General features: G+C 48.0%; 3 protein-coding genes and 3 long non-coding RNA genes across 16 annotated transcripts; 4 read left to right on the forward strand and 2 right to left on the reverse strand.

The window, feature by feature from the left end:
* Positions 1–2,884: 2,884 nt before the first annotated feature.
* Positions 2,885–4,736, reverse strand: LOC135180345 (uncharacterized). The gene is made up of 2 exons (XR_010304402.1): positions 4,621–4,736; positions 2,885–4,450 (listed from the first exon to the last, which is right to left on the reverse strand). It is a non-coding gene; the product is annotated as an uncharacterized LOC135180345 (long non-coding RNA).
* A 264-nt stretch (positions 4,737–5,000) lies between these two features.
* ARID4A (AT-rich interaction domain 4A) lies at positions 5,001–78,391 on the forward strand. Of its 2 annotated transcripts, none has more exons than XM_064151701.1 (24): positions 5,001–5,130; positions 6,067–6,138; positions 7,365–7,475; positions 9,963–10,028; positions 11,083–11,173; positions 25,839–25,918; positions 26,031–26,125; positions 26,736–26,868; positions 31,218–31,297; positions 33,696–33,772; positions 36,955–37,121; positions 52,607–52,679; positions 57,326–57,420; positions 57,560–57,657; positions 59,193–59,421; positions 60,321–60,571; positions 64,178–64,375; positions 65,867–65,951; positions 66,666–66,855; positions 69,480–70,610; positions 70,984–71,088; positions 73,979–74,194; positions 74,451–74,597; positions 76,403–78,391. In XM_064151701.1, the coding sequence occupies exons 2-24, from the start codon at positions 6,133–6,135 to the stop codon at positions 76,504–76,506; spliced, it is 3,828 nt and encodes a 1,275-aa protein (XP_064007771.1). In that variant the 5' UTR covers positions 5,001–5,130; positions 6,067–6,132; the 3' UTR covers positions 76,507–78,391. The 2 variants fall into 2 exon arrangements, with proteins under 2 accessions (XP_064007771.1, XP_064007837.1); XM_064151767.1 differs by having other exon boundaries at positions 66,666–66,786.
* Positions 78,392–85,672: 7,281 nt separating this feature from the next.
* Positions 85,673–102,786, forward strand: LOC135179930 (uncharacterized). Its single transcript, XR_010304204.1, has 4 exons — positions 85,673–85,945; positions 86,367–86,487; positions 99,675–99,764; positions 102,302–102,786. It is a non-coding gene; the product is annotated as an uncharacterized LOC135179930 (long non-coding RNA).
* On the reverse strand, positions 91,792–105,561 carry TIMM9 (translocase of inner mitochondrial membrane 9). 3 transcript variants are annotated; one of them, XM_064151852.1, is made up of 4 exons: positions 105,473–105,561; positions 96,226–96,294; positions 95,475–95,570; positions 91,792–92,333 (listed from the first exon to the last, which is right to left on the reverse strand). In XM_064151852.1, exons 2-4 carry the CDS (start codon positions 96,262–96,264, stop codon positions 92,199–92,201), a joined length of 270 nt encoding a protein of 89 aa, XP_064007922.1. In that variant the 5' UTR covers positions 96,265–96,294; positions 105,473–105,561; the 3' UTR covers positions 91,792–92,198. The 3 variants fall into 3 exon arrangements, with proteins under 3 accessions (XP_064007922.1, XP_064008064.1, XP_064007981.1); XM_064151994.1 differs by lacking the exon at positions 105,473–105,561 and adding an exon at positions 104,605–104,843; XM_064151911.1 differs by lacking the exon at positions 105,473–105,561 and adding an exon at positions 104,345–104,558.
* A 116-nt stretch (positions 105,562–105,677) lies between these two features.
* KIAA0586 (KIAA0586 ortholog) lies at positions 105,678–227,790 on the forward strand. Of its 8 annotated transcripts, none has more exons than XM_064151007.1 (33): positions 105,678–105,786; positions 106,350–106,670; positions 109,145–109,203; positions 111,640–111,709; positions 112,350–112,416; positions 114,356–114,533; positions 116,648–116,881; positions 118,517–118,676; positions 120,938–121,114; positions 122,522–122,642; positions 124,531–124,675; positions 128,256–128,297; positions 129,680–129,721; positions 130,668–130,894; positions 132,165–132,237; positions 132,559–132,831; positions 133,543–133,717; positions 147,462–147,650; positions 150,191–150,378; positions 152,238–152,345; positions 153,945–154,025; positions 160,315–160,511; positions 162,202–162,320; positions 164,334–164,518; positions 170,222–170,381; positions 171,680–171,899; positions 173,194–173,423; positions 174,630–174,706; positions 176,756–176,890; positions 177,560–177,740; positions 180,989–181,125; positions 184,938–185,025; positions 227,415–227,790. In XM_064151007.1, exons 1-33 carry the CDS (start codon positions 105,768–105,770, stop codon positions 227,558–227,560), a joined length of 4,824 nt encoding a protein of 1,607 aa, XP_064007077.1. In that variant the 5' UTR covers positions 105,678–105,767; the 3' UTR covers positions 227,561–227,790. The 8 variants fall into 8 exon arrangements, with proteins under 8 accessions (XP_064007077.1, XP_064007160.1, XP_064007576.1 ...); XM_064151090.1 differs by having other exon boundaries at positions 120,938–121,105; XM_064151506.1 differs by lacking the exon at positions 227,415–227,790 and adding an exon at positions 191,391–191,541.
* A 28,596-nt stretch (positions 227,791–256,386) lies between these two features.
* LOC135180354 (uncharacterized) lies at positions 256,387–264,417 on the forward strand. Its single transcript, XR_010304409.1, has 3 exons — positions 256,387–256,474; positions 262,488–262,645; positions 264,050–264,417. It is a non-coding gene; the product is annotated as an uncharacterized LOC135180354 (long non-coding RNA).
* Positions 264,418–278,310: the final 13,893 nt, after the last annotated feature.

Here is a 278,310-nt window from a genome sequence, read left to right on the forward strand (position 1 = left end):
CTGCTGTAGAAATCTTCAGCTTCCTGTAGTACCCTGCACTGTTGTTTTGCAATGCTGCGTGACTTCCCCAGTCTAGTTTTAAGGGCCTCACTGCTGTCACTAATGAGAGCTTGCAGTCCCTGGAAATAATGTACAAAATGAGGTGGATCTGTAATCAAATCCTGTCTTGCATTCCTTTGCTAGGCAACAGAAACTTAAGATCTATACTCAGGTAATTTACCAGCATTACAAAAAAGCACAAAATCTGGTTTCAGAATCCAATCCTAAGCAAACCCTGGCAATGGGCACTCTTCTTCCATAGTTGCTAAATTAGCTAACACTAACATTTGATACAAAAATGTTCACTATCTTAACAGAAAATTACATACCAGAAAGAACAAAAATAGTCACTTACAGCACAGCTCTTATTCTGTCCAAACACAGTATTACCAAACAGGTCTTAAAAAAAAAGGGACATTTATGTTTGGAATGAAAAGATTGCTTGACACATGCCAAAACTCCCACACAGTTACCAGGCTAGGAAGAAAGCAGCAGTGACATCAGTTGAGAAAACCTCTTCCCTTGCTGTCTGGCTGCTAATAACACACATCAGCTAATGCATCACTGCTTTCAGCACACATTTTCTAACACGTGGGGTTGTAGTTAAGATCTGCAATCACAAAGCACAACAAAGTCTGGACACAGTTTATTCAGTAAAAATGGGACTGCTTCTCCCTGGAGATTTCTGAAGCCACTCTCACAGGCTCAGAATGTAACATCATTTTACTAGTGCTAATGGGAAAGAGAACTACAAAGTGAGGATTACTGTTGAGCTGCAGAGTTGATAGAAACTCCAGTTCTGCATTTTTTCCTCACATAAATATGTACAGAGTCCTTAGAGTTGTAAAGATTTTCTTGATTATTTACATCCAGAAGAGATGCTGCACTGCTGCAAAACAAACCCACGCCAGATTCAAGAAACCACTGCTGCACTTCAGTGGATATAATGAACTGATTCAGGCTTGCCAAGAGTGGCTGAACTTGGAGTCCTCTCCAGTAGCAATATTCACAAGGAAATGATGAAAACCAACAAACAGTTTTGTTTGAATAAATAAATATCCGTTTTCTGAACACTGAGACAGGAATGTACCAGACCTGGGGAAAAGGTAGGCAAGCATATAGCATCACCATGTGGTTTTGCAAAGGCTTTGTTTTCTTTCACACACACAATGTGAAAGAACTTACTGCTGGTAGTAAGCAGCAAAGCACAGGTTTTTTAACATGACCAGGAAAGAAGTTTGACTTTTCATTTTTGTAATCCAGCTATTGCTGACCAAACTTTCCTGTTGTCAGCTTCACATTCGTTGGGATATTTTCACTTATACCTGCACACTAAGTACTTCAAAACGTCTTACCATGCTTGTCTGAGCCATGTGCAATGACTCAGATAATAAAGCTTTGTGCAAAGCATACAACTGACCTTCACTTGTACAGATTAACAGCTGTTCCATACAGGCAGAGGTTCTGAACCACAAAGCAGAGGTTTGCTCAGCCACCACTGGAAAAATGTTGCCTATTTACTCACAGAATATAAACAGTAAAAGGAAAACCACAGAAAACAAAAAACCCTAAACACTTGAGACAAAAACTAGAAGTCTCCTGAACAAATTCTGACAGAGTAGCATAGTACTTGAGTACATACAAAGAAGCTGCATAGAGCACAAATCAGTATTTTGACTCTGCATTTATGTCAATGCAGCAATATGCAACTAGTGAACAGATTCAAACTTTGCATTTATCCCAGAAATCCCTCTTGTTTGTTTTTCCTTCTTCTCAGCAGAGCCATGTGATGAACTCAACGGTTTTACTTGGCTGCTATTTTGCTCTGGTTATAATTAAAGCTACAAGATACTGACATTCCTATACTTGCCTTTTCCTACTGAGCATCACCTGTGGATGACTCTGGGGAAAAAATTCTGTATATTCCAATACCAGGCACTTTAAAGTACATTATTTTTTTCCAGTTTCCTTACAGCCATCACCCAAACTCTAGAATTACATATGACCAAAGACCAATATTATGTTTAGAGTGCTTTGATGTTTACTGCCTGAGTTAGAAAGCCTCATTGTGTTAACGTGCCCAAACCAAGACCAAAACCTGTATCCCCAGGGGAATCACTTGTACTATATCTACAAGAACTCTGGTACTTAGCACACGTAACACAAGTTCTGCTGCTTTGAACAGTCATGTTAAACTACACCATGTCTACTTTAGAGAGATTAGATACTAAAATGAATTACAATTGTCTCACCACTGAGCTTTTACTGTTAATGCGGTGAAGTTGAGAGTGTTAACTTAGTGAAGTTTACAGAGTAGCTTATAATAAAGTAGCTCACCGCAGCAGTCTGCAGCTCATTTCTTCCACTCAACTGTTTCCCTATAAGGGATTGTGCTGGGGGATGGGACATAGCTGCAAGGATCCAGTATAGACAATCTGTCTTGAAGTCTCAGGGAGAGTTAACCCTAACAAACATTTAGGCTGTAAAATTTCAATATACTGGCATTGCCGAGTCCTAAAGTTCACGTTCCAATGAAAAGTTACTTTAACCTCAAACCTGACCCTTCCTCTGGCTTGCCAAAAGCACAGCTTTTTCATTCCATTATGCTAGACATCATCCCTAAGTTGTGTGAAACTATTTGTGCTCTTTGTGGAGCTGCCTAGTTCAGCACTCTTAGCTGCTTTAAATACCATAAAAGAACAAGTAACCTCTCCTGCTGACTGGAGTCCTTTAGCTCACAACAGACCAGCGACAGGCCATGCATTTCCTAAGCCTGCTGGCTGTAACAGATACATCCAGGAGGGCCAGAGGTTTTCTGCTAGAAATCAGAAACAAGACTGGTTAGTTTTGTCACAAACCATTTATTTATTGAACGGTACTAGAGATACAAACTGTTGCCACAAAAAACACCTCGCAATCTAGGTCACGATTTGGCCAGTACAGAAGTCACAATCAAAGTGGATTTTGAAAGCTTTCTGAACATTTGGGCTAAAATATTCTGAACAATTTGCTTTTGTTTATCCACTAAAGTGGAACTACAGTACAGAATCAAAGTTCCCTCAACATTACACGCCTCAAAAACTTTTATACGCATCCTCCAGAGCATTTGTGTTTGACCCAGATTCACACAGGGGTAGGCAGTTCTGACTCACTCAACTCTCCAGAGAGCCCTTTCCTCACTACTTTCCAAAGCATCAGATTTAATACAAATTAAAACAAGTTTAAAAACGCCTTTAAAGCAGAACTGATACGGAGACTTACACTTAACCAATCCATTTCTGCTGAACCAGTACAATCGATCCCTTAACTATCTCTTAACTACTGACAGGTTCCTCCACTGTTGCTTTAGATAAAGCTGAGATACGACTTGTAGCTAAGAGCGAGCACCGTCAGACACTCGTTCCTTCATGGAATAAAAATGATCACCTGCATTATTCAACCACAGAGCAATGTGAAACTAAGGCTAACGATAAAATTTTATTATAGACTTTAACTAGCAATTCCTATTTAGTAGTATAAAAACGAGTCTCCAAGACCCAAGTCTCCTTAGAAGCCGGCCACTTGAGGTGTAGACACGCTGCTTTTTAAGGCAGCGCCTCTAGAGAGCATCCATCACAAGTAGAGGAGCGGCCTGCAATCGTCCCCGACACTTGCGGACAAGCACTCGATCCTATCAACGCTGTTCTTCCCTACCCTTGCTGCGCCTTCCGCTGGAGAAATGAACCCAGCGGCCTGGCTCCAAGCCAGGCACCCATCGCAACCACCGGCACCACGTGCTGAAGCCACCGAGCGGCAAGAGGCACTCACGGCCCCCACCCCGGATTGCAACCTAAACGCGTCATGGGCCAGTAGGGAATAACTAATGACGGCGTTCCAGCGCCTTCCTCCAGGGAAGCGGAGTCATCCCCGTCCCGCCCGCACCGCCTGAGACCGGCACGAAGGGAAAGCGGCACGGGCGGCGCCTGCAGCCCCTACCTGCAGCCCCAGCGGTGTCTCTGCTCAGGACACCTCAGCACCGCCGCTCGATTCCGGCGGGTCCCACGGGGAAAGCAGCAGGAGACGGGGCAGGGCAGGTCCGCGCATCACCGGGCCGCTGGCCGACAAACTCCTCCGCACGCTCCCGGCAGGCGGTTCCGCCGCGTACCGCCAGAGGCGCCGCCGCCGCCGCCGCCCCTCTATGGCCGCCGCTTCACTTCCGGCTCCGGCCAGGCCCCCTCCTGCGCCACCGCCACCGATCGTGAGAGGGGGCGACGCGGCCGCCGGCATCATCCGACGGAGGAGCGGGCTGCGGGGAAGAAATGAGGCACGGCTCCTTCTGAAGCACGAAAGAAGCTTCCCGCCGAGCTAGTCGCCGCTAGCCGCAGCTCCCCTGCCTCCCGTCCGCAAGAGAGCGAACCACGACTCCCGCGGCCTAAAATGGGAAAGAGCCTCACACAAAATGGCGCCGGGAGCCTGACCGCGGCGCATGCGCCCGACGCGCCCCCGGCCGCCGCCGCCGCAGGAGCCGGCTCCGCCTCCCCCCCCGCCCTCCTCACCGCCTCCCGTGCCCGCCCCACCGCGGCGGCGAGAGAGGGCTCTCACCAATCGCGTCTCGTCGTTCCTCTTCCTGTCTCGCTGAAGCGACCATTCACGGCGCTCAAAGCTACATCCGGATCCAGGTCTTACCAATCATCCGCGGGGGAACGCTGACCTCACTTCAATCTCCACCAATCATCTGACGAGACAAAGGAAAACCAATCAAAAGTCTCCGTGGCTCTACCTGCGTCGGTAGCGGGCCAATGCACTCCGCCACCCGCCCTGTGACCAATGGGGATGCTGTCCGCGGCGCCCAATCCGGGCGGGGCAGAGCCCCCGGGGCGTCAGGAGGGGGCCAATGGGAGTTGAGGCAGGACAGATTCTGCTCAACAGCTTGTTATTGGGCTCGGCGCTGGTGATTCGGTGCGAGTCCGGGCTGGAGGGGGTGGAGCGGGGCCGCGCTCTGCCGCCGCCGCTCGCGGGGCTGTCGTCGTCTCGGAGGGGGCCGCGGCGCTGGGAGAGCGGTGGGGCCGGGCCGGGCAGCGCGGAGCTGCCCACTTCGCAACGAGTTTCCAGGTAGGACGCAGTGGAGGCGGCGGGAGCCTCGGTAGCCCTAACTCTGCCGCCGTCCCGGGGGAGGGGGCGCCGAGAGGCGCCGGGAGCTCCCCTTTTTCTCCCCTCCCTCTCTCCTCCGCACCAGCGCGTTCCTCTACCTTGTGAGGGGAGGGAGATGCCCGCCGTTCCCTTCACGGTGGGGACAGGGACTCCCTTCCTCGCCGAACTCCGCCCCGTGTCCCCTCTGAGCGCCCCTGGCCGCATCCCCTCGTCGCCGTTCCTGGGGCTGCCCCGGCGCTTGGCGGCGGGGACTGCTCGCCCGCGCCGTCTTTCCTCCATCCTCAGCCCCCTTCAGCAGCATAGTCCGGCCTGCCCCCGCTGCAGAGCCCCCCCCCCCTCCCCCTTCCACCCTCGTTGTGCCCCGGCCTGAAGGCTGCGGCGTCGTGTGGGCTGCTCGGGTGGCCGACCGCGGCGGCTGTCCGGCACGGCGGGAGCCAGAAGTCCACCCGGCCGCCCGGCGGGTGAGGGGGGCAGGGAGGAGGGACTCAGCAGCGCGTCTCTCCGCGGGCCGCAGAAAGTTGCGAGGGCCAGGGAGGGGCGGAGAAGGTGGCGGCGGGCCCTGCTGCTCTCCCTTCGCAGCCGGTGAGGAGCTGCCCGTGTGGGCCAGCGGGCTTCCCTCCCGGCTGGAACGCGCGCCCTGGCCCCTCCGCCCTGAGGCGGGGAGCGGGAGCAATGGCGACGTGACACACCGAGGGGCCGCCGGGCGGGAAGCGGCGGGCGGCGGCCGCGGCCCCGCTCCCTCCGCGGACCGGCGGGGCTGGGACGGGCGGCGGCTCCCTCCCTCCTTCCCGCTCGCCTGCGCCGGGCTCCCCCCGCAGCCCGACCGCCCCCTCACAGGAAGACCCACGCTCGCACGGCTTGAGTCTTCAGCCTCTCCCTCCCCCTCTTGTTTTGCAGTGTTTTCCCGTGTGCTGGCGGGGAGGAGAAGTCTTGGAGCTGGAATCCCTCAAATAACCTTTAAAGATGAAGGTAGGCTAACTCCGGGGCGGGGAACGGCTTCTTTTCCCCTCTCACTAGCTGCTCTGATTTGCTTTTTAATCGCACACCTCGGCTGAGCAACAGTAGGATCACGCTGGCTGGGGCTTTGGTACATGCTGTAAATCCTGTTTCTGCTCTCCAGCTGAGGTGTGGGTGAGCTTTAAGCTCTTATCATCTTGCAGTAGTAGCATGAAAATTCACAGCGTCTTTGAGTTGTCGTCCTTTGGGCTACTGTCTTTAAATGCTTCCTGTATCAGCAGCTGCTATTGCAAGTTTGCAAAACCGCAGCTTTTGTCCCGCCTTAGCTGGTGCAGGTTTTTTCAGTACAAAGGCTTAACAATTGGCTGTATTATTTACAAAAGAACGAATTTTTTTACCCGCCCCGGGTCGGAGTTGAAAAAATGCTAACAATATTTTAAGTGGAGGAGGGGGGGAAGAAAAGGAAAAACAGTTATTGTATTCTCTGCTTATTTCCTGTCTGGATAGACACGTTTAACAGGGTAATTTTATCCTTGTTTATTAGTTACTACAAGCGCAGCAAAGTGAAATGTTGAGTAATAAAAGCCCAGATGAAGGAAAATGTGATGAGAAATATTTTTCTTTCTTTAAAATTCACAAGCAGTTAAGCTTCGATCAAGGCATTTGGAGAGAGAAAACTGCTAGCAAACAGCTGTTTCAGAGATGACAACTGATTTCTCTTGAGGTCACCTTCTAGTCTGCAGGGAAAGAATATCCTATCTGTAGAACGTTACAGGTTTAATTGTAAATATTGGGATAATCACAGTCTTAGGTGGTTTAAATAACCTCTGCCTTTGGACTACTTCTAGCTAAAAGTAGTTTTCCACTGTTTTTTGTATTGAAATACTTTCCTTTTGTGTTCTGTATAGAAATGATTTCATTTAATAGTTGATTCTCCTTTTAATAAGGAGATACTGCAAATATCAATCCAGCACTCTCAAAGATAGTTCTGAGAGAGTAATTAGAGTGACAAAACATAAGGGAGGAAGGTGGTCACCATCACTGGTAAAACAAAACTTCCTGTAACTTGTTTCTTTTCTTTTTTTTTTCTTCTTTTAAATAACAATCTGATTGCAATTCCAACTACAGACACTCTCAATCAGTAGATCCAGAAGTTAGGCTGTAAAATTAAGTTTGTAATGATGTAGCTTTGAAAATAAATACGAAGAACTAAGCTTTGTCCTCTTGCTTCTGAACAGGCAGCGGATGAACCTGCCTACCTGACAGTGGGAACTGATGTCAGTGCCAAGTACCGTGGTGCCTTCTGTGAGGCAAAGATTAAGACAGTGAAAAGGCTTGTGAAAGTCAAGGTAGTATGCTCTGCTTGGTGCTGGTATTACTGTGTTGAAAGGACTGTCAGAGAAGATCCTGGTCCTGAAGGTTAAGAAATGTTTGTCATCACCTCGCTGTATGAATTTTAGAGAGCACTTGAGTGTTGTTTTTTTGTCTATAAGTGTTTGGTTTAGGATGGCTCTTGTTAGCTTTTGGTTGGGGTTCTTTTTCATGTTATTTTTGGAGCAATGGTGGTGGGGTTTTATATCTTTTTAGGAGGGTGCAGGAACAAGAATGAGCTTTCACATTACCTATTCCTGCTAGTTCTTTCTGAGCACAGTTGTCTTCTGTTTGTGAATGCATCACTTTCACAGCAATCAGTTTTAATGTCATAAATAGAGGATTATGGCTTTACATGAGTAATAAGGAATAAATGCAGGCTCTTCAGAAGGAAAAGTTCTCATCTCATTTCAACTGACATTCTCCGTTTTAGAGCTTGGAACTTATGAGGCAACGCCAAAATAATCGACAGCGGAGGGGAAAAAAAACACAACACCACCACCACAATTAGTTTTTGACTAGGCTTTAGGAATATTTAGGGCAAGATCTATTATGTTTTGAGCATCTTGATGCTGCTTCTAAACTAGCATGCTCTGGTTGTAGCTAAGTTTCCACATGTGCATAATGCTGGCATGTATTTTTCATTCATGTTAGGCCAAAACAACCAACCAACCAAGTTGTTACTTCGGTATTGCGGTCCTGTTGTAAAGGTGACTATGGGAAAGCAAGAAGAAAGTGTAGTTAAATAAAAGTTAAGAATCCAAAGTAAATGTAGAAATTGTTAGAAATTGGTTTTCTGCTTTGTCAGAATCTTCCCAGTTTTTACTTGCTTACTTAATGTCCGGGATGTTTAACAAGGCATTAGTGAACTATAACCCCCCCAACAAATAGAGATGAAAGCTTCTTTTTAGAACGAGGCATCTTAAGTTTTTGTGTGCTTTAATACTTAGATCAAGTAGAGCAAGCTATCAGCTTCTTCAGTTAGTTACATATATAGATCATATCTCTTTATCAGAGAGCTTTTCATCAGTGGAAAGAAACCTAACAGTTCACATATCGAAGTCTTTTCCCTTGTTCTTAATGAGTACTTACAGAATTTGTGATGCTCTTTGAAATCTGTGTTAATGAGAAGCTTCGTAGGAAGCAGTGTGCTGTTCTTCCTGGTCTGACATCCTGGATTTTGTATCTCTGTCTTTGGTCTCATGGAGTTTTTAGACTGTTAGTAGGCACAAGTTTCTTACTAGCATTATGTGCTTTAGTTCTCCATGGCAAGATTTAGAAGTATATGAGGTCACTGTGATTTGGTGGAAGTTCCTGTCACTGTATCTCAATTAGAACAATTGAAGTTTGAACAAGCTAAGCCTGATACTGTAATGAAGAGTGTGTAGGCTCACCCCAGCAAGCTTGCCAAGAGCACAAAGAGCCTAAAAAGTCCAGTAGTCTTTTTCTGAGTAGCAGGGCAACCTGTATACATCTCAGTACTGATATAAAATGTTGAATAAAAGTGCACAGGGTGCATTGTTAGCCTGACTGTGTGCTAATCCCAGCCCTCTTTGAGCATGCTATTAGTGCGTATTTATAAATACAGCTGCAGTGTAGGCACTGGATATGGAATAACTGAGGGAGCCTGAAAACTTGGATATCTTTATAGATGGGAAAGGAAGCTCCTGAAACTTTGAATTTAAGGAACTAGGAATTTTTGATGTTTTTCATTAAAACCCCTCAAGTCCTGCAACAAACAGCAGTGAAGCAGTCGGGTTGAGATCTAAATGTTCATGTTTCTAAATGGAGTCTCTGCAAACTCAGGGATTCAAATTGCATAGGTTTACTCTGTCTCATCAGCATGACCATCTCAGGTGTAGGATTTTTAAGAGGAGTGTAGTTTGCTTACCCTGGAACCCATACTTATTTTCATTACACTTGCAGTGATTCACATCTTTACTAGGAAAAAAAAAACTTTCTTTTGCTCAAGGTGGCAGAAATGGTGCTCTTGTGGTCACTTTGGTGGTGATTTGATGGACTTTTAATGAAGAGCTTTTTATTTTGATTATAGTTTAGTAATCTCTTGTCAGTAAAGTGCTACAGTTGAAGTTTAGAGAGAGGTAAAACAACTGCTTCACCTTCTCATCAGGAAGCCCAGTCCTAGGTATGTCCTGGCTTACATCAGTACCTAAACTCACATCAAAGCGTATTCCCTTTACCTTGAAATGGCTGATGTTTTCTTTGCCTTGGTTTTTAATTACAATGTTTCAGATTATATATTAAGTGTGATACTTGGAGATTCCTGTCAGTATAACCATGTGTGCCAAGTGCTCTGTGTTCAATAATGTTTGAATCCATGTTCAATGACAGAGGTATTGTTTTCCACATTATGATGATTGTCGTAAATACAGATTCATTTACTTTTTTGTGTGCTATTAGAAGTAAGATGCATATTAAAAACTTCATTCATTCATATGTTTCAGGTGGTCCTGAAGGGGGATAATTCTACTCAGTTAGTGCAAGATGATCAAGTGAAAGGACCTCTAAGAGTATGTATATTGTGTGCCTTTTGGTTTTCGTAATCACGTAATCGATTTGTAAAAGTCTACATTTTGATACTGTTTAGGTGGGTACCTGTTTTACAGAATTTCAGTAAACAGAAGCTCACTGCTTTAGATCAGATTGATTCTGAGTAATTAATCTTATGTAGATTTTAGAGGCTGTTTATTTGCCACTGGAATGGGCAAATAAAGAGGGAGGTGGTGGAGTCGCCATCCCTGGAGGTGTTGAAGCCAAGCCTGTCTGAGGCACTTAGTGCCATGGTCTGGTTGACTGGCCAGGGCTGGGTGCTAGGTTGGTTGGCCTGGATCTTGAAGGTCTCTTCCAACCTGGTTGATTCTATGATTCTATAAATACACAAGCAATTTGAAACACAGTGATTTTTGTATAGTCTTAAAAGCATACTTTTGTATACTTCTTAAAAGTAATGCAACTTTGAAACTTCTTGCAAGTAATTTGGAACTTGGTTATGAAGTTGAAGATTCAAGCGTATTGAACAGTGACAAATATGATTGTTCTAACTGCCTTTTAAAATACTTGTTGTACTTTATATAAAAATATGTGGTGATTTGTGTTTTTATGATATGTAACAGTTGCCTGCTAAAATACTGCATTATTAAACGACTGAATGCAAGTAAAGCTCTTTAGAGGAGGGAATCTTTTCTGTGTTTGCCTTTTCTCTGTAAGCTACTGCAAGAACACCAACATAGTAGTAATTTCATGCATATCAATAGCAAAGTAGTGATTGCTTTGAATATTTATTTCCAGTTAGCCTCATATTATTTCTTGTGATGCTGTAAGTCATGCTGAAATTGGATATTTTGAGTTTCTTTAAAGCTTTACTGTCTACTTGCAGTTCAGCTTTCACATCTAAGGACTTTTGTTCTTACTAGCTGAGTAACTGCATTTTACAAAGTAACATTTAGCTAAAATGAGTCTTTTTAAAAGGATAAATCTAGCTTGCTAGAGGAATTAATTTTTCTGTGGTTTTTCCCCAGTATATGTTTGAGGTTACATGTAACCTTACAATACTGCTTTTTGCAGGTTGGTGCAATGGTTGAAACCAAAATGCCTGATGGATCCTTTCAAGAGGCTGTCATCAGCAAATTGACTGATGCTAGTTGGTATACTGTAGGTGAGTAGCCACATGCCCTCATTTAGTCTGTAGGTAATAATGTAAGTGATTGTATCTTGCACTCTTAAGATCTGAGATTTTAGAGGGGAATTTTTTAAGGAAAAGGTCTTGTTTTCCATTTCCATTTAAACCAGGGTAATAATTATTTGTCATTTAGGTAGGCTGTTGCACAGGTAACTGCAGGACTGAACAATCAAGTTTTGTTTGGCACAACTGCTGTCAGTTCCACTGCCTGGAATTCAGGATAGATTTTGCAGATTTTGAGATGTAAGTCTTTTAGCTGGAAAGCTGTGGTGCTGACTGAAAGGCAAGTCTTATTTCCCTATATGCAGTCTTGCACACAAGAATAAGGTAGTACCACTATGCATCCTGAAGTCATTCCTGTGTTTCATAGAGAGTTGAGGGTTGTGTTTTGCATGAAACAGCAGAAGACAGTGAGGAAAGGCAGGGTTATTTTGGAGTGCAGAAAATGTAAACTCTACCTGTTTAGTACTGTGATGTGACATGCTCAATGAAGACCCTTGACTTTACTTGATACTGCCCTAGAAAGTTCACTATTCTGATACAGAAGAGATAAGAAACACAATCTTGTACTCCTCATTTCATGATTTATGAATTAGCATTTTCGTTTAAAAACTTCAGTTTTTGGCTTAATTCTCTTTTGACTTAGGACCAGTAAATGAAACTCAACATATTTGAGCCTCAGTGCTTAAAAAGGCTTTAAACTATGAACTGATAAACATCTAACTTCTTAACATTTGACAAGTGAACTTTAAATCCCCTGTTTTGGGGGTGAGTTTTGTCTGGGGTTTTTGGTGTTTAGTGAGTCGGTTTTCTTTTCTGGTTCTGTTCAGGAGGTTTTATTTTTTAGGGAGGTGGTTGATTTTGTTTGGGGTAGTTTTTTGTTTGTTTTCTTTCTTTTCTCAGAAGTGCACTGCTCAGTAATCTTTGCTTGATGAGCACACAATTTGAACAATGAAATCTTTGCCCTGTATCAGTGGTTTGTTGTTTAAAATTAAGAGATTGTTGAACTCCTCCCCAGTAATACAAGATACAAACTATGCATGCTTTTTTACTTTCTATATTTATTAAAATGCAGGTTCCCAGAAACTTAAACTGATAGGTTAAATTATTATTGCCTTTTTCCCCAAAAAAACCCTTACTGATAGACAGAATAGGGAAAATTCACCTATGTTCTCCACATGGAAAGATTTAGTGAAGAATGTGGAACTTGGGGTGTGTGGGAGATTTAAGTTAGAGTAAGTTAACATGCAGTACTGGAATGTGGCATGAAGGGTGTATGTACCTATGACTATGGCAATATAATTGTAGCACATCAGAAAGGTATTTAGATTTTACCCACACTGTTCTGAGATGTATGTGGTGGAGTACTTGGTGGTACTGAAAACACAGGTAATATTGGCAAACAGATCACGACAGGTTTATGTCATATAAAACAAGTAGTTCTACCTTTAAAATTGAAGACTGTTCTAGGTTGAGCACAGAAACACCAAGGTGTGAAAAATTAAGCTTTGCCTTCTGCCTGCTGCTTGCATTGTGTCCTTTTTTTGTTGATGCTGTAAAGCAGAGTTGAACTGACTTGTTTCTGATAAGTGATGGGCTGCGCTACTCAGCAGTCTCAGTGACGGATTCAGTCAAAGCTAAACACTTGAGAAGGAAGTGGATTAAATGGCCTTCAGATTGCTAGAATGTTTTCCTGAGCGTGGTCAGGCTTGAGATGGAAAGCACAAAGGAAAGTTTGTATTTCAGTGGTGCCTTTCCTACACTATTTATTTTCTGTGTTATGTAGCATCTCTTTCTCTGTGAGCTAAAATTAGACTGATACGGATAAGGAAAACAATAATAGGTAGAAACATTTTCTAAGTATTAAGTACAAATACAACTTCAAAATCCACCAAAACAAATTGCATGTCTAGTTAGAAGTAATGATGCTCACTGTTGTAGATCAGGTTCTCTGTTTATGACAGGAATCTAAAGAAGAAAAGTCAGCTGAAGCAACTTTGCTTTGTTCACTCAGACAAACCACTACAAATGCTATGTTGAGCTTGCTGTAGTAGACTGCTTTACCACTGACTTAATGAAAGAGCCACAGTGATGTTCAGTTTGTATATTTTAAAATGTCTCCTGTCTGTTAGTGGTGTTCATGGACCCAAAATAAATAAGGATTTATTTCTGTTGTATCTGCCATGGAATCACTCTTTCAGCTTTTTTTTTCTCCCACATCATAATAATGTTATTACTGTTGCCATTTAGTCATACTGAGATTTTCAGCTGTGATTTTGGAATACTGCTGAAATTAGCCTTTGAAATTCAACTTTTGGGTATAAATAGGTGAAGAAGCAAACACTGCTTGGAGTGAAAGTTCAGCAAAGTCTAGAGAATGCTGTTGCACAAGTCAACAGTCTCATCTGCTCAAGAGAAGTTCAAGTGAGATGACAGTAATAGCACTTTAAGTGCTTTAGATAACAAATGGTTCAATTTGGTGTTTTAATCTTTAAAATGCAATTATTTAAGATGAACTTCCTAATTTACAAATTTTGAAGTCGTTGCTTTTGAAGTGCTTAATATATTGGTAGGTGATAATTGCACAGGGTTAGAATTGTTTGTCAAATCTGCTTTCAGCTGAGCCAGGTTTGAATTCTGGCTTATTTAGTGTACCATCCACCTGATATTCTGGTAGCATGTAAGAGGCTTCAGGTAGATAGTGAAATTATGTCTGAAATTATTGACCAAAAAACTCCCACAACTTAGACCATAGTTGTATTTTCCTTCTTTCACATTCTCTAGAATCTTAAAAGCACTGATAGCATTTCTGAAGACAAATCCTTATGTTCTTTAACAAAAAAGTTTTGTGTCACTTCTGCACCTAACTAGAAGCAACATAATGTCAATATTAAGTGTTTCAATTACTCAAGTATTTCAGTTACTCAGTATTTCTATTACTCAAGCATCCAAAGAGTTCCTCTTAGAATAGCCTTTTTTTATTACCTCATCAAAAGAACTGTCATAGAATTAACCAGGTTGGAGGAGACCTCCAAGATTATCCAATCCAACCAACATTAAGCACAGATTGGTGCTCCCTGCACAACACAGATTGGTTTTTATCCCTGTGCATGTCAACCACCACATGGACACCCTAAAGACAAGCCTCCTTGTCAAAAGGAAATAAGTATTTTAATTGCATTTAAGAGTTCCACATAAAATCATAGAACCATAGAATCAACCAGGTTGGAAGAGACCTCCAAGCTCATTCAGTCCAACTTAGCCCTAGCCAATCAACCAGACTGTGGCACTAAGTGCCTCATCCAGGCTTTGCTTCAACACCTCCAGGGACAGCAACTCCACCACTTCCCTCCCTGGGCAGCCCATTCCAGTGGTAAATCACTCTCTCTGCCCACAACATCCTCCTGACATCCAGCATAGACCTTCTCTGGCACAACTTGAGACTGTGTCCCAGTGTTCTGTTGCTGCTTGGCTGGCAAAAGAGACCAACCCCCACCTGGCTACAGCCTCCCTTAGGTAGTTGTCATCACTTTTGACAAAACTCAGGTCGATATCAGGATATGCTTAGATATTGTTAAGTGTGTGTAATTTAGCCATATCTTTAAGCACAGAAAAAAAAAACCCAGAACAAATACATGAAGCCTTGTTCCTTGTGTTTTGTGACATGAAATCATGGATAAGTTTTTCTAGAGAAAGACAGAGAAAGCATGTATTAACTTTCAGTAGTCTTCTTCTTGGAAATAAGTAGAACATAATGAGAATGGACAGTGAGAGGCATTTGCAGTTTCTGGCAGATGTTGTTGCCAACAGCAAGGGTTTATGTACTGTTTAGAGTGAAAGGGAATTTGAGTCCTATTTTTGAGAATTAAGGCTTATAGGCTTTATCAGTAGTCTTGTGTAAGAAAATGACATGTCTCCTCTTCAAACAGTATCATAAAGTAGCAGAATATTTTAACATAAATGGCAAAGAATTTGTCTCATTCTTTTCAACACTGCATGAGGCTGCAAAGCCAACAGTTTTTTTTCCTTTTTGGCTCTGATGTGATGTTGTACATCATCGTGGCCCAACTTTGGCAGTGCTGTAAGCCAGGCACCGCTCTGAAACACCTCTGTGACAAGGGCAGAAGACTGAAATGAAAGGTATTAACTGTTTGGTTGTAGTCATCTTTCATGTTGCATGGATTTCTGAAAATGCCAGTTGACAATTCTGAGGATATTTATCAGAAAATGAACTGACAGTGGTATCCTAGGATTGTCAGGAGCGGGGTTGCTAACCAGCTATTTATAGTCACATTTTCCTATTTTATAAAAGGTTTCCTTTTCTGATGTTTTGTAGATAAATCTATGCCAGCAGGAAAAATTTACTTGGTTCTGGCTCTGCTACAAGAAAAAAATGAGCCAGCAGTGTGCCCAGGTGGCCAAGAGAGCCAATGGCATCCTGGGCTGGCTCAGGAATACTGTGGCCAGTAGGATGAGGAGGTTATTCTTCCCCTGTACTCAGCACTGGTCAGGCCACACCTTGAGTACTGTGTCCAGTTCTGGGCTCCTCAATTCAAGAAAGATGTTGAGATGTTGGAAAGTGTCCAGAGAAGGGCAAGGAAGCTGGTGAGGGGCCTGGAGCACAGCCCTGTGAGGAGAGGCTGAGGGAGCTGGGGGTGTGCAGCCTGGAGAAGAGAAGGCTCAGGGCAGAGCTCGTTGCTGTCTGCAGCTCCCTGAAGGGAGGCTGTAGCCAGGTGGGGTTGGGCTCTGCTGCCAGGCAAGCAGCAACAGAACAAGGGAACAGAGTCTGGAGTTGTGGCAGGGGAGGTCTAGGTTGGATGCTAGCCGGAAGTTGTTGTCAGAGAGAGTGATTGGCATTGGAATGGGCTGCCCAGGGAGGTGGTGGAGTTGCTGTGCCTGGAGGTGTTGAAGCCAAGCCTGGCTGAGGCACTTAGTGCCATGGTCTGGTTGACTGGCCAGGGCTGGGTGCTAGGTTGGACTGGATGATGTTGGAGGTCTCTTCCAACCTGATCGATGCTATGATTCTATGAACTATAAGCTCTTAACATCTTATTGCTGTATGAAGGGTGATTAAAATCTTGTTGGTGTCACCAGCCAGTTGATTTAATTCATGTCAGAGGCCTGGTAATTTGTCTTTTCCTGACTTGAGCATTGCACGTTTTGTTTGTGTGAGGCGCTGGTCATGTTTGTGTGGCTGGTTTGAGCAGTTCTTCCCAACGTCCTGGTGAGGTCTACATCCCAGAAGGGTGACAAGGATGATCGGAGGGGCTGCAGCACCTCTGATATGAGCACAGACTGAAAGAGTTGGGACTGTTCAGTCTGGAGAAGAGGAGGCTCCAAGGTGACCTTCTTGTGGCCTTTCAGTGTTTGAAGGAGGGACTTTTTAGGCCGTTGGGAGTGACAGGACTAGGGGGAATGGAGTGAAGCTGGAGATGGATAGGTTCAGAGTGGCCATGAGGAGGAAGTTGTTGAGCATGAGAGTGGTGAGAGGCTGGACTGGGTTGCCCAGGGAGGTGGTTGAGGCCCCATGGCTGGAGGTGTTTCAGGCCAAGCTGGCTGAGGCTGTGTGCAGCCTGCTCTATGTCAGGGGTATTGGAACTAGCTGATCTTTGTGGCCCGTTCCAACCCTGAGTGATTCTGTGATCACTTCATCGTCAGGAGTCTAAAATCCCAGGTGTGACAGGGAAACTGGCCTGTTGCTCCAACTCTGCTGCTGTGATTAAGGTACGACCTTAGTCTATCCAATTTGTTATTTTCCTCTTCGATGTGTTACTTAGGTGGTTTTTGAGAAAACCCTGTTGCCTGGAGTCCTTTCCTGGGATATACTGTTGTTTAAGCACACTTGTGGTACAGAACCTGTGCAGTAGCTGTGTGGGTTGCTTTCTGAAGAATCTAGAAACAAAGAACAGCACCACTTTTAGCAGTTAGGTGTGTTTAGGCAACATGCAGTTAGAGAAGTGCAGGTGGTACTGAAAAGGTATATTGACTAAGCCTTGTTACAGATCAAGTGGATAGATGCTTTGTTATGTATCCACTTTTGTTATAATGCAGACTGAGTTTTAAAGTCAAAATTGTGCTCAGATGGTAGTGGAGGCAGAGCAAGGCAGTAGAATATTTATTTTTCTGATCTCTTTCTGTGCAATAGTAGTATTACTGTGAGATCTCAAAAACCAGTTTCAGATAGGAGGGTTTTGTTTGTAAGGTGACAGTCTTCTATGAGTAGACTCGAAGGTCTCATTTGAGTGTTCTCTCTGATAATTCTATAGAGGGACTGAAGCTCTTGTGAAGTGATTGTTGTTTTCCAAAGGGAAGTCTGTAGCCTCTCCACTAGCACAATATGCTGCAGTATCTTGCACTTAAGCCCTCTTACAGTGATGAATCAGTTGTTAGTACAGTCCTTGTCTACAAGGTCATTCAACAAGTGTTACATGACTCTTGGTACTTGCTGTATTTCCACAGCTGAAAACAAACAAGCAAACAAACAAAATGCCTGCAAAACTTGCACTCATTGATGTAGACATTCATAGGCAGCATCACAGGCAGTTCACAGATGACTTCTTTATCAGGCAGCCAGTGAAAATAACTAAGCATGCATAATGACACTGGAGCAGTTTTTACTTCTTGGTACATATTCTCCTTGTCTTGGTACATTTAAAAGATGGGTTGGGGAATAAGTTAAAGAATGTTTACTTGCTGTGCAACATAGAAGCTCTCTTCCTTTGGGCAACACCAATACCGTAACATAGTTGAACCAGATGATCTCCAGAGGTCCCTTCCAAGCCCTACCATTTTGTGATTCTGTGATGATGACTTGAATCTGAAGTTAGCAAGCAGATGCAGCCTGAGGGGTTGTTTTTCCTATTCACTCGTCTGCTACAGGACTGCCTGGTTCTGTTAACACTGATTGCTGTGTGTAGAAGTAATACCATAACTATTTCTTGAGTTCTTCAAGAAAAGCCTGGATGAGGCACTCAGTGCCATGGTCTAGTTGACTGGATAGGGCTGGGTGCTAGGTTGGCCTGGCTGATCTTGGAGGTCTCTTCCAACCTGGTTGACTCTATGATTCTATTATGAGGATCTTACTGCTCACGTCCTGCTATGTTCCTCTCCATTTTCTTTCTTTTTGTTGGTTTTAGTCTTAGCAATGTTTATAAATAAGACTCATTCACTGTATTTTGTGGCAAGTTTCTTCACAGTTCCTAAAAATGCTTTTGAGCCAACTTGTTGCTGTTTCTTATATCAATAAAGGTGAACCAATGTTTGCAGTGTTTTTGTGAGGATAAGGTCAGTATTATTTTTGTTGATGTCATCTATGTGCCTGCCAAGGACTTGGAATAGATCATACCTGCTCATCCTAGTTGAAAGTTACACTGTTTGGTGCACTTTTGAAGTACTCAGCTTTCAATGAAGATTGTTTTCATAGAATCATAGAATGGTTTAGGTTGGAAGGGACCTCAAGGATCATCCAGTTCCAACCCCCTGCCATAGGCAGGGATACCTCCCACTAGAACAGATCACTCAAGACCTCGTCCAAGCTGGCCTTGAACACCTCCTGGGAGGGAGCATCCACAACCTCCCTGGGTGACCTGTTCTGGTGTCTCACCACCCTCACTGTAAAGAACCCTTTCCTAACATCTAGTTTGAATCTACAATTACCTGAAGGGAGATTGTAGCCAGGTGGGATTGGTCTCTTCTCTCAGGCAACCAGCAACAGAACAAGGAGACACAGTCTCAAGTTGTGCCTTGGGAAGTATAGGCTGGATATTGTTAGGAAGTTGTTGTCAGAGAGAGTGATTGGCATTGGAATGGGCTGCCCAGGGAGGTGGTGAAGTCACCATCCCTGGAGGTGTTCAAGAGAAGCCTGGATGATGCACTTAGTGCCATGGTCTGGTTGACTGGATAGGGCTGGGTGCTAGGTTGGACTGGATGACTTTGGAGGTCTTTTCCAACCTGGTTGATTTTATAATTCTATGATTCCCCCCTGCCAGTTTAAATCCATTTCCCCTTGTCCTGTCATTGCAAGACCTTTTTCTATTAAGAAAACCTATCTTTCTTTCTAACACTTAGGAAGTATTGCACTGATGCCTAATGCAAGCTTTCACTTTCTGTCTTAGGGTTTGCTTGCCTGTGCTTCCACAAAGGAAAAAAAACCCAATTCTGTTTCTTTCCTGTTACTATCAACAAAATTAGGATGCAGCACAATTCTGAACATTCCTGTTTTATTTTTATTGTTTCAATATGCTCTGTACTTTGAACTCTCTTCTTGGGATTAGAACAAGCATCATAAGCAGCAGGTTGTGCTGCTTAGTCATTTTTTTCCCCCCTTCTGTCAGTGTTGGTCTTTAATGAACATATTTGAAAGAAATGCTTCTGGCCAGCAGAAACATTGCTTTTCTTCCTGTCATTTTTACTATTTCAACTTCTAAATAGTAGTATGTAGGTTCCTGACTAGTATATATCATTTTTTCAGAACTAATTACTGAAGTGGTCATCTGGTACTCTCTTTTCTTCCCCAACAAGTAGATGCTGATTAAACGGGGTGGCATTGGTAGTAGTTAAAAGGCTTCTGCTTTTCCATATTTGTTTCTTTGGAAAGACAGCATTGGAAGTTCTCCTTCTAAGAAAAACATTGTGGCACTTTAAACATATCTTTTTACTACATTACATGTGCATGAGAGTAGAATAGAATAGAATCAACCAGGTTGGAAGTGACTTCCAACATCATCTAGTCTGACCTAGTACCCAGCTCTATCCAGTCAAGTAGACCATGGCACCAAGTGCCTCAGCCAGGCTTTGCTTGAACACCCTCAGGGATGGTGACTCCACCACCTCCTTGGGCAATCCATTCCAATGGCAAATCACTCCCTCTGTGAAGAACTTCCTCCTAACATCCAGCCTGTACATCCCCCAGCACAACTTGAGACTCTATCCCCTGGTTCTATTGCTGCTTGCCTGGCAGAAGAGCCCAACCCCACCTGGCTACAGCCTCTCTTCAGGTAGTTGTAGGCAGCAATGAAGTCACCCCTGAGCCTTTTCTTCTCCAGGCTGGATAACTCCTGCTCCCTCAGCCTCTACTCATAGGGTTGTTTTCCAGGCCCCTCAACAGCTTTGTTGCCCTTCTCTGGACACCTTCCAGCACCTCAACATCTCTCTTGAAATGAGGGGCCCAGAACTGGACACAGTACTCAAGGTGTGGCCTGACCAATGCTGAGGCAATTAAATTACTTTGAAATACCAAAAATACGAGTGACTTCTGTTACTGCATTCACAGTCCTTTGGCTTCTACTGGTCCTCATCAAGTTGGAAAATGAAATGTAACTTACTTCTTAATAATTTTTAAAAGGCCAAGACACTGAAGTAGTGATGATGCTGTGGTATTTCTTTATAATACCACACTTCTCATTATTGAGAGTTCTGTTGTCTAGAAGGATTTTCTGTGCTGAGCTGCTGATGTCCAATGGGTAAGCACACACAAACTGAACAAAACCTCTCTAGTAATTTCTGCAGGTCTATATATATTTACATGCATTTATTTGAGACTTTTGGCTGTTGGATATGTTGACTTCACAGAGAGAGTGATTGGCATTGGAATGGGCTGCCCAGGGAGGTGGTGGAGGCACCATCACTGGAGATGTTCAAGAAAAGCCTGGATGAGGCACTTGGTGCTGTGGTCTAGTTGATTGGGTAGGGCTGGGTGCTAGGTTGGACTGGGTGATCTTGGAGGTCTCTTCCAACCTGGTTGATTCTATGACTCTCTCCACTCTTTTAACCTGAATGAGGCTAAGAGAAACTTCAGTTCTGAAAGAAAATTCCCTAGGTGAGATGGAACATATTGGATTTGATTACTTTGAAGGAATCATACAGACTTACATTCTTAGCTTGAATTTCCTTTTCCCCCAGGCAGGACATGTCATGGCTGCAACACTGAGATATTTTCCTGTGCTTTCATTTAACAGTTACACCAATTCCTTGACCTGCTGCAAATCAGGAAGGAGGTCTGAGAATTTCTGCTCTCCACCTTCCTTTCCTGAAATTGTGTGATAGCTGCTTCTCATATGAAAGCACCTACTGAGGAGTAGGGTAGACTTGTTTTTCATTCAGTTAGGAAACTAGGAATAGGATAGAGAGCATGACTGCCCACTTTTGAAAGCATACTCCTATAGTCATTGAGGACTGATGAGGAAACTTAATTATTCAGCATAATATATGGGTTTTTTTTTAATTTCTATTTTGTTTTCTCCATGGAAGGGAAACATAAATTCATGAAGTTGACAAATTTTTCATAGAATCATAGAATTGGTCAGGAATATCTATCTAGATGAGTTTCAAAGCTCTAAGTTAGTTTGCATGTTTGTTGTGATTGAGGAAAGCAGACTATCTCAGGTAGTTCTTAACTGTCTCAGTTTCCTAATGTATCCTAGTTCAAGTAGAGTTTTGGAGGGGCTTTTTGCTGGTCTGTTTTACTTGAAATTCAGTATTTATAGGATTTTTATCTTTTAGGGGTGAAAAAAAGGTATATGGCACTGGAACAGGTTGCCCAGGGAGGTTGTGGCTGCTTCCTCCCTGGAGGTGTTCAAGGCCAGGTTGTGCCGGGGAAAGTATAGGCTGGGTGTTAGGAGGAAGTTGTTGTCAGAGAGAGTGATTGGCATTGGAATGGGCTGCCCAGGGAGGTGGTGGAGGCACCATCCCTGGAGGTATTCAAGGAAAGACTGGATGAGGCACTTAGTGCCATGGTCTATTTGACTGGCTTGGGCTGGGGGCTAGGTTGGACTGGATGCTCTTGGAGGTCTCTTGCAACCTGGTTGATTCTATGAGGCCTTGAGCAATCTGTTGTAGTGGGAGATGTCCCTGCCTCTGGCAGGGCATTGGAACTGGATGATCTTTGAGGTCACTTCCAACCTAGACCACTCTGTGATTCTGTCTGGTCTATGAATGGTTTGCTCTATTCCCCCTCCCCACTATGCTAGCTTTTAATTAGCTAGAACTTCCAAACATGGAAATAGAGTAATTAAAAATACCTATTTATTGTCAAGTGTGGAGTTGCTGGCTGTTTTCATACAGTTGCCTATTGCAAATCACCAGCCATTTGTCCTCTAAAATGATTATTTGTGGGAAAAATAACTACTTTACTTCTGGTTCTGAATATGTTTACCAAAGGATAATGATGGTAGTCTGCTTTCTGGTCTAATCAGAGCAGTGAGAAATGGTGCACACTGTAGGGTGCATGGAACATTTAAACCCCAACCAACTAAACCATTCTAAAACTTAAAAGTCACAGAAATATTCCAGTTGGAAAAGACCCCTAGGATCATCAAGTCTAACTAATACCCCTACTAGACAAATTTCACCCTTAAATCATATCCTCAAGTACCACATCCAAACGACTTTTTAACACATCCAGGGTTGGTGACTCAACCAGCCCCTTGGGCAGCCCTCCTGTTCACCAAGAGAAGCAGGGAGTGGGTCAGGTGTGTAGCCCAGATATCTTGCTTATTTGAGGGGTGTCAATGTCTGTCATTACTTCTCCTGACTAATCATAGTATCATAGTATCATCAGGGTTGGAAGAGACCTCACAGATCATCGAGTCCAACCCTTTACCACAGAGCTCAAGGCTAGACCATGGCACCAAGTGCCACGTCCAACCTTGCCTTGAACAGCTCCAGGGACGGCGACTCCACCACCTCCCCGGGCAGCCCATTCCAGTGTCCAATGACTCTCTCAGTGAAGAACTTTCTCCTCACCTCCAGCCTAAATCTCCCCTGGCACAGCCTGAGGCTGTGTCCTCTTGTTCTGGTGCTGGCCACCTGAGAGAAGAGAGCAACCTCCTCCTGGCCACAACCACCCCTCAGGTAGTTGTAGACAACAATAAGGTCTCCCCTGAGCCTCCTCTTCTCCAGGCTAACCAATCCCAGCTCCCTCAGCCTCTCCTCGTAGGGCTGTGCTCAAGGCCTCTCCCCAGCCTCATCGCCCTTCTCTGGACACGCTCAAGCATCTCAACGTCCCTTTTAAACTGGGAAGCCCAGAACTGAACACAACACTCAAGGTGTGGTCTAACCAGTGCAGAGTACAGGGGCAGAATGACCTCCCTGCTCCTGCTGACCACACCATTCCTGATGCAGGCCAGGATGCCACTGGCTCTCTTGGCCACCTGGGCACACTGCTGGCTCATGTTCAGGTGGGTATCAATCAGCACCCCCAGATCCCTCTCTGTCTGGCTGCTCTCCAGCCACTCCGACCCTAGCCTGTATCTCTGCATGGGGTTGTTGTAGCCAAAGTGCAACACTCTTAACCATAGAATCAGTCAGGGTTGGAAGCGACCACAAGGATCCAGTTCCATATTTCCTAATGTCCACTCTAAACCTACCCAGCCATTTCCTCTTGTTCTGTCACTACCTACCTCTGAGAAGAGACCAGCAGCAACCTCTCTACAATGTTCTTTCAGGTAGCTGTAGACAGCAATGAGGTCTCCCCTCAGCCTCCTCTTTTTCAAACTACACAGCCCCAGCTCTTTCAGTCAATTCTGATAAGATTTGTTCTCCAGGTCCTTCACAGCTTTGTGTGCCAATGAAATACTGTTACTGAAGTACATAAAGCCCATATAGAACTTAAGCTGGCCACTAATGTTAAGGAGCATAAAATATGTTCCTATAAGTATATTAATGGCAAAAGAAAAGGTCCAAGGACAACCTCTACTCCTTATTAGATGGAGAGGGGCATATAGTGACCAAGGATGAGAAAAAGGCAGATGTACATAACACCTTCTCTGCATCTTCAGTAGTGGGACAGGTTGTCTCCAGGACAGCTGGCCTTCTGAGCTGGCACATGGAGTCAGAGAGCAAAAAGAAGACTGGATGAGGCACTTGGTGCCATGGTCTAGTTGATTGGACAAGGCTGTGTGATAGGTTGGGCTGGATGAGCTTGGAGGTCTCTTCCAACCTGGTTGATTCTGTGGCTCTCGTGAGCTGCTAAGCGGCATGTTTGGAGTGGATGATGAAATTTAACTTTCAAAGGGGTGTTTTATTGTTTTCATTTTTTTACTTCATGTAAACTTGTGACAATGCTGAATTGTTTTTTGAGAGCTCTGATCTTTGAATTTTTCTGACCAGTGGGTACCAGTGCTGGTATGGTGGGTACCAGTGCTGGTACAGTAATGCAGAGGGAGCGAGGTCATGCTTTGTCTCCACGATTACTGCAGAGTGCTGTAGTGGTGGCTTCCTTGAGCTGTAGCTGAACTACATTATGAGGGTAACACACTGACATTAGGGTTGACAGGTCCTACTGGTCTTTATAAAAGTTTTGAAAATATTATTAACTATTATAACTAATTAGACATAAAGGAGGATTTTGGAAGGGGAAAAGCTAATTGCTTTTTGTGCTTATGACGTAAGCCATTACGACAATTCAGTGCATGCCACAACAGTATCTCCTCTGGAGGTGGAGGAACCTTAAAGGTTATCTTAGCAAGCTTAATTAAATTTGTCTTCATAACTTTTTATGTAGTTACTCCTGCAGTCTATGGTTTTAATCTAAGATTATGAGAATGTGACTGTTTGACAAATAAAAGAGGTGCTTTTCTTGCTGCAATCAGTTTGCATCTTTACTAGCAGTGCACATATATTTGATATTCATGCTAGCTCTAGAGATAATTTTTATAGAAGTATATTAAAAATTATCATACAAATATACACAACACTTGAATCTTCTTGGGTTTTTTAGCCATTGGAGCTCCCTACTGGACAAAGCACAATCGAAACAGTTTTCACGTAGAGTAGTGTTCTGCACTTTGACCCCACACAAATAAACGTTTACCTTGCTGGAATGCCAGACTGCAGCCACCTGGTCTCTGCTCTTTGAAAAAGGCCTGTTAACATGGTTTAGACAGTGGGATCTGATCCAGAGCAGAGGGGAAACCAGTAACCTTTCTTTCTCTGCAAGGAAATTCTCATTAAAACAGTGTGAACTGTAGATTTTCTCAGGCAAAACTTGCAAAGCCTTATAGCATTCTACTTTTCTTTAGCTGTGTATTGATGGAACTTGCCTTTGTGAGTTTTAAGGGAGCAAAATGTCTACAAAGTGTTCTTTATAAATTGGTTGTGCTTAATATGCTTCCAGTACCCAGATTGTTAGTAACACAGTATTGATAGCAAAAACAGTCACACAACGGTTTTGATTCCCATTCACCTGTCTTTTTGTGGGTTTGTAGCAAGACAGAGAATTAAAAGGTAGAATAAGTGGATAGGAAGTGGAAACAGAAACAACAACCATAAACCAAAAGTGAACAAAACCCCAGGATTGTTAGATAATAATAAGTGGTGTGCTGCCAGTAGCTATGGTTTGAAACATGCAGTGTGCTGCTAAGAAGAATGTCTAAATTAGACTGAGACTATTCCATGCAGAAGTCTTGCATTATACTGGCTTGAGTCTGTGTGAAGATGTTCTGTTCTTAGACTGAATCTTGAATATCACCCTTCATTTTGCTTGTGAACTAAAGAAACATTTAAATGAACGTCTTGAATGTCATGTTTTAGAGAATATTCTAGATGGTGAGATAGTAGTCTGGCTTTGTCAGCTTGAAAAAGAGATCTGATCATCTTGTACCAATGTGATTGGGTGTTGGTTTTTTTTTTGCCTTCATGCTAGTTTTTGATGATGGTGATGAAAGGACACTGAGACGAACTTCATTATGCTTGAAGGGAGAAAGGCACTTTGCAGAAAGTGAGGTAAGATAATGCTGGATTGGCAGTGAAAAAAACTAACTAGGTGTTTTTTTAATACATATGTTTTAAGAAGAAGAAATAGCAAACTAATTTTGTTTCCTCTTTTTCTGTGTAGACACTTGATCAACTGCCACTAACTAACCCAGAGCACTTTGGAACTCCAGTTATTGGGAAGAAGTCTAATAGAGGAAGAAGATCTTCGCTCCCTGTGTGAGTTTTGATAGTGCTCTGTTTCTTTCCTCCTCCCTGTCCTCCCTTGCCCTAAGATGAAGTAGTACCTTTGAAGCTGGTACTGGTCTGAGTGCTCTTTATCAGGTGGGTTCTGTGCACAGTTTATGGACTTAAGTAACTCAGTTCATAGAAGCCTGTTCATTTGTTAGCAGTATTGTGCTTGGCTTGGGGTTTTTGCTTGTAGTAGCCATGATGATAATGTTCCTTTCGTGTAACTGAAACTCATGTCAGGAAGTGTGAGGCTTTCACTTCCTTGGTACTGCACAAAAGAGGTAAATGTGTTTAAAAGGTTTGGGTTAGAGACTGTTTCTTTGTTTAATGTCTGAACAATCAAATCTTGATTTGTGCTTCCAGTTCCAATGTGATACTGCTGTAAAATACTGCTCCTTGGAAATCAGTTCTACAAAATTCCTCTTAGTAACTGCACTTAATATTTCAGTGGGTTTAAAGCCATTTCAGCACTTAAAATTCTATTTTTATTACTACAGCTTTGCTTAGGGAAGAATGACCTGATAGGAAGTTGTATTTGCTTTTAAATAATAACTTCAGACAAAAAAACTTTAAAATACTTTATGTTTTAATCATTTAGTACTGAAGATGAAAAGGAAGAAGAAAGTAGTGAAGAGGAAGATGAAGATAAAAGGCGTCTCAATGATGAATTGCTTGGCAAAGTTGTGAGTGTGACTTGTAATACTGAGGAGGCAGACTGGTATCCAGCTTTGGTAAGTTGCTGAAGATGTTCAACCTCTCTAGTGTTATACTACTACTACTGCAAGTGCAAGGTCCTGCAGCTGGGTCGAGGCAATTCCACACACAAACACAGGCCGAGCAGTGAGTGGCTGGAAAGCAGCCCTCAGTAGAGGGACTTGGGGGTGCTGGTGAGCGATGAGCTTAAGAGGAGCCAGCAGTGTGCACTTGCAGCCCAAAAAGCCAAGCAGAGCCTGGACTGCAGCAGCAGAAGTGTGGCCAGCAGGGCCAGGGAGGGGATTCTCCCCCTCTGCTGAGACCCCACCTTGAGTACTGCATCCAGTTCTGTTACAAGAAGGATGTGGAGATGCTGGAGAGTGTCCAGAGAAGGACCATGAGGATGCTCAGAGGTTTGCAGCAGCTCTGCTGTGAGGACAGACTGAAAGAGTTGGGGCAGTTGAGTCTGGAGAAGAGGAGTCTCCCAGGTGACCTTCTTGTGGCCTTCCAGTATCTGAAGGGAGCCTCCAAAAACTCTGGGGAGGGACTCTTTAGGCTATGAGGGAGTGCCAGGAGTAGGGGGAATGGAGCAAAGCTGGAGGTGGGGAGATTCAGACTGGAGGTGAGGAGGAAGCTCTTCAGCATGAGAGTGGTGAGAGTCTGGACTGGGTTGCCCAGAGAGGTGGTTGAGGCCCCATGGCTGAAGGTGTTTAAGACCAGGCTGGATGAGACTGCAGCCAGCCTGCTCTAGGGTAGGGTGTCCCTGGCCATAGCAGGGAAGTTGGAACTAGATTCTCCTTATGGTCCCTTCCAACCCTGACTGATTCTATGATTCTAGTACTAGGTTTTTAGAGAGGAGTGTCACCTGAATTGTTCTGTTATTCAAACAGTGCTTTTCCTGGGTAGGATGGTTTCCAAACAGAACTTTTACTGCAAAGTTGCACATGTAGTAGTCAGGCAAAGCTCTGCTGCCCGTAGTTGTTGAAAGATCATTTTTCAATGGCATCCATGAAGAGCAGAAGAGCAAAAATCAACATTTGTGTATGGTAGAATTTACTGGCTCTTCAAATGATAAAACTGACTGTAAAATATATGTAACAATATTTCTCTTTTAAAAATAAGCCATGTTAAGACTTGCACTCCCAGGCAATTTAGGAGCAACTAAATTTATGAATTTTAATTACCTATGAATTTTAATTACCTTACCTGAATTTTTACCTTTGTATGGAGTGATTGCTTTTTTCCTTTCAGTGTTAGGATATGCTAGTTCCTTTCATGCATTTGTTAGCATAAGTGGCCAGATCACAGTATCACAGTATCATCAGGGTTGGAAGAGACCTCACAGATCATCAAGTCCAACCCTTTACCAAGGCTAGACCATGGCACCAAGTGCCACGTCCAATCCTGCCTTGAACAGCTCCAGGGACGGTGACTCCACCACCTCCCCGGGCAGCCCATTCCAGTGTCCAATGACTCCCTCAGGGAAGAACTTTCTCCTCACCTCCAGCCTAAATCTCCCCTGGCACAGCCTGAGGCTGTGTCCTCTCGTTCTGGTGCTGGCCACCTGAGAGAAGAGAGCAACCTCCTCCTGGCCACAACCACCCCTCAGGTAGTTGTAGACAGCAATAAGGTCTCCCCTGAGCCTCCTCTTCTCCAGGCTAACCAATCCCAGCTCCCTCAGCCTCTCCTTGTAGGGCTGTGCTCGAGGCCTCTCCCCAGCCTCGTCGCCCTTCTCTGGACATGCTCAAGCATCTCAATGTCCCTTCTAAACTGGGGGGCCCAGAACTGAACACAGTACTCAAGGTGTGGTCTAACCAGTGCAGAGTACAGATACACCAGCAGTGGATATTGAGTATCATTTTTGACTCAATACATGCTACAGCTGTTCATTGCCATTGCTCCTAAGACATATTACATAAATTCAGGTACAAATAGATTACATAAATTCAGGTACAAATAGACTTGTACTGTAAAGACAGAGACTTTGCAGGTTCTGAGTGTACAGAGGAAAGTTTAGGGATGCATAATAAAAGGGGCTTGCTTTCTTGAATAAGTTTTTTTTATGATGTCAGGCAAACTCAGAGGCATGTTCATTTAAAAAACCCACTAAACGTAATTAGAGCATTCAAATGTGGGCCTGAGTCACTAGTTTTTGCAGATTTTAGTTAACTAACTGTATATTCTGTAGTAGAATCATAGAATCAACCAGGTTGAAAGAGACCTCCAAGCTCATCCAGTCCAACCTAGCACTCAGCCCTATCCAGTCAACTGGACCATGGCACCGGCTGCCTCATCCAGTGTTTTCTTGAAGACCTCCATGGACGATGCCTCCACCACCTCCCTGGGCAGAACTTCCTCCTAACATTTAGCCTAGACCTACCCTGGCACAACTTGAGACTGTCCCCCTTTGTTCTATTGGTGGTTGCCTGGGAGAAGTACTTTATTTTGGGTCTGGAGCTGGGATGAGCTCAGCTGTTACAATCCTCTTAGTTTAAGATTTTACTTCCCCACATATATGTAGGATTGAAAGGTAACCACTCAATCCCTGTTCCTTGAAAGAACATTGTGGGATAATGTAGGCCAAATAGTTGGCACTGATGTATCCAGCTGCATGCATCTCAGTTTAAAACATGAAATGTAGTAGTGTTATGCATGTGCTGATTGTTGTCTAACCCTTCACAAATGACAGCTTCCACTGGATCCTAGTAGATTGAGAAATTCGTTTGTATTTGATATTTTCTGTCTGTATAAGGTCTAGAGCAGAGTACAGACTTGTTCTGTCTGTGGCAATACAAATAATGCAGGTGCATTTTTATCATGGTTTTAGACTGAGGAGATGATGCTGCTGTGCAATCGTGCACTAGAATTGACACTGAGCTTGTATTATCCCCACCTTAGGAAAACAATCTCACACCACTAACAAAACCCAAGCAAACAAACCCACTCCCACCCCAACAACAACCAACTGAACAAAAAACCTCAAACAACCAACCTCAAACAACACAACCAAACCTCAGACAACCAAGCATAAACAACCAAGCAAACCACAGCCAAAAATCAGCCACCAATCTACTTGGCACTCAGTTTGAATGTCAAACATCAGAAGCTGCTGTAAAATGGGTCGATGACTTTTTAAACAGATGCTTTAAATGGGTTTTTGTGTGTGCAAAAGAGCAAAACAAAGTGAGGGAGGTTATTCTTCCCCTGTACTCAGCACTGGTCAGGCCACCCCTTGAGTGCTGTGTCCAGTTCTGGGCTCCTCAATTCAAGAGAGATGTTGAGGTGCTGGAAGGTGTCCAGAGAAGGGTAACAAAGCTGGTGAGGGGCCTGGAGCACAGCCCTGTGAGGAGAGGCTGAGGGAGCTGGGGGTGTGCAGCCTGGAGAAGAGGAGGCTCAGGAGTGACCTGATTGCTGCCTACAACTCCCTGAAGGGAGGCTGTAGCCAGGTGGGGTTGGGGCTCTTCTGCCAGGCAAGCAGCAATGGAAGAAGGGGACACAGTCTCAAGTTGTGGCAGGGGAGGTCTAGGCTGGATGTTGTTAGGAAGTTGTTGTCAGAGAGAGTGATTGGCATTGGAATGGACTGCCCAGGGAGGTGGTGGAGTCACCGTCCCTGGAGGTGTTGAAGCCAAGCCTGGCTGAGGCACTTAGTGCCATGGTCTGGTTGATTGGCTAGAGCTGGGTGCTAGGTTGGACTGGCTGTTGTTGGAGGTCTCTTCCAACCTGCTTGATTCTATGAATACACAGAACCCAAGTCATCATCCCAGAAGAGGAGGTTTGAAATTACAAATGAGCAAGCAAACTTCACTGACTTGTGCATAACAAGTAAAGTTAATAGTTTGAGGCTGTTTGACGTTAGCTTGGAGTTGATTACTCAGAACTGGAAATTGCACTGGAAGAAACAGGAAAATAGCTGTTGAGAATCATAGAATCCACCAGGTTGGAAGAGACCTCCAAGATCATCCAGTCCAACCTGTCCCCCAGCCCTATCCAGTCAACCAGACCATGGCACTAAGTGCCTCAGCCAGTCTTCTCTTGAACACCTCCAGGGACAGTGCCTCCACCACCTCCCTGGGCAGCCCATTCCAATGCCAATCACTGTTTGTGAAGAGCTTCCCTGGCACAACTTGAGACTGTGTCTCCTTGTTCTGTTGCTGGTTGCCTGGGAGAAGAGGCCTCCCCTCACCTGACTACAGTGTCCCTTCAGGTAGTTGTAGACAGCAGTGATGTCACCCCTGAGTCTCCTCTTCTGCAGGCTGCACACCCCCAGCTCCCTCATCCTCTCCTCATAGGGTTTGTGTTCCATGTTTCCTGCTGTCCATCTTTCCTTTCAAGACCAACTTATTAGTTTTCTTTTAACCTTAAAAACTTGTTTTGTTTAAAACTTCAGGTTGTGTCTCCCAGCTGTAATGATGATGTCACTGTGAAAAAGGACCAGTGTTTAGTTCGATCATTTGCAGATTCCAAATTGTAAGTAATAGTGTATTTTCATTAGATGTACGTGGGTGAGAAAGATGCAGAAGTCATTACATGCTGCTTCTGAAGACATTCTTGTCTTCAAAAAGAAAGGCTATTGTTGGTTGTGCACATTTGTCATTCATAGTCCATTTCAAGCTGCCTGCTGCTGTGCTCACTTGCCCACCTTTACACGGTAAAGACAGAGTTCATTGGATTAGTAAAGTTTCCAGTGTTTTCTTCATTTAAAAAGAAAAAAAATCAGTGAGTTGGAAAAAAACAGGTGTGAACACTCGATTCATGTTCTTTGAAGTGTGAGTTTTGCTTCTAATGCTTTCCCTTGATGTCTTAATTATTACGTCTTTGTGGATGGTGGCTGTAGTTTAGATATCTGATTGACTCATTTCCCTCAGTGCTCAGGTGTCCATTGCTGTTTAAACAGTGAAGTTTGAAAGTGTTTAATTTTCCATGAAAAGAAGTGAATGTAAAGTGGTTGCTTAAGCTAAAAGTTTACAGAATTTGAACCAAGATTTCTCTGAAAAGGGAGAAAGGTCTTGTTAATTCAACCCCCCTCAAGAGGGAAGGGAGACCCTCTCTCCCTTTCCCCCCTCTCTCCCTTTCCCCCCTCTCTCCCTTTCCCCCCTCTCTCCCTTTCCCCCCTCTCTCCCTTTCCCCCCTCTCTCCCTTTCCCCCCTCTCTCCCCTTCCCCCCGCTCTCCCTTTCCCCCCCGCTCTCCCTGTCCCCCCTCGCTCCCTTTCCCCCCTCTCTCCCCTTTCCCCCCTCTCTCCCTTTTCCCCCCTCTCTCCCTTTTCCCCCCTCTCTCCCTTTTCCCCCCTCTCTCCCTTTTCCCCCCTCTCTCCCTTTTCCCCCCTCTCTCCCTTTTCCCCCCTCTCTCCCTTTTCCCCCCTCTCTCCCTTTTCCCCCCTCTCTCCCTTTTCCCCCCTCTCTCCCTTTTCCCCCCTCTCTCCCTTTTCCCCCCTCTCTCCCTTTTCCCCCCTCTCTCCCTTTTCCCCCCTCTCTCCCTTTTCCCCCCTCTCTCCCTTTTCCCCCCTCTCTCCCTTTTCCCCCCTCTCTCCCTTTTCCCCCCTCTCTCCCTTTTCCCCCCTCTCTCCCTTTTCCCCCCTCTCTCCCTTTTCCCCCCTCTCTCCCTTTTCCCCCCTCTCTCCCTTTTCCCCCCTCTCTCCCTTTTCCCCCCTCTCTCCCTTTTCCCCCCTCTCTCCCTTTTCCCCCCTCTCTCCCTTTTCCCCCCTCTCTCCCTTTTCCCCCCTCTCTCCCTTTTCCCCCCTCTCTCCCTTTTCCCCCCTCTCTCCCTTTTCCCCCCTCTCTCCCTTTTCCCCCCTCTCTCCCTTTTCCCCCCTCTCTCCCTTTTCCCCCCTCTCTCCCTTTTCCCCCCTCTCTCCCTTTTCCCCCCTCTCTCCCTTTTCCCCCCTCTCTCCCTTTTCCCCCCTCTCTCCCTTTTCCCCCCTCTCTCCCTTTTCCCCCCTCTCTCCCTTTTCCCCCCTCTCTCCCTTTTCCCCCCTCTCTCCCTTTTCCCCCCTCTCTCCCTTTTCCCCCCTCTCTCCCTTTTCCCCCCTCTCTCCCTGATAACTGAAACATACTTCAGGTAACTGAAGATTGCATTCATGAAGATGGCCTCTTAATGTAGAGGTGTATCATCAGCCTTCTAGTTAAGTCTAATTCCTCTGTGCTGAAGGAAGACTATTCCTGGAAGAACATGCAGACTTTTTTTTTCTTCCCATAGTATATGCTTTAACTTCATAAAACAGCCTGGAGGTTTTACATCATTTTTGATGAAACAATAATTACCTTCTTATAAAAACTCACTTAAAAGGCTTTACTTGCAGGTTCTTTAGCATTTTTATTGTAGTAATTCAGTAACTGACTCTGCAGTCTACCTTTAGAGCAGATTCTGTATCTTTTGCTGTGCAAATGACTTTTTTTTTTAATGTAAAACCAAAAATCAATAATTTATCAGTGCAGAAGTTTGATTTTGGCTGTGCTGTTGTTCTGTGCTAGTAGAAATGCATTTTGCAAACAGAGGGCTTGTTCCTTTCATCTTGACTAGATTCCAGTTTTGAGTAGCAACCACTGCTTTGTGTATTTGAAATGTCTAAAATACTTTTTGCCTGCAGAGTGTTTTACCTTTGCAGATGTGTATAGGTTAAACATTTAAAATTAAGAAGTTCTACAGACTTTGGTCAATTATTTAATTATAAATGGGCTTTTTAAATGTCTTTGAGTTTCAACCAAAGATTGAAAACTTTATCTTTTTGAATCTTGTCTTAGGACCCACAATAATAAATGCCTTTTGCATTTAGTTGTTAGAAGGACCTTGGGAGTGAATGATGCATCTTAGACATTGTTTTTCCTCAGTCAAATGCTTACTTTATAACAAAACCTCATTCTTTTTCAGTTACTCTGTAGCAAGAAAAGACATTAAAGAACTAGATGTTCAAAACTCACCAAAATCTGAGTCCTCTCCCAAAAAAGGTAAATAAGAATGAATTCCAAGTGTTTGGAAAAAATAATCCTATCCAACAGTACTTATAGTTTGTACAGATAAATGGCCTCATTATTTCTGACAGTTGTTCTTGGATGTTCTGCAAACAATTCAAGATGTGATGGATTAAAGAAACTTTGACTGTTGCTGCATTTTCATTAAAATAGTAGAAGGTTTATGTGGCTTAAATTTTATTTTTTAGTACTTTTTCATTATGATTTGTGGGTTTATTTGATGTTTATTTCCTTCTTTTGATCCACATCCTAACTGATGTTTGGAGGAAGTTCTTGACAGGGAGAGTGATTTGCCATTGGAGTGGGCTGCCCAGGGAGGTGGTGGAGTCGCTATCCTTGGAGGTGTTCAAGCAAAGACTGGATGGGTCACTTAGTGCCATGATGTAGTTGATTAGCTAGGGCTGGAAAATAGCTTAGACTGGATGATCTTGGAGATCTCTTCCAACTTGATTGATTTTATGATTCTAAATTCATGGAAAATAGATACAGTATTTTTGACATTGTATTTAAAATATCACTGGGATTTAAATAGTCAGCTTTCCTAACACAAAGGTTCTGTGATGTTACTCAGAACTCTCACTCTATACATTAAAAACAGCCAGACAGCAAGGTTTTAATTCTGTTAGCACAGCCTTCTTGTGATTGATGCTTGACTTAAAAGTTTTATTCAAGATCCTAATTTTTCTGAATGGATTATGTGACTGTGATAACCTGTGTTGTTAGTGAGATTGCAAAAGGCCAGAGTCTGACTTCTTGGTAAATAATTCTGTGTCCAGTTCTGGGCTTCTCAATTCAAGAGAGATGTTGAGGTGCTGGAAGGTGTCCAGAGAAGGGCAATGAAGCTGGTGAGGGGCCTGGAGCGCAGCCCTGTGAGGAGAGGCTGAGGGAGCTGGAGGTGTGCAGCCTGGAGAAGAGGAGGCTCTAGGGCAGACCTCAAGTACCTGAAGGGAGGCTGTAGCCAGGTGGGGTTGGGCTCTTCTGCCAGGCAAGCAGCAATGGAACAAGGGGACGCAGTCTGGAGTTGTGGCAGGGGAGGTCTAGGCTGGATGTGAGGAGGAAGTTGTTGTCAGAGAGAGTGATTGGCACTGGAATGGGCTGCCCAGGGAGGTGGTGCAGTCTCTGTGGCTGGAGGTGTTGAAACAAAGCCTGGCTGAGGCACTTAGTGCCATGGTCTAGTGTATTGTCTAGGACTGGGTGCTAGGTTGGGCTGGATGAACTTGGAGTTCTCTTCCAACCTGGTTGAGTCTATGATTCTATGATAAATTTTTACTGTTGTTTCTCCAAGTCAGGTCTCAAACCACACAATTTGTTAGGCAGAAAAAACTGCCCCTCAACAACAGTTCCTCTAGTTTGAATAAAGGTGTGAAACAGCTCCTTAACAAATAATGGCTTAGAGTAATACTCACAAAGGAGAGCTTGAGATGATTTTGATTAGTGTAATTCTTAGTGATTTCTTAGATACTTTTAGAGTTATCTACAGTACAGGAACATTCAGAACAGACAGAAAATTATCAGATGCCAGACTTGAAATATTTGGAGAAAAGGATTTTTTTTCCATGCAGGACATAATAGAGTTGTGGCGTTCATTGTCAAGAGGAAATGTTGTGGAACCAAAGATACTAATGGTTTAAATAAAAAAGGTAGTTGTCAGGTATCAGGAGAGGTTACTCTTTCAGCTGTTAAAAATCACTGCCTTTTCTTCTCCAGTTACTCTGGTTCATTTCAATATCTCTGTCTTTTGGGGTGTTCCAAATCATCTTTATTAAAGTGGGGATTTTTGTGTCTGGGAGGCATGTTTTTTGATTATCTGGGTTTATTTAGCTTTGTTTTTCCCCTTGGAAATTGGAATTCTCAGGAAGAGAATTTGAGGTATTGTCATTGTAGAAGTGGGACTTTTCCCTGTCCCATCACTCCCTTACTAGTGTATTTTTCCTGTTCCAAATATTGATGTAGCATCTCTTCAGGCAGTGCTCTTCAACTAAACATTTGGGGTTTGTTCCAATTTAAACATTAAGAAATTAAGGTATCCCAAATAGAACGAAGCCATGGTGCAACCTGGGAATCCTGGTGGGCAACAAGTTCACTATGAGACAGCAATGTGCCCTTATTGCCAGTGAGGCCAGTGGGATCTTGTGTATTAAAGAGTGTATCCATCAGATCAAGGGAGGTTCTCCTCCTCCTCTACTCTGCCCTGGTGAGACTTCATCTTGAATACTGCCTTCAGTTTAAGGTTCCCCAGTTGAAGAGGGACAGGGATCTGCTGGAGAGGGTCCAGCAGAGGGCTCTGAGGATGATTAGGTGACTGGAAAGTATGGCTTATGAGGAGAAGCTGAGGGACCTGGCACCTTTTAGCCTGGAGAAGAAAAGACTGAGAGGGGATTTAATCAATGATTATAAACATCTGAGGGCTGGTCAGGAGAGGGGAAACAGGCTCTGCTCATTTGCTCTCTCTGATAAGACAAGGAGCAATGGGGTACGTTGCAGCACAGGAGGGAGGTTCCAGCTCAACGCAAGGGGGAACTTCTTTACTGTAAGGGTCCCAGAGTCCTGGAACAGGCTCCTCAGAGAGGTTGTGAAGTCTCCTTGTCTGGAGCTTTTCAAGGCCTATTTAGATGCGTTCCTCCATGATCTGTGCTAGATTGTGTGGTCCTGCTCTGCAGGGGAGTCGGACTGGATGATCTCCTTGGGTCCCTTCCAGCCCCTAACATCCTATGATCCTGTGGTTGATCTGACTATGATGAGTTGACTTTCTGTAAATAGCTTTGCTACAGTATTTATCTCTTTCATATAGAAACAAAGTAGTTCATAGCTGCACAGAATGTATGTGGATAAGTGTAGGTGCCTCTCATTGCTACTGTTCACATGCATAGCTGTAAAACTTGTTAATGTTGGTGGGGGCCTATACCTAGAAAAGCAGTGGATGCTATGCTGCATGGATAGATGTTCTCAACTCTAAATTCATGGAGCAACCAACACTGTCAACTCCATTATGAAGCTGACAGTAAATGGAAAGTTTAGAGCCAAAGTATCTATTTTGTTAATCTCGTTTTGCATGTAGCTTGGTATTGTGATTTACAACAGTAGGGGAAGGAAATCAGAAATGCTTTGTGACAGTGAATGCTGCAGGTGAAGTAAAACCAGGGCCCTTTTTTCTGCAGGGCTGCAGGAGGCAAGCACATTTCTCAGCACAAAAGGTGTTCCTCGGAACTGGAAAATGGACATAAGTGAGATTTTGGAGTCCTCCAGTAGTGATGAGGAAGATGGAGCTGCTGCAGAAACTGATGAAGAGGAAGAAAAGAAAGAAGAGAAAACAGAAGAAGTAGTGGTGAGTCTGGGCAATTCCAGTTAGTCTTCAGTCATAATTTAATACCTTGCATGCCTGAAGGTCCTGCACTTTTCATCATCTAACTCTGAGATGTAGTTTACACCCTTCAGTGTCTTTTCAGACCTGTTCTTTGTTACAGCCATATCCACTGGGATTTGTGACTGCCTCCTGTTACCCAGTGCTGAAACTGGAGATAAATCTTGGAATTCAAGAATTCCAGGCAGAGAATCTGGGTCAAAAGGAGAGACATAAACATAAAATTGATACTGAACCTAACGCTAGTAATCCAACCTTAAATAAAAGTAACTTGGTCTTTTTCTGTTGGACTTTGTATAAGTACAGTAACATGTTTTCAGAGTGGTTTGACTACAAAACCCAACAAGCTGAACTACTTCAGTAAATGGAGTTTACAGCTTCAGTCTCTTACAGTTTCAGTCAGTTACAGCAGAGCAGTAAGCTGACTGAAAGTATGAACTAATGTTCTGTGCCTGCTAAAGCTGTTCAGGACCTAAGATGTTATTTAAGAGCAGTACAGGGGTTCCCTTTTAAGAGATTTTTTGAACATCACTGTTACAGGTTGGACTCATAGAATTGTCTTATAACGTGGATGGACTTTGTCTTATGTTTATGGTAAAGTATTTTGATACCCGCCTGAACATGAGCCAGCAGTGTGCCCAGGTGGCCAAGAGAGCCAGTGGCATCCTGGCCTGCATCAGGAATGGTGTGGCCAGCAGGAGCAGGGAGGTCATTCTGCCCCTGTACTCTGCACTGGTTAGACTACACCTTGAGTACTGTGTTCAGTTCTGGGCCCCCCAGTTTAGGAGGGACATTGAGATGCTTGAGCATGTCCAGAGAAGGGCGACGAGGCTGGGGAGAGGCCTTGAGTACAGCCCTACGAGGAGAGGCTGAGGGAGCTGGGATTGGTTAGCCTGGAGAAGAGGAGGCTCAGGGGAGACCTTATTGCTGTCTACAACTACCTGAGGGGTGGTTGTGGCCAGGAGGAGGTTGCTCTCTTCTCTCAGGTGGCCAGCACCAGAACAAGAGGACACAGCCTCAGGCTGCGCCAGGGGAGATTTAGGCTGGAGGTGAGGAGAAAGTTCTTCCCTGAGGGAGTCATTGGACACTGGAATGGGCTGCCCGGGGAGGTGGTGGAGTCGCCGTCCCTGGAGCTGTTCAAGGCAAGGTTGGACGTGGCACTTGGTGCCATGGTCTAGCCTTGAGCTCTGTGGTAAAGGGTTGGACTTGATGATCTGTGAGGTCTCTTCCAACCCTGATGATACTCTGATGATACTGTGAGTGGCTCCTGTTCCACAGAGGGATCATGTCATCAGAACCATAGTGACAGAATTGCTTTTTATTTCACCCTGGTTTTACTCCTGATGTGCTTAGCGAGGGAGAGGGTGAACTCATTGCTGTCTACAACTACCTGATGGGACCTAGACAGGCTGGATGGGTGGGCAGAGGCCAATGTGATAGGAGATTTAACAAGGCCAAGTGCAGGGTTCTACACTTTGACCACAACGATCCCAAGCAGCACTACAGGCTGGGGACAGTGGCTGGGGAGCAGCCAAGCAGAAAGGGACCTGAGGGTACTGGTAGATAGTAGGTGAACATGAGGCAGCAGTGTGCCCAGGTGGCCAGGAAAGCCAATGGAATTCCTGGCCTGGATCAGGAGCAGTGTGGCCAGTAGGACGAGGGAGGTTATTCTGCCCCTGTACTCAGCACTGCTCAGGCCACACCTTGAGTGCTGTGTCCAGTTCTGGGCCCCTCAATTCAAGAGAGATGTTGAGGTACTGGAAGCTCAAGGAATCTGGGGAGGAGCCTGGAGCACAAAGCCTATGAGGAGAGGCTGAGGGAGCTGGGGGTGTGCAGCCTGCAGAAGAGGAGGCTCAGGGCAGAGCTCATTGCTGTCTACAACTCTCTGAAGGGAGGCTATAGCCAGGTGGGGTTGGTCTCTGCTGCCAGGCAAGCAGCAACAGAACAAGAGGACACAGTCTGGAGTTGTGGCAGGGGAGGTCTAGGCTGGATGTTGTTAGGAAGTTGTTGGCAGAGAGAGTGATTGGCATTGGAATGGGCTGCCCAGGGAGGTGGTGGAGTGTCTCTGTTGCTGGAGGTGTTGAAGCCAAGCCTGGCTGGGGCACTTAGTGCCATGCTCTGGTTGCTTGTCTAGGGCTGGGTGCTCGGTAGGCCTGGATGATCCTGGGGGTCTCTTCCAACTCGGTTGATCCTGTGATTCCATGGTTGTAGGATTTATTTGTTGATCCTTTCATCTCGTCGTATGATTACTTTCAGGGGAACATCCCTTTAAACGGCAGGCTCGATGCAACGTTATCTCCGGCGCAAAGCTCACTCGGCCTTCCCCTGTTCGCGTCGCGCCCCGCGGTGTTGTCCCCCCCAGCACGGAGCTGCCGGTGGGACTCGGAGGCGGCCTACGGCGTTACCACGGCAACCGGGTGCCGGCGGGCAGCGCGCATGCGCCGAGGGGCAGCGAGCGCCGGAGCCGAGGCTTGGCCGGCGGCCAGGGGAGGCTGGCCAGATGCTTTGAGATGGGCTGGCCCTTTTCTTTGCCTTTCATGTAATGTCTGATATATTTTTTTATATATATAATTTTTTTTTAAAATATATTATTCCTATTTTCATTTTCCATTTCCTTTATTTCTTTTTGTATGGAAGAGAACGTAAGTAATGCCGTGTAACTGCGGATGCCGTGCAGGGAGGGAGAGAGCCAGCACATATTCGCAAGTCAGGCTGAAAGATGCACAGGCAGTGGGCAGATTAGATAGAGAGGAAGTAAAAGCGTTTTACGTTTGAAAGAATGCAGCTCTTAGGTAAGGATTTTTGCCTTTTGGGTTGCCTTTTTTTTTTTTCGGGTCGATCCGTGGTGTGAATGTGATGGTTTAAGAATGCGTGTTTGACTTGGATTGCTGATGTGGGAAGTGTCTGGTGGAGCATGCAGCTAGGGGAGATCTTTTTCCAGGTTTTATGTATTACAAAAAAAAAACAAAAAACCATTAAAGACGATAAGCATCTATTTTTAGCTCTTAATTTTTATGCCTGGAAAATGGAGTAGATGTCTGTGTGAGAAGAATGCTATGATTAGATAAATGCAAGGCTAAATGTGTGCAGGATGTAAAATCCTCTGGGGTTTTTCCTCTGTTTGCAGTGAAAAGGACTGAATAGGCCACATTTTGCAGGGTGTGAACTGTTGCAGTCTGTGTTGCTCTGTTTGTATTAACGTTGGTTGAAATTGCAGAGTATCAATCATCAAAAGCCAAGGATTGCTGTGCTACTTTTCTAGTATCCATTTTTCATCTCGTTTTTTATGGTTATGGTGTAAAAGTGCTGTGTGTTTTAAACAAAGAAGGATGGGGGGGGGGGGGCTCGGTGGTTTTAGAAGAAAAGGGGAGATAGAGGGGGAAAAAAAGCTATTGCTGTGAAAGAAATACAGGTTATTTCTGAAAAATAATCTAAATGTGGAGTAGTGAAGCAAAATATTCCAGACAGTTAGAGGTACTGGAAGGAGAAGCTGTAGAATCCATTCTTTCCAGGTGACAAGTAGACATATAAAAATAAGGTGAATATCTTCATGCTGTAGCTGTGTAGTGGAGGATAGATAACTGATGGTTTCAGATTGTCAGGGAAGAACTGTTATCCTGGCCCATTAAATCAAATTCCTGCTTCACCCATTACAACACACATTTGTATTTGAATTGTGGGCTGTGCTGGATGTTGCAGTTAGGCAGCATTTAAGGAATTTATCATGATAATAGTAGTTGCAGAGAGAATCGACAAGTGAATGATTTACCCTCCCTCCCCTCCTTTATTTCACTACAGATGTTGAATTGCTCATATTTTGCACTTATATTTTTGTAGGGTCTCTCCTTTATTAATCAAGGTCAAACATAACTTCTGGCGTCCTCTACCAGAACATTCCCAAGAGGTTTTGTTTTTATTTAGAGGTGCAAATTGTCATGGGACTAAAGAGGAAAGAGATTTTTAGAATCATCTCCTTCCTTCCTCATCTTCTGAAATGCAGAGCAGCTTTCCTGTCAAAGCCTGGCCAGTTGCTCATCAGCCATGATAGGCCTTCATTAAATCAATCAAATGAACACAGACTTATTTAATACGTGATAAAAGGATAAAGTCAGAGGAAGGGTTAATTCTGGGGATGGAAAGGCTCCTGTTTTTCTGAAATAGGATCTTTTATAATGATAATGAAGCAGAGAAGTCTGCTGTAGCTAGTGGTATTGGATCCTACCATTTTGCTAGTGGCTGGGTTTAAATCTGTAACTTTGTTTTGACAGACTCTTTCTTGCTGTGCTGCTCTTCATGGCATCTGAAGGAGTATGGTACAGTTGGTGCAACAAAGTTTCCAGCTTCTGTGGTGGTTGGTTGATGGTGAGGCACTTAGTGCCATGGTCGAGTTGATTGGCCAGGGCTGGGTGCTAGGTTGGACTGGATGAGCTTGGAAGTCTTTTCCAACCCAACCTGCTTGGTTCTATGATTCTGAAGCTAGCTTGGACATAGCTTTTTTCAGTCAAGAATAGGACTTGGAGAGAATAGAGGTTAAGTGTCAAAAATATCCAGGAAAAATAAAGTATCAGCACAATTTAGCATGTGAACAACTACCTCAAAGCTTAAAGATAATTTTAAAATGAGTATTTTGATAATACAAAAAAAAAAGTTAACTCAGTGTTTGGTTGCTAAGTAAGGCAGGGGCAAAAAAAGCTTTAATTTTTAAAACAGACTTGATTTTGACACACTTTTTAATCAGTTTGTAGAAGAAAGATTCTTTCTTAATTGGTGACAGCTTACTAACTGCACCTTAGTCTGAACTGCCATGATAGTGACCCTCTCATGAAGACAAACACCATTCCAATGGGAGAAAAACCAGAAGTGCATTACAACACTGTTTAACCAAGTTCAAAAGAAGCCTGGATGAGGCACTTGGTGCCATGGTTTAGATGACTGGCTAGGGCTGGGTGCTAGGTTGGACTGGATGAGCTTGGAGGTCTCTTCCAACCTGGTTGATTCTATGATTCTATGAAAAGTGTCTACACAGCTCTCATTAGCTGTTGCTACATTTGGTTGATTCTACCTGAAGGGGCATTGTAGCCAGGTGGGGGATGGCCAGCAATAGAACAAGGGGACACAGTCTCAAGTTGTGCCAGGGTAGGTATAGGCTGGATATTGGGAAGAAGTTCTTCACAGAGAGAGTGATTGGCATTGGAATGGGCTGCCCAGGGAGGTGGTGGAGTCACCACCCTTGGAGGTGTTCAAGAAAGGACTGGCTGAGGCACTCAGTGCCATGGTCTCATTGATTGGATAGGGCTGGGTGCTAGGTTGGACTGGATGATGTTGGAGGTCTCTTCCAACCTGGTTGATTCTATGATTCTATAACTCTATCAATCAGTATGGTGGTGGTGAGATGCTAAACCTCTTAATCACTGGGTTTGTGTAGCCCAGAGTTGACTATGAAGGAGGGCAGTGTGCAAATTGCTTGTCATGGCCTATAATGAGGATTGTGTTACATGAGACTGCTCAGCATGTTCAAATTGCTGGATTTTTTTGGCAGCAATTGCAATAAATGGTTCAACTCTGGATTGCTTTTAATTCACAATGTGAGGTCTGAGTAACAGAATGGATAGCACTTGTGTCATGAAAAAAATAAAGAAGTCTGGTTGCATTATAGGAAAAAATACCAAATCAAAATTTAAAGAGTGACTCAGTTGGAATCCAGATTAAAATCTGGATATTGCTTTTGGTGCTTACCAGGTTTGCAGCAAGTCAGAATAAGAGAAATAGCTGCGTATTGTAGGTACATTTGGCAATCAAAGAATGCAGATGGAGCTAAAAGGAAATTCAAACTCCAGTATCTCCACATAGAAAGAGAGACTTTTGGGATGCTATCTGATTTTGGTTCAAAATCAGATTATATTTGCTACTGTAATTGCTTGTATTTAAGTTGCTCTGTGAGGGAAGAAATCATACCTGTTTCTTTCTCAGAGTTAATGCTCCCCATTTTACAAGGGAACATGTAGGCAACTTTTGGGATTTTTTTCCTCTCAGTCTCCTTGTAGCCTACGTCCAGTTCCAAAAGAATCAAGATTTTAACATACAGTTACTTGAAATATGTTTTTAGTACATCTTCTTACCAGCTATGTTCACATAAGGTCAGAGCTAAAGTAAGGAATTTGTTCTTTGGAGTTGGAGGTTTGCAAGCTTCAAAATGGTATCTCTTTTAATACCAAGAGTTGGAAAAAGGGAATTGATCTGTTGGTGGGTAGGAAAGCCCTGCAGAGGGACCTAGACAGGCTGGATGGGTGGGCAGAGGTCAATGAAATATGAGATTTAAAAAGGCCAAGTGCAGGGTTCTACACTTTGGCCACAACAATCCCAAGCAGCACTACAGACTGGGAACAGAGTGGCTGAGAGTAGCCAGGAGGAAGAGACCTGAGGATACTGGTAGAGAGTAGCTGAACATGACCCGGCAGTGTGCCCAGGTGGGCAGCAGAGCCAATGGCATCCTGGCCTGGCTCAGGAACAGTGTGGGCAGCAGGACAAGGGAGGTTATTCTGCCACTGCACTCAGCACTGCTCAGGCCATACCTTGAGTGCTGTGTCCAGGTCTGGGCCCCTCAATTCAAGAGAGATGTTGAGGTGCTGGAAGCTCAGAGAAGGGCGACAAAGCTGGTGAGGGTCCTGGAACAGAGCCCTGTGAGGAGAGGCTGAGGGAGCTGGGGGTGTGCAGCCTGCAGCAGAGAAGGCTCAGGGCAGAGCTCATTGCTGTCTACAGCTACCTGAAGGGAAGCTGCAGCCAGGTGGGGTTGGGCTCTACTGCCAGGCAAGCAGCAACAGAAGAAGGGGACACAGTCTCAAACTGTGGCAGGGAAGGTCTGGGCTGGATGTTAGGAGGAAGTTGTCTGAGAGAGTGATTGGCATTGGAATGGGCTGCCCAGGGAGGTGGTGGAGTCACTGTGCCTGGAAGTGTTCAAGAAAAGGCCATTCCAATAGCATCAGCCAGGTTGGAAGAGACCTCCAAGATCGTCCAGTCCAACCTAGCACCCAGCCCTAGCCAATCAAACAGACCATGGCACTGTCTGATCCAGTCTTTTCTGGATCTCCAAGGATGCCCATTCCACTTCCCTGGGCAGTGTTCTTGCAACACCTTTTACTTACTTGAGGTCTGTAGGTTTCTCTTCCTGAAACTGAAAAACTTAAATCCCTTCAGTTTTCCTGTATAGGCCTTTTTCTTTCTTCTTCTTCTTCCCTCTTTCTGCTCCCCCTATATCTCCAATTTTTGTCATTGTTTTCCTCTGGCTGGTTATTCCTTTGATCCACATTTGTCTTGAAATGGAGAATACAAAAGTTGACACTTGACTACCTGAAGAGACATTGTAGCCAGGTGGGGGGTGGCCTCTTCTCCCAGGCAACCAGCAATAGAACAAGGGGACACAGTCTCAAGTTGTGCCAGGGTAGGTCTAGGCTGGATGTTAGGAGGGAGTTGTTGTCAGAGAGAGTGACTGGCATTGGAATGGGCTGCCCAGGGAGATGGTGGAGGCACCGTCTCTGGAGGTCTTCAAGAGAGGACAGGATGAGGCACTTAGTGCCATGGTCTGGTTGACTGGCTAGGGCTGGGTGCTAGGTTGGACTGGATGCTCTTGGAGGTCTCTTCCAACCTGCTTGATTCTATGATTCTATGACTGCTTCATCCCCTTTTGTTGTAGCATCAATGAATTTTAAGATAACACTGAAAAAGCTGACTCTAAAAGTGACATGCAAGAAGACAGTAATTCCAAAGGTAATGAAGTGTGATATCTAGAAACAAGGGGTTTATTTGTGTATGTGAAAACAAAGCACCTGTGATGCATAAACATAGAAGAACCTGTAAATATTTTCTAAACATTAATTAGCATTTATAGGGGTTTTGGTTACTGTGAAGCATGGCCTGCATGCAAAGATTTTCTCAATCACATTTTTATGTAAGCAGCTATTCTCAGAATACACCTCAAAGTGGAGCAAAGAAGCTTCCAACTGAGGCACAGCTCTAGTGCAAGACTTTAGAATCATAGAATCAACCAGGTTGGAAGAGACCTCCAAGATCATCCAGTCCAACTTTGTTGAGGAAGGTTGAATTCCCATTTCTTGTTAGTGGAAATAAACCTTTTTAAGCTTATTCTCAGCTCCACATGCTGTAAAGCTGTTAACTTGATGCAGTCAGTTTCATTATTTTCACTCCCTTAATTAGTGTTCAAGCTTGCCATCAGAAAGCAAATGTGCAAGTGAGGAAAACACATGTAAGTACTCTGAAGAAACAGAAGTGCTTTAACTTTTGATTCTGACAGCTTGTCTTGATCACAGAATCAACCAGGTTGGAAAAGATCTCTGGGATCATCGAGTCCAGCCTGTCACCTAACCCTTCTAAGTAACTAAACCATAGCACTAAGTGCCTTATCCAGTCCTCTTTTAAAGATCTCCAGGGATGGTGACTCCACCACCTCCCTGGACAACCCAATCCTATGCCAATGACTCTTTCCATGAAGTATTTTTTCCTAACATCCAGCCTAGACCTCCTCTGGCACAACTTGAGGCTGTGTCCTCTTGTTCTGCTGCTGCTTACCTGGCAGAAGAGACCAAACCCACCTGGCTACAGCCTCCCTTGAGGGACTTGTAGACAGCAATGAGGCCATCCCTGAGCCTCCTCTTCTGCAGGCTAAGCAACCCCAGCTCCCTTTGTAGGCCTGTGCTCCAGCTCCCCCAGCAGCTTTGTTGCCCTTCTCTGGACACATTCAAGCACCTCAACATCTTTCTTAAATTGAAGGGCCCAGAACTGGACACAGCACTCAAGGTGTGGCCTAACCAGTGCTGAGTACAGGGGCAGAATAACCTCCCTTGTCCTACTGGCCACAATGGCCAGGATGCCATTGGCCCTCTTGGCCACCTGGGCACACTGCTGGCTCATGTTCTGTTGCCTGTTGACCAGTACTCTCAGGTCTCTTTCTTCCTGGCAGCTTTACAGCCACTCTATCCCCAGCCTGTAGCACTGCATGGGGTTGTTGTGGCCAAAGTGCAAAGTCCCTCTGCTGAGCTCTCCTGCCCTCTAATAGATGAACACATGCTCCTGGCTTCGTGTCACCTGCAAACTCACTGATGCTGGACTCACTCCCCTCATCCAGATCATCAGGGAAGATATGAAACAGGACTGTGCCCAGCACTGATCCCTGAGGCACACCACTAGTGCCAGCTGCCAACTGGATGTGGCACTGTTCACCACCACTCTCTGGGCACGGCCATCTAGCCAAGTTCTTAACCCAGCACAGGGTGCCCTTGTCCAAGCCAAGGGCTGCCAGTTTGGTAGACAGTGTCAAAGACCTTGCTGAAGTCCAGGTAGGCTACATCCACAGCCTTCCCCATGTCCACCAGGTGAGTCACCTGGTCATAAAAAAAGATCAGTTTGGTCAAGCAGGACCTGCCTCTCCTAAATCTGTGCTGGCTGGGTCTGATAGGCCATCCTATAGGTGCTCTGTGATTGCACTCAGGATGATCTGTTCCATTATCTTGCATGCTGTGGTGGTTTGGGTGTTGCCTACCCCCCACACACACTTTAGACATCACCCAGACTTGACTCAGCCAGCTCTGGAAATTGAATGGAGGTTATATTTACAGCTTAGCACAATATGCAAGCAGAGATTTACAATATATATTCAGAAATATACAAGGTAAAAGGTAATACAGACACACAGCAGCCCTCCCAGAAAGCAGAGTCCCCAGGAGGGGCTCCCAACCACCCTTCCACCTTCTGCCACCTCTCTACCTTACCCCAGATGTTGCCTTGTGCCCAAGGAAGAATGGAGGTTGGCCAGGGGGATTAGGAAGCAAGTGGATTAATCAGGTTAGGTTAGAGAGGGAGAAATGCAACTTATCTGTGTTTGGATTCTTTCTCTTATACCTCTCAGCAAGCCTATGAGTGAAGTAGGCATCACCATTGTTTCCCTTTCACAGCCTGTAATCTAGTTCTTCTCACCAAAACATTCTAGCTAGCTTCAAACTAGCACACTTGGCACTGAGGTCAGGCTGACAGGTCTGGAATTTCCTGGTTCCTCCTTCTGACCCTTTTTGTGGATAGGCACCACATTGGCAGCTTCCAGTCTTCAGGGACTTCTCTAGTGAGTCATGACTGTTGATAAATGATGGAGAGTGGCTTGGCCAGCTCACCTGTCAGCTCTCTCATCACCCTAAGATGGATTCCATCTGGTCCCATAGACTTTTGGGAATCCAAGATGCTCAACAAGTCCCTAACTACTTCCTCCTGGGTTATAGGGAGGCTGCTGTGCTTCCTGACCCCACCTATCAGCTGAGGAGGCAGCTGTCCTGAGGACAGCCTGCCTTGCTACTGAAAACTGAGGCAAAGAAGGTGTTAAGCAACCCTGCCTTTTCCTCATCTCTAGTCACTGCATACCCTTCCTTGTCCAATAAAGAGATCAGATACTCTTCTGAACTCCAAATCCTGTACTCGTTGTTCTTCCTTTTAGCTTACATTAATTTCACTGAAGAGTTTATGGTCTTGTCAGTCTATTAATAACATAAAAGATCTGTCTCTGGTACCCTAGGTTCCTATTGATTGAGTAGAAGATCTGTGTGCTTCAAAGACTTTCATGTAGAAGACACTATTTAATCCTTTTCTCTCTTGCTCAGCTCTACAGGTTAGCATCCACCAAAGTTTTCACACCTTTCTGTAGAGTAAACAATGACTAAGGATAACAGAGCTATGATCTTGTTTTAAAATCGTGCTAAAGACAGAATAAGACAGCTTAGAGTCATAGAATCAACCAGGTTGGAAGAGACCTCCAAGATCCTTCAGTCCAACCTAGCACCCAGCCCTAGCCAGTCAACCAGACCATGGCACTAAGTGCCTCAGCCAGGCTTTGCTTCAACACCTCCAGCAACAGAGACTCCACCACCTCCCTGGGCAGCCCATTCCAATGCCAATCACTCTCTCTGGCAGGAACTTCCTCCTAACATCCAGCCTAGACCTTCCCTGGCACAACTTGAGACTGTGTCCCCTTGTTCTATTGCTGCTTGCCTGGCAGAAGAGGCCAACCCCACCTGGCTACAGCCTCCCTTCAGGTAGTTGTAGACAGCAATGAGGTCATCCCTGAGCCTCCTCTTCTCCAGGCTGCACACCCCCAGCTCCCTCAGCCTCTCCTCATTGGGTTTGTGTTCCAGGCCCCTTACCAGCTTTGTCTCCCTCTCTGGACACCTTCCTGCTTGAAACCAAATGAAGCAAAGCCACTTAGGTGCTTTCTACAAGTTTGTGTGGGGTTTGTGTTGTGCTTGCTTGTTGGCTGTTGTACTCAAAAGAGTTTTAGCAAATACTTGAACACTGTTAGGATTACTTAGAAGGCAGTAAGAAATCAAATTGGGGAAAGACTGTGACCATTTACTCAGCTTGTGTGTTCAGGGCTGATTTAACTGTTTTACTCTTTACAGTGTTCTGCAGTTGATGTGATCTGCTACTCAGAATGGAGGGGGAAAAAAATCTCATACCTAAAAGTTTTCAGTTTTAATTATGAAGGACATCTTGGGGATTCCTTTTTTACCTCCTTTTTAAAGGAGTCTAGGAGGTTAGGAGGCTCTGGGGTGACCTCATTGCTGTCTACAGCTATGTGAAGGGAGTTGTAGCCAGGTGGGGTTGGGCTCTTTTCCCAGACAACCAGCAACAGAACAAGGGGACACAGTCTCAACTTGTGCTGGGGGAAGTATAGGCTGGCTGTTAGGAGGAAGTTCTTTAGAGAGAGAGTGAGTGGCATTGGAATGGGCTGCCCAGGGAGGTGGTGGAGTCACCATCCCTGGAGGTGTTGAAGCCAAGCCTGGCTGAGGCACTTAGTGCCATGGTCTGGTTGACTGGCTAGGGCTGGGTGCTAGGTTGGCCTGGATGATCTTGGAGGTCTCTTCCAACCTGGTTGATTCTATGTTGCTATTATTTTTTCCTTACATGGAATTCATTTCACCCTGAAACAAAGTTTTCTCAGGTTGCATTCAGTTTCAGGTGCTGGATGAGCAGGAAAGTCTCAGTTTTGCACTCTTGCCACTTTAGGAATTTCAGACTATTTTGCCTTTCTCTTGGACTTATCTTTGGCTTCACCCTCATTTTTACACCATCTGTATAGGCATAAAATGAAATAGAGAGGTAGAACTCTCATGGGAAAACTGATTTTGAACAAATGCTCCTGTGAACATGCTTATTTCCAGTCTAAAATGAGTGTGGCTGGATAGAAGTGAGTTTTAGAGGGCAACAGTGTCAGAGAACTGAGATGAAAATTGACCTCTTATAAAAATCCACCTGTCTCAGTGTTTCAGTAAGCCTATCTGTGAGAGGCTGTTCTTTCTCATTTTGGCCATAGAAGCAATCAGGATTTGATGGGACCACAAGGATCACCTAGTTCCAACCCCCCTGCCATGCCCAGGGACACCATACCCTAGAGCAGGCAGGCCAGAGCCCCATCCAGCTTGACCTTAAACACCTCCAGGGATGAGACCTCAACCACTTCTCTGGGTAACCCATTCCAGGTTCTCATCACTCTCATGCTGAACACTCCTCACATCCAGTAGCAAACAAAGGCTTTGAAACAACTGATAGGTGATTTATTCCTTGGTGATAGGTCTTAAGTCCCATTGCAGGAGGATTTGGCATCTACTCTGGAACTGATACCAGGCATGCTTCAGACTCCCTCAAGGGATGCCAGCTTAGCTCATATACCAAAAGAGAAGCAGATACAGGATGTCTTTCATAGGTGGATGAATATTGCACTCAGGCTTTATTCTCCCATCCTATATGTAAAAGCTTTTCCTCTTATTGCTTTTCTTCAGATGAAAATAGTTGGTATCAGTGAAATGCTTAACCTTCAGTCTGCAGAAATGCTATTTCTAACCTACATTTTTTGTTGTTGTGATCTACAGTTCTGGTTTGAACTTATGCCCATGCATAAGAAATGGTGATTTGAATTCAACTATTCAAAGAGTATTTCTGAATGTCAGTGACTTATGTATCTTTAGTTTGCATAGTTTGAGTTGTATTGCCTTTAATTAGTAACCTTACAGTAGGTGATAGAAACTTCTCGATCTTGAAGTTGGTTTGCAGTCTAGATGGAGAGGAGAAAAGCTGTGGTTTCTATAGCAATAATTCATTTGTTTTCCTGGAAGAACACACTAATTCTATAGTTAACTGTTTCTCTTTATAGAATCCATGTAGTGTAAGCAAATGGTAACCAATACTGCACAGTACTGTGTTTACTCCTCTAATTTCCCCCAATTCTTTCCCAAGAGGGAGAGGGGGGGGGGGGGAAAAAGGAAAATAAGAAACAGGTACTGTCTGTGCCTGATTGTAGGTGATCCCTGTTGGGCTTTGAAGCTCAGGATTCACTGGAGCAGGCAGGGCTGAAATTCATTCTGATGCCAGGCAGATTGCTTTCTGGTTAACAAGGCAGCAGCACGTACATTTACATTTCACTGCCTGTCTTCCTGCCTGGAAGCTTAAAGTTTACACAATGCAGATACAACTGAAATGGAAATTGCTCTTCTGATTTTCTTCTGGAACTGCTTTTGACTTTTCTGTTACTTTTAATAATGAGATGATAAGATTCTTTGACACGTACTGTACATCTTACCTCTGAGACAGCTGCAGTCTTCCTTGTGCTGCCTTACCAGCAATCACTGTCATTGCCAGGCTGCCAGGGAAGAAAGTGGCATGCATGAAGTGCTGCAGGGGAAAGCTTCTCTTTAGTTTCATTTATTTGCCTATTTTTCCCCCTCTTTGCTCTTGTTTTTTGTTAGCATCTCAGAATTCCATGATGTATCCCTGGACGTGTTCAAGAAAATGGATGAGGCACTTAGTGCCGTGGTCTAGTTGACTGGCTAGGGCTGGGTGCTAGGTTGGACTGGATGAGCTTGGAGGTCTCTTCTAATTTGGTTGATTCTATGATTCTATATATGGATATGGAATCATAGAATTAGTCAGTGTTGGAAGGGACCACAAGGATCAGCCAGTTCCAACTCCCCTGCCATGGCCACGGACACCCTACCCTAGAGCAGGCTGCCCACAGCCTCAGCCAGCTTGGCCTCAAACACCTCCAGCCATGGGGCCTCAACCATCTCCTTGGGCAACCCATTCCAGCCTCTCACCACTCTCATGCTCAACAACTTCCTCCTCACGGCCACTCTGAATCTCCCCACCTCCAGCTTTTCTCCATTCCCCCAGTCCTGTCACTCCCTCACAGCCTAAAAAATCATCCCCAGCTCTTTGTAGGTCCTCTTCAGATCCTGGAAGGCCACAGGAAGGTCACTCTGGAGCCTTCTCTTCTCCAGACTCAGCAGCCCCAACTCTTTCAGTCTGTGCTCATAGCAGACCTGCTGCAGCCCTCTGAGCATCCTCGTGATGATAGATAGACATTATTTCTTCTCCCCTCTAATAATTGTACTTTCTTTACATGATTTCCACTTGAATAAAATCCTTATTTCACACTGTAGACTGCTTACCATGAAGTTTGTAAGTGTTTATTTTTTTGAGGATTTAGGTTGTAGTGATAAAAGTAAGGAGTTTATTTAATAAGTTATGGGAATATGCATTTGGGGAATTATGGATGGAAATGTAAAAGTATTTCCCAGTACAAGCAGAAGTGGAACATTGGAACTTAATCATAAATTGGATGCTGTCTGGAGCATCAAAACAGGAAGTGTTGAAGGAAGAATTGTTCTGCAACCTTAGCTGGAGTTGGGGTAGGGATGATGAATTAAAGACAAAACCCCAAACCCTAGAGTTCCTGCTAACTGTTTTAGTCTTGTAAATACTGATCTTGGAGACTTTATTGTTCTTTACAGCTCCCTGAAAGGAAGTTGTAGCCAGGTGGGGATTGGTCTCTTCTGCCAGGCAAGCAGCAGCAGAAGAAGGGGACACAGTCTGGAGTTGTGGCAGGGAAGGTCTAGGCTGGATGTTAGGAGGAAGTTCCTGGCAGAGAGAGTGATTGGCATTGGAATGGGCTGCCCAGGGAGGTGGTGGAGTCTCCACCCCTGGAGGTGGTGGAGTCTCCACCCCTGGAGGTGTTTAAGAGGAGGCACTTAGAGCCGTGGTTAATTAGAAGGGTTAGGTGATAAGCTGGACTCAGTGATCCTAGAGGTCTTTTCCAACCTGGTTAATTCTGTGCTGCTGTGATCTTTTCTATATCACAACAATATATTAAGTGTAGTAGTGTTTTTATTTTGAGGGTCACACATTTTTTTTCTGTCACGGCTCGAGTCTTTCCTTGACCTGAGTTTTCTCTCCCTGAGGTGTGTTCTTCAGTCTGAGTGGATTTTGTTTTCTGCATATTTCACCATTCTCTGGGTGCAAGGCCAAATGGGAAGCTTGGTTCTTGCTATCAAGCCTTTGCACAAATGACTTGCTACTTTGGTTGTTCTGTGTTTTCATTCTGACTGCATTTGTTTTCACAGCCTGAGGAAGAGCTTGATCCTGAAGAGAGGGACAACTTCCTCCAACAGCTTTACAAGTTTATGGAAGACAGAGGTAACAATTACTACTACTTTCAAAAAAGAGTGATTTTCACTTCATCTCTATCCCACTTTTTAAAGTGACTTTTGGTAATTGCTTTTACATGCAGTGGATGTTATTATGAGTGTATTCTCCTGTCAGTGAAAAAAGATAATAGCTTAGTTGGATGCAAAGGATAAACACCTTTACCTGTTTTGCATGTGGCAGATTTACATCCAGTACTTTGAAGCACAGTGCACAAAGGAAGCTCAAATCCTCTCTGAGATGTTTTGCTTTGCTTTTGCTCTCACAGAACCTTTTTTATGTTAACAATTCTTGTTAAATAAGCTCTTAGTTGATTTCTTGTTGTGACAGCCAGGGCTGGGAGCTCTGCTGGTCTTACTCTCAGGCTGGTGGTACCTGAGGAGGCTGTTCATGGAGGGTGCTGCACTTTGGCTACAACAACCCCATGCAGAGATACAGGCTAGGGTCGGAGTGGCTGGAGAGCAGCCAGACAGAGAGGGATCTGGGGGTGCTGATTGATACCCACCTGAACATGAGCCAGCAGTGTGCCCAGGTGGCCAAGAGAGCCAGTGGCATCCTGGCCTGCATCAGGAATGGTGTGGTCAGCAGGAGCAGGGAGGTCATTCTGCCCCTGTACTCTGCACTGGTTAGACCACACCTTGAGTACTGTGTTCAGTTCTGGGCCCCCCAGTTTAGGAGGGACATTGAGATGCTTGAGCGTGTCCAGAGAAGGGCGACGAGGCTGGGGAGAGGCCTTGAGCACAGCCCTACGAGGAGAGGCTGAGGGAGCTGGGATTGGTTAGCCTGGAGAAGAGGAGGCTCAGGGGTGACCTTATTGTTGTCTACAACTACCTGAGGGGTGGCTGTGGCCAGGAGGAGGTTGCTCTCTTCTCTCAGGTGGCCAGCACCAGAACAAGAGGACACAGCCTCAGGCTGCGCCAGGGGAGATTTAGGCTGGAGGTGAGGAGAAAGTTCTTCACTGAGAGAGTCATTGGACACTGGAATGGGCTGCCCGGGGAGGTGGTGGAGTCGCCATCCCTGGGGCTGTTCAAGGCAGGGTTGGATGTGGCACTTGGTGCCATGGTCTGGCCTTGAGCTCTGTGGTAAAGGGTTGGACTTGATGATCCTGGAGGTCTCTTCCGACCTTGGTGATACTGTGATACTGTGAAATTCAACCAGCAGAGAATGGGAGATGGGCCATCTTCAAGGCTCCTTGCACAACTGTCAGAGTCATGTGCAGATAGATGTATGAGTGATAATCACCTGAAGAGACAGCTTAAAAGATTCTACTTTGTCCTGTAGCTAAAAGATGAAAATAGCATGTTTTAAATGTCTGTCCTTACAAAATGAGGTGACCCTGCAATAAATTTGAGCAATTAATATCCTAGCATAAGACATACATTGGAAGTGCATGCACAGTATGTAGAGAGCAGCATTTACCTGCTGACTTGAGAGAGAGGTTGCATAAACCATTCACATTTACAGTTGTGATGGGACTGTGTCCAGCAGATCAAGGGAGGTTCTCCTGCCCCTCTACTCTGCCCTGCTGAGACCTCATCTTGAGTACTGCATTCAGTTTTGGGCTCCCCAGTTGAAGAGGATCAGGGATCTGCTGGAGAGGGTCCAGTGGAGAGCTGCAGAGTTGATTAGAGGACTGGAGGGCATGGCTTATGAGGAGAGGGTGAGGGACCTGGGGCTTTTTAGTCTGATGAAGAAAAGACTAAGAGGGGATTTAATCAATGTTTATAAAGATCTGAGGGCTGGGGGTCAGGATAAGGGGACAGGCTCTGCTCACTGCCCCCTGTGATAGGACAAGGAGCAATGGGTGTAAGTCGCAGCACAGGAGGTTCCACCTCAACACAAGAGGGAAACTTCTTTACTGTAAAGGTCACAGAGCACTGGATTAGGCTTCTCAGAGAGGTTGTGGAGTCTCCTTCTCTGGAGACTCTCAAGGCCTGTCTGGATGTGTTCCTCTGTGATCTGTGCTAGATTGTGTGGTCCTGCTCTGGCAGGGGAGTTGGTTGCGATGATCTCCATGGGTCCCTTCCAACCCCTAATATGCTGTGAGCCTGTGAGACTGACTCTGAATTAGAAAGTTTTCCGTGACTGAACACATACTCTTCCTTGTTTCAAAGTGTATCTAAGCTTGGAAAGAGTTTTACCTTTTAAAGTGTATTTGTTTTAATAATTTTACTCATGAACTCTATTTCAATTCAAATTCAAATACTCTTTAATTCTCCAATAACATTGGTGGAGGCAAATTTACAAATGCAACTCCTGCTTTTCTCCTTTTTGAATTTCTTTTTCCTTGGGAAAAAGTTACCTATGTGATAGTTCATGGGATCATAGAATCAGTCAGGGTTGGAAGGGACCACAAGGAGCATCTAGTTCCAACCCCCCTGCCACAGGCAGGGACACCCTACCCTAGAGCAGGCTGGCTGCAGCCTCATCCAGCCTGGCCTTAAACACCTCCAGCCATGGGGCCTCAACCACCTCCCTGGGCAACCCATTCCAGCCTCTCACCACTCTCATGCTCAACAACTTCCTCCTCACATCCAATCTGAGCCTATAATTCTGAGTCTATATTTCTGTAGCAGGATATAGTACAGCAAAAGTTGATATACTTGGATTTGAAATAACCAGAGTAAGAGCAAAATTTCAAGTGCACATTGTGTCTGACTATTTCTCCACTTCTTTTTGCCTTGGGTTTTGTAATTGGGAAGAGATCAAGAGAGAAGCTTTGCATCCCTATTAATGAGCTGTGTTGTAGACCACAGGATGATAAACACCAGTTCCAGCTCCGCCTGATTTTGGCATTTCATTCACAGATGTAGAAAGTGGTGGTGTATTATAGCCAAGTGTACTGGAGTTCATCAAATAGAATTTTGAGCTCTCCTGTATATAACCAGTGTTTCTGGAGGCCTTTGGGAAATAGGAGGCTACATCAACAGTGTGGCCAGTAGGACAAGGGAGGTTCTTCTGCCCCTGTACTCAACACTGGTCAGGCCACACCTTGAGTACTGTGTCCAGTTCTGGGCCTCTCAATTCCAGAGAGATGTTGAGGTGCTGGAAGGTGTCCAGAGAAGGGCAACAAAGCTGGTGAGGGCATGAAACACAAACCCTATGAGGAGAGGCTGAGGGAGCTGGGGGTGTGCAGCCTGCAGAAGAGGAGGCTCAGGGGTGACCTCATTGCTGTCTACAGCTCCCTGAAGGGAGGCTGTAGCCAGGTGGGGGTTGGTCTCTTTTCCCAGGCAAGCAGCAATAGAACAAGGGGACACAGTCTCAAGTTATGGTGGGGGAAAGTATAGTCTGGCTGTTAGGAGGGAGTTGTTGTCAGAGAGAGTGATTGGCATTGGCATGGGCTGCCCAGGGAGGTGGTGGAGTCACCATGCCTGGAGGTGTTGAAGCAAAGCCTGGCTGAGGCACTCAGTGCCATGGTCTGGTTGACTGGCCAGGGCTGGGTGCTAGGTTGGACTGGATGCTCTTGGAGGTCTCTTCCGACCTGGTTGATTATATAATCTATGATCAAGGGGGGAAATAATTATCCTTATAATACTGGACTAATCCACAGTTTCTTTTCTAGTAGCCTGATTCTTCCCCCTTTTACATTTTCCTCCTTTCTTAAGCACTTTTAGATTACAAACAAGTAGGGATCACATCAGGGGCTTGTAGAGGTGAAAGAAGAAAGCATTTGTGCACTGATTTTTCTGAACTGAGTCCTCAGATTATTCTTCAAGCTGGTATGTTGACTGAGCAATGCACAGGACTCTCATAGGGCTGAGTCTTTTGCCCTGCCAGTCTGCTTCTGCATTCTCTTCTCTCAGCATGAATGGTTTTATTCATATAATTGTGACAGTATCTCCAAAGTTCTTTAAAATGGTGATTCCAAATATGATTGCATAAGGATGAAAAGCAGCAGGGAAGAGGTTTGATATCCTTCCTTGCTGGGAGGAATACTGTCAACATTTGCAGCCACTTGCCCCAAGTCACTTTTAATTCTCCCTTTGCGGTTAATTATTGTTCTGTATATTGTTGCCACTCATCTGATTTGAGTTCTTTGATGTTCCCAGAACTGTCCCAAATATTTATGTCCTGTTAGGACTTGTGCTCTTTCATGTTCTGACCATTTGCCTGCACATCTCTTTCTTGTCCAATGTTTTTGCTTCTTCAAAGCTCCTTCCAGACCACAGAGCATTGAGATAATCTTTTTCCCTATTGCTGTATTCCAGCATTCTTCAGGTGACCTGTGGAGACCACTGCATTTCTTGCTGTTCCCTCTCTGCTCAAAGAGGAACAATAGGATGCAGCCAGTTGGATGGGGCTTATTGCACAGAGCTGAAAAGGAGGTTGAGAAATCACTATTATTAAGCAGCTGCTGCCAGTGTGCTAATAAACCACCTAGAAATTAGGGATGTATCCAAAAGAGAATTAGGTCTTACTTGGTGATTGGAAACTACTGACTTGTGACTTAGGGATGCATCCAAAAGAGAACAAAGCCTTACTTGGTGATTGGAAACTGCTGACTTGTGACCTATCTTAGAAGTGTTAAATACAGGTTTTAAAATGTAGGAAGAGATTATCAATCAGATCAGTAATTGGAATGGAATCAGTTGCTGTTCTTTGTGCTAACTTCTTCTTTCTGGTTTTGTTTTTTGCAGGTACTCCTATCAATAAACCACCTGTTCTGGGCTACAAGGACCTTAACCTCTTCAAACTTTTTAGGCTGGTTTATCAGCAGGGTGGGTGTGACAATGTAAGTGTTAGATGTTTCTTCAGTTAAATATGTTTACTCATTCTTAAAGGCTGTGGCTTGTGGCTGTGTTAGGTGTCTTTCTTTCATGCTTATAGTTACCAAAGCCTGAAAATTTCTCCTTTTTGTTTATTTCCCAAAGATTGAGAGTGGTGCTGTATGGAAGCAAATTTATATGGACCTTGGCATTCCTATTTTGAACTCGGCTGCTTCCTACAATGTAAAAACTGCTTATAGAAAGTAAGTTCTCATGTTGCATAATGATAACACTGTTACTCCTGTTGGTTTTGTTTTTTTCAGTAGCACATAAAATGTTCAACCAGTTTCTGGTTGTTTCTGAAGCAGTAGTTGACATTCAATAGGTAATGAGCAGTTCTGAGCCTTTTCCAGTGCCAAGGATTGAAACAGCTGAGGAAAAGAGGGAACGCTCAGGGCTGCCTAAGCTCCTGTTGCTCTAATACATTATAATTGCAGTCATTTTCTTGTCAAGAATCATTCATTTTCTGCATGTGATGATACCATTTCAGAACACAACAGTGAAATTTGTATTAAAAGCTTTGGCAAATTCAGCTTTGAGTTTTCAGTGCTTAACAAAAACACCCTGTCCACAGCTGCATGTTTAGTGAAGTCTGCCTGCAGTGAGGAGGATTTTTTACCAGTTTCTTTAACTGCCTGAAAAATGTTGATATACACGTTTCTGGATTTAAATGTCCCTGCCTGTGGAGGGGGTTTGGAACTGGATAATCTTTGAGTTCCCTTCCAACCTAAGCCATTCTATGGCTACCTTTGTGGAATCTGCTTAGAAAAATGCATTTTGGGCATGGCTCTGTACAGTGTTGTGATGGACATGAAGAGTATCAAAGTAGTAAAGTCACTGCTGTAATAATGCATAAGCCTTTTTATTTTGATCCCTGGTTTTAAATTGTGTGTTAACTTTTGAAATGGAAACCTTTTAGGAATGACACTTCTCAAGCTCATCTTTCTAAATAAAGATTATCTTTATTATTTATTCTCCTGGAAGTTTAACAAGAAACAATTGGGCTTTTTGAGTACAAGGGAAGAATGAGGTTCTCTTGACTCGAACCTAAGGAAATTTGGCTGGTTGAATAGGGATGACTATTGACTCAACTCACGTTAATGTTGATGAAGATGAAAATATTCAGACTGTCTTCAGTGGGATTTGAACTGGGCCCATATTTAAGGTCTGTATTTTACAGAGAAAAGAGTATCATAAAAAAGCATAATTGGTAAATACGTAGTAGATTGCTGTTACAATGGGAATAATTACATTGTACGGACACATGATGGAATGTTATAACTTGTAGGAGTTCTTTGAATAAGCTAATTCATATTTCTCTTGCTTCTAAGTGGATTAAAGTGTGCACACAAGCAGTTACCAGAGAACAAGCTGGTGCAGTTTGTTACCCTGTTGTAACTTGCTCTAATCCGTATCCTAGCACCAGGCTGTCACTGCGCATTTGCAGACCAGTGTGGGATTCTTAGGCTTTATGGTCATGAATTGTTAATTGCAAGTGGATAAAGCTAAGTTTGTGGGAAACACCTGTGTGTATTCTTTCTCACCATTTGACTTGTATGCATTGTTTCATTTCAAAATCCTCCCTGGCTTGATATTATTTATTTGGAGTTGTTCTCTTGTTGTCGTTTTTTCCCCCAACCTTACACTGCTGTTGCTTTTCTCTGAGTAGGAAGATAAGTTTCATGCACTTCAATAAAGAAAAGATGAAATATAAATGGAACTTTCTTTGAATCTACAGGTATCTTTATGGTTTTGAAGAGTACTGTCGTTCTGCAAACATTCAGTTTAGGACCATCCATCACAATGAACCAAAAGTTTTAGAGGACTTACAGAAACACGTGGAACCAATGGAGGAGAGTGTAAAAGAGGAACAAAAAATGCCCCCAACAGAAGTTAAAAAAGAAGCAGAAGATAATTATTCCAGCAGTGAAAGTGAAAAAGAAGAAATAGAACTGAGATCCCCGAGGGTAGGTGGTTGGAGCTGAGTCTGTTTGGTGCTTAACAAAACCCCTTTGTATAATGAACAGTGCAACTAATGAGTTTGCCCTTGTGGAGCAATTGTACTTTTTGAATTGGTCTATTTGTAGAAGCCCAGGATAGGGTTCTGTGAAGGTACAGTTGGTGTTAACTATTAATTCTGTTCTACCTGTAAATAGACTAAGTTTTTGTTCATATTCTAAACCATCCATAGGACTTGCTCAACCTGTGTTGGACGTCAGGTATATTTCAGTTCAGGGATGGCTTGAGAGCTGCCAAGGGCTGTGTATCCTCAGATTGGTGGAACTCAGAAGGACAGGTTTGATTGTGGGAGAGCATTTCCACAGGCACATGGAACCTGGAGGACTATCAAAGGCTTGCCATAGCTTTGAGACTGAAAGGAAGACCCATTTCTCTTGAGTTGGTTATCCCAGTACCTATCATAGAATCAACCAGCTTGGAAGAGACCTCCAAGATTATCCAGTCCAACCAAGCACCCAGCCCTAGCCAATCAACCAGACCATGGCACTAAGTGCCTCACCCAGGCTTTTCTTCAACACCTCCAGGGACAGAGACTCCACCATCATCCTGGGCTGCCCATTCCAATGCCAATCACTCAGCAGTCAGGGCAACAGATCTTAAAACTATTCTGAAGTCTTCCAGAAGCTTGTTTGCTGTATTCCAAGCCAAGAAGAATGGCTTTGTTCTGCCTTTTAACCTCTATAACACGGCTTCAAGCTATGATTTTAAGATTGTAGAGTTTTTTGGTGTTCTCTTCAGCCTTTCTTCCATACAGGAGCAGTTTATTTAACTTCTTGCTGAGATTTGGAGGGGCTTTGTAGGGGACAGTAGACAAAGAGTCATTAAACTGCTTCTATCTCTGTTACAGGGACGAAGACGACTTGCCCGCGACGCAACCCCTGCTAAAAAAGAGGGTGAAGAGGATAAAACACCAGACAAATTAAAGGACAGCAACAAAGAAAACAAAGATGTAGAGGAGACACCTGAGAACACAGAAAAGAAAGAAAATGAAACTCCACTAGGGAAGAAAACTACACCAAAGCAAAAAGAGAAAAAAATCAAAAAGCAGGAGGATTCTGATAAAGAGTCTGATGAAGAGGAAGAGAGGCAGAGGGAGAGGTAAACATTAACTTGTATCACCTCCTTATGAATATGTCTGTCTTGTGGTCTACCTGTTCTCCAAGCAGGGGTTGGAGATCTTGCAGCTAGAATGTGGAAACCAGGGGACTTAGTTCACACAGCCAAAGAGGAAGGGAAAAACAATTATTTCCATCTTTTGAGTCTGTTGTACTTTATGGAAACAGCTTTTTTTTTTTCTGCTAGATACCAGACAGTGGTTTTCACTTTCGTTTTCTTAAAGGTCTTGCCAAGGTTGTGTTGGTATTTTACAACACTAGTATGTACAGACACCAAGTAGGCTAGGCTTGTAAGTACACCAGGTGCTGTGTGGGTAGGGAGAAGCTGCTTGGGCATACTGTTGTGGGAAGTTGAAATAGAACTAGAAAAGGTATCCCCTCTTCTCCAGCACTTTAGTTGAAGTGTTCAGTGATGGCTGGTGAACTTACAGCTTGCTTGTTTTGTTACTTGATACAGGCAGGCAGAGAAAGGATCAGTGAATAAAGCAAAGGAGAAGGAAAGAGTTGGAGTGAAGCATAGTTTGACTTGAGAAAGAGATGGAGACACATGGAAGGGCAAAGGGAAAACAGCATCTAGAGACTAAGCTTGACAAGTTAACTTGCATTTATAGTCCAAACAAGTTGTGACCAGGCTACTAATTTATTTCCAGAGTAGACCTCTGAGAAGGTTTTGCTGCAGTCAAGGGCAGCTTCTTATTTAAGTTGGCCTTGCTACCTTGTTTTTCTTGCCCATGTGGCTAAGTGGCATGGACACAAGTCGATGCTGACTGTAGCTTGGTAAGAGTACTGCATATTTTCTGCTAAAGGAGTGGGACAAACACAGTTATTGTAAAAGATGTTGTTCTGCCATCAATAAAATCACAGAATCAGTCAGGGTTAGAGGGACCACAAGGAGCATCTAGTTCCAACTCCCCTGCCGTGGGTACAGACATCCTACCCTAGAGCAGGCTGCCCACAGCCTCAGCCAGCCTGGCTTAAACACCTCCAGGGATGGGGCCTCAACCACCTCCCTGGGCAACCCAGTCCAGCCTCTCACCACTCATGTTGAAAAACTTCCTCCTCACATCCAGCCTGAACCTACCCATCTCCAGTTTTGCTCCCTTCCCTCTAGTCCTGTCACTCCCCAAGAGGCTAAAAAGTCCCTCCCCAACTTTTTTGGAGGCCCCCTTCAGATCCTGGCAGGCCACAAGAAGGTCACCTCGCAGCCTCCCCTTCTCCAGACTCAACAGCCCCAGCTCTTTCAGTCTGTCTTGATAGCAGAGTTGCTGCAGCCCTCTGAGCATCCTCGTAGCCCTTCTCTGGACATGCTCCAGCATCTCCACATCCTTCTTGCAACAGGGACTCCAGAACTGGATGCTGTACTCCAGGTGGGGTCAGCAGAGTTGCTGGCCACACTTCTGCTGCTGCAGCCCAGGCTCTGCTTGGCTTTCTGGGCTGCAAGTGCACACTGTTGGCTCCTGCTGAGCTGCTCATCCACCAGCACCCTCAGGTCCCTCTCCTCAGGGCTGCTCTCCAGCCACTCGCATCCCAGCCTGCATTTGTGCTTGGCATTGCCTCGACCCAGCAGCAAGACCTTGCACTTGCTCTTGTTCAGTCTCCTGAGCTTGACTTGTGCCCACCTCTGCAGCCTGTCCAGGTCCCTCCGGATGGAAATGCCTCAAATGAAAATACAGGGTGGGCACGCAGCTGGTCTTGGAGGGATGAAGGCATCAAGGAGGTTGCTTTACATGGTGCAGATGTGCTTGTCCTCTCTCTGTAACTGTTTGCCACATGGAAGGTCAACAACTAAGCCATTAAAAGCAATGTCAGGGTTTTTTTTTCCCCAGTATTTTCTTTCTTGGTGACTTTTTTTGCAGTTTGACTTCTACTATCCTAAATGTAACTTTCACTTTTAACTTCTATTATGCTAAATTCCTCCTTCAATAGATGCAGAACTATAGGTTAAAAGTAGGTTAGATTGTAATACTTGAAAATATATTTGAGTGGAATGTTTAAATATTAGATATAGCTATAACAAAATGTAGCAACAGCTAATGAGAGCTGTGTAGACACTTTTCATAGAATCATAGAATCAACCAGGTTGGAAGAGACCTCCAAGCTCATCCAGTCCAACCTAGCACCCAGCCCTAGCCAGTCATCTAAACCATGGCACTAAGTGCCTCATCCAGGCTTCTTTTGAACTTGGTTAAACAGTGTTGTAATCCACTTTTGGTTTTTCTCCCATTGGAATGGTGTTTGTCTTCATGAGAGGGTCACTACCATGGCAGTTCAGACTAAGGTGCAGTTAGTAAGCTGTCACCAATTAAGAAACAATCTTTCTTCTACAAACTGATGAAAAAGTGTGTCAAAATCAAGTCTGTTTTAAAAAATAAAGCTTTTTTTTGCCCCTGCCTTACCTAGCAGCCAGACACTGAGTTAACTTTTTTTTTTTTTGTATTATCAAAATACTCATTTTAAAATTATCTTTAAGCTTTGAGGTAGTTGTTCACATGCTAAATTGTGCTGATATTATATTTTTCCTGGATATTTTTGACACTTAACCTCTATTCTCTCCAAGTCCTATTCTTGACTGAAAAAAGCTATGTCCAAGCTAGCTTCAGAATCACAGAAACACAGAATCATAGAATCAAGCAGGTTGGAAGAGACCTCCAAGCTCATCCAGTCCAACCTAGCACCCAGCCCTGGCCAATCAACCAGACCATGGCATTAAGTGCCTCATCCAGGCTTGGCTTCAACACCTCCAGGCACAGTGACTCCACCACCTCCCTGGGCAGCCCATTCCAATGCCAATCACTCTCTCTGACAACAGCTTTCTCCTAACATCCAGCCTATACTTTCCCCAGCACAACTTGAGATTCTGTCCCCTTGTTCTATTGCTGGTTGCCTGGGAGAAGAGACCAACCCCCACCTGGCTACATCCTCCCTTCAGGGAGTTGTAGACAGCAATGAGCTCTGCCCTGAGCCTCCTCTTCTGCAGGCTGCACACCCCCAGCTCCCTCAGCCTCTCCTCACAGGGCTGTGCTCCAGGCCCCTCACCAGCTTTGTTGCCCTTCTCTGGACACCTTCCAGCACCTCAATATCTGTCTTGAATTGAGGAGCCCAGAACTGGACACAGCACTCAAGGGGTGGCCTGAGCAGTGCTGAGCACAGGGGCAGAATAACTTCCCTTGTCCTGCTGGCCACACTGCTCCTGATGCAGGCCAGGATGCCATTGGCTCTCTTGGCCACTTGGGCACACTGCTGGCTCATCTATCAGTGCCCCCAAGTTTCTTTCCTCCTGGCTGCTTTCCAGCCACTCAGTCCCCCGCCTGTAATGCTGCTTGGGGTTGTTGTGGCCAAAGTGCAGAACCCTGCACTTGGCCTTATTAAATCTCATCCCATTGGCCTCTGCCCACCTATCCAGCCTGGCCAGGTCCATCTGAGTCGGTGCAGAGTGCAGAAAATTGTTGGTGGGGGGTGGGGGTGTGTGGGAAAAAGGATTTAACCTCTTGCAGCCTTTTCCTTTTGTAGAAGCTTGGCCATGCTAGTTAAATCTTAAAGTATTGATTTTTCACTAACCAGTTGGCATTTTAAATACACTTTACCACAGGGAGGAAATTGAGAACAAGGGAGAGTCAGAAGGTGAAGAGGATGAGGAGGATGCCGAACCCTGCCTGACCGGAACCAAAGTGAAAGTAAAATATGGCCGTGGAAAGACTCAAAAAATTTATGAAGCCAGTATTAAAAGCACAGAAATTGATGATGGAGAAGTTTTATATTTAGTTCACTACTATGGTTGGAATGTAAGGTGAGGATCAGAAATTGTCTTTCCTGTCTTTCTTTTGTTAAGTAAAGATTTATTTGCAAACTAATGTTTCATTTTTAAGGAAAAGAGAGAAAGATGATCAGTGACTTGGCTCTAAATGGAAGTATCAATTTGCTCACAGGATCTGACTCTTATTACACTTTTCTGTGTTAGTGATTTCATTCACAGTATGACACTGTTGGACTGAAATCTCAGAATACGCTTTATTATGTTTCCGTGTTTTCATCCAACTGCAAGTCAGTTATCCTGGGTCCTAACAGGAGCATCCCTGTATTGGGTTGTATCAGCAGGTGTTAGCACTCTCAGATTTCTTTATTTAAGGGAACCATAAATCAACCAAGTTGGAAGAGACCTCCAAGATCATCCAGTCCAACCTAGCCCCCAGCCCTAGCCAGTCAACCAGACCATGGCACTAAGTGCCTCATCCAGGCTTTGCCTCAGCACCTTCAGGGACAGCAACTCCACCACCTCCCTGGGCAGCCCATTCCAATGCCAATCACTCTCTCTGCCAGGAACTTCCTTCTCACATCCAACATATACCTCCCCCACCACAACTTGAGACTGTGTCCCCTTGTTCTGTTGCTGGTTGCCTGGTTGAAGAGCCCAACCCCACCTGGCTACAGCCGAGGCTGGTAAAGGTGGAGATGTCTACAACTAAGCATACCAAGCACTGAACATTCTACACAGATTTTGTTGCCAGAATTTAACTGTGATCACTAAAGCATGTATACAGGGCAGGAGAGTGCTATGCAGCCAGTAACTACTGCAAAAAAACCCAAACAATTACCAAATACTGTCTGACAGACTTTCTTTATAATTAGCACTGCTGCAGAAATGGCTTTTTTTTATATTGTTCTTAAAGAGCATTGTGGTTATGTAGACAAAATGATCTCAGAGTTGATTTTTAATACCAGAACACTTGTGGTATAGAACATGAGATGTTACAAATTCATACATTTCTCAGTAAACCAAGCAGATTCCTTTGTGGCAACAAAGTTTGTCTGTGGGATTACCCCTCAAGTGCTTACATGTGTCCCTTTACCTTATGAATAACTCAGGAGGTTTTGACGAGGGCTAGCAGTGTTTGTGCTTTTCAGAATCTCCTCCAGTTTGTTCCTATAAGATAAAAAAACACCTTTAAAAGGAAAAGAAAAGTGTTTTACTGCTGAGGCAGAATGTGGTTCAAACTGCCTTCTGTGTATGATGTGAAATTGTTGTCAGACCATACACCTGACCCAGTCTTGAGTTCCATTTTTTAACCTGTCAAGAGGCAGCAAAATCTGCACCTCCATCCCCCAACTTCATCATTACTTTTAAGGGCTAGAAATGTAACTTACCTTTCCAATGCCAGAAACATTGTAAATCTATGCTGTGCTTTCTTTTTCTTACAACTTTTTTTCTGTAACTCAGTCTTTTAATCCAAGCAACTTTTTTTGTGTCTAGTGCTGACAGTACTTTGTTACTCACTTCTAGATACGATGAATGGGTGAAAGCTGATCGGATTATCTGGCCTGTGGAAAAAGGAGGACCAAAGAGAAAACAGAAGAAAAAAACAAAAGTAATGCTTATTTTAATAAGTTCCTCATAACACAAAGCTTGATGACTATCACTGTTCCTTTGTTAGGAAATAAGTCATTCAATCCATTATCTAGTTTTTTAATAGAAGCATTGAGCAAAAGGAAGAAAGGTTTGATCATAGAGTCAGCCAGGTTGGAAGAGACATCCCAGAGCATCCAGTCCAACCTAGCACCCAGCCCTAGCCAGTCAACCAGACCATGGCACTAAGTGCCTCATCCAGTCTTTTCATGAACACCTCCAGGGATGGTGACTCCACCACCTCCCTGGGCAGCCCATTCCAATGCCAATCACTCTCACTGCCAATAACTTCCTCCTAACATCCAGCATATACTTTCCCCAGCACAACTTGAGACTGTGTCCCCTTGTTCTGGTGCTGGTTGCCTGGCAGAAGAACCCAACCCCACCTGGCTACAGCCTCCCTTCAGGCAGCTGCAGGCAGCAATGAGCTCTGCCCTGAGCCTCCTCTTCTGCAGGCTGCACACCCCCAGCTCCCTCAGCCTCTCCTCACAGGGTTTGTGTTCCAGGCCCTTTACCAGCTTTGTTGCCCTTCTCTGGACGTGTTCCATCACCTCAACATCTCTCTTCAATTGAGGGTCCCAGAACTAGACACAGCACTCAAGTTATGGCTTGACCTGTGATGATCAACAGTGAAAGCTACTAATAAAAATTCATCGTCATCACTTTCCCTCCTCAGAATAAAGAAGACAGTGAAAAGGATGAGGAGAAACAAAAATCCAAGCGTGGGAGACCCCCTCTGAAATCTACTCTTCCATCAAACACGTCCTGCAGTCTATCCAAAACGCCCAATAGCGAAGGTAAATCAGGAGCCAGGAGTGCACGGAACAACTTGTCAGATTCCTCACCATTACCAAATGGAACAGAAGGTACATCTGGTGCACTGCTGTTCTGGCATGGAAGTGCATGTAGAGAGTGATGTAATGAATAGGGCATCGTCAGAGAACACAGTGCTGTCAGCAGTTTTTAAGTCCTGCTTTAACCAGTCAGCATGTGAGCAGTGTAACAGAACACAGCTTTGCTGCAGTTTTTGCTCTCAGAAAATTAGTACTTTTTATTTTGATTTTAGCCCTGCCCCCCACACTTAAGAAAATCACCCAGACTAGTCTCAGTCCAGCTGGAAAGTGAAGAACAAAGCTTTATATTTACAGCTTAGCACAATATCCCAGCAGACATTTACAATGTATACAGCTGTAGACAGAGATATACAAGGTAAAAAGTAATAGAGAAACACAACAGCTCTCCCAGAAACCAGAGTCCCCAGGAGAGGCTTCCCAAGCACCCTTCCACCTCCTTTCCACCCCTCTACCTTACCCCAGACTTTGCCTTATGTGCAAGCTGAGTTTGAATGATCGGCCAGGGGGGTTAGGAAGCAGAAGGATCAGTCACACAGACAGCAGGTTAGAGAGAGAGAAGTGCAGCCCAAAGCCAGAGAGCAAACTGTTGTCTATGTTTATGTTCTTGTGTTTCTACATCTCAGCAAGCCTATGAGTGCAGCAGCCATCACCATTGTTTCATTTCACAGCCTAGCATCTAATTCTTCTCACCAAAATATCCCAGCTGGACTCAAACTAGCACAGTTTTTTTTCCATAAATCTTTGGAAAAGAGATTTCATTTTTATTTCTGACCTTTTTTCCTGCCATATTTTTATTTCTCCCTGTTAATTTTATTGAGGAAGCAGTTGAGCTGACACTGCTGAGGAGCACAGTTTGCTCACAGTAGTTTAGCATGAAAATGGCTGCGTGAGTTGTTCTGTATTTAGCCAAAGCCTTTCAGTCCTAATCCTGAACAGACCAAATGTAGTGGTGTAATGATAGTCTTTGTTGTGATAATTAAGTCCTCAACATCAGTACTACATCATCCAGCAGAGTTGTTAATTATATACAAATGGCAACAATAATTTTGGTGATTTTAAGTCCCAAAATAGTGCTCTGGTATTGGCTTGGTTTGGCTGTAGTGCATGATTTGTGCAATAGGTGAGCAAAGAAATGTCCATATTGTAGTATGGGAGGGTTTGGAGGAGTTTTGTTTGCTTGTTTGGATTTTGGTTGATGTTTCCTAGAATCAGTCGGGGTTGGAAAAGAGCACAAGGAGCAGCCAGTTCCAACCCCCCTGCCATGCCCAGGGACACCCTACCCTAGAGCAGGCTGCACACAGCCTCAGCCAGCCTGGCCTCAAACACCTCCAGCCATGGGGCCTCAACCACCTCCCTGGGAAACCCAGTCTCATCACTCTCATGTTCAACAAGTTCCTCCTCACCTCCAGCTTTGCTCCATTCCAGCCAGTCCTGTCACTCCCTGAGAGACTAAAACATCCCTCCCTAGCATTTTTGGAGACCCCCTTTAGATCCTGGAAGGCCACAAGAAGGTCACCTCGCAGTCTCCCCTTCTCCAGACTGAACAGCCCCAACTCTTTCAGTCTGTGCTCACAGCAGAGCTGCTGCAGCCCTCTGAGCATCCTCGTGGGCCTTCTCTGGACACACTCCAGCATCTCCACAGCCCTCTTGTCCCAGGGGCTCCAGAACTGGATGCAGTACTCCAGGTGGGGTCTCAGCAGAGTGGAGTAGAGGGGGAGAATCACCTCTCTCCACCTGCTGGCCACATTTCTCCTGATGCAGCCCAGGCTCTGCTTGGCTTTCTGGGCTGCAAGTGCACACTGCTGGCTCCTGTTGAGCTTCTCCTCCAGCAGCACCCCCAAGTCCCTCTCCTCAGGGCTACTTTCCAGACAGTCACTGCCCAGCCTGGATTGGTGCTTGGCAGTGCCTCCAACCAGCTGCAGGACCCTGCACTTGTTCTTGTTGAACCTCCTGAGGTTGGCTTGTGCCCATGTCTGCAGCCTGTCATGGTCTCTCTGTATGGAAATCCCTACCCTCTAGTCTGTCTGCTGCACCACACAGCTTGGTGTCACCAGCAAGCTTGCTGAGGGTGCACTCAGTGCCACTGTCCATGTTACCCACAAAGATGTTGAACAAGAGTGGTTTGTTTGCTTGTTTGTTTGGTTTGGTTTTTTTCTGATTGAGGATGCATGGAAGGGAGAAGTCTTGTTTTTCATCTTTGTAGTGTCAGGTGGAGGCACGAGTAGAGACACACCAAATCATGGGAGTCTGCCAAAATAGTTTTGCTACTAGAAACCATAATTTGTTTGTATTTGCTTATTTGGGAAATTAGAATTACAGAATAATTTGGAAGGGGTCCCCTAGAGATCATCAAGTCCAGCTCCCTGCTCCTCACAGGACTGCCTGAAATTAAACTATATGACTAAGAACATCATCCAGATGCTCCTTGAACTCTGATGGTACTATTGCTCCTTTTGTAGTGTTGTAGCCATTGAGTGGAAAATAAGAACTGCAGTTAAGTGTGTTGAATAATGCCAGATTTTTAAAGCTTGGAATAATTTATTGTAAGCAGATATGAATACCATGGTTATTAAAGAAAAAAAATGTGCTTTAAGTGGTGATTTAGGGTGCTGTGTCCTTTATGTATTCTCTTTTAGACTCTGGTTCATCTGACAGTGAAGCAGATGAGTCATCTGAAAAGAATTTGAATGAAGAATTTTCTCCAGAAACTTCAGAACTGGAAAAAAATGAAAAGCTACAGGATGAAAAGCTAGATGAAGAATACCCAAAGATGCCTCATGTATTACAAGAAAATGACAGGACTGAAGTACAGCCACTAGAAGCACTGAAACTGGAAGCTGAAGAAAGTGAACAAATCGTTCAGGTTTTTGGAAATAAAACAGAACAAATAGAAGAAATCAAAAGAGAGGCTGAAAAATCACCCAAAGGAAAAGGGAGGAGGAGCAAGACAAAAGATGCCTCTCTAGAGAATGCAAAAATTTCACCAGGGAGCCAAGAAGAGGTGGCAAATGAATCTCTAACAGAACCTGAAAGATTAGATGTATCTGCCTTGGACTGTAAAGACATTTCCAGCACTACTGAAAGTGAAACAGAACCTTCTACAAAAGATAAGAAGCTTTTGAAAAGGAAAACTTTGGAGCAGGCATCGCCTGAGAAGAGAAATCGACGAGAGAGTGAGATGGAAGTGCCAAATATTGTATCTGAAGAGAGGACCAATGAATGTACTGGAGCAGAAGAATGTAGAGGGCTGATTGCTGAAGAGTCTGTCAGAACTGAAAATGAAGAAATGCCATCGCTGGTGGCAGAATCTGTTCAGCACAGCCAAGAGCCAAGGCATGAGAACTCCGAACGTCCATCCGAAGAGAACGAGAGTGTTCCCTTAAAGGACGAGGATGATGCCATGCCTCAGATTGGCCCTGAAACTTTGCTGTGCCACGAAGTGGACTTGGATGACTTGGATGAAAAGGAGAAGAGCAGCAGCGAAGACACAGTGTCAGAAAAGCCAGACCCAAATGCTTCAAATTCAAGTCCATCTGCCTTACCCGCAGCTGTCCAGCCGAGCTTCTCAGTGGCCTCACCGCTTGCGCTTAGCCAGGATGAGTCGCGCAGTGTCAAGAGCGAAAGTGACATGACTATTGAAGTGGACAGCGTGGCAGAAGAGTCTCAAGAAGGCCTCTGTGAGAGCGAGTCTGCTAATGGGTTTGAAGCCAGTACAACCTCAAGCAATTGTAGCATAGCTGTGCAAGAGAGGGATATAGGGGAGAAAGGTGAGTGCTGCCTGTGCATGGTTCTTCTCTGCTCTATGTTGGCTTAAGCCTGGTGTTACATAGCTAGAAATTGCTGTCTTGCTTTGGCTTCTGATTTTTAAACTCTCTTCACAGTATCACAGTATCATCAGGGTTGGAAGAGACCTCACAGATCATCAAGTCCAACCCTTTACCACAGAGCTCAAGGCCAGACCATGGCACCAAGTGCCACGTCCAACCTAGCCTTGAAGTGCCCCAGGGACGGCAACTCCACCACCTCCCCGGGCAGCCCATTCCAGTGTCCAATGACCCTCTCAGTGAAGAGTTCCTTATAAAACAAACCTTCCTGTTAGAAGACCTGCTTGAGACATCATTTTGTTTCCTTCTCATCTAGGTCAAAAAAGGCCCAGCGACAGCAACAGTGGAACACTGGCAAAGAAACAAAAGCGTACTCCAAAGCGACCAAATGCTGCAGCCAAAAGTGAAAAGAATGGAACAGGTACGTTCCTGCAGGAGGAGAGAGGGGGAAGGTCGTGCTGCCTATCCACATTTACAAGGGCCTGCTGTCCTCATCATTTCCACTTGCTAAATATTTACCACTATGTTGAATTTTATATATAGGTTTGAATCATAGAATCAAGCAGGTTGGAAGAGACCTCCAAGCTCACCCAGTCCAACCTAGCACCCAGCCCTGGCCAATCAACCAGACCATGGCACTAAGTGCCTCAGCCAGGCTTTGCTTCAACACCTCCTGGGACGGTGCCTCCACCACCTCCCTGGGCAGCCCATTCCAGTGCCAATCACTCTGTGAAGAACTTCCTCCTAACATACAGCCTATAGTGTCCCCGGCACAACTTGAGACTGTGTCCCCTTGTTCTATTGCTGGGTGCCTGGGAGAAGAGGCCAACCCCACCTGGCTACAATGTCCTTTCAGGTAGTTGTGGACAGCAATGAGGTCACCCCTGAGCCTCCTCTTCTGCAGGCTGCACACCCCCAGCTCCCTCAGCCTCTCCCCACAGGGCTGTGCTACAGGCCCCTCACCAGCTTCATTGCCCTTCTCTGAACACCTTCCAGTACCTCAACATCTCTCTTGAATTGAGGAGCCCAGAACTGCTCTCAGCACTCAAGGTGTGGCCTGAGCAGAGCTGAGCACAGGAGCAGAAGAACCTCCCTTGTCCTACTGGCCACACTGCTCCTGAGCCAGCCCAGGATGCCATTGGCTCTCTTGGCCACCTGGGCACACTGCTGCCTCATCTTCAGCCTACTATCTGTCACTACCCCCAGGTCCCTCTCTGCCTGGCTGCTCTCAGCCACTCTGTCCCCATCCTGTAGCGCTGCTTGGGGTTGTTGTGGCAAAAGTGCAGAACCCTGCACTTGGCCTTGTTTGGTTATGAATTTGGGTTAGGAGAGCTGACTCTGAGGAGAACTGAGTCCTAGGACAGGTGCTTATGAGAAAAAAATGTGTTTATGCAGTATGGAGTGAAAAAATGTTTGATGCTAAAAACAACTTTTCAGTCAAAGGAAGCTTGTGTGGGTTTTCTCTCAAGTATGTGACTGTTCTAAGTTGCTACAGAAACACTGATTTTTGTGGTCCTGTGTCTCTTTTTTTGGTGATCATCACATTTGACGAGGTGATGTATTTAGGCCCTGTGGCAGCATTGTTGTCTCTTTAAAATATCAATCTAAAATATTAGAATCATAGGATTGTCAGAGCTGGAAGGGACATCAAAGATCATCTAGCTACAGCCCCACCCTGCCATGGACAGGGTCACCTCACATGAAATCAGGTTGCTCGGAGCCCCATCCAGCCTTGCCTTAAAAACTGCCAAGGATGGAGCTTCTCTGACACACAATATTCAGACATATTTACCACACCTATTTTAGACTCTGCAGTTGAAGATGCTCAGAGGGCTGCAGCAGGTCTGCTATGAGGGCAGGCTGTGAGAGTTGGGGCTCTTCAGTCTGGAGAAGAGAAGGATTCAAGGAGACATTATAGTGGCCTTCCAGTGTCTGAAGGGGACCTACAGAAAGGCTGGGGAGGGACTATTGACAAGGTCTGGTAATGACAGGATGAGAGGTAATGGGTTTAAACTGAAGGAGGGGAGATTTGGGCTGGGTGTTAGAAGGATGTTGCTTACAGTGAGGGTGGTGAGACACTGGAACAGGTTGCCCAGGGAGGTTGTGGATTCTTCTTCCATAGAGGTGTTTAAGGCCAGGTTGGATGAGGCCTTGAGCAACCTGTTGTAGTAGGAGGTGTCCCTGCCTGTATCGGGGGGTTGGAGCTGGATGATCCTTGAGGTCCCTTCCAACCTAGGCCATTCTATGATTCTATTATTGTAGGAATCTAAAGTATTTGCATTTATCAGCTTAAAACTTGCTGTTATATTCCTAAGCTTTTATGATTTGAGTTGTGTTGAAAACTCTTCCTCTTAGATGTAGAAAGCAATTTGACAAATACAATCATGTGTTACCTATATTAATAGTTTCAATCTTTAAGAATGAGATTCTAGTGTCTGCCTGATCTAAAAACTCCCAAATGTGTGACTTAGATTACTGATGAGCTGTCTTGGCTCATTTTAATAAGCTTCTTCATTGCTTCTTTATGAAAAATTGACTATTGCTTTTTAACTAAGGCCCAGTCAGCCCTTGACTTCTCCTGCATTAACAATCAGCACTCTTGAGAGTTCAGTGCGTGTTGTGCCTGATAAGCTTACACCTTGAATCTGAAGTAGCTCTTCCTTGTGTGCATTCTGCAATCTGAGCAAGACAGAACCATTTTTTCTTTTTTTTTTTTTTTGCTTTTTTGACTATAACTACTTTGTTTAATTATAGAATCAACCAGGCCTTCACCTTGAGACTGGTGAGAACCTGGAATGGGTTGCCCAGAGGCCCCATGCCTGGAGGTGTTTAATGCCAGACTGGATGAGGCTGTGGCCAGCCTGATCCAGGGCAGGGTGTCTGTGCCAATGGCAAGGAACTAGATGATCCTTGTGGTCTCTTTCAACTCTGACTGATTCTATGATTCTAGGTTGGAAGAGATCTCCAAGCTCATCCAGTCCAACCTACCACCCAGCCCTGGCCAATCACCCTGACCATGGCACTAAGTGCCTCATCCAGTCTTTCCTTGAACACCTCCAGGGACAGCAACTCCACCACCTCCCTGGGCAGCCCATTCCAATGCCAATCACTCTCTCTGCCAACAACTTACTCCTCACATTCAGCCTAGACCTCCCCTGGCACAACTTGAAACTGCATCCCCTTGTTCTGTTGTTGTTTGCCTGGCAGAAGAGACCAACCCCACTTGGCTACAGCCTCCCTTCAGGTAGTTGTAGACCGCAATGAGGTCAAGGTTATTTTTTTGAAGCCCAAATACCTTTTTCTCACTGCAGGACAAAGCAGTGACAGTGAAGACCTTCCTGTCCTGGACAGTTCCAGTAAATGTACTCCTGTGAAACAATTAAATGCATCCAAACCACAGAAGATTTCTCGATCACCTGCAAGAGTGATTTCACCTCACATCAAAGACGGAGAGAAGGATAAACACAAAGAGAAACACCACCACCAGAACGCTTCGCCTAGAGTGTACAAATGGAGTTTTCAGCTCAGTAAGTCCTTTTTTTTTTCCATTGTTTTGTTTTTTGGTTGGTTTGTTTTCTTCTTTAAGTGACTTTCTTATAGGACATTTGGATGGAAATACTCTTTCAGAGCCAACTTTGGGATTCTAAGTTAGGTACGGACCTTTAATGCTGTTGATTAGGGAAATGTGCGATGCTCCGTGCCGCGTCTCGTAGGCTCTCAACGATTGCATTTGTTGAAATCCACCTTGATAAAGGTATATTTTTTTTTCTTCCTGCTTTTCAGATGAACTAGACAATATGAGCAGCACTGAAAAGATCTCCTTCTTGCAAGAAAAGCTACAGGAAATACGGAAATACTACATGTCCTTGAAGTCCGAAGTAGCGACCATAGATAGGAGAAGAAAGCGATTAAAAAAGAAAGACAGAGAAGGTAACTTTCTGAGTTATGTTTCCCCTGAGAGGGATTGATCTGCTTGAAAATACACAACTCAGAGTTTAATTGGCTGTAGCTTTGGAAAAAAACAGTGTTTTAATGATTAATCTTGTTTGTATGTATACATCAGAGCATTCCAGTTTGGGCCAGAAGCATTCTGGAGAACAGAATCAACTCTAGCCCTTTTCAGGAGTAAGAACGAGGACACTGTACACTGATTGGAAGTTTAGAGAGAGATTCTATTTGTAAGAGCATATCTATATATAAGGCAATCAGGTAGAATAAGTATAAAATCCACTGGGCCCAAACTGGGCTTCTAGAATCTGCAGCGTTTAATTTCATGGTCACTGGACCCCAGGCAGCCTCCAACCACCTCATCCCCTACCAGGCCCTCTCTATTTGTGAGCAGCAGGTCAAGCAGGGCTGCCCCCCTGGTAGGCTCACCTAACAGCTGGGATGAGAAGTTGTCTTCCACACATTCTAGAAACCTTCTAGACTGCTTCTTCTCTACAGTGTTTAAGTCCCAGCAGACGTCTGGTAGGTTAAAGTTGCCCACCAGAACAATCCTCCATCCCTCAGTCAGCCTGTTAGTTAGGTCAAAGCTGCTCCTCCCGAGCTGGGCCTACAGGGCCTCAGTGGCCTGCCAGCTCCCCCACAAACCATAAGATAAGAGTGCATGCTGCTCTGAGAAGTGAAGGCAAGAGAGGCAGAAGTGCATCAAGCACTTATTTTGAGCTGCAATACCAGAGGGGGAATAGAATAACAATATTATAATATCCTGAGATGAGCAGGTCCACCTCCTGGGATGAGCCTCTATCCCTTTGGTTTTGTTCCAGGGGGACCTGAGACCCCTCAAACTGCCACAAAGAGTATTTGTGGCTTTCCAGAAACACAAACATCCACTGTCTTGTAAATGCATATCAGAAACTTGAACTTCCAAGCACAAGCTTGGTCTGAGTTTTCAGTGTAGTGACTGATCTGACTGAATCTTTTCAGCTGAGCTATACTGCAGGAGTGGTGAGGTTACTGCTCCAGTGTGTGTGAATGCATCAGGGAAAGTGTTACAGAAATATGATAACCCTAAGGAAGATGGGGAAGATAGCAGCAGAAGCAGCAAGGAGACTGGATCTTAGGATGAAGTTCTTCAGTATGAGGGTGGTGAGACACTGGAACAGGCTGCTCAGGGATGCTGTGGATGCCTCCTCCCTGAGGAGGCCAGGTTGGTGAGGCATTGAGCAGCCAAATCTAGTTAAGAGATGACCCTGCCTGTGGTGGAGAGGTTGGAGCATATGATCTTTGAGATACCTTCCAACCTAAGCTATTCCATGACATAAAGCTCTTGATGCTCTTGATAGGTTCTGGGGTCTCCATCTCTGGAGACTTTCAAGGCCTGTCTGGATGTGTTCCTCTGTGATCTGTGCTAGAATGTGTGGTCCTGCTCTGGCAGGGGAGTTGGACTCGATGATCTCCTTGGGTCCCTTCCAACCCCTAACATCCTGTGATCCTATGCTCCAGTGAAATGATATTAACTTATCTATTGTTGCCATTATATGGCCTATCCCTAGAATGTTCACCTCTCCACTCAGGGCTTCCACTTCTGAGTTTCTCTGTTGTGATTTTTTTCATGTCTGAGCTAGAAATCGAGCTCAAACTGCCACAGAAAGCAACTGGTAAAAGCTCTGCTACCAGTTTTTGGTGACTCTGCAGCTTTGAGGTCTTTTTAAAAAGCTACTAACAAGGAAACCTTCATCCTGACGTGTGCTTTGATAGCCTAATGCTGATCTGTTGTTATTTGTGTTCAGTGTCACATACAGGAGCCTCCATGTCATCTGCTTCATCAGACACTGGAATGAGTCCATCATCATCTTCTCCTCCTCAAAACGTGCTTGCTGTAGAATGCAGGTGATAAACGTTTCTTTGCCTTGCCAGCAACTTGCTGCCATGGACATAAATCCTGAGACTCCACCACAGAAAGCACTCAACTGGTTTGACATTGCCAAGTATATCCTGTACACACTTCCACTGCTGGACTCTACCTGTTCTCCCCTCCTCCCCTCTTCTTCTTCGGTTTAATTTACTGTTCAGAGAATTTAAGCTCATTGGTAACTGAAGGTTTTTAGGCACAACGTGACATGCTTGTCATTGTGTTTGTCTTTTTGTTTTTTTGATTAATGCAGAGAAAGGGCACTTATCAAATTTGAGAAGTTATGTCCAGGTGTTCTAGGGAGATCTTAGAAAAGCAAGTGAGCCAAGCAGACACCCAGAGTATTATCAAAAGACTCGAGTAACTGCTGCACTTTCACCGAGCTGTACGGTAACTTGTGGTGAGTAGTTCCTCTTTGTGGAAGCACTTGCTCTAGAGAACTGCCAAAGTATGTGTTCAGCAGTGTGTGCCCAGTTCTAAAGGTGTAAATGGGACAAAATAAATTGTGAAAGGAAGTGTAGTTGACTGAAAACTACAGTTGTAATAAAGTCTTCCACTTTTTATAGGATTTTTTGGAGCACACAATTATGCAACTATTTTAATGTTTATTAATGTTTACAGTGGAATTGTGAATAGGTTTTCAGTGGACTATCTTATCCCTTGACAAAAATATTTTGTCTTTTTTTCTATGTAATTTCAGAGGTTTTATTTTGTTAGGAAAAGAAGAAAAAGAAAAAAAAACAAACAAACAAAAAGAAAAAAAAAAGAGGAAAAATGAAATATATAAACCACAGTGAAGTTATTTAACAAGATTTCTAAAGCTGAAAATTTCTTTTTTTTGGGGTTTTTTTTTTTGTTGTTTGCTTTTTTCGTGTGTGTAAAATAAAAGGTCTCTTGCAACTTGTTAAATATATTTATTCAGACATTGGATGTTGTATTTTTATGTATTTTTTAAAATATTAATAAAATTGGAAAAAAAAAACCAACGAACAACCAACAAAACAATTAAAAAATCATACAAATAAAAAAAATTCTAGGTTAGTTCACTCTTTCAACAGCAACAACTGAAAAAAACCCAAACCCTGAGCAGTGATGGGCTTGTAAAGGAGGTGTGTTACCCATTAGCCACACCTGTGTTTCGCATGGGTCTGTCCGCGCATCCTCTGCAGGCATCTGGGTTAAACTACGGCTTTATCTGGAGACTTTGGCAGTCCTACCACTCTTGTTCCTCAAAAAGAAAAGTCCTTGGGTTGCCCTTTTTGAGCTGCTTTGTCGTCAGCCCTTTTCTGTTTGCTCTACTGCCCAATGAATTTCTCTTCTCTCCCAAAGCTGAGATGCGACCGTAAAGCAAAGCAACTCTGTGCGGATGGTCCCCACGGATGGATCACAGCTTGTAAATAACTCCTCCAGAACCATGTATTTAAAGCAGTTTGCATATACATGATGTATAAAAGGTGATTTTTTTAATCAATTTTTTTATCCATATTTGTAAACTGGGGTTCTTCACCTCTTCCCCTTTTTTTTTCCCCCCCTCCCTCTCCTGTGTTTAATATGCTGTAGAGTAATAACCTAGATGCTCTAGACGCTAGCAGGATCTTCTGGTTCACACGGCATAAAGGCAGAAGGAAACACTAGTGACGGCGTAGCATTACTACAGTGGATGTTTCTGGCAATTTCGTTTTGCAGCATTTTGTCAGCTTTTTTTTTGTGGTTCCGATTCTTTTCCATTTTTGGCAGCCAATTAAAGAAAAAGTCCTCTTGTAAATGCACTTTTTCTGTCTTTTCTTAAGCAAAGCAGAACTCTTTCGATGTAAGATAAATACGGAGCTCGCGAGACAGCGTTAATAAAGGCCATGTTTTAAACATAGGCTTTAGATTCTATTTTTATTTAAGTGGTTGTTCTTGTAAATGTCTGGACTTAACCTAAACAGGGAAATTAAACTCCATCAACTGCTGTAAAGACTTTTTTTTTTTTTTCAGAGCTAACTTTTTCTGTTCGTCTTCTACTAGCTACGAATAAAAAGCAATACTCATTCAAAAGGAAATAAAATGGGTCACATTTTCTCAGACTTCTCTTCCATGATAAAAGTTGTAATATTCTCTGATAATATTGGCAGAAGTGATTTTTAAACTCAGTGAAACTGTAGGATGAGTTAAATCTCTTCCACGTACCTAACTTCTCTCTACGTCTCTGTCTTCCAGTGTGTCCAGTTTTGGGCCCCTGAATTCAACAGAGATGTTGAGGTGCTGGAACATGTCCAGAGAAGGGCAACAAAGCTGGTGAGGGGCCTGGAGCACAGCCCTGTGAGGAGAGGCTGAGGGAGCTGGGGGTGTGCAGCCTGGAGAAGAGGAGGCTCAGGGCAGACCTCATTGCTGTCTACAACTACCTGAAGGGAGTCTGTAGCCAGGTGGGGTTGGGCTCTGCTGCCAGGCAAGCAGCAACAGAACACGGGGACACAGTCTCAGGTTGTGGCAGGGGAGGTCTAGGCTGGATGTTGTTAGGAAGTTCCTGTCAGAGAGAGTGATTGGCATTGGAATGGGCTGCCCAGGGAGGTGGTGGAGGCACCGTCCCTGGGGGTGTTCAAGAAAAGCCTGGCTGAGGCACTTAGTGCCATGGTCTGGTTGACTGGCTAGGGCTGGGTGCTAGGTTGGACTGGATGCTCTTGGAGGTCTCTTCCAAGCTGGTTGATTCTATGATTCCATGATAATTGTTGTAATATTCTATGATAATATTTGCAGAACTGCTTTTTAAACTCAGTGAAAACTGTAGGATGAATTACATCTCTTGCACATACCTAACCTCTGTCTACAGTTTGTGTGAGATCTTAGGCAGGTACAGCATGCAGACGTGATGGATGAGTTCTGACTGTCTTCGGCCTGAACTGTCAGTGTGTGCTTCTACTCTCAGGAGTCATAGAATCAGACAGGTTAGAAGAGACCTCCAAGCTCATCCAGTCCAACCTAGCACCCACCCCTATCGACCATGGCACTAAGTGCCTCATCCAGTCTTTTCTTGAACACCTCCAGGGCCGGCGACTCCACCACCTCCCTGGGCAGCCCATTCCAATGCCAATCACTCTCTGCCAGGAACTTCCTCCTAACATCCAGCCTAGACCTCCCCTGACACAACTTGAGACTGTGTCCCCTTGTTCTATTTCTGCTTGCCTGGCAGAAGAGCCCAACCCCACCTGGCTACAGCCTCCCTTCAGGTAGTTGTAGACTGCAATGCAGCCACTCCTGAGCCTTCTCAAGGCTCTAAATCCCCATCTCCTTCTGCCTCTCCTCACAGGGCTGTGCTCCAGACCCTCACCAGCTTCATTGCCCTTCTCTGGCCATGTATCACATGAAGGAAGCAAGGTGTGGATTCATGAACATGGAAGCCCATTCTAACAGGTGATTGCTCTTCGACATGGAGACTTTCCTCTCTCCACCTGTATACCTTGCACAAGTACTTGTGAACAGACACCCACGCTGCCCCCAGTAACAGCCAGTCTCTGTTCTGGCAGGCCACTAAATCTGTGAGAGAAGCTGAACTTTCTGCCAAGCCACAGGCAAAGCCTCTACTTTATTAATGACTTTCTGCTTTTATCTTTCTGGCAAGCAGTCTGTCAGTCAGCCAGCTGATTCAGATGTTACAATTAGTTTCTTATGGCATTTAAAAGCACCACAGGGAAAAAAGGTTAACAGAGCAACGTGGGAATGTGCAGTGCTAAAGATGAAATCAACACCAATTGCCAATAGGTGTTTAAAATGAAGTCTTTTTTTACTTCTCCCTTTACTATAATCTGCTTCTGCTTTGTTGATGTAAAATATATTCCAAAGTGTGTTCCCCTGCCTTGATTGAAAGTTGCTGCTGTTGAGATGCACTAATTCTGATTATACTGAATTGGGATTTTTGAGGGTGTTTTTTCAATATCAGCTTTAAGCAGCCTCTTGGCAGGCTTCCTGCTGTTCTCTTCTAGGCTTTCACAGTTTGCCCTCAAAATTGTAGCTGTTATTTCAAGCTTAGTTAGGAGGTAAAAAAAATAACCCAACACACCATAATTCAGATTACAGGATCAAAGGCTGCTTAGAACTGGGAGGTGGTGGAGTCACCATCACTAGAGGTGTTCAAGCAAAGCCTGGCTGAGGCACTTAGTGCCATGGTCTGGTTGATTGGCTAGGGCTGGGTGCTAGGTTAGACTGGATGAGCTTGGAGGTCTTTTCCAACCTGGTTGATTCTATGATTCTGTTAAAAAAGAAGAGGGCTGCCAGAGAACTCAGCCTTTGCCCCACCTCCTGCAGCTGACAGAAGGAATTGTCAGATTTCTGAGAGATGTATTATTTTTGTAGTGGAATAAATCTGACAGTTGGAAAATAATTGAAACATTTGCATGCAAGGACATGAAGTCCTATTAAAGCAGATTGAGTCCAGCATCAGTAAGTTTGCAGATGACACCAAGCTAGGAGCAGCTGTGGAGCTGTTGGAGGGTAGGAGAGCCCTGCAGAGGGACCTGGCCAGGCTGGATGGGTGGGCAGAGGTCAATGGGATGAGATTGAACAAAGCCAAGTGCAGGGTTCTGCACTTTGGCCACAGCAACCCCAAGCAGCACTACAGGCTGGGGACAGAGTGGCTGAGAGCAGCCAGGCAGAGAGGGAGCTGGGGATGCTGGTAGAGAGGAGCTGGAGCTGAGGCAGCAGTGTGCCCAGGTGGGCAGCAGAGCCAATGGCATCCTGGGCTGGCTCAGGAGCAGTGTGGGCAGCAGGACAAGGGAGGTTCTTGTGCCCCTGTGCTCAGCACTGCTCAGGCCACCCCTTGAGTGCTGTGTCCAGTTCTGGGCTCCTCAACGCAAGAGAGATGTTGAGGTGCTGGAAGGTGTTTGGAGAAGGGTGACAAAGCTGGTGAGGGGCCTGGAGCACAAACCCTATGAGGAGAGGCTGAGGGAGCTGGGGGTGTGCAGCCTGCAGCAGAGGAGGCTCAGGGCAGAGCTCATTGCTGTCTACAGCTACCTGAAGGGAGGTTGTAGCCAGGTGGGGCTGGGCTCTTCTGCCAGGCAAGCAACAACAGAACAAGGGGACACAGTCTCAAGCTGTGCCAGGGTGGATCTAGGCTGGATGTTACGAGGGAGTTGTTGTCAGAGAGAGTGATTGGCATTGGAATGGGCTGCCCAGGGAGGTGGTGGAGTTGCTGTCCCTGGAGGATTTGCAGCAAAGCCTGGATGAGGCACTTAGTGCCATGGTCTGGTTGGTTGGAACTGGCTGGGTGATAGTTTGGGCTGGACAATGCTGGAGAGCAGCCTTGAGGAGAGGGACCTTGGGGTGCTCGTGGATGAGAAGCTCAACAGGAGCCAGCAGTGTGCTCTTAAATCCTGGAGGGCCAACCAGATTCTGGGCTGCATCAGAAGTGTGGCTAGCAGGGTGAGAGAGGTGATTTCTTCTCCTCTTCCAACCCTAATTCTATGATTCTATGATCTTAGAGGTCTCTTCAACATGACTGGTTCAATGATTCTATGGTCTTAAAGGTGTCTTCAACCTGGTTGGTTCTATGATTCTATGATCTTGGAGGTCTCTTCAACCTCGTTGATTCTATGATTTTGGAGGTCTCTTCAACCTGGTTGATTCTATGATCTGCTTGTCAGACTACTCACTCCTGAGCATGCCTTCTCTTTCCAGAGAGGTTTCTCAACCAGATGGAATCTTGGCATTAAAGTAATGAATATGCCTTTAAAATGTTCCTGTTCTGCATTAAAAATATGCTTGGCTTTCTGGGTGGCATTTACTGGATGTTTTTTCTCCTGCAGCAGTAAGTAAGAAAGGCTGTGACATGCTGTTGTTTTTAGAGAACAGAGCACTCTTGGTTTGAGGACTTGAAACAAACCTGAGGGTTGAGGCAGAAGACAGAAGCTAGAGCCAAAGATGAATGTGTTGAGCTGTTTACTTCACTGTGCCCTTGTGTCACTGCACAGTAAATTCTTGGTTAGTTTTACTTCTCTCTACTTGGGATGTTGTTGTTTGCTACAATGTGCAGGATAATTCTTCCTCTGCAGGTGTATGACACCAAGCTAAGAGCAGCTGTGGAGCTGTTGGAAGGTAGGAGAGCCCTGCAGAGGGACCTGGCCAGGCTGGATGGGTGGGCAGAGGCCAATGGGATGAGATTGAACAAGGCCAAGTGCAGGGTTCTGCACTTTGGCCAAAACAACCCCAAGCAGCACTTGGGGCTGGGGACAGAGTGGCTGAGAGCAGCCAGGCAGAGAGGGACCTGGGGGTGCTGGTAGAGAGGAGTGGAAGATGAGGCAGCAGTGCCTAGGTGGGCAGCAGAGCCAATGGCATCCTGGGCTGGCTCAAAAGCAGTCTGGGCAGCAGGACAAGGGAGGTTCTTGTGCCCCTGTGCTCAGCACTGCTCAGGCCACACCTTGAGTGCTGTGTCCAGTTCTGGGCCCCTCAATTCAAGAGAGATGTTGAGGTGCTGGAAGGTGTTTGGAGAAGGGCAACAAGGCTGGGGAGGGGCCTGGAGCAGAGCCCTGTGAGGAGAGGCTGAGGGAACTGGGGGTGTGCAGCCTGCAGCAGAGGAGGCTCAGGGCAGAGCTCATTGCTGTCTGCAGCTGCCTGAAGGGAGGCTGTAGCCAGGTGGGGTTGGGCTCTGCTGCCAGGCAAGCAGCAATTGAAGAAGGGGACACAGCCTCAAGTTGTGCCAGGGGAGGTCTAGGCTGGATGTTGTTAGGAAGTTGTTGTCAGAGAGAGTGATTGGCATTAGAATGGGCTGCCCAGGGAGGTGGTGGAGTCTCTGTGGCTGGAGGTGTTGAAGCCAAGCCTGGCTGGGGCACTTAGTGCCATGGTCTGGTTGCTTGGAACTGCTTGGGTGATAGTTTGGGCTGGATGATGTTGGAGGTCTCTTCCAACCTTGTTGATTCTATGATTCTGTGATTCTAAAGCACCTAACAAAGCAGTGGAACCAATGGGGATGATGCCAGAGCCTGACTGACTGTCAGGCTTAGAAAAAAACACATCTTACAATTGGCTCATGCTCTTTATCCACCTGTTGCTCTCATATGTCAAGAAAATCTGTCACTCTGCCATATTATCTGCCACCAAATATGATGATTTTCTTAAGAGGTCTCTGGGAGAGTTTAAAACCATTCACTTTTATTAGTTACCCCTAAGTAGATGTCATTTACTGGGAGGATTTTTGTTTGCTTCCCCAAAATTCCACATTCTTTAGTCTCATTCAGTGCTTTGGAGGAATATGTAAGTTAGTTTTCTGTGGTCTTGTTGGTTTTGGGGTTTCTCTGTGTGTGTTTTTAATTCCCAGACTCTATCAGGTTGGAAAAGACCTTTAAGGTAAGTCCAACCTATCATAGAATCAGCATTAGGAAGAAATTCTTCACTCTGAGGGTGTTGAGGCACTGGAACAGGTTGACCAGAGCAGTTGTTGAGTGTGGCCAGCAGGTCAAGAGAGGTGATTCTCTCCCTCTACTCCACTCTGCTGAGACCCCACCTGGAGTACTGCATCCAGCTCTGGAGTCCCTATTACAAGAGGGATGTGGAGATGCTGGAGCATGTACAGAGCAGGGCCAGGAGGATGCTCAGAGGACTGCAGCAGCTCTGCTGTGAGCACAGACTGAAAGAGTTGGGGCTGTGCAGGCTGGAGCAGAGGAGGCTCCCAGGTGACCTTCTTGTGGCCTTCCAGGATCTGAAGGGGCCTCCAAAATAGCTGGGGAGGGACTTTCTAGGCTGTGAGGGAGTGCCAGGACTGGGGGGAATGGAGCAAAGCTGGAGGTGGGGAGAGGCAGCCTGGCCATGAGGAGGAAGTTGTTGGTGATGAGAGTGGTGAGAGGCTGGACTGGGTTGCCCAGGGAGGTGGTTGAGGCCCCATGGCTGGAGGTGTTTAAGGCCAGGCTGGCTGAGGCTGTGTGCAGCCTGCTCTAGGGTAGGGTGTCCCTGGGCATGGCAGGGGGGTTGGAACTGGCTGCTCCTTGTGGTCCCTTCCAGCCCTGACTGATTCTATGATTCTGTGATTCCAACCCTAGAAGTGTTCAAAACCAGGCTGGATGGGGCCTTGAGGAACCTGGTTTTGTGGAAGGTGTCCCTGTCCATGGCAGAGGAGTTGGAACTAGATCTTTAATATCCCTTCCAACCCAAACCATTCTGTCATTCTAGGAACATGTGCTTGTTTTGATGCCATTGAGTGGTGGAGTTTGTGATTAGTCACAGCCTGATGGCAACTACAGCTCTGTCATTTAAGAAAAACAGATAAGGCAATCTTCATTGTGAGAGCAGGATGGTGCTCCCTCTTTCTAAGAACAGGGCTTTCCTGGCTCCCTCTTTGTTTTCAGTTCTCTCAGTGCTATTTATGTTGCTATTCCTCCTCCTTCCCAGTTTCAGAGAAATCCTCTCTCTGTTTCTGAGCAGGGCTGTGCTGGTTGATTCTGCTCCAGCTCTACAGCTACCTGCTGCTTATAATACTTAGAGAGATGTTGAGGTGCTGGAAGGTGTCCAGAGAAGGGCAAAGATGCTGGGGAGGGGCCTGGAACACAAACCCTATGATGAGAGGCTGAGGGAGCTGGGGGTGTGCAGCCTGCAGCAGAGGAGGCTCAGGGCAGAGCTCATTGCTGTCTACAACTCCCTTAAGGGAGGCTGTAGCCAGGTGGGGTTGGGCTCTGCTGCCAGGCAAGCAGCAACAAAACAAGGGGACACAGTCTGAAGTTGTGCCAGTGGAGGTCTAGGCTGGATGTTGTTAGGAAGTTGTTGTCAGGGAGAGTGATTGGCATTGGAATGGGCTGCCCAGGGAGGTGGTGGAGTCTCTGTGCCTGGAGGTGTTGAATCCAAGCCTGGCTGAGGCACTTAGTGCCATGGTCTGGTTGACTGGACAGGGCTGGGTGCTAGGTTGGCCTGGATTAGCTTGGAGGTCTCTTCCAACCTGCTTGATTCTGTGGTAGTACCCTTACTCTGGTTTTATCCTATAGCAATGTCCTGGTAGGGCATAAATCCTGCCAGGCTGGTTTAACCCTGGCTCTCCTCCTTCTGTTGCTGGGTCTGGGAGTGAGTCAGATGAGCAAACAATAAGGTTTTGGCCCCAGCAAAGCCTTGAGGTCTAGGGGGACTTATCACCACTTGTGCCATCGTGGTCAAAGGAGGCAGGAAGCTGTGAATTCATTGGCTGGAACAATGATGCTAGTGCCTATTGGCCAGTTTGATCTTCAAAATGTAGTATTTAAAGAGGGATGATTTAGAAACTCTGCCTTTCTGCACCTGCCTTCAGCCTGGGGCCATCCTGCCTCTCCTCATTTGCAGCTCATTGACAGCAGCCACGTGTATGCAGCTCGCAGCCACCAGCTTAGCAGCATCTCTCTGCCTGGAACATTGTGTATGCTACCCTGGCATCATTACCACGAGTTTGAAAGCGTCTTTGATACAGGAGACTTACTCAGGGACCAAAAGCGTTGTGAGTACATCTGCTGGAGTCAGTGCCAAGATTCCATCAGCATAGTTAGAATGTTTCCTGTTTTCATGTTCCTGTTTTCCAAGTTCTGCTTGTTTAAAGTGTTTAATTCTGTGCAATTGCTTCCTGACGACCAAAAAATCCAAAGGACCTCAGGGAATTTTCCAGGGGGGTTGAGTATTAATAATGAAAATCATATTAATACATAAATTAATATGCATAACGATTATTAATTTCCAACACAACCAAGGTGGGTCTTCAAGAAAAGACTGGATGAGGCACTTAGTGCCATGGTCTAGTTGATTGGATAGGGCTGGGTGCTAGGTTGGACTGGATGAGCTTGGAGGTCTCTTCCAACCTGGTTGATTCTATGATTCTAAGGTGAAAAGCATCTGGTTTGTGACTCTTGGCTTTCCTTCCCCAGCACAGCTGACTGCTTACCAGAAAGGACAGAACTGTTCTGACATGGAATTCCTGCTTCATTCCTTGGCAGCAAAGAGAAATCAGCACTTAGAGCTGTGAGAACCTCCAGGTTGTTTTATCAGGTAGTGTTCATTTCACTCACTCTGAGCCTTGCTGGTGAAGGACAGTGAGGTGTTACTGGCAATGTCTCTTTTGCTGCTCTTCAGAGTAATCCAACAACATTTTCCTTCCAGTCCTGGCAGCTGTTTCTAAACTGCTCCTCCTCTAATCCCTCATCTGGGTACATCTTGACCTAATTTGCCATGAATCCTGCCAGCTATGCCAGTTATGTAAGGAAGGGGAAGATGTGGAATGTGTATGAAAGACTTTGTTATGTGCCAGAGGGCTGTTGTTTGGGTGAACTGCATTCCACAGATGCTGTGTGCTGGCTTAGAATCAGAGAATCAGGCAGGGTTGGAAGGGACCACAAGGAGCAGCCAGTTCCAACCCCCCTGCCATGCCCAGGGACACCCTACCCTAGAGCAGGCTGCACACAGCCTCAGCCAGCCTGGCCTCAAACACCTCCAGCCATGGGGCCTCAACCACCTCCCTGGGCAACCCAGTCCAGCCTCTCACCACTCTCATGCTCAACAACTTTCTCCTCACCTCCAGCCTCAATCTCCCCACCTCCAGCTTTGCTCCATTCCCCCACTCCTGGCACTCCCTCACAGCCTAGAAAGTCCCTCCCCAGCTTTTTGTAGGCCCCTTCAGATCCTGGCAGGCCACAAGAAGGTCACCTGGGAGCCTCCTCTTCTGCAGACTGAAAAGCCCCAACTCCCTCAGTCTGTGCTCACAGCAGAGCTGCTGCAGCCCTCTGAGCATCCTCCTGGCCCTACTCTGGACACACTCCAGCATCTCCACATCCCTCTTGTAATAGGGACTCCAGCACTGGATGCAGTACTCCAGGTGGGGTCTCAGCAGAGTGGAGTAGAGGGGGAGAATCACCTCCCTGGCCCTGCTGGCCACACTTCTGCTGCAGCCCAGGTTCTGCTTTGCTTTCTGGGCTGCAAGTGCACACTGCTGGCTCCTGTTGAGCTTCTCCTCCAGCAGCACCCCCACCTCCCTCTCCTAAGTAATAAAAGTGGGAGAAAACCAGAGCTGTTGCTTAAACCCTCAGTTCTCAGAGTTAGGTAGGTAAGACTACAGAGGAATGCCTCCTTGCACTGAGGTCTCAGCCACAGTCTGTGTCTGGCTGCTAGGCATTTAACCCACAGCTCCCTTGCAGAAGACTGTAGTCATATCCTTCTCCTGCCTTCCAACAAAGCATTCAGCAGCTGAAACTCTCAGCAAGGGGTTATAGAAAGTAGGACTTGGCTCTTATCTTTGAGAGCATTAAAGGAATCTGTTATAATCTTCCAGCTGATTGCTCTGGTCACTCTGCCCTTACCACTGATGTACAGGGCCCTCTGGAGCAAGGCTTGTTTGACCCCTCCTGTTGAAACTGTTCTGTTTGATGACCAGTAAGGATGTGCCTTTCTGGCCTTTTGGTTCAGACACACTGTGGCAAAGAATGTCACCACCAAATGACTGTCAGTTTATTGGCCTACTCTCATCAAGCCAGTTTCTGAAAGGCTGCACTGCTGTTGCCTGCTCTCCCCTGCCACCTCCTCTCTGGCTCACTCTCTTCTCATCTTTATCAGTACTTCTTCCTCAGCAGGATGCACCTTTTCACCCTTTGTTCCTCTTTCTGTCAGCATTGGCTCCATTCCTGCACATTGCCTTAAATTCTCTTGCCTTTCACATAGGATACAGAGACTGAGCTCTAGTTTCATTTTTATTCTGATTTTGGCTGTGCAAACTTAAAGCTATTCAAGAGGAGGAATGGGGAATGCTCCATATTAAACTATGTCATGGAGGTTAGAATACTCCCCAGCAACCACAAGCAGCACTACAGGCTGGGGACAGAGTGGCTGGAGAGCAGCCAGGCAGAGAGGGACCTGGGGGTGCTGGTAGAGAGTAGCTGAAGATGAGGCAGCAGTGCCCAGGTGGCCAAGAGAGCCAATGGCATCCTGGGCTGGCTCAGGAGCAGTGTGGCCAGCAGGACCAGGGAGGTTATTCTGCCCCTGTGCTCAGCACTGCTCAGGCCACCTCTGGAGTGCTGTGTCCAGTTCTGGGCTCTTCAGTTCAAGAGAGATGTTGAGGTGCTGGAAGGTGTTTAGAGAAGGGCAGCAAGGCTGGGGAGGGGCCTGGAGCAGAGCCCTGTGAGGAGAGGCTGAGGGAGCTGGGGGTGTGCAGCCTGCAGAAGAGGAGGCTCAGGGCAGAGCTCATTGCTGTCTACAACTCCCTGAAGGGAGGCTGTAGCCAGGTGGGGTTGGGCTCCTCTGCCAGGCAACCAGCAACAGAAGAAGGGGACAGAGTCTCAAGTTGTGGCAGGGGAGGTCTAGGCTGGATGTTAGGAGGAAGCTGCTGGCAGAGAGAGTGATTGGCATTGGAATGGGCTGCCCAGGGAGGTGCTGGAGTGGCTGTTCCCTGGAGGTGTTGAAGCCAAGCCTGGCTGAGGCACTTAGTGCCATGGTCTGGTTGATTGGCTAGGGCTGGGTGCTAGGTTGGACTGGATGATATTGAAGGTCTCTTCCAACCTGTTTTGATTCTATGAACTTTTGTGGCCTAATTGCAGCAATTGATGAAGCTATTATTAGCCTGTTATTCCTGGGGGGAAAAAAACCCAAACATTGGACACTTGCTGCCTTATTTGGGCTCTTTTTGAGCCTTTATTTATTTTAGAGGTAGCTCTTAGCCATCTCCAAGGTAACAAGGCTTGGGCTACATAGGAACAAGCTAGGGATACAGCTGGTACAAAGCACATGTGAGGAAACATAGTAGTTTCTCCCACCTTTGAAAGGCCTATGGACAAACTTCTGTGGAGCTCTGAATAGCAGCAAGCAGAGCAGCATCCATTGCCAATGTGAGGTGAAGTGTGCTGCCATCATGGCCTAGTAACCCACAGCCTGGAGAGCTGAGAAGCACAGAAAGACAACAGGCTGCTGGAAATAAAAAGCAACAGAGAAGGTAACAACAAACATGGTCTAGTTGATTGGTTAGGGCTGGGTGATAGGTTGGACTGGATGATCTTGGAGGTCTCTTCCAACCTGGTTGATTCTATGATAAGCATGTGGGTAGGCCTCCTACCCTTTCTGTTTCTTGCTGTTGCCTTTCCACTCAACAGCAGAACCTGGCAGCTGATGTGAAACAGCTTGGTTTGAGTATTCATCACTTGAAATTTCAAAGTGGCTGTGGTAATCCTGATGTTTGGTTCCTTTTGTTACTGTATGTTATTAGAGCTAAGGTAAAATGTGCCTGTGAGCTATCATCCTACTGTCCTGACAATCTGACTGCAGGATTGCAGCCACCAAGGTCCTTTCAAAGGACTGGTGTATTTTCTGGCCCCAAACCACAGAATCAGCCAGGTTGGAAGAGACCTCCAAGCTCATACAGTCCAACCTAGCACCCAACCCTAGACAATCAACCAGACCATGGCACTAAGTGCCTCAGCCAGGCTTGGCTTCAGCACCTCCAGGGACAGTGCCTCCAGCACCTCCCTGGGCAGCCCATTCCAATGCCAATCACTCTCTCTGCCAACAACTTCCTAACAACATCCAGCCTAGACCTCCAGCTTCCATAAACACCTCCCTGTATTCATCCAGCAGCACAAAAGCACAGAATTTTGTGCATACTTTGTCCTTCCTGGTAGCATTCACATTATTAAACAAGAAAACTGCCAGCAAGCTCAGTGCTTGGTGTGCATCATGCTGGGTTGGGAAGACCCCTGCGTTTCCCCAGGGCAAACAAATTGTGTCTAGAAGTTGTCTTGGGACACAAGTGTGTCATTAGCAGTGACCTAGTGAAGCATGAAGCAAGCACAACCTAGGGATAAGCTGGTAGAACACCCTTGCCTACCTCAGCTAATTAATTACAGCGAGTGCCTGCCATTTACAACCACCCTTGACTTGATGTTCTGATCATCACCATCCAGCACTGGTCAGGCCACACCTTGAGTGCTGTGTCCAGTTCTGGGCCCCTCAATTCAAGAAAGATGTTGAGGTGCTGGAACATGTGCAGAGAAGGGCAACAAAGCTGGTGAGGGGCTTGGAGCACAAATCCTATGAGGAGAGGTTGAGGGAGCTGGGCCTGTTTAGCCTGGAGAAGAGGAGGCTCAGGGGTGATCTTCTTACTGTCTACAACTACCTGAAGGGACATTGTAGCCAGGTGGGGGGTGGCCTCTTCTCCCAGGCAGCCAGCAATAGAACAAGGGGACACAGTCTCAAGTTGTGCCAGGGTAGGTATAGGCTGGATATTAGGAAGAATTTCTTCACAGAGAGAGTGATTGGCATTGGAATGGGCTGCCCAGGGAGGTGGTGGAGGCACCGTCCCTGGGGGTCTTCAAGAAAAGCCTGGATGAGGCACTTAGTGCCATGGTCTGGTTGATTGGTTAGGGCTGGGTGATAGGTTGGACTGGATGATCTTGGAGGTCTCTTCCAACCTGGTTGATTCTATGATTCTAAGAGTGATCATCAGGCTCTGTGATGGCCTCTCAAAGGAAGCTCTTCCCAAGTACCATGTTCCCAAATCCCCATCTGCTGAAACAAAGTCACTCATTCTGTTAGGTGTTAGCAACTTAAAAGCAGCACTGAATGAACAGCACTCCGTAGTAGCTGGGAAGCAATGAGCACTCGGCACATAAAAGCACTGCTCTCAGCATCCTAGACATCTATGCTTGGAATCACAGAATCAGGCAGGGTTGGAAGAGATCATCTAGTTTCAACCCCCCTGCCATGCCCAGGGACACCCCACCCTAGATTAGGCTGGCCAGCACCTCAAACACCTCCAGCCATGGGGCCCAAACATGGGCAACCCAGTCCAGCCTCTCACCGCTCTCATGCTCAACAACTTCCTCCTCATGGCCAGGCTGAACCTGCCCATCTCCAGCTTTGCTCCATTCCCCCCAGTCCTGTCATTCCCTCACAGCCTAGAAAGTCCCTGCCCAGCATTTTTGTAGCCCACTTCAGATCCTGGAAGGCCACAAGAAGGTCACCTGGGAGCCTCCTCTTCTCCAGACTCAACAGCCCCAACTCTCTCAGTCTGTGCTCACAGCAAAGCTGCTGCAGCCTCTGAGCATCCTCCTGGCCCTTCTCTGGACACACTCCAGCATCTCCACATCCTTCTTGTAATAGGGAGCCCAGAACTGGATGTAGGACTCCAGGTGGGGTCTCAGCAGAGCACAGCAGAGGGGGAGAATCCCCTCCCTGGCCCTGCTGGCCACACTTCTGCTGCTGCAGCCCAGGCTCTGCTTGGCTTTCTGGGCTGCAAGTGCACACTGCTGGCTCCTGCTGAGCTTCTCCTCCAGCAGCACCCCCAAGTCCCTCTCCTGAGGAAGCAAGATACAAACATACAAGTGCACAGTTCCCATTTATTGTACTTAATTAAATAAAAAAGTGTGTATTTCCACATCACACTTCTCTTTTTAAATCTTTTATCTGAAGCAGTCTTAGCAGAAAGGAAATAAAATCCTCCCACCCCACCTTGAAACTTAAACATAGCAGTCTGTGGGCCCTCAAAAAGCTTGTATCATTTTTAACTTCACTGTGGAGTGAAAAGGACCTCAGGATCAGACTCCACTTCCAGTCCACCATGACTAACTTCTTGTTTAACCCTTTGTGATTGTTCACTGTCTGAACAGCAGCCAGAACTCTCTTCTTAGTTGCCAGACCTATATCCTGACAGCAGAAAATCCAAGCTGTGTTCTTGCCCAGTGAACATTGGCACTGCTGGTAAAGTCTGAGCAGAGTGCTCGTGTTTAACGAGGTTGGCCAAGCAGTCCTGCTTTAGCTGCCAGAGCTTCGTTCTGCTGAATGTGATACTCCTGAAATCTCATGGAGATCCTCTGGGTCATTTTTAAGTATTTCTGTAGGCAGTGGTCTGAGCAGGTCATCTAGAAGAAGAGGGAAACAGAAGGTTTTAAGCAGTAATTCAAGCACTTCCCCAAAGAGGACCTGACATACAATCACATACAGTGCCTTTGACACTGTGCCCCACAGCAAACTGCTGGCTAAGCTGTCAGCCCATGGCTTGGATGACAACACTCTGTGCTGGGTTAGGAACTGGCTGGAGGGCCAGACCCAGAGAGTGGTGGTGAATGGTGCCACATCCAGCTGGCAGCTGTCACTAGTGGTGTCCCTCAGGGACCTGTGCTGGGCCCCATCCTCTTTAACATCTTCATAGATGACCTGGATGAGGGCATGGAGTCAGTCATCAGCAAGTTTGCAGATGACACTAAGCTGGGGGCAGATGTGGCTGGGTTGGAGGGCAGAAGGGCTCTGCAGCAGGACCTTGACCACCTGGACAGATGGGCAGAGTCCAAGGGGATGGCTTCAATAGCTCCAAGTGCAGAGTGCTGCACTTTGGCCACAACAACCCCATGCAGAGATACAGGCTGGGGTCAGAGTGGCTGGAGAGCAGCCAGACAGAGAGGGATCTGGGGGTGCTGATTGATACCCACCTGAACATGAGCCAGCAGTGTGCCCAGGTGGCCAAGAGAGCCAGTGGCATCCTGGCCTGCATCAGGAATGGTGTGGTCAGCAGGAGCAGGGAGGTCATTCTGCCCCTGTACTCTGCACTGGTTAGACCACACCTTGAGTGCTGTGTTCAGTTCTGGGCCCCCCAGTTTAGGAGGGACATTGAGATGCTTGAGTGTGTCCAGAGAAGGGCGACGAGGCTGGGGAGAGGCCTTGAGCACAGCCCTACGAGGAGAGGCTGAGGGAGCTGGGATTGGTTAGCCTGGAGAAGAGGAGGCTCAGGGGAGACCTTATTGCTGTCTACAACTACTGAGGGGAGTTTAAGTGTAGAAAGAGAGTTATGGGATTATTTCTGAGCAATTCTAAAGACAACCACTTTGCACAATTAGTAGAGAACCAAAAGTTGCTTTGATTCTGCATTAAGGGACGTGAAAAGCAGAGAGGATGAAAATGAACCAGGCAGAGCTCTGCACGCCACCCACCCTTCTCTCTCCTGGATCTGGCATCAGCTAAAGCAAAACCAGTTAAGCCAGAGTGAAACCTGACTAGGAAACAAACCCTGGAATTACCCCAAGACTCTGCTCCCAGAGGGTGTGGTATTTCAGCTAGGGTGCTTGGGGAAGTTCAGACTTGCAGTGCAGGTATGCTGTGAGAAAGAGGTCAGAAGCTATTGTTGCTGTGTCTCCTTTTTTTTTGGGAGAGGAGGGGTGTTGGTTTTTGTTTTCTTTTGGTTTGCTTTTCTCAAATGTAGACTGTGGAGACTCATGGAAGTATTAATCATAATTCCTGAATAAGAAAGTAGAGCTTTTAATAGGAGCACAGACATTTCCACATCGGATCAGTCAAGTGGTTCATCAAAGAAAAGTGGGACACCCCAGGGCTGCAGGGAAGTGGGTGTCACTCTCTTCTCCATGTAGAATCATAGAATCAACCAGGTTGGAAGAGACCTCCAACATCATCCAGCCCAAACTATCACCCAGCCCTGGCCAATCAACCAGACCATGGCACTAAGTGCCTCAGCCAGGCTTTTCTTGAAGACCCCCAGGGACGGTGCCTCCACCACCTCCCTGGGCAGCCCATTCCAATGGGAAATCACTCTCTCTGTGAAGAACTTCTTCCTAATATCCAGCCTATACCTCCCCTGGCACAACTTGAGACTGTGTCCCCTTGTTCTATTGCTGGTTGCCTGGCAGAAGAGGCCACCCCCCACCTGGCTACAATGCCCCTTCAGGTAGTTGTAGACAGTAATAAGATCACCCCTGAGCCTCCTCTTCTGCAGGCTACACACCCCCAGCTCCCTCAGCCTCTCTTCATAGGATTTGTGCTCCAGACCCCTCACCAGCTTTGTTGCCCTTCTCTGGACATGTTCCAGCACCTCAACATCCTTCTTGAATTGAGGGGCCCAGAAGATAATAAGTGACAGGACAAGAGGAAGGTTTAGGTTGGACATCAAGATAAATATCTTCCCCAAAAGTGTTGTCAAAGCCTGAAAGAGGCTGCCCAAGGAAGTGCTGGAAGGATTTAAAAGACATATAGATGAGGTGGTGAAGGATGTTGTTTAGCAGTGGCTTAGCCATGAGGGCTTAAAAACTGGACCCAATCTTAAAGGTGACTTCCAAACAAAACAGTGCCATGAACCATGGTTTTAAAAGATGTCCTATTAACACTTTGGGTAGCAGAAGAAAGAAGTAGTTGATTGGACAGGGCTGAGTGCTAGGTTGGACTGGATGATCTTGAAGGTCCCTTCCAACCTGGTATATTCTGTGAAGACAGTGACAAAATTCAAGAGGTCCTAGCCCTTAGTTTGTCTGTAAGCTGATGATCCAACACATCAAAACCAATTTGCTTTGGTTGGTTTCCTCTTGTAAGCAAACTGTTAGGATACAAACAAGCATTTCTCATCATCTTTGGACATATTTGGAGAAGCAGAACAAGAGGCAAGACATGTCTTCCACTAACTTACTTCCTTTCATAGAATCATCAATCACCCAGCCCTGGCCAATCAACCAGACCATGGCACTAAGTGCCCCAGCCAGGCTTGGCTTCAACACCTCCAGGGATGGCGACTCCACCACCTCCCTGGGCAGCCCATTCCAATGCCAATCACTCTCTCTGACAACAACTTCCTAACAACATCCAGCATAGATCTCCCCTGACACAGGTTGAAACTGTGTCCCATTGTTCTCTTGCTGCTTGCCTGGGAGAAGAGCCCAACTCCCCCTGGCTACAGCCTCCCTTCAGGGAGCTGCAGGCAGCAATGAGCTCTGCCCTGAGCCTCCTCTGCTGCAGGCTGCACACCCCCAGCTCCCTCAGCCTCTCCTCACAGGGCTGTGCTCCAGGCCCCTCATCAGCTTCATTGCCCTTCTCAGGACACCTTCCAGGTTCTCACTTGGAGACATCCAAATCATCTCTTGTCACTTGCCATACCCCTTGCACTCTACTAAAGTATGCAGCCTGGCTTTTTAGCTGGTTGGAAGATCAAAACTTTCCAAGTTGCTTCTGAATATTGAATGCTCCACAGCAATTCCACCAAAGGGGTATTGAAAGGATTTACCTACCTCTTCTGGCTGAACCTCTCTGCTAGTGAAATCCTTTATGCAATCCAGGAAGCAGTTTTCTGTGAGTTTATTGTACGTTCCAAGAAACTCCTTGAACTAGAAGTGAAAATTGGTCAATGAGTATTATAAAAGTCCTGCATTTCTTTTTCCTTTCACACAGTTGCATGCCTCTCCTGGTGACACTACCATTTAAAGAACAAGACACTGAAAAAAAAACAAACCCAAAACTTGCAGCAGAGATCTCAGAATGAAATGCTGCTAGTGCTCAAATCATAGAATCAGCCAGGCTGGAAGAGACCTCCAAGATCATCCAGTCCAACCTAGCACCCAGCCCTGGCCAAGCAACCAGACCATGGCACTAAGTGCCTCAGCCAGGCTTTGCTTCAACACCTCCAGGCACACAGACTCCACCACCTCCCTGGGCAGCCCATTCCAATGCCAATCACTCTCTCTGACAACAACTTCCTAACAACATCCAGCCCATACCTCCCCCACCAGAACTTGACACTGTGTCCTCTTGTTCTGTTGCTGGTTGCCTGGCAGAAGAGACCTACCCCACCTGGCTACAACCTCCCTTCAGATACTATACTGTGCCTGCCAATGGCCTAATGTTTAAATTTTAGCTGCTACAGAACTAATCTTAACTCAACAACTTTAACTTTTTGTCCTTTCCCATGGCTTATACATTTTACTCTACCTTCCAAAGTAATACAAGATCCCAAAGCCACCACTCATGAATACTGCATCTTACCTGCTTGATCTGATCAGACTCTGATATTTGTCCAGCCATTTTCAATCCCCTCTGATTCTGTCACCTATTCTGGAGACAAAAGCAGAGTTTCACACAAAAAGCACACCTATAGACCATAACATTTGACAGCAAATAGAATTCTGCACATCCTCAAAGTGTATTTAAATGTAACTATTCCAGCAAACTCTTAAGCCATCTGCTTGAAGGAAAGTGATCTACTTGAAATGTGTTCCAGGTATGAAACCTTCTCAGATCCACCTGTTAACTGCTTGCCTTTAAACCCCTTAAGCATTTCAAACAGTTAAGGTGACTTAAAAAAAAAAGAAGATCAAAGGATGGTCTGGTTGATTGGTTAGGGCTGGGTGATAGGTTGGACTGGATGATCTTGGAGGTCTCTTCCAACCTGGTTGATTCTATGATTCTATGATATGATTCTATGTTAGGGGCTGGAAGGGACCCAAGGAGATCATCCAGCCTGACTCCCCTGCCAGAGCAGGACCACACAATCTAGCACAGATCACACAGGCCTTGAAAGGCTCCAGAGAAGAGACTCCACAACCTCTCTGGGCAGCCTGTGCCAGTGCTCTGGGACCCTTACAGGAAAGAAGCTCTCCCTTGTGTTGAGCTGGAACCTCCTGTGCTGCAGCATACACCCATTGCTGCTTGTCCTATCCCAGGGAGCAGTGAGCAGAGCCTGTCCCCCCCCTCCTGACCCCCAGCCCTCAGATGTTTATAAACAGTGATTAAATCCCCTCTCAGTCTTCTCCAGACTAAGCAGCCCCAGGTCCCTCAGCTTCTCCTCATCAGCCATGCCCTCCAGTCCCCTCATCATCCTTGTAGCTCTCTACTGGACCCTCTCCAGCAGATCCCTGTCCCTCTTCAAATGGGCACCCCAAAACTGAAGGCAGTATTCAAGATGAGGTCTCACCAGGGTAGAGTGAGGACAGGTTAATTTATAAATGCTTACAAAGTAAAAATAGGGGGAGAAGGAAGCAATCGCATTCTCTAACCTTATAGATTTGGTGACTTTAGAGGTCATCTGTAACAACACTAAGGAGAAAAGGCCAGTATAAGATGGTAGCCACTCTGAATAGATGCAGCATAAGCCAGGTGGCATGAGAGCAAACAATGTTTGGTTTCTGTACAGCAACATTCTCACCAAACACTTCAAACAGAGCAAATGTTCTGATCATTGAATAGAGTCATAGAATCATAGAATCAAGCAGGTTGGAAGAGACCTCCAAGATCATCCAGTCCAACCTATCCCTCAGCCCTAGCCAGTCAACCAGACCATGGTACTTGGTCTAGTTGCTTGCAGACAATTGTCTGTTGCTTGCAGACAATTTAAGTCACAGCATAGTGACTTAAATGCAAAAAAAAAGCCCAGAACAGACTAAATGAGAAGAGCCTTACAGGAAGTGAAAGAGACAAAGCAAAATGGAAGACTGTACAGCCATGAATCCATGAATTGAAGCAAGCATCTGCAAGTAAGACTCAGATTCCTAATCCAGCATGGAAAACAACTGAAGGCTTGAAAGCATCCCTGCAGGTTTCCTAGAATACTGAGAGTCACTCTTCCTTTCCCCTTAATTCACATCTTGTCACAGTATCAGAGTATCATCAGGGTTGGAAGAGACCTCACAGACCATCAAGTCCAACCCTTTACCACAGAGCTCAAGGCCAGACCATGGCACCAAGTGCCACGTCCAATCCTGCCTTGAACAGCTCCAGGGACGGCGACTCCACCACCTCCCCGGGCAGCCCATTCCAGTGTCCAATGACTCTCTCAGTGAAGAACTTTCTCCTCACCTCCAGCCTAAATCTCCCCTGGTGCAGCCTGAGGCTGTGTCCTCTTGTTCTGGTGCTGGCCACCTGAGAGAAGAGAGCAACCTCCTCCTGGCCACAACCTCCCCTCAGGTAGTTGTAGACAGCAATGAGGTCTGCCCTGAGCCTCCTCTTCTCCAGGCTAACCAATCCCAGCTCCCTCAGCCTCTCCTCGTAGGGCTGTGCTCAAGGCCTCTCCCCAGCCTCGTTGCCCTTCTCTGGACACGCTCAAGCATCTCAATGTCCCTCCTAAACTGGGGGGCCCAGAACTGAACACAGCACTCAAGGTGAGGTCTAACCAGTGCAGAGTACAGGGGCAGAATGACCTCCCTGCTCCTGCTGGCCACACCATTCCTGATGCAGGCCAGGATGCCACTGGCTCTCTTGGCCACCTGGGCACACTGCTGGCTCATGTTCAGGCAGGTATCAATCAGCACCCCCAGATCCCTCTCTGTCTGGCTGCTCTCCAGCCACTCTGACCCCAGCCTGTATCTCTGCATGGGGTTGCTGTGGCCAAAGTGCAGCACCCTGCACTTGGAGCTATTGAACCCCATCCCCTTGGACTCTGCCCATCTGTCCAGGCAGTCAAGGTCCCACTGCAGAGCCCTTCTGCCCTCCAACCCAGCCACATCTGCCCCCAGCTTAGTGTCATCTGCAAACTTGCTGATGACTGACTCCATGCCCTCATCCAGATCATCAATGAAGATGTTAAAGAGGATGGGGCCCAGCACAGATCCCTGAGGGACACCACTAGTGTGTTATGTAAGACCTGTCACTGATGACAACACAAGCTAATGTTGCACATGGATGAGAAGAAGATCCTTCAGTTTAATTTACATCAACTCGTGGAAGAAAAATTAGCACTGAACTGTAATCACTTTGGAAAGAAGTTCATTTGGCCCTTTAGCAAGGGCCACTCACAATTCATCTTGCTGAATTTTGGGCAAGATGTTCACATTTTAGAATGCTTAAACAATTCCAGTCAGCAGTGGGAAGGGGGAGAGAAAGAGAGCAAGCCTTCTGAACACAAACCAAAAAATCATTAGAAGTTATTTCCACAAGAGAAAGAAAACTAAAGCAGCTAAAAACAGCACTGTGAAGCTCTAACAGGCAGGCACTCACGCTACAGCAGAAGTGATTGTAACATTAGGGCCAGGAGGATGCTCAGAGGCTGCAGCAGCTCTGCTGTGAGCACAGACTGAAAGAGTTGGTGCTGTGCAGGCTGGAGCAGAGAAGGCTCCCAGGTGACCTTCTTGTGGCCTGCCAGGATCTGAAGGAGACCTCCAAAAAAGCTGGGGAGGGACTTTTTAGACTGTCAGGGAGTGACAGGACTGGGAGGAATGGAGCAAAGCTGGAGGTGGGGAGATTGAGACTGGAGGTGAGGAGGAAGTTCCTGAGCATGAGAGTGGTGAGAGGCTGGACTGGGTTGCCCAGGGAGGTGGTTGAGGCCCCATGGCTGGAGGTGTTTGAGGCCAGGCTGGCTGAGGCTGTGTGCAGCCTGCTCTAGGGTAGGGTGTCCCTGGGCATGGCAGGGGGGTTGGAACTGGCTGCTCCTTGTGGTCCCTTCCAACTCTGACTGATTCTCTAACATCTGCCTCTTAACATTACACTTTATCACCTCACAGGAAGGCAGTTCAAGGATTGGAGACAAAGAGCACATATGACTACTAGACTTAAGATGCCTACCCCCAGGACCAAGAATTCCTCATGGGCATGTAAGTCACACAGTTTGCTCTTAAGGAGACCTTACAAGCTATGGTTGCTCTGAATAAATTGTTACTCAGTTAAGGCACAGCTCTGGCTTGTTTTGAGATGTGGATGTCAGTCTCAGCTGGGACAGCATGTAGTGAGTGCAAGTGGATGGCAACTCCACTCTCGTTTTCAGCCTGCTAGAAGAAAAAAGTCAGTGACAGTTCTCTAAAGTCATAGAATCATAGAATCAACCAGGTTGGAAGAGACCTCCAACATCATCCAGTCCAACCTAGCACCCAGCCCTGGCCAATCAACCAGACCATGGCACTAAGTGCCTCAGCCAGGCTTGGCTTCAACACCTCCAGCAACGGTGCCTCCACCACCTCCCTGGGCAGCCCATTCCAATGCCAATCACTCTCTCTGACAACAACTTCCTCCTAGCATCCAGCCTAGACCTCCCCTGGCACAACTTGAGACTGTGTCCCCTTGTTCTGTTGCTGCTTGCCTGGGAGAAGACACCAACCCCCACCTGGCTACAGCCTCCCTTCAGGTCAGATTAAGTGGGTTATCAAATAGGGAGATAGAAACCACAGAGAACAGGAAAATACTGCAGTCCTTTAGCAAGCAACAGAATGAAAAACTCCAACTGTCAGTGGCACTCAGTGCCATTTTCTCACACCCAGTATTGCTTCATTATGCTTGTTTATAACCAGCTTGAGCTTTTGTTCCCCTGTGATTAAGTTTGGCAAGTTTAAAATTACAGACTTCCCCAACTGCACTTCCACAAAGCTTTTACACTTGCACTTGGAAAACAGCTCTGCTTTGCATCAGCACAATGGCACTATCTGATTTGAACCGCCTGAAGCACTCGTCTCTCTACAGGTATTTTAGCTCTTCCACACAGCAGGCAGTGAAACTGTACAGCTCCACTGCGCCCCTTCAGTAGCTACAAACTGCAGGCAGTTGCCTTAACGCCTAAGAATGTGCTACCTCAACCAGAAATATGCCTATCTGGTTATTCATAGAGGCTGTTCAATGTGTCCTTTTCATGTTCTTAGAATCAACCAAGTTGGAACAGAGCTCCAAGCTCATCCAGTCCAACCTAGCACCCAGCCCTGGCCAATCAACCAGACCATGGCACTAAGTGCCCCAGCCAGACTTGGCTTCAACACCTCCAGGCACACAGACTCCACCACCTCCCTGGGCAGCCCATTCCAATGCCAATCACTCTCTCTGACAACAACTTCCTAACAACATCCAGCCTAGACCTACCCCAACACAGCTTGAGACTGTGTCCCCTTGTTCTATTGCTGCTTGCCTGGCAGCAGAGCCCAACCCCACCTGGCTACAGCCTCCCTGCAGGCAGCTGCAGACAGCAATGAGCTCTGCCCTGAGCCTCCTCTTCTCCAGGCTGCACACCCCCAGCTCCCTCAGCCTCTCCTCACAGGGCTGTGCTCCAGGCCCCTCACCAGCTTTGTTGCCCTTCTCTGGACACCTTCCAGCACCTCAACATCTCTCTTGAATTGAGGAGCCCAGAACTGGACACAGCACTCAAGGTGTGGCCTGAGCAGTGCTGAGCACAGGGGCAGAAGAACCTCCCTTGTCCTGCTGGCCACACTGCTCCTGATCCAGCCCAGGATGCCATTGGCTCTGCTGCCCACCTGGGCACACTGCTGGCTCATCTGCAGCTACTACCTACCAGCACCCCCAGGTCCCTCTCTGCCTGGCTGCTCTCAGCCACTCTGTTCCCAGCCTGTAGCACTGCTTGTGGTTGTTTGTCCCTTTCCCTCCACTCTGTAGACAGGAGTTGAAATGAGTGACAAGAGAACCTATTACGAGGCCTGGCACCTCAACTAACACACCAGAGCTTCTTACACAGCTGCTCAAACAGCTCCAGCCCACTTCAGGTTTAAGTCTCTGCATCTTGGTTTTACTTCCTTCTGGGATAATCTGAGATTTCAACACTGCACTTTTAAACATGTCACACTGAAGGAAGCAAAATAAACCTCTGCAACAAGGGCCACATGTCTGGATGTCCTGGTTCACCAGGAAAGCAGTGACAGCTGGAAAGTCTCCCTTCTTGAAGGGGTCTGGAGTTCTTCCAGATGTTTTGGTGTTCTAAAGAGATGTTCTCTTGAGATAAGCCTCTCTGAGCAAAATTGTAGTTAAGAATAACCTCTTCCACTCTGTTTACAAAGACAGTGAAAGTTTTAGCCTCCAACAGTTGGACTTAATTATGTTAAATGTCTTTTCCAAGCTAAATAGTTCTGTGATTCTACACAAACCTATTCTCTCTGCAACATGCATGTCAGCTCCCAGCCCTGCTTTTAGGATCTGGAAAGAGTCTCCAGTATTTCCTGCTGCTGTGGCTGCCACTCCCATTGCCATGGAAACATGAAAGCACTACAGAGTGACAGCTTCTTCAAGAGATTAAGTAAAAGCAGTGATTAGGTTAAAGATTCCTAGATACCCAGAGTTAATCATCTGTCTGTTGGCAGGGCAGGAGGAACAGGAACCAGAACACAGAGGTCAGAACTCTTTTACTACTTCTCATCTGCAGGAGTACAGCTTCCTCAGCTGGATCTCCAGACCTTTAGAAGCAGAGGCTCATGAATGTAACTGAAGCACTACTAACTGGATCAGAACGTTTTGATGTCCTCCAGAGCTGCACACAGGACTGCAGGTGGGGTCTGAGGAGAGCAGAGCCAAGGGGCAGAATCCCCTCCCTTGCCCTGTGCCCACACTGCTCTTGCTGCAGCCCAGCACAGGGTTGCTGTCTGGGCTGCACTCACACTGCAGGCTCCTGTTGAATTTTTCATCACTCCAGACCCTCAGGTCCTTTTCCTCAGGGCTGCTCTCAGCCATTCCCCACCCAGGCTGGAGCTGTGCTTGGGATTGTGCCCACCCAAGTGCAGGACCTTACACTTGGCCTTGTTGTATGTCGTGAGGTTGGCCTGGACACACTTTTGCAGCCTGTCCAGGTCTCTCTGGATGGATCCCTGCCCTTCTGTGGTAGAACTTGATTCACATCAAATAAAAAAAAAACAAACCACACTGATTTAAAGACCTCTTGAGCTCTTTTACCAAATCTATCAAACTCCCAAGTGCCTACGAAACCAGGAATAGAAAATCAAGGCAAGAGACAATGGAACACTGAGCTCCCAGTGCTGTGAACCTGAGCAACCAACTGTTGGCATTGCACCAGTCCAGAAAGGCAGTGCTGACAGCCCTGCCATGTCCCTCCCTGCCAAAGAGAGTCATTTCCCATTGGAATGGGCTGCCCAGGGAGGTGGTGGAGGCACCATCCCTGGAGGTGTTCAAGAAGAGACTGGATGAGGCACTTAGTGCCATGGTCTGGTTGACTGGATAGGGCTGGGGGAATAGGTTGGACTGGATGATGTTGGAGGTCTCTTCCAACCTGGTTGATTCTATGATAGGCAGAACCCATTTCTCCCCCACACTCAGAGTGGGTTCAGACACTTCCCTCCAGACTGTATTTGCAGTGTAGTTACACACTACAGTTTTCTTCTTGCTCCACACCCCACAGTCAGCCTTCAGAGGCACAAGGTGAGAGAAGAAAGGGACTGGCCAGAGAGTGGCTGCACAGAAAGATGTGCTTTATCTAGTGGAAGGTGTCCCTGGCTGTGCCAGGGAGGTCAGAACTAGATGTCCTTTAAAGGTCCTTCCAGCCCAAACCATTCTATATGATCCTACCTCATGGCTGTGGGCTAGACCATGCTCTGAAGAGAAAGAGGTCAAGAGTAGAAGAGGTGCCTTAACACTACAGGTGGGTTATAGTAAGTTGGAAATTAGACATCCCAAGAGCCTCTCTGAACAGACTGAACACAGGCAATGAGGTCTGTCCTGTGAGGAAACACATCTTTCCAGAAGTGGTCCCCCATGCAGAATCATGAGATGGTTTGGGTTGGAAGGGGCCTTTGAAGGTCATGCAATCCAACCCCTTTGCAGTAGAATCATAGAATCAACCAGGTTGGAAGAGACCTCCAACATCATCCAGTCCAACCTATCTCCCAGCCCTATCCAGTCCACCAGACCATGGCACCAAGTGCCTCATCCAATCTCTTCTTGAAGACCTCCAGGGATGGTTGCTTAGAGCCTGGGACAACCTGACCTGGAATGTTTCCAGGGATGGGACATCTCCCACCCCTCCCAGCAACCTGGGCCAGTATTTCACCATCTGCAGTATAAGAAGCTTCTTCCTTGTGCCTAGTCTAAATCTCCCCTCTTGTACTTTGAAACCATCACCCTTTGTCATGTCAGAGCAGGCCCTGCTATGAAGTCTGCCTGTGGCTTTCTTACAGGCCCCCTTTATCATCGAATCATAGAATCAACCAGGTTGGAAGAGACCTCCAAGATCATCCAGGCCAACCTAGCACCCAGCCCTAGCCAATCAACCAGACCATGGCACTAAGTGCCCCAGCCAGGCTTGGCTTCAACACCTCCAGCCACAGAGACTCCACCACCTCCCTGGGCAGCCCATTCCAATGCCAATCACTCTCTCTGACAACAACTTCCTAACAACATCCCTGAAGCCTTCTCTTCTTTAGGCTGAGCCACCCAAGCTCTCTCAGCCCATCCTCACCGTGGAGGGCTCCCAGTCCTCCTATCGTTGTTATGGCCTCCTTTGTTCTCACTCCAACAGGTCTCTCCTGTGCTGAGGACTCCTGAACTGGACCCAGAACTGCAGCTGAGGCCTCATCAGAGCGAAAGGGCAAATTCCCTCCCCCTGCCTGCTGGCCATGCTGCTGTGGATGTAGCCCACGACGGTGTTGGCCTTGCTGCCTGAGCACACATTGTCAGCCCACGCCCAGCAAAGTAACCTGAGTTAGACTGGGCTGCTACCTGCGACCCAGCGAGAGCAAAGCCTGAGCCGGCGAGAAAGCAACTGCCGCACGACCGAGGGATGCTTCGGTTTGTTTTACTGCATCCTTCAGGTCTTGCTTTCAAGGGCACCTTGAGCTCCTTCACCTCAGGAGACCCTCGCCCAGCCCAGCCCCAGCCCGCCCCAGCAGCGCTCGCCTGTGCGGGTACAGAGTGCTGTGCAGCCCGCGGCACGGAAGGACTGGGAAGCCAAGGGGAAAGCCTCCAGCAGAGAGGTTTTAGCTCGCCCACGGCACCTTCCTCATCCCGCCCTCCCCACCCCTCCCGGCAATGGCCGCACCTGGCGGCTGCTCCTGGCTTGCCACCCTCCGGTGCTATCCCCCAAGCCGCCGCTGGGCCAGGCCGCGCTGCCCGCTCCCGGCTGCCCGCTCCCGGCTGCCCGCTCCCGGCTGCCCGATCTCGCTGCCCGGTCCCCGATGCCCGATCCCGGCTGCCCGATCCCCGCTGCCCGATCTCGCTGCCCGGTCCCGGCTGCCTGATCTCCGCTGCCAGGTCCCGGCTGCCCGGTCTCCGCTGCCCGGTCCCGGCTGCACGATCTCGCTGCCCGATCTCGCTGCCCGGTCTCCACTGCCCGATCCCCGCTGCCCGATCTCGCTGCCCGGTCTCCACTGCCCGATCCCCGCTGCCCGATCCCCGCTGCCCGGTCTCGCTGCCCGATCTCGCTGCCCGGTCTCGCTGCCCGATCTCGCTGCCCGGTCCCCGCTGCCCGATCTCGCTGCCTGGTCTCGCTGCCCGATCTCGCTGCCCGGTCCCCGCTGCCCGATCTCGCTGCCTGGTCTCGCTGCCCGATCTCGCTGCCCGGTGCCGGCGGCGGCGCCCAGGCACTCACCCACACCGCCACGGGCCCGGACCGCGCGGGAAACGCCGAGGGGAGCAAAGGAGAGCAGAGCAGGCCCGGGCGCAGCGGGCCCCGCGGCCCCGCCGATTCGCCACGAAGCGAATCTGCCAGCGCGGACTTAGCGACGGCTTTACTCTGTTCGCCGCTGCGCAGCGCTCTTATTCGACCCTTGCGCTGCCCTGCCGGGAGCGGGGAAGGCGGTTCCGGGCGCAGGTTTCCTTCCGGACGCTTTTGAGCAGCGGACCTGGGCGCAGGCGCTTGAGGCGCGCAGGCAGGCGCCGTTGTCATGGCAGTGCGCGCTGCCGGTACGGGCGGCGGGGAGGGGGGGACCGGCAGCAGGCAGGGAGGGGCACCGGCGGCGGGGAGGGAGGGACCGGCAGCAGGCAGTGAGGGGCACCGGCGGCAGGGAGGGAGGGACCGGCAGCAGGCAGTGAGGGGCACCGGCGGCAGGGAGGGAGGGACCGGCAGCAGGCAGTGAGGGGCACCGGCAGCAGGCAGTGAGGGGCACCGGCGGCGGGGAGGGAGTGGGGACCGGCAGCAGGCAGTGAGGGGCACCGGCGGCGGGGAGGGAGTGGGGACCGGCAGCAGGCAGTGAGGGGCACCGGCGGCGGGGAGGGGGGAACCGGCAGCAGGCAGTGAGGGAGACCGACGGCAGGGATGGGGGGCCGGCGGCAGAGAAGGACATTCTCTCTCCCCGTCGTGCCGCCGGGGAGCGCAGGTGTGCCCGGGCCGCGGCGGGGAAGCGTTTCCTGGAACCTGCAGGCCGCGTTCCCGGCGCAAGGGCGGCCTGCGGGGGAGCCGCTGCAGTAGTGCCCTCCCCTCGGGGCAGGCCTCTTCCTTAGGGTGCTGCTGTTGGACTCTTTTCTAGAGCTGCACGATGCGATCCAAATGGAATTGGAAAGCAGCTCCAGCCTCAGCCAGGACTCCGTGGCCAGCCTCACGGCGGGCGATGTGCTCATTCGCTCCACTGGTGTGCACAGGGAGAAGCCCATCGAAGCTGTGGCAGCTGCCGGTGGCCGTGTGACAAAGGTGCCGGTCGCTGTCAAGAAGCTGCGGGAGGTTTCTCCCTGCCAGGCAGCGGATGCGGCTTCGACTGGAAGAAGAACACCCTGTGTGCCTCCTGCCTTGTCAGCAAGCAGGACTCCGTGCAGGGAGGTAGCCCCTGACACCCTCCGCAGCGCCTCTTCAGGTGCGTGGTTCTCTGGGAGGGTCCAGCTTTGCCTTGCGGTGCCGACGCTGTGTGGTGTTTGCAGTCCTGTGCTAGGGTAATAACGAACAACCTTTTGTGTTCTAAACCTCTTTGTGTTCGGTCAGCAGTGGTGTGACCAGCAGGAGTAGGGAGGGGATCATGTCCCTCTGCTCAGCACTCCTGAGACCACACCTGGAGGACTGTGCCCAGATTTGGTCACCACAGTACAGGAGGGACACTGAGGTGCTGGAGCAGGGGCAGAGAAGGGCAGTGAGGCTGGGGAGAGGTCTGGCAAACATGGCCTGTGAGGAGCAGCTGAGGGAGCTGGGGGTGTTTAGTCTGGAGAAGAGGAGGCTGAGAGGGGACCTTATTGCCCTCTACAGGTACCTAAAAGGAGGTTGTAGTGAGGCTGGAGCTGGTCTCTTCTCCCCAGTTACTAATGATAGGAGAAGAGGAAATGGCCTCAAGTTGCATCAGGGAAGGTTTAGGTTGGGTGTTGGGAGGAAGTTCTTTCCTGAGCAGGTGGTCAGGCACTGGCACAGGCTGCCCAGGGAGGTGGTGGAGTCACCATCCCTGGAGGTGTTTTAGAGGAGAGTGGATGTGGTGCTTGAGGCTATGGTGTAGTGATGAAGGCTGCTGGGATGAAGGTTGGACTGGCTGATCCTGGTGCTCCTTTCCAACCACAGCAATTCACAGTCATCAGATGTTGTGCTGAGGGCTTTGGTTTAGACAAGGACTTGTCAGTGTGAAACTAAGGATTGGACTCGATGAGCTTGAAGGGCTCTTCCAATCTAAGAAATTCTGTGTTCTGGTGCTGCAAATGCCAGCACTATTTCAGAAGTTGTGTTTGTTTGTTTTCCCAGACTGTTTTGCACATGAAAAGCAGCTTGGTGCAGGAAGAGGTGGTCAGTCATAGCTCCCTTAACAGAACTCCATAACTGACCCCATATTGCTGGTCCTTCACTGTTAGGCAATTTACTTCTGTCAGAAAAGTCATTAATCCCATCATGACATTTCACAAATATACTAAGCAAAAAGGGTTTAGGCAGCATTGGATACTGGAGACAGTGCAAGCACACAGGGACCTAAACAAGAAAGTTAAGAAGATTGTTTTTTCCAGTGTGTCACAGTTTTTGATGCAGTTTGTGGCTCATCTCTTTAGAAACAATATCTATCTGTGCAGTGTTATGCCCAAAATAGAGTCAGAAAGCAAATCTGTGGAGAATTATAGAAACAATGTTGAAGTTTGTGATGATGCAACAAAGAAGGCCAAAGCTCTCTTGGAACTAAACCTGGCTAGGGAAGTGAAAGATGACAAGAAGGGCTTCTTTAAATGCATCAGGGGAAAAGTGGGTCCCTTGTTCAGACAAGGTGACAGGGAATGCAGAGGTGGCAGAATTATTGAATGGCTTCCCGGCCTCAGGCTTTACTGCAAAGACCAAACCTGAGAAATCTCAGACACTGGAGGTACTGGAGCAAATCTGGAGGGAGGAGGACAGGGTTCTACACTTTGTACACAACAACCACAAGCAGTGCTACAGGCTGGGGACAGAGTGGCTGGAGAGCAGCCAGGCAGAGAGGGACCTGGGGGTTCTGGGAGAGAGTAACTGAACATGAGCCAACATGTTCCCAGGTGGGCAGGAGACCCAAAGGCATCCTGGGCTGGCTCAGGAGCAGTGTGGGCAGCAGGACAAGGGAGGTTATTCTGCCCCTGTACTCAGCACTGGTCAGGCCACCCCTTGAGTGCTGTGTCCAGTTCTGGGCTCCTGAATTGCAGAGAGATGTTGAGGTGCTGGAAGGTGTTTGGAGAAGGGCAGCAAGGCTGTTGAGGGGCCTGGAGCAGAGCCCTGTGAGGAGAGGCTGAGGGAGCTGGGGGTGTGCAGCCTGCAGAAGAGGAGGCTCAGGGCAGAGCTCATTGCTGTCTACAGCTACCTGAAGGGAGGCTGTAGCCAGGTGGGGTTGGGCTCTGCTGCCAGGCAAGCAGCAACAGAAGAAGGGGACAGAGTCTCAAGTTGTGGCAGGGGAGGTATGGGCTGGATGTTGTTAGGAAGTTGTTGTCAGAGAGAGTGATTGGCATTGGAATGGGCTGCCCAGGGAGGTGGTGGAGTCACCATCCCTGCAGGTCTTCAAGAAAAGCCTGGCTGAGGCACTTAGTGCCATGGTCTAATTGATTGTCTAGGGCTGGATGCTAGGTTGGGCTGGATGAGTTTGGAGCTCTCTTCCAACCTGCTTGATTCTCTGATTCTATTGCTCTGTTTCTCAGAGACTTGTTCATCTATTGCAAAAGAGTTTTGTGATGTCAGGTTCAGAGAGTTTATTAATGCTTTAAGCTTTAGCTTGATGTCTGTGTCTCTTTCTGCTGTGAAAGTCTTTGTGTTTAGATATTCAATGATAGAAGCAGAAGAAATGTTGAGATTTGGCTCAGTCAAGGTATACCAAAACCTACTGAAAAATCAAATCATATTTTATTGTAGAAGGCTCAAGTACTAAAGGACATCCAGAACACCTGATTGCAGCAGAAAATTCACCCATGGTAAGAAAATTTCTGTTGTTTCATTCAGTCTCAATCTAAGACAATAGTATTTTTCTTTTCCAAATGCTTCTGTAAAGGCATAGCAAATCCTTGGCTCAGTCTGTGGCTTCTGCACAGTAACTGTGCAGCTGCTTTCCTCTTTCAGTTGCTGCTAGTGTGCTATAAATGCTGAGGTGATTGGAGGGGCTTTGTTTACTCTACTGCTCCCTGTTGAATAATTCATGCCAAGATTTGTTTTGAAATTTTAGTGGAATTTTGCATTTTAATACATAGAGTTAGAATAACTTCTAGGTTGGGAAAGACCCTCAAGGTCATGGAGTCCAACCATTAACCCAGCACTGCCAAGACCAACTCTAAACCATGTTACTGTCACACCTACATGTATAATGTAATCATAGAATCAACCAGGTTGGAAGAGACCTCCAAGATCATCCAGTCCAACCTATCCCCCAGCCCTAACCAGTCAACTAGACCATGGCACTAAGTGCCTCATCCAGGCTTTTCTTGAATCCCTCCAAAGGACTGGGACTCCACCACTTCCCTGGGCAGCCTATTCCAGGGCTTGACAACTCTTTCAGTGAAGAAATATTTCCTAATGTCCTACCTAACCCACACTATCAAAACTTGAGGCTGTTTCTTTTGTCCTGTTGCTTCTTACTTGGAAGAAAAGATTGTCCCTCACCTCACTTCAACCTCCTTTCATGTAGTTGTAGAGAGCAATTAGGTCTCCCTTGAGCCTCCTTTTCTCCAGGCTAAACAATCCCAGTTCAGTCAGCCACTCCTCTGAGTATTTGTTCTCTAAACCAACTTTGTTATCCTTCTGTGGACATGCTTCAGAACCTCAATGTCAATCTTATAGAGAGGGGCCCAAAACTGACCACCCTATTCCAGGTGCAAGCCTGGCACAGTAGCTATTGAACCCCCTGAAACATCTTGTAGATTTTTTGTCTTTTGTTTTCTTCCTATCATGGATAATGAGGTGAACATGAGTTTACTGATGCTGGGGACACTCTGTTGGGGACAGAGTGGCTGGAGGGCAGCCAGGAAGAGAGGGACCTGGGAGTGCTGGTAGAGAGTAGCTGAAGATGAGGCAGCAGTGTGCCCAGGTGGCCAAGAGAGCCAATGGCATGCTGGCCTGGATCAACAACAGTGTGGCCAGCAGGACAAGGGAGGTTCTTCTGCCCCTGTGCTCAACACTGCTCAGGCCACACCTTGAGTACTGTGTCCAGTTCTGGGCTCCTCAATTCAAGAGAGATGTTGAGATACTGGAAGATACTCAGAAAAGGGTGACGAAGCTGTTGAGGGATTTGGAGCACAGCCCTGTGAGGAGAGGCTGAGGGAGCTGGGGGTGTGCAGCCTGGAGCAGAGGAGGCTCAGGAGTGACCTCATTGCTGTCTACAAGTACCTGAAGGGAGGCTGTAGCCAGGTGAGGTTGGGCTCTGCTGCCAGGCAACCAGCAATAGAACAAGGGGACACAGTCTCGAGTTGTGTCAGGGGAGGTCTAGGCTGGATGTTGTTAGGAAGTTGTTGTCAGAGAGAGTGATTGGCATTGGAATGGGCTGCCCAAGGAGGTGGTGGAGTTGTCATCCCTGGAGGTGTTCAATAAAAGCCTGGGTGAGGCACTTAGTGCCATGGTCTGGTTGATTGTCTAGGACTGGGTGCTAGGTTAGACTGGATGAGTTTGGAGGTCTCTTCCAGCCTGCTTGATTCTGTGATTTTATGATTTGATATGGAACTCTTAAATGCAATTAAAAGACTTAATTCCTTTTGACAAGGAAGCTTGTCTTTAGGGTGTCCATGTGGTGGTTGACATGCACAGGGTTAAAAACCAATCTGTGCTGTGCAGGGAGCATCAACCTGTGCTCAATGTCTCTGCATGGCTGAAAGCAGAAGTCTCAAAAGTATGGTGGCATACTCCACCATCAAACAAGGTTAAGGAAAAGATTTTTGCCTACCTAATTTGCCTTTATGTCTTCTCATAGGCTTTGATTATTCATAGATTCCACTTCAAGGAAATTAATCTCTGTGCCTTCAGTTCCCCAGTCAGTGTTAGGAGCTTTTAATTCAGTGGGGGGGGGGGGTGGTGGTAATCTTGAATTGGCTGAGGTTAGCACCTCATAAATTTAAGCACATGTAGCTTCACTACTGCTTCTTTGGCCATAAATGAAGAGAATGCATTCAGTCAGCAGCTTAGCACATAACACTTTTAATTTGTGCTGTGCTTCAAGCATTTTTGTTCCTAAAATGTCCTGTGAGTTCTTGACTCTGAAGTCCAGATGATTTGGTGGTGGAGATCTTAACATGCTTTGTTCCAAGATCTTGTGTAAGTGTGTGGAGATGCTGACATTTGTGTATTCAGCAATTCCATCTGCTTGTAACATCTTGGCCACTGATAGCAGAAGCTTTGATCTATGTTTTTTGACACTTGTTCTGAAGGACTATCCTAGGGAAGCTGCAGCACAAGAAGATTCTTCACTGCTTGTTGAAGATAGCAGAAGACCTAAAGGTAAGATACATTGGTGTGCTTGTACAGCCCCTTTTCCTCTGAGAAAAAATTAGAACTCCCCTTTCCTCTCCTTATCAGTTATCTGAGATGTTTTTCTTTAACTCAGAAACTTGGGAGTGAAAATAATCAAAACTCTGACAAAAAAAGATGGTGATTGGAATTTGTATTCTCAAATTTACTCCAGTCTCACTGGTGGTGCACTGGCTTGTGTAGCTCTTGTGATTAACTGAGAAAGACATCTACCAGTGCACTAGAATGTCAAATTCCTTTTGCTCATCAAACTATTCCTGTCTTTGAGCAGAGCATTTGGGAAGGGACCTTGTTTGAGTGCATTTTCTTATGGCAATTGTAGTACAAATGCATATTTTTCTGCAAGCATCTACACCTTAAAAAGTGAGAGGCTTGGCTGATACCTCTCTGGACATGTTCCAGCACCTCAACATCTCTTTTGAATTGAGGAGCTCAGAACTGGACACAGCACTCAAGGTGTGGCCTGAACAGTGTTGAATACAGGGGCAGAATAACCTCCCTTGTGCCCTACTGGCCACACTGCTCCTCATCCAGGCCAGGGTCTAGCTCTAAAATGGACATTTTGTGTCACTTATCTCAACGAAGTATCTTTTTATGTCTTTCCCCACAGATGATGTTTTTATTTCTCAATATGCTACTGGCCAGAAAGAGGCTTTAAGAGCAGTATTAAAGCAAAAGTAAGTGTCTAGATTGTTCTCTTACCATATAACTTTGTTATTGTACTACTTCAGTTCCAGCCAAATTGCATAGCTGGCAAGGAAAAGGTATTCTGTGTTGTATTGCAGAATCACAGAATCAACCAGGTTGGAAGAGACCTCCAAGAGCATCCAGTCCAACTCATTCCCAGCCCTGTCCAGTCAACCAGACCATGGCACTAAGTGCCTCAGCCAGGCTTTTCTTGAAGACCTGCAGGGATGGTGACTCCACCACCTCCCTGGGCAGCCCATTCCAATGCCAATCACTCTCTCTGCCAGGAACTTCCTCCTAACATCCAGCTTAGACCTCCCCTGCCACAACTTGAGACTGTGTCCCCTTGTTCTACTGCTGCTTGCCTGGCAGAAGAGCCCAACCCCACCTGGCTACAGCCTCCCTTCAAGGAGTTGTAGACAGCAATGAGGTCACCCCTGAGCCTCATCTCCTCCAGCCTGCACACCCCCAGCTCCCTCAGCCTCTCCTCACAGGGCTGTGCTCCAGGTCCCTCACCAGCTTTGTTGCCCTTCTCTGGACACCTTCCAGCATCTCAACATCTCTCTTGAATTGAGGAGCCCAGAACTGGACACAGCACTCAAGGGGTGTCCTGAGCAGTGCTGAGCACAGGGGCAGAAGAACCTCTCTTGTCCTGCTGGCCACACTGCTCCTGATGCAGACCAGGATGCCATTGGCTCTCTTGGCCACCTGGGCACTGCTGCCTCATCTTCAGCCTACTATCTATCAGTACTCCCAGGTCCATTTCCTCCTGGCTGCATTCCAGCCCCTCAGTCCCCAATCTGTAGTGGTGCTTGGGGTTGTTGTGGCCAAAGTGCAGAACCCTGCACTTGGTCTTGTTCAATCTCATCCCATTGGCCTCTGCCCAGCCATCCAGCCTGGCCAGGTCCCTCTGCAGGGCTCTGCTACCCTCCAACAGCTCCACACCTGCTCCTAGCTTGCTGTCATCTGCAAACTTACTGATGCTGGACTCAGTGCCCTGCTTCAGATCGTCGATAAAGATAACTAACAGGACTGTGCCCAGCACTGATCCCTGGGGCACACCACTAGTGCCAGCTGCCAACTGGATGTGACACCATTCACCAGCACTCTCTGGGCCTGGCCTTCCAGCCAGTTAATAATCTTTTTCTGCCTATGAAGATGCTTTCTGTTTATTTTATCATTCAGACCTCACTGGAATATCTTGTTTGTATTGTATCCTTCTAGTAATGTCTGTAGACTGTCTGAGCTAATGATTTCATGCTACAAGAGTCAGTCAAGTTCTGCTCTGATCAGCAATTCATTTTGTAGTAAAACCATATAATATTTTTAAGGACATATAAGGCCACTTGTGCAAATCCCTAAGCTTGGGAATCTTGAAGATAATGACATTTAATTGGACTTGACTATTAATACATTAAGCTTTGCAAAACACAGCCTGTAAAACCTATTCTTTATTGTGGTTGCAGTCATCACAGGGCAATGCCTTTTACATTAGATTCTGTAACATAATACTGAGGAAATTTCTCAGGTTAAGGTGAGAATTAAATAGTTTCTTAGGTGCCAAGAGCTTCAAAAAGAAATGCTGATGTAAATAGAAACATCAGTGCTACCTGTGGGAAATCATAAGAGTAGTTTGTGTTGTAAGTGACCTTAAAGATCATCTAGTTCCAAGCCCATGCCAAGGGTAGGGAAAGCTCCTACTAGACCAGTTTGCTCAGTCACAGTATCACAGTATCATCAGGGCTGGAAGAGACCTCACAGATCATCAAGTCCAACCCTTTACCACAGAGCTCAAGGCTAGACCATGGCACCAAGTGCCACGTCCAACCCTGCCTTGAACAGCCCAAGAGAGGGTGACTACACAGTCCTATGCTTGGAGAGGGTATGGAGAAAACAATGCTCTTTACAGGCATTTGTTTGTATTTGCAGAACTCAACATGCTCCTGTGCCTAAGCAGGTGAAGGTACAGTTCTTAGGAAATGCCCACACAGAGAAAAAGGAAAGTGCTGGTCCTGACACCAGGTCAGCACACCATGAAGCTGATTCTGCAACAACCATTGCAGCAGCAACTGCTGCTGCCATTGCTACTACAGCTCCACTGCTTAAAGTAAGTAGCTTGTGGTTTTATTTATTCTTTGTCCACTTAGAGTAGGAGATGTTCTAAGCAAGCCTGAAATTGTTGGTGGTAGAGTTAAAGAGGCTAAATGTGTCTGTGTCAAGGGTTAGGGCTGGGCCAGTCACTGAGTAATACACTCTCTGTTAACCCCTCTCCCTTTGCAAAGGGGAAGAGAAAGGAAATGAGGAGCCAAGACTGATGGATTGTCAAAGGAAACTGAAACTACTTTAGTGAAAATAATGAAAAAGTAAAATATAGACTCATAGAATCAGCCAGGTTGGAAGAGACCTCCAAGCTCATCCAGTCCAACCTAGCACCCAGCCCTAGCCAGTCAACCAGACCATGGCACTAAGTGCCTCATCCAGGCTTTGCTTCAACACCTCCAGGGACGGTGACTCCACCACCTCCCTGGGCAGCCCATTCCAATGCCAATCCCTCTCTCTGGCAGGAACTTCCTCCTAACATCCAGCCTAGACCTCCCCTGGCACAGCGTGAGACTGTGTCCCCTTGTTCTGTTGCTGCTTGCCTGGCAGAAGAGACCAACCCCACCTGGCTACAGCCTCCTTTCAGGTAGTTGTAGACAGCAATGAGCTCTGCCCTGAGCCTCATCTCCTCCAGGCTGCACACCCCCAGCTCCCTCAGCCTCTTCATTACATACAGAATCAATATTGAACCCAATCCTGCTGATGACAGTTAATGGCACTGTCCCCACTGATGCTGTGGCAGAAGTCCCAGACTGGACTCTGGCAGACAGGAGCCAGATTCAGGAGATGGATTCTGGAACTGGATTCAGGAACTCATGGATTGGGATCAAAAGAAGAGTGGACATTATCCTCCTTGGATGCTGGCCATTGAAAAAGAAGAGTTTGACCCTTGCAATCTCTTGGCTTTATACCAAATATGATGTGTTTGGAATGGATTTTCTTGTTGGTCACTTTAGGGTCAACTTAACTGTCTGTTCCTCTCTGCAGTTGTGGCCTTTTACTTTCAGCATGCCTGAAGTGGCACACAGGATTGAGCACTGTCCTTGGTCTGCCCTCCTATCCTTGATGCTAACTGGAAACCTCAATTCTTATCACCACTAGGAGCAAACACTGCCTGTGCAAATGTGCTGTTCTTATCAGAAGATGCAGTTACTTAGAAATACTGAAGTGAAAAGTAAAATCTCTGAACAAAATGCAGGTCATTCTAAGTGAAGCCAGGACCATCTGCTTATTGCTTTCTCTGTGGTGTTAATCTCAGATTTACTGACCCACATGTCACAAAGAACTTATTTGGGTTTGGTGAATTGGGCAAATAGACAGAGACCATTTGATTTATTTGTTAGAAGAGATTCATAGCATTGCTAAACCACCAAATGTTAGGGCTACCTAAGATTTTATTTGTGTCTTCTGGGAAGCATATCATGGGGTTGTGCAGCCTGGAGGAGAGGAGGCTCAGGAGGGAGCTTATTGTTGTCTACAATTACCTGAAGGGAGGCGGTAGCCAGGTGGGGTTGGTCTCTTCTGCCAGGCAAGCAGCAACAGAACAAGGGGATGCAGTCTCAAACTGTGGTGGGGGAAGTCTAGGCTGGATGTTAGGAGGAAGTTGTTGTCAGAGAGAGTGATTGGCATTGGAATGGGCTGCCCAGGGAGGTGGTGGAGTTGCTGTGCCTGGAGGTGCCCAAGCAAAGCCTGGCTGAGGCGCTTAGTGCCACGGTCTAGATGACTGGATAGTGCTGGGTGTTAGGTTGGACTGGATGAGCTTCGAGTCATAGAATCAACCAGGTTGGAAGAGACCTCCAAAATCATCCAGTCCAACCTAGCACCCAGCACTATTCAGTCAACAGACCATGGCACTAAGTGCCTCATCCAGGCTTTGCTTCAACATCTCCAGGGACAGTGACTCCACCACCTCCCTGGGCAGCCCATTCCAATGCCAATCACTCTCTCTACAGGAGCTTGCTCCTAACATCCAGCCTATACTTTCCCTGGCACAACTTGAGACTGTGTTCTATTGGAGGTCTCTTCCATCCTGGTTGACTCGGTGATTTTATGATGATGGGAGGGATGCTTTGTTCTCCTCATGCTTGCAGTAAGGCTTATTTTTTTCCCCCTCTCTTGCAGGTTCAGAATGATTTGGAAGCAAAAGTTAATTCAGTTTCAGCACTAATTCATAAACTACAGGAGACAGACAGACATCTGCAGAGTGTTGCTGAACAGCAAACAAATAAAAAGACTCAGCATGAGGAGCCCCACTGTCATGAAAGAGTCCATGAGCTTGAGAAACAAATGAATGCTTTCATGGTGCAACGGATTCAGCACTTGGAAAAGTTACAGGAGCAACAAATGAAAATTCAGGTGTCTAAGTAACAATGTAGAAGCTTTAGTTCAATCATTTCTTCTGTATCTATATGTTAATAAGAATTTGGATTATATCTCAGTATTGGAATGAAAGGAAGATCAGGTGGCCAGCTCATGAGCTTAGTTTGATTGCTGGTTCTGTTCCAGGTGTCCCAGATCTCTTTTAATGATCAAGGTACCTGCCTGGTGAATGTGGGGCAGGCTGTGGATTGAGTCTACCTGCACTTCAGCAAAGCCTTTGACACCATCTGCCACAACGAGCTCCTGGCCAAGCTGGCAGCTCATGGCTTGGACAGATTTGCTCTGAAATGGGTTGAGAACTGGCTGGAAGGCCAGACCCAGAGAGTGGTGGTGAATGATGCCACATCCAGTTGGCACCTGGCACTAGTGGTGTGCCCCAGGGATCAGTGCTGGGCACAGTCCTGTTTGATATCTTTATTGATGATCTGGATGAGGGGATTGAGTCCAGCATCAGTAAGTTTGCAGATGACAGCAAGCTAGGAGCAGGTGTGGAGCTGTTGGAGAGTAGGAGAGCCCTGCAGAGGGACCTGGCCAGGCTGGATGGGTGGGCAGAGGCCAATGGGATGAGATTGAACAAGGCCAAGTGCAGGGTTCTGCACTTTGGCCACAACAACCCCAAGCAGTGCTACAGGCTGGGGACAGAGTGTCTGGAGAGCAGCCAGGCAGAGAGGGAGCTGGGGGTGCTGGTAGAGAGTAGCTGAAGATGAAGCAGCAGTGTGCCCAGGTGGGCAGAAGAGCCAAAGGCATCCTGGGCTGGCTCAGGAGCAGTGTGGGCAGCAGGACAAGGGAGGTTCTTGTGCCCCTGTACTCAGCACTGCTCAGGCCACCCTTGGATTACTGTGTCCAGTTCTGGGCTCCTCAGTTCAATAGAGATGTTGAGGTGCTGGAAGGTGTCCAGAGAAGGGCAGCAAGGCTGGTGAGGGGCCTGGAGCACAGCCCTGTGAGGAGAGGCTGAGGGAGCTGGGGGTGTGCAGCCTGCAGCAGAGGAGGCTCAGGGCAGAGCTCATTGCTGTCTACAACTCCCTGAAGGGAGGTTGTAGCCAGGTGGGGTTGGTCTCTGCTGCCAGGCAAGCAGCAACAGAAGAAGGGGACACAGTCTCAAGTTGTGCCAGGGCAGGTCTAGGCTGGATGTTGTTAGGAAGTTGTTGTCAGAGAGAGTGATTGGCATTGGAATGGGCTGCCCAGGGAGGTGGTGGAGTCTCTGTGGCTGCAGGTGTTGAAGCCAAGCCTGGCTGGGGCACTTAGCGCCATGGTCTGGTTGACTGGCTACGACTGGGTGCTAGGTTGGACTGGATCAGCTTGGAGGTCTCTTCCAACCTGCTTGATTCTGTGATTCTAAACTGGTAATTAGGAATAAGTTCTTTAACTGTGGGGTGGTGAAATGCTAGAAGTTGCCCAGGGAAGATGTGAATGACTCCTGCCTGGAAGTGTTCAAGGCACTGTTGGACAGGGCTTTGAGCAACCTGATGTAGTAGAAGGTATCCCTGCTGGTGGTTGGAACTAGATGACCTTTAATGTTGCTTCCAATCCAAGTCATTCTATGATTCTGTATTGTGTATATCAGAAAACCTTTGTAATATCAGTAATCATTTGTAATACTTTGTCTCTTAGTCTCATCTCATCAGCTCTGCAGTCAACTCAGGTGGCTTACAGCAAATTCCTGTGCCTTTCTCCAGTCTCATGGCAAAACAACCTGAGAAGCCAGAACAGCAACTGCTTATGGACAGAGGGCCTTCATATCAGAGGGATTTATTTCCTACCACTACCCAAGGTGAAGAAAAATTCTTAGTATCTTCAGTATTATTTCTGCATTGATTTTGTTTAGATTCATATTGGATTCTGTATCACATCATTCATGAGTAGTGAATATTGCTTCTGTATAATCTTTTTTTATTGCCCCATGTAAGTGAGTGTTGGTCTCTTCTTGGCAACAAGTGATAGGATAGGAGGAATGGCCTCGAGATGCATGAGATAAGGTTTAGATTGGCTTGGACAGGTTCGCTCTGATATGGGTCAAGAACTGGCTGGAGGACTGGGCCCAGAGAGTGCTGGTGAATGGTGCCACATCCAGTTAGCAACTGGCACATGTGTTGTGCCCCAGGGATCAGTGCTGGGCACAGTCCTGTTCCATAGTTTTATTGATGATCTGGAGCAGGGGATTGAGTCCAGCATCAGTAAGTTTGCAGATGACAGCAAGCTAGGAGCAGGTGTGGAGCTGTTGGAGAGTAGTAGAGCCCTGCAGAGGGACCTTGGCAGGCTGGATGAGTGGGCAGAGGCCAATGGGATGAGATTGAACAAGGCCAAGTGCAGGGTTCTGCACATTGTTGACAACAACCCCAAGCAGCACTACAGGCTGGGGACTGAGTGTCTGGAGAGCAGCCAGGCAGAGAGGGACCTGAGGGTGCTGGTAGATATTAGCTGAAGTTGAGCCAGCAGTGTGCCCAGGTGGGCAGCAGAGCCAATGGCATCCTGGGCTGGCTCAGGAGCAGTGTGGGCAGCAGGACAAGGAAGGTTCTTGTGCCCCTGTACTGAGCACTGTTCAGGCCACACCTTGAGTGCTGTGTCCAGTTCTGGGCTCCTCAATTCAAGAGAGATGCTGAGATGCTGGAAGGTGTCCAGAGAAGGGCAGCAAGGAAGTTGTTGAGGGGGCTGGAGCACAGCCCTGTGAGGAGAGGCTGAGGGAGCTGGGGTTGTGCAGGCTGGAGAAGAGGAGGCTCAGGGCAGAGCTCATTGCTGTCTATAACTCCCTGAAGGGAGGCTGTAGCCAGGTGGGGTTGGGCTCTTCTGCCAGGCAAGCAGCAAGAGAAAAAGGGGATAGAGTCTCAAGTTGTGGCAGGGGAGGTCTAGGCTGGATATTAGGAGGAAGTTGTTGTCAGAGAGAGTGATTGGCATTGGAATGGGCTGCCCAGGGAGGTGGTGGAGTTGCTGTCCCTGGAGGTGTTGAAGCCAAGCCTGGCTGAGGCACTTAGTGCCATGGTCTGGTTGATTGGCTCGGGCTGGGTGCTAGGTTGGACTGGATGATGTTGCAGGTCTCTTCGTACCTGCTTGATTCTACGATTGCATGTTAGAAGGTCTTTCTTCATCAAAGGGGTTCTCAGGCACTTCAATAGGCTCCCCAGAGTGGGGATTGAAAGATATAGACATGAGGTGATGAGGTTTACCACCAGACTTGGTACACTTAGCTAATGGCTGGACTCGATGATCTTAAAGGTCTTTTCCAACCAATATAATTCTGTGGTTCTATAATATATTCTGAAAATTTTCCATTTTAATTCAGGCTTTGTATTTAGTAAGTGCTTAGTCTGTACCAAGAGAGATTTCATAGAATCATAGAATCAACCAGGTTGGAAGAGCCCTCCAAGCTCATCCTGTCCAACCTATCACCTAGCCCTGTCCTAAGATAGTCTTACTGATTCTAGTGAACTTAATTCATAGTACAGTTGAGGTTTTGGGTTTTTTTTGAGTCCCTTTATCACAACACTTGGGAAGTATGAAATTTTCCCCTTGTTTGTTTTTCTAACAAGTTCTTCAGTGTTTTGCATTTTTGTGGAAAAGCCACAATGGTGAAGTGTTTCTTTTTCTAGATTTGTCTTTTTCTTGTCAAGAATATTGTTAACATTTAAATTAGCCTGGAGAAGAGGAGGCTCAGGGCAACCTCATTGCTGTCTACGACTACCTGAAGGGAGGCTGTAGCCAGGTGGGGGTTGGTCTCTTCTGCCAGGCAAGGAGCAACAGAAGAAGGGGACAGTCTCCAGTTGTGCTAGGGGAGGTCTAGGCTGGATGTTAGGAGGCAGTTGTTGTCAGAGAGAGTGATTGGCATTGGAATGGGCTGCCCAGGGAGGTGGTGGAGTCACTGTGCCTTGAGGTGTTGAAGCCAAGCCTGGCTGAGGCACTTAGTGCCATGGTCTGGTTGACTGGCCAGGGCTGGGTGCTAGGTTGGACTGGATGATGTTGGAGGTCTCTTCCAACCTGCTTGATTCTGTGATTCTAAATAACTATGTTTTGTTTTCTTTTTTCTTTCTTGCCCTGAAGCATGTTCAAGCCAATTTCCAAGTCATGCCATTCATACACAAAAATCTCCTCCACGTACTCCAGTTCCTCGGAGGTGTGCTCCAGAACCTGTATCAAAGAATGTGACACTCTCAAACAAAGGAAACCCTGTAACAGCAAAGGAAAATGTCCATAAATCCACAGATGCAGGTACTGTGGGTTAGACACTCCTGTTCTCCACTGGCATGAATAGTATGGTCTTGGGTTTACCTTCTGTGAGCCTCACCTAATCTGAGCTGCTGGGTTGCTGGCACTTAAATGGACTGAATAGATGTATTTGAAAGTAGGTTTGGGAAGGGCTGGTTTTGGGGATAATCACTTGTCAAATGAAAGACTTCCTGGTGGTCCTGATCTAACCTGTAGCATTTGAACATAACTGCTAGATTTGGGAAGGGCTGGTCTGGGGGATAATCACTCATCAAATGAAAGACTTCATGGTGATCTTGGAGTAACCTATAGCATTTCAACATTACTGCTTACTGAGAGGCTTTCTCAAGTAGAAAATTGAATGGTTGTTCATTGTCAGGTTTAAGGAAGATTATATGTGTTTTATCTATGTTTTATATAGATGTGTATCTATAGAAGGAGAATGTAACACTTGGGAGCTACTCAGTTAACTTTGTTATTATAATTTGAATTGGAATTTTTTCATGGAAACAGCCAGTTTGGAAGAGACCTCCCAGCTCATCCAGTCCAAAATGACACCCAGCCCTAGACAATCAACCAGACCATGGCACTAAGTGCCCCAGCCAGGCTTTAATTGAACACCTCCAGGGATGACAACTCCACCACCTCCCTGGGCAGCCCATTCCAATGCCAATCACTCTCTCTGACAACAACTTCCTAACAACATCCAGCCTAGACCTCCCCTGGCACAGCTTGAGACTGTGTCCCATTCTTCTGTTGCTGCTTGCCTGGCAGAAGAGCCCAACTCCCACCTGGCTACAGGCTCCCTTCAGGTAGTTGTAGGCAGCAATGAGGTTGCCTGGGAGAAGGCAACTACCCTCCCAAACCACCTGTAGCCAGGTGGAGTTGGTCTCTTCTGACAGGCAAGCAGCAACAGAACAAGGGGACACAGTCTCAAGTTGTGGTGGGGGAGGTCTGGGCTGGATGTTAGGAGGAAGTTCCTGCCAGAGAGAGTGATTGGCATTGGCATGGGCTGCCTGGGGAGGTGGTGGAGTCACTGTGCCTGGAGGTGTTGAAGCAAAGCCTGGATGAGATAATTAGTGCCATGGTCTGGTTGATTGACTAGGGCTGGGTGCTAGGTTGGACTGGATGATGTTGGAGGTCTCTTCCAAGCTGGTTGATGCTATGAAACCATGGATCTGTGGGGTCTCTAGGCTGTCATAATGAAAACAGCACATGTAAAACAACTCTGAAGTCATTTTCTTCTGCTGCTTTTGATCACTTTATTGGCATGAAACTCAGTTTAGAACAACAAAAAATAAGGCATCATTTTTAAGTTGTTTGTGTTCAGAATTATTTGAGGAAGAACATTGAAGACAGATATTAAACTATTTGGAGAAACATAACCATAAATGTAACCTCCTTTTTTGAATGCCTTAGGTGAAGGGAGCCTCCGTGAGCGCGTTCTGTGTTCTCAAGGAATGCCACTGAAGCAAACTGAGTCTTCTGAGGAGACAGCATTAAAGAGTAATAAAATGAGCTGGCATTCTGAGAGAGACAGGTAAATAAATGTAAAGGCCCTAAATTGAGGAAGCTATTGTGTTTATTTTAATGGAGTTGAGGAAGGTGTATTGGATATTGATCACAGGATGTTAGAGGTTGGAAGGGAACCAAGGACATTATCCAGTCCAACCCCCTGCCAGTGCAGGACAACACAATCTAGCACAGGTCACAGAGGAACACATCCAGATAGGCCTTGAAAGGCTCCAGAGAAGGAGACCCCACAACCTCTCTGGGCAGCCTGTTCCAGTGCTTTGTGACACTTACAGTAAAGAAGTTCTCCCTTGTGTTGAGGTGGAACCTCCTGTGCTGCAACTTATACCCATTGCTGCTTGTCCTATCCCAGGGAGCAGTGAGCAGAGCCTGTCCCCCTCTCCTGACCCCCAGCCCTCAGAGGTTGATAAACGTTTATCAATGGTGTAACACAGTCACTGGTGTGGTCCTTAAGTGATGAAGCTGTGCTTGAAATAAAACACTGGGGTACTGGTGTTTTTTTCTGTACTCCTTCAGTATGACAGAAAGCCAAAGGCTTGTTGCTGAGGCCAGCTGGTAACACTTTTCTCAGAGGTCAGTGACTGTCACTTGCAAGTGTTTTTCTGTCTTCTGGGTCTATTTCTGCTATTGTAGCAGCTTGGAGAGTAGTGTCAGGAAGCAAGCTGTACAGGTGTTGTGCAGAAGTGGGATTATCACTGTCAGTGAGACTCCAGGCTGCCTACTAATGAGAGTTGTTTGAGAACTCGTTGGGAAGGAGCAGCATCTGCCTCATGATTTGTAAGCTTTAAAGTGGGCAAGGAAATGTTCTTAGCCATCCAGTCTGAAACATATTCAGTTCAAGAGAGATGCTGAGATACACAGTGCAATACTATCAACTCAGGAGAGATGTTGAGATACTGGAATGTGTCCAGAGAAGGGCAAGGAAGCTGGTGAGAGGCCTGTGAGGAGAGGCTGAGAGAGCTGGGGGTGTTTATGCTGGAGCAGAGGAGGCTCAGGGCAGACCTCATTGCTGTCTACAGCCACCAGAAGGGAGGCTGTAACCAGGTGGGGTTGGGCTCTTCTGCCAGGCAAGCAGCAAGAGAAGAAGGGGACACAATCTCAGGTTTTTCTGGGGGAGGTCTAGGCTGGATGTTGTTAGGAAGTTCCTGGCAGAGAGAGTGATTGGCATTGGAATGGGCTGCCCAGGGAGGTGGTGGAGTCTCTGTAGCTGGAGGTGTTGAAGCCAAGCCTGGCTGGGGCACTTAGTGCCATGGTCTGGTTGACTGGACAGGGCTGGGTGCTAGGTTGGACTGGATGAGCTTGGAGGTTTCTACCAACCTGGTTGATTCTGTGAACTCGTTGTTGAGAAGGAGCAGCTAATGATTTGTAAGCTTTACCGTGGGTGAGGAAATGTTCTTAGCCATCCAGTCTGAAACATATTGTCCCCAGGCAGTAATTTCACTAATACAAGGAGGAGCAGCCACATAGGTACTGCTTTAGTTATGGCAGTATAGACAAAAATATTAATTACTTCTAATGGAAAAATGCCTAAAGTTTAAATGTCACTGTTAGATGTGACTTTTAGATGTAGTTCTGCTATGGGAAATACAAGGATACAGTTGCAGTTGCTAAGTGGTAAACAGAAAACCCAATAACCTGCCTGTGACCTCATGGGCAAACAGTAACTTATGGAATCGTAGAATCAAAGAGGTTGGAAGAGATCTCCAAGCTCATCCAGTCCAACCTAGCACCCAGCCCTATCCAGTCAACTAGACCATGGCACTAAGTGCTTTATCCACTTTATATAAGGCTTTGTTTTTCTTATGCCTTGCATTTCTGCTTAGTTTCACTTTTGGCTACTTCATTGTGCCACACGAGGAGCTGTGAGATGTTTAATCAGAGTGTTTCTCCACCAGGCACACTGCTCTGCATCCAGATGGGATCCCTGCTCTGGAGAGCTCCTCCCAAAATGCCAGTTCTGTTGAGAAGACAGTGAAAAAAGCAGATGATTTACTTGAAGATCTTGGCCACCTGAGACAAGAAATGCACAATATGCTGCAGGTAAAGCCCCTGTGATCAGAATGATCAAGAATTTGAGTTAGTGGAATAAAAAATGTGGAGGTTTAGGATCAGTTAAGGGTTGCTCTTGCTTTTGACTCTGTACAAAGATTGACTTTGCTTGAAATCTGGAAGTCTGTGTATGTGAAAGGGCTTTGAGCCTGAGTTAATGTGTCTATGAGTATCATAGAATCAACCAGGTTGGAAGAGACCTTCAAGATCATCCAGTCCAACCTAGCACCCAGCCCCTAGCCAATCAACCAGACCATGGCACTAAGTGCCTCAGCCAGGCTTGGCTTCAACACCTCCAGGGACAGCAACTGCACCACCTCCCTGGGCAGCCCATTCCAATGCCAATCACTCACTCTGTGAAGAACTTCCTCCTGACATCCAGCCTAGACCTCCCCCAGCACAACACATAGAATAATCATGGAATCAACCAGGTTGGAAGAGACCTCCAAGATCATCCAGTATGTGATGGACTGGACTGTAAAGTCTCTTACTGCCATTCTACCAAACATAAAACAGGTTAAAAAGGAAGAAACTAACAACAAGAACAAAAGAGTGGTGTAGTTCTTTGCTACTTTTAAGGTTTTGAATGGGTTTTTTTGTGCCTATTCTCTGGTGACTCTCTGCCTGTGATACCAGAGCCATGGCAGTGATCTAACCTTGCCATTTGGGAAAGAGCAATGTTCCATTTATCTGCAGTCAGCTGTGGGGATGACTTAAGCTCTAATACTGTGTTCAATTTTGGCCACTCACTAGAAGAAAGTCATTGAGGTGCTAGAGTATGTCCAGAGAATGGCAACAAAGCTGGTGAAGGGTTTGGAGCACAAGTCTTAGGAGGAATGGCTGAGGCAATTGGGATTTCTTAGGGTGCAGAAGAGGAGGGTGAGGGGAGACCTCACTAGAATCATAGAATCAACCAGGTTGGAAGAGACCTCCAAGATCATCCAGTCCAACCTAGCACCCAGCCCTATCCAGTCAACTAGACCATGGCACTAAGTGCCTCAGCCAGGCTTTTCTTGAAGACCCCCAGGGACGGTGCCTCCACCACCTCCCTGGGCAGCCCATTCCAATGGGAAATCACTCTGTCTGTGAAGAACTTCCTCCTAACATCCAGCCTATACCTACCCTGGCACAACTTGAGACTTTCTACAAGTCCCTGAAATGAGGTGAGGGTCAGTCTTTTTCACTCAGCATCAGATGATAGAAGAAGAGGAAATGAACTAAAATTGTGCTCTGAGAGGTTCAGGTTGGATATCAGGAAAAATGTCTTCACAGAATGAGTTTGTCAGGCACTGGAACAGGCTGCCCAGGGAGGTGGTGGAGTCATCAACCCTGGATGAGGTCAAGAAACATGGACATGGTGCTTCAGGACATGGTTTTATGGCCATGGTGGTGTTAGGTTGATGCCTGGACTTGATGATCTTAGAGGTCTTTTCCAACCAAAACAATTCTGTGATTCTATAATTCTAAGCTGCTTCCTTTCCCATTTTGCCACTTCTTTTTGTAAGGAGTGCTGTTGCCAAAGAACTGTTTGGCACACATCAGGGTGTTGTCCTTCATGCTGGTGATCCTTTGGGTCTAGAATGGTTCTGTCCTGGCAAAAGGTAGCTTGTCATTGGCACTGACAATGAGGCTTTTCTCTATTAGCCTGGTTCCATGCTGCAGCAAGGTACATCTGATCAGTTAGCCTGTGGTTCTCTCTGTTGTTGTAAATGCAGTCAGTGGGGAAGAAGAAAGACTTAAAAGCTTTGTGTGTTGGCTTGGAATGCAGTTGGCACATTTCTGTGGCTGAAGGTTTCAGATTGCATACATCCCTAAAGATATTTTGTGTTACCTGCAAGTTATTTGTTGATGTACCTTTAGAAAGCCTCCCTTTTGTGGCTTGCACAGATTCACTCTGGTATAGGTCAGGAACTGGCTGGAGGGCTGGGCCCAGAGAGTGGTGGTAAATGGTGCCGCATCCAGTTGGCAGCTGTCAATAGTGGTGTGCTCCAGGGATCAGTGCTGGGCACAGTCCTGGTCAGTATCTTCACTGATGATCTGAAGCAGGGCACTAAGTCCAGCATCAGTAAGTTTGCAGATGACAGCAAGCTAGGAGCAGGTGTGGAGCTGTTGGAGGGTAGGAGAGCCCTGCAGAGGGACCTGCCCAGGCTGGATGGGTGGGCAGAGACCAATGGGATGAGGCTGAACAAGGCCAAGTGCAGGGTTCTGCACTTTGGCCACAACAACCCCAAGCAGCAATACAGGCTGGGGCCAGAGTGGCTGAGAGCAGCCAGGCAGAGAGAGCCATGGGGGTACTGATAGATAGTAGCTGAAGCTGAGGCAGCAGTGTGCCCAGGTGGGCAGCAGAGCCAATGGCATCCTGGGCTGGCTCAGGAGCAGTGTGGGCAGCAGGACAAGGGAGGTTCTTGTGCCCCTGTGCTCAGCACTGCTCAGGCCACCCCTTGAGTGCTGTGTCCAGTTCTGGGCCCCTCAATTGAAGGGAGATGTTGAGGTGCTGGAAGGTGTTCAGAGAAGGGCAGCAAGGCTGGTGAGGGGCCTGGAGCAGAGCCCTGTGAGGAGAGGCTGAGGGAGCTGGGGGTGTGCAGCCTGCAGAAGAGGAGGCTCAGGGCAGAGCTCATTGCTCTCTACAACTAGCTGAAGGGAGGCTGTAGCCAGGTGGGGTTGGTCTCTGCTGCCAGGCAAGCAGCAACAGAGCAAGGGGACACAGTCTCGAGTTGTGCCAGGTAGGTCTAGGCTGGATGTTGTTAGGAAGTTGTTGTCAGAGAGAGTGATTGGCATTGGAATGGGCTGCCCAGGGAGGTGGTGCAGTCTCTGTTGCTGGAGGTGTTGAAGCCAAGGGTGGCTGAGGCACTTAGTGCCATGGTCTGGTTGACTGGCTAGGGCTGAGTGCTAGGTTGGGCTGGATGATATTGGAGGTCTCTTCCAACCTGCTTGATTCTATGAAATGTACTACATGTGAGATAAAATGCCTGAGTGTTCAGAATGTTAACAACCAGTGAAATGATTTACTTGCTTTGTATCACATTATGATCATTGTGTACACAATCTTTGTGTTCTTAAGAGCCTTCTGCTCTGGTGGCAGCAGTAGTATGATGGAAATGATGCAGCAGGATTAGCGTGGCTGCTTCCTGGAATGGAATCACATACCTTACTACAGGCAGCATAGGAAAATGGGAGGAGAAAAGGCAGATGCAAAAGACACATTTGACATAAATGTACTCAAATTCTTCTTTCTGATGGAAAAGGTCACTTGGAAGACTGAGTTGATTCTTCAGCTGATGTGGAGTTGAGTCACTTAGCTATGCGTTCTCATTATTGAGAGGTTAGTGGAATGAGAAAGTAAATGTTTGGGATAAATGACTTCTAGCTTTGCATGCAAGCAGTTGTATGAATTAACTGAGGCAACACAACACAAGGTGGTGCTCTAGTCCAAAAGAACTGTGCTGTCAGATGTAGTAGCTCAGGAGGGATTCCTTGTGCCCATTTACATGGATCAAATGTCTTCTCAAGATTTTACCTTGACAGATCTCTCTTTAGATAAGTTTCAACAGCTTTTCTTCTGTCCCTTTAGGAAGCCAGTACCTGGAAATCAGACATGAATGAGCTTATTAAGGTATCATTGGAATGTTTATTTTATTTTGGATACTGTCATAGAATCATGGAATCAGTCAGAGTTGGAAGGGATCACAAGGCGTATCTAGTTCCAACTCCCCCTGCCATGCCCAGGGACACCCTACCCTAGAACAGTCTGCCCACAGCCTTAGCCAGCCTGGCCTTAAACACCTCCAACCATGGGGCCTCAACCACCTCCCTCAGCAACCCATTCCAGGTTCTCACCACTCTCTTGCTCAACAACTTCCTCCTCACCTCCACTCTGAATCTCCCAGTTTGAATCTCCCCACCTCCAGCTTTGCTCCATTCCCCCGAGACCAATCACTCCCTAAAAAGTCCCTTCCCAGGTTGTTATGGAGGCCCCCTTCAGATCCTGGAAGGCCACAACAAGATCACCTGGGAGCCTCCTCTTCTGCAGTCTCAACAGCCCCAACTCTTTCGGTCTGTGCTCACAGCAGACCTGCTGCAGCCCTCTGAGCATCCTCCTGGCCCTGCTCTGGACACTCTCCAGCATCTCCACAGCCCTCTTGTCCCAGGGGCTCCAGAGCTGGATGCAGGACTCCAGGTGGGGTCTCAGCAGAGCACAGCAGAGGGGGAGAATCACCTCCCTGGCCCTGCTGGCCACACTTCTGCTGCTGCAGCCCAGGCTCTGCTTGGCTTTCTGGGCTGCAAGTGCACACTGCTGGCTCCTGTTGAGCTTCTCGTCCAGCAGCACCCCCAAGTCCCTCTCCTGAGGGCTGCTTTCCAGCCACTCACTGCCCAGCCTGCATTTGTGCTTGGCATTGCCCTGACCTTGCACTTGGTCTTTTTGAACCACATGAGTTTGGCTTCTGCCCATGTCTCCAGCCTGTTCAGCTCCCTCTGGATGGATCCCTTCCCTCCAGTGTAACAGTTCTAAATAAGCTTTCAGTGAGCTAAAGCTACAGTAACTAGTGCTTACCTGTATTGGTTTGAAAAAGCACAGGTTACATTACCTGAAGTAAGATTTAATGAGACTTTCACTCATCTTACTCAGTCTTATTGGACTACCTTGAGGGAATAATAAAAGTCATAGAATCAACCAGGTTGGAAGAGACCCCCAACATCATCCAGTCCAACCTAGCACCCAGCCCTGGCCAATCAACCAGGCCATGGCACCAAGTGCCTCTTCCAGGCTTTGCTTCAACACCTCCAGGCACAGTGACTCCACCACCTCCCTGGGCAGCCCATTCCAATGCCAATCACTCTCTCCGGCCAGAACTCCCTCCTAATATCCAGCCTAGACCTCCCCTGCCACAACTTGAGACTGTGTCCCCTTCTTCTGTTGCTGCTTGCCTGAGAGGAGAGACCTTGACAGGTCGCTACTATAGATAAGTTTTAACAGCTCTTCTTCTGTCTCTTTAGGAAGCAAATACATGGAAGTTGGACATGAATGAGCTTATTAAGGTATCATTGGAATGTTTAATTTATTTTGAATACTGTAATGCTGAAACAGTTTTGAATCTGCTTGCAGTGAGCCAAAGCTACAGTAGCCAGTGCCTGCCTGTATTGGTTTGACAAAATACAGATTCCATTACCTTAAGTAAGATTTAACTGAGTCTTTCGCTCATCTTGCTCAGGCTTACTGGACTACCTTGAGGGAATAATAAAAATGTCAAGCTTAAAGCTTCCATCTCAAATGGATATAGATCTACTTTGTGATCTGGGTCTAACTGGCAGGTCTACAGCATAGAATCAAGCAGGTTAGAAGTGACCTCCAAGAGCATCCAGTCCAACCTAGTACCCAGCCCTAGACAAACAGCCAGACCATGGCACTAAGTGCCTCACCCAGGCTTTGCTTGAACATCTCCAGGCACAGAGACTCCACCACCTCCCTGGGCAGCCCATTCCAATGCCAATCACTCTCTCTGACAACAACTTCCTAACATGCATCCTATACCTCCCCTGGCAAAACTTGAGACTGTGCCCACTTGTTCTGTTGCTGCTTGCCTGGCAGAAGAGACCAACCCCACCTGGCTACAACCTCCCTTCAGGTAGTTGTAGACAGCAATGAGGTCTGCCCTGAGCCTCCTCTTCTGCAGGCTGCACACCCCCAGCTCCCTCAGCCTCTCTGCTTGTGATCTGCTGGTGTTGCTAGTTCTAAGACTGCATGGGGAACCATCTCAAGACACTGATGTGGCTGAAAACTAAAGTGCCAGAAAAGGGAAATTGTCAGGTCACTACACAGCTGCCTGTACTCCTGGGAGGTGTCAGATAGGAAAGCCTGGCTGAGGCACTTAGTGCCATGGTCTGGTTGATTGGCTAGGGTTGAGTGCTAGGTTGGACTGGATGAGCTTGGAGCTCTCTTCCAACCTGGCGGATTCAATGATTAGAGAATCTGTTTCAATTTCAGTTAAAAAAGCCCACTGCTGCATCTGACCTGCCTGAAGATCATCAGCTCAATAAACCGTCCATCCTTCAAAGTGTTAAAGTGCCAACATCTATACTGAGTGATGCTGAAAGGATTTTGAGAGGAGTTCAGACCAACAGAAGAGTTCTTGACGAGAATCTGGAGGCCATCGTTCGCGCCAAGGATGCGGACGCCATGTATGCTTTCATCAATGCCTTCACTGCACACAGGTCAGACCCCTGCTTCCCTGAATCATACAGTCATAGAATCAACCAGGTTGGAAGAGACCTCCAAGATCATCTAGTCCAACCTAGCACCCAGCCCTAACCAATCAACCAGACCATGGCACTGAGTGCCTCATCCAGTCTTTTCTTGAACACCCCCAGGGACGGTGCCTCCACCACCTCCCTGGGCAGCCCATTCCAATGGGAACCCTGCTTCCTGGGACTCATTCTGCGGCCTCTTATCACTCTTTCATTCAAGAACTAGTGCAGTATTTCTTCTATCTTTAGAGCAATTACCAGATGCTTCTCTTAAATGTCACCATGGGAGTGGTGAGAGCTTGGAATGGGTTGCCCAGGGAGGTTGTTGAGGGCCCATGGCTAGAGGTGTTTAAAGCCAGGCTGGATGAGGCTGTGGGCAGCCTGCTCTAGGGTAGGGTGTCCCTGCTTATGATGGGGGGGTTAGAACTGGTGCTCGAATGTGTCCAGTGAAGGGCCTGAAACACAAACCTTATGAGGAGAGGCTGAGGGAGCTGGGGGTATTTAGTCTGGAGAAGAGGAGTCTCAGGGGTGACCTCATTGCTGTCTAAAACTACCTGAAGGGAGGCTGTAGCCAGGTGGGGTTGGTCTCTTCTGCCAGGCAAGCAGCAACAGAACAGGGGACACAGTATCACAGTATCATCAGGGTTGGAAGAGACCTCACAGATCATCAAGTCCAACCCTTTACCACAGAGCTCAAGGCTAGACCATGGCACCAAGTGCCATGTCCAACCTTGCCTTGAACTGCCCCAGGGACGGGGACTCCACCACCTCCCCGGGCAGCCCATTCTGTAGTTGTGGCAGGGGAGGTCTAGGGTGAATGTTGTTAGGAAGTTGTTGTCAGAGAGAGTGATTGGCATTGGAATGGGCTGCCCAGGGAGGTGTTGGCGTCACCATGCCTGGAGGTGTTGAAGCCAAGGGTGGCTGAGGCACTTAGTGCCATGGTCTGGTTGATTGGCCGGGGCTGGGTGCTAGGTTGGCCTGGATGCTCTTGCAGGTCTCTTCCAACCTGCTTGATTCTGTGAGTATATGCAGCTGAGGAGGGAATTTGCAGGAGGCATTATGTGAGAAGGTACTTGGGTAGGCTATGCTCAGTGCCTTTTGGAAACTGTAGAGCTGCATCATCTTGCTACCTCTGTCTTGTGTTTTTATTGTGTTTATAGGTCACTACTACACAGGAACAAATCTGTTTGGTGCCACTGAAGAAGCACTGACCTAAAATAATGTTTTTCTGTTTCAGAGATGTATTGGAAGAAGTTCGTATCAGAAGGACTGTGGATGAGTGGATTAAGACAATCAGTGAAGAAATCCAGGTATGGCTGGAATAAAAGACTTCAGATTGCTGCATTCCATTTCTCTGCCTTACATTGTTCTTTCATGTCAGTAGTTAAACATGATTGACTCTTAGCCTAAAAACATGAGGAAACTGCTTATTATTACTAGCATGTGTTATGCTCTAATAAAATATTTACTTCTCTTTTAAAACTTAAGCTGCTTAATGAAAATCACTGGTCAGAGTTGCTGGCTAACATGCAAAAAACAGACCATTTCTCAGAACTTCAAAGTTAGCCACAGACTCTACTGATACCTTGAAGATAAAATCTCCTTTTATTAGGTTTATGTTTTCTCTTTAGGCTGAAATGGCAAGAAATGATTCCAAACAGGTGAACTATGATCAAAAGGTCCCCTGGATCAAGAGAGCCCAAAACATCAAGGCTATGAAGACCAACAGAGAAATTAAAGAAAGGAATAAAAAAACCCAAGGATGCTCAACAAAGAAGCCTTTATCTGCAGCTAAGTCCTTGCAGAAGCAAGCAGAAGATAACAGAAGCAAACAGAAGTGTAGAGCTTACTTTTCTTCTGACAGTTTGCAGAGGAAGGAAGAAAGGGCAGCTGTGAGTTCCCAGGTAGTTGGTTTCATTTTTGGGTAACCACTGCTATGCTTTGGACTGCAGCATGCATATGAAAAATGGTTTGAGTCTGTAACTAGTGATTCTAACTGAAAGTGGTAGCCCTGACCTCTGCCTTTCCTGTCCTTGTTTTTATGCATTGGAGAAGCCTAAGCTAAACATCCATAACAATTCTTTGTCCTCTTGGGATTTGCCTTACCCAGCACCTGCTCTTTGATTCAGCTATTAGTAAGCTTCTTACACTTGTTTTTTCACTTGCTCCCTGGGATAGGACAAGGAGCAATGGGTGTAAGTTGCAGCAAAAGAGGTTCTGCCTCAACACAAGGGGGAACTTCTAGACTGTAAAGGTCCCAGAGCACTGGCACAGGCTCCCCAGAGAGGTTGTGGAGTCTCCTCTGGAGCCTTTCAAGGCCTGTCTGGATGTGTTCCTCTGTGATCTGTGTTAGATAGGATTGTCCTGCTCTGGCAGGGGGGTTGGACTCCATCTCTTTGGGTCCCTTCCAACCCCTAACATCCTGTGATCCTAAGATACTTCTTTTATGCATCCTCTATGTGTAGATGTTTGTGTCTGTTTGCAACTTATACTTCTTGTTGCACAGCTTCTTACTTTTATTCCCTCTAGACTTTTGCAACACTGCTGATGTGTTCACATTGCCACACATGAAGAATTGTAAACTACTTTTGTGTGTGTGTGTCTCTGTGTGTCAGGGCCCTGTGAGTGGAAGTGCAGTGGCACAAAATGAAGACTATCTGCAGCATGTGTATGGGAAGCCAATTTACCAGGGCCATCGGAGCACGCTTAAGAAAGCACCATACCTGAGATTCAACTCTCCATCTCCCAAATCTAAAGTTCAGAGACCCAAGGTGATAGAGTGTGTTAGAGGTAAGCAATTCTTTGATGTGAACAAGATGTTCCTTTTCCTTTTTTTCTCTTTGAAACTCCATATCTAAAGTAAACTATTTAATTGTAGCTCACCTGCTCTTCAGTTTAAAGCTTAAGCAACTGCAGTAAAGAGGTGGTTAGTGCTCCAGTGTTTAAGAGGTGTTTGGATAATGTCATTCATAGAATCACAGAATCAATCAGGTTGGAAGAGACCTGCAAGATCATCCAGTCCAACCTAGCACCCAGCCCTGTCCAATCAACTAGACCATAAAATCATAGAATCATAGACTCAAGCAGATTGGAAGAGACCTCCAACATCATCCAGTCCAACCTAGCACCCAGCCCAAGACAATCAACCAGGCCATGGCACTAAGTGCCTCAGCCAGGCTTGGCTTCAACACCTCCAGGCACAGAGACTCCACCACCTCCCTGGGCAGCCCATTCCAATGCCAATCACTCTCTGACAACAACTTCCTCCTAAGATCCAGCCTAGACCTCCCCTGGCACATCTTGAGACTGTGTCCTCTTCTTCCCTTGCTGGTTGTCTGGGACATATATGCAGCTAACTTTCTTTGTTAGTTACCTCAGGGTTGAATGTGGAGTTTTGTACTAGCTCTTTTGTACTGGCTGCTTTGTGGTAACTTGGTAAGGTTATTTAACTGATAAAGTTTATCTGGTGATTAATAATTCTGTTCATTTGTTTTGTAGGCGAAGTATTAGGATCAGGAGATTCTCATTTTCAAACCCTAGAAAAATGCATAAAATAATGAAAAGGATAAGCTCTGTGTCTGGCGTAGGCAAATGTAGATAAGCTTTATCCTGAGTTAGCAGAAAGTCCTCTTCTAATTGGATCTGGTTTGTTTCCCACTGATCTCTTTCAAATTAACTGATTCTTAAGACAGAAAGTAAGATTAATATTGAATGCATGCTGGTTTTTCTGACATCAGCTATCTTTTTGCCACAGGAGACATGAGCACGTTACATGATAAAAGTTAATCATTGAATCTGTTGGAGGGTAGGAGAGCCCTGCAGAGGGACCTGGCCAGGCTGGATGGGTGGGCAGAGGCCAATGGGATGAGATTTAACAAGGCCAAGTTCAGGGTTCTGCACTTTGGCTACAACAACCCCAAGCAGCACTACAGGCTGGGGACAGAGTGGCTGAGATCCCCCAGGTCCCTTTCCTCCTGGCTGTACTGATAGATAGTAGGCTGAAGATGAGGCAGCAGTGTGCTCAGGTGGCCAAGAGAGCCAATGGCATCCTGGGCTGGCTCAGGAGCAGTGTGGCCAGTAGGACAAGGGAGGTTATTCTTCCCCTGTACTCAGCACTGCTCAGGCCACACCTTGAGTGCTGTGTCCAGTTCTGGGCCCCTCAATTCAAGAGAGATGTTGAGGTGCTGGAACATGTCCAGAGAAGGGCAACAAAGCTGCTGAGGGGCCTGGAGCACAAATCCTATGAGGAGAGGCTGAGGGAGCTGGGCCTGTTTAGCCTGGAGAAGAGGAGGCTCAGGGGTTATCTTATTACTGTCTACAGCTGCCTGAAGGGGCATTGTAGCCAGGTGGGGGGTGGCCTCTTCTCCCAGGCAACCAGCAATAGAACAAGGGGACACAGTCTCAAGTTGTGCCAGGGTAGGTATAGGCTGGATGTTAGGAAGAAGTTCTTCCCAGAGAGAGTGATTGGCATTGGAATGGGCTGCCCAGGGAGGTGGTGGAGGCACCGTCCCTGGGGGAGTTCAAGCAAAGCCTGGCTGAGGCACTTAGTGCCATGGTCTGGTTGATTGGATAGGGCTGGGTGCTAGGTTGGACTGGATGAGCTTGGAGGTCTCTTCCAACCTGGTTGATTCTATGATTCTATGAGAAATCATAGAATGGTTTAGGTCGGAAGGGACTTCTAGCATCAAGTTTAGGCTGCAAGGGAACTCAAGCATCATTCAGTTCCAACCCTTTGCCATAGGCAGGGACACCTTCCACTAGAACAGGTTGCTCAAGGCCTCATTCAGCTTGGCCTTGAATACCTCCAGGGAGGGAGCAGCCACAACCACCCTGGGCAACCTGTGCCAGTGTCTCACCACCCTCACTCTAAAGAACTTCTTCCTAACATCTAGTTTAAATCTTGTCTCTTCAAGTTTAAACCCATTACTCCCTTTCCTGTCATTACCAGACCTTGTCAATAGTCCCTCCCCAGCCCTCCTGTAGGTCCCCTTCAGATACTGGAAGACCACTGTAAGGTTTCCTCAAAGTCTTCTCTTCTCCAGGCTGAAAAGCCCTAACTCTTGTAGTCAGTCCTCAGAGCAGATCTGCTGCAGCCCTCTGAGCATCTTCTTGGCCTCCTCTGGACTTGCTCTAACAGTTCCATATCTGTCCTGTGTTGGGGGCTCCAGAGCTGCACACAGGACTCCAGGTGGGGTCTGAGGAGAGCAGAACCAAGGAGCAGAATCCCCTCCCTTGCTCTGCTGCCAGTCCAGCACAGGGTTGCTGTCTGGGCTGCACTCACACTGCAGGCTCATGTTGAGCTTTTCATCAGCCCAGACCCCCAGGTCCTGTTCCTCAGGCCTGCACTCAGCCATTTCCCACCCAGCCTGGAGCTGTGCCTTGGATTGTGCCCACCCAAGTGCAGGACCTCATGCTTGGCCTTGTTGAATGTCTTGAGGTTGGCCTGGGCACACCTCTGCAGCCTGTCCAGGTCCCTCTGGATGGATCCCTGCTCTCTAGCAAGTCAACTGTGCCACACAGCTTGGTGTCTTCTGCAGACTTGCTGAGGGTGCACTGATTCCTCTGTCCATGTCACTGACAAAGCTGTTAAACAGCACTGGTGCCAGCACTGACCTCTGAGGGACACCACTTCTCACAGGTCTCCAGGTGGGCATTGTGCTCTTGATCACCACTCTCTGTGTACCACTATCCAGCCAATTCCTTATCCATCAATGCTCCACCCATCCAGTGCTTTTCCAGCTTGGTGACCAGGATCTCATATGGGACAGGGTCAAATGCCTTACTCAGGTCTAGGTAGAATATGTCAGTTGCCCTTTTGTCCACTATTGCTATGACTTCATCACAGAAAGCCACTAAATTTGTCAGGCAAGCCACCTCCTCTCTAAAGCGATGGAGAGGAGGAGTGTGAGTGTAAAAGGCAGACAAAGTGGTAGTGGACACAAGCAAGGTAATAGGATAGGCATCAGTGGAAAAATATTAGTCAGCTTCCCCTTATGCTTCACCCTCTTACACTGTTAGAATCATACAATCAAGCAGGTTGGAAGAGACCTCCAAGATCAGCCAGGCCAACCTAGCACCCAGCCCTGGCCAGTCAATCAGACCATGGCACTAAGTGCCTCATCCAGGCTTGGCTTCAACACCTTCAGGGACAGAGACTCCACCACCTCCCTGGGCAGCCCATTCCAATGCCAATCACTCTCTCTGACAACAACTTCCTAACAACATCCAGCTCAGACCTCCCCTGCCACAGCTTGAGACTGTGTTCCCTTCTTCTGTTGCTGCTTGCTTGGCAGCAGAGCCCAACCCCACCTGGCTACAGCTTCCCTTTAGGGAGTTGCAGACAGCAATGAGCTCTGCCCTGAGCCTCCTCTGATCCAGGCTGCACACCCCCAGCTCCCTCAGCCTCTCATTCCTCACAGGGCTGTGCTCCAGGCCCCTCACCAGCTTTGTTGCCCTTCTCTGGACACCTTCCAGCACCTCAACATCTCTCTTGAATTGAGGAGCCCATAATGGACACAGCACTCAAGGTGTGGCCTGAGCAGTGCTGAGTACAGTGGCAGAATAACCTCCCTTGTCCTACTGGCCACACTGCTCCTGAGCCAGCCCAGGATGCCATTGGCTCTCTTGGCCACCTGAGCACACTGCTGCCTCATCTTCAGCTTCTCTCTACCAGTACCTGCAGGTCTCATTCTTCCTGGCTGTTCTGCAGCCCCTCTGTCCTCAACCTGTAGTGCTGCTTGGGGTTGTTGTGGCCAAAGTGCTTGTTGTTACTCACGCAGGGAAAGTATACTTGATGCATTCTTCACTGTCATGTTTGAATAAAGGTGCCTGAGTTTTCATTATGGCTGTCAAAATATTATATTCTGTATGAAGTACAAGAGACTAAGATGAAAAGGCAGTTATCTGTTGAGACCATGTGTTTAGACCATTAAAATGTATGGTATGAAACATATATATGTGTGTATATATATGTGTGTGTGTGTGTGCCTTTGAAGACAACCACTGCTGCCATTTGGAAGTTTTTTGATATTATGATGTACATCCCCAGTAGTAAATCCTCAAAATGCTACAAGAATCTTTCCTTAAGCTTATTGTAGGCTTTATACCATTCTCCTGGCACTTTGCTTACCTGTGCCCTGCAGTCCAGTTGTCATCAATGAAGACAAAGTGATGTTGGTAGAAAATCATTTGCAATTCACATTACCCTCCTGGAAAATGTGGGCTCTAGAACTTTAAAAACTTACTTTATTCTTTAAAAGGTGAGGAGATGGTATTTGAAAACAGCTACTTTTGTGCTTCTGTATGTTACTTTACCTCTCTTGAAACACTTAGAGAATCATAGAATCCACCAGGTAGGAAGAGACCTCCAACGTCACCCAGTCCAACCTAGTAACCAACCTTGTCTAATCAACCAGACCATGGCACTAAGTGCCTCAGCCAGGCTTTGCTTCAACACCTCCAGGGATGGCAACTCCACCACCTCCCTGGGCAGCTCATTCCAATGCCAATCACTTTCTCTAGCAAGAACTCCCTCCTAACATCCAGCCTAGACCTCCCCTGGCACAGCTTGAGACTGTGTCCCCTTCTTCTGTAGCTGCTTGCCTGGCAGAAGAGACCAACCCCACCTGGCTACAGCCTCCCTTCAGGTAGCTGTAGACAGCAATGAAGTCACCCCTGAGCCTCCTCTTCTCCAGGCTAAACAAAATATGATCTATCACTCCTTTTGACACCTTGCTGTGCTGAATGTCTGTAACTGAGATGATTCTACACAGATTTTTTTGAAGAAAATATGTGCTAAAAGGCACTGAGTGTAGCAATAACAAGGGCACTGTGACCACTAAGGTTTGGATTGAGAACAGACAATTCTTGAGAGATGTTTAATCAGCAGTTCTGCTTTTGCTGAGTCCTAAACGATATATTTCTTCTGTATTTATTGGGCTCTTGTCCATTATAGAAGGTCACAGCCTTTCCATGGAGGCAAATTTCATCATTCCAGAAACAGGACTTTGTAAACAGGCAGAAAAAATGCCCCCCCAATGTAATTAGAATCACAGAATCATAGAACCAGTCAGGGTTGAAGGGGCCACAAGAAACATCTAGTTCCAAGCCCCCTGCCGTGCCCAGGGACACCTTACCCTAGATTAGGCTGGCCACAGCTTCTGCCAGCCTGGCCTTAAACACCTCCAGCCATGGGGCCTCAACCACCTCCTTGGGCAACCCATTCCAGCCTCTCACCACTCTCATGCTCAACAACTTCCTCCTCACCTCCAATCTGAATCTCCCCACCTCCAGCTTTGCTCCATTCCCCCCAGTCCTGGCACTCCCTGACAGCCTAAAACGTCCCTCCCCAGCTTTTTTGGAGGCCCCCTTGAGATCCTGGAAGGCCACAAGAAGGTCCCCTGGGAGCCTCCTTTGCTCCAGCCTGCATAGCCCCAACTCTCTCAGTCTGTGCTCACAGCAGAGCTGCTGTAGTCCTCTGAGCATCCTCCTGGCCCTGCTCTGGACACACTCCAGCATCTCCACATTCCTCTTGTCATAGGGGCTCCAGAACTGGATGCAGTACTCCAGGTGGGGTCTCAGCAGAGCACAGTAGAGGGGGAGAATCGCCTCCTTGGCCCTACTGGCCACACTTCTCTGCTTGGCCCAACCAATTAGGAGGAGTAGGTCATATGATCTTTTACTGCTGCAGATTTTCTACCAGAAAGAGGTTTCATTCAGTAGTGCCAGTGAAATGCCAAGGTACAGGTTGCATGCAGCTGTAATACACTGCTTCTGTGTTGTACCTTGTTTGGTGTTGGAGGCAGATAAAAATGAATAAGAAAACTGTATGCTAGATCCATGCTGCTTTGTCCCTGAACTCCTGTGTGTGACAACTAACAGTTTAAAAGCTCTTTGATTGAAAACAGAGTGAACTCTGGATAGCCTTTACCCAAAGTGATTCTCTTCCAAGTCGTGGAGACATACTAGAACAGTACAATGATGTGTGTTTGCTGTAATAAAACCACCATCAAATTTGTTTCCTCTATTTCACATCAGATTGCAGGTAGAGGAAGTTGTGGCTTTGTCTTCATCTTGACAGTAAATAGAGTAAGACACCTCCCTGTATTCTTCTTTAGGGAAGAAAGAGAAGGAGAATGGGGATGTTTGGTGTTTTAGCTTGTCAGTTGCTAGCAGCCCTATTAATGTGAGTCCTGTTTCCAAGTTTTCTGGTTTTAATGGCTCCAGAGTGAGGTCAGCCTTTGTTTGATACTGGCACTACTTCTCTTTGACTCTTCTTATAAGGCAGTTGGCCAGGCTGCTTAATGTTCCTGCTGTCTTACATCTTGCCAAGAAAACAGAAGAGCAATACTTTGGCCTTCAGTTAAGTGTTTTGAGGGCTGCTATTATGAAAGACAGTGTTAGGGCAGGAAAGCTTAAATAATGAAATTAGAAAGAGATCTACAGTCCTCTACAGAATAAGAGTGTAAATAAAAGGAAATGAGCCAGCAGTCTGCACTTGCAGCCCAGAAAACCAAGCAGAGGCTGGGATGCAGCAGGAGAAGTGTGGCCAGAAGGGCCAGGGAGGTGATTCTCCCCTCTACTCCACTCTGCTGAGACCCCACCTGGAGTGCTGCATCCAGTTCTGTATCCTCCATTACAAGAGGGCTGTGGAGATGCTGGAGTGTGTCCAGAGCAGGGCCAGGAGGATGCTCAGAGGGCTGCAGCAGCTCTGCTGTGAGCACAGACTGAAAGAGTTGGGGCTGTTGAATCTGGAGAAGAGGAGGCTCCCAGGTGACCTTCTTGTGGCCTCTCAGTATCTGAAGGGGCCCTCCAAAAAAAGCTGGGGAGGGACTTTTTAGGCTGTCAGGGAATGACAGGACTGGGGGGAATGGAGCAAAGCTGGAGGTGGGGAGATTGAGAGTGGAGGTGAGGAGGAAATTGCTGAGCATGAGAGTGGTGAGAGGCTGGACTGGGTTTCCCAGGGAGGTGGTTGAGGCCCCATGGCTGGAGGTGTTTGAGGCCAGGCTGGCTGAGGCTGTGTGCAGCCTGCTCTAGGGTAGGGTGTCCCTGGGCATGGCAGGGGGGTTGGAACTGGCTGATCCTTGTGCTCCCTTCCAACCCTGACTGATTCTATGAAATATAGTTGAGTTAGCACTTTAAATCACCAAGTTCTTTGGAAAAGAGAGAAATCTTGCTTGGATTAAGCATGGTTTAGTTCTTTCCTTCACAGGTCTGCATGCAAAGGTTCTGCCTCAACACAAGGGGGAACTTCTTTCCTGTAAGGGTCCCAGAGCACTGGCACAGGCTGCCCAGAGAGGTTGTGGAGTCTCCTTCTGTGGAGCTTTTCAAGGCCTGTCTGGATGTGTTCCTCTGTGATCTGTGTTAGATAGGATTATCTTGCTTTGTCAGTGGGGTTGAGCTCGATGATCTCCTTGAGTCCCTGCCGCAAGAAGCTCCTAGCCAAGCTGGCAGCTCATGGTTTGGACAGATTCACTCTGTGCTGGATCAAGAACTGGCTGGATGGCAGAGCTCAGAGAGTGGTGGTGAATGGTGCCACATCCAGTTGGCAGCTGGCACTAGTGGTGTGCACCAAGGATCAGTGCTGGGCACAGTCCTGTTCAATATCTTTATTGATGACCTGGATGAGGGGATTGAGTCCTGCATCAGTAAGTTTGCAGATGACACCAAGCTAGGAGCAGGTGTGGAGCTGTTGGAAGGTAGGAGAGCCTTGCAGAGGGACCTGGCCAGGCTGGATGGGTGGGCAGAGGCCAATGGGATGAGATTTAACAAGGCCAAGTGCAGGGTTCTGCACTTTGGCCACAACAACTCCAAGCAGCACTACAGGCTGGGGACTGAGTGGCTGGAGAGCAGCCAGGAGGAAAGGGACCTGGGGTACTGGTAGATAGTAGGCTGAAGATGAGGCAGCAGTGTGCCCAGGTGGCCAAGAGAGCCAATGGCATCCTGGGCTGGCTCAGGAGCAGTGTGGGCAGCAGGACAAGGGAGGTTATTCTTCCCCTGTACTCAGCACTGGTCAGGCCACACCTTGAGTGCTGTGTCCAGTTCTGGGCCCCTCAATTCAAGAAGGATGTTGAGGTGCTGGAACATGTCCAGAGAAGGGCAACAAAGCTGGTGAGGGGCTTGGAGCACAAATCCTATGAGGAGAGGCTGAGGGAGCTGGGCCTGTTTAGCCTGGAGAAGAGGAGGCTTAGGGGTGATCTTATTACTGTCTACAACTACCTGAAGGGGCATTGTAGCCAGGTGGGGGGTGGCCTCTTCTCCCAGGCAACCAGCAATAGAACAAGGGGACACAGTGTGAAGTTGTGCCAGGGTAGGTATAGGCTGGGTATTAGGAAGAAATTCTTCACAGAGAGAGTGATTGGCATTGGAATGGGCTGCCCAGGGAGGTGGTGGAGGCACCGTCCCTGGGGGTCTTCGAGAAAAGCCTGGCTGAGGCACTTAGTGCCATGGTCTGGTTGACTGGATAGGGCTGGGTGCTAGGTTGGACTGGATGATCTTGGAGGTCTCTTCCAACCTGGTTGATTCTATGATTCTTCCAACCCCTATCATCCTGTGACCTTGTGATTCCTTTCCCACCACTGATGTAACCAGGTGATAAAGGCTTAAAAATGCTTGCAAGTCCCTGGCCTTGGCTTTGATTGGCTGGTAACCCCAGACTTATTAAATGACTCTTATTTTGTTAAAGCAGCCTACTGAGCTTGTTTTAAATTAGTGTTAGAATAAAGATGTTTATTTAAGGCTGAAATGGCCATCTGGAGAATCTCTTTTCAGTCATTTTATAACTCAAGCCATTTTCTTTGCAAATAAACTCTAGTGACTAATGCTTGGTTTCTTATGGGAAGTTAGGGAGGAAAAAAAGCCTCCAACTAACACTTCTCTGAGTAAGAAGGCATTTCTTAACCCAAAAAAAGTTGTTTCCTTGCATCATTTGAGCTGATAAATATATATAAACCAGGGTTTTTGTGAAGCTGAGTTTAATTAAATGTCTAGTTTTTTGCCTAGTGCAAATAAACTTCTCAGAGGGAAATGAAAAGTTGAAAGCAACTAAAATGAGGTGCTGTGTGTATCCAGTACTTAATCATTCTTACTGTGAGAACCTTGTTTTTACAACTTGGCAGCATTACAGATAGGTTTGCCAGTTTCTGCTTTTGCTCAAGAGTTCAAGGCCAGGGGGACTGTTAGATCGTGTGGTGTGACCTCTTCTAAATCACAAGCCACTGAACTGTATCTATTTATGTTACTGAGTCAACTAATCTGTCTTTGAACAAGTTCCTCTGGCTAACCTATGCTCTGCAGAAGGGCACATGCTCATCAATGAAAGACACCAGAAATCCTGCCCTTAATGACTTCTCCCCATGTCTACACATCTTATGGTTCAGAAGAAAATGGGACACTTCAAATTTATAGTGAGTTTTTGGCTTCACTTTACTGCTACTTCAGTTTCCAGATGATTTTCCTTAACAATCAAAATGGGCTTTTAATGTCCAATCTGTTTTAATATTTACAGAGACAGAGAATTAGTACTGAGTGCAGCATTATCATGTATGGGAGTTTTCTGACTGACATCCTGCCCAGACATCCCACTGACCACAGCATTGTATTGTGATTTCTCATTGCATTGCTTGTCCAGCATGGCCTTAAAACCTTTCCCAGAGATTCTTCTTTCTGCCCTTTTGAGAGAATGATTTGCAATTGGAATGGGCTGTCCAGGGAGGTGGTGGAGTTGCTGTTCCTGGAGGTGTTCAAGCAAAGCCTGGATGGGCTGAGCCCAGAGAGTGGCAGTGAATAGTGCCACATCCAGCTGGCAGCTGTCACTAGTGGTGTCCCTCAAGGATCAGTGCTGGGCCCCATCCTCTTTAACATCTTCATAGATGATCTGGATGAGGGCATGGAGTCAGTCATCAGCTAGTTTGCAGATGACACTAAGCTGGGGGCAGATGTGATTGAGTTGGAGGGCAGAAGGGCTCTGCAGCAGGACCTTGACCGCCTGGACAGATGGGCAGAGTCCAATGGGATGAGGTTCAATAGCTCCAAGTGCAGGGTGCTGCACTTTGGCCACAACAACCCCATGCAGAGATACAGGCTGGGGTCGGAGTGGCTGGAGAGCAGCCAGACAGAGAGGGATCTGGGGGTGCTGATTGATACCCACCTGAACATGAGCCAGCAGTGTGCCCAGGTGGCCAAGAGAGCCAGTGGCATCCTGGCCTGCATCAGGAATGGTGTGGTCAGCAGGAGCAGGGAGGTCATTCTGCCCCTGTACTCTGCACTGGTTAGACCACATCTTGAGTACTGTGTTCAGTTCTGGGCCCCCCAGTTTAGGAGGGACATTGAGATGCTTGAGCGTGTCCAGAGAAGGGCGAGGAGGCTGGGGAGAGGCCTTGAGCACAGCCCTACGAGGAGAGGCTGAGGGAGCTGGGATTGGTTAGCCTGGAGAAGAGGAGGCTCAGGGGAGACCTTATTGCTGTCTACAACTACCTGAGGGGAGGTTGTGGCCAGGAGGAGGTTGCTCTCTTCTCTCAGGTGGCCAGCACCAGAACAAGAGGACACAGCCTCAGGCTGCACCAGGGGAGATTTAGGCTGGAGGTGAGGAGAAAGTTCTTCACTGAGAGAGTCATTGGGCACTGGAATGGGCTGCCCGGGGAGGTGGTGGAGTCGCCGTCCCTGGAGCTGTTCAAGGCAGGATTGGACGTGGCACTTGGTGCCATGGTCTGGCCTTGAGCTCTGTGGTAAAGGGTTGGACTTGATGATCTGTGAGGTCTCTTCCAACCTTGGTGATACTGTGATACTGTGACACTTAGTGCCATGGTCTGGTTGATTGGCCAGGGCTGGGTGCTAGGTTGGCTTGGATGATCTTGGAGGTCTCTTCCAACCTGGTTGCTTCTATGATTCTATGACTTATATTTTCTCACTGGAGAGTTAGGACTTGTCCTCCTTGTTTCTAGACTTAAACCCCATAGTTTGTGTGTACAAAAATGCCACCTCTTGAATAAATTGCCTTCCTTGCTTGTCTGCATTTGTTGAAAGTCACATTATCAGTCATTATTATCTCTAAATTGTATAATCACTGACATTTATTCTTTAACTAATTAGGAAGATGTTAAATGTGAACAACCACAAAAAGTGCTTGTCACTGTGTGCTAACAGGCCATTAATACAGGAGGAATAAGGTAATATTTTTCAGCTGTAGTGAAGTTATCCTGTATCAGGAACATGTGGCCAGCAGGATAAGGGAGGTTATTCTGCCCCTGTACTCCACACTACTCAGGCCACACCTTGAGTGCTGTGTCCAGTTCTGGGCTCCTCATTTCAAGAGAGAAATTGAGATACTGGAAGGTGTCCAGAGAAGGGCAAGGAAGCTGGTGAGGGGCCTGGAGCAGAGCCCTGTGAGGAGAGGCTGAGGGAGCTGGGGGTGTGCAGCCTGCAGAAGAGGAGGCTCAGGGCAGAGCTCATTGCTGTCTACAACTACCTGAAGGGAGGCTGTAGCCAGGTGGGGTTGGTCTCTGCTGCCAGGCAAGCAGCAACAGAAAAAGGGGACAAAGTCTGGAGTTGTGGCAGGGGAGGTCTAGTCTGGATGTTGTTAGGAAGTTGTTGTCAGAGAGAGTGATTGGCATTGGAATGGGCTGCCCGGGGAGGTGCTGGAGTGGCCATGCCTGGAGGTGTTGAAGCAAAGCCTGGCTGGGGCACTTAGTGCCATGGTCTGGTTGATTGGGCAGGGCTGGGTGCTAGGTTGGACTGGATGATGTTGGAGGTCTCTTCCCACCTGGTTGATTCTGTGATTCTCTGGAGTTGGTTACCAATGTGATTCTTTCCAAGTTTATTTACCTATCACCTGTGAAATAGCAGTAGAAGCATTTGCATTTGATTCACAATTGCTGACTCCTTTATTGGGGACATTCCAGGCAGTTTTTATCCCTTTAGATTGCTAATAATCTCCTTAATAATATTCATTGTTTGCAAAGAACTCAGTTTGAGTAAGACCTTGCACAGTGAGAAATGCACCATGAATGTTCTCCCCTACTCTATATCCTTAGGCATTGTTCCATACAAATTGCTTCTGGGGTAACAGAATAAATGCATTTTCAGAACAGAACAATGTGTTTTTGAAACTGGTCCAACAAAATTAGTGCTTCCTCAGTGTTGCAAGTCAAGGCCTATGAATATTGGGTTATAGCTTTATTTTCCAGTAGCAGTGAGTTGTTAAGCTGGGAATGTGTCTGTTATGGCTGTTCCCTTGAGTACCTGTCAGTCTTGTGTCTGGAGACAAACTCTGTGCTTATAAAATGCAGGCAGTTAATCAGATGAACAACAGATGAAATTTTGGCTGTATTCTATAGCCTGTTTTTCATGCACTCTCCTCTAATCCTCTATTTCAAACCTAAATCATAGGTTTCCTCTTAGCTGATGAATCACTTTTCATTCCAGCCTGCTGCCATTCTTGTCTCCTTTTCTTCACACTTCTCTACCTTTATTTGCTAGATTCAGATGGTCAAAAGTTGTAATTTCAGGTCCTTCAATTGCTGTCAATACTGAGACAGCTAGTTTGCCACTTCAGGTTCTGCCATGGTCTAGATGACTGGATAGGGCTGGGTGCTAGGTTGGACTGGATGAGCTTGGAGGTCTCTTCCAACCTGCTTGATTCTATGATCCTCTTTCCTTCATTCCTTCCATCCCTCAGCAAAATGTTTATAGTTGTATCAATAGCTTTGCATCCAGAGAAGGGCTGAAGTTGTTTCCAGACTATGGGTGCTCTACAACAAGACTGTTGGAATGTGCTTATGAGGTGCTACTTGTCTTAAAAGCAGCCAACCTAAACTGTTAAACTGATGTTTGTGAAAGAATTGGCCATTGGAATGGGTTGCCCAGAGAGGTGGTGGAGTCACCATCCCTGGATGTCTTTAAGGGCAACAAAGCTGGTGAAAGGCCTGGAACACAAACCCTATGAGGAGAGGCTGAGGGAGCTGGGGGTGTGCAGCCTGCAGCAGAGGAGGCTCAGGGGTGACCTCATTGCTGTCTACAACTACCTGAAGGGAGGCTGTAGCCAGGTAGGGGGTGGCCTCTTCTCCCAGGCAACCAGCAATAGAACAAGGGGACACAGTCTCAAGTTGTGTTGGGGGAGGTCTAGTTTGGATGTCAGGAGGAAGTTGTTGTCAGAGAGAGTGATTGGCATTGGAATGGGCTGCCCAGGGAGGTGGTGGAGTCTCTGTGCCTGGAGGTGTTGAAGCCAAGCCTGGCTGGGGCACTTAGTGCCATGGTCTGGTTGACTGGCTAGGGGTGGGTGCTAGGTTGGCCTGGATGAGCTTGGAGGTCTCTTCCCACCTGGTTGATTCTATGAGTCTAAAGGGAAACTGGATGAGGCATTTGGTGCTATGGTTTAGTTAATTAGAATGTGTTAGGTTGGTCTTGATGATCTCCAAGGTCTTTTCCAAGCTGGTTAATTCTGTGATTCTGTGAGGGCTTACATGAGTTGAATGTGTTGTGTTACTGGGTTTGCACATGTGTTTGTGACACACAGTCTGTCTGTCTCCTGTTGTTCCAGGTACAAAGGTAAAGTCAGCAAGGACACAGACCTGTTCTCACACACAGAAGGTGGTAACCAGCCCCAGGAAGCAGCTTCCTTTATACCCTCTTGCCCGAGAAAATAAGTATCTTTTTAGTCCAAGTCAAGATGTGCCTGCTGAGTGTGGTCCACTTGAAGGTCACCTAATTCCTATGGCTATTCCATTAGGTAGGAGGACATAACCTGCAGAAGGATTTGTAAAGGTTAATTGCTGCCACTTCATGGAAATAGAGCTTCCATCTTCTTAAGTCAGTGATCTGCCATGAGATTTCAGCTGCCCTCCTTGTAGGGGAAAAGCATAATGTTCTGATTCTCCTCCTTCTTTGTGCTGCATGGCTCACAACACCTTGAGAGAGCACTTGATTGCTTAGCTCTACCTTTGGTGCACTTTACATTTCTAGGCTTCTTTTCATGGCTTTAAGTCTTGATACGAGGGGATTGAGTCCAGCATCAGTAAGTTTGCAGATGACACCAAGCTAGGAGCAGGTGTGGAGCTGTTGGAAGGTAGGAGAGCCCTGCAGAGGGACCTGGCCAGGCTGGATGGCTGGGCAGAGGCCAATGGGATGAGACTGAACAAGGCCAAGTGCAGGGTTCTGCACTTTGGCCACAACAACCCCAAGCAGCACTACAGGCTGGGGACAGAGTGGCTGAGAGCAGCCAGGAGGAAAGGGACCTGGGGGTACTGATAGAGAGTAGGCTGAAGCTGAGGCAGCAGTGTGCCCAGGTGGCCAAGAGAGCCAATGGCATCCTGGCCTGGCTCAGGAGCAGTGTGGGCAGCAGGGAGGTTCTTGTGCCCCTGTACTCAGCACTGCTCAGGCCACACCTTGAGTACTGTGTCCAGTTCTGGGCCCCTCAATTCAAGGGAGATGTTGAGGTGCTGGAACATGTCCAGAGAAGGGCAACAAAGCTGGTGAGGGGCCTGGAACACAAATCCTATGAGGAGAGGTTGAGGGAGCTGGGCCTGTTTAGCCTGGAGAAGAGGAGGCTCAGGGGTGATCTTATTACTGTCTACAACTACCTGAAGGGGCATTGTAGCCAGGTGGGGGGTGGCCTCTTCTCCCAGGCAACCAGCAATAGAACAAGGGGACACAGTTTCAAGTTGTGCCAGGGTAGGTCTAGGCTGGATATTAGGAAGAAGTTCTTCCCAGAGAGAGTGATTGGCATTGGAATGGGCTGCCCAGGGAGGTGGTGGAGGCACCGTCCCTGGGGGTCTTCAAGCAAAGCCTGGCTGAGGCACTTAGTGCCATGGTCTAGTTGATTGGTTAGGGCTGGGTGCTAGGTTGGACTGGATGATCTTGGAGGTCTTTTCCAACCTGGTTGATTCTATGATTCTACTCCTATAAGCAGGACCTGAATCATGGCCCCTGGGTTCAATATTTGCGATGATTTAAGCCAAACAGTTTCAGGAAGGCTGTGCCAAACACACTGAAGTTATTATCATGGCTTCTGTATTCATGGAGCTTCAACACAACCTTTGTATAGGCCTTGTTTTGGGAAGGATTAGTATTATATTGGCATTTAAAGAAGGCAGTTATTAATAAAAAGGAGGGTCTCCAACAAAAATGTGTGAGATGATATACTAAGTGTGATGGCATTTTGAATATGATTAAGAAAATGTGTGGTAGGGAAAGCACAGTAGTAACTTCTGAACAGCAAAGACAACGTAGCTGTTCTGGGTTTCAGCACTAGGTGTCATGGTAGTCAAGAAAGTGAGCCACCAATGGCAGTCTTGAGTTCACAGTTTCTGCTGGGAGAGCCTTAAAATTCGCTGGTGAAGCACTGAACCTATTCACAGGGGACTTATTAATTGTCCTGTAGTTCTGCACAAGATCTCTGTCTCATGGCCTGGCTCAGGAGCAGTGTGGCTAGCAGGACAAGGGAGGTTATTCTGCCCCTGTACTCAGCACTGTTCAGGCCATACCTTGAGTGCTGTGTCCAGTTCTGGGCTTCTCAATTCAAGAGAGATGTTGAGGTGCTGGAAGGTGTCCAGAGAAGGGCAAGGAAGCTGGTGAGGGGCCTGGAGCAGAGCCCTGTGAGGGGAGGCTGAGGGAGCTGGGGGTGTGCAGGCTGGAGGAGATGAGGCTCAGGGCAGACCTCATTGCTGTCTACAACTAGCTAAAGGGAGGCTGTAGCCAAGTGGGGTTGGTCTCTGCTGCCAGGCAAGCAGCAATGGAACAAGGGGACGCAGTCTGGAGCGGTGGCAGGGGAGGTCTAGGCTGGATGTTGTTAGGAAGTTGTTGCTAGAGAGAGTAATTGGCATTGGAATGAGCTGCCCAGGGAGGTGGTGGAGTTGCCATCCCTGGAGGTGTACAAGAAAAGCCTGGCTGAGGCACTTAGTGCTGTAGCCTAGTTGACTGGCTAAGGCTGGGTGTTAGGTTGGACTGGATGCTCTTGGAGGTCTCTTCCAACCTGGTTGATTCTATAATTCCTTATTAGAAGAAATTTCTTCATCAGAAGTGTTCTCAGACACTGGAATAGGCTCCTCAGAGAGGTGATTGAAAGACACAGACATGAGGTGCTGAGGGACATGGTTTACCACCAGAGTTGGATAATGGCTGGACTCAATGATCTTAAAGAGTATTGGTTGATTCTATGTGAAACATAGATGACTCAGAATTAGAATTTAATTAACTTATTCATTTGCTGCCTTTGGAGATTTATCTATTTATATGCATCCATATCTTTAATTCTTTTTAAACTGTCCTTAGGTCAAACCCAAATTAGTGACACCTCCCTGCTTCCTGCTGGAGTAGTTATTGGTAAACCACACCCTGTAACAGTTACAACCTCCCTTCCTCAAGTGCCACCAAAACCAGTGCTTGAGGTGAAGAAGCCAAACATAGCTGTAATAGAGATGAGATCAGAGAAGAAGGATCCACCTCAACTATCTGTGCAGGTAAACATCAAGCACAGTGATTCTTTGTTTGTTGTGGTAAGTGATGCCTAAAGACAATCTTATCCATCAGTGGCTTCCCTTGACATCAGCAAATGGTTTTCAGTGGAAACATAGAATGGAAAGGTGAAGAAACTCTCATTTTGTGCTAGTATTTTAGTCATATTTGAACAATTACCTTTCTTATGTGACCAGTGTAGAAAACATTTCCTTCCACAGGCACCGTCCCTGGGGGTCTTCAAGAAAAGACTGGATGAGGCACTTAGTGCCATGGTCTAGTTGATTGGATAGGGCTGAGTGATAGGTTGGCCTGGATGATCTTGGAGGTCTCTTCCAACCTGGTTGATTCTATGATTCTAATTGCTCTGAGTCTTAGACTGTATATATAGCAAGTTATGTACATTTCCTGCAATATGAAAGAGGCTTAAAGAAATATCTAACTCTATACATAGGTTGAATAATGGGAGTGCTCATTTTGAAGTTCAGAGGATGAGTTGTGCATATGAAATGTCACAGTTAAAAAAAAACCCAAACAAATAAAATCAATATATTGCACAGCAAAGCATGATGTAAGCACTGAAATAAACTGTAAATTTAGAAGGTAGGAGTTACTGGAGTAGCTGTTTTCCTTTGATACATAGAGAAAAAAAGAAGTGTGGTGCCATGGTCTAGTTGACTGGACAGGGCTGGGTGCTGGGTTGGACTTGGATGATCTTGGAGGTCTCCTCCAACCTGGTTGATTCTATGATAGCTCTGTGTCATATTTTGATTTTCTTTGTTTTTTTCCTTTGAATGGAATTGTTGAGGTAGAACAAACCTGGAATAAAAGCAGTGTTAATATAAATGTCAGTATTCTTGGATGACTGCACTGGCCTTTGAGATTTCAGGTTCAGAGTGGAGGTGAGGAGGAAGTTGTTGAGCATGAGAGTGGTGAGAGGCTGGAATGGGTTACCCGGGGAGGTGGTTGAGGCCCCATGGCTGGAGGTGTTTAAGGCCAGGCTGGATGAGGCTGTGTGCAGCCTGCTCTAGGGTAGGGTGTCCCTGGGCATGGCAGTGGGTTTGGAACTGTCTGCTCCTTGTGGTCCCTCCCAACCCTGACTGATTCTATGATTCTGTTCTATGATTCCTGTTTCAAAATGATAGTCAACCCAAGGATTTCACTCCTGCTTAGCCAACCACTGCAATCTTTACATAGGGGGTTGTCTGCTTTTGTTGTCAAGGAAGTACTGTGTCCAGTTCTGGGCTCCTCAATTCAAGAGAGATGTTGAGGTGCTGGAAGGTGTCCAGAGAAGGGCAACAAAGCTGGTGAGGGGCCTGGAGCAGAGCCCTGTGAGGAGAGGCTGAGGGAGCTGGGAGTGTGTAGCCTGGAGCAGAGGAGGCTCAGGGCAGAGCTCATTGCTGTCTACAGCTGCCTGAAGGGAGGTTGTAGCCAGGTGGGGTTGGGTTCTTCTGCCAGGTAAGCAGCAACAGAACCAGGAGACACAGTCTCAAGTTGTGTTGGGGGAGGTCTAGGCTGGATGTTAGGAGGAAGTTGTTGGCAGAGAGAGTGATTGGCATTGGAATGGGCTGCCCAGGGAGGTGGTGGAGTCTCTGTTGCTGGAGGTGTTGAAGCAAAGCCTGGATGAGGCACTTAGTGCCATGGTCTGGTTGATTGGGCAGGGCTGGGTGCTAGGTTGGCCTGGATGCTCTTGGAGCTCTCTTCCAGCCTACTTGATTCTGTGATTCTATACAGGTAAGAAAAAAGGAGCTCTCTGAAGTTTAGTGGCTCTGCAGCAAGTGGAAGAGAGAATCTGAACTGTTTAATGATGGTAGCCAAACTAATACACATAGATTTTCAGATTGCTGCTTTTTGTCTGTCCTAGGTGTTACCCAGTGTAGATATTGACAGTGTTTCAAGTGATGGTGGAAGTGTAAACCACATTCTTCCGGGCTCAGAACCTGCATGTGCTCCTGTCAAGGCTGTGATCCAGGTACTGCTTGTCTAAATGTATGTGAATTTAGTTTATTAACAAGGAAAATGCATTAAATTGTTTCATTTATGAGCGTTAAGTTTATGAATGTTAAATTACTACAAAGTTATCTCATTACCTCATAGTTTTACTTAGAGAAATCTGACAGTTCCAGGAAAAATGGAGTAACCATTCTGAAGAATTTATGGGATATTTGCTTAAGAAAATGAAAACTTTTGGCAAGATGCTGTTCTTCCAAGGCACAATAATCACCATAGCAAAACTCTAAGGAAAACAGCATTTCTCAGTCCTATTAAGAGCTATAATCCCTTACTGGCCCACATCTGTCTTATTTACACTGGTATCAATGTTCTATCATGAAGACTAAGGGTGTTCTTCATTCATCCTTGGCTGTACTTCAGTGGCCTGTTCACTAGTAGCTCATTGTGTGGAGCTGGCTGGTCTACTCCATTCCCCTTCAGAAATGCTTTTGGTCTAATCTAAGCAGCAATGAGGGGGTTTGTGTAACAGAAAAGGTTAACCAAAGCATGCTGAATGATCACAGAATCATAGAATGGACCAAGGAGGAAGAGACCTCCAAGCTCATCCAGTCCAACCTAGCACCCAGCCCTGGCCAGTCAACCAGACCATGGCACTAAGTGCCTCAGCCAGGCTTGGCTTCAACACCTCCAGGGACAGTGACTCCACCACCTCCCTGGGCAGCCCATTCCAATGCCAATCACTCTCTCTGACAACAACTTCCTAACAACATCCAGCCTAGACCTCCCCTGCCACAGCTCCAGACTGTGTCCTCTTCTTCTGTTGCTGCTTGCCTGGCAGCAGAGCCCAACCCCACCTGGCTACAGCCTCCCTTCAGGGAGTTATAGACAGCAATGAGGTCTGCCCTGAGCCTCCTCTGCTGCAGGCTGCACACCTCCAGCTCCCTCAGCTGCTGCTCACAAGGCTGTGCTCCAGGCCCCTCACCAGCTTTGTTGCCCTTCTCTGGACACCTTCCAGCACCTCAACATCTCTCTTGACTTGAGGAGCCCAGAACTGGACACAGTACTCAAGTTGTGGCCTGACCAGTGTTGAGTACAGGGGCAGAATAACTTCCCTTATCCTTGTGGCCACACTGCTCCTGGAATGGGCTGCCCAGGGAGGTGGTGGAGTCTCTGTGCCTGGAGGTGTTGAAGCAAAGCCTGGCTGAGGCACTTAGTGCCATGGTGTAGTTGACTGGATAGGGCTGGGTGCTAGGTTGGACTGGATGATCTTGGAGATCTCTTCCAGCCTCTATGATTCTATGATACTTCCTTGTACTGCATTGGATTTATTAAGAGTTATAGGTATTGCCCTGGAACTTTTGATGCTGAGCTATTCCATTAGGTTTGGTAAACAGCACGTTTTAGTTGTCAGCATACAAGATAAAGGTCTGATAACCTCTCTTTATGCTTTGCAAAGAAATTACTCATAACTTGCAAGGTGGTTAAAGCGTTTAGCTGGATTCAGGCTGTTGACAGTGAGTGGTGATTTAATTGCATTTTTGTCATGAAGTTTTTCTGCCAACACTTTTTTTTTCCCCCTAATACCAAATACCTAACAATTTCAATCTGTCTTTATAAGCCTCCAGAAGATCTCCATAGTGAGGAGGAAGACACAAAGTTTCCAGGAAATAATTTCATTGATGTTACTGATGTCATGCAGGTAATTGTATTGCTTAGGTCTCCTTTGCTTTTAAACACTTTTATGTTGGGTTTTATTTTAATGCTGTTCTCTCATAACTGAAAACACAATGTAGAAAATGGGTTTGCTTTACAAGCATCTATGAAAATACACATTATGAGCAATACTGAACTGCTAACAATGCTATAATTCAGCACTGCTCAGGCCACACCTTGAGTGCTGTGTCCAGTTCTGGGCTCCTCAATTCAAGAGAGATGTTGAGGTGCTGGAAGGTGTCCAGAGAAGGGCAATGAAGCTGGTGAGGGGCCTGGAGCACAGCCCTGTGAGGAGAGGCTGAGGGAGCTGAGGGTGTGCAGCCTGCAGAAGAGGAGGCTCAGGGCAGAGCTCATTGCTGTCTGCAGCTCCCTGAAGGGAGGCTGTAGCCAGGTGGGGTTGGGCTCTGCTGCCAGGCAAGCAGCAACAGAACAAGGGCACAGAGTCTCAAGTTGTGGCAGGGGAGGTCTAGGCTGGATGTTGTTAGGAAGTTGTTGTCAGAGAGAGTGATTGGCATTGGAATGGGCTGCCCAGGGAGGTGGTGGAGTCTCTGTGCCTGGAGGCGTTGAAGCCAAGCCTGGCTGAGGCACTTAGTGCCATGGTCTGGTTGATTGTGTAGGGCTGGGTGCTAGGTTGGACTGGATGATCTTGGAGGTCTTTTCCCACCTGGTTGATTCTCTGATTCTAAATGCCTCACACTGTGGCAAGAAGTGCCACTGCCATGGTGCTCTCTGCACATCTGCAAGAGATCCTGCCTGCATTGCTGTAAACATCCATGCCAAGAGCAACTAGGATCAGGTCAGAGATCATCTGCCTCTTTCCCATCACCCTGGGAAGATCTCGAAGCCTCTCATGCTCCCTCTAGGCATGAAGCCTCAACCACATCCCTGGGCAACCCATTCCAGCCTCTCAGCACTCTTGTGCTGAACAACTTCCTTCTCACCTCCAGTCTGGACCATCTCCAGCTTTGCTCCAATCCCCCAGTCCTGTATTTGGGCAGCTTTGCTCTATTACAAAAATAAAGCAGCTTTGTTATATAAAAATAAATAGGAAAGTTATTTAAGACATCAGTTTATGAACTAACAAAACAAAAAGAGCTGCAATGTTATTTTTTTTACATAGTTATTCATATTTTCTCTTTGCATTTTTCTCCTGGATTGCTTTTATCTTTTCTTTTTGGCAATGAGCTCTCTTTTAACCACAGCACCAAACCATGTTCCAAGTGAAACACATGTTTGGCCTATGACCACGCAGACAGTGTTCTAAGAAATGTGCAAGGCAAACACAATGTGAAAGCATAAAATCAACCTCTGGAGTGGCAGGGGTATTTAAGACATCAAAAGAAAGCAAAGTTATTGTTATAAAAGAGGCTTCAGATTCATGAAAGAATGTGCATCAAATGCTATATGGGAAAATAACTTATTGTTGTCTTCCCCCACACTCCTTTTGTTATGAAAACTTAATTCTGTTACAACTGAAGAGGGTATTTGTGTGAAGTGCCAGCTGTTAGCTGTAGTAGCTCAACAGAGGCAAGACTGTCACAGCTGCCTGCTACTGGGTGCAAACAGTGGTGAAGGCTGAGCATGGATGTGTCCAGTTCTGGGCCCCTCAATTCAAGAGAGATGTTGAGGTGCTTGAAGGTGTCCAGAGAAGGGCAATGAAGCTGGTGAGGGGCCTGGAGCACAGCTCTGTGAGGAGAGACTGAGGGAGCTGGGGGTGTGCAGCCTGCTAGAAGAGGAGGCTCAGGGCAGAGCTCATTGCTGTCTGCAACTCCCTGAAGGGAGGCTGTAGCCAGGTGGGGTTGGGCTCTGCTGCCAGGCAAGCAGCAAGAGAACAAGGGGACACAGTCTCAAGTTGTGGCAGGGGAGGTCTAGGCTGGATGTTAGGAGGGAGTTCCTGGCAGAGAGAGTGATTGGCATTGGAATGGGCTGCCCAGGGAGGTGGTGGAGTCACTGTCCCTGGAGGTGTTCAAAAGAAGGTTGGCTGAGGCACTTAGTGCCATGGTCTGGTTGGTTGGCTAGGGCTGGGTGCTAGGTTGGACTGGATGAACTTGGAGGTCTCTTCCAACCTGGTTGATTCTCTGATTCTGTGTATTGCCAGTGGGCTCACAGAAAGCCACACATCAGTGATGCACATGGATGTACCTGTGCATAGATGGTTGCATGGAGCAACATTCAAACAGCACCATTGTGCTGACTCTGTTCCCCTACTTTGCAGCTCAGGATGGAGGTCTAGGGTAGAATCATAGAATCATTGAAGAGTTTGGGTTGAAAGGGACCTTTAAAGATCATCTAGTCATAGAATTAGAATCATACAATAGAATCATAGAATCAACCAGGTTGGAAGAGACCTCCAAGCTCATCCAGTCCAACCTAGCACCCAGCCCTGTCCAATCAACTACACCATAGCATTAAGTGTCTCATCCAGGCTTTGCTTGAACACCTCCAGGGATGGTGGCTCTGTCTACAACTAGCTGAAGGGAGACTGTAGCCAGGTGGGGTTGGGCTCTTCTGCCAGGCAAGCAGCAACAGAACAAGGGGACACAGTCTCAAGTTGTGCTAGGGGGGAGGTCTAGGCTGGATGTTAGGAGGAAGTTGTTGGCAGTGAGAGTGACTTGAATGGGCTGCCCAGGGAGGTGGTGGAGTCACTGTCCCTGGAGGTGTTGAAGCAAAGCCTGGCTGAGGCACTTAGTGCCATGGTCTGGTTGATTGTCTAGGGCTGGGTGCTAGGTTGGACTGGATGCTCTTGGAGATCTCTTCCAACCTGCTTGATTCTGTGATTCTATATTGTTTTGTAATGGAACAAAATTAATCTATACCACCAAATAGTTTCAATTTGTTGCTTTTTAATTATCTGAAAGTAAATTGGGACATGGTGTTTTGGCTTGATACTTTATAATAAAGTACAGTGATTAATATTCCAATCATAGCTGAAAGATTTTCTGCTTTATGCTATGTTTTGATTGGGACTCATGATAGATATTTCAACAGTCTCCAGGGAGGTAAAGCTGAGATTTGAGTGTAGATTATTAAGAATTGGTTTACAAGTTGATCTATGTGCAAGTTCAATCTGTGTCATTAAATGCTGACTGTTCAGCAGGGATAATGTATCACCCCAAAATGAAAGTAATTCCTTTTGGATTTGTGCCTCTATTAAAGCTGAAATACTTTTACACATAATTTAGAGATGCAGAACTGCAAAAGTTTGTCACAAACTGCTAAATATATGTCAGATTTATTGGATGTGCTTGGTTTATTTAATCCAGATGTTTATATTTTGCATACTTTCAGAAAAAAAGATTATATTAAATAGGCAACATCAAAGAAAATTTATGGAGTAATGGAGGCAGGAGAAAATGCATAATGAAACTCTGGACAAAGACATCTTTACATTTGCTGTCAGGATGAATTATGGTCATGAATACATATATCCTAACAGAATGAACTACTTAGCAGCTTGCAAGGCATCCAGTGCCACTCTGAATTTAACTGCACTGGTTTATTTCTGTGCCTAGAATGGTTTAGGAGATCTTTTTGTTTGTCCCTCAAATATATGTATTTTGGTTTGCCTGCTTTGTAAGTTAAGTCTTTTATTTGAAGAACTCCTGCTATTCAAAGATCCAGAGAGATCATAGAATCATAGAATCAAGCAGGTTGAAAGAGACCTCCAAGCTCATCCTGCCCAACCGAGCACCCAGCCCTGTCCAATCAACCAGACCATGGCACTAAATGCTTCAGCCAGGCTTGGCTTCAACACCTCCAGGGACAGCAATTCCAGAACCAACCTGGGCAGCCCATTCCAATGCCAATCACTCTCTTTGCCAACAGCTTCCTCCTAACATCCAGCCTAGACCTCCCCCAGCACAACTTAGAATCATAGAATCAAGCAGGTGGGAAGAGACCTCCAACATCATCCAGTCCAACCTAGCACCCAGCCCTAGACAATCAACCAGACCGTGGCACTAAGTGCCTCAGCCAGGCTTGGCTTCAACACCTCCAGGCACAGAGACTACACCACATCCCTGGGCAGCCCATTCCAATGCCAATCACTCTCTCTGGCAGGAACTCCCTCCTAATATCCAGCCTAGACCTCCCCTGCCACAACTTGAGACTCTGTCCCCTTGTTCTCTTGCTGCTTGCCTGGCAGCAGAGCCCAACCCCACCTGGCTACAGCCTCCCTTTAGGTAGTTGTAGACAGCAATGGGGTCTGCCCTGAGCCTCCTCTTCTGCAGGTTGCACACCCCCAGCTCCCTCAGCCCCTCCAATACGTGCTCAGGGTGGGAAAGGAGAGTAGCATCTTTCAAACCAGTCAATTATAGCACACACCAAGTAACTCACTTAACTTGTAAGAAATAGCACATTAAGGATAAAATCAAAGTGTCTTTGAGGATCTTTTAAGTTGTGTATCCAGGAATGTCTAATAACTTTTGGCAGCTGAAGTTAAAGGAAGTGTAAATATCCATGTAGCCTGTGTGTAAACTACTAATATGTAGTCTTCAGTGCTGGCAGATTTATTAGAGTTTTTTTGACTGACTACATTCTTGTTAACTTTTGGGAATGTAGAATTTTAATTAAAACAAAACAAACAAAGAACAAACTAATCCAAAACAAACAAACTCTCACTATGATAAGACCAAAACCATAACAAAAACTCTAAAACCCACCCAAAAAAAACCCAAACAAACCAGAAGGTGGGGGATAGAGGGGCTGGAGAGCAAACAGGAAGAAAGGGACCTGGGGGTGCTGGTAGAGAGTAGCTGAAGATGAGGCAGCAGTGCCCAGGTGGGCAGCAGAGCCAATGACATCCTGGGTTGGCTCAGGAGCAGTGTAGGCAGCAGGACAAGGGAGGTTCTTCTGCCCCTGTACTCAGCACTGCTCAGGCCATACCTTGAGTGCTGTGTCCAGTTCTGGGCCCCTCAATTGAAGGGAGATGTTGAGGTGCTGGAAGGTGTCCAGAGAAGGGCAATGAAGCTGGGGAGGGGCCTGGAGCAGAGCCCTGTGAGGGGAGGCTGAGGGAGCTGGGGGTGTGCAGCCTGGAGGCGAGGAGGCTCAGGGCAGAGCTCATTGCTGTCTGCAGCTGCCTGCAGGGAGGCTGTAGCCAGGTGGGGTTGGGCTCTTCTGCCAGACAACCAGCAACAGAACAAGGGGACAGAGTCTGGAGTTGTGGCAGGGGAGGTCTGTCGGGGTGCGGAGGCTGGCGAGAGGCGAGATCGGGGTACTGACGACTCGAGACAGCAGCTTCCAGGCATCTGTGCATCAGTACAACTTTATTAGGGTAGTGTAGTGTCTTATATAGTGCTTCAGAGGAGGTGTTTCCAGCCAGCCTGGGGCTGGCAGAAGTGGACGGTACAGATTGGCCCCAAGTTATGTGTAAGGCAGAGATAGGTTACCTGTGGTAAACAACCTGTGAGTACCACCCAGGGGGGCTGGCCAGGGTCAGCCCCCTTGGGCTGCGTCCGCCCCAGGGGCCGGCAGATTCCACCCCCTGACAGCTGTGCGTGGGTTGCTCATGGTTGCCAGCTTAGGCCCCTGGGAATCAGTAAGACCCAAGGACACTTCCCATCACAGGGCCTGATGTTTACATTCCATACCTCGCTGCAGGAGAAAGCTTCCCACAGAGGTCTAGGCTGGATGTTGTTAGGAAGTTGTTGTCAGAGAGAGTGATTGGCATTGGAATGGGCTGCCCAGGGAGGTGGTGGAGTCACCATCCCTGGAGGTGTTGAAGCAAAGCCTGGCTGGAGCCCTTAGTGCCATGGTCTAGTTGGTTGACCAGGGCTGGGTGCTGGGTTGGACTGGATGCTCTTGGATGTCTCTTCCAACCTGGTTGATTCTATGATTCTAGGATCCAAATCTCCCCAGACAAAGAAGCAACCCCCAGACCAACCCCAACCCCCCTAATCCAGTAGTTATTGTGGAATGTTTCCTGAATTTCTGTTTAAAGGAGAAACACTTCTGGGGTTTATATTAAATAAACCTGACTTATGTCACTAGTTAATTTCTCAAGTATTAGCAGTAACTTCTGGCTCCCTGCCCTGTGCAACACAGGCAGGAAATATGAACCAACTCATGTTTTCCATAGCAGTTCCTACAGCTTTATACCTCTATGGATTTATGGTTTGCCAAGCTTAGAATTGCATCAATGAATTTCAACATGCAAAAAAGGGAGAATGTGGTTTGTGTGCTGTGACACATCTAGCAATGAAAAATATTTGACAGTTCCCTCAATGACTTTGCCTTCCAGAAATGTACTGTAACTTAATTTTCTACTTCTTTTTTAGGATCAAGAAGAGGAGAGAGATGAAATTCCAGAGTTCTGTGAGCCTCTTCTGGAGCTCAATGGACAGTTTAAAGTTGCCTCACCAAAATACAATGGTCCTTTGTTTCCTCCAGTGGCTTCTACTCCTCAGCAGTCTTCTGATGTTTTGGATGAGCTGATTCAGAGAAGAGAAACTATAGAAAACAAGTTGATAAATTGGTGAGTTGCAAAGTAACAAAGTGGCAAGAGAATCATGGAATCATAGAATCAACCAGGTTGGAAGAGACCTCCAAGATCATCCAGTCCAACCTAGCACCCAGCCCTGGCCAAGCAACCAGACCATGGCACTAAGTGCCTCAGCCAGGCTTTGCTTCAACACTTGGTGCCATGGTCTGGCCTTGAGCTCTGTGGTAAAGGGTTGGACTTGATGATCTGTGAGGTCTCTTCCAACCCTGATGATACTGTGATACCTCCAGGGATGGTGACTCCTCCACCTCCCTGGGCAGCCCATTCCAATGCCAATCACTCTCTCTGCCAACAACTTCCTCCTAACATCCAGCCTAGACCGCCCCTGACACAACGTGAGACACTGTCTCCTTCTGTTGCTGGTTGCCTGGTAGAGGAGACCAGCCCCACCTGGCTACAGCCTCTCCTCACAGGGCTGTTAGCTTGGACAGGAGAAGACTAAATGGTGACCTGATTATTGTATATAGATATGTAAGGGGTGAGTGCCAAGAGGCTGGAGCCAGGCTCTGCTCAGTGATGCCCAATGACAGGACAAGGGGCAGTGTGTAGAAGTTGAGGCATAGGAAGTTCCATGTGTTCCTGAGGAAGATTTTTTTCACTGTGAGGGTGACAGAGCTCTGGAACAGGCTGCCCAGGGAGGTTGTGGAGTCTCTCTCTCTGGAGGTATTCAAGAACTATCTGGATGCATTCCAGTGTGATCTGCTCTAGGTGGTCCTCCTCTGGCAGGGGGGCTGGACCAGATGATCTTTCGAGGTCCCTTCCAGCCTCTGACATTCTATGATTCTATATATGGAAGAGAAAATGTCTCTGTAAGAACACCTTCCCTTTCTTTTCCCATCCCTTCTCCTTTGAGCTTCGTAGCATTCATAGAATCACTGAATCAGTCAGGGTTGGAGGGAACTGTAAGAATCATCCAGTTCCAACCCCCCTGCCATGGGCAGGGACACCCTACCCTACATCAGAGGATGTCAAGAATGCTCTTTCATATACTTCTAGGTGTCTTGGTGTTTGCTAATAGTTAAGTGAGTTTTATTTTTGGCTCAAGAGAGCCAATGGCATCCTGGCCTGCATCAGGAGCAGTGTGGGCAGCAGGACAAGGGAGGTTCTTCTGCCCCTGTGCTCAGCACTGCTCAGGCCACAGCTTGAGTACTGTGTCCAGTTCTGGGCTCCTCAAGTCAAGAGAGATGTTGAGGTGCTGGAATGTGTCCAGAGAAGGGTGACAAAGCTGGTGAGGGGCCTGGAACACAAACCCTATGAGGAGAGGCTGAGGGAGCTGGGGGTGTGCAGCCTGCAGAAGAGGAGGCTTAGGGCAGAGCTCATTGCTGTCTGCAGCTCCCTGAAGGGAGGCTGTAGCCTGGTGGGGTTGGGCTCTTCTCCCAGGCAAGCAGCAACAGAACAAGGGGACACAGTCTCAAGTTGTGCTGGGGGAAGTCTAGGCTGGATGTTAGGAGGACGTTGTTGTCAGAGAGAGTGATTGGCACTGGAATGGGCTGCCCAGGGAGGTGGTGGAGTCACTGTGCCTGGAGGTGTTGAAGCCAAGTCTGGCTGAGGCACTTAGTGCCATGGTCTGGTTAATTTTCTAGGGCTGGGTGCTAGGTTGGCCTGGATGAGCTTGGAGCTCTCTTCCAACCTGCTTGATTCTATGTTTCTATGATTCTGCTAGGGTGGAACAAGAAATAATGGCAAAAATTATCAGTGGGATGTGCCCAGTTCAGAAAGAAACAGTCCCCAGTGTGAACACCTCAGAAAGTGAAGACAGTGAGGCTGCCACCTCTGACATTGGTAAGTAGAAGTTACTTGTCTCAGCAGATGGACTATCTCAATTTTTGGCTGGTTTTAACAGGCTGTGGAGGTAGCTGTTGCCTGAGCCTAAGAGTGGATTATACTGAAAACTATAAAATACAACAAGACATGTTTGAATTTATATGGACACAGGGCAAGTGTTAAAGGCCTTTGAAATAAATCACCTAAAGAAAGAAAGAGAGCACATAAAATGCACCACTGTACAAATCAACTTCTGTTATCCACCATCTCAATCAGATCTGTCTCTTTGCTAAGCCTCTTAGGTCTGCCTTTTCTTTACTAATAGGTATGTAAAAATGACTCCTTTAGAAACATGTGAGAGTGGCAAACAACCATTTCTCCTCTGATGTCACAGCACTTTGCTGCTGCCATTTATTATGGTCCTGAATAACCTCTCTACTTGTGCTAGTTTGAGCCTAGCTGGGATATTTTGGTGAGAATTAGATGCTAGGCTGTGAAAAGGAAATAGTAGTGATGGCTGCTGCACTCATAGGCTTGCTGAGATGGATAAAAACAAGAACACAGAACATAGATAACAGTATTGCTTTGTGTCTGTGCTAGTTTGAGCCTAGCTGGGATATTTTGGTGAGAAGAATTAGATGATAGGCTGTGAAAATGGTATGAGATTTAACAAGGCCAAGTGCAGGGTTCTGCACTTCAGCCACAACAACCCCAAGCAGCACTACAGGCTGGGGACAGAGTGTCTGGAGAGCAGCCAGGCAGAAAGGGAGCTGGGAGTACTAGTGGATAGTAGGCTGAAAATGAGCCAGCAGTGTGCCCAGGTGGCCAAAAGAGCCAGTGGCATCCTGGCCTGCATCAGGAGCAGTGTGGGCAGCAGGACAAGGGAGGTTCTTCTGCCCCTGTGCTCAGCACTGCTCAGGCCACAGCTTGAGTACTGTGTCCAGTTCTGGGCTCCTCAATTCAAGAGAGATGTTGAGGTGCTGGAAGGTGTCCAGAGAAGGGCAACAAAGCTGGTGAGGGGCCTGGAACACAAACCCTACAAGGAGAGGCTGAGGGAGCTGGGGGTGTGCAGCCTGCAGAAGAGGAGGCTCAGGGCAGAGCTCATTGCTGTCTACAGCTACCTGCAGGGAGGCTGTAGCCAGGTGGGGTTGGGCTCTGCTGCCAGGCAAGCAGCAATAGAACAAGGGGACAGAGTCTGGAGTTGTCAGGGGAGGTCTAGTCTGGATGTTGTTAGGAAGTTGTTGTCAGAGAGAGTGATTGGCATTGGAATGGGCTGCCCAGGGAGGTGGTGGAGTCACCATCCCTGGAGGTGTTGAAGCAAAGCTTGGCTGAGGCACTTAGTGCCATGGTCTGGTTGATTGGCCAGGGCTGGTGCTAGGTTGGACTGGATGAGCTTGGAGGTCTCTTCCAACCTGGCTGATTCTATGAAAAGGAAACGGTGATGATGGCTGCTGCACTCATAGAGATGGCTATGAGATGGCTAAAAACAAGAGCACAGACATAGATAAAAGAGTTGCTCTCTGGCTTCTGGCTGCCTCCCTTCTCTCCCTAAATTGGTGCTTCCTAACCCCCCTGGCCGATTCTCCAGACTCACCTTGAACATAAGGCAAAGTCTGGGGTAAGGTAGAGGGATGGAAGGGAGGTGGAAGGGTGGGTGGGAGCCCCTCCTGGGACCTCTGGTTTCTGGGAGGGCTGCTGTGTGTCTGTATCACTTTTTACCTTGTCTATTTCTGTCTATAGCTGTAGTTATTGTAAATCTCTGCTTGGATATTGTGCTGAGCTGTAAATATAAAGCTGCATTCCTTAATTTCCAGCTTGGCTGAGTCTAGTCTGGGTGATTTTCTTAAGTGTGGGGGGACAGGTAGCACCCAAACCATCACACTACTGTTGTTTCTTTATCTGTAAAATAAAATCATGGCTTGCAAAGGAGTGATTAAGTGCTCATGGAGAAAACAATGAGTGGCTGCAGTACAGCACAGGTGTTTTGATAAGTGAGATTTGAATGTGTGCATTATGTTTCTTCATTTTCAGTTGAATTTGCAGGTGGTAGAGGATTTCAGCTCTTTATCAATGCTGGCTTGCCAGTGGACTCAGACATGATAAGTCACTTGGTAAATGAAGCTCTTAGTGAAACAATTGCCACTATGCTGGGCAACAGGCAGGCTGAGACAGCAGTTCCTGCTACAAATGTTCTTCCAAGTACAACAATCACTGTGGTAAGTGTCCATTGTGCTAAAGCTTTCCTGCCTATTTTCTGCAGCTTGATTATTTGTGGCTTGATCACAGGCTCACAGGATGTTAGGGGTTGGAGAGACTGAAGGAGAGCATCCAGTCCAGCCCCTGCCAGAGCAGGACAATCCTATCGTAACACAGATCACAGAGGAGCACATCCAGACAGGCCTTGAAAGTCTCCAGGGAAGGAGACTCCACAGCCTTTCTGGGCAGCCTGTGCCAGTGATCTGTGACCCTTACAGGAAAGAAGTTCCCCATTGTGTTGAGGCAGAACCTCTTGTGCTGCAGCTTAGACCCATTGCTCCTTGTCCTATCCCAGGGAGCAGTGAGCAGAGCCTGTCCCCCCACTCCTGACCCCCAGCCCTCAGATACTTATAAACATTTATTAAATCCCCTCCCAGTCTTCTCTTCTCCAGACTAAACAGCCCCAGGTCCCTCAGCCTCTCCTCATAAGGCTGTGACCTTCAGTCCCCTCATCATCCTCAGAGCCCTCTGCTGGACACTCTCCAGCAGATCCCTGTCCCTCTTCAACTGGGGAGCCCAAAACTGAAGGCAGTGTTCAAGATGAGGTCTCACCAGGGCAGAGTAGAGTGGAAGGAGAACCTCCCTTGATCTGCTGGACACACTCTGCTTAATGCCCCCCAGCATCCCATTGGCCTTCCTGGCCACGAGGGCACATTGCTGTGCCATGGATGTTCTACACCAGCACTTCCAGATGCCTCTCCACAGAGCTGCTCTCCAGCAGTCACCTCCCAGCCTGTACTGCTGCAGTTTATTATTCCTTGCCAGGTGCAGAACTCTGCACTTGTCCTTGTTGAACCTCATCTGGTTCCTTTGATGATTCAGCTCTGTGCAAGACAAAGACAGTGGAAAAAGACTGATGAAGTGAATGTGTCTGCTTTGCATTTTGAATTATTCCTTATTATATCCCAGCAAGCAACAAGTTGAAACCTACTTCACTTAAAACAAAAATGGGGGTGAAAATCCTGTGTGCTGCATTCAGCTTGCTATGGTTATTCATTTTACTTAGAAAGCTGTGCACAAAAACTAGTTTCTGAAGGGAAGACTTAGCATCATAGAATCAGTCAGGGTTGGAAGGGACCACAAGGAGCATCCAGTTCCAAACCACCTGACATGGGCAGGGACACCCTACCCTAGAACAGGCTGGCCACCCTACCCTAGAATAGGCTGGCCACAGCCTCATCCAGCCTGGCCTTAAACACCTCCAGCCATAAGACCTCAACCACCTCCAATGGCAACCCACTGGGGGGTCTCACCACTCTCAGGCTGAACAACTTCCTCCTCACCTCCGGCCTGAACCTGCCCATCTCCAGCTTTGCTGCATTCCCCCCAGTCCTGTCATTCCCTGATATCCTGCACACCCCCAGCTCCCTCAGCCTCTCTTGATCGACCCTCCTTACTCTGAAGTTTCCTATCTAATGCTTTCTGGACGTTTCCCATCTAGCTGCTCACTCACCAAGCTCTGTTGTGCTCACAGTGTCACGCAGCTGTGTCTGAACTGCCAAATGTGCTCACATCTTCCACTTCCCTGAAGACATTTTAATAGAAATCATCAGGCTGAGGATTTGCTCTGCAGAAGCTACCTTGGCAACCTTCCTTTAGCTCCTTTATCTTGTTTTCTTTATGAAACTGTGTCCAGTTCTGGGCCACTCAAGTCAAGAGAGATGTTGAGATACTGGAATATGTCCAGAGAAGGGCAGCAAGGCTGGGGAGGGGCCTGGAGCACAGCCCTGTGAGGAGAGGCTGAGGGAGCTGGGGGTGTGCAGGCTGCAGAAGAGGAGGCTCAGGGCAGACCTCATTGCTGTCTGCAACTCCCTGAAGGGAGGCTGTAGCCAGGTGGGGTTGGGCTCTTCTGCCAGGCAAGCAGCAAGAGAACAAGGGGACACAGTCTCAAGCTGTGTTGGGGGAGGGCTAGGATGGATGTTGTTAGGAAGTTGTTGTCAGAGAGAGTGATTGGCATTGGAATGGGCTGCCCAGGGAGGTGGTGGAGTTGCTATCCCTGGAGGTGTTCAGGCAAAGCCTTGCTGAGGCACTTAGTGCCATGGTCTGATTGATTGCCAGGGCTGGGTGCTAGGATGGACTGGATGATGTTGAAGGTCTCTTCCAACCTGCTTGATTCTATGAAGTAGTGAACAGGGCTGGAAAAAGCCTGGAAAGATTCATAGCCTCTATAACAGGCTAAACACCAACGCTCATACTTGTCAGATTTATCTTCACAGCTGTCATTTTTTTAAGGCACATCAAACTATGTCATGCTTATTTCAGTGCTTTACTGTCTTGGTTATTGGTTTGCTTGTAATCTTTTCTTTAGCTGATCACCTAGTGATCAAATTATGCTGCTGGTTCCATTTTATCCATGTCACAAACTATTTTCTAATGTAACATTGTATCAATTATTTTATTACATTCATATAATCATATCATTAATATTTATCCTGGACATTAGGAACCACCTCTTTAAAAAGGGGGAGGGCAAGCACTGCAACTATCATCCTAGCAAAGTGCTCCAGGTTGGACTGGACTGGCCTGGACTGCATCTGGGTTGGGGCAATGCCAGGCACAAATGCAGGCTGGGCAGTGAGTGGCAGGAGAGCAGCCCTGAGGAAAGGCACTTGGGGGTGCTGCTGGATGAAGAAGCTCAAGAGGAGCCAGCAGTGTGCACTTGCAGCCCAGAAAGCCAAGCAGAGCCTGGGCTGCAGCAGCAGAAGTGTGGCCAGCAGGGCCAGGGAGGTGATTCTTCCCCTCTGCTCTGCTCTGCTGAGATCCCACCTGGAGTACTGCATCCAGTTCTGGAGCCCCTATGACAAGAGGGATGTGGAGATGCTGGAGTGTGTCCAGAGCAGGTCCAGGAGGATGCTGAGAGGCTGCAGCAGCTCTGCTGTGAGCACAGCCTGAAAGAGTTGGGGCTGTGCAGGCTGGAGAAGAGGAGGCTCCCAGGTGACCTTCTTGTGGCCTTCCAGGATCTGAAGGGGGCTCCAAAAAAGCTGGGGAGGGACTTTTGAGGCTGTCAGGGAGTGACAGGACTGGGGGGAATGGAGCAAAGCTGGAGGTGGGGAGTGTGAGACTGGCTGTGAGGAGGAAGTTGCTGAGCAGGAGAGTGGTGAGAGGCTGGAATGGGTTGCCCAGGGAGGGGGTTGAGGCCCCATGGCTGGAGGTGTTTGAGGCCAGGCTGGCTGAGGCTGTGTGCAGCCTGCTCTAGGGTAGGGTGTCCCTGGGCATGGCAGGGGGGTTGGAACTGGCTGCTCCTTGTGCTCTCTTCCAACCCTGATTCTATGATCTTGGAGGTCTCTTCCTACCCGGTTGATTGTCTGATTCTATGGTCAATGCCCCAAATGTGTCAGTGTTGAGGAAACTCCACTAACAACATACTTTAAGGTCAGGTCAGTGCTGTTGAAACAGATGATTGTTGTAGGTCACTTCCAACTGAAACAGCCTGTGCTAAGAATTCGGCTCTAAGAATTCAGCTCTAAGAATTGTGTTCTAATTTTGTGCTAATAATTTTGTGCTAATAATTTTGTGCTAATAATTTTGTGCTAATAATTTTGTGCTAATCTGTTCTAATAGTTCTGTTTTAACTCTGTTTTAATAATTCTGTTCTTAGAATTATCTTCTTGTTCTAATAATTCTGTTCCAATTCTGTGCTAATTCTGTGCTAATAATTCTGTGCTAATTCTGTGCTAATAATTCTGTTCTAATTCTGTGCTAATATGTTCTAAGAATTCTGTTCTAATTCTAAGAATTCTGTTCTAATAATTTTGTTCTAAGAATTCTGTTTTACCTCTGTTTTAATAATTCTGTTCTAAGAATTATCTTCTTGTTCTAATAATTCTGTGCTAATAATTCTGTGCTAATAATTCTGTGCTAATAATTCTGTGCTAATCTGTTCTAAGAATTCTGTTCTAATTCTAAGAATTCTGTTCTAATTCTAAGAATTCTGTTCTAATAATTCTGTTCTAATAATTCTGTTTTACCTCTGTTTTAATAATTCTGTTCTAAGAATTATCTTCTTGTTCTAATAATTCTGTGCTAATAATTCTGTGCTAATCTGTTCTAAGAATTCTGTTCTAATTCTAAGAATTCTGTTCTAATTCTAAGAATTCTGTTCTAATAATTCTGTTCTAATAATTCTGTTTTATCTCTGTTTTAATAATTCTGTTCTAAGAATTATCTTCTTGTTCTAATAATTCTGTTCTAATAATTGTGTTCCAATTCTGTGCTAATTCTGTACTAATAATTCTGTGCTAATTCTGTGCTAAGAATTCTGTTCTAATTCTAAGAATTCTGTTCTAATAATTTTGTTCTAATAATTCTGTTTTACCTCTGTTTTAATAATTCTGTTCTAAGAATTATCTTCTTGTTCTAATAATTCTGTTCTAATAATTGTGTTCTAATAATTCTGTGCTAATCTGTTCTAATAATTCTGTGCTAATCTGTTCTAATAATTCTGTGCTAATCTGTTCTAATAATTCTGTGCTAATCTGTGCTAATAATTCTGTGCTAATAATTCTGTGCTAATAATTCTGTGCTAATAATTCTGTGCTAATAATTCTGTGCTAATCTGTTCTAAGAATTCTGTGCTAATAATTCTGTGCTAATCTGTTCTAAGAATTCTGTTCTAATTCTAAGAATTCTGTTCTAATTTTGTTCTAATAATTCTGTTTTAACTCTGTTTTAATAATTCTGTTCTAAGAATTATCTTCTTGTTCTAATAATTCTGTTCTAATAATTGTGTTCCAATTCTGTGCTAAGAATTTTGTGCTAAGAATTCTGTTTTAACTGTTTTAATAATTCTGTTCTAAGAATTATCTTCTTGTTCTAATAATTCTGTTCTAATAATTGTGTTCCAATTCTGTGCTAATCTGTTCTAATAATTCTGTGCTAAGAATTCTGTTCCAGGAATTCTCTTCTAATAATTCTGTTCTAATTCTGTTCTCATCATTCTATTCTAATAATTGTGTTCCAATTCTGTTCTAACTCTAATGCTCTTCCATTCTATCCATAGTTATTTCCCCATGTAATCATTCCAGTGCATAATGTGTTGGTCTTGAATTGCTATTGGCCAGGCATTCCATTTAACCTGATGCAAATTTGTATCACAGTATCATCAGGGTTGGAAGAGACCTCAGAGATCATCAAGTCCAACCCTTTACCACAGAGCTCAAGGCCAGACCATGGCACCAAGTGCCACGTCCAGTCCTGCCTTGAACAGCTCCAGGGACGGCGACTCCACCACCTCCCCGGGCAGCCCATTCCAGTGTCCAATGACTCTCTCAGGGAAGAACTTTCTCCTCACCTCCAGCCTAAATTTCCCCTGGTGTAGCTTGAGGCTGTGTCCTCTTGTTCTGGTGCTGGCCACCTGAGAGAAGAGAGCAACCTCCTCCTGGCCACAACCACCCCTCAGGTAGTTGTAGACAGCAATAAGGTCACCCCTGAGCCTCCTCTTCTCCAGGCTAACCAATCCCAGCTCCCTCAGCCTCTCCTCATAGGGCTTGTGCTTGTGTTTAGATGGAGGACTTAGATCCATGAAGCATGTATCCAAGCAACAACTCTTCCTGTTCTGTGGTGCCCTGCCTTTCTCTCTCTACCTCATCTATCTTCTGCATATCCCCAGAGACAGGAGTTTTGCATTGAGATAATCACTGTGGTTACATTTCTATCTCCCTCAGGATTCTCATGTGCCTACTCCATTGCCAACACCCCAGGCCACACCACCACAAACACCACCTTCAGAAAAAGAATTGCCCCCAGTCAAAACTCCAGAGTCTTCTCTGTCTCTCACAGAAAGGAGTGGGAATATTCAAGAACCTGAAAAAACTAAAGAAACAGGTAGTGAAAATAGTAATTGAAGTTGAGAAGGATCAAATATGCTTTAATCTGCTGCCTTTAATTTTCTTCTTCAAAGAGCTGTTATCTCTCAGGATAAATATTCTTGAGGCTATAATTTGAGTGAGGATCCATGTAACATAAAAATTGTGGGAGATTTGTATGAAAAGCAAGCTGCTTTTTATTTGCTTGCAGGCCTGTTTTCCAACTTAGTGCATGTTGCTATGCTCTGTGTGATTTCCATCCCTCCCAGCCCCTCCACACGCCTTTCAAATCAGAAAAAAAACAGCTGTCCTTTGCTCTTTCCTGTGTTTCTAATCTTAATTAAGAGTAATTTACATTCTCCCAAGAAGCTTATTTAATAAAATGTAAAGCAATCTCCCTTGGTACATAAAGTAAGAAATTGAAGCCAGTGAGTGGCTGGAGAGCAGCCCTGAGGAGAGGGACCTGAGGGTGCTGGTGGATGAGAAGCTCAAGAGGAGCCAGCAGTGTGCACTTGCAGCCCAGAAAGCCAAGCAGAGCCTGGGCTGCAGCAGCAGAAGTGTGGCCAGCAGGGCCAGGGAGGGGATTCTCCCCCTCTGCTGTGCTCTGCTGAGACCCCACCTGGAGTCCTGCATCCAGTTCTGGAGCCCCCATTGCAAGGAGGGCTGTGGAGATGCTGGAGAGTGTCCAGAGCAGGGCCAGGAGGATGCTGAGAGGGCTGCAGCAGCTCTGCTGTGAGCACAGACTGAAAGAGTTGGGGCTGTTGAGACTGCAGAAGAAGAGGCTCCCAGGTGACCTTCTTGTGGCCTTCCAGGATCTGAAGGGGGCTCCAAAAAAGCTGGGGAGGGACTTTTGAGGCTGTCAGGGAGTGCCAGGACTGGGGGGAATGAAGCAAAGCTGGAGGTGGAGAGATTGAGACTGGCTGTGAGGAGGAAGTTGTTGAGCATGAGAGTGGTGAGAGGCTGGACTGGGTTGCCCAGGGAGGTGGTTGAGGCCCCATGGCTGGAGGTGTTTGAGTCCAGGCTGGCTGAGGTTGTGTGCAGCCTGCTCTAGGGTAGGGTGTCCCTGGGCATGGCAGGGGGGTTGGAACTGGCTGCTCCTTGTGCTCCCTTCCAACCCTGACTGCTTCTATGGTTCTAATTTCATTCTGGCTCCTTGGGGTGCCAACAACCTACTTAAGGAAACTGGTCTTAATCTTGTCTTGCCTCCATAGCTATCAGAAGGTATCACAAAAACAAGTGCCTAGTAGAACTGTCTCTCTGTCTGAGATTTTCTTCCTGCTTTCCTTGCTGATCTGAATTCTAACTTCACATATGCAGGGGTTAAGATTCCAGCTGCCCCTGCTCGTGTTGGCACACCTGTGGTTACCCCTGTCAATACACCTCCTAGAACAGCCACACCAAGCCCTCCTTCCTCAGAATGCATCTCCAAAGACGCAAACATGGCAAGTCCAAAGCTTCCAAACCCGTGGGATGATGCAGAACTTCCTCTGGAAGAAGAAAAACCCATTCCTGAAGAACTGTTTCATCCCAAGGCAGTGTGAGTTGAACAGGCTGCATGGTTTTCTCATTTCTTAAAGGGGAAAAAAAAACCCAGAAGTATATATTCTTTCTACATACATCCTCAAAAAGTCAGTAGAAAGAAATGCTTCATGTATGTGTCAAGAGGCTCTGAGATAAAGCAGGATTCCTTTTTTCCCTTTTTTTTAGTTGCTAGACTTGTATTTTGGAGAAAAATGTGTACTCAGGACCTTTCTCAGGCTTTATCAGTCCTTATTCATCATCCTGCTGGATGCTGCACTTAGTAAACTCATATTGTTATGCTTGCCAGTAATAAATATAGTGGCAAAGAAGTATTGTATTGCTGGCATTTTTCTCCTAGCTCAAGGGGAATACAGAGAAACTCCTTAACAATCTTATTTAACCATGTAGATTCTCAGAGTCTTCTATCAAATGCTCTGCTCTTTCATTTGAAAATTGATTGCAGTGTTATTTAAAACTTTATGAACATGATGTTTCTATAATGTGTCTGTAAGTATAGCCACAACAACCCCAAGCAGCACTGCAGGCTGGGGACAGAGTGGCTGCAGAGCAGCCAGGAAGAAAGGGACCTGGGGGTGCTGGTAGAGAGTAGCTGAAGCTGAGGCAGCAGTGCCCAGGTGGGCAGCAGAGCCAATGGCATCCTGGGCTGGCTCAGGAGCAGTGTGGCCAGCAGGACAAGGGAGGTTCTTGTGCCCCTGTGCTCAGCACTGCTCAGGCCACCCCTTGAGTGCTGTGTCCAGTTCTGGGCTCCTCAATTCAAGAGAGATGTTGAGGTGCTGGAAGGTGTCCAGAGATGGGCAAGGAAGCTGGTGAGGGGCCTGGAGCAGAGCCCTGTGAGGAGAGGCTGAGGGAGCTGGGGGTGTGCAGCCTGCAGCAGAGGAGGCTCAGGGCAGAGCTCATTGAAACCTACAACTACCTGAAGGGAAGCTGTAGCCAGGTGGGGGTTGGTTTGGGGGTTGGTGTGTTCAGCTAGGCAAGCAGGATCAGAACAAGGAGGCACAGTCTCAAGTTGTGTTGGGGGAGGTCTTGTCTGGATGTTGTTAGGAAGTTCCTGCCAGAGAGAGTGATTGGCATTGGAATGGGCTGCCCAGGGAGGTGGTGGAGTTGCTGTGCCTGGAGGTGTTGAAGCAAATCCTGGCTGAGGCACTTAGTGCCATGGTCTGGTTGATTGTGTAGGGCTGGGTGCTAGGTTGGACTGGATGATCTTGGAGGTCTCTTCCAACCTGGTTGGTTCTATGGTTCTATGATCACTGTGTTTTGATGTCTTTATGTTGTGTACTCTTATTTTATAGAGAAATGTCAGTGGCTAATGATGAGGAACCAGAGGCTTTGATTTTACCACCTCAGCAGTCATCACCAAAGGTCCTTGAATCACTTCCTGCTGATCCACAGGTTCCTCCAGGTAGTTCTGAGCAGTCGACCCAGGAAAGCAGCATTACCCTCACAGAAACAGAAACTGAAGACAGACCCATTTCAGAAGGGGAGGTGCTCTTCAGCTATGGGCAGGTGCTTGCTGAAGGAGGTAACTGAATAGACAAATTTGTGGAAATTAGAATTTGGATTCATTTTCTTTTTCATTAGAAATTTCTCTTCCAATTTACTGAAGGTAAATTTGATACAGTTTCTGGTAAAAGAGGGCAACGAAGCTGGTGAGGGGCCTGGAGATCAGCCCTGTGAGGAGAGGCTGAGGGAGCTGGGGGTGTGCAGCCTGCAGCAGAGGAGGCTCAGGGCAGAGCTCATTGCTGTCTGCAGCTCCTTGAAGGGAGGCTGTAGCCAGGTGGGGTTGGTCTCTTCTGCCAGGCAAGCAGCAAGAGAACAAGGGGACAGAGTCTGGAGTTGTGGCAGGGGAGGTCTGGGCTGGATGTTGTTGGGAAGTTGTTGTCAGAGAGAGTGATTGGCATTGGAATGGGCTGCCCAGGGAGGTGGTGCAGTCTCCATGTCTGTAGGTCACAGGATCCCAGGCTCACAGGATGTTAGGAGTTGGAAGGGACAAAAAGATATCAATGAGTCCAACCCCTTGCCAGAGCAGGACAATCCTATCTAACACAGATCACAGAGGAGCACATCCTGACAGGCCTTGAAGGTCTCCAGAGAAGGAGACTCCACAACCTCTCTGGGCAGCCTGTGCCAGTGCTCTGTGACCCTTACAGTGAAGAAATTCCCCCTTGTGTTGAGGTGGAAACTCTTTTGTTGCAATTTACCCCCATTGCTCCTTGTCCTATCCCAAGGAGCAGTGAGCAGAGCCTGTCCCCCCCACTCCTGGCCAGCCCTCAGATACTTATAAACATTTATCAAATCCCCTCTCAGTCTTCTCTTCTCCAGACTAAGCAGCCCCAGGTCCCTCAGCCTCTCCCCATCAGCCTTGCCCTTCAGTTCCCTAATCATCCTCGGAGCCCTCCAATGGACCCTCTCTAGCAGAAACTTTGTGTTCAAGCAAAGCCTGGCTGAGGCACATAGTGCCATGGTCCAGTTTGTTGGCCAGGGCTGGGTGCTAGATTGGATTGGATGATCTTGGAGGTCTCTTCCAACCTGGTTAATTCTATGATTCTAATTGTGAGAGCAGTTTTCTTGGGAGCTGAAAATACATCTTTCTAGTACACATCCGGCAGTCAGAATTTCCAGCTTTGCTGAGGCACTGTGTTGCAATTATTGAAGAATGTAGTCTTGGCTTTCTTTCATGTAACTTGGTGTTTTTTTTTCAGTGGTTGTAACTTGAAGTGTTTTTCAGCCTTAGCAGAAGGAGGACTATCTCTTCCAAACCATACTGAGAGCTTAACCAGTACTTTACGGGATGCCAATGAAATGGTAAGGAAATGTTTCACAAAGAGAGAGAGTTGATGGCAGTAATCTCCTTTGAGCATCTTGTCAAACTGGATGTGCTTTAAGCATTTTTGCTTATAAACATTTTTAGTTCATGCTTTTAAACTGCACACTTTAACAAAGAACAGTAGGAATTTCAGAGCTCCAAAGTCTCAAGTTATGCCAGGGAAAGTATAGGCTGGATGTTAGGAGGAAGTTCTAGTTGACTGGATAGGGCTGGGTGCTAGGTTGGACTGGATGATCTTGGAGGTCTCTTCCAACCTGGTTGATTCTATGATTACATTATACATGTAGGTGTGACAGTAACATGGTTTAGAGTTGGACTTGGCATTCTTGATTCTAAGTTCTTCACAGAGAGAGTGATTGGCATTGGAATGAGCTGCCCAGGGAGGTGGTGGAGTCACCATCCCTGGAGGTCTTCAAGAAAAGCCTGAATGAGGCACTTGGTGCCATGGTCTAGTTGACTGGCTAGGGCTGGGGAATAGGTTGGACTGGATGCTCTTGGAGGTCTCTTCCAACCTGGTTGATTCTAAGTGAAAACCCCATATGAGAGAATCTAATTTCTGGTTTAAAAGAAGCTGAGGAATTTATATACTTCTGTAGATGACACATAGCTTATAGACATTTTTATTGCTTTATTGGGGTTTTTTGTTTGTTTTAAGACATCTCAAACAGAATAGAACATTGTTATGCTTTGAACTGTTTCAGCTTTGAGCCATCTGTTAATTGCTTGTGTGCTTACGTTATTAAAATAGGTTAGCTGAGGCTGGAGTTAGTTACAGCTGCTTAAAACCCCCTTACAGTTTCATGTCTGATGCCTGCTTTAGTTCATTGGCCTTCGAGGCTCCCAGTTCAAGGTATTTTCCATTCACAGGCTCACAGGATGTTAGGGGCTGGAAGGGACCCAAGGAGATCATCCAGTCCAACCCCCTGCCAGAGCAGGACAATCCTATCTAACACAGATCACAGAGGAACACATCCAGACAGGCCTTGAAAGGCTCTAGAGGAGACTCCACAACCTCTCTGGGCAGCCTGTGCCAGAGCTCTGGGACTCTTACAGTAAAGAGGTTCCCCCTTGTGTTGAGGAGGAATCTTTCCTTTTCCTGTGAAGGAAATAACTAAACCATGCTTAATCCAAGCAAGATTTCTCTCTTTTCCTAAGAACTTGGTGATTTAAAGTGCTAACTCAACTGTATTTCATAGAATCAGTCAGGGTTGGAAGGGACCAGGACAGGCCTTGAAAGTCTCCAGAGAAGGAGACCCCACAACCTCTCTGGGCAGCCTGTGCCAGTGCTCTGTGTCCCTTACAGTAAAGAAGTTCCCCCTTGTGTTGAGCTGGAACCTCCTGTGCTGCAGCTTACACCCATTGCTCCTTGTCCTATCCCAGGGAGCAGTGAGCAGAGCCTGTCCCCCCCTTCCTGGCAGCCCTCAGATCTTTATAAACATTTATGAAATCCCCTCTCAGTCTTCTCTTCTCCAGACTAAGCAGCCCCAGGTCCCTCAGCCTCTCCCCATCAGCCATGCCCTCCTGTCCCCTCATCATCCTCGTAGCCCTCTGCTGGACCCTTTCTGGCAGAAACTTTGTGTTGAAGCCAAGCCTGTCTGAGGCACTTAGTGCCATGGTCTAGTTAATTGGCTAGGGCTGGGTGCTGGGTTGGATTGGATGATCTTGGAGGTCTCTTCCATCCTGCTTGATTCTATGATTCTAATTGTGAGAGCAATTTTCTTGGGAGCTGAAAGTACATCTTTCTAGTACACATCCTCGTAAGGCAGTGCCCTCCAGTCCCCTAGTCATCCTCGTAGCCCTTTCTCTTTTAACAGCTTGATTTTCCTCAGCTGCCTGAACTAGATGGCAGAAAGGAGAAATCAGTGTGGTGTCAGTTTGCTTATTTTAAAATGCCAAGATTTTCCTGATCCCACTTTGAAGTGTGAAAAGTAACAGCTGACTGAATGTGTGCTAAAGTAGGAACGAGTCAAGTTCTTCTGAAAACATTTTGGGTTATGTTCTATGTGGATTTTGTGCCTTTGTTTTAGGATTCTGATCCTCCCAGTGAGGGGCAAGTGGTGAGAAGACCAGGTAAAGGCTTTCACAGGGATCCTGTCCTGATTCTTTTAGCCAAACTGAATCAAGCACCAGGGACTGCACAAGAAGGGATGTACCATTTGGAGGTAACTTACAGTCTTTTTCCTTCCAATACAGTAGTTTTGAAGCTATACTCAAAAGTAGATAAAATGTATCAAGCTTTGCTGTCTGTTTTCAAGCTTGCTGTCTACAACTCCCTGAAGGGAGGTTGTAGCCAGGTGGGGTTGGGCTCTTCCACCAGGCAACCAGCAAGAGAACAAGGGGACACAGTCTCAAGTTGTGCCAGAGGAGGTATAAGCTGGATGTTGTTAGGACGTTGTTGGCAGAGAGAGTGATTGGCATTGGAATGGGCTGCCCAGGGAGGTGGTGGAGTCTCTGTGCCTGGAGGTGTTGAAGCCAAGCCTGGCTGAGGCACTTAGTGCCATGGTCTAGTTGATTGGCTAGGGCTGGGTGCTAGGTCGGGCTGGATGATGTTGGAGGTCTCTTCCAACCTGCTTGATTCTATGATTCTGTGATGCTCTCCAGCCATTTGCCACCCAGCCTGGATCAGTGCTTGGGATTGTCCAGACTCAGGTGCGGGACCTTACACTTGACCTTGTTGAATTTCATGAGGTTGGCCTGGGCCCACATCTCCAGCCTGTCCTGGATGGCATCCCTTATGCTCTAAGGGGCAGTGCCACTAGGTAACAATGCTTGCTTTTGAAAGAAATACCTGGTGTTGATGCCTGTTGTTCTGATGTTGCTCTTCTATGTAGGATTCTGATGACAGTGTCGGGGAGCTCAGTGAAGGTCAAAGACCGAGGCTGGCCAAAGCAGCAGAGAGAATCCTGGGGGGACACTCAGTTTGTATGAACCCTCCAACTGCTCAGACCTCTGAGAGCAGACCACACCAGGCCTTCCGTTCTCTATCACCAGGGCAGCTTGGCCAAACTGCAGGTATGATTGGACTGTCAGTTATTCTCTATGATATTGATGTGCTTTATGAGCATTTTCTGTGACCCTACCTGAAGCAATTTCTGAGGATATATTCTAAATCCAAAGTTAAAAACTGCTGAAATCCAAAGTTAATAACAGGTAACTGCTGCAATGAAATTATTGGCTGTGCTGGTTTGAGCCTAGATGGGATATTTTAGTGGGAGGAATTAGAATCATAGAATCAACCAGGTTGGAAGAGACCTCCAAGCTCATCTAGTCCAACCTAGCACCCAGCCCTATCCAGTCAACCAGACCATGGCACTAAGTGCCCCATCCAGGGTTTGCTTCAACACCTCCAGGGACAGCTACTCCACCACCTCCCTGGACAGCCCATTGCAATGCCAATCACTCTCTCTGACAACAACTTCCTCTTAGCACCCAGCCTAGACCTCCCTGGCACAACGTGAGACTGTGTCCCCTTGTTCTCAAGCACAAATGCAGGCTGGGCAGTGAGTGGCTGGAGAGCAGCCCTGAGGAGAGGGACCTGGGGGTGCTGCTGGAGGAGAAGCTCAACAGGAGCCAGCAGTGTGCACTTGCAGCCCAGAAAGCCAAGCAAAGCCTGGGCTGCAGCAGCAGAAGTGTGGCCAGCAGGGCCAGGGAGGGGATTCTCCCCTTTTACTCCACTCTGCTGAGACCCCACCTGGAGTACTGCATCCAGTTCTGGAGGCCCTATTCCAAGAGGGATGTGGAGATGCTGTGGAGTGTGTCCAGAGCAGGGCCAGGAGGGTGCTGAGAGGGCTGCAGCAGCTCTGCTGTGAGCACAGACTGAAAGAGTTGGAGCTGTTGAGTCTGCAGAAGAGGAAGCTCCCAGGTGACTTCCAGAATCTGAAGGAGGCCTCCAAAAAAGCTGTCTAGGGACTTTTGAGGCTGCGAGGGAGTGACAGGACTGGGGGGAATGGAGCAAAGCTGGAGTTGGGGAGATTGAGACTGTCTGTGAGGAGGAAGTTGTTGGGCATGAGAGTGGTGAGAGGCTGGACTGGGTTGCCCAGGGAGGTGGTTGAGGCCTCATGGCTGGAGGTGTTTCAGGCCAGGCTGGCTGAGGCTGTGGACAGTCTGATCTAGGGTAGGAAGTCCCTGGGCAGGCTGGATGTTAGGAGGAAGTTGTTGTCAGAGAGAGTGATTGGCATTGGAATGGGCTGCCCAGGGAGATGGTGGAGTCGTTCGCCCTAGAGGTGTTGAAGCAAAGCCTGATTGAGGCACTTAGTGCCATGGTCTGCCTGATTGGCCAGGGCTGGGTGCTAGGTTGGCCTGGATGAGCTTGGAGGTCTCTTCCAACCTGATTGATTCTATGATTCTATGGTTCTCCAAGTCACTTGTGTGGCACTGTGCTGGGAGAGGACAGCCAGTAATAATACAATTGTGATGCTGGAATAAATGAGGCACCTGGAACATCTATAGTAAGCCTCTAGCACTGCTCAGGACCATAGGGAGAGAGTTAGAAGATGAGCCTTAATGGGAGGACCTATCTGCTAGGGGCATATTTCCTTCCTTACCCAGGCTGTTCATAGCTGTATCTGTAAGACTGTAAGGATATAACCTTACAACAGGATTCTCAGTTTCCCTGTCAGAGTGTGTCACTCACCAAGCTGTAAGAACTGTGGGGATTGTTTGTCCTTTGGTGTCTTCAGTGTTGTGACCAGTTTTCATTTGTGTTATGGGATCTCACTGTCTGTAGGATGGAGCAGGTGTTGTTTCTGTAGGTATGTGATGGCACCTTGATGATCAGCCTTTCATTTCCAGCTCCTTGTTTGCACTGCTTCAAGGCACAGATATAAAAACCAACATGCAAAGGAAATGTGGCACATGTAGTTTTACACTGAACAATAATTACAGTTAATTAAGCAATTTTTATACTTAATTAGGCTTAAAATTCATTCTTTGCCTCTGTGTGATAGCGGAAGGCTAAAGTTAGTTCATGAGCTGTCAGTATGTTTTCTGTAAGGATGCTTTACTCCCTGGCAGGCTGCAGCAGCATGATAAATACTGGATTATACAGCAAATTATCCCCTTTGAAAGAGTGGTGAGGGACCTGGAGCACAGGCTTGTGAAGAGAGGCTGAGGGAGCTGGGGGTGTGCAGCCTGCAGAAGAGGAGGCTCAGGGCAGAGCTCACTGCTGTCTGCAGCTACCTGAAGGGAGGCTGTAGCCAGGTGGGGTTGGGCTCTTCTGCCAGGCAACCAGCAACAGAAGAAGGGGACACAGTCTCAAGTTTTGCTGAGGGAGGTCTAGTCTGGATGTTGTTAGGAAGTTGTTGTCAGAGAGAGTGATTGGCATTGGAATGGGCTGCCCAGGGAGGTGGTGGAGTCTCTGTCCCTGGAGGTGTTGAAGCCAAGCCTGGCTGAGGCACTTAGTGCCATGGTCTGGTTGATTGTCTTGGGCTGGGTGCTAGGTTGGACTGGATGAGCTTGGAGGTCTCTTCCAACCTGCTTGATTCTATGATTCTTTTTCACACAGCAGTGAAACAGTTTCCTGAGGAAAGTCTGTTTCCAGTACATGTGTTGAAGCTCATTAAGCCTATAATGGTACGATGAACTGTATGGCTTTGAGGCTGCAATAAATACTTGCCCTGTTGGAAACCCACAGATGATAAAACTCATCTATTGTTTTCAATTTCCACAGACACTTTTTTCCCCTCTCAAGAACAATTTAAAGGATATACACTCAGCCATAGAATCATAGAATCAATCAGGTTGGAAGAGACCTCCAACATCATCCAGTCCCACCTAGCACCCAGCCCTGGCCAAGCAACCAGACTGTGGCACCAAATGCCTCATCCAGGCTATTCTTGAACACCTCCAGGGATGGTGATTCCACCACCTCCTTGGGCAGCCCATTCCAATGCCAATCACTCTCTCTGGCAGGAACTTCCTAACAACATCCAGCCTAGACCTCCCCTGGCACAACTTGAGACTGTGTCCCCTGGTTTTATTGCTCACTGCCTGGGAGAAGAGCCCAACCCCACCTGGCTACAACCTCCCTTCAGGTAGTTGTAGACAGCAATGTAGTCTGCCCTGAGTCTCTTCTTCTCCACGCTAAACAACCCCAGCTCCCTTAGCCTCAGCCATCTAAGGAGGGAATAATTCTCTTCAACATTTTATGTCCCATTGTTGAACCTTGAAAGTTTCCACCTCCTACCATGTCAGTTGAACTGAGAGGTTATTACTCCAGCTCATCATGGAATTTTTTTCTCTTCATTTTTCTCTCTCAACAGATCTTCTTGGAGATGCAGATACAAATCATGGTCCATTGCTAATGGCTGAACTAGAATCACAGCCAGTTTCAAATCCTGATCTGCATTCAGCCCAATTAAGCTGCAGTGTGACTTCTGTCTCAGAGGATCTGTCCCAGGTAAGCCCAAGGGATCTTTTCTGGGACTAGTTGGCAGTTGCAAACTGAAAGCTAAGGAAATGAATTTTCCTGTCCCACTGTGGTGACTGAGATCACCAAACTGATGCTTTTAAAGCTACTCTTCCAGCTGAGAAACCAAGGTCAAAAGTTCATGTGTGTAATAAAACAGAGTCTGTGTGCTGTGATGGAATGTCCTGTGGAGAGAGTGGTTTGCCATTGGAATGGGCTGCTCAGGGAGGTGGTGGAGTCACCATACCTGGAGGTGTTCAGGGAGAGCCTGGCTGAGGCACTTAGTGCCATGGTCTGGTTGATTGGCCAGGGCTGGGTGCTAGGTTGGACTGGATGAGCTTGGAGGTCTCTTCCAACCTGGTTGGTTCTGTGATTCTGTGTGTCTACAAGTATCTGAGGGGTGGGTATCAAGATGAAGGTGCCAGTCTCTTTTCAGTGGTGCCTGGTGATAGGAGAAGGAACAATGGGTACAAACCAGAACACAAGATGATCCACCTCAACACAAGGAGGCACTTCTTAGTGGTGAAGCTGATGAAGCCCTGGAACAGGCTGCCCAGAGGTGCTGTGGAGTCTCCTTCTCTGGAGACTTTCAGAACCAGCCTGAATGCATTCCTGTGTGTCCTGCCCATGGTGATCCTGCATTTGCAGAGGCTTTGGACTGGATGATCCCTGGAGGTCCCTTCCAACCCCTAACACTCTGTGATTCTGTGAATCCTTACAATATGCTTTCTGATAGGCTGAGACCTCTTCTTTTACCTTTTCTGCACTTCCTCACAGCTTCTCTGGTCTCACAGTATACATACTCAGTCCAGATGAGGCATTCCACTGTTTAAGGGGCACAGTGCTTCAAATAGGGAAGAACAACATAATGAATGTAAGGGAGAGGAAGCAACCATAGAGGTTTGGCCTCAAAAACAGTAACCCACTGATAAAGCATTTCAGGAGATCAGTTATTCCTAATAGAGGCAAAATAGAGAAGTCAGTAATGATGATGTAGCTCAGAACACTTGAAGATAGAGGAGGATCCTATTGATCTCTGCTTGAAACTTACCCTTAATCTGATGCTACTTTATTACCTGATGTGCTGTTACCCTAGAGATGATGATTTACTCACTAACTAAAGAGAAATTCAAATAGCAAGTGGCAAAAGCTGAAAACGAGGTAGCAGGCTGCTCTTTAATATGGGGAGCTTCACAATGTGTTTGAAAGTAACCATTTGCTTAACCCTGATTGCTGTGCTGATGGATGCATTCTGTCCTTCCCTGAAGTTCTGTGATAAAAAAGGATCTTAAAAGTTATTCTTTCCTTGTACTCAGCACTGGTCAGGCCACACCTTGACTGCTGTGTCCACTTCTGGGCTCCTCAACTCAAGAGAGATGTTGAAATACTGGAAGGTGTCCAGAGAAGGGCAATGAAGCTGGTGAGGGGCCTGGAGCAGAGCCCTGTGAGGAGAGGCTGAGGGAGCTGGGGGTGTGCAGCCTGCAGAAGAGGAGGCTCAGGGCAGAGTTCATTGCTGTGTACAACTCCCTGCAGGGAGGCTGTAGCCAGATGTGGTTGGGCTCTTCTGCCAGGCAAGCAGCAACAGAACAAGGGGACACAATCTCAAGTTGTGGCAGGGGAGGTCTGGGCTGGATGTTGTTAGGAAGTTGTTGTCAGAGAGAGTGATTGGCATTGGAATGGGCTGCCCAGGGAGGAGGTGGAGTCTCTGTTGCTGGAGGTACTGAAGCAAAGCCTGGCTGAGGCACTTAGTGCCATGGTCCACTTCCAGGCATGGGGCCTCAACCACTTCCCTGGGCAACCCAATCCAGCCTCTCACCACTCTCATGCTGAACAACTTCCCCCTCACAGCCGGCCTGAACCTACTCACCTCCAGCTTTGCTCCATTCCCCCCAGTCCTGTCACTCTCTGACAGCCTGAACAGTCCTTCCCCAGCTCTTTCAGAGGCCCCCTTCAGATGCTGGAAGGCCACAAGAGGGTCACCTGGGAGACTCCACTTCTCCAGACTGCACAGCCCCAACTCTTTCACTGTGCTCATAGGAGAAGTTGTTCCCAGGCGAGACTGGGTTCTGTTAAACCACTGTGTCTGTTGGGGTGAAGCTCATATCCTTGTTATCCTTTCACTAAGCCAGAAGTAAAAAGTACAGAGAGGGTAAAGCATGTTTCCTTCTTTTAGCACATTAGCTGTGATAAAGAATACACTGACACCTGTATCTGATGCTCTGCAGAATTACCTGATGGGGTTAGGATTGATTTTTGTGTTGCCCAGGGACAGGCAAATGGTAATGTGCTCTGTGTAAGATTAGCTGGAAAATAAATACCAGCTGATTTCAAAGCTTGTTTTGACAGCAGCTATCTACCATGTACCAATCCTTCCCCTAATTTCAATTAGAGATGGCATCTGTATTCAGATTTACAGCTGGATCTGCTTTGTCACCTGCCTCTAGGAAACAGATTTTGTGGTCACACAATGTCAGCTGAGAGAGCAGGAGATATTGAGGTGTTCAGAATGGTTCATTCTATGACATATTTAAGGCAATAATCACTCCCACTGGTGGATGGTAGGCTGAAAATGAGGCAGCAGTGTGCCCAGGTGGCCAAGACAGCCAATGGCATCCTGGCCTGGATGATAGCAAGTGTAGTTGGTTAGCACATAAGATAACAGGTGGCTGGATGGCAGAGCCCAGAGAGTGGTGGTGAATGGTGCCACATCCAGTTGGCAGCTGGCACCAGTGCTGTTCCCCAAGGATCAGTTCTGGGCCCAGTCCAGTTCATTGTCTTTATTGATGATCTGGACGAGAGGATTGAGTCCAGCATCAGTGAGTTTGCGGATGACACCAAGCTAAGAGCAGGTGTGGAGCTGTTGGAGGGTAGGAGAGCCCTGCAAAGGGACCTGGCCAGGCTGGATGGGTGGGCAGAGGCCAATGGGATGAGATTGAACAAGACCAAGGGCAGGGTTCTGCACTTTGGCCACAAGAACCTCAAGAAGCACTACAGGTTGGGGCCAGAGTGGCTGGAAAGCAGCCAGGCAGAGAGAGACCTGGGGATGCTGGTGGATAGTAGCTGAAGATGAGGCAGCAGTGTGCCCAGGTGGGCAGCAGAGGCAATGGCATCCTGGGCTGGCTCAGGAGCAGTGTGGGCAGCAGGACAAGGGAGGTTCTTGTGCCCCTGTGCTCAGCACTGCTCAGGCCACACCTTGAGTGCTGTGTCCAGTTCTGGGCTCCTCAATTCAAGAGAGATGTTGAGGTGCTGGAAGGTGTCCAGAGATGGGTGACAAAGCTGCTGAGGGGTCTGGAACACAAACCCTATGAGGAGAGGATGAGGGAGCTGGGGGTGTGCAGGCTGGAGAAGAGGAGGCTCAGGGCAGAGCTCATTGCTGTCTGCAGCTACCTGAAGGGAGGCTGTAGCCAGGTGGAGTTGGGCTCTGCTGCCAGGCAAGCAGCAAGAGAACCAGGGGACAGAGTCTGGAGTTGTGGCAGGGGAGGTCTGGGCTGCATGTTGTTAGGAAGTTGTTGTCAGAGAGAGTGATTGTCATTGGAATGGGCTGCCCAGGGAGGTGGTGGAGTTGCTGTGCCTGGAGGTGTTGAAGCCAAGCCTGGCTGAGGCACTTAGTGCCATGGTCTAGTTGATTGGTTAGAGCTGGGTGCTAGGTTGGACTGGATGTTCTTGGAGGTCTCTTCCATTGTTGATTCTATGATTCTAAGTGCATAGCCTTTAATGAATCTTTATAAAACCTCTATGGATGTTCTTTTAATTTTACTGTGCTTTTTGGTCAGAAATCTGATTTTTAGTATGTTTTTTTGTAGGAGTTAAGCCAAGGAGCTGCTGAAGTTGAGGCTGTGAGACCCAGAGTTATTCATGTGAGAAGCAAGTCTGGAGGGACACAACAAGAAGGTAAAGCAGTGCCAGTAAGGAGACATAGTTCTTCCAGTTAAGCACATGATATATAAATGTTGCTGAATGTTGATGTATAATGAAGTTCTGATTTTGTTCAAATTTGCTTTTAATTACTACCAAATCTCTAAGTGTTTATATATAGAATCATAAAATGAGTCAGGGTGGAAGGGACCACAAGGATCAGCCAGTTCCAATTGCCTGCCATAGCCTGCCCTAGAGCAGGCTGCACACAGCCTCATCCAGCCTGGCCTTAAACACCTCCAGCCATGGGGCCTCAACCACCTCCCTGGGCAACCCAGTCCAGCCTCTCACCACTCTCATGCTCAACAACTTTCTCCTCATGTCCTGTTTGAATCTCCTCACCTCCAGCTTTGCTCCATTCCCCCCAGTCCTGTCACTCCCTGGTAGCCTAAAAGTCCCTCCCCAGCTTTTTTGGAGGCCCCTTTCAGATCCTGGAAGGCCACAAGAAGGTCACCTGGGAGCCTCCTCTGCTCCAGCCTGCACAGCCCCAACTCTTTCAGTCTGTGCTCACAGCAGAGCTGCTGCAACCCTCTCAGCATCCTCCTGGACCTGCTCTGGACACACTCCAGCATCTCCACATCCTTCTTGTAATGGGGGCTCCAGAGCTGGATGCAGTACTCCAGGTGGGGTCTCAGCAAAGCAGAGCAGAGGGGGAGAATCACCTCCCTGGCCCTGCTGGCCACACTTCTGCTGCTGCAGCCCAGGCTCTGCTTGGCTTTCTGGGCTGCAAGTGCACACTGCTGGCTCCTGTTGAGCTTCTCCTCCACCAGCACCCCCAAGTCCCTCTCCTTTCTTTATATTCTACGTAAATATAAATATATATATATATATAAAAATAGATTTAAAACTGCAAAGGTGGTAGATAATACAAAGTTAAGCTCATGCAGATAAAGATAATACAAATATTAGAACTATAAAAAGTAGATAAAGATAATACAAAGTTAAGCTCATAGAAATGTGAATAAAATAAGAGCTTTTCCATGCTGAAATGGCCTGGTTTGGGATACATTTCTTGCCAGGGTGTAACAGATTGTGATTCATTTTTTGGGGGGAGGGCACCATGCATAACCATGCTATTTTGGGGGATTACTTAACAGTGTTTTGTTAAAAGTGTTAAGGATGTTACATGAGAGGCAGAGAATATTTTGTTTGTTTACTGTAGTTCAAATGGCAGAGCTGGCAGCTCCTAGCTTGGACAGATTCACTCTGATATGGGTCAAAAACTGGCTGGAGGGCTGGGCCCAGAGAGTGCTGGTGAATGGTGCCACATCCAGTTGGCAGCTGGCACTAATGGTGTGCCCCAGGGATCAGTGCTGGGCACAGTCCTGTTCAATGACTTAAATGATGATCTGGAGCAGGGGACTGAGTCCAGCACCAGTAAGTTTGCAGATGACAGCAAGCTAGGAGCAGGTATGGAGCTGTTGGAGGGTAGGAGAGTCCTGAGAGGGACCTTGCCAGGCTGGATGGGTGGGCAGAGGCCAATGGGATGAGATTGAACAAGGCCAAGTGCAGGGTTCTGCACTTTGGCCACAACAACCCCAAGCAGCACTGCAGGCTGGGGCCAGAGTGGCTGGAGTGCAGCCAGGCAGAGAGGGACCTGGGGATGCTGGTGGATATTAGCTGAAGCTGAGGCAGCAGTGTGCCCAGGTGGGCAGCAGAGCCAATGGCATCCTGGGCTGGCTCAGGAGCAGTGTGGGCAGCAGGACAAGGGAGGTTCTTCTGCCTCTGTGCTCAGCACTGCTCAGGCCACCCCTTGAGTGCTGTGTCCAGTTCTGGGCTCCTCAACTCAAGAGAGATGTTGAGGTGTTGGAAGGTGTCCAGAGAAGGGTGATGAAGCTGGTGAGGGGTCTGGAGCAGAGCCCTGTGAGGAGAGGCTGAGGGAGCTGGGGGTGTGCAGCCTGCAGCAGAGGAGGCTCAGGGCAGAGCTCATTGCTGTCTACAACTCCCTGAAGGGAGGCTGTAGCCAGGTGGGGTTGGGCTCTGCTGCCAGGCAAGCAGCAACAGAACAAGGGGACAGAGTCTCAAGTTGTGTTGGGGGAGGTCTAGGCTGGATGTTGTTAGGAAGTTGTTGGCAGAGAGAGTGATTGGCATTGGAATGGGCTGCCCAGGGAGGTGGTGGAGTCTCTGTGCCTGGAGGTGTTGAAGCCAAGCCTGGCTGGGGCACTTAGTGCCATGGTCTGGTTGGTTGGCCAGGGCTGGGTGCTAGGTTGGACTGGATGATGTTGGAGGTCTCTTCCAACCTGGTTGATTCTATGATTCTATGAAATCAGAATTGTAATAACACTGTGCATATTACTGCCATATCTAATTGTTTTAGCAGATAATACATTTGAGGAGGTGGTAGAGTGAACTCTATGTGCTAGGAAGAGGAATCTAAAAACCTGCATGTCTACAATACCTGCAATTATAACTGCTCCACCCAACTATAAACAAATTCTTCATTCAAATCCTTTTAAAAATAATCCTTTGAACTTCTTCCATCTCATTTTTTTTCTCTAAACATCCAATCCACACAGAATTTAGAGGGAATTATAATGCTTCAAATATTTATAAGTGGTAAGAAAAGCTCTAGGCTGATGTTAGTGATTGTGGCACTTGGAACCTCGTTTCCAACCCGTGCTTTACATATGAAGAGAGTGATGAATAATGTAAAACCAGGCTTCTGTGGACAATTAGTGGAAAGAAGCTTGCAGAGGTGAAGTGGCACACCTCAGTGCATGTGTGTGTTTTGTTGCAGGGATGTTCATCTGGGTGTGGTTTTGAAGTGGGTTAAAAAAAGAGACTTTGCCTCTTGAAAAAATGGAGGGTATCTTTTATTTAATATTAGGGCAAAATATTGTACTTACTTTTTTCTCATAGGCAGAAGTGGGGGGTTTTTTCATCTGGTGTTCAGAAAATAATCCTAGAATCAAGCAGGTTGGAAGAGTCCTCCAAGACCATCCAGGCCAACCTAGCAGCCAGCCCTGGCCAATCAACCAGACCATGGCACTAAGTGCTCCAGCCAGGCTTGGCTTCAACACCTCCAGGGACAGAGACTCCACCACCTCCCTGAGCAGCCCATTCCAATGCCAATCACTCTCTCTGACAACAACTTCCTAACAACATCCAGCCTAGACCTCCCCCAACACAACTTGAGACTCTGTCCCCTTTTTCTGTTGCTGGTTGCCTGGCAGCAGAGCCCAACCCCATCTGGCTACAGCCTCCCTTCAGGGAGTTGTAGACATCAATGAGCTCTGCCCTGAGCCTCCTCTGCTGCAGGCTGCACACCCCCAGCTCCCTCGAAATTCCCTAAGGAAAATGGATCTCCTGTGTTTTGAGCATGACCTTTGAATTATCAGAAAGGAAGCTCTGTGGCAAGTCTGTCATGCAGGATCCATCCATTTCCCATTTTAATGGAGTTTTCCTTTCTAACTGTTACAGGAATCTTCATTTTCTTTGTCTTCTTCCCAACACTTGCTGCCAGGCAACATCTTCTGCCAGGCAAGCAGCAACAGAAGAAGGGGCACAGTCTCAAGATGTGGCAGAGGAGGTCTAGGCTGGATGTTGTTAGGAAGTTGTTGTCAGAGAGAGTGATTGGCATTGGAATGGGCTGCCCAGGGAGGTGGTGGAGTCTCCATCCCTGGAAGTATTCAAGCAAAGATTGGATGAGGCACTTAGTGCCACGGTTTAGATGACTGTCTATGGCTGGGTGCTAGGTTGGACTGGATGATGTTGGAGGTCTCTTCCAACCTGCTTGATTCTATGTTTCTATGAATGGGCTGCCCAGGGAGGTGGTGGAGTCACCTGCTGTGGAGATGTTCAAGCAAAGCCTGACTGAGGCACTTAGTGCCATGGTCTGTTTGATTGGCCAGGGCTGGGTGCTAGGTTGGACTGGATGAGCTTGGAGGTCTCTTCCAACCTGGTTGATTCTATGATTCTGTGATCAGAGAAAAGGGGAATCACAGAATGGTAGGCTTGAGAAGACCTCTGCAGATCACCTAGTCCAAGCCCTCTTTGGATAGTCTTCCTACCACAGTACTTCACTCTTTGACTCCTCAGTGTTGTCTCAAAGTGTTAACAAGAAAACACTTCCAGACGGTTTTTGAACAAGGTGTTAGTGGCAGATGGAAATCTTGTAAAATAACACTTTTTTATCAAATCTCTTGTTTCATGGCATATTTATATTAAAAAAAAAAAAAGGGAAAAAGTACTTGGCCTGGCTCAGGCACAGGATGAGAGAGGTTCTTCTGCCCCTGTACTGAGCACTGTTCAGGCCACACCTTGAGTGCTGTGTCCAGTTCTGGGCTCCTCAATTCAAGAGAGATGTTGAGGTGCTGGAAGGTGTCCAGAGAAGGGCAATGAAGCTGGTGAGGGGCCTGGAGCAGAGCCCTGTGAGGAGAGGCTGAGGGAGCTGGGGGTGTGCAGCCTGCAGCAGAGGAGGCTCAGGGCAGAGCTCATTGCTGTCTGCAGCTGCCTGAAGGGAGGCTGTAGCCAGGTGGGGTTGGTCTCTTCTGCCAGGCAAGCAGCAACAGAAGAAGGGGACAGAGTCTGGAGTTGTGTTGGGGGAGGTCTAGGCTGGATGTTGTTAGGAAGTTGTTGTCAGAGAGAGTGATTGGCATTGGAATGGGCTGCCCAGGGAGGTGGTGGAGTCTGTGTGCCTGGAGGTTTTGCAGCAAAGCCTGGCTGAGGCACTTAGTGCCATGGTCTGGTTGCTTGGCCAGGGCTGGGTGCTAAGTTGAACTGCATGAGCTTAGAGGTCTCTTCCAACCTACTTAATTCTATGATCCTATGATACTTTAATAGAAGGTATTTGGGCACAGTCCAACTGTGTCTCTGTGTCAGGTGAAAATGTTTGACCAGGAGATGGCAGTAGCCACTTTTCTTTGAGAGGAACAAAAAAACGGGTAGGGGTGGGAAGAAAGATGATTTATATACCAGGATAATTTAAATCACAGTCAATGTATACATATTTAATGAGTCAATAAAACTCGAGAGGATTTGCAATTGGAAATGGCTGTCTGTCAGTTTGAACCAGGAGGTCTTGTCTCTATAAGCTTCATCACAGCGAATTTAATCAGGCAAAAGGTTGAGGGGTAAAAAGCTAATAAGAATCCTTTCAAAGAAAACTGGAATCTTGCACCATGACAAGTGTACATGGGCTCAAGTAATGCATCATTTCAAAATTAAGCACATCTGTTACTTTTGAGTTCAAATAACCCTGACTATGAAAGCTTCATGAGATTCAGGAAGACCAAGTGCAAGGTCGTGCGTCTGAGTTGAGGCAATGCCAGGCACAAATGCAGGCTGGGCAGTGAGTGGCTGGAGAGCAGCCCTGAGGAGAGGGACTTGGGGGTGCTGCTGGAGGAGAAGCTCAAGAGGAGCCAGCAGTGTGCACTTGCAGCCCAGAAAGCCAAGCAGAGCCTGGGCTGCAGCAGCAGAAGTGTGGCCAGGAGGTGGAGGGAGGTGATTCTCCCCCTCTGCTGTGCTCTGCTGAGACCCCACCTGGAGTCCTGCATCCAGCTCTGGAGCCACTATGACAAAAGGGCTGTGGAGATGCTGGAGTGTGTCCATAACAGGGCCAGGAGGATGCTCAGAGGGCTGCAGCAGCTCTGCTGTGAGCACAGTCTGAAAGAGTTGGGGCTGTTCAGTCTGGAGAACAGGAGGCTCCCAGGTGACCTTCTTGTGGCCTCTCAGTATCTGAAGGGGCCCTCCAAAAAAAGCTGGGGAGGGATTTTTTAGGCTGTCAGGGAATGACAGGACTGGGGGGAATGGAGCAAAGCTGGAGGTGGGGAGATTCAGAGTGGAGGTGAAGAGGAAGTTGCTGAGCATGAGAGTGGTGAGAGGCTGGACTGGGTTGCCCAGGGAGGTGGTTGAGGCCCCATGGCTGGAGGTGTTTGAGGCCAGGCTGGCTGAGGCTGTGTGCAGCCTGCTCTAGGGTAGGGTGTCCCTGGCCATGGCAGGGGGGTTGGCACTAGATGCTCCTTGTGGTCCCTTCCAACCCTGCCTGATTCTATGTTCCTATGTCCAATGGCTGCCTTTAGAGCAGTGTAGTGTAGAACAACGAGGCTGAAAATGGAGAAGCATTTCAGAGGCAATAGCACTGAGGTATTTTTGCAGAGTTTAAAGAGTGAATGTATGTACTGGCAAAAACTAGAAATGAAGCAGGAATTCAGGCTGCTGGAAGAGAAGGGAAATTGGTTTTGGACTTGGAGTTGGATGCAAAAAAGAGAAAAAAAAGCCTTTTTTATTTAATTGATAAATGCACAACAGGATTTGATTCATCTTTTGTCTGTGGTCATAAATATATATATATATATGGTAGAGCTTTCTTTTGTTGTTCAAAAGATTTTTGTGGTCTACAGGGAACATGTGTTTTCACTGAAAGAAAAGTTGATTGATGTGTTCTAATGAAAGCTGAAGTTCAGTAGGACTCTTACAATATCATGCCTGAAAGAGTAATGTCTCCTGAAAGTTACAACTGGAAATAAAGCCTGAGTGTATTATTAATTGAAATGTGTGCCTGTGCTAGACAGAGTGGAGACAGTGGTTTGAAAACATAGAGTTGTAGTATATCATATACATGCATATAGATATTTGGGGCTTTATACTGCCCTTTAATCTTTGTACTGGTCTTTCATATATATCTTCATCAATTTAATGTGATAATGGTTGCCCTGGTGGGTGACTGCACAGAGTAGAAGCCTTTGCAGGCTCATGTTGATGTGATTCAGGTTTTTTTTCAGTTCAAATGAAAGGACAGGTGGCAATGTTTGACTGCAGAGCATTTCAGTACCTTAATATGAGCAGCTCAGGACCAAGAGGTAGGTGCATCTTCACTCAGTTATTTGTTCTGCAGCCCAGGCTCTTAAAACTACCTAAAGGGAGGTTGTAGCCAGGTGGGGTTGGTCTCTTCTCCCATGCAACCAGCAACAGAACAAGGGGACACAGTCTCAAGTTGTGCCAGGGGAGGTCTAGGCTGGATGTTAGGAGAAAGTTGTTGTCAGAGAGAGTGATTGGCATTGGAATGGGCTGCCCAGGGAGGTGGTGGAGTCACTGTCCCTGGAGGTGTTGAAGCCAAGCCTGGCTGAGGCACTTAGTGCCATGGTCTGGTTGCTTGGCCAGGGCTGGGTGCTAGGTTGGACTGGATGGGTAGGGCTGGGTGATAGGTTGGACTAGATGGATAGGCTGGACTGGATGTGTAGGGCTGGGTAATAAGTTGGACTGGCTGGATAGGGCTGAGTGCTAGGTTGGACTGGATGATCTTGGAGGTCTCTTGTAACGTGGTTGATTCTGTGATTCTATGCCATTACACACACACACATGCACTCCCAAGTTCAGGAACACTTCAAACTAGCACAGATGGACTGGAAGAGCTTGGAGGTCTCTTCCAATCTGCTTGATTCTATGATTCTATGACATTACACACACACATGCACTCCCAAGTTCAGGAACACTTCAAACTAGCACAGTTGGTCTAGTTGATTGTCTAGGGCTGGGTGCTAGGCTGGGCTGGATGATGTTGGAGGTCTTTTCCAGCCTGGTTGATTCTATGATTCCCTGATAAAATATGACCTAGCACAACTTTGTGATAGTAATTCCTTTTTATCTCCAGCTAGTGAATTATCTTCAGGAAACCATAAATTCATGGGAAGGTAATATTGGGACACTAAACAATTGGCTTTGTTGCCACAGAGAGATTGCACAATTCCTTGTGGGAGGAGATGATCTGTGTAGCAAATGAATAAGAGGGCAAGAAGCCCCTTTAAATAATCTGTGTTACACAAAGAACACTTCAGCAGTCCTTTGTTCAGTATTGAAAGTGAACTGCTTCTGTGTTAACATTGACATTATGCTACACTGAAAACTGTAATAGTCAAAATATGTCTCTAACTAAATACTTCTTTGCCTCTTTTCTTCATCCAAGAATTGCTCTGAGTTAGGTTATGGGTTATTTTATTTCTTAAAGCTATTGTGGCATGAGGCAAATCTCTAACAGATGCTTCAAGGAAGGAAGAAGATTAGGATAAGGCTAAAGGTCTTTCTTCTTTTTTTTTTCTTGGAACTGGAACTGTTTTGGTCAAACTCTTACCAAGTATTCTGCTGGAAGTTTACTTTCTCCTTAATATCCTGCTGTCTCTTCTTTTGGACTGAATTTAGCTAAAGGCTGTTACTACAGACTGTCCATACTACCCTGAAAAGAGCAGGTAGGCAAGCAAATCAGAGCTGTTCTTTCTGTACAGATCACCACCAGAACCCAAGAGGAGGAACAGTAACAGAATGATAGAATCAGTCAGGGTTGGAAGGGACCACAAGGATTGTCTAGTTCCAACCCCCCTGCCATGGCCAGGGACACACTACACTAGGTCAAGGTGGCCACAGCCTCAGCCAGCCTGGCCTTAAACACCTCCAGCCATGGGGCCTCAACCACCTCCCTGGGCAACCCAGTCCAGCCTCTCACCACTCTCAAGCTGAAGAGCTGTACAGCCTGGATGAATCATAGAATCATAGAATCATAGAATCAACCAGGTTGGAAGAGACCTCCAATATCATCCAGTCCAACCTAGCACCCAGCCCTAACCAATCAACCAGACCATGGCACTAAGTGCCTCATCCAGTCTTTTCTTGAAGACCCCCAGGGACAGTGCCTCCACCACCTCCCTGGGCAGCCCATTCCAATGGGAAATCACTCTCTCTGTGAAGAACTTCTTCCTAATATCCAGCCATGAGTCTGCATGCCCTACATTGCTCCTTGAATTTGATTGATTTCTGAGACTAGATCTTAGGGGATTAAGCAATGAAATCACATAGCTAAAATGTTATCTTAGAAGATTCTATGATTTTTTTCAGTGCTTCTTCAGAACTCTTACTTCTGGTCTATTTTGACTCTGGTTTTCCTGTACAGTTACCTCCTCGTGATATCAGATGGCTTCTGGACATAATTCAGTTAATGTATTTTACAATCAGGCAAATCAGGAGATGCAAAGTAGTTTTCTTTTCTATAAGTAGTCCCTAGCTTCTGGGTGCTCCAAGTGGTTTGTAACACCAGCTCTCAAAGAGGTTTCATCTGCTTTTTCTTGCTGTGTGTCCATAGCAATTACATCATAGCCCATGCATTAACAAACACCCATCTGAGTAATAAGTATGCATTTTGTATAGTCATGGAATGGTTTGGGTTGGAAGTGACCTTAAAAAACATCCAGTTCCAACACCCCTGGCATGGCAAAGGACATCTCCTAATAGACCAGTCACTCAAGGCCCCATGCAGCTAGGTTTTCATAGAATCATGGAATCAACCAGGTTGGAAGAGAGCTCCAAGATTATCCAGGCCAACCTAGCACCCAGCCCTGGCCAACCAACCAGACCATGGCACTAAGTGCCTCAGCCAGGCTTGGCTTCAACACTTCCAGCAACAGAGACTCCACCACCTCCCTGGGCAGCCCATTCCAATGCAAATCACTCTCTCTGCCAACAACTTCTAGCCTAGACCTCCCCTGCCACAGCTTGAGACTGTGTCCCCTTGTTCTGTTGCTGCTTGCCTGGCAGAAGAGCCCAACCCCACCTGGCTACAGCCTCCCTTCAGGTAGTTGTAGACAGCAATGAGGTTATCCTGAGCCTTCTCTTCTGCAGGCTGCACACCCTCAGCTCCCTCAGCCTCTCCTCACAGGGCTGTGCTCCAGGCCCCTCACCAGCTTTGTTGCACTTCTCTGGACACCTTCCAGTACCTCAACATCTCTCTTGAATTGAGGAGCCCAGAACTGGACACAGCACTCAAGCTGTGCAGGCTGGAGAAGAGGAGGCACCAGGGTGACCTTCTTGTGGCCTTCCAGGATCTGAAGGGGGCCTCCAAAAAAAGTGGGGTGGGAATTTTTAGGCTGTGAGGGAGTGACAGAACTGGGGGGAATGGAGCAAAGGTGGAGGTGGGGAGAGTGAGGCTGGAGGTGAGGAGAAGTTGTTGAGCATGAGAGTGGTGAGAGGCTGGACTGGGTTGACCCAGGGAGGTGGTTGAGGCCCCATGGCTGGAGGTGTTTGAGGCCAGGCTGGCTGAGGCTGTGTGCAGCCTGCTCTAGGGTAGGGTGTCCCTGGCCATGGCAGGGGGTTGGAACTATCTGATCCTTGTGGTCCCTTCCAACCCTGCCTGGTTCTATGATTCTAGGTCTTTCCCAGCTGAAAGAGTTCCACGTTTCTACCCACTCTTAAGAGTTGGAATGTATTAGCTGAGAGACCTAAATTACCATTTCCATTTCCTCAGTCTACCTTTGATCTTTTATCAGTTCCACTTTCCTCTTGTATAAACCCACCTATTGTCAGCCTTTCTGGGGGACAGGCTGGGCTGGGATGCATTTTCTTTTGTGTGAGATTCCTATGGGGTGGTGAATCAGCTGGAGTCACTGCGTGTTGCAAGCAGGCTATGGTCTTGATAGCAAGTATTAAATACAGTCTCAGATCTCCTCAACACTACCACACTCCTCAGCAGTCTATCCAAGTCACTGTGCCAGAGCAGCCTTTCTCACAGCCTGTTTAGGACTTGTAAACACGCTAGGATCTGACTGGAGCAGCTTTGCATTGTGTATTTTGATTTGCATGCACTTTGACAAACTTACAGTAATTGCTGTTGCCTTCATTGGAAGGAGCAAAAAATAAACAGCAACAATAAACCTCCTTTCATGGGCACTGATCCCACTGGCACTGATCTTGAGTAACTCTGAATAAAAGCAGATGGGAGCAGGCTGACTAGGCTGACCTGCTTTCCCCTTTCAGGCAAACATTGCTTATATAAATGGGGGACACACACACAAAAAAATTAATGGGCTTGGGTAAGCCACCTAAGGACAGAGACTCCCCATGTGCTTAATGCTTCCATCAACCCAAGGGCTGTTTCCAGTTAGCTTTTCTCTGGAGGGAGATGTTTCTCACAAATTAGTGGTTCCACAGCTCTGAGTCCATGGTTTAATAAGAAAGAACTGATGTGCAGCTAGAAGGTAGGAGTGCCTAGCTGTTCTGTGGCCTGCCTGTTGTGGTGGGTCATGGAAAATGGTCAGAACAGTCTCTCCTCAACCTGCTACTCATTTATGTACTTAAAATTGAGACTGGAGTTTGTACTTGTCTAATTCACATGCTGTGTCCAGTTCTGGGCTCCTCAATTCAAGAGAGATGTTGGAAGGTGTCCAGAGAAGGGCAATGAAGCTGGTGAGGGGCCTGGAGCACAGCCCTGTGAGGAGAGGCTGAGGGAGCTGGGGGTGTGCAGCCTGCAGCAGAGGAGGCTCAGGGCAGAGCTCATTGCTGTCTGCAGCTCCCTGAAGGGAGGCTGTAGCCAGGTGGGCTTGGGCTCTTCTGCCAGGCAAGCCACAACAGAACAAGGGGACAGAGTCTCAGGTTGTGTCAGGAGAGATCTAGGTTGGATGTTAGGAGGAAGTTGTTGTCAGAGAGAGTGATTGGCATTGGAATGGGCTGCCCAGGGAGGTGGTGGAGTCTCTGTCCCTGGAGGTGTTGAAGCAAAGCCTGAATGAGGCACTTAGTGCCATGGTCTGGTTGATTGGCCAGGGCTGGGTGCTAGGTTGGACTGGATGATCTTGGAGGTCTCTTCCAACCTGCTCTGACTCTATGCTGTTTGCTAGCAGTGACAGCAAATGAATTCAAATTGAGATTCCTGGTTCCTCTGAACAATGTGCTTCAGTGCATCACTCCAAGATGTGTTGTCACTGCATGATGTTACAACAAGATGTGTTGTAATAAATACTATTGTCTTATTCAGCAGGGCATTTGGTTGGAGGTATTACCTTCAGGAATATGCTACAGCCTCTGCTAGAGATTGCAGCCTTGCAAAGACAGTTGATAGATTCACAGTATGGTTTGGGTTGGAAGGCACCTTGAAGATTATCTATTTCAAACACTCTTGGCATTGCAAGGGACACCCTTAGAATCATAGAATCAACCAGATTGAGAGAGACCTCCAAGATCATCCAGTCCAACCCATCCCCCAGCCCTATCCAGTCAACTAAACCATGGCACTAAGTGCCCTTCACTAGACCAGATTGCTCAAAGCTTCATCCAACCTGGCCTTGCACACCTCCAGGGAGGGAGCATCCCCAAACTCCCTGTGCCAGTGTCTCACTTCTCACTGTATTGTTTCTAATACTCAGTCTGAATCTGCCCTCCTCAAGCTTTAATTCATTCCCTCTTGTCATCTCACAACAAGCCTTTGGAAAAAGTCCCTTCCCTGCTGTCTTGTAGGCCCCTTCACTGGAATGCTTATATAAGGTCTCCCTGGAGCCTTCTCCATGCTGGACAGCCCCAGCTCTCAGCCTGTCCTCTCAGGGAAGGTGCTCCAGCCCTCTGATCATCTTTGTGGCCCTTCTCTAGATCTGCTCCAGCAATTCAATGTCCTTTTTATTCTGGGGGCACCAGAATTGGATAGAATCATAGAATCAACCAGGTTAGAAGAGACCTTGAAGATCATCCAGTCCAACCCATCCCTCAGCCCTGTCCAGATACAGTACTTCAGGTGGGGTCTCACAACAGCAAAGTAGAGAGGGGAGATCACCTCCCTTATTCTGATGGTCACACTTTTTTTGATGCAGCCCAGCATACAGTTGGCCTTCTGGGCTGTAATCACACACTGACAGTTCAATGTGTTTCCAGTCCTCAGTGACTTTCCACTCCTTGCTGCCCACTATGTTAGTTCAGTTGGCAGATGCAATGTAGGATCTTCTAGGATGCCATCTATGCTTGGATTAGCAGTCTTATAAGAAAGACTCTTATCTCACCTATTTAGTGTGAAAGTTGCAGTTCTTTTATAACAGGCATCATAGAATCCACCAGGTTGGAAGAGACCTCCAACATCATTCAGTCCAACCTAGCACCCAGCCCTGGCCAGTCAACCAGACCATGGCACTAAGTGCCACATACAGTTTGTTCTTGAACACCTTCAGGGACAGCAACTCCACCATCTCCCTGGGCAGCCCATTCCAATGCCAATCACTCTCTCTGACAACAACTTCCTAACAACATCCAGCCTAGACCTCCCCTGCCACAGCTCCAGACTGTGTCCCCTTGTTCTGTTGCTGCTTTCCTGGCAGAAGAGACCAACCCCACCTGGCTACAGCCTCCCTTCAGGTACTTGCAGACAGCAATGAGCTCTGCCCTGAGCCTCCTCTGCTGCAGGCTGCACACCCCCAGCTCCCTCAGCCTCTCCTCACAGGGCTGTGCTCCAGGCCCCTCCCCAGCTTTGTTGCCCTTCTCTGGACACCTTCCAGCACCTCAACATCTCTCTTGAATTGAGGAGCCCAGAACTGGACACAGCACTCAAGCTGTGTCCTGATCAGTGCTGAGCACAGGGGCAGAATAACTTCCCATGTCCTGCTGGCCACACTACTCCTGATCCAGTCCAGGATGCCTTTGGCTCTCCTGCCCACCTGGGCACACTGCTGGCTCATCTTCAGCTACTCTCTACCAGCACTCCCAGATCCCTTTCTTCCTGGCTGCTCTCAGCCACTCTGTCCCCAGCTTGCAGCACTACTTGTCAACTGTGTCATTTCTAGGTACATTATTGGCTTATCTTTTCAGATACTTTAGGAGTAAGCAGACTTTGTGCTGCATGCACTGAAGAGCGGCCAGGTTTTGCCCTTCTCAATACAGAGATTCAAAGACTGCCTGTAATTAAATATGAATGCCTGTTTCTAGTGCCCATGTGATTAATTTCTTATGACTAAGAGCCCAGGAAACTTTCAAACGAAGCAACAGCATGGAGAAAACGTTATCTAGGATGTCTTCCAAATGAAGAATGCTCCATAAATAATGGTAATGCTACTCTCTGATAACATGCTGATTTTGAGAAATGCAGTCTGCCAGAGTGCAGCTTTCTTCTTCAAAACAGGGTAAGGACTCTGGTGAGTGGAGATTAAAGTTGTCATGCATGACCTGGTGCTCACTGCTGAGGTTGCATACAGGGCTGCGTTTTGTAAGCCAGTTGTGCAAATGTAAAACTTGGTGCAGCTTTTCATCTTCCATCAAACTGATGTTGAAAGCAAAAGACAAACCCTCATCTCTGAAGTGCCACTTTCAAACGTGCTTTTGGTGGCTGTGTTTGCGAGGAGCAGTAGTGAATTGTGAAGATGGTGTTAAATTTTGTCTGTGGGCTACTGTGTTCTGGGTTGTGTCATGAATGATGTCATCCAGGAGGAAAAAAACAAACCCTACACCTAGAAAAACTTAATTTAGATTTAGGACCTTTGTATCTCTGTTGTCATCTGCACTAATACAAAAGTTATGCTTTGCTTTTTAAAGAGAGGCTGAGGGAAGTGGGGATGTGCAGCCTGCAGAAGAGGAGGCTCAGGGCAGAGCTCTTTGCTGTCTGCAGCTACCTGAAGGGAGGCTGTAGCCAGGTGGGGTTGGGCTCTGCTGCCAGGCAAGCAGCAATAGAACAAGGGGACACAGTCTCAAGTTGTGGTGGGGGAGGTCTAGGCTGGATGTTGTTAGGAAGTTGTTGTCAGAGAGAGTGATTGGCATTGGAATGGGCTGCCCAGGGAGGTGGTGGAGTCTCTGTGCTTGGAGGTGTTGAAGCCAAGCCTGGCTGGGGCACTTAGTGCCATGGTCTGGTTGATTGTCTAGGGCTGGGTGCTAGGTTGGCCTGGATGCTCTGGGAGGTCTCTTCCAACCTGCTTGATTCTATGTTTGTGTGAATGAAGGAGGAACTGTTTCTAACCACAGTTCTAAACAACTTGAGTGAAAGTTGTTGAGTGTGACGCAAAATATGTGTCTGTAAAATGCCCTTTTTTCATTTTCCCAGTGCTTTGGCTGCAGGGAGGTAACTGTTCCTCTTTGTGTATGGCATGATCCTGATTTTCTATTAACTCTTTCCTTTTTTATGTCAGATAGGAGGAAGTTCTTCACAGAGAGAGTGATTGGCATTGGAATGGGCTGCCCAGGGAGGTGGTGGAGTCTCTGTGCCTGGAGGTGTTGAAGCAAAGCCTGGCTGAGACACTTGGTGCCATGGTCTGGTTGCTTGGCCAGGGCTGGGTGCTAGGTTGGACTGGATGCTCTTGGAGGTCTTTTCTGACCTGCTTGATTCTATGATAGGCATGGAATTTTAATACTAAATATTAAATCATCAGCCATACATGGATCTCAGTTTTCTGGGTTTCATAGAATCAGGCAGGGTTGGAAGGGACCACAAGGATCAGACAGTTCCAACCCCCCTGCCATGGCCAGGGACACTCTACACTAGAGCAGGCTGCACACAGCCTCAACCAGCCTGGCCTTAATACCTCCAGCCATGGGGCCTCAGCCACCTCCCTGGGCAACCCAGTCCAGCCTCTCACCACTCTCATGCTCAACAACTTCCTCCTCATGGCCAGACTGAATCTTCCCACCTCAAGCTTTGCTCCATTCCCCCCAGTCCTGTCACTCCCTTACAGCCTCCAAAGTCCCTCCCCAGCTGTTTTGTAGGCCCCCTTCAGCTCCTGGAAGGCCACAAGAAGGTCACCTGGAAGCCTCCTCTTCTCCAGCCTGCACAGCCCCAACTCTTTCAGTCTGTGCTCACAGCAGAGCTGCTGCAGCCCTCTGAGCATCCTCCTGGCCCTGCTCTGGACATGCTCCAGCATCTTCACGTCCCTCTTGTAATAAAGGCTCCAGAACTGGAGTTTCATACTATTACCCTTACATTTGGGCTCAAAACTATGCAATCAAAGCAGGTTAGACTTAATATGGGATGATCTGCTGACCTTCCTCCTAGCTCAGGTTGTTACAGGGCAGTAATAGTCTCAGAGTTGCATATCATGGGCTTGTTTTATGCAGTATACATATTGCAGTATACATATTGAGGCACTTAGTGCCATGGTCTAGTTCACTGGATAGGGCTGGGTGCTAGGTTGGACTGGATGATCTTGGAGGTCTCTTCCAACCTGGTTGATTCTATGATTCTATGCAAGACTTGAGCCGAGGTATGTTTGTTTAAAGGCAGTTTAGCAGCTGCAGTTTCTGCCCTTGCCAGGCCATTGTATCTTCATTAGAACAAAAAGCATGAGATTTCCTTGCAGTTGCTTAATTTCTGGGTTGTTTGGGTTTTATTCTCTTTTAGTTTGGTTTTATAATCTTAAAACCATAATTGCAGGTCTGGAGAAAATGGTTTTATTTCCTCAATAACTGCCATTGTGCCCTGTTATGTAAATCAAAATGATCCATGGGAAGTATTTCCTAGTTTGAGTTACAGTGTAAATAACATCATTCACTTCTTAAAACTGCATGTAGCTTACTTCAGTAGTTGGACCAGCTCCTAGAGCCATGCAGGCAGGGAGGTTACACAGGGAATGCTTGTTGCTGAAGATGAAGCTTCCTTCCTGATTAAAAAAGAGAGAGAGAAAGGAAAGGAGGGAGCAGTTTCCTGCCAGAGCCTTCACTTTAACTGAGCCTGGGCAGTTGTGCATCCTGCTGCTCCAGCAGGCCTTTCCAGGCTGTCCTTTGTGGAGATGTTCTCTAAGGAGTGAGGTCCAAACCCATTTTTACAAGAGCAGATCTGGGATTTAAAGAGGTTTTCACTCCTCTCTCATCTGAGGTTAAATGCAAGACTATGGACATCCAGTGTCTCTGATGTTAATTCAGGAGAGATGTTGAGGTGCTGGAAGGTGTCCAGAGAAGGGCAAGGAAGCTGTTGAGGGGCCTGGAGCAGAGCCCTGTGAGGAGAGGCTGAGGGAGCTGGGGGTGTGCAGCCTGCAGAAGACGAGGCTCAGGGCAGAGCTCATTGCTGTCTGCAGCTGCCTGCAGGGAGGCTGTGACCAGGTGGGGTTGGGCTCTGCTGCCAGGCAGGCAGCAACAGAACAAGGGGACAGAGTCTCAAGTTGTGTTGGGGGAGGTCTAGGCTGGCTGTTAGGAGGAAGTTGTTGTCAGAGAGAGTGATTGGCATTGGAATGGGCTGCCCAGGGAGGTGGTGGAGTCACCATCCCTGGAGGTGTTGAAGCAAAGCCTGGCTGAGGCACTTAGTGCCATGGGCTAGTTGATTGTCTAGGGCTAGGTGATAGTTTGGACTGGATGATCTTGGAGGTCTCTTCCAACCAGGTTGATTCTGTGATTCTAAGGCCTGATAAAGACTGATCTGTTCCTAAGATTCATAATCTAGAAATCTGGCTCAGACTCAATGATCTATGGAGGTCCCTTTCAACCCCTGACATCCTGTGATCCTGTGAAATGGCCTCATGAAAAGACTCAACCTCAAGTTTCAGCTCTGTGTAAAAATGACATTCTACCCTCAATGTGTATGATGTGAAAAATGAATAATGGCAGCAGTGCAGGCAAAAATCTTCTCTCTGCTGTGATGTGACAACCCACTCCTCCATCAGAGCTTCCCAGAATTTGGCTCTGCTTTTGGAAATCAGCTTTGTGATCCTGCTGCAGAGATGCTTCAGCTCAGAGTGCAGCACACAACAGCTTTGTTGGCTCTTTGCTCATGGCAAGAAACTGAAGTAAACCCATTCTTTTCTACCTACAGTATGTGCTGATTAATTTCAGTGTAGCCAAGGCTGCATTTGAATCCTTCCTTTGAAGTAACTGTCCTCACATGCTTGAGAACCACAGCAGCTAAAAGGTAGAACCACTTGAGATGACAATTAGAAGTCTGTTAATTCAGTCAGGGGTTGTTTGGTTTACTTTCTTTTAAGGCCAAACATCTTTGCACTGTCTCTCCAGTGTGGGCTGTTAAATGAGAACCATGCATTCAGTTCCTTAACCCAGCTGCTTTTTGCAAGTCTTGCTTGTAAAGAGTAGGCTTCCTGTTGCCTCATCTAAGGTCCAAGTGGTGTGCTCAGGAGAAGTTTACATCATGCTAGCTCAGGAATCTGCAAACTAGCCACCCAGTAACCTCCTGAAACAGAGAAACTTAGGGGCTGTGTGGTGGTGTGCTAAAGCTGATGGGTCCCAGATTGATTTGCTTTCCTAAGGCACCCAGGACATTGGGCCCCTCAATTCAAGAAGGATGTTGAGGTGCTGGAACATGTCCAGAGCAGGGCACCAAAGCTGGTGAGGGGCCTGGAGCACAAATCCTATGAGGAGAGGTTGAGGGAGCTGGGGGCATGCAGCCTGGAGAAGAGGAGGCTCAGGGGTGATCTTATTACTGTCTACAACTACCTGAAGGGGCATTGTAGCCAGGTGGGGGGTGGCCTTTTCTCCCAGGCAATCAGCAATAGAACAAGGGGACACAGTCTCAAGTTGTGCCAGGGTAGGTCTAGGCTGGATATTAGGAAGAAGTTCTTCCCAGAGAGAGTGATTGGCATTGGAATGGGCTGCCCAGGGAGGTGGTGGAGGCACCGTCCCTGGGGGTGTTGAAGCAAAGCCTGGCTGAGGCACTTAGTGCCATGGTCTGGTTGACTGGATAGGGCTGGGTGCTAGGTTGGACTGGATGAGCTTGGAGGTCTCTTCCAACCTGGTTGATTCTATGATTCTATGTCACTGTATTTTGTAGTCAGACTTGCTTGGATGTGCAAGTTTGTGGCTGTCTTTCAGAGTATGCCTTTCTAAGCCTTCTTCTGCCACTTCTTGTGGCCTTCCACTATCTGAAGGGGGCCTGCTAAAAAGCTGGGGAGGGACTTTTTAGGCTCTCAGGGAGTGACAGGATTAGATGGAATGGAGAAAAGCTGGAGGTGGGAAGATTCAGAGTGGAAGTGAGGAGGAAGTTGTTCATCATGAGAGTGGTGAGAGGTTGGAATGGGTTGCCCAGGGAGGTGTTTGAGGCTCCATGGCTGGAGATGTTTAAGATCCAGGCTGGATGAGGCTCTTGGCAGTTCTGAAGAAGCACTGAAAAAAAATCCCATAATCTTCTAAAATAATATTTTAGCTATGTGAATTCATTACTTAATCCCCTAAGATCCAGTCTCAGAAATCAGTCAAATTCAAGGAGCAGTGTAGGGCATGCAGACTCATCCAGGATGGATGAGGCTGTGTGCAGCCTGCTCTAGGGTAGGGTGTCCCTGGCCATGGCAGGGGGTTTGGAACTGGCTGATGCTCGTGGTCCCTTCCAACCCTGCCTGATTCTAAGCTTTCATCCTCCTGTTAGAGCACTGCAGTGCAGAGCCTGCCAGAGGGAATATTTTGAAGTATATGAAAAGAAAGTTCAGATGTTTTCAGTCTGAGAGTGAATTTGCAGAAGGCCCTTAGAGGTCTGGCTTATTGTGCAATCTCTGTAAGTAATTTGTAATCAAAATACCTTTGCACATGTCACTTCCATATTTCCTGTAATAAAACAGCAAGAGCAATTAAGATTTTGGACCATAATCTTCTACAAGCTTCTAAAAGAGAGTGGGTTGGGGAGGGTTGGTTTTTTTTTGAGTTATGGCTGAAATAGCTGATTTCCTAACTTTTGACTGCTTCAAAAATAGTTTGGTAATAGTCATTTTAATAGATAGATATTTTTTAACTGTAGCCTGAGAAGCAAAACTGTTACATGGTAACATGATTGAATTTTACTTCTTTAAAGAAAAAGCAAGTAAGAGTCATAGAATCAAGCAGATTGGAAGAGACCTCCAAGCTCATGCAGCCCAACCTAGCACCCAGCCCTGGCCAATCAACCAGACCATGGCACTAAGTGCCTCAGCCAGGCTTTGCTGGAGCACCTCCAGGCACAGTGACTCCACCACCTCCCTGGGCAGCCCATTCTAATGCCAATCACTCTCTCTGACAACAACTTCCTCCTAACATGCAGCCTAGACCTCCCCTGACACAACTCCAGACTCTGTCCCCTTCTTCTGTTGCTGCTGCTGTGCCCCATCCAGGCACAGATATTCCATGAAAAGCTCAGACTGGATCAGAAACAGAGCAAAAATTGTTTGCCCTGCTCAGAGGAGTGCTGCTTTCCTGCTTTTCTTTATGGAATGTGGCTCAATTCCTCTTTTTCATTTTGCTTGGGCAGATCATAGAATCAGCCAGGTTGGAAGAGACCTCAACCATCATCCAGTCCAACCTAGCACCCAGCCCTATCATAGAATCATAGAATCAGCCAGGTTGGAAGAGACCTCCCACATCATCCAGTCTAACCTAGCACCCAGCCCTATCATAGAATCATAGAATCAGCCAGGTTGGAAGAGACCTCCAAGCTCATCCAGCCCAACCTAGCACCCACCCAGCCCTATGCAGTCAACCAGACCATGGCACTAAGTGCCCCAGCCAGGCTTAGCTTCAACACCTCCAGGCACAGAGACTCCACCACCTCCCTGGGCAGCCCTTTCCAATGCCAATCACTCTCTCTGCCAACAACTTCCTCCTGACATCCAGCTAAAAACCAGAAGAGCTCCTCACAAAACCAGGAGACATCTGTACTCTGCTAACCCAGCATGTGACCCACTGGCCTTGATGCATTTCAGCTCAGTAAATATGCTGCCCTGTGCATGCAAACGTGTCCAGTACCACACTGCTTGCTGTGTATCAGTACCACACTGCTTGCTGTGTATCTGTAATGGTGTTCTGACACGGTTCAGAAAGTTGTCTGTGGTCTTGGTGTTGTTGAGGAAACATTAGATTAATGTAGCTGCCTCTGTCATGTCATGTTTTTCCCCTGCTTTAAGGAGGTGTGTGAAGGCTGGAGCTAGGCAAACGAATTACACTGAAGGCTTTGGAGGAAGAAGGGGGCTTGTAAACCAGCCTGGAATTAATGAATATGAGAATTAGAAATCAAAACTTTATGTTTAGTCTGAGCAGCAACAATTCCTTAAAGCCTAACCACATGGCTGTTTCTTGTTTGCATCAACTCTGGTTGACTGTTATTGTCTTCTGTTAATTCTCTGGGGCAGTGGCCTGACTTTGTTGAATGAGCCAATTGTTTTCCTTTGTGTTGCCCATCAAGTCAGTCCCCATCTGGTTTGTATCAGACTGTTTTCACAGCCAACAACTGCTGCCTTTTCTATATCCTGACACTTAAGGGCCCCATGCTATCAAAGCATTGCTGTGATAGCCTGTCTGGCTGGACCCATACAGCTGTGCCTTGCAGCTTGAAGCTATTACCCAAGCAATGGTAACTTAGAACTTGAACTGGCTCTTATTCCCATTGGTGTCGTGTGTACAGTGAACAGAATACATTTTTTGTTGAACTCCATGTTCAACAAAGAAAAAAAAAAAGCCTTTAAAGCTCTCAGTTTATGTGATTGGTTGGGTTTTATTTTCCAGCAGCTACTCGTATCTAGAGGCAGTTTTGTGTCCTGCTGAAACGTTACCGAGTACGAGGCAAGCAACCTTTATTTAGGGCACTCTTGCTGTTACTTACCTTTATGGTACATTAAAAAGCTCAATAAGTGAAAATTAAACAAGCAAATGATTCTTAATGATTTTTTTTTCCCCCTATCAGCTATAGAATGCACTTGCAGGGAGCTTTTTGTGCGTGATGAATGTAGGTGGTGTGAGTAACGCCACGCGGCGCTCGCTCTGCAGCTAGCTCTCTGAAAACACAGGGCAAAGCACAAGGAGCCTGCACTAACCTGTTTATTTCAGTATCACAGTATCATCAGGGTAGGAAGAGACCTCACAGATCATCAAGTCCAACCCTTTACCACAGAGCTCAAGGCTAGACCATGGCACCAAGTGCCATGTCCAACCTGCTGACCTTTCTCTCCCTCCATTCTTTTTGCTACCAGCAAAGGAAGAGAGGATAACTCTGTAACATGGGCAGTAAAACTCTGTTACAGCTTGCATTGCAGAATGGCTGAAGCCCTTGGTGTGATGCAGGCCTCTCTCTGACGAGCAGTGGACAGTCTGGTTTCAGAGAGACCTTGCAACATAGAATCATAGAATCAACCAGGTTGGAAGAGACCTCCAACATCATCCAGTCCAATCTATCACCCAGCCCTATCATAGAATCAACCAGGTTGGAAAAGACCTCCAACATCATCCAGTCCAATCTATCACCCAGCCCTGTCATAGAATCAACCAGGTTGGAAAAGACCTCCAACATCATCCAGTCCAATCAATCACCCAGCCCTATCATAGAATCAACCAGGTTGGAAAAGACCTCCAACATCATCCAGTCCAATCTAGCACCCAGCCCTATCATAGAATCATAGAATCAACCAGGTTGGAAGAGACCTCCAAGCTCATCCAGTCCAACCTAGCACCCAGCCCTGGCCAGTCAACCAGACCATGGCACTAAGTGCCTCAGCCAGGCTTGGCTTCAACACTTCCAGGCACAGCGACTCCACCACCTCCCTGGGCAGCCCATTCCAATGCCAATCACTCTCTCTGACAACAACTTCCTAACAACATCCAGCCTAGACCTCCCCCACCACAACTTGAGACTCTGTCCCCTTCTTCTGTTGCTGCTTGCCTGCCAGAAGAGCCCAACCCCACCTGGCTACAGCCTCCCTTTAGGTAGTTGTAGACAGCAGTGAGGTCACCCCTGAGCCTCCTCTTCTCCAGGCTAAACAATCCCAGCTCCCTCAGCCTTTCCTCATAGGGTTTGGGTTCCAGTCCTTTCACCAGTCCAGCCTATCACCCAGCCCTGTGCAATCAACTAGACCATGGCACTAAGTGCCTCATCCAGGCTTTGCCTGAACACCTGTATTCTCTCCCTCCAAGACTTAAAAAAGTCAGCTTTGTGTCAAATAACAGTGACATTGAAATGTTGTCTGGCCTATAGAAAGTTGATCTCTAGGCATTGGTTCCCTTCTGCTCTTGGGTAGGCAGAGTCTCAGAATCACAGCATCACAGAATTTTTTAGATCTGAAAAGATCTTCAAGCTCATCGAGTCCAATCATTACTTTCTCACTGATGAGTCCCTGACTAAACCAAACCCCTCAGCACAACATCTGATCACTGTGAATCGCTAGGGTTGGAAAGGAGCACCAGCATCAGCCAGTCCAACCTTCATCCCAGCAGCCTTCATCAGTTATGATGAGGAGAAATGTATTCTCCAACTTCTATATGTGTTGAATGTTAAGTATATTCTGGATTCAGTCCTTTCATTGTATTTAATAGGGGGAGAGAAAGAGAGTAACACATAATATAGATTTAAATTTTCTAGTTTTACTGTAAGTGTGTGTAAGAAAGTGCTAAAAAGCAGATTGAGTTATCTAACATTTGCATGTGAAGTGTTCCTGAACTTGGGAGTGCATGTGTGTGTGTCTGTATAATGGCATAGAATCAACCAGGTTGGAAGAGATCTCCAAGATCCTCCAGTCCAATCTCTCACCCAGCCCTGACCATCCAGTCCAACCTATCCATCCAGTCCAACCTATTACCCAGCCCTATCCATCCACTCCAACCTATCCATCCAGTCCAACCTATTACCCAGCCCTATCCATCGAGTCTATCCTATTACCCAGCCCTGTCCATCCACTCCAACCTCTTCATCCAGTCCAACTTATCCAACCTATCCATCCAGTCCAACCTATTACCCAGCCCTATCCATCCACTCCAACCTATCCATCCAGTCCAACCTATTACCCAGCCCTATCCATCCAGTCTATCCTATTACCCAGCCCTATCCATCCACTCCAACCTATCCATCCAGTCCAATCTATCACCCAGCCCTATCCATCCAGTCCAACCTATCCAACCTATCCATCCAGTCCAACCTATCACCCAGCCCTATCCATTTACTCCAACCTATCCATCCAGTCCAATCTTGCACGCAGCCCTGGCCAAGCAACCAGACCATGGCACTAAGTGCCTCAGCCAGGCTTTGCTTCAACACCTCCAGGCACAGAGACTCCACCACCTCCCTGGGCAGCCCATTCCAATGCCAATCACTCTCTCTGACAACAACTTCCTAACAACATCCAGCCTAGACCTCCCCTGACACAACTCCAGACTGTGTCCCCTTCTTCTATTGCTGCTTGCCTGGCAGAAGAGACCAACCCCACCTGGCTACAGCCTCCCTTCAGGTAGTTGTAGACAGCAATAAGCTCTGCCCTGAGCCTCCTCTTCTGCAGGCTCCCTCAGCCTCTCCTCACAGGGCTGTGCTCCAGGCCCCTCATCAGCTTCATCACCCCTCTCTGCACACATTCCAGTGCCTCAGCATCTCTCTTGAATTGAGGAGCCCAGAACTGAAAACAATTGGAACAAATCCTTAGAGGTATGTGAATATTTAACTATTCAAAGCAGAGAAGTGCAGCTTGTGGTCATCTAGAAAAACATTCTTTATTTGAACAGCTGCTTCATGTGTGAGTGTATCTTATTTAATCTTTTGATGTAAGAATGCTTTAGTGACTCCATTATATGTGAGAAGCAACCTGCAAGGAGAAAATTCTGCCCTGAAGCACTGCCTGAAGAGCTGTGTGGTACAGGAAGGTTTTGATGTTTTTCCTGATACTCATCCCCTAGCCTTCATTTATGTCTGGGTGCTGCAGTGGCTGGAGGGGATGTAACCTCCTTGACCAGGAAATCCTTTTGTCTGTTGGAGGGAGAGCTCATCAAAGCTTTCCATCACACTTTTATGTGACTTCTTACACTGATTGACTGGAAGTTGTTCTCTTACATTCCTAGCAATTTTTCTTGTAGCCCTAGAGCTGAGGAGATACTAGAGCTGGCTGGAGTGTGATGCCCAGGAAGCATGTGCAGATGATGTGCTCAGTCCTGACACGCAGTGTACTGAACCTGTCTGATAAGTAGAGGTTGTCAGAGCTGCATCCCAAGTGAAAGAGACAACACCTATCAAAGGTGGGATAAGGGCAGCATGTTGGAGTAACTGCCCAGGCCAAGTGGATATGAAGGCAGGAGACTCCAGAGTAACCCACTATGTGCCCTAGCTGCTACACTGACTTACACAAGAACATGGCTGGATGTTAGGAGGAAGCAGTTGGCAGAGAGAGTGATTGGCATTGGAATGGGCTGCCCAGGGAGGTGGTGGAGTTGCCGTCCCTGGAGGTGTTCAAGCAAAGCCTGGCTGGGGCACTTAGTATCACAGTATCACACAGTATCACAGTATCACCAAGGTTGGAAGAGACCTCACAGATCATCAAGTCCAACCCTTAACCACAGTGCCCAAGGCTAGACCATGGCACCAAGTGCCACATCCAACCTTGCCTTGAACTGCCCCAGGGACGACGACTCCACCACCTCCCCAGGCAGCCCATTGATTGATTGGACAGGGCTGGGTGCTAGGTTGGGCTGCAGGAGCTTGGAGGTCTCTTCCAACCTGGTTTATTCTATGATTCTATGATCATCTGCTTAGGGGATCCCCTCACTACAACACTGGATGTGAGGAGGAAGTTCTTCAGCAGGAGAGTGGTTAGACCTTGGAATGGGCTGCCCAGAGGGGTGGTGTGATGGTTTGGGTATTACCTGCCCCCCTGCCACTTTGGAAAATCACCCAAACTAGACTCAGTGGCTCTGTAAATTGAATGAAGCTTTATATTTACAGCTTAGTGCAATATACAAGCAGAGATTTACAATATTTACAGTTGCATACAAATTAAAAAGTAGTACAGACACACAGCAGCCCTCCCAGAAACCAGAGTCCCCAGGAGGGGCTCCCAACCACCCTTCCACCTTCCTCCCACCCCTCTACCTTACCCAAGACTTTGCCTTACGCTTCAAGGTAGTTTGGAGGGTCAGCCAGGGGGGTTAGGAAGCAGGTGGATTAGTCACTGTGGTGGTTGGGGTGTTAACCAACCCACACACACTTTGGAAATCATCCAGACTAGACTCAGCCTCTCTGGAAATTGAATGAAGCTTTATATTTCCAGCTTAGCACAATATCCAAGCAGGTATTTACAATGGATACAGTTATAGACAGCAATAGGCAAGGTAAAAGGTAACACAGAAACACAGCAGCCCTCCCAGAAACCTGAGTCCCCAGGAGGGGCTCCCAACCACCCTTCCGCTTTCTCCCCACTTCTCTACCTTACCCCAGATCTTGTCTTATGTTTAAGGTAGTATAGAGGGTGGCCAGGGGGGTTAGGAAGCAGGTTAATTAGTCACACAGATGGCAGGTTAGGTTTTAGAGAGTGAGAGAGAGTGAGAGAGAGAGAAGTTCAGCCCAAAGCCCAGGCAGCAACTGTTATCTATGTTTTTGTTCTTGTTGTTATCCATCTCAGCAAGCCTATGAGTGAAGTAGACATAGAATCATAGAATCAACCAGGTTGGAAGAGACCTCCCAGAGCATCCAATCCAACCTAGCACCCAGCCCTGGCCAATCAACTAGACCATGGCACTAGGTGCCCCAGCCAGGCTTTGCTTCAACACCTCCAGGGATGGCAACTCCACCACCTCCCTGGGCAGCCCATTCCAATGCCAATCACTCTCTCTGGCAGGAACTTCCTCCTAACATCCAGCCTAGACCTCCCCTGGCACAACTTGAGACTGTGTCCCCTTGTTCTATTGCTGCTTGCCTGGCAGCAGAGCCCAACCCCACCTGGCTACAGCCTCCCTTCAGGTAGTTGTAGACAGCAATGAGCTCTGCCCTGAGCCTCCTCTTCTGCAGGCTGCACACCCCCAGCTCCCTCAGCCTCTCCCCATAGGGTTGTGTTTTCTTTCACAGCCTGTAATCTAGTTCTTCTCACCCAATCATTCTAGCTAGCTTCCAACTAGCACAGTCACACAGAGGGCAGGTTACAGAGAGAGAAGGACATCCCCAAGGAGAAAGCGACTCTGTTATCTATGTTTGTGTTCTTGTTCTCATACGCCTCAGCAAGCCTATGGGTGCAGCAGACATCACCATAGTTTCCCTTTCACAGCCTGTCATCTAATGCCTCTCACCAAAGCATTATTCTAGCTAGGCTCAAACTAGCCCACTCAGAATTCTCAGTCTGCCTGCCTCACAAGAGCAGGAAGATGCTCACTTCCAAACCCAGTGCAGCCCCAGTTGGCGCTGTAGGACGATTGAATGCCTTCCTTTCACTTTAATTACTCGTGTCAATTACTCTGTCATTCTTTAAGAATAAAAGCAGGCCATGTAAGCCTTCAGAGTGAAAAAGGAGCTGTGATTTATTTTGCACTCCCCCATGTAGGCTGTGAATGCCATTATGTCTCAGCACCGTGGTACGATGTAGATAAGCTGGAGGCAGTGTTGCTGCAATTAATAGTGTTCAGATAGGAGGTCTCAGTGGAGACAGTCCTGCTGCTAGGGCTGCACTGAGTGATTCTGCATCCTGAGGGAAATCTGAACAACTTTATCTAAGAATTCACTGTCAATTCCCACTATCCATCACTTGAGTTCTTTGGGGTTTTTTTTTTGTTGGCTTCCCTCCCTCCCCCCCCCCCCAAGGGTTCTTTGATTTACTTCAGATACTGGCATCCTGGCTGGCTCAGGAGCAGTGTGGCCAGTAGGACAAGGGAGGTTATTCTGCCCCTGTGCTCAGCACTGCTCAGGCTTCACCTTGAGTCCTGTGCCCAACTCTTCAGGCGGTGCTTCTGGGCAGAATTGTCTCCTTGCAGGTTGCTCCTCACATATAATGGAGTCACTAAAGCATTCTTACATCAAAAGATTAAATAAGATACACTCATACGTGAAGCAGCTGTGCAAAGAAAGAATGTTTTTCTAGATGACCACAAGCTGCACTTCTCTACTTTGACTAGTTAAATATTCATATACCTCTAAGGATTTGTTCTAATGGTTTTCAGTTCTGGGCTCCTCAATTCAAGAGAGATGTTGGAAGGTGCTGGAAGGTGCCCAGAGAAGGGCAAGGAAGCTGATGAGGGGCCTGGAGCAGAGCCCTGTGAGGAGAGGCTGAGGGAGCTGGGGGTGTGCAGCCTGCAGCAGAGGAGGCTCAGGGCAGAGCTCATTGCTTTCTGCAACTACCTGAAGGGAGGTTGTAGCCAGGTGGGGTTGGGCTCTGCTGCCAGGCAAGCAGCAATAGAACAAGGGGACACAGTCTGGAGCTGTGGCAGAGGAGGTCTAGGCTGGATGTTGTTAGGAAGTTGTTGTCAGAGAGAGTGATTGGCATTGGAATGGGCTGCCCAGGGAGGTGGTGGAGTCTCTGTGCCTGGAGGTGTTGAAGCCAAGCCTGGCTGGGGCACTTAGTGCCATGGCTAGAGCTGGGTGCTAGGTTGGCCTGGATGATGTTGGAGGTCTCTTCCAACCTGCTTGATTCTGTGATTCGATGATTAAAATGTCTTTGGGATCCCCAGAAGTGAAAGGCCAGGCAGGATGAGGCTGTGTGCAGCCTGATCTAGGGTAGGGTGTCCCTGGGCATGGCAGGGAAGTTGGAACTCTATGACCCTTGTGGTCCCCTCCAACCCTGACTGATTCTATGACTCTGAGCAATTCATTCATTTAGGAGAATCAAGAAACTTGGAAAAGTTTAGCCACAGAGTGGCATTTACAAATATGTAGCCTGGAGCCCTAGGCAAAGCTAGAGGTGAGGAGATTCAGGCTGGAGGTGAGGAGGAAGTTGTTGAGCATGAGAGTGGTGAGAGGCTGGACTGGGTTGCCCAGGGAGGTGGTTGAGGCCCCATGGCTGGAGGTGTTTCAGGCCAGGCTGGCTGAGGCTGTGTGCAGCCTGCTCTAGGGTAGGGTGTCCCTGGGCATGGCAGGGGGGTTGGAACTGGCTGCTCCATGTGGTCCCTTCCAACCCTGCCTGATTCTCTGTGGTTTTGTAGACGATGAGAGAAGATTGGCATGGAGGTTACACTGAGTTTTCACTGAACAAATAAAATATTAATTACACAATCAGATATGCAGGGCTTTAATTATCACTTGTCAGATCCTCCTGATCCCACCAGCTGTTTACCCAGGTTGTCTCCTGTGGATTTAGAGATTACTCCTCCCCCCCCAGCCCTTGCCCAAGCTACACATTTCATGGTGCTTTACAAAGGCTCTGGCCTCATAACAGACTAACTCCTTCTACTTTTTCACTTTGAAATAAAGCTGCTGCTGCTGCTTGAAGGTTTACCACAGACTAATCATCTCAGTCCTCCCCAGGAAAGTGGCTGCAGTCAAGCAACAGCAGTGCTTAGAAGTTAAGAAAAGACAATTTCCTCCTAGCCAAATTGCACATCCAAAAAATCACAGGCACCCATCTGGAAAAGCCATACTGATTTTTTCATGTGCCTTCTAAGTATTACTAATTACTGTAGTTATTTGGAAAGATCATTGCATGGATTTTGGAAGTGCTTTGCTGGGAAACAACAGCAGGAATTGTGGCCAGGGAACAAACTCCTTAAGCAGTGAGATATTCTACAGAGGAGAATATGCCAGATCTAAAGAGGCAGAGGAGGATTTCAGCACCAAAAGGAAGTATTTGTTTAGTAAACTCTGCAGTCTCATTGCTAAATGCCTTTGGAGATGCTTGCTTTCTGCCCTTCCCTACCAGTTTCTCTGTTAGCATTTTGAAAAATCTGGTTCTACTTTTAGTTTTTTTGGTGAATACTGTGTACAATTTGAGTGCTTTGTCCAGTTCTGGGCTCCTCAATTCAAGAGAGGTGTTGGAAGGTGCTGGAAGGTGTCCAGAGAAGGGCAATGAAGCTGATGAGGGACCTGGAGCACAGCCCTGTGAGGAGAGGCTGAGGGAGCTGGGGAGGTTTAGCCTGAAGAAGAGGAGGCTCAGGACAGATCTCATTGCTGCCTACAACTGCCTGAAGGGAGGCTGTAGCCAGGTGGGGTTGGGCTCTGCTGCCAGGCAAGCAGCAACAGAACAAAGGGACAAAATCTCAAGTTGTGGCAGGGGAGGTCTGGGCTGGATGTTGTTAGGAAGTTGTTGTCAGAGAGTGATTGGCATTGGAATGGGCTGCCTAGGGAGGTGGTGGAGTTGCTGTTGCTGGAGGTGTTGAAGCCAAGCCTGGCTGGGGCACTTAGTGCCATAGTCTGGTTGATTGGATAGGGCTGGGTGCTGGGTTGGACTGGGTGATGTTGGAGGTCTCTTCCAACCTGATTTATTCTATATTGATTCTCCCCTACGAGGAGAGGCTGAGGGAGCTGGGATTGGTTAGCCTGGAGAAGAGGAGGCTCAGGGGTGACCTTATTGCTGTCTACAACTACCTGAGGGGTGGTTGTGGCCAGGAGGAGGTTGCTCTCTTCTCTCAGGTGGCCAGCACCAGAACAAGAGGACACAGCCTCAGGCTGTGCCAGGGGAGATTTAGGCTGGAGGTGAGGAGAAAGTTCTTCACTGAGAGAGTCATTGGACACTGGAATGGGCTGCCCGGGGAGGTGGTGGAGTCGCCGTCCCTGGGGCTGTTCAAGGCAGGATTGGACGTGGCACTTGGTGCCATGGTCTGGCCTTGAGCTCTGTGGTAAAGGGTTGGACTTGATGATCTGTGAGGTCTCTTCCAACCTTGGTGATACTGTGATAGTGTGATGATTCTCTGTTGGGTTTGGTGTTGTGGTGGGTGGGAATGTAGCACGTTTTGGAAGAACCACTGAACCTTGAGCTCAGACTTGAGAGGAGGAAAAAAATGGTTTTCAAATATTCTGCTTTGAAAAAAAAACTATGTTAGCTGCTTAGCCTTTGTCCCACCCTCTCCTACTAACCAAGGGATTTATTTTCTTGCCAGAAATATTTCTGGCTAGGATATACATTAAGGCTTAAGCAAACAAACAGGGGAAAGAAAGGAGCATGTGTGGATGCCTGTTTATTTTCTGTCTGCTTGTATGCAGAATTCCTGTAAGTACATTACACCATAGGAAGCTGGAATTTGCCAAGTTTAGGTCAAAACTTGAGCTGAACTCATTCTATGCAGTTCTCTGTCTCTGCTGGTGCCTGTGGCCCACTTATGGAGGTTTATGAGTTGGCTGAAGCCTTTGAGAATGGAACTTGTGTTTTTTCAGCTCAAGCGGTAGACTTCATGCTTTTAAATCCAGACATTTTTTGGCTCGAGTCCTACCCGTGTCAGTCCATCACTGTGAAACAACTGAAGTGTTTTAATTGTAAATCTATCACTTTCCTGTACTCAGCCCTAGAAATTTGGCCTAAGTCTGACTTTTTTTGTTTGTCATGAAACCAGCTAAGAAAGGGGCAGTCTGGTTTTGAGTTTCAAAAGAAGAGTTGTTCTTGCTCTCTGTGTTTCTGAGTGGAAGGCAGAGTCTGACCTGCAGCTGGGGACCCTGTGCTTAGCAAAGCATTTACACAATGAGAAAAGAGCCTTTGCCCTGAAAAAGGCATGTGCTTGAGCCTTCCTGCTTCATTTCTGGTGGAGCAGAGCAAGGACACCTCCACAGTAACATAAATATGCATCTGGATCCAAGGTGGCTGGGGCTGGAAAAGTGCAGGAGCTCTCATTCCTAACTAGTGGAGAATATTCTTCTCCAAACAATTGGATTATTTGAGAAGCTGTTGTTGGTCCTGCTTCTTCCTGAGAATGTTGCATTCTTTACCATCTTGAGGCCATGTCACTAGTTCCTTCCCATGTTTCCACTCTCAGCTGTGTAAGCTATTAAATTCCAGAAGCATTAAATTATATAGCAAATGCACATAGTATAGTTAGAGATGAGTCTGAACTGGAAATACTGTTATAACCTGGTAACATGAGTGACACTGCAGTGTACTTTCTCCTTCCAGTGCAGCCCTCAGAATTGCTGTGCATCAAAAAGAGATGCACAGCACCACAGTTTGCTGTCCCCCACAGCAAACTGCTGGCTAAGCTGTCAGCCCATGGCTTGGATGGCAACACTCTGTGCTGGGTTAGGAACTGGCTGGAGGGCCGGACCCAGAGAGTGGTGGTGAATGGTGCCACATCCAGCTGGCAGCTGTCACTAGTGGTGTCCCTCAGGGATCTGTGCTGGGCCCCATCCTCTTTAACATCTTCATAGATGATCTGGATGAGGGCATGGAGTCAGTCATCAGCAAGTTTGCAGATGACACCAAGCTGGGGGCAGATGTGGCTGGGTTGGAGGGCAGAAGGGCTCTGCAGCAGGACCTTGACCGCCTGGACAGATGGGCAGAGTCCAAGGGGATGGGATTCAATAGCTCCAAGTGCAGGGTGCTGCACTTTGGCCACAGCAACCCCGTGCAGAGATACAGGCTGGGGTCAGAGTGGCTGGAGAGCAGCCAGACAGAGAGGGATCTGGGGGTGCTGATTGATACCCACCTGAACATGAGCCAGCAGTGTGCCCAGGTGGCCAAGAGAGCCAGTGGCATCCTGGCCTGCATCAGGAATGGTGTGGTCAGCAGGAGCAGGGAGGTCATTCTGCCCCTGTACTCTGCACTGGTTAGACCACACCTTGAGTGCTGTGTTCAGTTCTGGGCCCCCCAGTTTAGGAGGGACATTGAGATGCTTGAGCGTGTCCAGAGAAGGGCGACGAGGCTGGGGAGAGGCCTTGAGCACAGCCCTACGAGGAGAGGCTGAGGGAGCTGGGATTGGTTAGCCTGGAGAAGAGGAGGCTCAGGGGAGACCTTATTGCTGTCTACAACTACCTGAGGGGTGGTTGTGGCCAGGAGGAGGTTGCTCTCTTCTCTCAGGCAGCCAGCACCAGAACGAGAGGACACAGCCTCAGGCTGCACCAGGGGAGATTTAGGCTGGAGGTGAGGAGAAAGTTCTTCACTGGGACAGTCATTGGACACTGGAATGGGCTGCCCGGGGAGGTGGTGGAGTCGCTGTCCCTGGAGCTGTTCAAGGCAAGGTTGGACGTGGCACTTGGTGCCATGGTCTGGCCTTGAGCTCTGTGGTAAAGGGTTGGACTTGATGATCTGTGAGGTCTCTTCCAATCCTAATAATACTGTGATACTGTGTGATACATCAGATGCACAGCTCTCATCAGTGAATTGCTGTGCATCAAGAAGGGATGCACAGCACCACATCAGATGCACAGCTCTCATCAGTAAATTGCTGTGCATCAAAAAGGCATGCAGAGCATCACATCAGATGCACAGCATCACATCAGATGCACAGCACCACTTCCGATGCACAGCTGTCATCAGTAAATTGCTGTGTATCAAAAATGGGATGCACAGCTCTCATCAGATGCACAGCACCATATCAGATGCACAGCTGTCATCAGAGGCACAGCTCTCATCAGATGCACAGCTCTCATCAGTAAATTGCTGTGCATCAAAAATGGGATGCGCAGCTCTCATCAGATGCACAGCTCTCATCAGTAAATATTAGCCCAGCAAGCCTGAAATCATTTTGACTTTGCTAAAAGTGCTGCTTCATGGGTTAGAATCATAGAATCAGTCAGGGTTGGAAGGGACCACAAGGAACAGCCAGTTCCAACTCCACTGCCATGGGCAGGGACACCCTACCCTAGAGCAGGCTGCACACAGCCTCAGCCAGCCTGGCCTTAAACACCTCCAGCCATGGGGCCTCAACCACCTCCCTCAGCAACCCATTCCAGGCTCTCACCACTTTCATGATGAAAAACTTCCTCCTCACCTCCACTCTGAATCTCCCCACCTCCAGCTTTGGTCCATTCCCCCCACTCCTGGCACTCCCTGATAGCCTCAAAAGTCCCTCCCCAGCTTTTTTGTAGGCCCTCTTCAGATACTGAAAAGCCACAAGAAGGTCACCTGGGAGCCTCTTCTTCTCCAGGCTCAACAGCCCCAACTCTTTCAGTCTGTCCTTATAGGAGAGGTGCTGCAGCCTTCCAACCCTCTGGGTTACAATATTTGGCATCTTGTCCATACAACCATGTATGAAAACAAGTGATTTTTTCTTTGGTACCGTGTAGATATCCATGGAGACATGGATAAGACATATATTGGCACAAGTATTTATCTCACATATTTACTTACAAGTAAGAGGAGTAGGTAAAGTGTTTCTTCTGATAGTAGCTCTGTTACCTTTGAGCTTTTGTTGTTCTTCTACTTTACAGTGATTACTATAAAGAATTTCTAACAACTCTTCTTCCCTGCTAATGGTCTTTGTAACTAAATCTCAGATGGAAGTTTGTTGTTCTTGTTCTGTTTGTTAGGGAAGAAGCAAAATGGGGACATGACACATGTTCAATGTCTTTATTGATGTGATGAAGCTGGAGCACAGCCCTGTGAGGAGAGGCTGAGGGAGCTGGGGGTGTGCAGCCTGCAGAAGAGGAGGCTCAGGGCAGAGCTCATTGCTGTCTACAACTCCCTGAAGGGAGGCTGTAGCCAGGTGGAGTTGGTCTTTCCTCCCAGACAACCAGCAACAGAACAAAGGGACACAGTCTCAAGTTGTGGCAGGGGAGGTCTAGGCTGGATGTTAGGAGGGAGTTCTTGCCAGAGAGAGTGATTGGCATTGGAATGGGCTGCCCAGGGAGGTGGTGGAGTCTCTGTTGCTGGAGGTGTTGAAGCAAAGCCTGGCTGAGGCACTTAGTGCCATGGTCTGGTTGATTGTCTAGGGCTGGGTGCTAGGTTGGCCTGGATGAGCTTGGAGGTCTCTTCCAACCTGCTTGATTGTATGATACTCTGAAGATCACCTGTAAGTTCTTCCCAGAGAGAGTGATTGGCATTGGAATGGGCTGCCCAGGGAGGTGGTGGAGTCACTGTCCCTGGAGGTCACAGGATCACAGACTCACAGGATATTAAGAGTTGGAAGGGACCCAAAGGGATCATCCAGTCCAACCCCCTGCCAGAGCAGGACCGCACAATCTAGCACAGATCACAGAGTAATGCATCCAGACAGGCCTTGGTAGTCTCCAGAGAAGGAGACTCCACAGCCTCCCTGGGGAGCCTGTGCCAGTGCTCTGTGACTCCTACAGTCAAAAAGTTCCTCCTTGTGCTGGGGTGGAACCTCCTGTGCTGCAGCTTACAAGAAAAGGTTGGACGAGGCACTTAGTGTCGTGGCCAAGTCGACTGAATGGGACTGGGTGCTTGGTTGGACTGGATGAGCTTGCAGGTCTCTTCCAACCTGGTTGACTCTATGATTCTATGACCCAGGAATAAAAAGGACAGTGTCACTGCAGATTTGATGATACAGATTTGCAGGTGTGGTGCTATCCCCAGTGCTCTGAGCACTCGAGCTAATGCCATCTGGAGGAAGTTATTTGTTGAGCCAGGACAGTCTTTTAAACTTTGAAGTCAGTAATAAACAAAGTGAAGCAGCTGGAATCTGGCAGGAGAAGAAACAAGCTGTTCATATCGACCCATGCTATTAAAGGAATGAGGGAAGTGCACTGGAGTTGTTTTCATATATGCAGGGAAGTTTATTCTTGCTCCAGAAGTTAGCTGCTTCAGTTAGAGAGTAGAGGGAGAGCTGCTGGGGGGTGATGGTTGCTTTTACATTTTAGGAAGTAGTATGTAGGTAATTATAGTAATTATGGTTCTGGTTTTATACTGAAACAATAACCTGGGTCCTGACCCTTCAAACACCTCCCTATTTAGTGTCTTGAAAAGAGCTTTTATCACTTGCAAGCTCCTTTCACTGCCTTACCTCTGTATGAATTGCAACGTTTATTTAAGGTAAGACCATCAACTCAAAGAAGGTAAAGCACACAGCTTTGGTTTGGCTGCAAAGCCAGACTTATTTAGTCTTTTTATTTTGCTAAATAGATTTTTTTTTTTTTTTAAAGAAAGATTTAAACATTTTTCTTTCTTCTGGTTGTTGCCATTTGGTTATTGGTAACCAAACCTCCCTTTGCTCTGTTTAATTCCTGTTCCATTTGGGGCACACTCACGATCGTAGAGTCATAGAATCACAGAATCAGTCAGGGTTGGAAGGGACCACAAGGAGCAGCCAGTTCCAACCCCCCTGCCATGGCCAGGGACACCCTACCCTAGAGCAGGCTGCCCACAGCCTCAGCCAGCCTGGCCTCAAACACCTCCAACCATGAGGTCTCAACCACCTTCCTGGGCAACCCAGTCCAGCCTCTCACCACTCTCATGATCAACAACTTCTTCTTCTCAGCCAGGATGAATCTCTTCACCTCCAGCTTTGCTCCATTCCCCCCAGTCCTGTCACTCCCTGACAGCCTAAAAAGTCCTTCCCCAGTTTTTTTTGGAGGCCCCCTTCAGATCCTGGAAGGTCACATTGGAGCCTCCTCTTCTCCAGACTGGGCAGCCCCAACTCCTTATAGGAGAGGTGCTGCAGCCCTCTGATCATCCCTGTGGCCCTTTTCTGGAATTGGTGAATCTCTGGGGTTGTTTAGCCTGAAGAAGAGGAGGTTCAGGGCAGACCTCATTGCTGTCTACAGCTACCTGAAGGGAGGCTGTAGCAGGTGGGGTTGGGCTCTTCTGCCAGGCAAGCAGCAACAGAAGAAGGGGACACAGCCTCAAGCTGTGCCAGGGCAGGTCTAGGCTGGATGTTAGGAGGAAGTTCCTGCCAGAGAGAGTGATTGGCATTGGAATGGGCTGCCCAGGGAGGTGGAGGAATCACCATCCCTGGAGGTAGGTGTTGAAGCAAAGCCTGGATGAGGCACTTAGTGCCATGGTCTAGTTGACTGGATAGGGCTGGGTGCTAGGTTGGACTGGATGATCTTGGAGTTCTCTTCCAACCTCGTTGATTCTATGATTCTATGATTCTATGATCTCCACATCCCTCTTGCAATAGTGGCTCCAGAGCTGGATGCAGTACTCCAGGTGGGGTCTCAGCAGAGCAGAGGAGGAGAATCACCTCCCTTGCCCTGCTGGCCACACTTCTGCTGCTGCAGCCCAGGCTCTGGGCTTGTAGATCACACTCTGTCTGTGCAACAGCTCCTCTTAGAGAAGAACTCCCTTTACAGGTCACTGGCTGGCCAACACACCAATAATTATGTTTCTGTGAACCAGAGGTCTGGAAATTCAGTACTGTACATGAATTTGTTATAGACTGCCAAGAACAGGAAACATCTCTAACCCGAAATCCAGCCTTTTCCAGCAGTAGGTCACTGAGATGCTTTCAGTCACTGTTGGGTTTCCAGCAGCCAAAGACCCTGACAGACTTATCCCAAGTGTCAGTTTTCACAGTTGATATGAACATATTCTCTTAGACAGTGAGAAGGAGTTTGGAGAACTAGAGGTCACCTCAGGTCACATGTTCCAGTTATTGGATTTTAACAAGGGAAATTCTTATAAATACATCTAAGTACTTGATTGCAAAATTGTTCTGAGTGCTTCCAGAGCCTCTAAAGAGAGGGGGGGGGGAAAGCTGAGGAACATTACCTGCCTTCCTGCCTTGCACTCCTTTCTATATGGAGGAGTTTTCCATTCCATTTTTAGGGCATATCCAATTAGAAGCACGACTGCAATTTGCATATCTGTGGTGGTGAAGTGCTAATGTGTGAGATGAAACCATTTTGGCACTGGTGATGAACTGTTGTCTGGTGGGGGGAAGAAATAAAATGGAATATCACATTGTTAAGAGAGTTGGTCAGGGACTACATGAATGCAACACAGAAGCAAGATACCCATATCAGTAAATATATCTCACACAGTATCACAGTATCATCAGGGTTGGAAGAGACCTCACAGATCATCAAGTCCAACCCTTTACCACAGAGCTCAAGGCCAGACCATGGCACCAAGTGCCACGTCCAATCCTGCCTTGAACAGCTCCAGGGACGGCGACTCCACCACCTCCCCGGGCAGCCCATTCCAGTGTCCTATATGGGTTTGATGGGTGGAGCACTGGATAGATAAAGAACTGGCTTGATGGCTGCACCCAAAGAGTGGCTGTCAATGGCTCCATGGCCAAGTGGAGGCCAGGAGCAAGCAGAATCACTCAGGGATCAGTCCTGGCACCAGTCTTGTCCAACATGCTTGTGGGTGCCATGGACAGAGGCATTGAGCGCAGCAAGTTTGCTGATGACACCAAGCTGTGTGGTGCAGCAGACAGGCTGGGGAGCAGGGATCCATGCAGAGGGACCTGGACAGGCTGCAGAGGTGGACACAAGCCAAGCTCATGGGGTTAAACAAGACCAAATGCAAGGTCCTGCAGGTGGGTGGAGGCAATGCCAAGCACAAATCCAGGCTAGGCCACTCCTCAGAGCTGCTGACTGGCATTGGAATGGGCTGCCCAGGGAGGTGGTGGAGTCGCTGTGCCTGGAGGTGTTGAAGCAAAGCCTGGCTGGGGCACTTAGTGCCATGGTCTGGTTGATTGGCCAGGGCTGGGTGCTAGGTTGGACTGGATGGTCTCTTCCAGCCTGCTTGATTCTGTGATTCTATGATGTTTAGATAACTCAGGACCTGGTAACTTTTCTGTTGAGCAGATAGATGGAATTCTTTTTAATTTCTGTGTCCTTTCACCATTTCATAGCTGTCATAAAACTGAACTGTAATACATCTGTAAAATACTTCAGAGTATGTGTTAGGAGGAGCACAGGCTAATACGAGCCTTTCAGCACCAGAGAAACAAATACTTGGGAGGTTACTACAGAACTTTGGGATAAGAGAATATTTTTTCTTCCCCCTCCTCCATTTTTGTCTTTCCCCCCCTCTTTTTTCTTTCCCTCTCTTTCTTTCCCTCTCTTTTTTCTTTCCCTCTCTTTTTTTTCCCCTCTCTTTTTTCTTTCCCTCTCTTTCTTTTTTCCCCTCTCTTTTTTCTTTCCCTCTCTTTCTTTCCCTCTCTTTTTTCTTTCCCTTTCTTTTTTCCCCTCTCTTTTTTCTTTCCCTCTCTTTCTTCCCCCCCTCTTTTTTCTTTCCCTCTCTTTCTTTTTTCCCCTCTCTTTTTTTCCTTTCCCTCTTTCTTTTTTTCCCTCTCTTTTTTCTTTCCCTCTCTTTCTTTTTCCCTCTTTTTTCCTTTCCCTCTCTTTCTTTTTCCCCCCTCTTTTTGCTATCCCTCTCTTTCTTTTTTTATTCCCTCTCTTTTTTCTTTCCCTCTCTTTCTTTTTTTCCCCCTTGATTTTTCTTTCCCTCTCTTTCTTTTTTTCTCCCTCTCTTTTTTCTTTCCCTCTCTTTCTTTTTCCCCCCTCTTTTCTCTTTCCCTCTCTTTCCTTTCCCTCCCTCTTTTTTCTTTCCCTCTCTTTTTTCTTTCCCTCTTTTTCTTTTTTCCCCTCTTTTTTTTCTTTCCCTCTCTTTCTTCCCACCCTGTTTTTTCTTTCCCTCTCTTTTTTCCCCTCTTTTTTTCTTTCCATATCTTTCTTTTTTTTTCCCCTCTTGTTACTTTCCCTCTTTTTCTTTTTTCCCCTCTCTTTTTTCTTTCCCTCTCTTTCTTTTTTTATTCCCTCTCTTTTTTTATTCCCTCTCTTTTTTCTTTCCCTCTCTTTCTTTTTTTTCCCTCTCTTTTTTCTTTGCCTCTCTTTTTTCCCCTCTTTTTTTCCTTTCCCTCTCTTTTTTCTTTCCCTCTCTTTTTTCCCTCTCTTTCTTCTTTCCCTCTCTTTCTTTTTGTCCCTCCCTCTCTTTCTAATGAACCTGAAAACAGCTGTTGAAACAGTGACATCATGGAATGTGACATGACTGACTGTGGAAATGATTAACAAAGGAAAGCTTTGAAAGCATCAAACTAGATGGAGTGTTGGAGGTTTGCTTTAGTATCTAGGATGATTTACAGAGTTTCCTTGGGCATTACACATTCACATCTTTACTGTGTGTCAGCTTCACATCTAAGCAAATAAACTCTTGGATTTTCTTCAGTTCTCCTTCTGAATAACCTATTTTTATCACTCAAACATGGCTACAGACCAAGCTCATGGAAGCACTCATGGAAAAAAAACAAAGCACATATGTTGCTTGCACATCTTGGTGGTGTTACCATAAATGTGCTTTTTGAGTCATGTGCAGAAGATGTGGGAGTTCTCATGGCTTCTTGCTGCTCATGTGTTAGCTTTGCTCGGGCCCATGCCAACCCAAATGCTGGCAGCTGTGCTTTGTAGAGGGATTTGGGTTGGGGGTGATGGAAGCTGTCCAGCTAGTGAGGTGCTGGAAGGTGTCCAGAGAAGGGTGGCAAAGCTGGTGAAAGGCCTAGAACACAAACCCTATGAGGAGAGGCTGAGGGAGCTGGGGGTGTGCAGCCTGCAGAAGAGGAGGCTCAGGGCAGAGCTCATTGCTGTCTGCAACTCCCTGAAGGGAGGCTGTAGCCAGGTGGGGTTGGGCTCTTCTGCCAGGCAACCAGCAAGAGAACAAGGGGACACAGTCTCAAACTGTGCTGGGGAAAGTCTAGGCTGGATGTTGTTAGGAAGTTGTTGGCAGAGAGAGTGATTGGCATTGGAATGGGCTGCCCAGGGAGGTGGTGGCATTGCTGTCCCTGGAGGTGTTGAAGAAAAGCCTGGCTGAGGCACTTAGTGCCATGGTCTGGTTGACTGGATAGAGCTGGGTGCTAGGTTGGACTGGATGATCTTGGAGGTCTCTTCCAACCTGCTTGATTCTATGATTCTATGACACAGCCTCAAGTTGTGCTGGGGGAAGTATAGGCTGGATGTTAGGAGGGAGTTCTTCACAGTGAGAATGATTGACATTGGAATGGGCAAATCCAGGCTGGACCACTCCTCAGGGCTGCTGATTGGCATTGGAATGGGCTGCCCAGGGAGGTGGTGGAGTCACCATCCCTGGAGGTGTTGAAGCAAAGCCTGGCTGAGGCACTTAGTGCCATGGTCTGTTTGATTGTCTAGGGCTGGGTGCTAGATGGGCCTGGCTGAGCTTGGGGGTCTCTTCCAACCTGGCTGATTCTATGATTCTATGATAGTTGAGTGAAACTATGAACATTGCTGCTTGCAAAGTGTGTAAGCAGCTGTGGCAAGCAGGTGACATGTTGATTCCTTGGGCTCACCAAAACTGCTCTTGCACTCTTACTACCTCCTCAGACCTGCGCCTTCCCGAGGAGAGGAAGGCCTGGCTGGCACAGGTTGCTCCATGTCCTGCCTTTAATATCTTTGGCCTCCTCATTTGTGTTTGAATTCCTAGGCTGTTGGCTGCTGTTCTAGCAGGAAAAACAGCAGGTTAAACTTTTCTTTTAGCACTGGGGTTTTGTTGTTTTAATCAGCCATTTGAAGCATGCTTTGCTACAAGTCAGATGAAAGCAGGTTACTACTGGAGGGACATGGTAGATAATTAACTGGGGTAAAATAAAGCCCTAACTTCTTGCTTTTATTAGGAAAAGAGTGTTTTAATTACCTCATCTATCACAGAAGAAGGGAGCTTATTGGAATAAATGCAAACTCCCAGAGAGGCTTTGCTGTTGTACCTAGACTCATACATGTCTCTTATGCTTGTAGCTGCTGGCCCAGAGAAAAAAACAATCTCAAACTGCTCTTTCTGTACATTTATAAGTGTTGTACTGTTCCCTCCATGCCATTTCTCCTGTTCTCATTTCGTGTCTGTAGCCTTATTCATGTATTTCTACCCCTGCTCCATGAATTCATTCAGCTCGTCTCCTTTCTCTGGCTAAATCCAGCAACTGGCCCATGATCCTTCTCTCTTCACATCTTTGGTGTCTGGCTACAGGTTATTTTCCACCCCTGCCCTTGTTCTCCATCAGGAGGACTTTTCAGTGCTGCATTGATCTTTTACATCTGCTTAGCAGCCAGTGGTGGTGCAAGCTCTATAAGACATGTTCAGTATCTTCATTGATGATCTGGTCAAGGGGATTTAGTCCAGCATCAGTAAGTTTGCAGATGACACCAAGCTAGGAGCAGGTTTGATCTGTTGAAGGGTAGGAGAGCACTGCAGAGGGACCTTGGCAGGCTGGATGGGTGGGCAGAGGCCAATGGGATATGAGATTGAACAAGGCCAAGTGCAGGGTTCTGCACTTTGGCCACAACAACCCCAAGCAGCACTACAGGCTGGGGACAGAGTGGCTGAGAGCAGCCAGGCAGAGAGGGACCTGGGGGTGCTGGGAGAGAGGAGCTGAAGATGAGGCAGCAGTGCCCAGGTGGGCAGCAGAGCCAATGGCATCCTGGGCTGGCTCAGGAGCAGTGTGGGCAGCAGGACAAGGGAGGTTCTTCTGCCCCTGTGCTCAGCACTGGTCAGGCCACACCTTGAGTGCTGTGTCCAGTTGTGGGCTCCTCAATTCAAGAGAGATGTTGAGGTGCTGGAAGGTGTCCAGAGAAGGGCAGGGACGCTGGTGAGGGGCCTGGAGCACAGCCCTGTGAGGAGAGGCTGAGGGAGCTGGGGGTGTGCAGCCTGCAGCAGAGGAGGCTCAGGGCAGAGCTCATTGCTGTCTGCAAGTACCTGAAGGGAGTCTGTAGCCAGGTGGGGTTGGGCTTTTCTCCAAGGCACCCTCCAAGGAAGTCTAGGCTGGATGTTAGGAGGAAGTTGTTGTGAGAGAGAGTGATTTGCATTGGAATGGGCTGCCCAGGGAGGTGGTGGAGTGTCTGTCCCTGGAGGTGTTGTAGCCAAGCCTGGATGGGGCACTTAGTGCCATGGTCTGATTGATTGTCTAGGGCTGGGTGCTAGGTTGGCCTGGATGATATTGGAGGTCTCTTCCAGCCTGGTTGATTCTGTGACTCTGGAGGCATGCTTTTGTGTGTGTGGTGTTTCTGTGTGAATCCAAACCCAGTCTCTACCTGCACAGAAATGAATCCCTTTGTCACTTGTTAAAGAGAACTCTGGTGGCTAAAGCAGCACTGAAGACTGTGAACGATAAAGGTGTCTGTGTCTTTGTCTCTCCATGGGGAGATGCAGTATGGAGTTGACTTCTCTACCATTTAGTTGCTTGTTGTAGACAGCAAAGAATGCATTTATTTCCCCCCCTAATTGTATGTGTTTTTCTTGGCTTCTTTTTAGGAGATGCTCTTGGTCCACATTTAAATCCAGGTGTTTCTGCAGCCAAGATGTCAGTGAAGCTGCCTTATGTGGACACAGACAACCAACCAGAGAGTGTGAGTAGTGCACACAGCACATCAGATTCTTCAGGGAAGGACACATTTTAAAGCTTATGGCTTTTCATGACAGTTGCTGCCTGAAGATTTAGTCATTGGCACATTTGTCTGACTTAAGTGTGACATTCTTGGGTGCTTCAGCAAATCGCCAGTCTTTCGGGGCTGTTTATTTTCTACTGCTTTGTCTTAGGATTTTTGTTATGATTATGAATTTAGACAGTTATTCTGCCTGTGAATATGTCAAATATTTTTTTAAGCCAATAAAATGCAATTCTCTCTCAGTTGTTGTGAGTTGAAGTTGATAAAGACCATTTGGATATTCATGGTAGGTACAGATAAACGCGGAGGTGATTGGTATTACAACCCGTGGCAGAGGTCTCTCTCACTGAGGGGATGAAAATGTTTGGCTCAGTATAATGTCAGGACTGTGAAAGGTCTGGAACACAAACCCTATGAGGAGAGGCTGAGGGAGCTGGGGATGTGCAGCCTGCAGAAGAGGAGGCTCAGGGCAGACCTCGCTGCTGTCCACAACTACCTGCAGGGAGGCTGTAGCCAGGTGGGGTTGGGCTCTGCTGCCAGGCAAGCAACAGGAGAACAAGGGGACACAGTCTCAAGTTGTGCAAGGGGAGGTCTAGGCTGGATGTTAGGAGGAAGTTGTTGTCAGAGAGAGTGATTGGCATTGGAATGGGCTGCCCAGGGAGGTGGTGGAGTCGCTGTCCCTGGAGGTGTTGAAGCAAAGCCTGGCTGAGGCACTTAGTGCCATGGTCTGGTTGACTGGATAGGGCTGGGTGCTAGGTTAGACTGGATGATCTTGGAGGTCTCTTCCAACTTGGTTGATTCTATAATTCTATGATCTGCCCAAAGCAGCATCCAAGCAAAATGTAAAGAGGAATTTAGCCATGTTCCGGAAGGAAAAGCAGGAAAGCAGCATTCCTCTGAGCAGGGCAAACAACTTTTGCTCTCTTCCTGATCCAGTCTGAGTTTTTCATGGGATATCTGTGGGAAAGAGGATATATTGTGCCACTTCCAAAGACCCAAGGCATGAAGATACCTCTCAAAAGCTAGGAAAAGAATACTTCTGTTTGGTGGATTTTTTGTGCCACCACAGCATAGAGCTTCATCTGTATAGCTGCTCTGCTTCTTTTAATGAGAGGCACTTTGTTGTGGCAGGTACTCAAAACTGTGAGCAGTTCTCATTTCTCTAGTTTTATGGAACCTGCTCTGACTTAATCTCTCTGTAATAAAGATTAGAAGTTCCTCTTGGGTTTATTTTGGTCTCATTGAGCACAAGGTTCTGTTGATTGGCTGCAGAATTTGCAAGGGTAAATGGAAAAAGAGAGAGCTTCAGCCATTCAGGGTTGGCAATTTCCAGAGCATTTAACTTAAAAGGGAGTCTCTTTAGCATGTGAGATGGAGCTGATTTCATGACTGTCTCAACAGATGTGTAAATAGTAGATCTAGGTGAGGGGTGAAAGTGTGGCAGGCTTCATGCAAAATGCAACATTGCTTTAAACCAGGAAAAGGTACAGGAGCACAGAAGATATTTGGTAGGAAGAGACCTTCAAGATTATCTAGTCCAGCCTTTGATCCAGCACTGCAAGGTCAATGCAAATGACACAGCAGTACTGGGAGCTGCTTTTCAGCTTTTGGTACCATGAACCAATGTTCTCCTGTGGTAAACCTCCTCCTAGATGTTCTTACACCAGCAGCAGAAGAATCATAGGAACAACCAGGTTGGAAGAGACTTCAAGATCATCCAGTCCAACCTATAGCACCCAGCCCTGTCCATTCAACTAGACCATGGCACTGAGTGCCTCATCCAGTCTAGGAGTAAGTTCCTCACAGAAAGAATGATTGGCATAGGAATGGGCTGCCCAGGGAGGTGGTGGAGTTGCTGTCCCTGGAGGTGTTGAAGCAAGGCCTGGCTGAGGCACTTAGTGCCATGGTCTGGTTGAGTGGACAGGGCTGGGTGCTAGGTTGGCCTGGATGATGTTGGAGGTCTCTTCCAACCTGGTTGACTCTGTGATTCTTGAACACTTCCAGGGATGGCTACTCCACCACCTCCCTGTCTGTGAGATTATGCTGATGCTGCTGTCTGTGAAGCTGTGCTCTGTAGCATGCAATTGAAACAAGAAGTGCTTTAAAAGCCAACAGCCTTTCTGGGGAGGATGAAGATGTTGTTTGTTCTTATACCCTGCAGCAGGCTGCTGCAGCAAGGCATCAAGTGGTTGCACTAGAAAAGCTGAGAGCATAACAAAGTGCAGTGGCAAGACCAAGGGCTTCTTGAAGCAGCTTTCCTGCATGAAGCTGTGTTCCAAGCACTCTTCCAATCTGCTGGGTTGTTTAGGATGCTGATACATAATTTAGGTCCCCTTTGTTGCAGTGGAAATAGCAACTGAGCTGTACTGTTCTTGCAGACAGAGTTGGATCAAGCCTGCCCTTTGCTAAACAAAGCACAGTAATCACATCAAGAACATAGAATCATAGAATCAACCAGGTTGGAAGAGACCTCCAAGATCATCCAGTCCAACCTAGCACCCAGCCCTAGACAATCAACCAGACCATGGCACTAAGTGCCTCAGCCAGGCTTGGCTTCAACACCTCCAGCAACAGAGACTCCACCACCTCCCTGGGCAGCCCATTCCAATGCCAATCACTCTCTGTCAAAAACATCTTCCTAATACCCAGCCCTGGGACAAAACAGGAGATGGAGGGAAACACAGGCAAGAAGAGTGCACAGGAAAGGATGAGGCAGCCTCAACTCTTTGAAGAGGAGTTGTGTACCAGGAAAATAACAGTGCCAGGTTTTACTGTGAGCATCTCACACTTTGCTCTAGTGCTCTTATTTTTCTCTTCTTGGGTACAAGTGCACTGAAGTCAAAGATCTTGTCAGTCTTTCACTGAATCCTGAAGACATGAGCTGAATTTTCAGGGAAGTATGTCAGAAAATGCCCAGTAAGGACCATTTTCAATCAGCTTTGAAAATTCCCCCTAGAGTTAACATTCTTTCTCAGCTCAGCATGACTGATTCATCTGTTGGAAGGCTTCTGGCTTCCTGGCAGTGTGCTTCAAAGATCTGCTGCTGGTGGGATGCGTTCCTGTGTGACCTGTGCTAGATTATGTGCTCTGGCAGGGGGGCTGAACTGGCAGATCAGAGAGGCTGAGGGAGCTGGGGGTGTGCAGCCTGCAGAAGAGGAGGCTCAGGGCAGAGCTCATTGCTGTCTACAACTGCCTGAAGGGAGGCTGTAGCCAGGTGGGGTTGGGCTCTGCTGCCAGGCAAGCAGCAACAGAACAAGGGGACACAGTCTCAAGTTGTGGCAGGGGAGGTCTAGGCTGGATGTTAGGAGGAAGTTGTTGTCAGAGAGAGTGATTGGCATTGGAATGGGCTGCCCAGGGTGGTGGTGGAGTCGCCATCCCTGGAGGTGTTGAGGCAAAGCCTGGCTGAGGCACTTAGTGCCATGGTCTGGTTGCTTGGCCAGGGCTGGGTGCTAGGTTGGACTGGATGATCTTGGAGGTCTCTTCCAATCTGTCTGATTCTATGACTCCATGATCTCCAGAGGTCCCTTTCAACTCCTAACATCCTCTGATCCTGTGGGTGTTATGCTGTGGCAGTGGGATCTGCTAACTGTCCATCCACACCATAACCTCTGCTGTTCCCATTACAAGAGAATTCTGGAAGCAAAGGAAGCTTTTCCTTGCTTTTCCTTCCCCAAAGCTTCCCTGAAATGCAGTATCCTGCCGCATAAACATAAGGGCACCTCTGCAGATGTGGCACCCTGGGAGCAGATTGTATTACAATCCTAGGAGAAGCTAAAGGCTGTGGAGCATCTGTTGGTTTTAATCAAGCTCTCCATTTTCCCTTTGAAATGGGGGAAGAAAAAAATCATTATTATCTTCCAGAATTTTATCCCATTTCTTACTTTTGGATCCAGTGCTGTGGTTCAGATTCCTGCGAGCAGCTTTCCGGAGTTAGAAATGGTAAGCACATGTTCTGTGAGCACAGCCAAGCCTTGATAAGGAATTCTTCTCTCTCTGCCTCCCAAGTTCCATTTTGTTTCCACAGCTTTTGTGATTGAAAATGCACATTTCTCCTGGGCACTCACAGGACTGAAGCAGCGTGATTTGCAAGCTCGCTAAATGGATTGCTTCCAAGGAAGTCATTGGGGTATGTCATCAAAGCTGAACAGCATCAAATACAATCCCATCCAGGGAAAGTATTAAACCCCCACCTCTGCACAGCTAGATTTTCCAGTTCATTCTCAGCAGCAGAGAGGTGGGGGGTTGAGGGTGTGTTATGGGATTGCAGGACTCTAGCGTGGAAACCACAACCCTGGCTTTGTGTTTTCGGTTCAGCTGAATTCCTGGGGGAGCTTGCTCGTGTCTTACAGTGGGAGAGTGCTAGAATGAAGTTCACCAGCAAGAGAGTTTGCTGATGACACTGAGCTGTGTGCTGCAGCAGACAGGCTGGAGGGCAGGGATACCATCCAGAGGGACCTGGAAAGGCTGGAGAGGTGGGCACAAGCCAAGCTCAGGAGGTTCAGCAAGAGCAAGTGCAAGGTCCTGTATCTGAGTTGAGGCAATGCCAAGCACAAATGCAGTTTGGGCAGTGAGTGGCTGGAGAGCAGCCCTGAGAAGAGGCACTTGGGGGTGCTGGTGGAGGAGAAGCTCAAGAGGAGCCAGCAGTGTGCACTTGCAGCCCAGAAATCCAAGCAGAGCCTGGGCTGCAGCAGCAGCAGTGTGGCCAGCAGGGCCAGGGAGGGGATTCTCCCCCTCTGCTCTGCTCTGCTGAGACCTCACCTGGAATACTGCATCCAGTTCTGGAGCCCCTGGGACAAGAGGGCTGTGGAGATGCTGGAGTGTGTCCAGAGCAGGGCCAGGAGGATGCTCAGAGGGCTGCAGCAGCTCTGCTGTGAGCACAGACTGAAAGAGTTGGGGCTGTGCAGGCTGGAGCAGAGGAGGCTCCCAGGTGACCTTCTTGTGGCCTTCCAGGATCTGAAGGAGACCTCCAAAAAAGCTGGGGAGGGTCTTTTTAGGCTGTCAGGGCATGACAGGACTGGGGGGAATGGAGCAAAGCTGGAGATGGGGAGAGTCAGACTGGAGGTGAGGAGGAAGTTGTTGAGCATGAGAGTGGTGAGAGGCTGGAATGGGTTGCCCAGGGAGGTGGTTGAGGCCCCATGGCTGGAGGTGTTTGAGGCCAGGCTGGCTGAGGCTGTGTGCAGCCTGCTCTAGGGTAGAGTGTCCCTGGGCACGACAGGGGGGTTGGACCTGGCTGCTCCTTGTGGTCCCTTCCAATCCTGCCTGATTCTGTGATTCTAAGTTACATATTCATGGGTTTGCCTCTCAGTATAGCAGAGTGCAAATCTGAAATGTCAGAAGTGTTTACACTTGCAGGGAATGTTTTTCTGACGTTGGTAAGTAAAGCAGTTTGGAAGTGAGGGGCTCAAAATCCTGTGGGGGAGGTCTAGGCTGGATGTTGTTAGGAAGTTGTTGTCACAGAGAGTGATTGGCATTGGAATGGGCTGCCCAGGGAGGTGGTGGAGTCGCCATTCGTGGAGGTGTTGAAGCCAAGCCTGGCTGGGGCACTTAGTGCCATGGTCTGGTTGCTTGGCCAGGGCTGGGTGCAAGGTTGGCCTGGATGATCTTGGAGGTCTCTTCCAACCTGGCTGAATGTATGGTTCTATGATTCTACAGGGCCATCAAGCAATTCCTGGCTCAGGCAAGGAACCTAGATCCAGGGCCAGCACAGTCTCTTGGAACAGGACCCCAGCCGTAAGCTGCTTGGTCATTTTGTCTGATCCACTGTCACCTTTCCCTTGCTTCAGATGAGATGCTTTGGCTTTCAGTATCAGAAGTGGAAAATTCCCTGTGCATGCTTAATCTTATCTGAATTGTGGGAATTTGGATAAGGTGAATTTTCTGTCATTCCTGTTCACCTTCATGGCTCAGAGACAGAAGCTGTCAATTGGGGGCTGCTAAAAACATCTGCTAACCTTCCATGATGCTTTACAAATCACTGCAGGATAAGGTTTCTCTCCTGAGCAGGTGAAGGTCTATGTCCCAACCTCCTCCTTGTGAATTAAGGACTTGGGTGTTTAAAATTACACATGTGCAAAAATTTGCTGCATCCCAGTCTGAAATGTAGCCATTTAAGAGCTGGAACCCTGCAGCTGTTCAACAGTTCTCTGTTAGCACTCAACACAGGAGCTGAAGACAAAAATGCAGGAAGATTCCATCCTATGGAACTAATCATAGAATCAGGCAGGGTTGGAAGGGACCACAAGGATCAGCCAGTTCCAACCCCCCTGCCATGGCCAGGGACACCCTACCCTAGAGCAGGCTGCACACAGCCTCAGCCAGCCTGGCCTTGATAGGACATGAGAAGTTCCTTCTTCCTGTCAGTGTCCACCAATGTCTCGTGTGGGGGACTGGAAGCTATTGTATGAGCATTGTGGTATTTGTGCTGGTTGGCAGGCATGGCCCTATGGAGCTCACTTGATTTTCTCCCCTCTTCCTGCTGCACTACTTATAGATACAGGAGCTAGTTGAAGCTAGCCTAACAGCCTAAAAAGTCCCTCCCCAGCTTGTTTGGAGGCCCCCTTCAGATCCTGGAAGGCCACAAGAAGGTCACCTGGGAGCCTCCTCTTCTGCAGACTGCACAGCCCCAACTCTTTCAGTCTGTGCTCACAGCAGAGCTGCTGCAGCCCTCTGAGCATCCTCCTGGCCCTGCTCTGGACACTCTCCAGCATCTCCACAGCCCTCTTGTCCCAGGGGCTCCAGAGCTGGATGCAGGACTCCAGGTGGGGTCTCAGCAGAGCAGAGCAGAGGGGGAGAATCCCCTCCCTGGCCCTGCTGGCCACACTCCTCCTGCTGCAGCCCAGGCTCTGCTTGGCTTTCTGGGCTGCAAGTGCACACTGCTGGCTCCTCTTGAGCTTCTCCTCCAGCAGCACCCCCAAGTGCCTCTCCTCAGGGCTGCTCTACAGCCACTCACTGCCCAGCCTGCATTTGTGCTTGGGATTGCCTCGACCCAGATGCAGGACCTTGCACTTGGAAGACTCTGAAATGTCTCAACTTAAAAGGTAGTTCAGGAGTGCCCAGCCCTGCAATGCAGTGTTGCTAACACTGTTTTGTCCTGAATTGGCTGCAGGCAGAGCCCCCTGTTCAGGGACATGCTGCAGTCATATCAATGGGGTCATTCCCTGCTCTACCATCTCAGCACACTGATACCTTACTGCCAGCTGAACATTTCTCCCCTGGTTGATGCCTGTTCCTTATTATACATGCAGTTGTACTTATCCCACAGTCTAGTATCTCCTGGACAACCAACTGTTTGATCACCATCCCTGAAATGATGACTTAGAGTTTCTTTTCCATAGGTTCTGGGAGATGCTTCTTGCAGCAGCTGGGTTTTTTTTCTGGCTGAGTGGCATCTTGTCATGGTTTTTTTTTTCTCCCCCTTCTTTTGATTCTGTCAGCCTTGGAAAATGTGCTTTTCCTGTGTGATGTGCCCTTGGAGAAGGGCATTCAGCATCCTGCATCTGGCACATAAATACCACCTTCCCTCCCCTGCTGCAGAGTCACAGCTCCTTCCCTGCTGTGATTCCTTAATCAGCACCTATGGCAAAGCAGCAGGCAGCGAGCCACAGATCAAACGTGGCACTTGCTGTGAAACTCAGCATCTGCTTAAACAGCACTTAGCTCTGGTGATGCCTTCAGTGCAGCTCCCTAGGCAGCACCATGCCAGGTGCTGTAGAGTGAGGGATTCCTCTGGCCATAGGCTTTGCAGCTCAGGACTGAGGAGGATTCCCCATTCTGTGCTTGGGCAGCTTTGTCTTTTGCTCTTTTGATTTCAAACTTTGAAGAGCTGATTGTGTTTTGCTTTGTTTGCTGTCCCCCAAATCAATTAGCTAAAGTCACCTTTGCAAGTGTTTGCTTTCTAAAAGCAGTCACACTCTTGCCACCTCTCATTTCAGTAAGGCTGTTCTGTCGTTCAGGTCAGGGCTGTAGTTTGGTTTAGGTTCTCATAGACATTTACATGGATGACAGTGGCAGGTTTCTGCAGGTCTCACCAAAACCAGGATGGTGCCGAGGGAGGAGATGAGGTCCACATCACAAAGATGTATTTTTATTGAAAACAGAAGTGCAGGAGTGTGAGTTGGAGGGTGACAGAGCCCTCTTTCATGCTTATATCAACAGGTTTGCATCCTCTTGTACTGCTTGAAACATAAACTTTTATCCTGGCGTGCATTGGGAGCAGTGTGGGCAGCAGGACAAAGGAGCTTATTCTGCCCCTGTGCTCAGCACTGCTCAGGCCACACCTTGAGTGCTGTGTCCAGTTCTGGGCTTCTCAATTCAAGAGAGATGTTGAGGTGCTGGAAGGTGTCCAGAGAAGGACAACAAAGCTGGTGAGGGGCCTGGAGCACAGCCCTGTGAGGAGAGGCTGAGGGAGCTGGGGGTGTGCAGCCTGCAGCAGAGGAGGCTCAGGGGTGATCTATCTGCTGTCTTCTGCTAGGCAAGCAGCAACAGAAGAAGGGGACACAGTCTCAAGTTGTGTTGGGGTAGGTCTAGGCTGGATGTTAGGAGGAAGTTGTTGTCAGAGAGAGTGATTGGCATTGGAATGGGCTGCCCAGGGAGGTGGTGGAGTCACTGTCCCTGGAGGTGTTGAAGCCAAGCCTGGCTGAGGCACTTAGTGCCATGGTCTGGTTGATTGTCTAGAGCTGGATGATAGTTTGGGCTGGATCATCTTGGAGGTCTCTTCCACCCTGGTTGATTCTCTGATTCTATGATTTTCTCTGCAGTGGGCTAATAAAGAACAGCAATGAACTGCTCCTCCCTGCCTACTTGGGCCCTTTTCTGTTATCTTAATTGCTTCATTCTCACAACCCACACTCAATCTTTTCAGAAAATTGAAGCCTTGAACTTCATTCCAAAACCTTGAGGAAATCTCCCATCTTCCTGCCTCTTCTCAGCTTCTCTCATCTGTGAGGACAAACCCTGCTTGATGCAGTCTGAATTTCCTCAGGGATTATCTAAACAGAGCCCATGCAATCTGTTTCTCTCAACCCCTCTACAAATGGGAAAGCATAAATCATAGGTCCCTACAAATAAACACAACTGCCTGAAGTAACACCAGCTCTTTAATCTGCCCCCTCCTGGAAGCATGTCTGCTCAGAGAGAGTACAACCACTACAGTGTATACACAGTGTTCTTCTGCCACTTCTTGCAAGCCATGATGGGAATCCTGTGCCAGAAACACGGCCAAGTGACTGCCTCTGACTGTTTGCACTTCTCTCCTTCAACCTGACTTCAGAACCAGAAAACACTCCTGCTTGTAAGGAAAGGAATGCATGATTAAGAAAGGGAAAACCTTGACTGTCAAATACTTCTGCAGCTTAGTTTTCAGGCTTGTGACTTTCAAGCATTGTGTTGTAGCTGGGGAGCTGCTGGGACATCATTCATTCTGAAAAAATCTCTCTGCTGAGACCCCACCTGGAGTACTGCAGCCAGTTCTGGAGCCCCCATTACAAGAAGGATGTGGAGATGCTGGAAAGTGTCCAGAGCAGGGCCAGGAGGATGCTCAGAGGGCTGCAGCAGCTCTGCTGTGAGCACAGACTGAGAGAGTTGGGACTTTTGAGTCTGGAGAAGAGAAGGCTGTGAGGTGACCTTTCTGTGGCCTTCCAGGATCTGAAGGGGGCCTCTAAAAAGATGGGGAGGATTTTTTTAGGCTGTGAGGGAGTGACAGGAGTGGGGGGAATGGAGCAAAGTTGGAAGTGGGGAGATTGAGGCTGGAGGTGAGGAGAAGTTGTTGAGCATGAGAGTGATGAGAGGCTGGACTGGGTTGCCCAGGGAGGTGGCTGAGGCCCCATACTGGAGATGTTTGAGGCCAGGCTGGCTGAGGCTGTGTGCAGCCTGCCCTAGGGTAGGGTGTCCCTGGGCATGGCAGGGGGGTTGGGACTGGCTGCTCCTTGTGGTCCCTTCCAACCCTGCCTGATTCAGTGATTCTATGAAAATACAGTTTGCATGCTGAAGAAAGGGCAAGTTCTTGCCACCAGGGAAACAACTCTGAGCTGAGCACGTTAAAAATGCTACAAAAAGTGGAAATGTTTTGGCAGTTAAGCCTCGTCTGGAGTTCATTTAATGTAATCATGTTTAGATGGAGGTGAATTAGTGCACTGAGCTCTGCCAATGCCTCGCTGCAGTTAAAAGTACACAGCCAAGAATTATAACCCGTGGTGATTCAGCCTGTGAGTGCTGCACTCCCAGGTATGTGCAAGAACCCAGGGGCCAGGGTGAAGGGAAGGAGACAAAAGCACTTTAATTAGTGATCAGCCTTGTAGGAATGGCCCAAGGAAGGTAGGAGAGCCCTGCAGAGGGACCTGGCCAGGCTGGATGGGTGGGCAGAGGCCAATGGGATGAGATTTAACAAGGCCAAGTGCAGGGTTCTGCACTTCGGCCACAATAACCCCAAGCAGCACTACAGGCTGGGGACTGAGTGGCTGAGGGCAGCCAGGAGGAAAGGGACCTGGGGGTACTGATAGATAGTAAGCTGAAGATGAGCCTGCAGTGTGCCCAGGTGGGCAGCAGAGCCAATGGCATCCTGGCCTGCATCAGGAGCAGTGTGGCCAGCAGGACAAGGGAGGTTATTCTTCCCCTGTACTCAGCACTGCTCAGGCCACACCTTGAGTACTGTGTCCAGTTCTGGGCCCCTCAATTCAAGAGAGATGTTGAGGTGCTGGAACGTGTCCAGAGAAGGGCAGCAAGGCTGGTGAGGGGCCTGGAACACAAATCCTATGAGGAGAGGCTGAGGGAGCTGGGCCTGTTTAGCCTGGAGAAGAGGAGGCTCAGGGGTGATCTTATTACTGTCTACAACTACCTGAAGGGGCATTGTAGCCAGGTGGGGGTGGCCTCTTCTCCCAGGCAACCAGCAATAGAACAAGGGGACACAGTCTCAAGTTGTGCCAGGGTAGGTCTAGGCTGGATGTTAGGAAGAAGTTCTTCACAGAGAGAGTGATTGGCATTGGAATGGGCTGCCCAGGGAGGTGGTGGAGTCTCTGTCCCTGGGGGTCTTCAAGAAAAGCCTGGCTGAGGCACTTAGTGCCATGGTCTGGTTGACTGGTTAGGGCTGGGTGCTAGGTTGGACTGGATGATCTTGGAGGTCTCTTCCAACCTGGTTGATTCTATGATTCTATGATTCTATGATTCTAAGGTGAATAAGTGCCGAGTCCATCCTTTGCCTTTCGGTACAAAACAACTATTTCTGTGTATGCAAAAGGTAAATCTATACAGAAGTCCTATTGCTGTGTCTCTGCTGAGCATGGGATTCAATTTGGTGAGCAATGAAGATATCCCCAGCTCTGCTAGCCCTCTGCACCTTCTTATGGTTCTTGGTACAGGCTCTTTAGGATGGAATTCATCCCTGCTCTTGGAGACACCTCCAATGTAATTTGGCTCTTTCCCTTCAGCAGCCCTGCATAGAAGGGATCTGGGGGTGGTAGAGATGGACTCACTGCAAGGGTCATTTTTCAACAGCACTGCTGGCCTGAGAGCCTCCAAGTGAGCAGAATTCATCTAACCTTCTTTTGAGGAGTGTTGGCTGCTACTGTGTCCAGTTCTGGGCTCCTCAATTCAAGAGATGCTGAGATACTGGAAGGTGCCCAGAGAAGGGCAAGGAAGCTGGGGAGGGGCCTGGAGCACAGCCCTGTGAGGAGAGGCTGAGGGAGCTGGGGGTGTGCAACCTGCAGAAGAGGAGGCTCAGGGCAGAGCTCATTGCTGACTACAACTACCTGAAGGGAGGCTGGAGCCAGGTGGGGTTGGGCTCTGCTGCCAGGGAAGCAGCAACAGAACAAGGAGAGAGTGTTAAGTTGTGGTGGGGGAGGTGTAGGCTGGATGTTGTTAGGAAGTTGTTGTCAGAGAGAGTGATTGGCATTGGAATGGGCTGCCCAGGGAGGTGGTGGAGTGCCCATCCCTGGAGGTGTTGAAGCAAAGCCTGGCTGAGGCACTTAGTGCCATGGTCTGGTTGATTGGACAGGGCTGGGTGCTAGGTTGGAGTGGATGAGCTTAGAGGTCTCTTCCAACCTGGCTGGTTCTCTGATCCTAACTATATATTTGGAGTTAGCAGTGACCTGGATGAGTGCCTGCAAACCTCTCACTGTTCCACTCCTGCCCTTCAGTTCAACTACTCCTATTTTAAGGACTATCTGTCTACTTAAGAGTGAAATGTACTTGTGAGAAGAGTTTCACAGCTGACACAATACCTGGCCTGTCTGTGCTGTGTGGTCCTCCCAGGAGCCTCAGACAGTGCTTGTCTCTCTAGAACAGTGAGTGGCAGGATCATTTGCCTGCTAAGGTCTGCGAGCAATTGCAGAGGGCAATGCTTTTTGGTTTTGCTTTGATGGTCAGAAATGCAGTTGCCTTGAGTGTTGGCTGATAGGAGAAGGAGCTTTAGTTCAGGCAGTTAATTGAAGCTTGTGGTTGTTGCAAGCCCTCTTCTGACCCTCAGCTTGTCTCCTGTCTCCGTCTGCTGCTATCGAGGTGTTACCGGAGATGCTGTCCCTGCCTGGGCTCTCAGCCTGCTCCCGGAGATGCTCTTCCTGCCCAGCCAGGTCCTGGCAGCCTAGACCTGTGCTTGCCAGGCTGCATGTCAGCGGGGACACGTGGCCTGGCAGCTGCTCCATGCTGGAAACTTGGTGGTCAGCATCTTCCTTGTTACTGCACCCTTTGCTGGCCAGGAAGTGTCAGACATGTGTCTGCCAGCTTGGGCTTCGCTCAGCCACCTGCATTTCTCAGGGCAAGCACCTCAAAGAGAAAGGGAAACACAGGGGAAAACAAGAGAGGTGACAAGAAGCAGGGTTACAAATCATACCTGAGAAGGTGCAAAGCAGACAGGGACAAGTAGAGGCTGTGTGTTGGCTCCCTCCTGGGTGCCCACTCAGTTTGTTCTGTGCAATCATGAGATGGATTTCTCCGAGTGTGCTGAGGCTGGAGGAATCTTGATGAGATCAAAGGGAGATGATTTCTTTGCAGCAGCCCACAGGTTTCTTTTCTTGGTGGGTATTGTTGCTGCTTCATGTAGGGGACCAAATTCTCAGCTGCTATCAATCTGCCTGTAGCTCCATTGACTTTCATGGCACTACAGCCAATTTAGCTCATCTTGTGATTTATTTGGTCTGTGTTAGTGTGCTGAGTGGAAGGGTCTCAGGCTGTTGTCTGCAGATGACTGGACTCACATCCATGAGTACATGGTCCTCAGCTGGGTGTTTGCATTCTTCTCCAGAGCATCTTCCATTAAAACTCAGTAATTAGACTGCCTTCTATTCCACAAAAACAATCACATGTTGGCAGCAGTCAAGCTGTGGATGGCTCTGCTAGAAACACTCCTCAGAGAATCATAGAATCAACCAGGTTGGAAGAGACCTCCAAGCTCATCCAGTCCAACCTAGCACCCAGCCCTAGCCAGTCAACCAGACCATGGCACTAAGTGCCTCAGCCAGGCTTGGCACCTCCAGGGATGGCAACTCCACCACCTCCCTGGGCAGCCCATTCCAATGCCAATCACTCTCTCTGCTAGGAACTTCCTAACAACATCCAGCCTAGACCTCCCCTGACACAACTCCAGACTCTGTCCCCTTGTTCTATTGCTGCTTGCCTGGCAGCAGAGACCAACCCCACCTGGCTGCAGCCTCCCTTCAGGTACATGTAGGCAGCAATGAGCTCTGCCCTGAGCCTCCTCTTCTGCAGGCTGCACACCCCCAGCTCCCTCAGCCTCTCCTCACAGGGCTCTGCTCCAGGCCCCTCACCAGCTTCATTGCCCTTCTCTGGACACCTTCCAGCACCTCAACATCTCTCTTGAATGGAGGAGCCCAGAGCTGGGCACAGCACTCAAGGTGTGGCCTGAGCAGTGCTGAGCACAGAGGCAGAACAACCTCCCTTGTCCTGCTGCCCACACTGCTCCTGAGCCAGGCCAGGATGCCATTGGCTCTGCTGCCCACCTGGGCACACTGCTGGCTCATCTCGAGCTACTCTCTACCAGCAACCCCAGGTCCCTCTCTGCCTGGCTGCTCTCAGCCACTCTGTCCCCAGCCTGTAGCACTGCTTGGGGTTGTTGTGGCCAAAGTGTAGAACCCTGCACTTAGCCTTGTTAAATCTCATCCCACATGTCCCATCTCACATTCATTCACTTTTAATTTGTATAAATAAAGAATCTTTTTTTCCCCTTTTTTTGGTCAGCTGTGAGGCAGGGAAAGCTCTTTGCCAGCAGCTTTGCCCAGAGTTTTATTTTCACCAGGTAACAGCAGCTGACCCAGGACCCACTGCCATTTTAATGACCTGTAAATTTAGAGCATCTTTGCATATCATGTGGCAAAAGGATCCATCATAGGTTAGTTCTCCTTTTCTTTGTCATTTGAAAAGTGAACAAGTAGCCAGCCACTGGGTTTCTTTCACTGGTGACAGGCTAATAGTTTCAAAAGGAGGAGGTGAAGTATGTTGGGAGCTGTGATGCAGTATCACCATGAACATCTGTCCCCAAAGAGCACCACGCAGGACCATCACTTCTAAGCAGAGATAAGCCAGTTTGAACAGGATATGAAGGAACCTTGCAAAGCTGAGAAAATTGCTGTCAAGACAGCTGTAAACCCAAAAACCTCTTAGAAATGTGGCCTGGGAATGCTTCTCTTTAAACAGAAACAAAGGAAAGCTGCTGTGGGTTTCCAGGCAGAGCGTGGGGAAGCGCAGTCCTCTCGCAAAGCTGTTACTGCCTTTAAGATGTTCCTGTCTGCAAGAGCATTTTGGAGGCTGTGAGATGGCTTAGAAGGCTCATCCTAGCAAGGGGTCATTGCCTGGAAGTTTCCAGCAAATGGGAGAATCAGTTGTCACAGATTTGATTTTCCCTGCAAGGTGAGCAGCTGGGTGTCTGGGGACAGAGTGGCTGAAAGCAGCCAGGCAGAGAGGGAGCTGGGGTGCTGGTAGAGAGTAGCTGAAGATGAGGCAGCAGTGTGCCCAGGTGGGCAGCAGAGCCAATGGCATCCTGGGCTGGCTCAGGAGCAGTGTGGGCAGCAGGACAAGGGAGGTTCTTCTGCCCCTGTGCTCAGCACTGCTCAGGCCACACCTTGAGTGCTGTGTCCAGTTCTGGGCTGCTCAATTCAAGAGAGATGTTGAGGTGCTGGAAGGTGTCCAGGGAAGGACAACAAAGCTGGTGAGGGGCCTGGAGCACAAACCCTATGAGGAGAGGCTGGGGGTGTGCAGCCTGCAGCAGAGGAGGCTCAGGGCAGAGCTCATGGATGTCTGCAGCTCCCTGAAGGGAGGCTGTAGCCAGGGGGGGGTTGGGCTCTTCTGCCAGGCAAGCAGCAATAGAAGAAGGGGACAGAGTCTCAAGTTGTGGCAGGGAAGGTCTGGGCTGGATGTTGTTAGGAAGTTGTTGTGAGAGAGAGTGATTGGCATTGGCATGGGCTGCCCAGGGAGGTGGTGGAGTCACCATCCCTGGAGGTAAAGAACAACCTGGCTGAGGCACTTAGTGCCATGGTCTGGTTGACTGGACAGGGCTGGGTGCTAGGTTGGACTGGCTGAGTTTGGAGGTCTCTTCCAATCTGCTTGATTCTATGATTGGTTTCAGCAAATATGAGAATCAGTAGTCACAGATTTGATTTTTCCTGCACTCTGAGCATCTGCTGGTGGCCAGCAGCAGAAGCACAGCACAGAACTGGCTGGATGCAGAACAGCTGTTATGCTTCATCTGTTGTTTTTGGAGCTATTTCTGTATCTTCCTAAGGTGTCTGTTTTTTGTAGAGCTAGTTCTCTATTTGCTAAGGTGTCTTTGCCAGCAAAAAGGTTGGTCTGGAGTTGGGGTGTTTTTTTAGAAGGTGTTTGATGTACTGGGAATTTTTAGCTGTGATCCTTTTGCATGGCAACTGAAAACATCTGAAGGAAACAGCACTCAGAAATTGGGTAGTTTAGGGAGTGCAAAGCTGAGCTCCTCAAGCAAGGGATAAAAAGTACAAACAGTAATGCATACACTTCTGATGCAGCCAAAGTGTCACAGAATCACAGAATCAGGCAGGGTTGGAAGGGACCACAAGGAGCAGCCAGTTCCAACCCCACTGCCATGCCCAGGGACACCCTACCCTAGAGCAGGCTGCACACAGCCTTAGCCAGCCTGGCCTCAAACACCTCCAGTATGGGGCCCCAACCACCTCCTCTGGGCAACCCAGTCCAGCCTCTCAACACTCTCATGCTCAACAACTTCCTCCTCACGACCACTCTGAATCTCCCCACCTCCAGCTTTGCTCCATTCCCCCCACTCCTGGCACTCCCTGACAGCCTCAAAAGTCCCTCCCCAGCTTTTTTGTAGCCCACTTCAGATCCTGGCAGGCCACAAGAAGGTCACCTGGGAGCCTCCTCTGCTCCAGCCTGCACAGCCCCAACTCTTTCAGTCTGTGCTCACAGCAGAGCTGCTGCAGCCCTCTGAGCATCCTCCTGGCCCTTCTCTGGACATGCTCCAGCATCTCCACTGCTCCTGTACCTGCTCAAATGCTGATTTTCCATGACTTGAATTGTTTGGACTGCTGCTAGTAAAGCTGACTCAGTATCCAACTCAAAATGGAGAATGTTTATGTTCATTTTGAGCAATGTAGTACTGGAGATGAGGAGGCAGCTGTTGAGCATGAGAGTGGTGAGAGGCTGCAATGGGTTGCCCAGGGAGGTGGCTGAGGCCCCATGGCTGGAGGTGTTTGAGGCCAGGCTGTCTGAGGCTGTGTGCAGCCTGCTCTAGGGTAGGGTGTCTGTGCCCATGGCAGGGGGGTTGGAACTGGCTGCTCCTTGTGGTCCCTTCCAACCCTGCCTGATTCAATGATTCTATGAACTTGAAAGAAGCTCTGAACGGAGCAGGACTGAGGACCAGCTTAGAAACCTGAATTTTGGATCCCTGGGCTGAAGCCTCAGTTTCACAAGCTATTTAAACCACATGCCAACAATCACCCACATCAACACTTGCTCTGGCTTCAGTGAGCCCCTTCTCTTGGGTAAATCAGGCATAGACTCAGATGTCTCACTGAATGAGAACCGTAGAACAACCTCGTCGTACTTCCTCCTCAGAGCCCAAGTAGTGACAACTCCTAGGAAATCCCAGTTGAGTACATAAAGAAGATGAGAGCAAAAACCACTGTGATAAATCCTCTACCAGCTCTTAAATCTTGCTGGTCTTTAATCTGATAAATCTTCCTCTGTCAGACCAAGGGCTGGGTATAGTATTTCAGCTCTCAGCCTGCTTGCTGGTATGCGTGGCTGTCCTGTGTGCTGTGTCTCAGGGCAGTGAGCCTATGCAGAAGTGAGGAATTTAGGTTGTTCAGTAAGAAACAGTTTTGGAGCTGTCTTTCATTAAATCTATTATTTAACAGAGAGCTTCCTTGCTCAGCCAGGAGGCACTTCTTCAGAGGTGCTGTTGCTGCAGAGCTAGAGTGCACAAGGGCTCCTGCTGTCTACAGCTACCTGAAGGGAGGCTGTAGCCAGGTGGGGTTGATCTCTTCTGCCAGGCAAGCAGCAACAGAACAAGGGGACACAGTCTGGAGTTGTGGTGGGGGAGGTCTAGGCTGGATGTTGTTAGGAAGTTGTTGGCAGAGAGAGTGATTGGCATTGGAATGGGCTGCCCAGGGAGGTGGTGGAGTTGCCATCCCTGGAGGTGTTGAAGCAAAGCCTGGCTGAGGCACTTAGTGCCATGGTCTGGTTGATTGGATGGGGCTGGGTGCTAGGTTGGAGTGGATGAGCTTGGAGGTCTCTTCCAACCTGGTTGATTCTATGATGCTTGCAGTAGAGATGAAATAAAATGGTTTCTCCTGCTGCTTCCTCAGGAAGTTGTTCAGCATGAGCGTGGTGAGAGGCTGGAATGGGTTGCTGAGGGGGGTGGTTGAGGCCCTATCCCTGAAGGTGTTTCAGGCCAGGCTGGCTTTTTGGAGGCCCCCTTCAGATCCTGGCAGGCCACAAGAAGGTCACCTGGGAGTCTCCTCTTCTCCAGCCTGCACAGCCCCAACTCTTTCAGTCTGTGCTCACAGCAGAGCTGCTGCAGCTCTCTGAGCATCCTCCTGGCCCTTCTCTGGACATGCTCCAGCATCTGCACTGCTCCTGTACCTGCTCAAATGCTGATTTTCCATGACTTGAATTGTTTGGACTTCTGCTGCTGCTGCTAGTAAAGCTGACTCAGTATCCTACTCAAAATGGAGAATGTTTATGTTCAAACATTTTGAGCAATGTAGTACTGGAGATGAGGAGGAAGTTGTTGAGCAGGAGAGTGGTGAGAGGCTGGACTGGGTTGCCCAGGGAGGTGGTTGAGGCCCCATGGCTGGAGGTGTTTCAGGCCAGGCTGGCTGAGGCTGTGGGCAGCCTGCTCTAGGGTAGGGTGTCCCTGGGCATGGCAGGGGGGTTGGAACTGGCTGATCTTTGTGGTCCCTTCCAACCCTGACTGATTCTATGATTCTGTTCTATGATTCTATGATTCCTGTTTCAAAATGAGTCAACCCAAGGATTTCACTCCTGATTAGCCAACCACTGCAGTCTTTGCCTAGTGGGTTGGCTGGTTTTGTTGTCAAGGAAGTACTGTGTCCCGTTCTGGGCAAGGAGGGAGATGTGTTCTGTTTCCTAAGCACCCTTCAGTGGTGATGTCCAGAGGATGAACATGCCAAAACCTCACCGCTGTCCGCTCCAGCCGACCTGAGCAATAGCTGCAAAGGGACTTCTGCTCCTGTCTGCTTGCTAGCATCATCTGGTCCTTCCCTGCATCCTTCAGGTGTCACGAGAGGTAATGGAGAATGACTGAACATCCCTGGATTTGTGCTTTGTCAGAGGCTGGAGCAAACCATCCTATTTCCTACCCGCTGCACTCTTGGCTCCCCAGTTGCTCCCCAGCCCCTGGCTCTGTGCTGCTGCGTGTTACCCTGTGCACATGGACTGGCAGCCAGCCTGGCTCTGAGCTCCACTGGCAACATTCTTCTCCATTTGGAAACAACCTTTAAAAGCACCACTTTAATTTTCAGAGCCCCCAGTCAAAGCTGTTGGAGACCTGATGGAGCGGACCGAGGGCACAGCTCCGGGATGAGCTGCCAGCGTCCCGGCTAGAGGTAGGGCGGCTCCGGGAGCTGATGGCTCTCTGGGGATGCTGCCAGCGCCCGCCTGGGGTGTGGCCCAGGGCTTCCAAAAGAGGGGGGGGGGTGGAAAGCGAAGCCGCTCTATTGAGTGCAGCCAGCAGCAGCTAAGGACAAGCAGACAGCTGCCAGCACTTACAGCCTGGCAGAGCCAGCGTGGGAAAGGCAACGCAGCCACCACCAGTCCCTGCCCGGGCTCCTTTCCCTGCTGCAGATGGCAGGGCAGCTGGCTGTGGAAACGGTCAGAAGGGAAGGACACAGCCTCAGGCTGCACCAGGGGAGATTTAGGCTGGAGGTGAGGAGAAAGTTCTTCCCTGAGAGAGTCATTGGACACTGGAATGGGCTGCCCGGGGAGGTGGTGGAGTCGCCGTCCCTGGAGCTGTTCAAGGCAGGATTGGACGTGGCACTTGGTGCCATGGTCTAGCCTTGAGCTCTGTAGTAAAGGGTTGGACTTGATGATCTCTGAGGTCTCTTCCAACCCTGATGATACTGTGATACTCTGATACTGCCACTCACCTTGCCGTTGCCCTCCTGTGCTGGTGCTCCCCAGGCACTTTGAACTTTGCTCAGTGCTAGGGTGCTCAGACCACCTAGAGCCTGCTCGTATGATGGTTCACTGGGGTTTGTGTTCCTGTGTCCCCTCAGGTCAGGTTGGGTTGCCTCTGTCCTTTGCAGGCTGCAGCTGCTGTTAGCTGGTGCAGCACAGCTTTGAATCTCAACTATGCAAATTTTCAAAGGTGATAGGTGCAGAGACAGCATCAATAAGAGGAGTTTTGAAGCCCATCCTGTATCAGAGTGCATTGAAGTCATAGAATCATAGAATCATAGAATCAGTCAGGGTTGGAAGGGACCACAAGGAGCAGCCAGTTCCAACCTCCCTGCCATGCCCAGGGACACCCTACCCTAGAGCAGGCTGCACACAGCCTCAGCCAGCCTGGCCTCAAACACCTCCAGCCATGGGGCCTCAGCCACCTCCCTGGGCAACCCAGTCCAGCCTCTCACCACTCTCATCCTGAACAACTTCCTCCTCACAACCACTCCGAATCTCCCCACCTCCAGCTTTGCTCCATTCCCCCCAGTGCTGTTACTCCCTCACAGCCTCAAAAGTCCCTCCCGAGCTCTTTTGGAGGACCCCTTCAGATCCTGGAAGGCCACAAGAAGGTCCCCTGGGAGCCTCCTCTGCTCCAGCCTGCACAGCCCCAACTCTTTCAGTCTGTGCTCACAGCAGACCTGCTGCAGCCCTCTCAGCATCCTCGTGGCCCGTGTTGTTTTGGGATGCAATATTGGACAGTAAGTTTTGGTGCAACTGACTGAAGAAAGCCTGGAGGGCTGCAGAACTGAGCTGCAATGATGGAGCTGAAGTTGTCTGAAATAACTGTAATAAAGCTATGACCATCTGTACCACCACCCCTCTACCCTCTTTCCCTCCTATCTGCAGTGGGGATTGTTTTTGACAGAGTGTTCCAGCAGGGATGCTGGGCTGGCTTGGGGTCATAGAGAAAGTTTATGTTTATGAATATCTGAGGGCTGGATGTCAGGAGGTGGGAGACAGACTCTGATCACTTGCCTCCTGTGATAGGACAAGGAGCAATGGATGTATGCCCAGGTGGGCAGCAGAGCCAATGGCATCCTGGGCTGGCTCAGGAGCAGTGTGGGCAGCAGGACAAGGGAGGTTATTCTGCCCCTGTGCTCAGCACTGCTCAGGCCACCCCTTGAGTGCTGTGTCCAGTTCTGGGCTCCTGAATTCAAGAGAGATATTGAGGTGCTGGAAGGTGTCTGGAGAAGGGCAGCAAGGCTGGGGAGGGGCCTGGAGCAGAGCCCTGTGAGGAGAGGCTGAGGGAGCTGGGGGTGTGCAGCCTGCAGAAGAGGAGGCTCAGGGGTGATCTATCTGCTGTCTTCTGCTAGGCAAGCAACAACAGACGAAGGGGACAGAGTCTGGAGTTGTGGTGGGGGAGGTCTAGGCTGGATGTTGTTAGGAAGTTGTTGTCACAGAGAGTGATTGGCATTGGAATGGGCTGCCCAGGGAGGTGGTGGAGTCTCTGTGCCTGGAGGTGTTGAAGCAAAGCCTGGCTGAGGCACTTAGTGCCATGGTCTGGTTGACTGGTTAGGGCTGGGTGCTAGGTTGGACTGGATGAGCTTGGAGGTCTCTTCCAACCTGGTTGATTCTATGATTCTTCCTGCTGAGTTTGTTTTCAAATCAGGACCAGGCTGATGCCCAGCTGAGTTGCCTGAGATCTCTTCCTACCACAGAATTCTTCATATTTCATAACTATTCATCCTTTTCTTTTTTTTAAGGACACTTTCTCCCCTGTGCTGCTGACTCAGCACCATCAGGCCTGTCCATAAACCCAATGCTTCTGGTCACCAAAATCTAATCTGGGGCTCAGACAGAGCATTAACAGCCACCTGTGCACAGAGGACACACATGCCCTTGGTTTTGTGGCTGTGCAGAGGGAAATGCCTGCTGCATTTCCCAGCAACCACACTGGGTTACAGAGTTCCCCCAGCAGATGCATTATTAAAGATGCTCTCTGCCACTGAGCTCATTAAGAAGCACATTCCCCAGCTCCTTCTTGCTTAGCCCTGCCTCTTTTAAAATGCAACCTTTTAATTTAAGTGAATCTTTAATTGGATCCCATCTTCCTTTGTGCTCTCCTGGTAAAGAGCTATTCCCCAGGTTCCTCAGCACGAGGAGTTATTTGATCAGGTTTAAATGCAGATGTGTGGCTGTGGAATTGATCTAATTTTGCTTGAAGTGGCTGCAGGATTTTATTGCCTGCTTGTAGGGAGGATGTGGAGTCGTAAAAGAGAGACTGGGAAGTCCTGAAGGGAGGCTGTGGCCTCTTCTGCCAGGCAAGCAGCAACAGAAGAAGGGGACACAGTCTCAAGTTGTGGCAGGGGAGGTCTAGGCTGGATGTTAGGAGGGAGTTCTCCCCAGAGAGAGTGATTGGCATTGGAATGGGCTGCCCAGGGAGGTGGTGGAGTCGCCGTCCTTGGAGGTGTTGAAGCCAAGCCTGGCTGAGGCACTTAGTGCCATGGTCTGGTTGACTGGCCAGGGCTGGGTGCAAGGTTGGACTGGATGAGCTTGGAGGTCTCTTCCAATCTGTTTGATAGCTCTGCTGTGAGCACAGCCTGAAAGAGTTGGGGCTGTGCAGGCTGGAGAAGAGGAGGCTCCCAGGTGACCTTCTTGTGGCCATCCAGGATCTGAAGGGGGCTACATAAAAAGCTGTGGAGGGACTTTTGAGGCTGTCAGGGAGTGACAGGACTGGGGGGAACGGAGCAAAGCTGGAGGTGGGGAGATCCACAGTGGATGTGAGGAGGAAGTTGTTGAGCATGAGAGTGGTGAGAGGCTGGACTGGGTTGCCCAGGGAGGTGGTTGAGGCCCCATGGCTGGAGGTGTTTAAGGCCAGGCTGGCTGAGGCTGTGGGCAGCCTGATCTAGTGTGATGCATCCCTGGGCATGGCATGGGGGCTGGAAGTGGCTGATCCTTGTGGTCCCTTCCAGCCCTGCCTGGTTCTGTCATTCTATGATCGTATGCTGGTGGTGGATGGACTCCTGATTTACACTGCTGGAGGTGAGATCTGGGCCCTGACCACTCTTAGAGAATCACAGCATCATGGAATGGTGTGGGTTGAAAGAGACCTTAGGGATCATGCAGCTTACCCCAGGTGCCTTCATACCAAAGCTGCTAAAGTCACCTCAGCTGCAGGCTGCCACTCCAGGGTGAGCTGGTGCCCCTGCAGCATCCCTGCCCTGCTTCCCTTCCCAATGACTTTCCTTAAAGTCTCCTCCATGAGAAGTCTTCCCAAAGAAGCCCTTCCCAGTTGTATGTCCCTGCAGACAGGGCCAGCAGTGAGATGCCAGCAAGGAGCCTCTGGGCCAGCAGGTGCTGCCTTTAATGCTCCACTGTGATCCTTCATCCTTCACAGCTGCCAGGTGCCACCTTTCTCCCTGCTCCCCCTCTGCCAGGTGGTGCAATGGGGTTTGTGGGAGCAATCCCTTTTGGGGGAACAGCACAGCCCAGTTGCAGCTCTTTCCCCCTTGACCCTTCACCTTCTGTGCTGGCACAGCTGGGGGTCAGGGGTTTACTGCAGGTCAGTTATGCCTCTCTAAGCTCACTCTGGGGAGCTCTGGCTTGTGGCAGGGCTGGTGCCACTTGTTCTGTGTCACTGCTTGCTGCTGTTGCAAGGTCTGTGCTGTATGAGCTCACATCTTACATCTCACATCAGTCAGGAGGGCTTGTGCAGATGGTAACTGGGCTGGGCTGTGGGTATGGCCTTCACATTTCTGCCTGTGCAGACAATAAGCCACCCTGAAAACTCCCATTTACTGGCATCAGATCATGCTATGGATGGGATAAACCACCATAATCAGCCTCAACCTAGTGGAACTGGGCAAGAGGGTGGACTTCCTAGTACTATACTCCATCAGAGTGCATCCAAACCCAGCCCTGGGCTCTAGAAAAGCTCCTGGATGCTCCCTGCATCCCCCTGCTCCTCAGAGAGGGCTGTGACCAAGCTGTGGGGCTTTATCTTCAATTACCCTGGCTCCCCAGCAGCAGCATCTGGGCACAGACAAGTCCCAGATGCCTGAGCCCCTCACTTGCCAGGACTGTGCATTTGCACTCAACTTAGAAGCACAGAATCATGGAATCAGTCAGGGTTGGAAGGGACCACAAGGAGCAGCCAGTTCCAACCCCCCTGCCATGCCCAGGGACACCCTACCCTAGAGCAGGCTGCACACAGCCTCAGCCAGCCTGGCCTCAAACACCTCCAGCCATGGGGCCTCAACCACCTCCCTGGGCAACCCAGTCCAGCCTCTCACCACTCTCATGCTCAGCAACTTCCTCCTCACCTCCACTCTGAACCTCCCCACCTCCAGCTTTGCTCCACTCCCCCCAGTCCTGGCACTCCCTCACAGCCTAAAAAGTCCCTCCCCAGCTTTTTTGTAGTCCCCCTTCAGATCCTGGAAGGCCACAAGAAGGTCACCTGGGAGCCTTCTCTGCTCCAGCCTGCACAGCCCCAACTCTTTCAGTCTGTGCTCACAGCAGAGCTGCTCCAGCCCTCTCAGCACCCTCACAGCCCTGCTCTGGACACACTCCAGCATCTCCACAGCCCTCTTGTCCCAGGGGCTCCAGAACTGGATGCAGTACTCCAGGTGGGGTCTCAGCAGAGCACAGCAGAGGGGGAGAATCCCCTCCCTGGCCCTGCTGGCCACACTTCTGCTGCTGCAGCCCAGGCTCTGCTTGGCTTTCTGGGCTGCAAGTGCACACTGCTGGCTCCTCTTGAGCTTCTCCTCCAGCAGCACTCCCAAGTCCCTCTCCTGAGGGCTGCTCTCCAGCCACTCACTGCCCAGCCTGCATTTGTCCTTGGGACTCCACAGCCAGACTGCTCCAAAGAGACATGGACCATGCCACGTCTGGAGATTTAAACTAGCCCTAAGCTCCAGGCCTGACTTTGTGCATGAATCTTATGAAATCCCTCATCTGCTGAAGAGCTTATTTCCCATCCAGGGTGGGTGGACAGCACAGTGGGAAAAAATGCAGCTTTCCTGCTGCCAGCTCCAAATCACCATCTGTGTCTAAGAGCTCAGCTACTATAATCGCAGGCGGTGAAACCTGGTTAACCCCTGCTTGGGGTCTCTGGGACTGCAGGCAGCCAAAATGGGCACGTGGTTGTGCTGGTCCTGGCTCTGGGGGAGGGGGAAGATGGAATAAAATCATAGAATCATAGAATCAACCAGGTTGGAAGAGAGCTCCAACATCATCCAGCCCAACCTAGCACCCAGCCCTGGCCAATCAACCAGACCATGGCACTATGCCTCAGCCAGGCTTTGCTTCAACACCTCCAGGGACAGCAACTCCACCACCTCCCTGGGCAGCCCATTCCAATGCCAATCACTCTCTCTGCCAACAACTTCCTAACAACATCCAGCCTAGACCTCCCCTGAGCTGCTCTGCTCTGGAGCTGCTCTGGACTCCTTGATTTGTGGGTGCCATCAGTACAGACAAAGCAGACCTCACAGCTGATTTAGATGCAATTTGACCAGCAACACCATTCCCAGCCTGATTTTATACCTCCTTGCCTCTCCCCCTGTACTCCCTCCTCCACCTCACCTCCTCTTCAAATGTTTTATGGATTTTGCAGCTCCTGCCAAAGGACTCAGGTTTGAAACTCTGCTACATTTTGGCCTGTAAAGACATTGAATGAACGATTTAAAACTCTCGAGTCATTAAAACTGCCCAGGAGAACCTAATGAATGTTATTTACTGTGCTTCCCAGCTCAGCTAAAAATCCAGCTTTTTCTTTCTCCTGCTTTGAAAGATTGCAGCCAAATTCATCTGGAAAGCATTCCTTGCTAGAGACAAACTGGATCAGCAAGTGGAAATGTCAGTTTTTAAGCATCTCCATTGCTGCTTTGAAGTAAGTTCACTTTTTCGTTTGATTTCTCTAATTCAAAAGCTTTATCTCCTAGGCTATCTCTTAAAAAAGCAATTTTAATGGCTGCAGCTAGCATTAAAAAAAAGAGAAAAGACAAAAGAAAAGAGCTGCCAAATGCTGATCTTTTGATGCTAGGCTCTTCAGAAGGCTGCCTAGGTGGGCTGGCTCCTGGGCTCCTGCTCTGGCTGGGCAGCGCTGCTGAGCTGCATGCAGTTATTCCCCATTCCTGTGATGCTGGAGAGGTCAGAATAGAATCATAGAATGATAGAATCAAGCAGGTTGGAAGAGACCTCCAAGCTCATCCAGTCCAACCTAGCACCCAGCCCTATCCAATCAACCAGACCATGGCACTAAGTGCCTCAGCCAGGCTTTGCTTCAACACCTCCAGGCACAGAGACTCCACCACCTCCCTGGGCAGCCCATTCCAATGCCAATCACTCTCTCTGACAACAACTTCCTAACAACATCCAGCCTAGACCTGCCCTGGCACAACTTGAGACTGTGTCCCCTCGCTCTGTTGCTGCTTGTCTGGCAGCAGAGCCCAACCCCACCTGGCTACAGCCTCCCTTCAGGGAGTTGCAGACAGCAATGAGCTCTGCCCTGAGCCTCCTCTGCTGCAGGCTGCACACCCCCAGCTCCCTCAGCCTCTCCTCACAGGGCTGTGCTCCAGGCCCCTCACCAGCTTTGTCACCCTTCTCTGGACACATCCCCACCCCCACCCCCTTTAATTTCTGTTTGTGTTGCTGAGCTTAGCCTTGGAAATGGAAATCTGACTTGAAAGGAAACAACTTGTGATTAGAGGCTGTGAAGAAAAAGATCATCTAATGAGTTGCTGCTTTTAATCCCACATCTGAAAGGCAATCTATTACTGTCTTTTATCACTTCTGTCTCCTATTAGAGAAGCAGTCTCATGCTGGGACTCTTTCAACACCCAGGCAGTTAATATACATTATAATTATTGCCTAATGTATGACTAGCCTGGTGTGCACAAGTTCTCTGCTCATTTCTACTCGGCTCCTGTAAAGCCTGTGCAGTACATAGGCAGTGCTGGAGTAAAGATCCCCTGATCAAAGATCTCAGGAGAGCCCTGCAGAGGGACCTGGCCAGGCTGGATGGGTGGGCAGAGGCCAATGGGATGAGACTGAACAAGGCCAAGTGCAGGGGTATGCACTTTGGCCACAACAACCCCAAGCAGCACTCCCTGCAAGGTGAGCAGCTGGTTTCCAGAGTGGCTGAGAGCAGCCAGGCAGAGAGGGAGCTGGGGGGTGCTGGGAGAGAGGAGCTGAAGATGAGCCAGCAGTGTGCCCAGGTGGGCAGCAGAGCCAATGGCATCCTGGGCTGGCTCAGCAGCAGTGTGGCCAGCAGGACAAGGGAGGTTCTTCTGCTCCTGTCCAGTTCTGGGCTACTCAATTCAAGAGAGATGTTGAGGTGCTGGAAGGTGTCCAGGGAAGGGCAACAAAGCTGGGGAGGGGCCTGGAGCACAGCCCTGTGAGGAGAGGCTGAGGGAGCTGGGGGTGTGCAGCCTGCAGAAGAGGAGGTTCAGGGCAGAGCTCATTGCTGCCTGCAGCTGCCTGAAGGGAGGCTGTAGCCAGATGGGGTTGCCAGGCAAGCAGCAACAGAACAAGGACACAGTCTCAAGTTGTGTTGGGGGAGGTCTAGGCTGCATGTTAGGAGGAAGTTCCTGCCAGAGAGAGTGATTGGCATTGGAATGGGCTGCCCAGGGAGGTGGTGGAATTACCATCCCTGGAGGTGTTCAAGGAGAGCCTGCATGAGGCACTTAGTGCCATGGTCTGGTTGACTGGCTAGGGCTGGGTGCTAGGTTGGGCTGGATGAGCTCAGAGGTCTCTTCCAACCTGGTTGATTCTATGATCTTTCAAGGTCCCTTCCAACCCCTGACATTCTATGAAATCTAAGCTCAGCTCATCTCTGTCAGGAGCCTGCATTGATCACAACATCAGGCCCAGCTGAAGCTAATGATTGACATCCTTGAAACTAATGATTAGACTCAATGATCTTGATGATCTTTTCCAATCTCAGATATTCTGTGATTCTGTGGTCCCCTGAATCCACAGGAAAAGTTCTTTGCCTCTTCCTAAAACTCTTAGAGCACAGTTAATTATTTACAAGCCTTAACACTTATGGCCACGTGGACCCCAGGACAGGAGAGCATTAAAATCCTCGTGGTGTCTTCCAACCCTGACTGATTCTATGATTCTATTCTGTTGACCTGTGCTCTTGCTAAAGAACAGCCTGTGCTTAATGCCATGGTCTGGTTGATTGGACAGAGATGGGTGCTAGGTTGGACTGGATGATATTGGAAGTCTCTTCCAACCTGGTTGATTCTATGGTTGTATGGTTCTGTGCTGTACTGTAGCCAGCAGCACCCAGGAGTGTGGAGGGCTTCTTGGTGGACTCAAGGTATCTTTGCTCTTTGTGCTGAAGTTTTTGGTCAGGCTCTAGCTATAGGCCTGACCTAGCTTGTGCCTTGGTGGGCACGAGCCAACATTGTGAGGTTCAACAAGACCAAGTGCAAGGTCCTGCATCTGGGTTGAGGCAATGCCAAGCACCAATGCAGGCTGGGCAGTGAGTGGCTGGAGAGCAGCCCCGAGGAGAGGGACTTGGGGGTGCTGCTGGAGGAGAAGCTCAACAGGAGCCAGCAGTGTGCACTTGCAGCCCAGAAAGCCAAGCAGAGCCTGGGCTGCAGCAGCAGAAGTGTGGCCAGCAGGGCCAGGGAGGGGATTCTCCCCCTCTGCTCTGCACTGCTGAGACCTCACCTGGAGTACTGCTGGATCCCCCATTCCAAGAGGGCTGTGGAGATGCTGGAGTGTGTCCAGAGCAGGGCCACAAGGATGCTCAGAGGGCTGCAGCAGCTCTGCTGTGAGCACAGACTGAAAGAGTTGGGGCTGTTCAGTCTGGAGAAGAGGAGGCTCCCAGGTGACCTTCTTGTGGCCTTCCAGCATCTGAAGGGGGCCTCCAAAAAAGCTGGAGAGGGACTTTTTAGGATGCCAGGGAGTGAGAGGACTGGGGGAGGAATGCAGCAAAGCTGGAGATGGGGAGAGTCAGCCTGGACATGAGGAGGAAGTTGTTGAGCATGAGAGTGTTGAGAGGCTGGACTGGGTTGCTCAGGGAGGTGGTTGAGGCCCCATGGCTGGAGGTGTTTGAGGCCAGGCTGGCTGAGGCTGTGTGCAGCCTGCTCTAGGGTAGGGTGTCCCTGGGCATGGCAGGGGGGTTGGAACTGTCTGATCCTTGTGGTCCCTTCCAACCCTGACTGACTCTATGATTCTATACAGTGATTTAGACTCCTTTCTCACCAGACTAAGTCTCTTCTGTTTATTGGCACAGGACAGCTCATGTTGCATCAATCACTGCTTGGCACTGCACAGCCCTCATCTCTGGCTCTGGTAAGCTGGGCTGGGCTCATCAGTTCTCCTGTTCCTTCCCACCTCTCAGGAGAATGGTTTCATTAATAGCTAATAATTGAGGGGGTTTTGGTAGTGGTGTAACAAGATGTTTTCTGGGAACCTGGAAGTGGGTGTGTGTATGGACATGGTTCAGAGATGTGAGCCAAGTCTCACCAGGGCTGCACAAAGACACAGATCTGTGCCACTCTGTAGATTTGCTTCTTTCTTGGCACTGGAGGTTGACAGTACCACCTGCACATGTCTCTGCACGTGGGGTGGCTCAGCTATTGACTGCTGAGCCAACAGTGGCCCACAGGTTATATTTACACAGGCTGATTTCCATGCTGCAGTGCCATGAAGCATCAGCCCCCTCATCCTGAAAAGAGGATCTGCCAAGCTGCATGGGAGGGTGGTCAGCATGGGCTCAGTCAGGGGAGCAGAGAGCAGTGTGGTGCCCTGTGCTGGAAGCAAACCTGGCCATGTGCTCATTGAGCTGCCCTGGGCTGACCCTTGCTTTGGATCTGTCTGCAGCAGCAAAAGGTTCCAATGACTAACTCTGCCTTTCTGGCAACTCTGAGGATGATTTGGGAGCTCCCTGGAGGGCTGCAGCTCTGCTAAAGATCAGAGGATTATTTAGATGGGGTTTCTAAACTGGCTTTGCAATAAATAATCTCTGTTAACAAACCCAGATGAAGTGGGTTTGGGAGTGTCCAGCTGGAAAGGCAGAAACTTCATCCCACAGTGAGTCCCAAGCCTGGGAGCTGCAGCAGGGGAGTGTCAGCGAGTTCCTGTCCCACCCAAAGCCCTGGTGCTTCTCGCTGCTCCAAGCAAAGCATCCAGCAACAACAGCATGGGCTCCTCATAAGATTTCATCTGCAGAAGCCAGGAGGAAAGCTCCATTGCTCTTTCTGAGGACAGGAAGGATCTGTTTGGCAATGGTAGCTCATATCTACCACAAAAGATATGGGACAGCTTTACCGTAAGGCTACTCCCAGGGCTTAGGTGTTGCATTACCTATTCTTACCTAACATATTCTTGGCCATACCTCTCCACAGAAGCTCCCAGCACTACTTATGGCAGCAAAGCAGCAATGGGAAATTTCAGGGTAAAAGCCCAGTGTAGAGAGTTCTGCTCAGCTGCAGGGTGTACAAACCTGTTCAGCAAAATATAGCCTTCATTAATCTAACTGGAGTGAAAAGTACATCATGAGTACTGTGTCCAGTTCTGGGCCCCTCAATTCAAGAAAGATGTTGAGGTGCTGGAACATGTCCAGAGAAGGGCAACAAAGCTGGTGAGGGGCCTGGAGCACAAATCCTATGAGGAGAGGTTGAGGGAGCTGGGCCTGTTTAGCCTGGAGAAGAGGAGGCTCAGGGGTGATCTTATTACTGTCTACAACTACCTGAAGGGAGGCTGTAGCCAGGTGGGGGGTGGCCTCTTCTCCCAGGCAACCAGCAATAGAACAAGGGGACACAGTCTCAAGTTGTGCCAGGGTAGGTATAGGCTGGATGTTAGGAAGAATTTCTTCACAGAGAGAGTGATTGGCATTGGAATGGGCTGCCCAGGGAGGTGGTGGAGGCACCGTCCCTGGGGGTCTTCAAGAAAAGACTGGATGAGGCACTCAGTGCCATGGTCTGGTTGATTGGTTAGGGCTGGGTGCTAGGTTGGACTGGATGATCTTGGAGGTCTCTTCCAACCTGGTTGATTCTATGATTCTATGATTCTGTGATCAGCCCCATCTGAGGTAGCCTTGGCATCTGCCTGGATTCAAAGACCAAAAATGTTGCCTGTATCTTGATGCCTCTTCTGTGAGTTATTGCCCACACATGGAAAACAAGAACCTTCCCTGTACTTGCAAGAAAAACCTGCTACAATTGCCCTAACTCTCTTGCCTGTCTCATCCTTCTTGTGCACTTTTGCTCCTCATTTGGATGATCTAGAGATCATAGAATCAGCCAGGTTGGGAGAGACCTCTGACATCATCCAGTCCAACCTAGCACCCAGCCCTGGCCAAGCAACCAGACCATGGCACTAAGTGCCTCAGCCAGGCTTGGCTTCAAAACTTCTGGGGGTGGTGACTCCACCACCTCCCTGGGCAGCCCATTCCAATGCCAATCACTCTCTGCCAACAACTTCCTCTTGCCACAACTTGAGACTCTGTCCCCTTGTCCCCTTGCTGCTTGCCTGGCAGAAGAGATCAACCCCACCTGGCTATAGCTCCCTTCAGGGAGTTGTAGACAGCAATGAGCTCTGCCCTGAGCCTCCTCTTCTGCAGCCTGCACACCCCCAGCTCCCTCAGCCTCTCCTCACAGGGCTGTGCTCCAGGCCCCTCACCAGCCTTGCTGCCCTTCTCTGGACACCTTCCAGCACCTCAACATCTCTCTTGAATTGAAGAGCCCAGAACTGGACACAGCACTCAAGGGGTGGCCTGAGCAGTGCTGAGCACAGGGGCAGAAGAACCTCCCTTGTCCTGCTGGCCACACTGCTCCTGAGCCAGCCCAGGATGCCACTGGCTCTGCTGCCCACCTGGGCACACTGCTGGCTCGCATTAAACCTACTATCTACCAGCACCCCCAGGGCCCTCTCTGCCTGGCTGCTCTCAGCCACTCTGTCCCCAGCCTGTAGCACTGCTTGGGGTTGTTGTGGCCAAAGTGCAGAACCCTGCACTTGGCCTTGTTCAATCTCATCCCATTGGCCTCTGCCCACCCATCCAGCCTGGCCAGGTCCCTCTGCAGGGCTCTCCTACCCTCCAACAGCTCCATACCTGCTCCTAGCTTGGTGTCATCTGCAAACTTACTGATGCTGGACTCAATCCCCTGCTCCAGATCATCAATAAAGCTACTGAACAGAACTGTGCCCAGCACTGATCCTTGAGGCACACCACTAGTGACTGGCTGCCAGATCCTACCTTCTGAGCAGTATTCACTGCCTTCTGCTGTCCTGTTCCCCATTTGTTTCATAAAGGATGTTTATATTCTTCTCTTAGTGAAGAATGAGTTGTTGTTTTCACCACTTTAATCATCTCTTGGCTGTCAGGTTGTGGCTTTTGGTCACCATATCGACATCTCTTCAATATTCTCCAGTTGGCTTTGTGGTTTGGGTTTTTTTTTACTGTTTCAACTCTTTCTCTAAACTGATTTGGCTCATGATTGTTTTCCAGTTTGGAACAGCAGCCTGGGAGAGCAGCAGGGCAATATCTTAGTGGGTTTGATTTTATTCTGTCTGCACATCACAACTGTTTTCAAGCGGCAATCACTTCTTACCTACGCTGCTGTGCGTTTTCAGCCCTGTGATCAAACTCTCTGTATCTGCCAAGGGGAAAAAAAAGAGTCTCAGATAGAATTCTCCCCTGTTGGATGTGTGAGTTCTTTTGAGACAGGATATAATCATCACCATCTTTACAAACACAGAGGCTGTTTCAGCGCTGGAGGCAGCTTTCCTGCAGAATTCACTCCATTTGAAGTTTCCCTGTGACAATCTGGCCCTTCCTCCCCTCCTTGCCTTTGGCAGCTGCTCAGGGAGATGTTCAGATCATAGAATCATAGAAATAAACCAGGTTGGAAGAGACCTCCAAGATCATAGAATCATAGAATAAAGCAGGTTGGAAGAGACCTCCAACATCATCCAGTCCAACCTAGCACCCAGCCCTGGCCAATCAACCAGACCATGGCACTAAGTGCCTCAGCCAGGCTTGGCTTCAACACCTCCAGGGACGGTGCCTCCACCACCTCCCTGGACAGCCCATTCCAATGCCAATCACTCTCTCTGTGAAGGTTTGCAAATCTGACATTGTGCTCCACTGCAGATACTGGTTGGTCTGGTTTGTGGCTTTCATTTTAGATGATTGAGCCATCAGTTCTCCAATTAATTTTCTGCTGAGTCCAATCACCTCAATGCTCATGATCCTATTTCTTAACAGTTCTTCATCTTGTCCCCACTTCACCCTTCCAGTTTAGTACTGAGTCCAATCACCTCAATGCTCAGGATCCTATTTCTTAACAGTTCTTCATCTTGTCCCCACTTCACCCTTCCAGTTTAGTACTGAGTCCAATCACCTCAATGCTCAGGATCCTATTTCTTAATAGTTCTTCATCTTGTCCCCACTTCACCCTTCCAGTTTAGTACTGAGTCCAATCACCTCAATGCTCATGGTCCTATTTCTTAACAGTTCTTCATCTTGTCCCCACTTCACCCTTCCAGTTTACTACTGAGTCCAATCACCTCAATGCTCAGGATCCTATTTCTTAATAGTTCTTCATCTTGTCCCCACTTCACCCTTCCAGTTTAGTACTGAGTCCAATCACCTCAATGCTCAGGATCCTATTTCTTAATAGTTCTTCATCTTGTCTCCACTTCACCTTTCCAATTTACTACTGAGTCCAATCACCTCAGTGCTCATGGTCCTATTTCTTAATAGTTCTTCATCTTGTCCCCACTTCACCCTTCCAGTTTAGTACTGAGTCCAATCACCTCAATGCTCAGGATCCTATTTCTTAATAGTTCTTCATCTTGTCTCCACTTCACCTTTCCAATTTACTACTGAGTCCAATCACCTCAATGCTCTGGATCCTGTTTCTTAACAGTTCTTCATCTTGTCCCTACTTCACCCTTCCAATTTAGTACTGAGTCCAATCACCTCAATGCTCAGGATCCTATTTCTTACCTTCACCTTGTCACCACTTCACTTCGGACTGGCTGATCCTGGTGGCCCTTTCCAACCACAGCGATTCACAGTGATTAGATGTTGTGCTGAGGGCTTTGGTTTAGTCAAGCACTTGTCAGTGTGAAACTCTGCAGTGTGCCCAGGTGGCCAAGAGAGCCAATGGCATCCTGGCCTGCATCAGGAACAGTGTGGCCAGTAGGACAAGGGAGGTTCTTCTGCCCCTGTACTCAGCACTGCTCAGGCCACCCCTTGAGTACTGTGTCCAGTTCTGGGCTCCTCAATTCAAGAAGGATGTTGAGGTGCTGGAACATGTCCAGAGAAGGGCAACAAAGCTGGTGAGGGGCCTGGAACACAAATCCTATGAGGAGAGGTTGAGGGAGCTGGGCCTGTTTAGCCTGGAGAAGAGGAGGCTCAGGGGTGATCTTATTACTGTCTACAACTACCTGAAGGGACATTGTAGCCAGGTGGGGGGTGGCCTCTTCTCCCAGGCAACCAGCAATAGAACAAGGGGACACAGTCTCAAGTTGTGCCAGGGTAGGTATAGGCTGGATGTTAGGAAGAAGTTCTTCCCAGAGAGAGTGATTGGCATTGGAATGGGCTGCCCAGGGAGGTGGTGGAGGCACCGTCCCTGGGGGTGTTCAAGAAAAGCCTGGCTGAGGCACTTAGTGCCATGGTCTGGTTGATTGGATAGGGCTGGGTGCTAGGTTGGACTGGATGATCTTGGAGGTCTCTTCCAACCTGGCTGATTCTGTGATTCTATGATTCTATGACTCGATGAGCTTGGAGGTCTTTTGCAATCTAAGAAATTCTGTGATTCACCCTTCTGATTAATTTGCTGCTGAGTCCAATCACCTCAATGCTCATGATCCTATTTCTTAACAGTTCTTCATCTTGTCCCCACTTCAGCCTTCCTAAAAGCCACAATCTTACCACTTCAGTCAGCTTCCCAACACCTTCCCATCTTTTCAGCCAGGCCCATTTTTTTCCTGTACAACAGTGTTTCCTGTTTATTAGCCAGGACCTACCTCTGGTGGATAGATGATGAAAGAATTTCTCTCCATTTCCTTCTCCGCTTTGATTGTATTTGTTCTGAGCACCTTCATTATGTGCTAAATGACTTTCCATTTGTCCCCTCTTTGCACCTTTCCCTTTTGTTGTCGGTCTAACACCTCCCAGCCTAAGGCAGTCTGTCTATGCCTCAGAAAATTGGCTTCCAGTTTGGGCTGGAAGTTACCAAAACCCTCCAAACCCTCTGGAGAAGAGGTGAGATAAGTGCTTTGCAAACAACACTCATCTTGCCACTTCCATGGGCAGCTTTCTTCTCAAACACCTTTTTGTTTTCTTCATGTACAGGAGACGTCTCTGAAAGCTCCTTTGGGCACCTTTACATCATCCTTTCAAATGATGCAGCCTGGAAAACAGGAGAGAGGTTGTGATTTATGCTGGTATCAAGCTGCAGCTGTGCTCCTGTCTTCCTATCTAAGTGGTGTCCCTGCTGGAACCATCACAAGGTAGCTGTAGCTTTCTTTTGGAATGGAGCTGATCCTTTGGGACATTTGTCTGGATAAAATAGTAGGAAACTAGCCTAGCAGAAAAAAGATTGTGTTTTGCTGTGATAGGGAGAAGATGAGAGTCTGCAGTTAGGAGAGGGGAAGAGGGGGAAAAAGGAATGATGCTCATTCTGCAGCTTGGTTACTGCGGTGAACTCGGCCCCAGTCCTTCCCAGGGACTTGCCTTCTTGCAGGATCAAGCCACCTTCCTGGGCCAGCTGGAAACCTCTTGGCAGGCAGGCTGGATTCGCTTAGCTTTGGTTTGTAATTGAAATGCAATTCATTGCACTCCTTTTGTGCCATTACCTCGGTCTCAGCTGTGCCCGGTGTGGAGGGTGCGAGTCCTGCCACCCCTCTGTTGCACTTCCTCGTCTGCAAGAGCAGGGAGAGAATCATAGAGTCAAGCAGGTTGGAAGAGACCTCCAAGAGCATCCAGTCCAAACCTGGGGGTACTGATAGTTAGCTGAAGATGAGCCAGCAGTGTGCCCAAGTGTCCAAGCGAGCCAATGGCATCCTGGCCTGCATCAGGAGCAATGTGGGCAGCAGGACAAGGGAGGTTATTCTGCCCCTGTACTCAGCACTGCTCAGGCCACACCTTGAGTGCTGTGTCCAGTTCTGGGCTCCTTAATTCAAGAAAGATATTGAGGTGCTGGAAGGTGTCCAGAGAAGGGCAACAAAGCTGGTGAGGGGCCTAGAGCACAAATCCTATGAGGAGAGGCTGAGGGAGCTGGGCCTGTTTAGCCTGGAGAAGAGGAGGCTCAGGGGTGATCTTATTACTGTCTACAACTACCTGAAGGGGCATTGTAGCCAGGTGGGGGGTGGCCTCTTCTCCCAGGCAACCAGCAATAGAACAAGGGGACACAGTCTCAAGTTGTGCCAGGGTAGGTCTAGGCTGGATGTTAGGAAGAAGTTCTTCACAGAGAGAGTGATTGGCATTGGAATGGGCTGCCCAGGGAGGTGGTGGAGGCACCGTCCCTGGGGGTCTTCAAGCAAAGCCTGGCTGAGGCACTTAGTGCCATGGTCTGGTTGATTGGTTAGGGCTGGGTGCTAGGTTGGACTGGATGATCTTGGAGGTCTCTTCCAACCTGGTTGATTCTATGATTCTATGATCACCCAGCCCTAGCCAGTCAAGCAGATGAGGCATGACTAGTGACTATGATTCTCTCCCTGCTCTTGCAGACGAGGAAGTGCAATAGAGGGGTGGCAGGACTCACACCTTCCACACCGGGCACAGCTGAGACAGAGGCAATGGCACAAGAGAGATTATGTTGTTTTCCCACTAAGAACTCCAAGACAGTGGGGAACTCCTCATGACTCTGAGTTTCTCATTGTTTTGTGTTTTGGTTTGCTTTTATTTTCCTCCAGGAAGCAATTTCCTCTCCCCTGGACAGCAGTGATTAGATGGGATGATCCTAACTGATCATCCCATTGATTTTTGCCTGCCATTGAGAAAAACACTTCCTCTCCCTCCCGAGCCTTAAGCAGCTGTGAGCATCCTGCTCATCAACAAGCACTCTAGCAGATGCAAAGCATCCCTTGGAAACCGTGGTGAGAGCTGCACACATGCTTAGGTGCTCCACTGAGCTGAGGCCTCTCTAAACAAGAAGGGACCATTAGTTTTGGCTCATTACCTTAACAGGGCTGACTATTAAATCCTGCCACTTTCTGTAAAACAAACTTAGTAACGACCCATCTTTGCAGCTGTGACTAGTAATAAAGCCAATTAATTTCCATGTCTTTGTCTCCATGCATTAGCCATGTCAGCTCTGCCTTTTCTTGTTGCCCTCGTGGAAACGCTTGTCTCAGAGATTCCCTTTCTAATTAGAATGGGAATTTGCTCCTATGTGGATAAATTCCTCCAGGAAGCCTTTTATTGAGATGCTGCATCAGGGAAAGGTGTTGCTGTTCTGGGGGTTTCTAAATGCAGGTGGCAGTTCGTATTGCCACAGATTCATACTTCCCCAGCTAATATAAAGGGTTTAGGGGGAAAAAAATCCACTTTTTTTTCCTGTGAAGATGCCACCAAACAAAGCACAAAGCATTTAGTTGCTTGCATTTTAGCTTGGAGAAGAGGCTTAGAGGTGAGGGGCCTGGAGCACAGCCTTGTGAGCAGCAGCTGAGGGAGCTGGGGGTGTGCAGCCTGCAGAAGAGGAGGCTCAGGGCAGAGCTCATTGCTGTCTGCAGCTCCCTGAAGGGAGGCTGTAGCCAGGTGGGGTTGGGCTCTGCTGCCAGGCAAGCAGCAAGAAAGGGACACAGCTTCAAGTTGTGCTGGAGGAGGTCTAGGCTGGATGTTAGGAGGAAGTTGTTGTCAGAGAGAGTGATTGGCATTGAATGGGCTGCCCAGGGAGGTGGTGGAGTCTCTGTGGCTGGAGGTGTTGAAGCCAAGCCTGGCTGGGGCACTTAGTGCCATGGTCTGGTTGACTGGCTAGGGCTGGGTGCTAGGTTGGCCTGGATGATGTTGGAGGTCTCTTCCAACCTAGCAGATTCTATGATTCTGTAAGTACAGCCTGTGCTAAGGAGAAGATGGGAGTTTCTAAATGCATGTGGCAGTTTGAATCACCACAAATTCATACTTCCCCAGCTAATGTAAAGGGTTAAAGGGAAAAAAAAATCCACTTATTCCTGTGGAGAAGTCACCAAATTAAAGCAGAAAGCAAAGGCACAGATGCACTTCTCTTTGAAATCTGCATAGTAATTACTGTTTTCTCTCCTTCCTCCTCCATTGATGACTCCAGCACAAAAGGTACAGTAAACAGCTGTGTGGGATTCATGGTCAGATTCATTAGCAGAAGCCAGTGTTTCAGATGAGTGCAAGTCTGCAGCTACCTGAAGGGAGGCTGTAGCCAGGTGGGGTTGGGCTCTTCTCCCAGGCAAGCAGAACAAAACAAGGGGACACAGTCTCAAGTTGTGGCAGGGGAGGTCTAGGCTGGATGTTGTTAGGAAGTTGTTGTCAGAGAGAGTGATTGGCATTGGAATGGGCTGCCCAGGGAGGTGGTGGAGTCTCTGTGCCTGGAGGTGTTGAAGCCAAGCCTGGCTGGGGCACTTAGTGCCATGGTCTGGTTGACTGGCTAGGGCTGGGTGCTAGGTTGGACTGGATGAGCTTGGAGGTCTCTTCCAACCTGACTGATTATGTAATTCTAAGTCTCATGCCAGTCCTTTAAGATTGGATAACAAGCAGAGGGGAAAACCACACAGGTCAGGGCTCCAGCAAAGTCTTTTAGAAAGCATTGCTGGCAGTGCTCTCCTTGATGCTGGAGAGACCACGGCCCCAGCACAGACAGAGGGGCAAAGTGCACAGGCTCCAGCAAAGCCTTTGAAAGTTTATCAGCTCCTGTACTCCAAAAACTGCCCCGAGGTGCCTCATATGTCAAACAGCACAGCTCATTCAAAATGGGAGTCTAAGTCTACTGGGTTCAGACCTCAAGGCACCATGTGCTCTGTACATAGAATAAGAAACAGGAACTTGAATCCTCTGCAGAAGAAACTTTCACTTGTATCACATCCAAGAGAAAATCAGCCCAGAAGCCAAACTGAGATGAACAAACTCTGCTACCAACCTCCTTTCCTCCTCCCGCTGCCCTAGGACTAACCTTTCTTCTCCACCCTTCCAAATAATGCAAACTCCCAACTGCATCTGCTGAGATTTCCCAGAGCACTGTGGATGCTTTGCTTTTTGCCTATCTCTCTCTCTCTCATGTTAACATCCAGGGATGGCTATTTCTGCTTGCAAAGGTTATCTGTGTTTGTAGCCTCCTCCCCACGGACAGAATCATGAGGTCTCTGATGAAGAACAGCAAGTCTTTGTTCATTCTCAATGCATGGGGCTGTAAATCCTCTGAGGGTGACCAAGGAAACCAAGAGCTTGCTGCCCTCATAAATTTCTCACAGTGCTTACTGCAGCCATCGTGGTCTCTCCAAGGGCTGCAGGTTTCTGATGGTCTCTGCAGTTGGAGGCTAGAAGAGAAGCCAGTGTATTTCCTAGGGGTCAAGGACAAAATAGGAGGTTTGGTCACTTTAGCTACAAGGTTGTCTGGTTAAGCTGCTGGGAGGGGTTGGGAAAGACAAGAGAGTGTAATATGGCTTTGGAGCTTTTTGGTTAAGCCAGTGTTCATCATCTGGGCTTTGTGCATGGAGCTGGCAAAGCCCCTGCCACATACAGTCTTGGTGCACCCACTTGGAAATGACTTGTGATCTAGGGAGTGATGGGGAATCACAGAATCAAGCAGGTTGGAAGAGACCTCCAAGACCATCCAGCCCAACCTAGCACCCAGTCCTGGCCAAGCAACCAGACCATGGCACTAAGTGCCTCAGCCAGGCTTGACTTCAACACCTCCAGGCACAGAGACTCCACCACCTCCCTGGGCAGCCCATTCCAATGCCAATCACTCTCTCTGACAACAACTTCCTCCTCACATCCAGCCTAGACCTCCCCTGGCACAGCTTGAGACTGTGTCTCCTTGTTCTGTTGCTGCTTGCCTGGCAGAAGAGCCCAACCCCACCTGGCTACAGCCTCCCTTCAGGGAGTTGTAGACCACAACAGTTGTCTCAGCAGACACAATCCAGCCAGCACCCTATGACCTGGATGTGGCTCTTGGGCTGGGTCCATCCTCTCCCCATCTTTTATCTCGCTCTGGCTTCAGAGTAGGATGGGAGAGGGCAGAGAAAGGCCTCTGGGCAGTGAGCAAGACGCAGGAGACAAATCCTTGTTATTGTGCCAGCACTTTCCACCTAGTCTTTCCCAGTGCTGTGGCCCTCTCAGATATGCTGTGGTTAGTGCCTTAAGAAACCTGTTCATGAAAGATAAAGCTCTTGCCCCATCAGAATGGTGCAGGCTGCTGTGTTTGTCTCCTGAAGTGCAGTGGGGTAATCCTGAGAGCTTGTTGCACCAAGATGCCATCCATTTGCAAGGCTGGGAAGTCACCTGCTGAACCACTGCACCTTGGCATCATCAGCACAAGCACAGAGGGGTGACAGCCCCACTCCCCAGTGACACAGTTGAGCCCACTGAGTGTGACAGGCTCTCTGTGTGCTCCTGCACTGCAAGGAACTATCACATTTCTTTTTTAATCATAGAATCAGTCAGCGTTGGGAGGGACCACAAGGATCATCTAGCTCCAACCCCCCTGCCATGCCCAGGGACACCCTACCCTAGAGCAGGCTGCACACAGCCTCAGCCAGCCTGGCCTCAAACACCTCCAGCCATGGGGCCTCAACCACCTCCCTGGGCAACCCAGTCCAGGCTCTCACCACTCTCATGCTCAACAACTTCCTCCTCACCTCCAGCCTGAACCTCCCCACCTCCAGCTTTGCTCCATTCCCCTTAGACCTGGCACTCCCTGACAGCCTAAAAAGTCCCTCCCCAGCTTTTTTAGAGGCCCCCTTCAGATCCTGGAAGGCCACAAGAAGGTCACCTGGGAGCCTCCTCTGCTCCAGACTGCACAGCCCCAACTCTTTCAGTCTGTGCTCACAGCAGAGCTGCTGCAGCCCTCTGAGCATCCTCCTGGCCCTGCTCTGGACACTCTCCAGCATCTCCACATCCTTCTTGTAATGGGGGCTCCAGAGCTGGATGCAGTACTCCAGGTGGGGTCTCAGTAGAGCAGAGCAGAGAGGGAGAATCACCTCCCTGGCCCTCCTGGCCACACTGCTGCTGCTGCAGCCCAGGCTCTGCTTGGCTTTCTGGGCTGCAAGTGCACACTGCTGGCTCCTCTTGAGCTTCTCCTCCAGCAGCACCCCCAGGTCCCTCTCTTGAGGGCTGCTCTCCTGCCACTCACTGCCCAGCCTGCATTTGTGCTTGGCATTGCTTGGGATTTTTTCTTCAGGTTTTCCAAGTCTGATCTTTCCCAGGAGGAATCCCTGTTTAACTGTGTCAGCCAGTGGTGAGAGGGAGCCTGATCTTGTGGCAGGAGTGCCAGATGGTGACAAGTAAGACTTGTGTGCATGTGCCAGTTCTGCTCTCATCTCTGTGTCTTCGCTCAGACAGGTCTCCCCAGTTCTGTTTTCCACTTGATGCGATGGAGCATTTGCTGCAGCCTCTTTAGCTGCCACCCAGATGAGGATTGCTTGGTGTCCCCAGCCCACATGCTTCTGCTCAGAGCTGGTAGAGTGGAAAGCAAATCAAGAGGGCATGGTTAAGGCAGGTATCATGCCAGCCTCTTGTTGTTACTGCTCACCTGTTTAGTCTTTGTGCCAGCTTCCCCTTGAGTCTAAGCTCCTGGGCAAGACAACAGCTGTTTCTCTGGACATCTACAGCAATAGAAGGAAGCCTGAGTGAGCTGATCACTCCAGCTGCTCTGACTTTCCTGCTGTTCTCCCTGCCATGACCAGCAAGAAGAGACCTGCTGGGTCCATAGGCATTTTGTTGTTCAAAGTGACAACCTCCTTATGGGCCCTGCAGTCTTTGGCTGGATTCTCCTTCCTCCTCTTACCCTTCTGGCAACCATTTCATAAACAAACCCTCCAGTGATGCTCTTCCCAGCAGGCCCATGATGCAGCTATGTGAATCCTGCCTTTTCTTTTTAACCAGGTTCATTTTCTTCCTCCTCCAGGCAAATGGTAGTGCCTAGGGAGGGCTTTTGCCTCCTCCTGCTGCCTTAGATGTCTGAGTACCCTTCCTCTGCTCGCCCAGACAACTGACAGTCTACTTGTTTCCTGGAACAAGCCTGGTCTTTTATTTCATAGCTTCATTCTGCCCTGCCAGAAGCCCTGGAGCATCCTTGCCAAAGCAGGAGATGAGAAGAGTTGAGCTCCATGTGCTAAGACAACACTGGCACTGGTGTGGAATGGGAAGTGGGCATGGATTTAGCCATGTGGCCCAGATGTTTTTATTTCATATCTTTGAGTGGAGCAATCTTTTTGATGGGGACAATGTTTTTAGCAGGACCTGTTCATAGAATCATAGAATGAACCAGGTTGGAAGAGACCTCCAAGATCAGCCAGGCCAACCTAGCACCCAGCCCTATCCAACCAACCAGACCATGGCACTAAGTGCCTCAGCCAGGCTTGGCTTCAACACCTCCAGGCACAGAGACTCTACCACCTCCCTGGGCAGCCCATTCCAATGCCAATCACTCTCTCTGGCAGGAACTTCCTAACAACATCCAGCCTAGACCTCTCCTGGCAGAACTTGAGACTGTGTCCCCTTCTTCTGTTGCTGCTTGCCTGGCAGCAGAGCCCAACCCCACCTGGCTACAGCCTCCCTTCAGGTAGTTGCAGACAGCAATGAGCTCTGCCCTGAGCCTCCTCTTCTGCAGGCTGCACACCCCAAGCTCCCTCAGCCTCTCCTCACAGGGCTGTGCTCCAGGCCCCTCACCAGCTTCCTTGCCCTTCTCTGGACACCTTCCAGCACCTCAACATCTCTCTTGAATTGAGGGGCCCAGAACTGGACACAGCACTCAAGGGGTGGCCTGGGCAGTGCTGAGCACAGGAGCAGAAGAACCTCCCTTGTCCTGCTGCCCACACTGTTCCTGAGCCAGCCCAGGATGCCATTGGCTCTGCTGCCCACCTGGGCACACTGCTGCCTCAGCTGCAGCTACTACCTACCTTTACCTTCAGGTTCCTTTCTGCTCTCAGCCACTCTGTCCCCAGCCTGTGGTGCTGCTGTGACAGGACAGGAGGAGTGATGCTTTTAAATTAAAAGAAGGGAGACTTAGACTAGGAGCATTGCTCTCTCTCACTATATGATGTTTTTTACAGGAGGCAACAAGAAAGTAAACACTCTGAGAGACCAGAAATAGGTTAAGGCTCTTTTATACACCTCTCCAAAGAAAAAAAAGGCTGAGAGAGTTGGGGTTGTTCAGCCTGGATTAGAGAAGGCTCTAGGGAGACTGTCTTGTGGCCTTTCAGTGCTTAAAAGCAGCTTATATGAAAGAAGGGGGCAGACTTTTTAGCAGGATCTGTTGTGATAAAACTAGAGGTGATGATGTTTTTAAATTGCAGGAGAGGAGATTCAGAGTAGATATAAGGAAGCCATTTTCTGTGGTGAGGGTGGTGAAACACTGTCACAGGTTGCCCAGGGAGATGGTAGTTGGTCTCTTCTGCCAGGCAAGCAGCAACAGAACAAGGGGACACAGTCTCAAGTGGTGCTAGGGGAGCTCTAGGCTGGATGTTAGGAGGAAGTTGTTGGCAGAGAGAGTGATTGGCATTGGAATGGGCTGCCCAAGGAGGTGGTGGAGTTGCTGTCCCTGGAGGTGTTGAAGCCAAGCATGGCTGAGGCACTTAGTGCCATGGTCTGGTTGGTTGGGCAGGGCTGGGTGCTAGGTTGGGCTGGATGATCTTGGAGGTCTCTTCCAACTTGCTTTATTCTATGATTGTATAATTCTATGACATTTGCCTTAATCTGAAACAATAGAGGCAGACTGAGGCTGTCCCTCTTGGCTGTCAGTCCTCTTCCTCAGCTGCATCCCACAGCATTCCAGGCTCACTCCCTTTGCACTTTCCCTCTGCAGCTGCTAAGTGAACACTCTGTGGCATTTCAACAACAACCAAAGGCTGAGAATTTCACATGACTCAGGGAGTCAGGCTACAGAGCTGGGTTGTGACAGTTTAGAGTTTTTGGATGAGCAGCTAAAGGGGAGGAGTTCTGCAGATGCTGCACACTCTTAGGCTGAGCAGAAGCACACCATACGCTGAGGTGATGCCTGAGTGTTGCATCTCAGTTAGGTGGAGTTGAGGAAAGCATCATCAATCCAAACCTTTGCACAGAAATATGGTTTAACAGCTTCCTGCCTGCAGTTCAAGCTCTTTATTGAACACAGATCATCCAGAGCAGGGCCAGGAGGATGCTCAGAGGGCTGCAGCAGCTCTGCTGTGAGCACAGACTGAAAGAGTTGGGGCTGTGCAGTCTGGAGAAGAGGAGGCTCCCAGGTGACCTTCTTGTGGCCTTCCAGGATCTGAAGGGGGCTACAAAAATGCTGAGGAGGGACATTTTAGTCTGTCAGGGAGTGCCAGGACTAAGGGGAATGGAGCAAAGCTGGAGGCAGGAAGATTCAGAGTGGAGATGAGGAGGAAGTTGTTGAGCATGAGAGTGGTGAGAGGCTGGAGTGGGTTGCCCAGGGAGGTGGTTGAGGCCACATGGCTGGAGGTGTTTGAGGCCAGGCTGGCTGAGGCTGTGTGCAGCCTGCTCTAGGGTAGGGTGTCCCTGGGCATGGCAGGGGGGTTGGCACTGGCTGCTCCTTGTGGTCCCTTCCAACCCTGACTGATTCTGTGGTTCTGTGATTCACAAGCATAGATCAGAGTGAGGTGCAAGCTGTAAAGGTCAGATCCCAATTCAAAACATCAATGTGCCAGCATGTGGGTGTGTAGGTCCAGAGCTGGAGTCTGACTCACTTGCAAGTAGGGACCCTTGGCAAAATATGGATCAGGGCTCAAATTCTTGTCCCTCCTCTGAAATTAAATAAAGGTCGAAGAAATCCTGAGAGCTTGGTGTTTTGGTTCTGGGCCATCTAAGAGGAGTGAAGTATGTGTTTAAGTGCTTTGTTGAATAGGAAGAGACTTGAGCATGTGCTTAATGTTATTAAGTGCTTAGCTGCTTTTGTTGAATCAGGGCCCCTGGCCTTTAAAGTCAACACTAACCCCTCAGGCTGCATCTGAAAGGATTTGGAAAAGAGGTGGCATCCAGATACTGCTGGATGTTTGACTGCTGAGCTCTGCATTCCTGCTTTGAAGGCTTGCTCCTCCTAAAACTGCGCTCACTGCTATTCCACATCATCTCAATGACTTCTCCCTGGCCACCAGGTGGTTATGCAAGAGAAGATGGGGAGCTCTGGACGTTTAACACACCTGGCAGAAGCCCTGAAGAAGTTCTGCTGCCCTGCAGTTTCCATCAGTGATGGCAAAGCAGCACGGTAACACCGGGATCTCAAACGCTGATGCTCCTTTGGGGAGGTAGTGAAGTCACTGCTCCTGAAGGTGTCTAAAAGGAAACCAAATGAGGCACTTAGTGCCATGGTTTAGTTGATTAGATGGTGTTGGGTAATAGGTTGGACTTGATGATCTTGAAGGTCTTTTCCAACCTGGTTAAATCTGTGAATTCTGTGAATCTGTGAATTCTTTGCTGGCCCAACCGAAGAGGCACACTCCAGACCTCCTGATGTCCTCTGCTCTACGCTGCTGTGGGCTGCTTTTTGCAACCAGCTCCTTCTTGTTACAGCCCCTGAAGTCAGTTTGGTTTAAAAGAGTGGGTGAGCATAAGCTAAGCAGGCTTCCTGTGGGTGATGTGGGTTAGGGAGTGATCAGAGGAATAGAGCCAGCTGCTCCCTCACCAACAGCAGGGAACTGACAGTAGCTGCAGGCAGTGAAGCTTTCAGTCAGCGTAGATGCTGCTCCAACAGAGGTGTCCTCAAAAGCCTGCAAGAAGGATGTGAAGCTTACTCCCTGAAAGAGCGTTTTGGTGGCTCAAGAGCTGGACCTGGCACGCAGTGTTTGAGAGAAATGAGGCTCCAGAAAGAAACAGGGAAAACAGCAACTTTCCCTGCTTTGCAGGTAAAGAGTAGCTGAGACCAGGATGGAAATAGATGGAAAACTTATGCACAGATGAAAGGCTTGAAATGAAATGCATTATGCATGAGACTAACAGTTGGAATCTGAGAGCCACTTGGAGGTAATCATCTGAAGAGAGAGAAGGGTTATGGGCAACAATTTCAGCCTACTGCAAAGGCACCAAAATGCAACCAGAAACTAAGCTTCCTTTCAAAGGAAAGACAGAGTTAAAATCAGAGTGGCCTGCTCCAGACAAACCAGATGCAGCCCTCCCTGCCCTGTGTCCTCTCTCACTTCTGGAGGGACAGGCAGGCTGCTGAGTCAGTCCCGGGGCAGGGCAGGCAGTGCTGTCCCATGCCCAGCAGTGCTGTATGAAGGAGAGGCTTTCATTTTCAATCGTTTGACATGAAATAACTTCCTCAGGGCTGCTTTGCCATTGCAGGCTCTTTTCTTAAATATATATATATATATCAACATCTTTGTGGGTGTCATGGACAGAGGCATTTAGTGCAGCCTCAGTAAGTTTGCTGAGCACACCAAGCTGTGTGGTGCAGCAGCCAGGCTGGAGGGAAGGGATCCATGCAGAGGGACCTGGACAGGCTGCAGAGGTGGGCACAAGCCAAGCTCAGGAGGTTCAGCAAGACCAAGTGTAGTGTCCTGCAGCTGAGGCAATGCTAAGCACCAATCCAGGCTGGGAAGTGAGTGGCTGGAGAGCAGCCCTCAAGAGAGGGACTTGGGGGTGCTGCTGGAGGAGAAGCTCAAGAGGAGCCAGCAGTGTGCACTTGCAGCCCAGAAAGCCAAGCAGAGCCTGGGCTGCAGCAGCAGCAGTGTGGCCAGCAGGGCCAGGGAGGTGATTCTCCCCCTCTGCTCTGCTCTACTGAGACCCCACCTGGAGTACTGCATCCAGTTCTGGAGCCCCTGGGACAAGAGGGATGTGGAGATGCTGGAGAGTGTCCAGAGAAGGGCCAGGAGGATGCTCAGAGGGCTGCAGCAGCTCTGCTGTGAGCACAGACTGAAAGAGTTGGGGCTGTGCAGTATGGAGAAGCGGAGGCTCCCAGGGGACCTTCTTGTGGCTTTCCAGGATCTGAAGGAGACCTCCAAAAAAGGATGCTAGGTTGGACTGGATGATCTTGGAGGTCTCTTCCAACCTGGTTGATTCTATGATTCTATGAAAAAATGACATTCCCTCTCAAGTCAACATTATTAAGAGGCTCAGTACTCAATAAATGATGGAACAAAGAAAGCCATCAGAGATTCAGGTACCGCTGCAGGTCATTTTGCACCTGGATTCATATCCAGCCTTTCATGTGTGGCAGCCTCTCAGACTAGTCTCTCCTGGGGGCTATCAGTTCTGATTCACATCCTGCTGTTTATGTGCTGTGGGCTCCATGACTGTAAACCCAACCTTCCAGGAGGAAAGGGACCTGGGGGTACTGATAGATAGTAAGCTGAAGATGAGCCAGCAGTGTGCCCAGGTGGCCAAGAGAGCCAATGGCATCCTGGGCTGGCTCAGGAGCAGTGTGGCCAGTAGGACAAGGGAGGTTATTCTTCCCCTGTACTCAGCACTGGTCAGGCCACCCCTTGAGTACTGTGTCCAGTTCTGGGCCCCTCAATTCAAGAAAGATGTTGAGGTGCTGGAAGGTGTCCAGAGAAGGGCAACGAAGCTGGTGAGGGGCCTGGAGCAGAGCCCTGTGAGGAGAGGTTGAGGGAGCTGGGGGTGTGCAGCCTGCAGAAGAGGAGGCTCAGGGCAGAGCTCATTGCTGTCTGCAACTACCTGAAGGGAGGCTGTAGCCAGGTGGGGGGTGGCCTCTTCTCCCAGGCAACCAGCAATAGAACAAGGGGACACAGTCTCAAGTTGTGCCAGGGTAGGTATAGGCTGGATGTTAGGAAGAAGTTCTTCACAGGGAGAGTGATTGGCATTGGAATGGGCTGCCCAGGGAGGTGGTGGAGGCACCGTCCCTGGGGGTCTTCAAGCCAAGCCTGGCTGAGGCACTTAGTGCCATGGTCTGGTTGATTGGCTAGGGCTGGGTGCTAGGTTGGACTGGATGATCTTGGAGGTCTCTTCCAACCTGGTTGATTCTATGATTCTATGATTTATGGGAGACACTGATGCAAAGCCTGGAGCCAGTGGCAGCTCCCTTCCTCCCGGCACGTGCCTTAAGCAACAAGAAGAAGCCTGTGTTTGTTCTTCCCAGCAGAGTGGAAAGAGAATGATTTCAGGCAAAGAGATTTATGCTGGGTTCTTTTTTTTTTTTATTGTGGTGGTTCCTTGACCTGTTGTTGTTATAACTAAATGAGACTCACTCCTGTTAACCTTCTGAGGATGGAAAAACAGCAGGGTGACAATATGTGGAGATATATGTGGCTCAGAGGTGTCCTTGTTGCTGTCTACAACTACCTGAAGGGAGGCTGTAGCCAGGTGGGGTTGGGCTCTTCTGCCAGGGAAGCAGCAACAGAATAATGGGACACAGACTGAAGTTGTGGTGGGGGAGGTCTAGGCTGGGTGTTAGGAGGAAGTTGTTGGCAGAGAGAGTGATTGGCATTGGAATGGGCTGCCCAGGGAGGTGGTGGAGTCACCGTCCCTGGAGGTGTTCAAGAAAAGACTTAGTGCCATGGTCTGGTGGATTGTCTAGGGCTGGGTGCTAGGTTGGCCTGGATGATCTTGGAGGCCTCTTCCAACCTGTTTAATTCTATGATTCTATGATTCTGCCAAGGCCACATTGGTGAGGGCTGTTCCCAGCCTGATATGCTGAGATGGGTGTTAGAAGGCATTAAACTAAGAAGTTTGTGTCACCAAGCTTAGACCTTTTAAAATGCAAATATCAACCTTAGGCCAGGAGAGGAAAAGAAATCCAAGAACATCAGATGTGATACTGTAAGGATGAACCAAAAGTAACTGCAGCAGAACTCAACTGACATCATCTTCATGGTGATGAGGGAGAAAGGACACAAAAGTGCCACTTGGAGTAGTCCAGCTCTGACTTCATTTGAACAGTGTCCATGAGCCTGGGGAGGTAATGCAGTCCCCATCAGTGAGCATAAGGACATGATGTATTGGGTGACTGGCTAAAATGCTGGAAGGGTTTCCTTATAGTGAGCAATGAGAGGGGCAGCTTCCAGTTCTGCTTCTTGTCAGCTGTGAACCTCATGAGTGACACTGATTGTTTAACTCCATGTTCCCCCTTCCTTGGGTTGTCCTTATCACTCCCTCTCTTATCTTTAAAACAGAGAATCATAGAAACATAGAATCAACCAGGTTGGAAAAGACCTCCAGCATCATCCAGTCCAACCTAGCACCCAGCCCTATCCAATCAACCAGACCATGGCACTAAGTGCCTCATCCAGTCTTTTCTTGAGGACCTCCAGGGATGGTGCCTCCACCACCTCCCTGGGCAGCCCATTCCAATGCCAATCACTCTCTCTGTGAAGAACTTCTTCCTAACATCCAGCCTATACCTACCCTGGCACAACTTGAGACTGTCCCCCCTTCTTCTGTTGCTGGTTGCCTGGCAGAAGAGACCAACCCCACCTGGCTACAATGTCCCTTCAGGTAGTTGTAGACAGCAATGAGGTCACCCCTGAGGTTGAAATGGAGCTGATCTTGCCTGGCTTTCCACCCTTTCCATCCAATTCTCTCACATGTTTTCTCTCATCTAAGGACCAGAAGCAAGTTTTTACTTTTCTTTGCTAGTTTAACACCTGAAGCAGGCAGTAGGCATTGCTGGAGCAGCACTGTGATTCCTTGCTGAGCTCAGGGCTCACCAGTGGAGGTGCTCAAGAAAAGCCTGGAAGAGGCACCTAGTGCCATGGTCTGGTTGATTGGCCAGGGCTGGGTGCTAGGTTGGCCTGGATGAGTTTGGAGGTCTCTTCCAACCTGGCTGATTCTATGACTCTATGATTAAGTGGGTCTTTTGTGGCCTTGGGGAGCTCCACAGCATTTGAGGCAGCAATGGGTGATTCAAAACCACTTCTCTTCCTGATTCAACAGATGGGCTGCTGCCTACAAAAAGGAAATGAATGTCTTTGCATGGCTTGTGGTCTGACAGGAATGTCTGGAGGAGCTCTAATGTCACTTCCCTATAAGCAGCTGTTGTCTGCATCCTCTTTCATGGCCTCCTGGGTAGCTTCTTATTTTGCAAACAGTTCATCCTTCCTTCCACATTCCCTCTGGATGGAGCTTTCTGCAGGAGGGTTTCCTGCTCTTCTCATTTGTGTACAGCTCTGCCTTCTCCGTAGTGTCAGTGCAACTGCTTGTGCTTAAATTGCTGAAATATCTGGGTTAGCAAAAAGGAAAGAAGAGTTGGGGTTTTTTTTAAGCTTACATCAGGGTAGTGATCTGCTTGCCAGCCACAGTCTCTGCACAGCTGGTGGGACAAAGATCTGCAGCAGAGAAACAGCTAAATGTAGGACATGCCCAAACTTACAGTCAGGAGCAGGGGAAGGGACAGTATCACTGGCATCCCTGGTTCCAGTGTGTGTTCCCTTCACATACAGCAGATCACAGGCTCACAGGATGGTAGGGTTTGGAAGAGACCCAAAGAGATCATCCAGTCCAACCCCCCCCTGCCAGAGCAGGACAATCCTATCTAACACAGATCACAGAGGAACACATCCAGACAGGCCTTGAGAGTCTCCAGAGAAGGAGATTCCACAACCTCTCTGGGCAGCCTGTGCCAGTGCTCTGGGACCCTTACAGTAAAGAACTTCCCCCTTGTGTTGAGGCAGAACCTCTAGTGCTGTAATTTACACCCATTGCTCCCTGTCCTATGCCACGGAGAATCACAGAATCAGTCAGGTTGGAAAAGACCTCCAAGCTCATCCAGTCGAACCTAGCACCCAGCTCTAGACAATCAACCAGACCATGGCACTAAGTGCCTCTACCAGGCTTGGCTTCAACACCTCCCTGGGCAGCCCATTCCAATGCCAATCACTCTCTCTGGCAGGAACTTCCTCCTAACATCCAGCCTAGACCTCCCCCACCACGGCTTGAGACCCTGTCCCCTTGTTCTGTTGCTGCTTGCCTGGCAGCAGAGCCCAACCCCACCTGGCTACAGCCTCCCTTCAGGGAGCTACAGACAGCAGTGAGCTCTGCCCTGAGCCTCCTCTGCTGCAGGCTGCACACCCCCAGCTCCCTCAGCCTCTCCTCACAG

The sequence above is a fragment of the Pogoniulus pusillus genome, chromosome 1 (assembly GCF_015220805.1).
Source record: "Pogoniulus pusillus isolate bPogPus1 chromosome 1, bPogPus1.pri, whole genome shotgun sequence".
NCBI classification, from domain to species: Eukaryota; Metazoa; Chordata; class Aves; order Piciformes; family Lybiidae; genus Pogoniulus; species Pogoniulus pusillus.

Bases quoted from the DNA above. Each gene is read 5' to 3' on its own strand.
- KIAA0586 (XM_064151007.1), top strand. The intron at 150,379-152,237 runs GTAAACATCAAG...TGTCTGTCCTAG, and splicing joins CACCTCAACTATCTGTGCAG to GTGTTACCCAGTGTAGATAT. The intron at 173,424-174,629 runs GTAACTGAATAG...AGTGTTTTTCAG, and splicing joins GCAGGTGCTTGCTGAAGGAG to CCTTAGCAGAAGGAGGACTA.
- TIMM9 (XM_064151852.1), bottom strand. From the start codon at position 96,264: ATGGCTGGACAAATATCAGAGTCTGATCAGATCAAGCAG. The intron at 95,571-96,225 runs GTAAGATGCAGT...TTTCACTTCTAG, and splicing joins AGTCTGATCAGATCAAGCAG to TTCAAGGAGTTTCTTGGAAC. The intron at 92,334-95,474 runs GTAGGTAAATCC...CTCTTCTTCTAG, and splicing joins GAGAGGTTCAGCCAGAAGAG to ATGACCTGCTCAGACCACTG.
- ARID4A (XM_064151701.1), top strand. The intron at 57,421-57,559 runs GTAAGTGTTAGA...TATTTCCCAAAG, and splicing joins AGCAGGGTGGGTGTGACAAT to ATTGAGAGTGGTGCTGTATG. The intron at 57,658-59,192 runs GTAAGTTCTCAT...TTGAATCTACAG, and splicing joins GTAAAAACTGCTTATAGAAA to GTATCTTTATGGTTTTGAAG.